At 44.1% G+C, this 221,924-nt stretch overlaps 1 protein-coding gene and 3 long non-coding RNA genes across 4 annotated transcripts, besides 18 other annotated features; 2 read left to right on the forward strand and 2 right to left on the reverse strand.

The window, feature by feature from the left end:
- Positions 3,092-4,291: an enhancer, noted in NCBI's record as "BRD4-independent group 4 enhancer chr6:161549261-161550460 (GRCh37/hg19 assembly coordinates)". NCBI's record gives its function as "activates an origin of replication core promoter dependent on BRD2, P300/CBP, MED14 and CDK7 cofactors, and independent of BRD4, by STARR-seq in HCT116 cells {active_cell/tissue: HCT116}" and the evidence as "EXISTENCE:reporter gene assay evidence [ECO:0000049][PMID:35650434]".
- On the reverse strand, positions 4,830-148,924 carry AGPAT4 (1-acylglycerol-3-phosphate O-acyltransferase 4). The gene is made up of 9 exons (NM_020133.3): positions 148,801-148,924; positions 106,899-107,165; positions 41,111-41,280; positions 29,012-29,173; positions 28,209-28,362; positions 24,050-24,152; positions 21,387-21,462; positions 14,285-14,483; positions 4,830-11,497 (listed from the first exon to the last, which is right to left on the reverse strand). The coding sequence occupies exons 2-9, from the start codon at positions 107,074-107,076 to the stop codon at positions 11,403-11,405; spliced, it is 1,137 nt and encodes a 378-aa protein (NP_064518.1). The 5' UTR covers positions 107,077-107,165; positions 148,801-148,924; the 3' UTR covers positions 4,830-11,402.
- Positions 6,740-7,034: a silencer, noted in NCBI's record as "tiled region #15502; K562 Repressive non-DNase unmatched - State 17:Gen3'". NCBI's record gives its function as "represses a minimal TATA promoter and a strong SV40 promoter by Sharpr-MPRA in K562 cells {active_cell/tissue: K562}" and the evidence as "EXISTENCE:reporter gene assay evidence [ECO:0000049][PMID:27701403]".
- LOC124901455 (uncharacterized) lies at positions 14,479-24,183 on the forward strand. The gene is made up of 2 exons (XR_007059860.1): positions 14,479-15,329; positions 15,941-24,183. It is a non-coding gene; the product is annotated as an uncharacterized LOC124901455 (long non-coding RNA).
- Positions 33,140-33,641: an enhancer, noted in NCBI's record as "H3K27ac hESC enhancer chr6:161579309-161579810 (GRCh37/hg19 assembly coordinates)". NCBI's record gives its function as "activates a minimal SCP1, AML or CMV promoter by ChIP-STARR-seq in primed H9 embryonic stem cells {active_cell/tissue: H9 hESC(primed)}" and the evidence as "EXISTENCE:reporter gene assay evidence [ECO:0000049][PMID:30033119]".
- Positions 33,642-34,141: an enhancer, noted in NCBI's record as "H3K27ac hESC enhancer chr6:161579811-161580310 (GRCh37/hg19 assembly coordinates)". NCBI's record gives its function as "activates a minimal SCP1, AML or CMV promoter by ChIP-STARR-seq in primed H9 embryonic stem cells {active_cell/tissue: H9 hESC(primed)}" and the evidence as "EXISTENCE:reporter gene assay evidence [ECO:0000049][PMID:30033119]".
- AGPAT4-IT1 (AGPAT4 intronic transcript 1) lies at positions 34,977-36,845 on the reverse strand. The gene has a single exon (NR_024277.1). It is a non-coding gene; the product is annotated as an AGPAT4 intronic transcript 1 (long non-coding RNA).
- Positions 35,547-36,105: an enhancer, noted in NCBI's record as "H3K27ac-H3K4me1 hESC enhancer chr6:161581716-161582274 (GRCh37/hg19 assembly coordinates)". NCBI's record gives its function as "activates a minimal SCP1, AML or CMV promoter by ChIP-STARR-seq in primed H9 embryonic stem cells {active_cell/tissue: H9 hESC(primed)}" and the evidence as "EXISTENCE:reporter gene assay evidence [ECO:0000049][PMID:30033119]".
- Positions 36,793-37,293: an enhancer, noted in NCBI's record as "H3K4me1 hESC enhancer chr6:161582962-161583462 (GRCh37/hg19 assembly coordinates)". NCBI's record gives its function as "activates a minimal SCP1, AML or CMV promoter by ChIP-STARR-seq in primed H9 embryonic stem cells {active_cell/tissue: H9 hESC(primed)}" and the evidence as "EXISTENCE:reporter gene assay evidence [ECO:0000049][PMID:30033119]".
- Positions 40,716-41,425: an enhancer, noted in NCBI's record as "H3K4me1 hESC enhancer chr6:161586885-161587594 (GRCh37/hg19 assembly coordinates)". NCBI's record gives its function as "activates a minimal SCP1, AML or CMV promoter by ChIP-STARR-seq in naive H9 embryonic stem cells {active_cell/tissue: H9 hESC(naive)}" and the evidence as "EXISTENCE:reporter gene assay evidence [ECO:0000049][PMID:30033119]".
- Positions 42,908-43,503: an enhancer, noted in NCBI's record as "NANOG hESC enhancer chr6:161589077-161589672 (GRCh37/hg19 assembly coordinates)". NCBI's record gives its function as "activates a minimal SCP1, AML or CMV promoter by ChIP-STARR-seq in naive H9 embryonic stem cells {active_cell/tissue: H9 hESC(naive)}" and the evidence as "EXISTENCE:reporter gene assay evidence [ECO:0000049][PMID:30033119]".
- Positions 44,680-44,974: an enhancer, noted in NCBI's record as "tiled region #12533; HepG2 Activating non-DNase unmatched - State 10:DNaseD". NCBI's record gives its function as "activates a minimal TATA promoter and a strong SV40 promoter by Sharpr-MPRA in HepG2 cells {active_cell/tissue: HepG2}" and the evidence as "EXISTENCE:reporter gene assay evidence [ECO:0000049][PMID:27701403]".
- Positions 45,376-45,485: an enhancer, noted in NCBI's record as "active region_25412". NCBI's record gives its function as "activates an Ori minimal core promoter by ATAC-STARR-seq in GM12878 lymphoblastoid cells {active_cell/tissue: GM12878}" and the evidence as "EXISTENCE:reporter gene assay evidence [ECO:0000049][PMID:35858748]".
- Positions 60,566-61,765: an enhancer, noted in NCBI's record as "CDK7 strongly-dependent group 2 enhancer chr6:161606735-161607934 (GRCh37/hg19 assembly coordinates)". NCBI's record gives its function as "activates an origin of replication core promoter dependent on BRD2, BRD4, P300/CBP, MED14 and CDK7 cofactors, with strong dependence on CDK7, by STARR-seq in HCT116 cells {active_cell/tissue: HCT116}" and the evidence as "EXISTENCE:reporter gene assay evidence [ECO:0000049][PMID:35650434]".
- Positions 60,822-61,362: an enhancer, noted in NCBI's record as "H3K27ac-H3K4me1 hESC enhancer chr6:161606991-161607531 (GRCh37/hg19 assembly coordinates)". NCBI's record gives its function as "activates a minimal SCP1, AML or CMV promoter by ChIP-STARR-seq in naive H9 embryonic stem cells {active_cell/tissue: H9 hESC(naive)}" and the evidence as "EXISTENCE:reporter gene assay evidence [ECO:0000049][PMID:30033119]".
- Positions 97,999-98,241: a silencer, noted in NCBI's record as "fragment chr6:161644168-161644410 (GRCh37/hg19 assembly coordinates)". NCBI's record gives its function as "represses an EF-1alpha promoter that drives an FKBP-Casp9 reporter gene in an ReSE screen in K562 erythroleukemia cells {active_cell/tissue: K562}" and the evidence as "EXISTENCE:reporter gene assay evidence [ECO:0000049][PMID:32094911]".
- Positions 101,244-101,549: a silencer, noted in NCBI's record as "fragment chr6:161647413-161647718 (GRCh37/hg19 assembly coordinates)". NCBI's record gives its function as "represses an EF-1alpha promoter that drives an FKBP-Casp9 reporter gene in an ReSE screen in HepG2 liver carcinoma cells {active_cell/tissue: HepG2}" and the evidence as "EXISTENCE:reporter gene assay evidence [ECO:0000049][PMID:32094911]".
- Positions 143,780-144,074: an enhancer, noted in NCBI's record as "tiled region #4197; K562 Activating DNase matched - State 5:Enh". NCBI's record gives its function as "activates a minimal TATA promoter and a strong SV40 promoter by Sharpr-MPRA in K562 cells {active_cell/tissue: K562}" and the evidence as "EXISTENCE:reporter gene assay evidence [ECO:0000049][PMID:27701403]".
- Positions 166,954-167,466: an enhancer, noted in NCBI's record as "OCT4-NANOG-H3K27ac hESC enhancer chr6:161713123-161713635 (GRCh37/hg19 assembly coordinates)". NCBI's record gives its function as "activates a minimal SCP1, AML or CMV promoter by ChIP-STARR-seq in primed H9 embryonic stem cells {active_cell/tissue: H9 hESC(primed)}" and the evidence as "EXISTENCE:reporter gene assay evidence [ECO:0000049][PMID:30033119]".
- Positions 178,218-179,417: an enhancer, noted in NCBI's record as "CDK7 strongly-dependent group 2 enhancer chr6:161724387-161725586 (GRCh37/hg19 assembly coordinates)". NCBI's record gives its function as "activates an origin of replication core promoter dependent on BRD2, BRD4, P300/CBP, MED14 and CDK7 cofactors, with strong dependence on CDK7, by STARR-seq in HCT116 cells {active_cell/tissue: HCT116}" and the evidence as "EXISTENCE:reporter gene assay evidence [ECO:0000049][PMID:35650434]".
- Positions 189,851-191,050: an enhancer, noted in NCBI's record as "P300/CBP strongly-dependent group 1 enhancer chr6:161736020-161737219 (GRCh37/hg19 assembly coordinates)". NCBI's record gives its function as "activates an origin of replication core promoter dependent on BRD2, BRD4, P300/CBP, MED14 and CDK7 cofactors, with strong dependence on P300/CBP, by STARR-seq in HCT116 cells {active_cell/tissue: HCT116}" and the evidence as "EXISTENCE:reporter gene assay evidence [ECO:0000049][PMID:35650434]".
- LOC105378094 (uncharacterized) lies at positions 211,255-212,719 on the forward strand. The gene is made up of 3 exons (XR_943197.3): positions 211,255-211,344; positions 211,653-211,828; positions 212,356-212,719. It is a non-coding gene; the product is annotated as an uncharacterized LOC105378094 (long non-coding RNA).

The raw sequence follows: 221,924 nt of genomic DNA on the forward strand, positions 1-221,924 counted from the left end.
TTTGTCTCATATAAGAATAGCTACTCCTGCTTGCTTTTGATGTCCATTTGCATGGAATGTCTTTTTTCACTCCTTTACCTTAAGTTTATGTGAGTCTTTATGTGTGAGGTGGGTCTTTTGAAGACAGCAGATACTTGGTGAATTTTTAGCCATTCTGCCATTATGTATCTTTTACTGGAGCATTTAGGCCATTTACATTCAATGTTAGTATTGGCCTTAGAGGTACTGTTCTATTCATTGTGCTGTTTGTTGCCTGAATCCCTTTTTTTTTTTCATTGTTTTGTTTTATAGGTCCTGTGAGATTCCTGCTTTAAAGAGGTTCTGTTTTGATGTGTTTCTAGGATTTGTTTCAAGATTTAGAGCTCCTTTTAGCAGTTCCTGTAGTACTAGCTTGGTAGTGGCAAATTCAGCATTTGTTTGTCTGAAAAAGACTATCTTTCCTTCATACGTGATGTTTAGTTTTCCTGGATACAAAATTCTTGGCTGATAATTGTTTTGTTTAAGAGGGTAAAGATAAGACCCTAGTCCCATCCAGCTTGTAGGGTTTCTGCTGAGAAATCTGCTGTTAATCTGATAGGTTTTCCTTTATAGGTTACCTAATGCTTTTGCCTTACAGCTCTTAAGAGTCTTTCCTTCATCTTGACATTAAACAGATGACTGTGTTCCTAGGCAGTGATCTTCTTGTGATAAATTTCCCAGGCGTTCTTTGAGCTTCTTTATTTGGATGTCTAGATCTCTAGCAAGGCTCAGGAAGTTTTCCTTGATTATTCCCTCAAATATGTTTTTCAAACTTTTAGATTTCTTCTTTAGGAACACCAGTTATTCTTAGGTTTGATCGTTTAACATAATCCCAAACTTCTTGGAGGCATTGTTTTTAATTATTTTTTTCTTTGTCAGACTGGGTTAATTTGAAAGCCTTGTCTTCAAGCTCTGATGTTCTTTCTTCTACTTGTTTGATTCTGTTGTTGAGACTTTCCAGTGCATTTTGCAATTCTCCAAGTGTGTCCTTTATTTCCAGAAGTTGTGATTGTTTTTTATTTAGGCTGTTTCAGTGGAGATTTTTCCATTCATATCCTACATAATTTTATTTCTTTAAGTTGGACTTCACCTTTCTCTGGTTCCTCCTCGATTTAACAGTCGACCTTCTGAATTTTTTTCTGGCAATTCAGAGATTTTGTCTTGATTTGGATTCATTGCTAGTGAGCTTGTGTGATCTTTTGAGGGTGTTAAAGAACCTTGTTTTGTCATATCACCAGAATTGTTTTTCTAGTTCCCTCTCAATTGAATAGACTATGTCAGAGAGATCTTGGACTCAAGGGCTGCTATTCAGATTCCTTTGTCCCACGGGGTGCTCCCTTGATGTGGTGGTCTCCCCTTTCCCCTAGGGATGGGGCTTCCTGAGAGTTGAACCGCAGTGATTTTTCTCTTCTGGATCTAGCCACCCACCGGAGCTACCGGGCTCTGGGCTGGTCCAGGGGAGTGTCTGCAAAGAGTCTTGTGATGTGATCTGTCTTCATGTCTCTCAGCCATGGATACCAGCACCTGCTCTGGTGGAGACATCAGGGGAATGAAGTGGACTCTGTGAGGGTCCTTGGTTTTATTTTTGTTAAGTGAGCTTGCTTTGTGTTGGTTGGCCTCCAGCCAGGAGGTGGTGCTTTCAAAAGCGTATCAGCTGTGGTGGTATGGGGCGGATGAAAAGCGTATCAGCTGTGGTGGTATGGGGCGGATGAGGCGGTGGGCAGGGCCTTAGAGCTCCCAAGACATTATATGTTCTTTGTCTTCAGCTGCGAGGGCGGGTAGAGAAAGATCATCAGGTGGAGGCAGGGTTAAGCATGTCTGAGCTCAGCCTCTCCTGGGCAGGGCTTGGTGTGGCTGCTATGGGGGACAGGGGTGTGGTTCCCAGGCCAATGGAGTTATGTTCCGAAGGGGATTGTGGCTGCCTCTGCTGTGTCACACAGGTCACCCAGGAAGCAGGGGAAAGCCGGCAGTTGCTGGCCTTACCCAGGTCCCAAAAGGCCGGTCTCATTCCCACCATGTCCCCTACAAAAGCAGGGAGTTTACTCCCAGGCAGCCAGTGAGCAGGCCTGAGAACTTGCTCCAGGCTACAAGGCTCCCAGCTGAGAAAGCTAGCACTCACAGTTCATCCGTCGGCTGCCCGCAGAGCCTGCAGCGGCAATCCATCTCCTTCATAGGGTCTGTGAATTCTCTTCGTTTTCCTGGTATGTGTAGTTCTTGGAGCAAAAGTTTATCATATGAGTCTCCACACACTGCTCTGTCCATCTGAGAGGGAGCTGCAAGTTAGTCCTGCCTCCCATCTGCCATTTGCCCTCCCCAGACTTTCTCCTCTAGTTAGTTTCAGTAATTTAAGTCTGTAGGAATTTGTCCATTTTAGCTGAGTTGTCTAATTTGTTGACATACAATTGTTCATGGTATTCCCTAATAATACTTATAATTTTTCTAAGGCTGGTAGTGATGTCTGCTTTTGTGCTTGCTTTCTTGGCTAATAATCAATTTTGTTGGCCTTTTCAAAGAATCAAATTCTGATTTCATTAATACTCTCTCTTGTTTTGCTGGTTTCCATTTTTTTTCCATACTAATCTTTATTCTTTCCTTCTGTATACTTTGGGTTTAATTTACTCATCTTTTTAAAAGTTTCTTGAGACAGACTGTGGTCAAGACAAAAATGATGGTAAAAATAATCTTCCAGAGCATTTTTAAAAATAGTTTGTAAATAGAGCTTATATCTCAAACACATTCTAAAGGTGGTGTCTCAATAAGAAAAAAAAAGTAATAATATAAAATCAAGGAGTAGCTTTTTTTTCCCTTCTACATATCAGCCTCAGTCTGCTGGGATTATATTCCTTAGCACAGGGTTGGCGGCCCTTTCCAGGAGAGGGCCAGAGAGTGAATATTTTGGTCTTGTGGTCCATACAGTCTTGGTCACAACACCTCAGCTCTGCTGTTGGGCACGAAAGCAGCCATAGATCATGTGCAGGTGAATAGATGTGGCTGTGCCCAGCAAAACTTTATTTCCAAAGCAAGCTGCAGGCCAGGTGGGGCTGCAGCCAGAATCAGCCAACCCCTGCTCTAGAACACTAAACAAAATTAAGAAACAGTGCATTCTTCTTAGTCTAGCAGAGTTTATATACAAGAGTATCCTCTTTCAGAAGCAATCCCCTCTGGGAGCTGGATGTATAATGCTACCTTGTTTTCTATACTGCAGTAAAAAGGTGGACTACACTCTGCTCAGGTGTGGTGGCTGAGATAACAAGACTGGTTTCCTGGGCTTATACAGGATACTGAAGGCAGCTCTAAAGCAGGGCTTTCAAAGGCATGTTGTGTGGTGACACGGGAAATGAGGTGTCATCTCCCAGGGCACAGCAGCCATGAAGATCCGTGGACATTCCTTTATGTTTACAGACTCTGTTTAGGTTTTAAAAGCTTTTACAAAAATCCAAAATGGCCAAGAAGAGTTTCAGCTTGCTGTTGAAGACTGCATTTCCACCTATGGGAGTATGAGTCTGTCCTTTGAAGCTTGCTCTTTTTTTTCCTGTTAAAAGATCAGTGTATTTTCCCAGAAGGGATCGGTTTGTTATTGGCCATGTGATGAAGCAGGTCACTTGTTAGTGTGGTGTCTGAGGTCATGGCGAGTCACAGATTTAACACTGTGATGGAAATTCCCATGACGTGCGCTGCTTGAAATGTCTGTCACGTCATCCATCCCTGTAACCTAACAGCCTCGCAAATTCCCAGCCTCCCCTGAATTAACAGAAGGGTCACAGGCTTTCCACTCTGGGGCGAGTCCTCTGGTAACCTGCTCTAGTGTTCTAGCATTTTGTCAAGTCGCTTTTTCTCTTCTTGAGACAGCTATTGTCAGCCGTAGGAGCACAGTTCTTTTCATGTATCGTTAGGTGCTTTGTTCCTAGTCTGTTGGAATCATTCCTGTTGCAGAGTGACTTACCGCAGACACATGTGCAACTTCAGTGGTTTTCTAACCACCTTCATTTTCATGTCATCTGTCCTCCTCAAAGTTGACGGGGTTGCTTTGTCACACAACTCCAGGATATACTGTTTCTATTGCATTTTATCCTTTACTCACAGTCTTCCTCCATTGCCTCTGCTTCCACTTCAGAGTTAATTACTGTAAAATATTTTTTTGTTTTGGGCTGAAATCAGCCTCATCATACTGCTTGTTCATGCTGTCTATACTTGACTATTCCTGTACGTATTTGAATATCGCTGTCTCCCCTCACTGTAAGTCATTCATCTCTGCTTCCCAAGTTAATAGTTTTCTAAAACTGTCTTGGCTTTCCCAGGCCTCGCTTCAGTTTGTCGATACGTTTTTAGAGAGTGTCAGAACCGACGGTTGCTGTAGGTGTTCTGACAGTAGCAAGAGCGCTGCATTCTGTGCCGTGGATTTACACTAATCTTCATGCAACAAAACAGACATCCCTGCCCTCATGGAGTATATAGTCCATAATCAGGGAGACAGACAGATCTTGCATAGGTAGTTAAATGTGAGACATGTCCCCACCCTGGCCCCACCCCCAGCGTTTTCTCTCATCCTGGTAAGAGATGATGGGGAATTGGCCTAGAGAGGGAAGTTCAGGCAAAGGCTCTGAGGAATGCAGTCATAAGGAGGGAGAAAGAGAATGAAGCCTGGGGAGAGGGGCGGGGAGAGCATGGCATCATGGTAAAGCTGGAAGAGGCGGGGCAGTGGGGCAAAGGGCTAGAATGGCCCAGACCAGGCAAGGGAGGTAGCAGGGGTCCACTGCAGGACCATTCCACTTTCCTTGCAGATACTGGGTGAGGCAGTGTAGAGACGTGCATTTTTCCAAGTTAAAGTTTCAGTCAGTTTTATTACATCCAGTCCAGTAAGCTGTGCTGTCTAGTGGTATCCACACATACTTTATTAGTTTTATCTTTGTTCAGCCCACCAACAAAAATTTGGAAAGATTGCTACACATGACAGAGCGACAGTACCCTAGGGTGACATGACAGCCCATATATCAGTTCTCTGTTTCACATTAAAAAGTTACCATTCATTCGGTCCAAACATCCACCCAATCCACACGTTCTCTCAAAGACTAGCATGGTTCTGTCCAATACCTTGCTCTAATTCCAATTCATTCGTTCTCATAACTTATTTGAAAAGGCACATTTGGTCAGTCTGATGTCATTCTTAGGGCATCTTTGCTCTCTCCTGGCCATTACTGCTTGCTTTTATGTACTGAAAAGTCATCCATTGAATGGTCTGTTCCTGAATGTCGCCACAAAGCAGTCTGTAAAACCCACTCGCTTTCCCTCCTTAAATTACCTCCCTCCAGGTCTGTTTCCTCAAAGATCATCCCTTAGTGGGTCACAGTAATCATGAACCCTGGGTACAATTGATACAGGCTGAGAAGTAAGAATTCACTGTTCACTTAGAGCAACTCATTCCCTGACCTGAACCGGGTGTGTTCCACCCTTGCCCATGGTTAGATCTCTTTCCTTGATAGAACAAGCAAAAGAGGGGCTGATCCATCTCCCGTGAACATCTGTTGACTGTGGGCGGCCTGGGCCAGCCTTGCTGTGTTTGCCTCAGATGCGAGTAAGGAAGCTCCAGTTGTAGCCTTGGCACAGCTGAGGCCATGCCATTGCTACCCGGAAGCTGGCTCTGCAGCGTTGTGACTTAGACACTTTACAAGTCTGAGCCATCCCGTACTAGTTCATCAACTTTCCTTCCTCATGATCTGCAAAGATACAGAGAGAATGGCATTCCAAAATTCCATGGATGACTTTTCTGAATGTCCTAGAATGTTTGGCAAAGATCTGGCTAAAACTAGTACTATGGAATAGAAAAGGAAAAGTGACATTTGTGTAATTTATTTTGGAAATGCAAAGGAATTATTATGCAGCAATCTTAACTTTGTGTACATACCACTCACCTCCCTTAAAATTCAGCAGAACCAGAGGTGCCAGAAATGTCAAAAAATATCTAGTCATTCCAATATGTAAAACAAGACTGCCTTGTTTTAAAAAAACAAATTAAATGTAAAAATTGTATGACTCTTACCCAGTGAAAAGCTTTACTAACACAGCCCTGGGTGCTATTTCCAGATACTGAAAAGATCTAAGTAGGTGCTTAAGAACTGCTTTTTAACCCATTCACAACCTTCATATTAAACTAGGATGAGGCTGCAGGAGCTGAGGAAGGAAGGCCTGGGTGGGAACCTGGATGTCCTTTCCTGGAGAACAGCTTTGCTATTTCACTGGTAACTCCGAAACTTCAAAATATTGACTGTACAAATTACTCAAGTTTATTTTGGCCTAATTATTCTTAAGAAAGGTGGTTCTTTTTTAGAAAAGGGAAGCAGAAGCTAATTGAAATTCCATTACTCAGGCCTCTAGTAAGTGCCCCCTTCATGTAGTCACTATTCACTGAGGGCCATGAGGGTGAGGCCCTGCTGGGGGGGCAGGGCAGGGCTGTGAGCTCAGGAGCCCATCCCTGTGCTCAGAGAGATGGGACTCCAATGAGGAGACACACTATGTAGGTGCAATTTCTGATTTCTTAGTTTTTGACCAAAATAGCAGTAATTTCAAACAGTTGAATGTCGTGATCGATACTATGTCAGTTGGTGATGAATGCTGTGAATGGTATTGAATGTCCTGGACCAAGAGGAACAGCAACATGTCCTTAGTCCTCAGCCTAAGAAGTCCATCGAGTCCTTCTCTCAAATTGTACGTCTGTTGTTTTCAAAAGCCATTGTGACAGGTCAAAACCCTGGAGTATTTGGTTTGTGTTTAAATGTACTTGACACTCTGGAAACACTCAACCTAAGCCCTGGATGCAGGAGGCAGGGATGCTGAGGATGTGAATTAGAGTGCTGGGATGTGCTAATGCCTAGGGAGGCATCAGGCACTGTGCTGGCTTGGGGGATCCTGTGATGACTGGAACCTGGGCCTTCATTACGGGCTCCGGTTTTGGAGTGCAGAGGGATTGGCATTTGTAAAGACTGCTTGCTTACCCTTTGTCTGGCATGCACATTCAGGATGTGACTTCAGCTTCATTCATCCTGGCCAAACAAAAAAAGTTCAAAAAATTGTTTTCAATTAAATTTCTGAAGATCTTTGTAGGGAAGCACCCTTCTGAGATGAAACCAATTTCTTGTCCACACAGCCACCATATCCTTATATAGATGGGGAAAAATCCAGAAAAGGGGGATTTTCAGCAGCTGGCTTGAAGCCCCTGAATGGTCCCTTGGCAGAGGCAAAGAATGAGCCCAGAGCCTGAGATTCAAGATGCTGGTCTCTTCTGAACACACCGTGGAGCAATGTGGTGCACCTGCAGATGCCGCACTCAGCAGCCTGGAATGCCAGCTCTCATGCCCTCACCTAGAAACGCCTTCTCGGCTGAATGGCTGTTGGCTCTCAGCAGCACCTGTCAGCATAGCTCGGCCGCTTCTGCCCCGTGCCAAGGCGTGACTAGGACCAGAAGAATCAGAAAGCATGGTGGAGTCCGAAAGCATTGGCAAAGCCAGCACATCTGTGAGCATGTTACACATGGGCTTGCCTAAGTATTTCCTTCTCTGTGAACATCACTTAGGAGCTACGTCAGTTAAGGCATCGTGAGACACAGGTGTGGTGGAGGCATTATGAGGGGACTACTCCACAGGACCTTGGAGAGTTGCATTTTGGGGGGCTCTCCTAGAAGCTCTGGGGGAAGGAAGCAGTGGCCTCCTGGTCAGCTACAGACACAGGCGGGTTAGGGCCCGTCTTGCTTTCATGTTCTTTTAAACACAAATGGCAGCTCACAAATATTCCTCTAAATATTCCTCCATACAGCCTAGGGCCCCTCAAGAGACGTGCAAACCAAAGTATTTGTTTTTCTCACTTTATCTTTAACCTAGTATGTGGCAAGTCTGGACCACTGCTTTAGAGAAAGCTGGATTAAATCTCTTGAGCAGAAGTAGAGACCCTAGAGAATCTTCACTGGATACCTTGCTTCACACTTTGGTCAATATTTATGAATAAGTTCTAAAGCCTATGCGAAGCCCATTCTGTTTTGCTTGGGGACCAGCCAGACCACTCCTCCACTCCAGTGGGGCCTTTTTTGTGTCTTTCACATCACTGTTACAAGTTGTGGCTGGACAATTAATGACATTTAAATCACTGTCCCACATATGGATATATTAGAAAAACCCTAATGTTTTAAAATTTTTTTAATCATCAGCTGCTTTTACAAAGCTTTGCATGCATTTGTTTAGAGGATATTGCAGTCGAGATATTCCAGTACTACTGTGTGATCATATGAAAAAAGTTGGTTTTCTCTCTGTCAAAGTCAATAGGGTGGTAGACTAACTCACAGAGTGCCTTACTTCTTCCTCCCGATTAATCGTGTTCACTATATGGTGGCAGAATCAGTCCAGTCCCCCAGACCTCAAGCTGCATCTTCCAAATGGTTGGTGTCTTTTTAAGAGTCCCCGTGGGCTGGCTTTCCTGGAAGAAGTCCATTAAATTCCCTGCTTCTATAAGCTGCAGGAGTCGCCTAGGATATGGCCCGTCACGTCTGGGGATGACCCTGCACTGCTCTCCAGATTTCACTCAAGGTTCGTATTTTTCTCTGCCACCTTGAACTACAGAACAGGCTCTCAGTAGCGTGATAAGCTTTAAGCTAGAATGAGATGGAAAGGTGGGAAAGACAGACAGGAAGTGTAGCTCTTAGTCTATGGGGCTCTCCTTAGGGGACAAAAAGATGGCTTAGGCTCCGTGGGTTTTCAACTCGTAGAAAAAATAACCCTGGGAACCAAAGCAGTTGTTGTGTGCTGAGGAGATGGTGACCTCCGTGTGACCTGAACATGGGTGAAGGTATTTGAGGAGGCGTGATGAGCTTCCGTCCAGGAGTACCCGTGGTTGTCTGTGTCATTAAGGGCGCAGGGTGTAAGGAAACCAGGTTCCCAGGCTGCATAACAAAATTGTTCTTCGTGGACAGGTCAAATGACTGATGAGAAAGAGGTCCAGATCTCTCCCCAGCACGCCACATTCTCTTTCGGCTCTAAGGCAATTCAAAACTTGGCGCTCACTTAGTTATTTCCTAAGAGATTTCTGCCTGCATTCCTCCAGCCTGGAACCCAAGGCCCTAGCAGGCAGGCTGTTTGCTTGCTTGTGTGTTGTGTGATACCAGAGCCAATTCAGAAGAAAATTGAATGTCTGTGGGCCCCCGGATCTATGTTTTTAGAACTTACTTAGATTACTTCTGTGTTGAATGGAAGAATGAAAATGAGAAAAATAACACATTTTTAGTACGACAAGAAAATTTCTGAGCATTTTTGAGAGTAGCAACATAGAGGCAGCTTTCTAGTCTTTCATCCTTGGCTTAGTGCTTTAGGATTCTTAAAGTGTGCTCTTTTACCCTTGACACACCCCAAGAGGTAGATATCGTCACCCCCATTTTGCAGATGGGGAAATGAGTCAGCAAGGAAAAGTGTCTCACCCAAATCCTACAGCCGATGAGCTGCAGAGTTCAGGTGAATGGCGTAACTCAGCATCACGGACCCCTCCGAGAGACTGGCCCGATAATCCAGGCGCAGGTCCACTAGGGCGTGCTCACAGACACGCAAGGCTACACACCATGCACACCTCCACTTCTCCAAGGACCCCTCTTGCCTAAGGTCACGTCCTGGGCTTTTGCCCACAGATCTCTGCACACGGTGCTTCATGCCCTGTGCAGGGTGGGCAGATGTGCTGGGCGCTCCCATCAAGCCTGCCTGCAGGGCCGCCAGCGAGTTAACTCAGGCCCTAGGCTCTGCAGTACGCTCTTCCCACAAGTCAGCCAGGATTTTTTCCCTTTTTCACTTCTGTGGATTCAAATAATTCATTTGTATCAACAAACAAACAATGCATTATTGTCCTGTAAGCAGAGGGAGCTTCTCTAGAGCTGTCTTGTAACTCCTTGGCTTACCTAGTTTGGTTGATAAACAATGACTAAATGAGCAAATAGCCAAAAACATAACTGCATAGAATAGGCCTTATAATGTGTGGCCAGTTTTTGTATAGAGCTGTTCATTCCTTCTCATGTTACCACAGCAACACAGGCAGCTTTTCTCAGCAACTTTCAGCTGCGCACCTGGAGAAAGACATATCCTTCCTAACTCATGCTCCAAATACCTATCGGTCCAAGTGCCATTGGTGTCTTGGCCTAAGATGATTTAATAGCTAGCATTTGTTCTGCAAAAATAGCACTGCTTTTAGTTTCTTCTTCTTTTGCATTTTTGGCACCTGTTGGCTGACAGCAGTCTGCAAAGGCCGCTGGAGATGCTACAGGGCAGAACTATTCCGTGGAGTAAAATGGGAGCAGACAGGAGCCCGGAAGGAAGGCAGAAGCCTGGGGGTTTTTTGTACATGGGATGTCGGCTCTGATTTGACCCTCATCAGAGCAGGACCTGGCTCCTTTAGGGCTGCAGACAAGCTCTACATGCTGGGAAGGGGCGAGGCATTTTATAAAGTGAAACTGCATTTTATCAGGGGTGACTTTGGCTGTCACTGCTGAGAGGAACAGTCGATGCAAGCTCATCTCACAAATCACTGCAGAATGCCCAGGCTGTACGTTCATGATGTTTGTGTTCAATTTCAAGATCCATTTCTTCAGGGAGTTGGGTCCATCTTCAAGACTTACGCCAGGAGACTGCACTGCAGAGACCGAGCGAAACTCTCCCTTGCTGTGTGCCAGGGACACGCTTCGTTGGTCTCCACGCACGTGCTTGCCATCTCTGCTCTCACAAATGCTCACGGGCTCCTGGACCTGTGTCTCCTGCCAGGAGCTGTGCTGGCCTGCCCACCCCTCTCAGCTGCCCACACCTCCGCGGCAGCTGCCTCCCGTGAGTAGGATCTGAAACACCAAAGCCACGGGCAAGGGCAGGATGGAGGGGCAGCGGTCCATGTCAACATACACCACAGATGACCCAGAAAAGCACTTTAATTTTTTTTTCTTGGAGGCATAATTTAGTCATCTCACCTAAAGCACTTTTCACTTTATCTCTGGCAACCAAGGGTTACAGAAAACTCAGCACCAAAGGATGAAAGGGGAACTTGTCCCCTTCGGTCCCCAGCCCTGCCCTCCCCTGCAGCCTAAAATACCCTTTCTATGATCACAGAACAAAGTTCACACTCACCACACAGCCATTCTCACACACACTCGCACAAAAAGAAAACCAAAGCCCACTAAAGCACATGGGGAAAAAAAGATTACAAAACATCTTCCTCCCCATCCGGCCTTGAGACCAGACTCCCTGGCTGGAGAGGTCGTGACTTCCGCCGTGCCCAGCAGGGGCTCACCCAGCCTTTGTCACCGTGTCCCACTAAGGAGGATATGCAGAGGCCACCAGTTCCCCAAGGTTCCCTTCGGATGGTGACACCTCCCTGAGTCAGTCATTCAGTTTCTGCTTGCTGTCAGAGTTGCCGTAGGCAGAGCCCTTGTCAATTTCCGTCACACCAATCATCCATCGAACTCCCACGGAGGCTGCAGAGACAAGGAGAGCAGAGTTAGGAGTAGCCCAAACAGACTACAGGGCCGTTTTCCCACAGAGCAAGTGAGAAGGCCCGTGGCCGCAAATCACAAGCGCCAGCTCAGAGCTGGCTGGCGGGTTTGAGGTGCCATCATCCTGCCGGCTTTACAATCATCCTTGAGTGTGGACATCCATGTGACATTAAGACAAAGCAAGGCTGCTCTGGTGGGGGTTTTCCTCCTTGGACCCTGAAGGTGAATGATTTGGCAAGCCATGCACAGCCGTTCGCAGGGACTCAGAGAAATCCCTGGCTTCCTCTGCTGACCCCCAGGTAAAGAGGATTCTTTTGTGAATAAGGGACAGGAAGTTAACAGGGCATGTTCAGCGAAGTTTTATAAAGAACAGACCAGGAGCCTGGAAGACGCAAGAGCTCGAGTATCGAGTGCCCAACACGTTTCAGCACTGCTTTTGGTGCAAGCGTTAGAGCAGTGAGAAAATCCCCGCCCTCTCCTCTGACGGCAGGATTTGCCTACACCAGAGAATGGGCAGGACCCTCGTGGGAGCCCAGTTTAATATAGGAAGCTGGAAAGCAGGGCCTAATGCTCAGAAGTTGCAATTTCAACTACACCCTCTGGAGCGGGCAGATGTGGTGAGGTCCTTGGGTGCAGGGCCCAAGACTTAATCATTTGATGTGCTCAGCACTGGGCATGGGGCTTGGAAAACAGTCCATTTATAATACATGCTTAAGAATGGATAGACGAATAAGTGAATGAAATCCCCCAAATCATGATGCACAGGATTATCTAGCATTAGCATCGCGGTCGATAAACTAACTGGGACATGGATGCAAGAGCCTGGGATGGGCGAATCCAGCCCAGCCAGCAGGAGGCACGCATCTCCCATGGGTCATTTACAAACTGGAGGGCTCCTGCATGGAGCGTAACAGTAACAGTGAGAGTGGAGTTATTGTAGAGCAGAAAGAAGTGAGTAAAACGTGGACCGTGTGGCCTTGGAAGAGGAGTAAAGAACACAAACACAAAGTCCTTCAGGGAAGAATGCAGTCAGGCGCAGGCTCAGAGTAATGGGGCACGGCAGTCAGCTCCTCAGATGCTCCTGGAGACGCCGTGTCCACACTGCACCCCTCAGATGCTCCTGAAGACTCCCTGTGTCCACACTGCACCCCTCAGATGCTCCTGAAGACTCCCTGTGTCCACACTGCACCCCTCAGATGCTCCTGAAGACTCCCTGTGTCCATACTGCACCCCTCAGATGCTCCTGGAGACGCCCTGTGTCCACACTGCACCCTGGGCAGTGCTCAGGCTTCTTTTTTTGGTACTCGCTACACAGCTGGGTGGCCCTGTCTGCAGCCTTCATCCTGAAGGGGCCCCTCTCCAAGACGGCGTGGGTGTGTGTGTGCCTTGCTGTTGCCTGCTATTGAAGCAGAAGGGTTGAGCTTGCCCCCGCCCTACCAGGGGCCCTGGCACCTGCAGCTGCCCCGGACCCTTGGCCAGCCTCAGCATGGCGGGGCATGGGGGTGCCCCTGGACCTGCCTTAAGGAGATGAGGTGCTTTCTTCTCCAACCTCTTATTTTTTTCCCTTACACGGTGTGGGTGTTGTTTTAATATTTTAATTTTTAACACTAAAATACATCTTAATCTTTCAAAAGACTGTATAGTAGGGTCTATTTGAGGAACAGGAGCCAGCTTGTCTACTGCACCCATATGCTGCAGCATTGGTTGGCTCAGTCAGAATGAATGAGCTAGGTTTATGTGCTGTGACCTGTTTTGGTGGTTATGATTCATTAGGTGAAAAGGCGAGCTGAAGAAACTCCACTGATACGGGTTTATAGATGCACATATGCTTGAGACTGGAACCACCACGTGCATCAAATTGTCATTAACGATTATCTGGGAAGTGGGCTCAATGGGAATGGTCTCCTGACACACTTTCCATTTTCTGCGCTTGTCTATTGCTTGGGCCTTTTATAGTGAGCATACTGCATCTTTGTGTTTGACAGAAAATAACTGAGTCCTGTCCATTTGGAAGAAGCACGTGATCTCTGTGTGCTTGGACAATGTGCCGTCTCTCCCGGGCTCTCCAAAGCCTCAGAGGACGCCAGGCTTGGGGAGACAGGGCCTTTCACAGGGAAACCCCAAAGTCTTCCTTGGCTCCAGGAAGCACGGACCTGCTGTTCACAGGGCAGGAAGCAGGCACGACAGGCTGCCCCGCCAGAGGCAAGGAGCAGGGTGCACAGGGGCTTGCCACCAAGAAGCAGCAGTAGCCCGAGAATACCGGTCACCTGGAGCCAGCGCAGACCCATGAAAAGCTCTGTCGCCGAGTGTCTCCACTCAGTGTCATCCACCTGCAGCAAAGGAGAAGCCACAGGCGCCCCCAGAGGAAGGCAGGGAGCTGCCCATCCGTCCCCGCCAGGCTCCAGCACAGGGCTTTCTTCAGAAGCAGGAAATGATGCCAATGAGCAGAGCTGTCTGCGGAGGACAGGGAGGGAGCACTCCCAGCTGTCGGGGAGTGAAGTGGCAGCTGCATCACCACCCAACAGGGAACGTGTGGAATCCAGCCCCAGGTGGGAGGCTGGACCGTCCAGGCTGCGGAGGGGGTCCCAGGCCTGGTATTCGAGGGCCTCGCACTCATCCTGAAGTCTAATCTTTCCCTGTGATTGCAAGCTGAGCCTGCTCCTCATCCACGGCACAACTGCCTATACAGATGGCCTTCGTCCCAGCCCTGATGCCACCTCTCCCAGGGTGGTGCTGTCAGCACCCACCAGCCCCTTGCCCTCCACTCACCCACAAAGAAGACGAGGATGAAGCTGGCCAGCGTCAGGGAAGACCCGCTCCTGATCATGCTGACCAGGAACTGGAAGAAAGGGTAGAGCACCAGCGAGGCCCAAAACAGCCAGTTCACGAGGGTCCAGGGCCGCCGGGGGGGCACCATGGGCGTCTCTGGGAAGGTGCCCGTCCTGTAGTACTCCTCCTGAAAGGCATCCTGGGGGACAGGAAAGAGGACCCTCAGACGCCACACGGGGCTCGGTGGCAGGTCCCTCCCGAGGCCCTGCTTCCAAGGGAATCGCAGAGATACACAGGTGCCACCGGGGCTCGGCAGAACTGGGGTCTGCAGCTCCTTCCAGAAAGCACTTTGTAGGCAGCTGCTGTCTTCTCAAAGCTGCATCTGGCCGCCCCTCCCACAGGGACACTGGGAGTGGTGGGGCCGCTGCAGCTGTCACTGAGTGCAGGGCGTGGAGCATGAACCCTGGCGCCAGGCCAGCCTGGGCTAGGATCCACCCTCTGTGGGCAGGCACCTGCATCCCTGAGCCCAGGCCCCAGTCTGTCTAATGGGGCAGCAGTGCCTTCCACGATAGGTCGGCGGGAGAATGGAGTGGATGCTGCGCCGAAGCTGCCCGCAGGGGACACTCGGTGGAGACCTGGCCCGCAGTCAGGAGGAGCTCGCCCAGCCCGGCCCGGCACATGCCCCGCCTTCCCGGCCTCCACAGCCAGTTCACCTCGGGCAGCCCACCCGCACCTACCACCCTGTTTGCCACTGGAGGGCTCTGAGGGCCGTGATTCAAGGCATCATGAATGACAAAGGGCTGGAGGGCTGCTGGGTGTGGCTCTCAGAGGTGACAGCACACTCAGGACTGGGTGTCCAGGGTGACTCTTCTAAGTGATTGTTAGACCGTGTGAAAGGTAAACAAACAGGCTCATGTCCTTCCACTAAGCAGATCCTTAGTGGGAACCATGTACTCATCCACATCCACCCACAGGGTGTGTGTGTCACCGAGCAGCTTGCAGGGCAGTTACTCCAGAGCCTCATGGCGCTCCTTGCAGTCCCTGGGTGAGAACAGGGGACTCACGGCCCCACATAAATGCACTGCGAAAGAACGCGGTGGCTCTTCCCTGGGTGTCTCATGTCACGGAGCTCCCGCTCAGGGACTGGGGCTCAGCCGCAAGGAGCTGCTGAACACAAGGGAGGGACCCAGGAACCCAGGTCAGCAGGCGTGCTCAAGCGGCTGGGAGCTGAGCTGAGCCAGGACCTGGGGGGAACAAGGAGCTGTGGCACCAGGATGCCCGCTGGCCCGTCTAAGGGCAGGTCCTGGCCGTGAGGAGGGGCCAGGGCAGAAGCTGCCTGCAGGGAGCAGAGCTGAACCAGGCAGCCACAGGGAATTGCCCAGGTTGTATGGTGGGCAGCTGCCTCAGCTATTGTAAAAGCTGCACGTGGCCGATAGCATGCACGCCACACAAAAATGGGTGTGGGTCACAGTGAGGCCCAGTTTGTGTCCCATGAACTAGCCTAGTAATGTCCCAGTTCTCTAAGGAGTCGAGTTTTCTGGAAAATGAGCTTCCTTATAATTGAAACTTATACTACTTAAATGCTGAATATTTTCCTTTAACAACTTGAGATAGAAAAGTCTAAAGTATCTCATACTTTTCTTCTTTTTCATTCAGGGTGTACTGAATCATAGGCTTTCTTGGCCTCTCAGAGGCACTTTTAATAATAGTCCACACACTAGGCCATTTTGGAAGGAGAACCCCCAACCCCTTCCCTGGGCAGTTCAGGTGCCTCTGCTCTGTCCTCGGCCCCCTGCAGCCCATTAACAAGCCTGGTCCGAAGCGTCACTTGTCGCGTGACTCTGCTGTTGGACATCAGCCAAGAGAAGCCATGGGGGCTCTCAGGGGAAGTCACATCATCAAGCAACTGAAGAACAATCAACGTGTGTGCCAAGCACTCCTACCCTCAAGCAGTGAGAGCGATCAGATGGTGGAGGAGACAAGGAGGTGAGCACCATGACGGTCAGCAGCACAGGCAATGCCCAGAGAGGTGGCACCCAACTCTGCCAGGGAAGCAGCGGCATTCGCCTGCCCACCAGAACGGGGTGATTTTCTTATCCCAGGTTGGGGCCACAGGGCACCTGATAACTAGACAAGGGGGGTGATATTTTTGTGCCTTGTTTTTTTTTAAAAAAAAAACAGCTTTCTTAAGATGTCACTTACATGCCATAGAACTCACCCATTTTAAAAAATGGGCAAATGTGGCTTTTGAATTTATTTTCCTTAACAGTCTTTATAGTGCTTTTTTACAGTAATATCACAAAGGGGAACTCACCATGGTGCCTTTTCTGTCTTGTTTCCAGAAAGACATTTGCTAGGCCAAGATTGTTTTATTTGCACCTCTAGCAAGAAGAAAAAAGCACTCCCTTTTCTAGGAGCTTCCCAACTCAGAACTTCCCATTCACTTTATTTTATTTTTTGAGACAGAGTCTCACTCTGTCGCACAGGCTGGAGTGCAATGGCACGATCTCCTCTCACTGCAACCTCCGCCTCCCGGGTTCAAGCAATTTTCCCACCTCAGCCTCCTGAGTACCTGGGATTACAGGCACCTGCCATCATGCCCAGCTAATTTTTGTAGAGATAGGGTTTTACCATGTTGGCCAGGCTGGTATTGAACTCCTGACCTCAGGTGATCCTCCTGCCTCAGCCTCCCAAAGTGTTGGGATTACAGGCGTGAGCCATTGCGCCCAGCCCCATTCACTTTAAAGTTTTCTTTGTCTGTGGTTTAAAACACTAAATCTCATCCCCTCCCCTCACTTATGGCCCATGACATTGCCACAGGACCTCCCACTGACTATCGGGGAGAGAACAGCACCGCCAGCTCTGGCCAGACTCCAGGCTCTGGCAGCAGAATGTCCGTGGCCCATCTTGGTTGTGGACCCGTTTTGTAATAAAATTTGCCCCGCAGGGAAAGGACTCGTGTTTTTTGTTTTTGTGTGTTACCGTGTGGCATAGTATAAAGTTGGAACTGGGAAATGTAGTTATTGAATGAAGGAGAGTTGGTTTGTTTCCAGAAAGAAGCATCAACCTACAAGCCAAGAGGAGAACGAGATCCTATTGAGAGGCGGCAGATCCCCGGACGAACGCCCCCTGCAGCCCGCAACAAAGGCACTAGGGAGGAAGCGTGCGAAGGAGACGTCCACACAGCACGTCCGCTCAGCTTTCCCAGGGCCCAGGAGAAGAAAGAAGGGAGAAAAGAACGGGAGGAAGAACAGGAAAGAACGAAGAATAGAAGAGAAAGTTGAGGAACAGAGAGGAAGAAGCGGCTCCTCTTAGTCAGCAAGTCTGGGCGGGGAGAGGCTCTGTGAGAAGCGCTCGCAAGCCTTGGTCTCAGCCCGCAGACACCACCCGAGTGCACGGCCAGGACTTGCAAAGGACTTACCATGGGAGCCAAGCCTTGAGGCTCCCTGCTGCCCTTCTAAGGAGCAATGCCCTTATGGTTTAAGTGAAAAAACAATTGCCAGTCCCCAAAATGGTTCTTGTCCTTGAAGGCCAGAGCAGGAGAGCACAGTGTTTCCCACGGGCCACCATGCCTGCACCCTGAACTCTGCACCCCACCCAGAGCTGCTCCCGACCTTGGCCTCCACAGGACGGCTCTGAATGTAGCTGTCCTTCACTTATTTCTCTTTAGAGACAGGGTCTTGCTCTGCTGCCCAGGCTGGAGTGCAGTGGTGCAATCATAGCTCACAGTAACCTTCAACTTCTAGGCTCAAGCAATCCTCCCACTTCAGCTTCCCCAGTAGCTGGGACTACAGGTGTGTACCGCTAGGTGCAGCTAGTTTGTAAAATTTTTTTGTAGAGACGGGTTCCCATTATGTTGCCCAGACTGGTCTCAAACCCCTGGCCTCAAGTGATCCTCCAGCCTCAGCCTCCCAAAGTGCTTACTCCCAAAGGGATTACTGGCATGAGCCACTGTGCCCAGCCTCACCTATTTCTTAATTTGCACTATTAATGGCCAAGTTATAGTCCCTTCTGCAAATGTCAAATTACAACCTGAAGAAGTACTTTAAGTTAGAAATGAAAAGTTAGAATCTGTTCACCCCATACAATTAAGAAACCGTGATGGCTATCGTGACCTCCCTGGAAAAAAGGGGGTTCTGAGGTTGTAGGTTCAGCCTCAGAGCGAGTTTACCTGGGAACTGCTTTTGTCCACAGAAGATCACACAAGGGCATGAATGGTTTCTCAAAGCCTTCCAACAACACGAGTCCCAAATGCTGACGAGCAAGAAATACTGTGCATTTTTCATAAAGCTAAACTAGGTCCACTCAAAGGATGGCCCTGTTTTCAGAGATGGTGCCTTTCCCATATTAAAGAGTATAACTGTGTCAGTGGTAGATGGCGAGTTTCTCTTTATTTATGTCCATGCTTGGAAAGACCAGAATGTTGGCACACCTCTGTTGGCTGCCTGCCATTCCCCTCCCATTTTGCAGAAACTTTACTTGTCCATGAAATTGAAAAGTCAGAGAACTACTGCCCTAAAATCCCAAGGTCAAAATCAACAGAACTGTCTTTTGACATACACCACACTTCTGACTGCAAGGTTGATCATTAAAATGAAATCCCACTTTGACAAACTGGGTCGGGCACCCAGATTTGGGGCACGTAAAGCTTTAGATCTAGGCTCCTAGCAAAATAGGCTGATACAGAAAGGAATTGTCCCTTGATGTCTATTCACCACTCTGCTTGGAGAAACCATGCACCACTTCCACTTGCTGCTCAGCGATCTTCTCGGAAGGGCAAAGGGCCAGCCTCCCAGGCCTGCTCACAGACACATACTGCTTAGAGAACTCGGTGTCGCCCCAGCCCTGCACGGAGAGAGAAAGGGCCTGGACTCCAGCACCTGGCTTTGATCAGTGAGCTGGAAAACTGGGTAAATCACTTCATCTTTCGGACCTGAATTTCCTCATCAGTAGTGTAAGAGCTTTGGAGTAGATGATCACTTTGAGAACCCTACCAAGTTGAACACTATCATTTAAATGTGAACATAGTTTAGAGGAAAACACCCTAAGAGACTTTTAACAAGAAGGAGATGTGCCTCTCAGCTTGGTTTACACGATGACCACACTCTGCCTGAATACAGGGGAGGAAGGGCCCGTTGAGAAAAATCTCCTTTGCCTTGATGGGCTTGAGGGCCCACGTTTATTGTAGATTTGTTTGTGTGGCTCTTTACAAAAGAGGCTCATTTTCTAAACCTTTTCTTAGCATACTCTGCTTTCGGCTAAAAGTAACATTTTCGGCTGGGCACGGTGGCTCACGCCTGTAATCCCAGCACTTTGGGAGGCCGAGGAGGGCAGATCACAAGACCTTGTGAGATCGAGACCATCCTGGCAAACACGGTGAAACCCCGTCTCTACTAAACATACAAAAAAATTAGCCGGGCATGGTGGCGGGTGCCTGTAGTCCCAGATATTTGGGAGGCTGAGGCAGGAGAATGGCGTGAACCCAGGAGGCAGAGCTTGCAGTGAGCCGAGATCGCGCCACTGCACTCCAGCCTGGGAGACAGAGTGAAACTCAGTCTCAAAAAAAAAAAATAAAAAAAGTAACATTTTATATGCTGCCTCAATGCTTAGACCAGAAAACAGAGCAAGAAAAATACTGCCTCATGCATGAAAACAGAAGGGGGAAATTCATATGGTTTTCTGTTTCTCTGTCGGGGCACATATGTGCATCGGTGCAGAACCTCGATAACTTAGAATCTTGTTGTTAAAAAGCTTCAGGCCTCAGACCATCTCCATCAAAGCCATCTGCATCAGAAGCAGTTTGCTGGAAGTACACATTTCTAGGTTCTACCTCTAACCTGCAGAGACAGAATCACTGGGGTTCGGGCCTGGGAATCTGCACAACTCATGCTCTAATGACAAGGTAAATGAGTCCATACATACAATTTGTAATTTGTGTATTTGTAAGGGGATACCAGAGAGCAATGCCCATAACCTACATAGGAAAGAGGCCCACATGCCAGCTCTGTGCAGTGATGGTATAAAGGCATCATCAGGGAAAAAAGGTATCAGGATCTTGATTCCAAAAACTGAGCAAACTTACAAGAGCTTCTCTGCTAAAGGTGATGGCAAGTCTTTTGGACTGAAATTTGTCTAAAGGAGGCAAATTTAGCTTATCCATCATACTAGAGTCTGTTAAGAGTCTTGTGGACTAAAATCCTAACACATTCCCAAGTGTAGGTAGGGTTAAAGTTCTTATTCAGCTGCAGAGGACATCCTGCAAAGCTCTGGGTAATTCTCTCCTTTGAGAAACAGAGAAAAACAGAACCCATGAGAGCCAGCCCGCATTTATGGAGTTTGAGGAAAAGGTCATCAGAATCCTATAGAATATATCTGATTCTAGGGAATGACTTGTTTGGGTTTAAAACATATGGTGAATCAGAAATAATTTTTTACTGGTTAATGAGACCTGGCCATAAAAATGCTTTTCTCACCAAGGGGAAGCTAAGCTTCGCTCCTTCATAAGATCCAGTAGTTATGAGACTCCCTTCCTTGCATATGCCTTTGGAGGAGAGAAACCAATGAAAGCAAAGGCCTTGCTCAGAGAAAGGACAGAACAAGTAGGGGGACCCTGGAGAACTGGACCACAGACAGGAACAGGACAGGGGGCACCACAGCAGGTTCGAACCCAGCCAAGACCAAGGTGGATCCTTGTAGGGCTTTATCCTGCTTATTCTGGAGATGCTTTGAGATCAGATTGACAACCAAATTGTTGATCCAGAAGCAATCAAGACCATGTCCATTGCTGCGGAGAACATCCACCCCACAAGCACATCCTGCCTTAGGACCAGAGGCAGGAAAATACGAGCAGGGGCGATTGGGGCCATTACTTCTCCCTTGGTCCACTACACCTAGAGAATAGCTTCATTGTGTGTGTGTGAACCCTCCTTAAAAAATATTTTGTCATGTTCTTCATTGCCAAGAGAGGGTCAGCTCCAGACTCACTAATAACTGGCTCTGTGAGATCTCGCCCACCGGAGAAAGGCCTGCTACCACACAACACAGCCACACGGCGCACCCACAGCTGCAACGTGAAGGGACCCCTGGCACCCAGTGCACTGACCTTCTCCTGGTAGAGCTTGTGCAGCCAGGCCGAGCACTCGTCATCGTCTTCAGGGATGTCTTCCAGTGGGATCCTCCTGCAAAGGCAGAGAGCAGCTAGCAGAGAGGAGGTGATGCCCCCCTACAACATACAGTTTCCAGTAACGGTGCTGCCGTTTTTTGTTTTTATCTGGGTCACCTAAATAATGTGGAACTGAAGAGAGTAATGCAAGTGATAGAAAGAAGGGGCGTTCCACATCCACACTGGAGAAACAGGCAAAAATGCAATTATGACCCACGAAGGAACAACCCAGGGGCCAATTCAATGGCACAGACAGATGCTGTGAGAACAGGGGACACCTGCCTCATTCCGTCTTCCCTCCCACCTCACAAAAAGGCCCCCAAAACCTGATATTTGCCTCTTCCAAAGAGGACAACACTGCCTCAGTTTCCACACGAGACAATCCAATATACACAGAATCGATGCATCAGAGACAATAACCTAGTAATTTCTTCTTAGCCAAGTAACCAACTTACTGGTAATGGCAGATTATCTCCCATCAAATGATTCCTCTGGCCTCTTGGTTAGCCTTGAGGCAGACTTTCTGCAAAGGTTTTGACAAGTCAGTGATGTGGATGGTGGGGAATTAAAGTTCTCCCAGATGGAAGTAGCCAGGGCATCTTCCCCAGGCTCCATGGCTCAGACAGGGGTCTTGAGTCACTGTGCACCAGCGAGAGCTCAGAGACTTGGGTGGCTCTGGGGACTGGTGCTGGCAAGGGCTTGCCACTCGATCATTTGCAAAGAGCCCATACTGAACACAGGGAGAAGTCACTCTGCCACCTTTGCCCTTCCTATTTGTTCTCAGGTTGATGGCTCTTGTGATTTCAAGGGACGTTCATTTATACTCAATTTTGTCCATGTCAAAGTCTGCATCTGGCTTGATTTCTCAGGTCACTTCACTCCCTTCTATGGCCTAAGAATATCTTAGTAAGAAGATTTGAGAGTTTATCTATCACACTAGAGTCTGTTAAGAGATAAAGGATGGGATTCCATCTTATAACAGATTACAATGAGCCACTTCCTTTTCAAGGCAGTATTGTACAGAGGTAAGTTTTTCACATAATTAGAACTTACCCCATAAGCTCCTCCGGAAATATTCTTTCACCTTTTCTGTTCCTACGCACACTGCACTTCTCTGGATCCTCTACTTCTTTGCTGTTTGATCTACTCTGCTTTGGAAATGAGATCTCTCAAGTCTGCCTAATATTTCTTTATTTGGAGAGTAGGAATGTAGTGAGTTTTGCCCTTTTCAGCAACTTGACATTATCGCCCTTGATGTTTCAGTGCTTTGTACTGATGTGTGTTCAGAAACATGCCTCAATCATTTTTAATGGGCAGCTACAACAAAAAGATGTGTGTTGAATAGCATCAATGCTAACCTTCCTCTGGGGTCAAGAGGGTGATCTGGCTTCGGTGAGTGAACGTGCCAGTACCATTTTTGGGCTGATTGTCACACATGCTTTGGAGAGTTGCAGCTACCTGAGAGGTGAAATAATCTTGTACACATCTTGGGGTTTTCCCAAATAACTGAGCCCAGCTGGCCATTGAGTGGAGCTCCTGCCAGCTGTCAGAGAACATGGGGAATAAAACCTCACTTTACTCCTAGGAGAAGGTCTAAAGGTCTCCTTCGGGCAGGTGGGTGATTCTCCTGCCTTCATATGCCACAGAACTGAGTCACAGGGCAGACTGTTGCCTGCACCATCAGACAAGAAGTCAGTGATGATGACGATGCTGTCCTATTTTCATGGGAAAGCCAGAGTCATTTTTAGATCAGAAGCTACTTAACTTTGGCCGCCAGTCCACCAAAATATCTCCCAGGAAAGCCTGGACGTTTGGTGTGGCCTGGTGGGAATGTAGGGCCCCTGGATTTTCAGGGTGCTGTGTTGTAATGTGGCTTCTGTAAGGTCTTGAATCAGAAGGTTATACGCCCCTGGATTAGTTCTCCATTAGTGGGCATTTCAGATTCTCTTGATTAGCATTCAGAGAAGATGATCCACAGCACAACAAACCAATACGGTCCCTGACCCGTCACACTGGGTTTTAATGCATGAACTGCCATTGTGTTTACTATCTGCAGCACCTTCCAATTCTGTTTCCCACTGATTTTGGTGACATTCTGGAGGTGTTCAGCCCATTCTATAAGCAGGCAGAGAGAACTAGTTTGACTAATATGTTCTGGAAGTGTCTTCAATAAAATCATTAATAGCCTGGAACATAACACATAAGTGAGACACTGCAAGAGTTCTGCATTTGTGTCTAGACCGCCTTATATAAATACACATCTGTGTGTATTCCATACAGCAGACCCATCGCCCACGAAAAGGGTCAATAACATATTCTCTTCACACCAACACCAAAATAATTATAAAATACAGCCTTCCATTTGTTCAACCTAAGCTCTTTGATACGAAAAAGCTGGTTACAGAGGATCCGGAAGGAGCTGGGACGGAAGGAGACTTCAGCAGATCATTCCAATAGTAGGATGTGTCAAATTCAATGCAAAACAGACTGCAAAGAAGTCAGTGTGACCCAGGGATCCCTGGAAGAAAGTCTCTAGGTCATTTGTGATGTGTTTACTTTGAAATGGGCACTGTCTTTTCTGGAAAGGAAACAGTTCGACTTACCTAACATACAAATCTGCATGGTATTTCTTTCCGTTTAGGACTCCCAGCAGTGTTGGATTTTCATTATTTCTGAAATTGAGTGTACAGTCATATACAGCTGAAACTATAAAAAATAAAACAAATACAAAGCAGTATATAGCGTGTGAACCCAATTTTGTTCTGTAGATACACACATTGGAAGACAATAATCAAATGGCTAACTGCTTATCTAGAAATGGTGTGGTCAGATTTCTTTCTTTCTATATGGTCCACATGTTCTACACTGAATGTGTATTATCTTTTGTAATCATAAAATCCCACTAGAACTTAGTAATAGAAAACAGGGTCATTGCTGAAGTCAGATCATTTTTTTCTTTTCTTTCTTTTCTTTTTTTTTGGAGATGGAGTCTCACTCTGTCACCCAGGAGTGCAGTGGTGCAATCTCGGCTCACTACAACCTCTGCCTCCCGGGTTCAAACAATTCTCCTGTCTCAGCCTCCCAAGTAGCTGGGGTTACAGACACCCACCACCACGCCCAGCTAATTTTTGTATTTTTAGTAGAGTCAGGGATTCACCATGTTGGTCAGACTGGTCTTGAACTCCTGACCTCAAGTGCTCTGCCCGCCTCAGCCTCCCAAAGTGCTGGGATTACAGGTGTAAGCCACTGTGCCCAGCCCAGATCACTTTTAAAGCAATACTGCAAAGTCAGGTCTAGAGGTACTACGACGATGATTTGTAACTTTCTAATGTGCCCAGCCTATCATTTCAGTCAAGAAACACCGAAATTTGAACAAGTGTGGATGATAAGAAAAATTATTCCAAAGGAAAGTAAGGATGTGTCTCAGTTACAGCAGCATAACCATTCTATGAGCATTATTTTCCCCTAGAAAAAGAAGGTAGCTACAAATTATCCTAGGAGAAGATACTGATGAGAAACTCCTTAAGGAATTGGATTGTAGTCAGTTGAAGCTTCTTGGATCAAAGGATGAAAGAATATAGGAAGGAACGAGTGAAGGAACAGAAGAGATAAATGCACAGTGGAAAATGGCTACTTGCTGAAGTGTAAGAGCACCAGACGGTAGGAGGAACGGGTGGGAACCCCAGCGGCTGCCACCTTTTCCCACCGGTGGGATCTTCTCTTGGGCAGCTGGGGCTAGGTCTTCTCCTGGAGAAGGGAGCCTCTGTCACACAGCTGCTGAGATGATGGAGGTCAGGCACTTACTGCAGGGACCAGCACATGGTTTGTGTTCAATAAATGATGAGCCAGACACTTCACTGGGAGCTTTACATATGTGCAAGTATTAATAAAAGGAGTGGGAGAATGGCAGGAAGGAGGAAAGGCCCTTGGTCTGGTTGGGAATATGTGGAACCAAGATTCAAAAACAATAAATCACCATCTGTTTTCTTCTACCTGCTGCCTGACCACCATGCGGGGTCTGCAGGTCCACTATCTGCTGCCCTGCAGGAGAGCCTGGAAGTGGGGCCCGGAGTGCCCGAGACCACTCACCCCCGCCTTGGGGCTGAAGGCGGGACTGTTCTCCTGAGCCCTCCTGAGGAGTAGCTGCCTGGTCAGGGTGGCTGGGAGAGAACCTGGATGCTTATCACATTTCCCAGGCATTTTAAAGCATAAATGCGTATCTACAGGAACAGCTGTTCAGGCTGTGTGGACCATGACTGTAGTGTCCTAGGGCTTCCCAGTAAGAAGGGGCCACAGAGCTCACGTAGTTCAGCGGTTTTGACACCTCCTTTCCTCCAACCTGTTCACACAGGGACCCATGCAGACAACAGAAGAGGCTGACTCTGGTTAAGCAAAGGTGGGGAGAACCCACGGGTTCCCCAAAGAGCCACCTAAATATCAGTGACTTGTCCAACTGTCTCATTTTCCAGAGGAAAACCTCAAAAAAAGTGTCTTGAATGGAGAGCCAGCCTGATTCTAACTGCAAGGCGCATCAGAAGGAGTGAGAGCAGCCGCTGCCAGCCCCCGCCAGCCAGGAGCAAATCCCAGCTCGCCATGTACTGGCTGAGTCACACTGCGCCAGCTCCTTAACTTCTCTGAGCCCCAATGTCCTTATCTGTGAACCGAAAGCAAAAAGAAAAAGCAATCTGCCTTCCTGAGTCCTGTGAGGACATCCCATGTGCACAGTGCGTACAGGGCCTGGCGTGCCAGACGCGCCCGAGACCGGTGTTGGCTGTTCTTGGAGACAGCCTTGTTAACTCTCCGTGATGAACAGCATAGAGCTGGACGGCCTTGCGAGGCAAGACTGAGGCAAAGCTCAGTTAGGGAGCCGCGCTGGCCCAACCCAGAGGGGATGGATCAGGAGGGGGACACGTAGCCCTGCAAGCTGGGCAACCCCACCAGGGGCAGAAGGTGAGATGTGCAGTGGGAGGCAGGGGGCCCCTAACAAGAGCAGCCTTTGATTAAATGTTTATCATGTACCAGGTGGGATGCTGAGCCCTTTACCCAGCTTTTCTCATTTAATCCTCCTTGCAGCCCTAACAGATTTTGCAGAACTCGGAGCAAACTTAGGATCAGAGAGACAAGGTCACTTGCCCAGAGTCACACAGCTGGTCAGCAGAGGAAACAGGATTCAGTGAGGTCTCCTGATCAGGGAGTGCACAGGGTCTTGACGCTGCTGGACAGTGCAGAGCGCAGCAGCCTGGGAGGTGGAGCGGGGGACGAGCAATGGGGGCATCCTTGGCCCTGGGGCCCAGGGTCGGTGTAGAGGCAGGGACTGCAGGGAGCAGGATAATTCTGGCCCTTGGGCTGAGCCCAGAGCAAGAGAGACATTTAGGCAGCTAGTGCCCCTCTGTGCCGCTGACCTTCTAAGAGGCTGGGCAGAGGGGAAGGACCTCGGAGGTGGCTGGCCCGGTGGGCCCTCGGTTCTGCAGGCCCAAGTGAGCTGCTGAGACTCCAGAGCCTGCTTTTCTCTCTCCTCTCCGGGAGTAAGAGCTGCCTGCCAGGATGTTGTGGGGATTGAAGGTGACACTGTGTGGAGTACATGGCATTGTGCCAATAGAGGTCATCAAGGAACACTGGTGACCAGGAGAAGAGGGATGAGGAAGCAAGGGAAGAATGTGGGGAAGAAGAAACTGGTTAACAGGGCTAAGGGCAGGGCAGGCACACAGAGGGGCGAGGGGGCCAGGGGCACAGCCCGCCTGGCCTGGGTCCCGGCAGCCCCAGAAGGGAGCGGGGCTGGCGCTGGCCCGGGTGTGCAGCAGGGTGTTAAACAGGCAGCAGAGGCCAGCAGGGAGGGCTACCCAGGGCCTTCAACCACCGCTAAAGCCGGTGGGTCACCTGGGGACTTTCAGAGGTACAGATTCACCAACTCTGTTGCTCCAGAGGTCCTGGTAGGGGGTCAGCCAGGGCTGGAGAAACCAAGGGGCCCCAGATGCAGGCCTGGGGAGGAGTTCGGGGCCCCCTGCCCTTTGCCTCAGAAGGAGGAGAGGAGACAAGAGGATAAGGCCGAGGAAGGCGGCAGCATGGGGCCGGGAGCCGCATTCAGCTGGGTTCTAGCTCCCTCCAGGAAGGAGACAGCTTCGCCTGAAGTGCTTTGCCTGAGAAGGAGCACAGGAAGCCGCCCCCAGGGCCTGGAGCCCACGGAAAGGGCCAAGGGACTGTGAGGGCGTGGGGAGGCCAGGTGTGCAGAAGGACACAGAGGGTGTTTCTGAACTGGAGACAGAAGGGTCAAAAAGAAGACAAAAGCATGACAAGAGGCCAGAGGCAAGTTGTTGCTATTTTCTTCTTCTTACCGATGGCCATTTAGGGTTCCAGACTCCGAGGTCAGCTGTGACAGACCACAAGGTCAGAGTTCAGCTGATGCCAACAGGTGGGCAAGAAATGCCCCTCAAACCCAACTGTGCTGTCTTGGGCCTGCAGGCCTGGACCCAGGTTACCCCATGGGCCATCCAGGCACCCAGCACATTTGCACAGCAGAGGGCAGCGCTGGCCTGGGCACCCCAGGAAAAGCAGGCACAGGCCCACCCTGAGTGCCAGCCAGGGGTGCAAATGCCATTTGACCTTGGTTCCCAGTCACAGAGACTGGACTTGAGCAGCCACTCTGAGCTCCTAGCCTCAAGTCAGCTGGGAAGTGCTGGCAGGAAGCAAGCTCTGCCCATCCGGAGCTGGGGCTTGTCTTCCTCGCTGCCACGGGGAGGCCCAGGGCCACGCACTCTTCCTTACCTACATTTCTCAAGCTCCTCACGGTGATGGCGAAGCCCTTGGTTCGTGGCAACAGGTGATGCTTGAGGCGAGGCAGCCCCTTGGCCCGGGCCACCTGCATGCTGATCTCATGCTTCTTCTCCGTGAACCGTGTGCCCTCACAGTGAATCAGGAACTGGAAGGAAGGAGGCAGGAGTCGCACGCAGCCTCGGGGTCACACACAGCCCTGGGGTCATGCATGGCCCTGGGGTCACACACAGCCCCAGGGTCACATATGGCCACACGATCACACAGGGCCCCATGGTTACATACAGCCCTGAGGTCACACACAGCCCTGGGGTCACATACAGCCCTGGGGTCACACACAGCCCTGGTGTCATGCCTGGCCCTGGGGTCACACACAGCCCCAGGGGCACATATGGCCACACGATCACACAGGGCCCCATGGTTACATACAGCCCTGAGGTCACACATAGCCCTGGGGTCACACACAGCCCTGGGGTCACACATAGCCCCAGGGTCACATATGGCCACATGATCACACACGGCCCCATGGTCACACACAGCCCTGGGGTCACACACAGCCCTGGGGTCACACACGGCCCCATGGTCATACACGGCCCCACAGTCATACGTGGCCCCACGGTCACACACGGCCCCATGGTCACATACATCCCTGAGGTTATACACAGCCCTATGGTCACACACAGCCCTGGAGTCGCACAGGACCACACAGTCACGTGTCCTGTGGAAGTCACATGGGGGTCCCACGGTCACAGTCCTGCAGGAGCCCTTGGGACACAGCTGCTCTGGTGCCTACATACAAAATACTTCTCGGGGTAGTCCCGGAGGTGCTGCAAACTGGTGGCAACCGTCTTGCGATCCTGCTCCCACTTGCGCGAACAGAAGACCATCTCGGTGAAGTACCACATCCAGCCGATAATTGGGACATAGGCCAGCTCTTTCTTGGCCAGGACCTTGGAGCCCTGAAACAGAAGAAGGAGCCCAGGTGCCCATGAAGGAGACGTCAGAGCCACCTGCCGGGGCTGTTGGAGACTGAAGTAGAAAAAGAGGAGGGGACGTTCACACCAGACGCCTCGGGACAGTCCCAGAACACATGCTGTCGAGGCCATGGACCCTGGTGCCCTCCCCACCTTTCAGCTAGAGGTCCAGGTTGTGCTTGCCCTGCCAGTGTGGGAGCAGGGGGCAGGGGCACCCTGGTTCTCAGCGCAGACGGCAGGAGTCAAGAAGGCAGCAGCGAGCAGTCACAGGTATTCAGGGTCCTGACGATGCTCCCACCACCATCCAAACGGTTTCTAGGTTATCACCGTCACATACTCGCTAAGCCCACCGTGCAGCTGTGTGACACTAATTTGTGCACCTCTTTTCTGCAGATCTCACTGAGTTTTGTGATATTACAAAATATAGTAATTCTTGATCGCTGAAAATGTCAAACGCTAGAAAATGTAGCATTCCTAGGTGTGAGGTTAACATCCTTCTTGAACAGTGGTTGGCCAAAGATTCATTTGAATCCGATTTTTCCGAGACAGCTCAACTCACTCTGCTGAGCTCTGCAGTTGAGGCAAACAGGAGTCTCCGCTCACAGAGCAGGCTGCGGAGCCCAGTGGGATCTCCGGGTACAGCTGGTCCAAGCTGGGAGTAAAACCCAGACCAGGAGATGTGCTCGGTGCCCTCCACACCCGCTGCCAGCATGTCCTTGAGGCTGAGACGGGGCAGAAGCACCTGCCAGAGACCTTCTTGAGGCTGACGCAGGTGCACGAGCTAGGCCCCACAGGTCCCCTCTGGGGAGTCTCAGGGCAGTCCTGGGTCCCCAGGGCTCGGTGTGGCCCTCCCCAGCCAGGCGTCCACTACATCAGTCCCCCTACACTGAGGAAGACCAGGGCTTCAGTGGGATGGACGGGGCAGTGGAGACACAAAAACTGCTTTTTATCTGATGGATGTTTATCTTTTCACCTTAATTTTGGAACTGGCCAAGATGCTCCTTGATCAGTGGGTCGATGACTGATCAATGGGATATCAGCGGTCAGGGCAGCCCTAAACCTAGGATGCCCACAGCGCAGAGAGCTCCGGCTTCAACACAGCCCTCTCTCCTCTCCTCCCCGTTACACCCATGCCTCTCCGCAGCTCCAGCTCAGCACAGGGTCAGTAAGCCGTGTCCCCCAACCTACTGGCAGAACAGAAAAAGGTCTAAACAGCCAATTGCTACCCTACTTTAAAAAAACAAGAAACTTCTTCCCTCACATGGGATAGAAAAGGCAGATACCTTCTAGGTTTAGCATCTCCATTTTCTGATGGAGTTTGTTTTTCACACAAATCCAACATGCAGATTCTCTCCAAGAAAACTTAGCCATGAAATCGGAGGCCCTATCTCCAGGGGACTCCGGGAACATCCCCGTGGGTGGGTGAACCCACTGGTGCGGGTGTGAGGGCTTACCGTGTGCTGTGCCCATGGTATTTTTTAAAATTATATTTACCTGAACTCATTCCAAACATGCAGTCATTTGAAGGAGCTATAAATGATGATTGGTTCTGCAGCCAGGAAGGGGCCACAGACTAAAGCAGCAGCTGTTGGCCCTGGGAAGGTGAGAGGTCCCATGCAGCCAATCATGGCTTCTGCTGGGGAAAAGCACTCTCAGGGATATTTCCCGTTCACAATTCTATCTTGCAAGATCCTAGTGGGTCCTAGTGGTTGGCCTCTGATGACCTGCTGCTAAATGGAAACGACAACTTTGACAGTGATGCGGCTTATCTAGACCCGTAGATGGTCACCTGGGATGGGAGTCTCTATCTCCATCCCTCTTAGATCACCAAAAATGTTTAGATATCCCACGGTAGACATGTCACGTGGGTTATGGTGTGTACCAGATCTTGTATAACACTAGAGAGGAGTCAGCAAGCTACTGCCCTCGGGACAAGCCTGCTCCTCTGCCTGCTTTTGTAAGTGACGTCCTGTGGCCACACAGCCTCTTGTCCATGTGCCTATTGTCTGCAGCTGCCTTCACGCTACACACAGGAGTGTTTTTTGACAGACACGCTGTGGTCCACAAAACCTAAAATATTCATTCTCTGGCCCATTCCAGATGACATTTAGAGCCACTAAATTTAGAGCCACTAATTAGAGCCTAATTTAGAGCCACTAAAACTTGTTTTCTATGACTGTGTAATGGCTAGGCAATGGTTTACTGTATAATACTAAATTTTTAAAAGATCTGGAACAAAGGTGAGTCTATAGCATTATTATGACTTTATGAAAAAAGTAAAGCAGAGAAAAACAACAGTAGTTGTTGCTGGGCTGTTGGGAACAGGCCCCCAAAATCTGGCCATAAACTGGCCCCAAAACTGGCCATAAACAAAATCTCTGCAGCACTGTGACATGTTCATGATGGCCATAACACCCACACTGGAAGGTTGTGGGTTTACCAGAATGAGGGCAAGGAACACCTAGCCTGCCCAGGGCGGAAAACCGCTTAAAGGTGTTCTTAAACCACAAACAATAGCATGAGCAATCTGTGCCTTAAGGACATGCTCCTGCTGCAGTTAACTAGCCCAACCTATTCCTTTAATTCACCCCATCCCTTCGTTTCCCATAAGGGATACTTTCAGTTAATTTAATATCTATAGAAACAATGCTAATGACTGGCTTGCTGTTAATAAATACGTGGGTAAATCTCTGTTCAAGACTCTCAGCTCTGAAGGCTGTGAGACCCCTGATTTCCCACTTCACATCTCTATATTTCTGTGTGTCTTTAATTCCTCTAGCACCGCTGGGTTAGGGTCTGCCTGACCAAGCTGGTCTCAGCACTGGGCAGTCATTTACAAGTGATTTTTATTTTGTTAGATTTTCCAGTTTTTTATTGTAAACATATTTCACAGTATCCCTGTAACAATGTCACTTTTAAGAAGGGGCTGACATCAGCATGCTTTCGCCATCTGCTTTGGGAATATAAGTGAGGCTCTGGGTCAGAAACAGTTTTGTTTTGTTTTGAGACAGAGTTTTGCTCTTGTCGCACAGGCTGGAGTGCAATGGCACAATCTTGGCTCACTGCAACCTCCGCCTCCCAGGTTCAAGTGATTCTCCTGTCTCAGCCTCCTGAGTAGCTGGGATTACAGGTGCCCATCACCATGCCTGGCTAATTTTAGTATTTTTTGTAGACACAGGGTCTTACCATGTTGGCCAGGCTAGTCTCTAACTGCTGACCTCAGGTGATCTGCCTGCCTCGGCCTCCCAAAGTGCTGGGGTAACAGGTGTTTTTGATGATCAAAGGGAAAAGAAGAGACATAACTTTCTTTATACTGGCTTAATCCATCTTTCAGCCTTAAAATTTTGGATGTTATCAATATGTCTAGGTTTTGATGTTAACTATGTTTGGTAAGAAACATGTTAAAATATTAAGGTAGAAGCTTTTACTTCTTCAAACTGAAGAAATGTCACTCAATTCTCTTTCCCTGGCAGGGCTGCATGAAAAGCTCTGGAATGAGACAGTCCTGTTTCTAACCAGGCTCTACCACGACCCAGCTGTGTAACTGTGCTCAAGACACCCAATCCTTCTGAGCTTCTGTTTCCCCTCTGTGTGATGAGGAAGACAACACATATTCCCTGGTGTCCCTGTAAAGACTGAATAATGTATGGAAACATCTACAAAAGCACAAAGTTGAGACTCTGACATGGGCGTTCAATAACTTGTAGCTATTATTTTCATCCCAGAGCAAGCAGTATCTGAACACCTCCTTATTCAACCCATTTTCTCTGCCATGCTTTAGCGTAATAGTAACAACAATAGATTACATTTATTTAAGCACAACTGAAGAGTCACTGTGCACAGACAGTTGCCCAAGTTAACTCACTTATGACAAAGAGACTAGAAACTGCTATTAAGACATACTGACAGTTCCCCCGGCAAAAGGTTCAATAGGCTATAACTATCATGGCTTTCCCAGGCCACTCAGAGGCTTCCATGTGTGATGCCAACAGCTTTCAGAGAGAATGTACAAGAAAATATACTAATTTCATCAATTCTGGATTTATTTCACAGGTCAACGTGAAAGGATTTACTGATGAGTTAGATGTATCAACAGATCTGTCTAGATACAAGCATATTTAGACAATCTAAAATTTTCACGTGGAGTAAACCACTATGGAGAGAGAGAGTGAAAGAGAGAGTTGTCTTAGGGCAGGTGCTTGGAGCTAATCTAGTTGAGCGACCCATCCTGAGGCTCCCCACAGCTCAGGGAAGCAGCCAGCCCCATGACCTGGTCTGCATCTCTGGCAAGTGGGCCAGCCCTTGCAGAGACCCTGGACGTTGGGAAGAGCTGACGCAGAGAGGGCCTGAGACCCAGTACTCTGACCCTGACCTTCAGAAGCTCTACAGCCTCTGGGGTGAAAAGGGATCGGAATGAGGCCATTCTAGTTAAGGTTTTCTCCAAAATGGCTACTCATCAAGGCTTCAGATGAAGATTCCAAACCCCGGTGCTGCGAGCAGCATGGCTGGGAGCAGCAGGGTATCCTGCTCCTGCACCGCCTCCACCCCCACTAACACCAGCAAGGAACCCCTCAGGGGCTGAGGCTCTATGGCCAGCTTTGTTTGCAAACGTCCAGTCATTCATGAAGGTTTCCCAGTAGGGTTACCAGTTAGTCAAGTGAGCCAAGGTCATTTATTTCTACTAAATATATAAAATGAGGTATCTTAAGTGGAACTTCAAAAACAGGTGAGATGTTCCTTAACAATAAAGCAGGCTAAACAGCCTGCCTTTGAGTCCTTTGACTGTTTTCTTGACTACCAGCTGGAGCCACTGTAGCAAATGTTTCAGTTCCCTGGAGCCAAGACAAGCCATCCAGCCCTATCACTCCAGGGTCCCCACAAGTCTCCCCATAGCACAGCCTCCATTCTGATGTATGGTGCATAAGCGCATCAGATTGGAATCTTCAACCCAAGGCTGCTCTGTCTGTGCAAAGGTATTGATTAAGAAGCCCCCTATGCCAGGCATTATGCAGGTGCCGAGAACTCAATGCTGGTTATGATTACCTGTGGCCTTGAGGTGCCCAGAGTCTAGTGGGAAGGGAGAAGCAGAAAGCTTTCAGTTTCTGTGTTCCACTTCTGCCACTAAACTCTGCCAGTAAGTTGTTGTACAGACCCCTTCTGGCAAGAAAGGTGTGTGCAAGAGAGGATGGTATGGGCCTGGAATCTCTGAAATCTGTCCCTAGTTATAGCAAAATGCAGAAAAGACTGGAGCTCAAAATAATGAATCAGTTTGTGTGCACGCGTGCGTGTGTGTGTGTGTTCATCAAAAGGTGAGAGACTCCATTCTCTTTTTTTTGAGACGAAGTTTCACTCTTGTTGCCCAGGCTGGAGTGCAGTGGCACAATCTCAGCTCACTGCAATCTCTGCCTCCCGGGTTCAAGCGATTCTCCTGCCTCAGCCTCCGGAGTAGCTGGGATTACAGGCACCTGCCACCGTGCCTGGCTAATTTTTTGTATTGTTAGTAGAGACGGGGTTTCACCATGTTGGCTAGTCTGGTCTCGAACTCCTGACCTTCAGGTCTCCCAAAGTGCTGGGATGGGATTACAGGTGTGAGCCACCAAACCTGGCTTTTCTTTTTTTTTTCTTTTTTTGAGATGGAGTCTTGCTCTGTTGCCCAGGCTGGAGTGCAGTGGTGCAATCTCAGCTCACTGCAACCTCCGCCTCCAGGGTTCAAGCGATTCTCCCACCTCAGCCTGTGGAGTAGCTGGGATTACAGACACCTGCCACCACACCCAGCTAATTTTTTTTTTTTTTTTTTTTTTTTTTTTTGTATTTTTAGTACAGACGAGGTTTCAACATGTTGGCCAGGTTGGTCTCAAATTCCTGACCTCAGGTGATCCACCCGCCTCGGCCTCCCAAAGTGCTGGGATTAGACTCCATTCTTGCCAACTGCAGTAGCACAAGTGTGCCTGGCCTTGCTCACATTGCATTCCTTTCTCTTGCTTTCTGCCTTCTCTGATGCTGAGAGGAAAATGGTGTAGACCTTACACTGCCAGAAAAATCTCAAGAGAGTCTCAAAACAAAATGTATGCTGTTCCACAATTAGTCACAGCTGCAGGGGAAATGCATAAAGCAAACATTAAATGAAAGCACTCTCTAAGAATTCACCTCAGACTGGAATTAGAGACTTTATCCACGTGGGACAGAGTACGCGGGGTTCTTGCACTCCTGACTGGCCTCCTCCAGCCAACTTCCCTCTGTTTACCAGGCCCCAAACTATTCTGGGTTTGACAGGCATGCAGATGTGCGGAGAGGAGAAGAGGACCGTGCAGGCTTGAAGCAGCAGGATACTGATCACTACTGGCTCTGCTTTGAGGGGTCACGGTCACGGCTGTCAGGACACAAAGATGGGAGAGGAGCTCCCTGCACAAAGCCCTTGTCCACCCTGCCTGGACACAGGTCCTCAAGGCCCCTTCCCAGTTTCTCTTCTGAACGGACAGCCCAGCCCTTGTGGGATGGCGTTAGCCCCGCAGATGGGAAGGCAGAGCAGAGGCGTTACAGGGGTAGGTGGGAAAACAGGACGTCCCCAGGGCAGAAAGTAATAGGAGCGATTGGCCTCGCCCAGCACCCCAGCACCCTATAGATAATAGGTGCTTGCTAAACAGTTGCAGGAAGCACAGGCAGATGGGGCATCAGAGGGCCCTAAGCACAGAGCACGAAAGGGGGACAGTTCATGGGATGATACCAAGTCGGTGTACAGCAGACAGCACAGGCTGTGACCGTTTGCTGAGGGCTGCGCACAGAGGAGGAGGAAGCCCCAAGCTTTCAACAACCCTGGCTTTATGAGCGGTGGGATCAGACTCTGGCTTGTTAAAGACACTGCCAGAGGATCCTGGTCAACAAAGAAGAAGACCCCGGTGTGTCCAACGTGGGACCGGACTTTTACAGATGAGCATGCGCTCCCACCTCCAGGATGGTAGTCGGTATGAACCCGCGGTGCAGCCATAGTCCCGTGAGCTGCCCACTTCCTGCCCTGGCCAGTGGTTCGCCTGCTACCTCGGTCGTCACCATTATCGGGTTCCTCATCCATGTGATTCCAGATCCCAGCACACTTGCCAAACCCAGTGAATGGTAAGAGGCAGAGGGTGGCGTCCCAGCCCATTCCTAGTGCAAGGTCTGTGCCTGCAGAGCTGATGAATTCACATGGTGGCGGGCAGCACTGGGTATCTGCCATAGGCTCAGGTGATGCCAGCAGTGAGCAGGGTGCAAGACCACCCTACAGAGCTGACAAAACCATGGCGGTGGGCATATCTGCTGAAAATACCCCTCCATATCTGGAAACTTCTAACTTCTCTTCAGCCAAAGAGCCCTTGACAAGTGCATGTGTATGAAGAAGCTGGGGTAAAGGCGGTGAAATAATGCTGTGTTGCATGAACACGGTCTCCTAGAGAAACCACACACAATCAACACTCACTGGACACGTATTTTGAAGGTATATCAATTGCTATCGTTGTCATGATCGAAAATCCTTCGTTTAAAGAGGCAGCACAGGGCTTTATGGGCGCCCTCACGCACAGGCACTCTGCCTAGGAGGGATAATGCCACTCTCCTCCTCTCACCTTTCTCTGTGCAAAGAAATGCAATGCTGCTATTTTTCATTTGTTTTATTTATTGATTTATGTTTATAGAGACAGAGATCTCACTGTGTTGCCCAGACTGGTCTCAAATTCCTGGCTTCAAGCCATCCTCCCATCTTGGCCTTCCAAACCACTGGAATTACAGGCATGAGCCACTGTGCCAGGCCAGAAATGCAACATCTCAATCTGTGTTCAGGCCCAGCTGTATTACATATTTACTAAGAGGGCAAGGGAAGGTCTCAGACCAAATGTCATGTCACCGTGGGGTGGGCAGCCGCCAAGGGGCCCTGTGATCCTGGCCTCCTGGCACCCACGCCCCTGCACACCCTACCCCACATCCCTGGGGCACGGGCGGTGCTTACTGATCCACTTCCAACCAACAGTATGGATAGAAAGGATGGGAGGTCTCTCCCGGGTCCCGGTTACAGAAGCTTCATGGCTCCTGCCCCGGGCGCCCGCTCTCTCTCTCTTGCATGGCTCAACCTCAGGGGTGCAGTTGCCATATTCCGGGAAACACTGTGTTTTAAAACAAGCCTGTGTGGCGAGGGATGGAGGCCGGGCAGCAAACCCGTGAGCAAGCTTGGAGGCAGATCACACACAAGCCCCTCCCGAGAGACCCTGCCAGATCCCCCGCTCAGCTGCACCTGGATTCCTGACCACATAGGCAGGGGACCTTTATGACACGCTTGTTGTTTTAAGCCGCTATGTTTTGGGTCTCATCACGCTGCCATGGATAACTAATCCACATGGCTTCTTTAAGGATCTGAAGACAAATATCCCAGTTGGCCCGGCAGATAAATATTGATAATATAATAATAGCTGCTGCTCATGGTGTGCTTGCCAGGGCCTGGCGCTACCCAGACACTGAACGATCATGCTCTTATGCAACCAGCCGGGACCTGCTAAGGGAAAAAGATAAGCAAATGGGGACGTGAAGCCTCAGGAACCTGACCTGCGCTTGCACACCACGGTTTGTTGGGCACCTTAGTGACCTGTGCCCCAGCTGACTGCGTGTCACTCTCATCTCCAGGGAGGCAAGGTTCAGCGTGTGACTCCAAGATCAACCAAAGCCTTCAGAGCCCTGGCACATGCCAGGAAGCACTGGCTCCCAGGAGAACCAGAGCCTCTGGGGACAGGCACTGCAATGAGCAGTGGCCTCATGGGATCTTGAGTACATTTAAAAGGTTGAAAGCCTCTTTGTTAAAAAGACAATTCCATTACTTTCCCCAAAAAGACCAATTTTACATTTAAAAATGCCACCTTCGTGAATTTCTGCAAATTTCATTGACTTCAATTTAAACTCATTTCCTCTTGGACTGTGATAGGTGAGGATGAAAAATGCCTGGTCAGGAACCTTCTTCTGTTCCTTTCCTCTTTAAAAAGCAAATTCCACAGACTCCAGAAGGATCCCAACATCATGTGTTATTTAAGAAAAAACAGAGAGATGAATGAGGTTGTTTTTTTTTTCTGAAGGTCATTAAAGACAAAAGATGTTGCTGAACAATGAATATAAGGCAATGCCGTTCTTTACCCCCTTCCAGGGTGGCAGAGATGAGCACCAGCCATCTCACCCACCGTCATGGGCCACAGCTCTCCAGTAGATGGCAAAGCTGTTCCCTGTGACATGGGGAGGGGGTTCCCTGGGAGGGTACAGGCTGGCAGCTCCCATCCGCCCCAGCCAGTGCCTGCCATGTGCCTGCCCCACTCAGTCCTCTCCTGGCACCTGCTCTCTCTAGCTCCTTGCTTTGTGAGAATGTGCATAACAATGGCACTGGCTGTTTCTGTGGTGTTTGGAGAAGAGAGGACTCAGGGCTTAAGGAAGCACTTTAGCAAGAATCCAGAAAACCCAAGGCCCCCACTGAGCAAGGCTCCCAAACTTCCAGTGAGAAGAGAAGAGGCATCGCCCTGGCCCCAGGCTCCCAGACCTGCCTATTTCACCTGTAAGTGGAGCCCCCGAAGACTCTAATCCTAAGCACAGTCTCCACCATCAGTGGCAGGGCGCAGACCCCCTTACACACAGCATTAGTTGTTTGGGTGTTCACAGTAATGAGTGAAGTCCTATAAATAGAATATCACCGATGAAATCAAGGGGAGGTGCGGTCCCTATGCTGCAGGTGGGATGGGCGTGCTGTTGACTTGCTTTCCCGCCATCAGCGCTCCCGCCCTTATGCTCAGAGTTGTAAAGTGATCATGGATTCGGAAGCCTTTGGGAGCAAAACCCTAAACGGTGCTGAGATTAAATTCCCGCTCCGTGAATGTCTCTTCCCGTCTGGGGGCTATGTCCTCTCTCTGGACCTGGGTCCCTCCCTGCATGTGTTGTGGGGCTCACCTTCTCCCTCATCTGTGCCTGTCCCCGTGCCTGCTAGTGCTGGGCATCTGGGTGCTTCTCCAGCATCTCTGTGCATGACCCTGCTCTGCCAGCTCCTGCAACTCCATCCCCAACCCCATGAAGGTGCGGGTGACTTGCACCCCTCGAATGAGGCCTTTGCACATCACGAGCCAGGAAGGTATTAGAAGCCTGGTCCTTACTGCAGCTGGTCTGGGTCGTTTTAGGATGGTCAGGGTCCTGTTTCTGGAGCAGGTCTTGGGCCCCAGGGCCCCTGCTTTTGTGCCCCCAACATCTTCCAGGGGAAAGAGCAGAAGCTTTGAAAGCAGACTTAGGAGCTATTGTCCTCGGGCAAATCACTCAGCCAAACTGAGGCTCTGGGGGTTTATTTATAAAATGTGGATAATAATATCCTAAGGATTAGAAATTACGGAAATAAGGTGAACAGCACACGGAGTGAGCTCGTGGGTGTAATGCCACCAAGGGGCAAGCAGGGATTGGAAGGCACCCCCAAGTTCAATGGGCCTTCTGCTCTACCTCAGAGACTCCTGGTCCACGAATTATGAATGTTTGCACATTCTAAGCATGAACACTACCAGAAAGTACTTACAAAGCCTGGAAAATCACCAGCTGCCTCTAAACTACAGTTTGAATTCCAGGAGACGCTGGCACCTCAGAAAGCCTAGCTGTAAAGGTGGTAAGACAGGTGACCTGACAGTCAAGATGCACCGGCTCCCCATACCCTTCCTCCTGGGCAGGAGAAGAACCCTGCCATTCACCCCTGGTATCCATGACGGGGTTAGGACCATGACATTCTAAGGGGCGATCTCTCATCAGAGAGAATAAATCCACAAAGCTGTAACTCAGATCTCTGCCCAAGTTCTCCACATCAGAGAATGATAGTTACTAGAATGTTTGCTCTTGTTCCTAGAAATATATTTGCACACACACACACGTGTACACACAAGAAGATATCAAGTTAGCACTGGGAGAATAAATAGGAAAACAAAAGGAGAAAACAGTGGGCAGGAGGCTATCTTCATCTGCCTCCAGGAACCAGACCCGTCTAGTTCCCTATGTCCTCCATGGCCTGATAGCCTCTGTCTCCAATCTTCTATATTCTAAACACCACGATTTTGTCTTCAGGGGCTACCAAAAAGCAAGGTGATTTCAGCAGCCCCCGTATCTGTTCTACAGGGCATTGTTCCCAGGTGCAAAACCTGATCTCTAAGTTCTGGTGCAAACTCTTAGGACCTTTCCTAGCCCCAGACCAATGTACACTGTGTACACTGTGATTCCTACGGAATACCTGAGTACCGCAGATGACTCTGATTCAGCTATGTGACACAGGCTCAACCGCTACACGCTGCAGTGTGTTGAAGACGACAAAAGTCAACTGAAGAGACCCAGTTCCAAAGGCATGCAAGCTACGTGCAAGAGGTCAAACTAGTTGGGAAAAAAAAAAAACAGAATTTCAGAATAATTCTGAATTTTGCAGTTCACTCTCTCACTTATGGACTCAAAGTTCTTAAGCCTTCAACGATCAAAATGCAGAGGTGATGTCTGCCTGTTAGCCAAGGAGGCAGTAGAGCATGGAATTAAGAAATATGGATGGGAGTGAAATCCAAATCTAATTACAGCTGTGTGACTCTGAGCCGAATATTAAGCTCTATATAACTTAGTTTTTAAAAAATGGAGTGTGGCACATCATCTATTCATGTTGCTGTAAGGATTAAATAAATGAATCATATGTAAAATGGCCGGCAGGTAGCAATTGTTGAGTACCTCTTATGATTGCCCATAAGAAGCTGTTAAGACTGACTCCCAGCAAGAATAAAAAGCAGTTTATTAGGACCATTTCATCAAGTAGAAACTCTGTTGATTCTTCTGCAAGTTCTGAATGACCAGGAGCAAAAAGACAAGTGGTGGGGCTGAACCAGAGAAATGTGTGAGGCAGGGGGGAATGCACTTCTGACTTACCCCTAACAGCCCAAAGCGTTCGGACAGGCTCCAGCCACACAGAAAGTCAATTTCAAACTTGTGGTTGAGAACCACGATGGCATTTTCCTTCCCATACTTGAGGTAGGCGCGCGGGTCCGTGAAGATGGTGCATTCCGTGCCCGACCACCACTCCAGCAGCATCACCAGCTCTGGAACAAACCACAACAGACAGATGTTTACTACATGCAGCCTTGTCCTGGGAGCCCTGCTGAGAGCAGGGCTCTGCCCTCCCAGCTAGGGGAGAAAGCAACTTCTACGGGCAAAGTTCTGGATCGTTGCAGCACAGACCTTGGTCCTTGAAAGGGTTCAGAAGCGGAAGGAAACACGAGAAAGACTTCACAACATTCTCCAGGGAAGAAGAGAAGGATACTTGGAGAAGGTAAATGACTTACTCCTTGATTAAGTATCTTGGGGGAAAATAAATCAGAAAGCCAGAATCCGTCAAGAATTCATGCCCTTGTGTTTACAGAGCTCTGAAAGGCAGCGTGAGATGAGGTATAGAATTCTTAATATCCTGGAAAATGACTAATTGGGATACTTATAAACTCCATCAAAGAATATTAAATACCCAACTTTCCTCTCCCATTTCTGACACTTGAGGGCAGGGGAAGAATGGAGAACGGCAGATCCAGCCGCAGGAGCCCCAGCACCTGCAGGGCAGCGGGAGTGAGAGTCAGCCCACAGCAGGTCTGAAGAGAACTATTGAAATAGTCTTTGTAGGGGCTTGTGAAAAGAAAAAGATTCTTTCTTCAGGCAATCATGACCACTTGCAGTTTATTCTTCAGTGATGCCTCCCATCCAGGGAACCTATTCCCAATCTGGCAGGCTCAGGAAAAGCCTCTAGGGTAGAAACTGTCCAGAAAAACAGTTGAATGTGGGTGATGGACTTTGAAATGGACTCTTGAAGTTGACGGTGTTCAGTAGGGGTGGGCGCCTGAGTGCTCTGCGAGGGTTGTGCCTCCTCCCCCTTTCTTTTGAGATGGAGTCTTGCTCTGTCACCCAGGCTAAGTGTAGTGGTGTGATCACGGCTCACTGCAGCCTCAACCTCCCAGGCTCAAGTGATCCTCCTACCTCAGCCTCCTGAGTAGCTGGGACTACAGGTGTGCACCACCATGCCCAGCTAATTTTTTTGTATTTTTTGTAAAGACGCAGTTTTGCCATGCTGCCTACTGGGTAGACTCCTGGGTTCAAGCAATCCTCCTACCTCAGCCTCCTAAAGTGCTGGGATTACAGGCGTGAGCCACTGCACTGGGCCATGTGCCCCCCATTTTTAATCACTCGTTAGTGAAGCATGCATGCAGCAGAGGACTCACTCCCTCCCCACCCCATCCCTACCCTACAGGCAGGTGGATTTGGCCTTGACTCCAGTAAGCCTAGTGTTGTAGCTCAAGCGGCTGTCCTTGGAAACTTTTCTCCTCCAGGCTGGAAGCTGGAGGCTTGATGTGGAGCACCAGAGCCCTCTAGAAGGCATCACAGTCCAGTTTTTACGCAGTGAGCACTGCGGGACTTTGGACAAATTAACCTCCTAACACGACAGTGCCTTCATCTTTGGAATGGGGTTGCCCCAAAGGGTTCTGTGAACATAAAGCACCTAACACATAGTATGTGCTCAGCGTAGAGCACATTGTAAGTTCCCAGCAAACTGAAGCTATCAGTCTCCTTAAAAACGACGAAAACCACTCCCCTTCCTTCTCCAGAAATGAACAATAAAAAGTGTCTACCTATTTCTAGGAACTGAGAAAATATCAAGCTCCCATTCAGTTGTCCCACCAGGCCATAGCATTGCTGGAACCAGAAGCACAAGTCAAGGAATAGTGACGCATCCTGGGAGTTGGTTGTGGGGGCAGGAAGGCGGTGGTGGGGTGGGGGGCTAGGGTAACAACATGCAGCCTGGCAGGGCAGCCTGACAAAGGGACAGAGGGACAATTTGTTACCATGGGGCACGAAGATGCCTGTAGTGCTGGGCTGAGTTTTTCCAAGCCCGAGGATGGGAAGGATCAATCTACTCCATTACTGGCCAAAGGCCACAGATAAGCACCAAAGCACAACTCCACAGGGAGTCAGGGAGACAAAGCTGATGCTTCCAAGAGACTCACATTTCGTTTGTGTCACAGGCCAAATGCCTCTCTGTGGGACTCCTTCCTGCCTAAGGCCACTCTCACCGCCCCCTACCCCACTCACATGTTCCCCAGTACCCTCCACAGCCCTATCACAGCTGTGACCACAGCGTGAGGTTCTCTCCCCTACTATAGAGCACGGGCGCCACGAGACAGCAACTGTACTGTTTGGTTCACCCCGACCTTAGCCTCGACTCCAAGACTCAGCAAGAGCCTGGCACATGGATGCTTTCAACAAATGCCGCGTGATTACCTAATGCGTTCAAGCACTCTGCGAGATACAGGAGATGATTAAACATTAGATCAGATCCTGGCACCCCTCCAGCTTACTGTCCAGGGAAAAGACAGCTACACAACCACAAAACAACATGACAGGGAAAGGAGAAAGGCCTGCTAATAGGATGGCTGCTGAATATTGTCTTCATGGATTTGGGAGTCAGACACATCCAGGCTCCGATCCCGGTGGAGCCACTTACTAGTTGTGAGACTTCTGGCATGTTTCTCAATGTCCCCCTTCTCTGTAAAGTAGGGACAGGTAAATGCCGTTAGAGATGCTGTGGATATTAAATAAGAGCATGGACTCAAGGCACCTAGCATGACATGGGGCATAGCAGGCAATCAATAAATGGACAGCTTTTTAATTACTATTATATGCCTGATAATTTTATCACACACAAAGGCTCTGTGACCACTGAAGGGGAGAGGAAGGGTGGGGAGGAGACAGAGGCAGATGGAGAGAAACCCAGAGAGAGAACATCACAGAGACTTCTGGGTTACCAGAGTAAGGAGTTATGATTTATGATTTCATTCTAAAGGCAATATAAAAACCACTGGAGCATTTTTAAATAGACACACACCAACATCCAATTTGCATCTGAAAAAAAAATCACTCTGATTGAAACAAGAACAGACTGGAATAGGGAGGCCAGTTAGCGGGTGACTACATCAGCACAGCGAGAGGGGATGGTGCTGGGACCAGGTGGGGGAAGACCAAATTTCCCACTCACCTCAGCAGGCTGCTCACTAGACAACTAAACTCTGAACCTCACTGGATAAAAGAGCTTGATTTCCCTTTTTTGTTTTTTCCTTTCTTTTTTTTGAGATGGTGTGTCACTCTGTCATCCAGGCTGGAGTGCAGTGGCCCAATCATACATAGCTCACCGCAGCCTCAACCTCCTGGGTTCAAGCAATCCTTCCACCTTGGCCTCCCAAAGTGCTGGGATTATAGGCATGAGCCACCACGACTAGCCCATTTTCTTAATCAAATGATTTCACTTCTTTTTTAATTCACAGAAACACATTTATACAGTCACATTGTAAAATGATTCAAACAACCCAGAAGTATGTACAAGAAAATATAAAATTCCTCTAACTAGCTTCAGGATGTGTTACGCTGGCCTGGACTACATTTCCCAAACTTCCCTTTCTTGTATATTTCTGGTTAGAGGGCACCACAAGAGACACTCTTGGGAGGTTTGCAAGGTGGAAAGGAAATACCACCATTTTGTAGGTCACACATGTTTTTGCTGATCTGCTGATTCACGTCTTCAGCACAAAGCAGCGGCTAGGCCTGCTACTGCTCCTCCTTCCCCTGGATCCCCGCCAGCTTCTCTGAATCCCAGGCCAGGTGGTTGTATTTTGCTCTGTGACCAAGATCCCAGCTTCTGCAGGACATCCACACCATCAATGCCAGATGCAAAAGAACTGATGCAAGTTTTAGCCCATTCTCATGAGGCTCCCGCTTGTGCTTGGTGGTTCCAACATCTTGATCTCTCCCAGTTTATATCCATCGCCCCTTCCTGACCGCCTGCCCTGTGGACTGCAAGCTCCAGCATCACATGCAGATACAACTTCCCTACAGAGACTGCTAAACAAGCCCCCACAGCTGAATAAGGCCAATGAGATGATGTCTACATATCTCCCAGTGGTTTAGCTTCTTATTGAACCCTGACCGAGAGACACTTCCTCTTTACCGCCCCAACCTCCCTCCCTTCTCCAAGGTTAACCATTATGAACAGTTTGGAAAATAGTCTTATAGTTTTTTCCCCTAGGCATTTATACACATGCGCGTGCACACGTGCGCGCGCGCACACACACACACACACACACACACACACACACATACACATATACTCAAAAAGCTTTGCCTTTAGTTGAATGGCTTACCAGCTGATGTTTTAGTTGGATGTTCTTATGTAAATATACTGCACATGACTTACAAATATCTCCATGAATTTAGGTTTCATTTCCTCTCCTGTGTGGTTGCTTTCAATGCTATCAGCCAGAGCCTTCTCTCTACAGCTGCACAGCCAGCTCCACCTGGCAGCCCCTTCTTGTGCTGAAGAGCCCTACAGGAGCTGCTTCCATTTGAGGTGGGATGTCTGTCATTCAAATTAGATGCCTCTTTTTACCATCATGCATCAAATGCCAGGGCTTTCTAACTGCTCAGGGCTCAGGGCATGCAGCATTTCAAGTACGTTCAGCCTGTCCTTCCACTCTCACCATCAGTTCACAGTGGCTGCAGATCTTGGAATTGCTCCATCTCGTTCTCTTCCCACAAGATTCTGTCCCTGTACGCTCACTCCATGGAAAGGGCAGTGTCACCTCCTTTCAAAGGACATATTATTTAGAACCTCCAATTTAACTCAGAAAGTTACCAGTGGGCACCTGAGCAATCCATCCCGACCAGAAGCTATCAGCAGGTGCTGCACAACAGAGATGCTTGTGAGAAAGCAGGGCTTTCTGTTGTTTAGTTAAGGGAAAATCACCTGTTGAGAGTTTCAGGTTGCAATCCTGTAACTAGCGTTACAATGCCAGGAGCCCTACGAGGGTAAATCTAAGAGAAGCAAAGATAAGGTATTTGCTGTTTGTCTTAGTCCATTTTATGCTGCTGTAACAGAATAGTTGAGACTGGGCAATTTACAAAGAACAGAGATTTATTTCTTATAGTTCTGGAGGCTGGGAAGTCCAAAGTCAAGAGGGCTGCATCTGGCAAGGTCCTTCTTGCTGTGTCATCCCATAGGGGAAGGCAGAAGGCAGAAGGGCAAGCAAGCATGTACTCAAGTGAGAGAAATAAGGGAAAGCGGCTGAACTCATCCACTTAGCAGGAACCCACTGACCCACTCCTGAAATAATGGCATTAACAAGGGCAAAGCCCTCATGACCTAATCACCTCTTAAAGGCCCCACATCTCAACACTGTTGCATTGGGAATTAAATTTCCAGCCGCACATGGTGGCTCATGCCTGTAATTCCAGCACTTTGGAAGGCCAAGGCAGGCAGATCACAAGGTCAGGAGATCGAGACCATCCTGGCTAACACAGTGAAACCCTGTCTCTACTAAAAATACAAAAAAAAAAAAAAAAATTAGCTGGGCGTGGTGGCAGGCACCTGTAGTCCCAGCTACTCGGGAGTCTGAGGCAGGAGAATGGCATGAACCCAGGAGGCTGCACTTGCAGTGAGCCAAGATCGCACCACTGCACTCCAGCCTGGGTGACAGAGCAAGACTCCATCTCAAAAACAAAAAACAAAAAACAAAAAACCAAAAGTTTCCAACACATGAACTCTGGGGGACACATTCAGAACATAGCATCCCTGAAATATTTACCTTCTTGTCTAGGCATCCAAACTAACACATATTAAACAACCAGAAAAAGCAACCAAGGCTTTAACTTCATAAGAATTGGAGCCATTTGGTAGTTAATTGAAAAATAGTATATCTGGGAATGAAAACAATGCATCAAATCAGAATAAAAACAGGAGAAGAGGAAAGAGGGAAGGACTTATGACCTCCTAGAGAAAAGCCCAGAAGCTGTAAATGACCTGCACTAAGAGGAACCCTCAGTGCGAGAAGTGCAAGGAGGAAGGACATGGTCAGCGGAGATCCCAGGATCTGCAGATTCTGGGTCTTGCCCTTTAGGGTGAGTGAATACCCCAGCCACAGACATGTCCACTCAGGGCAGTGCCCACCACACCTGCCGAGCACAGGGGGCACCCCATCCAGGCCTGGGGTACACACAGACTGTGGGACTCATCACAGTGTGGAGAGGGCATCCCAAGGTGCACACACTACAGGGAATCCCAGAGAGCCAGGGGCACCAAAGAAGCCTGTCCCTAGCCAGGACGGCCACCTGGGAAAGGCCAGCTGGACAGAAAGGCCACAGGACAGAAAGGGAAGCCTGCCACCCACAGAGATGTGGTCAGGGCTTCTTCAATATCATATGGCAATTTTTGAAACTTTTGTCATATTTTTATTTTTTATTTATTATTATTATTATACTTTAAGTTCAAGGGTACATGTGCACAACATGCAGGTTTGTTACATATGTATACATGTGCCATGTTGGTGTGCTGCACCCATCAACTAGTCATTTACATTAGGTATATCTCCTAATGCTATCCATCCCCCTTCCCCCCACCCCACAACAGGCCCCAGTGTGTGATGTTCCCCTTCCTGTGTCCAAGTGTTCTCATTGTTCAATTCCCACCTATGAGTGAGAACATGCAGTGTTTGGTTTTCTGTCCTTGCAATAGTTTGCTCAGAATGATGGTTTCCAGCTTCATCCATATCCCTACAAAGAACATGAACTCATCCTTTTTTATGGCTGCATACTATTCCATGGTGTATATGTGCCAAATTTTCTTAATCCAGTCTATCATTGATGGACATTTGGGTTGGTTCCAAGTCTTTGCTATTGTGAATAGTGCCACAATAAACATATGTGTACATGTGTCTTTATAGCAGCATGATTTATAATCCTTTGGGTATATACCCAGTAACGGGATGGCTGGGTCAAATGTTATTTCTAGTTCTAGATCCTTGAGGAATCGCCACACTGTCTTCCACAATGGTTGAACCAGTTTACAGTCCCATCAACAGTGTAAAAGTGTTCCTATTTCTCCACATCCTCTCCAGCACCTGTTGTTTCCTGGCTTTTTAATGATCGCCATTCTAACTGACATGAGATGGCATATCATTGTGGTTTTGATTTGCATTTCTCTGATGGCCAGTGATGATGAGCATTTTTTCATGTGTCTGTTGGCTGTATAAATGTCTTCTTTTGAGAAGTGTCTGTTCATATCCTTCGCCCACTTTTTGATGGGGTTGTTTGATTTTTTCTTGTAGATCTGTTTAAGTTCATTGTAGATTCTGGATATTAGCCCTTTGTCAGATGGGTAGATTGTAAGATTTTTCTCCCATTCTGTAGGTTGCCTGTTCACTCTGCTGTGCAGTTTCTTTTGCTGTGCAGAAGCTCTTCAGTTTAATCAGATCCCATTTGTCAATTTTGGCTTTTGTTGCCATTGCTTTTGGTGTTTTAGTCATGAAGTCCTTGCCCATGTCTATGTCCTGAATGGTATTGCCTAGGTTTTCTTCTAGGGTTTTTATGGTTTTAGGTCTAACATTTAAGTCTTTAATCCACCTTGAATTAATTTTTGTATAAGGTGTAAGGAAGGGATCCAGTTTCAGCTTTCTACATATGGCTAGCCAGTTTTCCCAGCACCATTTATTAAATAGCGAATCCTTTCCCCACTGCTTGTTTTTGTCAGGTTTGTCAAAGATCAGATGGTTGTAGATGTGTGGTATTATTTCTGAGGGCTCTGTTCTGTTCCATTGGTCTATATCTCTGTTTTGGTACCAGCACCATGCTGTTTTAGTTACTGTAGCCTTGTAGTACAGTTTGAAGTCAGGTAGTGTGATGCCTCCAGCTTTGTTCTTTCAGCCTAGGATTGTCTTGACTATGCGGGCTCTTTTTTGGTTCCATATGAACTTTAAAGCAGTTTTTTCCAATTCTGTGAAGAAAGTCATTGGTAGCTTGATAGGGATGGCATTGAATCTATAAATTACCTTGGGCAGTATGGCCATTTTCACGATATTTATTCTTCCTATCCATGAGCATGGAATGTTCTTCCATTTGTTTGTGTCCTCTTTTATTTCGTTGAGCAGTGGTTTGTAGTTCTCCTTGAAGAGGGCCTTCACATCCCTTGTAAGTTGGATTCCTAGGTATTTTTTTCTCTTTGAAGCAATTGTGAATGGGAGTTCACTCATGATTTGGCTCTCTGTTTGTCTGTTATTGGTGTATAGGAATGCTTGTGATTTCTACACATTGATTTTGTATCCTGAGACTTTGCTGACGTTGTTTATCAGCTTAAGGAGATTTTGGGCTGAGATGATGGGGTTTTCTAAATATACAATCATGTCATCTGCAAACAGGGACAATTTGACTTCCTCTTTTCCTAACTGAATACCCTTTATTTCTTTCTCCTGCCTGATTGCCCTGGCCAGAACTTCCAACACTATGTTGAATAGGAGTGGTGAGAGAGGGCATCCCTGTCTTGTGCCAGTTTTCAAAGGGAATGCTTCCAGTTTTTGCCCATTCAGTATGATATTGACTGTGGGTCTGCCATAAATAGCTCTTATGATTTTGAGATACGTCCCATCAATACCTAGTTTATTGAGAGTTTTTAGCATGAAGCGCTGTTGAATTTTGTCAAAGGCCTTTTCTGCATCTCTTGAGATGATCGTGTGGTTTTTGTCTTTGGTTCTGTTTATATGATGGATTTATGTTTATTGATTTGCATATGTTGAACCAGCCTTGTATCCCAGGGATGAAGCCAACTTGATCGTGGTGGATAAGCTTTTTGATGTGCTGCTGGATTCGGTTTGCCAGTATTTTATGGAGAATTTTTGCATCGATGTTCATCAGGGATATTGGTCTAAAATTCTCTTTTTTTGTTGTGTCTCTGCCAGGCTTTGGTATCAGGATGATGCTGGCCTCATAAAATGAGTTAGGGAGGATTCTCTTTTTTTCTATTGATTGGAATAGTTTCAGAAGGAATGGTACCAGCTCCTCTTTGTACCTCTGGTAGAATTCGGCTGTGAATCCATCTGGTCCTGGACTTTTTTTGGTTGGTAGGCTATTAATTATTGCCTCAATTTCAGAACTTGTTATTGGTCTATTCAGGGATTCAACTTCTTCCTGGTGTAGTCTTGGGAAGGTGTATGTGTCCAGGAATTCATCCATTTCTTCTAGATTTTCTAGTTTATTTGCATAGAGGTGTTTATAGTATGCTCTGATAGTAGTTTGTATTTCCGTGGGATCAGTGGTGATATCCCCTTTATCATTTTTTATTGCGTCTATTTGATTCTTCTCTCTTAGTCTTCTTAGTGGTCTATCAATTTTGTTGATCTTTTCAAAAAACCAGCTCCTGGATTCATTGATTTTTTTAAGGGTTTTTTGTGTCTCTATCTCCTTCAGTTATGCTGTGATCTTAGTTATTTCTTGTCTTCTGCTAGTTTTTGAATGTGTTTGCTCTTGCTTCTCTAGTTCTTTTAATTGTGATGTTAGGGTGTCAATTTTAGATCTTTCCTGCTTTCTCTTGTGGGCATTTAGTGCTATAAATTTCCCTCTATGCACTGCTTTAAATGTGTCCCAGAGATTCTGGTATGTTATGTCTTTGTTCTCATTGGTTTCAAAGAACATCTTTATTCCCACCTTCATTTTGTTATGTACCCAGTAGTCATTCAGGAGCCAGTTGTTCAGTTTCCATGTAGTTGAGTGGTTTTGAGTGAGTTTCTTAATCCTGAGTTCTAGTTTGATTGCACTGTGGTCTGAGAGACAGTTTGTTATAACTTCTGTTCTTTTACATTTGCTGAGGAGTGCTTTACTTCCAACTATGTGGTCAGTTTTGGAATAAGTGCAATGTGGTGCTGAGAAGAATGTATATTCTGTTGATTTGGGTGGAGAGTTCTACAGATGTCTATTAGGTCCACTTGGTGCAGAGCTGAGTTCAATTCCTGGATATCCTTGTTAACTTTCTGTCTCATTGATCTGTCTAATGTTGACAGTGGGGTGTTAAAGTCTCCCATTATTATTGTGTGGGAGTCTAAGTCTCTTTGTAGGTCTCTAAGGACTTGCTTTATGAATCTGGGTGCTCCTGTATTGGGTGCATATATGTTTAGGGTAGATAGCTCTTCTTGTTGAATTGATCCCTTCACCATTATGTAATGGCCTTCTTTGTCTCTTTTGATCTTTGTTGGTTTAAAGTCTGTTTTATCAGAGACTAGGATTTGCAACCCCTGCTTTTTTTATTTGTTTTCCACTTGCTTGGTAGATCTTCCTCCATCCCTTTATTTTGAGCCTATGTGTGTCTCTGTACATGAGATGGGTCTCCTGAATACAGCACACTGATGGGTCTTGACTCTTTATCCAATTTGCCAGTCTGTGTCTTTTAATTGGAGCATTTAGCCCATTTACATTTAAGGTTAATATTGTTATGTGTGAATTTGATCCTGTCATTATGATGTTAGCTGGTTATTTTGCTCGTTAATTGATGCAGTTTCTTCCTAGGATCGATGGTCTTTACAATTTGGCATGTTTTTGTAGTGGCTGGTACCGGTTGTTCCATTCCATGTTTAGTGCTTCCTTCAGGAGCTCTTTGTAAGGCAGGCCTGGTGGTGACAAAATCTCTCAGCATTTGCTTGTCTGTAAAGGATTTTATTTCTCCTTTACTTATGAAGCTTAGTTTGGCTGGATATGAAATTCTGGGTTGAAAATTCTTTTCTTTAAGAATGTTCAATATTGGCCCCCACTCTCTTCTGGCGTGTAGAGCTTCTGCCGAGAGATCTGCTGTTAGTCTGATGGGCTTCCTTTTGTGGGTAAATTGATCTTTCTCTCTGACTGCCCTTAACATTTTTTCCTTCATTTCAACTTTGGTGAATCTGACAATTATGTGTCTTAGAGTTGCTCTTCTCGAGGAGTATCTTTGTGGCGTTCTCTGTATTTCCTGAATTTGAATGTTGGCCTGCCTTGATAGGTTGGGGAAGTTATCCTGGATAATATCCTGTAGAGTGTTTTCCAACGTGGTTCCATTCTCCCCGTCACTTTCAGGTACATCAATCAGACGTAGATTTGGTCTTTTCACATAGTCCCATATTTCTTGGAGGCTTTGTTTGTTTCTTTTTACTCTTCTTTCTCTAAACTTCTCTTCTCGCTTCATTTCATTAATTTGATCTTCAATCACTGATATCGTTTCTTCCACTTGATCGAATCGGCCACTGAAACTTGTGCATGTGTCACGTAGTTCTCAAGCCATGGTTTTCAGCTCCATCAGGTCATTTAAGGTCTTCTCTACGCTGTTTATTCTAGTTAGCCATTCATCTAATCTTTTTTTTCAAGGTTTTTAGCTTCTTTGCGATTGGTTCAAACATCCTCCTTTAGCTCGGAGAAGTTTGTTATTACTGATCGTCTGAAGCCTTCTTTTCTCAACATGTCAAAGTCATTCTCCGTCCAGCTTTCTTCCATTGCTGCGAGGAGCTGCATTCCTTTGGAGTAGAAGAGGCACTCTGATTTTTAGAATTTTCAGCTTTTCTGCTCTGGTTTCTCCCCATCTTTGTGGTTTTATCTACCTTTGGTCTTTGATGATGGTGACGTACAGATGGAGTTTTAGTGTGGATGTCCTTTCCGTTTGTTAGTTTTCCTTCTAACAGTCGGAACCCTCAGCTGCAGGTCTGTTGGAGTTTGCTGGAAGTCCACTCCAGTCCTGTTTATCTGGGTATCACCAGTGGAGGCTGCAGAACAGCAAATATTACAGAACAGCAAATGTTGCTGCCTGATCCTTCCTCTGAAAGCTTCGTCTCAGAGGGGCACCTGACTGTATGTGGTGTCAAATGGCCCCTACTGGGAGGTGTCTCCCAGTTAGGCTACTCGGGGGTCAGGGACCCACTTGAGGAGGCAGTCTGTCCATTCTCAGATCTCAAATTCTGTGCTGGGAGAACCACTACTCTCTTCAAAGCTGTCAGACAGGGACCTTTAAGTCTGCAGAAGTTTCTGCTGCCCTGCCCCCAGAGGTGGAGTCTACAGAGGCATGCAGGCCTCCTTGAGCTGCGGTGGGCTCCACCCAATTCAAGCTTCCCAGCCACTTTGTTTACCTACTCAAGCCTCAGCAATGGCGGATGCCCCTCCCCGAACCTCGCTGCCGCCTTGCAGTTCGATCAGACTTCTGTGCTAGCAATGAGCAAGGCTCCGTGGGCGTCGGACCCTCTGAGCCAGACACGGGATATAATCTCCTGGTGTGCCATTTGCTAAGACCGTTGGAAAAGCGCAGTATTAGGGTGGGAGTGAACCAATTTTCCAGGTGCCGTCTGTCACCGCTTCCCTTGGCTAGGAAAGGGAATTCCCGGACCCCTGCACTTCCCGGGTGAGGCGATGCCCCACCCTGCTTCAGCTCACACTCGCGTGGGCTGCACCCACTGTCCGACAAGCCCCAGTGAGATGAACCTGGTACCTCAGTTGGAAGTGCAGAAATCACCCATCTTCCGCATCACTCACACTGGGAGCTGTAGACTGGAGCTGTTCCTATTCGGCCATCTTGCCATGGTTGATCACTTTTGTCATATTTTTAAAATTTCAGTTTGCCCAATTTTGCAGATGTTGTTTTGACTGTGCTGCTCTCTGAGGGCTCAGTGAATGCCATCTCTCTACAAAGCAGTCACATTCGGATTCTGCTCTTGCAGCCACATCTGGCTTTGACCAGTTGCTGCTGCCTGTTCTACAAACCCCACCTGGAAATCTCACAGAGCTGGTGCCCAGTTCCTCAGGGTGATGACCGGAGAGGGTGCAGAACGCAGTAGGTGACCTCTGCAAAGCCCCAAACCATTGCTTGCTATTTAACCATTGCCTGCTATTCAACCATTGCCTGTCATTTAACCATTGCCTGCTATTTAACCATTGCCTGCTATTCAGGGGCTGACTGAAGAACAAAACTCAGGGGGCCATAAAGAGGTTACTAATAGGAAAAAGATGGCAACTAAAGTTTACTGAGTTCGTTTCCAACATGCGTGGGTTGTGGCCCATGCCCCCAGAGTTAGGACGTGTGTGGCTGGGAGCTGAATCCAGACACAAGGGCCCAGCACCACTCTCTAAGGTTGCTGAAGACACTAAAAGCCATGATTATATAAAACATGATTGCAGTGCGGGGGGCTAGAGAAGGGAAATAAAAGGAAGATCAGAATATACAATCACACCTTGACCTCAGGCAGCGCTGTGGTCAGTTCCTTACCTACGACATAAAGATAAAATGCCCAACTCAAAGGTTTGGTGTGAAGAGCAGATGCTAAAATATTTAAAGCACTGAATATGCACCCTGCACCAGCCAGTACATTTTTCTTCTCCTGATTTCTACTACATTTGACCTTTGAACAACATGGGCTCAGACTTCATTGGTCCACTTATATACAGATTTTCTTCCGCCTCTGCCACCCCTGAGACAGCAAGACCAACCCCTCTTCCTGGCCTCCTCAGCCTACCCAACATGAAGACAACAAGGATGAAGACCTCTATGATGATCCACTTCCACTTATGAATAGTACATACATTTTCTCTTTTTGATGATTTGCTTAATCATGTTTTCTTTTCTCTAGCTTACTTTAGAAGAATACCAGATATAACACATATACAAAATACATGTTAATCAACTGTTTGTTATTGGTAAGGCTTCCAGTCAACTGTAGGCTATTAGTAGTTAAGTTTTAGGGAGTCAAAAGTTACATGTGGCTATTTGACTCCAAAACAAAATAAACAATTTAAAATCAGAGAAAGACAGGAAAGAAATTAAGAAGCATGCCCTGAATCCACTTCTAGGCAGCCCTGAATCTGCTATCCCCAAAGACCTCCTTATTCTCAGCTCCTACTCCTCTCTAAGTAGTCAGTCACAAGACCTGGCTGCATTCTGGTCAGGATCCCAGGGATGCCTATCCTCCCTGGAGACCCCAACAATATTTCAAGCCTCCAGGCAAGCTCTTCCCTGACGCAGGTAGAGAGGGGTCTTAGGCTCCCCTTCCCCACCATTCCCCAAGGCTCCTGCTCCTTCCTCGCTCCAGTGGGTGGGCCCAGCTCCTCTCTGCAGCCCATCCCAGAAGTGCCATGGAGAATTTCTACTAAAACAGGGGAGGCAAGGACCCTGTAGGAAAGACCTCACAATCCAAACACTGCTGATGGGAGCCTTGAGGAGTACACAGTTCACTGTTCAAGCACACGCCAACAGTCAGAACCTCCCACAGCTGCAGATATGGGCACCATGTTACGTGGGGAAATGGCCTTATGATCATTAGCTCTAACCAACTTTAACAATTATATAATTACATAGGTGATTGCTATGAAATATAACAAATATGTATAATTATACATTTATAATAACCTTTTATCATTTAGCTTTTAACTGATAATAATTTAGGTTAAAAATTAAAGCCCTCATCCTCAGAAGCATCCAAAATGCAAAAGCGAAGCTACTAAGTTTCTGGTGCCTGAATGTGGTGTCATTCTTCCCTGTAGCGGTGCTGGAGGGCCGGGTCTCTCTCCTGGCATCATAAGGAGGCTTGGGAGACAGGACGGTGCCTTCACACTCACAACACCCTCACCTGGAGGTCAGTCGTCAAGTTACAGGGTGCCCACCAGACCCTCTCTGTGCCTGATAAATAAAGCCAAAACAGATTTGGTTTTATTATATTTGCCATTGTGCTGTTCAGCTTAAGAGATTACTAATAGGAAAAAGAAGTAGATAGACAAAAACAAAGTGGAGTTAAGGAAGAAAGGCCTCTGCTGTCCTATCTGTAAAGATGGAGGAGGGAAATGATGGCACCCTCTCCAGTCATCACCCTGAGGAACTGGGCATCAGCTCTGTGAGAGGGTCTGGTTTTTATTAATAAAAATTAATAAAAGCACAAAGTGAAACTACTAGCACGGAATAAACAGAAAGGTGCCTCCCAGCTCTAGCCCAAGAGTTCTTGCTGCAGGTGTTAAGTGGGCCCCAGCAACGCTGTGAAGGGGAACAGTATTCAGCAGCCCAATGCGTCTCTTGTGTCCTGGTACTCAACACAGTCTGGGATTGCTGAGGGAGGCGGGCTGCCTGCTGCTCCCATCGCCTGCAGGTTCTGTTGTGGTGCCAAGCAGTCCCTTTGTGCACTAAGCAGCTAGCTCCAAGCTGTACCACACTTACACTTCCTCCCTTGTCCCCACTCTGTCCCCTCTTCTAAGCTTCCCCATCCCTCCAGGCTCAGTTCACACCCATACTTCCAGGAAACCTCCCCTGGGTATTAGGCCATGCAGACACGGTGGGGGTAGCAGGGGGCGGGGGGCGCTTCCTAACTGCCCAACACTAAGTGAGCTTGGCTCCTGTGGGCATGTGCTGGTATTTTATTTTTACTTTTAATTTTTGTGAGACAGTCTCGCTCTGTTGCCCAGGCTGGAGTGCAGTGGCACGATCATGGCTCACTGCAATCTCTGCAACCAGATTTCAGCACTTTCTGTGACACCAAACTGGGAGCCCAGCTGTGCCTGCCCCATCCCAGAATCTCCCAAGCATCTGCTCTTCCCACTCACACGTCCGCACCATCAGATGGCGCTCAGGCTAGAAGCCGAGGGTCCAAGAAGGCCAAGCTCTTGAAAGCCATCAGGATTATATTAGGGGGTGATTTTGCCCCCAAGGGGACAAAAATTGGTTCTTGGAGGGGGCGTGGGGTGGACAAAAATCTTACTCTTTTATGTGTAAAGCACAGATACGTCCACAGCACATGAATGATAGTCCCTCTGCAGTATAAAGCATCATGGGAGATGATTAGGGAAAAAGTGTCTGAAAAGGTTCCTTAGAGGGGAAATGATGAAAACATTTGAGTAGCACCACAACCCATCTTTGACCCCGACCAGTCTGCTCTGAACAGGCAGCAGGGCAAAGCAGATTCTTGATGACACCAGTGCTCAGCACAGCCCAGCCCCTCGCCCCAGCACCTCGTCCCAGCCTCTTACCCTATCCCCTCACCCCAGCCCTGCATCCCAGCCTCTCACCCTATCCCCTCATCCCCGCACCTCATCCCAGCCTCTCACCCTATACCCTCATCCCAGCACCTCATCCCAGCCTCTCACCCTATCCCCTCACCCCAGCCCTGCATCCCAGCCTCTCATCCTATCCCCTCACCCCAGCCCTGCATCCCAGCCTCTCACCCTATGCCCTCACCCCAGCCCTGCATCCCAGCCTCTCACCCTATCCCCTCACCCCAGCCCTGCATCCCAGTGTCACCCTATCCCCTCACCCCAGCACTGCATCCCAGCCTCTCACCCTATGCCCTCACCCCAGCCCTGCAACCCAGCCTCTCACCCTATCCCCTCACCCCAGCCCCTTGAGGTGCCCATTTCCATGCTGCATGTGTCCCTGGCAGGGAGTGAAGGAACCAGCTCAGCCTGGAGTGCTCTCTGGAGCTCATGGGTAAAGGGCTGCTGCCACAGGCACTACATCCAGCTTGGCATGGCCTGGCTCCTGGAGCCTTCCAAAGAGGGTGGGCAGCCAGCGGCTGGTACAATAAGGCCTGAGAGGCGGGCACTGCTGCTCCCTGCCCATGACATAGCCTCTAAAACCCAGGAGAGGGACACTGGGCACTGCTTTTGGGAGAGAGTCCTGACATCTGGAGATTACAGCACATGGACGCGGAGTGGACAACCTCAGGAGTGAACACAGCTTCCCACCCCATGGTGGAAAAAAGCTCACAGGTGGAGCTTTCAGAAGAGGAAACGCCGAGGCATACCACTGGCTTGAGTGAGGATAACAAGAGGCAGGGAGAGGCCTGGCACTTCCCACCCTCAATGCACCTCAATGGGAGAAGAGGATGAGGAAGGGCCTAGAGTTTCCTCCTGCCCCCACCACCATTGCCACTCCAGTGCCCTGACATTGAGATTTTAAACTCCCTTCCCATAGAGCAGTCCAAGACCATGAAGCCACAACACCAAGTGTTTCTGATGACCCAGGCCTGGACCAGTCCCTTTTCTTATCCACCACGTGCTGATGTGGAGCCTGCTGACACCCAGGGCTGCACAGGAGCTTGGATGTGGCAGGGAGCAAAACAATCCTAGTGGCCAAGCAATAAACACACAGACAGTCACATAACTATAGAAAGTGCTGTGTGAGAGTCCAGGTGCAGAGGCTCACAACTGTAATCCCAGCACTTTGGGAGTCCCAGGTGGGCGGAGCACTTAAGGCCAGGAGTTTGAGACCAGCCTGGCCAACATAGTGAAAACCTGTCTCTAATAAAAATACAAAAATTAGCTGGGCATGGTGGCGCATGCCTGTAATCCCAGCTACTCAGGAGGCTGGGGCAGCAGAATCGCTTGAACCCAGGAGGTGGAGGCTGCAGTGAGCTGAGATCATGCCACTACACTCCAGCCTGGGCGACAGAGAGAAGCTCTAAGGGAAGGGAAGGGAGGGGAGGTGAGGGGAGGAGAGGGGAGGGGAGGAGAGGGGAGGGGAGGAGAGGGGAGGAGAGGAGAGGGGAGGAGAGGAGAGGAGAGGAGATGGGAGAAGAGGGGAGGGGAGGGGAGGGGAGGGAGGCTGATCCTTCTGGGGGGCCCAGAAGGCCTCTCAGATGACGCGTATATGAGAAGAGACCTGAGAGAGAGGGGAGCCAGCCTCGTGGCTCTCTGGGGACATGGGGAAGCAGGGAGGGCTTCCATATTCAAGGACAGCAAGGAGGCCCAGGAGGGTGGAGCTCAGTGGGCAAGGACGAAGGGAAGGAGAGGGTGCCAAGGGGCCTCTGAAAGGGGTCTGGCTCTTACTCTTGGTGAGACAGGAAGTCACTGGAAGTTTAGCGTGATGTATGACTTGATCCACCTGAAATACAGTCTACTAGAACCTGTGCCACAAAGGGATTGGTTTTGCCCACTGGTGTACATCCAGTGCCTGGAACTGGGGACACATTTCAGAGCATGACTTTGGCTGCTGTGTGGAGAAAGAAGTGCAGCAGGTTACGGGTGGAAGGCAGGTGTTGAAGCAGGCTACTGCAGTCAGCCCAACAGGGGTGGTGGGCTCGGTGGGCATAGTGGAAATGGTGAGAAATGATCATATTTAGGATGATATATGCTACAGGCAGAGCCAGTGGAACTTGCTGTTGGGTTCAACGTGGTGTAAGAGACAGAGGAGAATTCAGGAGTGAAGCTAAGGTTTTTGTCCTGAATAGCTGGGGAAGGACTTGCTGTTAACTGGGTTGGGGAGCATGGGGGAGAGGAAGGTGTGTGGAGGGAGATAGAGGGGCAGGTGATGGAGGAGTCTGGCATTTGGGTTTGAACACATCAGTCATCCTTGGCTTAGTGGTAGGTTCTCGTGATGTTCTGTGTAGCCCTGGCCTCCCCTGGCCCTGCCCCGGACCCCCCATTCCCACCTGTCATCCTCTGGCCTCTCTGTCCCTGCTTCCTCCCAGGCTCTGTGGTCCACCTCTGTTCCTCTCCTACACCTAGTGGCACGTCTCCTCACAGCCCATGCCCAGTCAGTCATCAGGGACAGTTTACCTGCCAGGTTTCCACCCATCTGGGCACTTGGCAAGACTAGAAATCTGACTACATCAAGCCTAGGAGCAATGAGAGCTTGGTAGCCATAAATACCATCAGCCCTTAGATTTTGTTCTCTAAACACCGTACCTGTGGTGTGTGTAGTATTCCTGGGAAAACTGTCAAACTCAAAGTATCAAGCACCCATACATAACTTCTAGTTTACAGGCAGGTCAAGAGGGAGGAGTAGGTTAAACGCCCTCACGATGAGCACCCACACACCCAGAGCACAGGAGGTTCTACGAGGCAGTGCTGGGCTTTTCACAAATTAAGGAAAAAAGAGGTTGGGTGGAGCGGGGGGTCTGTTCTAAATTAAGAGAAACTTCAGAGACATAAAAACGAAATGCAATGTATGGGCCCTATTTAAATCCCTATGTAAATACTCCAAATGTTTAAAAAAAAAAAAAAAAACAAGAGGGAGATAGTTTGGAAACAATTAGAGAAATCTGAATATAGGTGGTATTACATTATATTAAGAATGCCATTAATTTATATTCTTTTGATAATGACATTCTGATTATGTTTTTAAGATGTCTTTTTTTTTTTTTTTTTTTTTTCCAAAGACAGGGTCTCACTCCGTCACCCAGGCTGGAGTGCAGTAGTGCAATCTCAGCTCACTGCAGCCTTGACCCCCTGCGTTCAGGTGATTCTCCTGCCTGAGCCTCCCAAGTAGCTGGGGCTACAGGCCTGAGCCACCACACCTGGCCAAGATGTCTTGAATCTTTATAAAACACATCTCATGACAATGTGGGGTGATATTTCATGACATACAATGTCTGGAATTCAATTTTTACATTTTCATCAATCAACTCGATACCTGCCAGTAGGATGAAATATTTAAAGTGAAATCTAGATTCTTTGACTTTGGAGAATCCTTATGCTATTCTCTCTACTCTTACATAGATTTTAATTAAAAAGTTCAAGAAACAAGTTGCCTCTTCCACAGAAAATAAGTCCAGGAAGCAATGATCATCACGGCAGAGGCATCACCCGAAACCTCTCAGTCCTGGCTTGGGCACCGCTGCCTCTTCTCTAGCAGCAGCCGGAAGAGAGACAAAGACAAAAATGGCATAAAACTGTTCATCCCTAAAATATAGATCACGGTCATGCCTGGATTTTCTTTTTTTTAATTTCTGAAAGAGATGAAGATTACAATGCAATTTGAAAATACTTTGCATTTCAATGCCACTATATTTGAAGCGATTAAAAGGTCTAAAGTTCCCGAAGAGTAAAAGTAGTCCCTTTTCTGCCCCTCCTTTGCTTACTGCATGGAGTAGTGAGAAATTCTCGAAATCTTCCATTTTCTCCTCACCCCATTAACAAGGAAAGTCTCATTGCCTACTCTGGGCTGCAGAGCAGTCAAGCCACTGAGGTTGGACCTTCCAGCCCCCCACTTCTTGGGAGGCTGACTGACTATGGGCAGCTCCAACCCCCATGCCTCAGTCTCCTGATGGCTAACCTGGAACACTCATGCTTAAGATGAGTGAATCAGAGCCTGACTAACATGATGATGAATCACATTTCTTAGCCTACAAATCTGGGAATCAGACTCTGGAACGAGGCACAGGCAGTCCACGAGAAACCCTGCCACCTCCCTGCTGTCTCCCAGGGCTCCTCTATTTGCAGCCACATGGTATGTTTCCAAGAATTTCAACTTAGAGCAACTCGTGTTCCTGTGCACACCACCGACGGCCCCTGCAGTCCACCGGCTCGCTGCCGTCACTGGTTCTGTCCGCCCACATCTTCCATGTCCACCACCGCCTGTCCTCCCTTCCATCTCCAGCACTGCCCTCCTTACCTCTTGATGACCTTCTACCCAGTCTCTCTGCCTCCAAAGTCACCCGCTCCGCATGCCAGTCTCATGCCTTGCCGCCACTTCCTCCTGTTAGACGCCTCTGCTGGCTCCGCACGATCAACCAGATGACTGCAGGCTCCCCAGCAAGCCCCAACTCCAGGCCACCCTCTCCTTCCCCCACTTCTCCCCACCGCACTTCCTGAGCTAAAGCCCAGAGCAACTGCAACGCTGTTCCTGGAACTACCTAGAATTCTCTGTACCTACCCCAAGCTCTGGGTTCTTGCTCAAGCTGTTCTCTTGGCCCAAAAGACCATTCCTTTCTAAAGGATGTCCAGCCTTTTCTGTTTTCCAAGTTTCAGTTCAAATAAGACCACCCACTTGCCCCTCACCTCCCTTAGGAGTAGTCTCTCTCTTCAACTCGCCTGAATCCCCCACGAGGGACACAGCCTCAGACTCTGAAGTCAGACCTGAATTTGAATTCCCATTCCACGATTTACTAATAACATCGGCATATTACTTAACCTTGCTGACTTTGTTTTATCTGTAAAAATGGAATAATATGATAATCACTCACAGAACTGCTGTGAACATCTAAGAAGAGAAGACTAAGGTTTGCAAAAGAACTGTGAGTGGCAATGATGTTGGTGGTCACCTTTTTCCCGGAACCTCTTGCTCCGCCTTCCATACTTTCTTTCTCACCTTCTATTCACAGGCACGTTTTGTCTTGTTCAGTATTCTTCTACCATAGAGTGTGCTTTCCTCAACAGCAGGGTCTTGTCTTGTTCATTTCGTTGTTGTTGCTGCCCACAGCATGCAAGGCAGGGTTTGCCCAACCATGGGTCTCAAGAAATATTGGAATCCAACAGTATGGGTGACAGCAGCAGTTGTGTAGCTAAGGAAAAATTCACCAGGATCCAAATCACAGCAAAAATCAGTTAAGGATGGTATGGTCCTGAAGCCCATTTATTTATTTATTTATTTATTTATTTATTTATTTATTTATTTATTTAGAGACAGGGAGGGTCTCACTGTCTCGCTCAGGCTGGATGGAGTGCAGTGGCACAATCTCAGCTCACCGCAACCTCTACCTCTCGCGTTCAAATTCTCCTGCCTCAGCCTCCCAAGTAGCTGGGATTACAGGTGTCCACCACCACACCCAGCTAATTTTTTTTGTATGTTTAGTAGAGACAGGGTTTCACCATGTTGGCCAGCCTGGTCTCAAACTCCTGATCTCAAGTGATCTGCCCAACTCAGCCTCCCAAAGTGCTGGGCTTACAGGCGTGAGCCACCGTGCCCGGCCCAACTTTTTTTATTTTAAAAGCACCATTATAAAATTACTAACTTGTTTAGGAATATTTAAAGCAAATTGTAAAATCTACATAAGATAAATACCTGCTCTAAATTTTCATCTAATTAATGTCTTCTCTCACCTTTCCCTTATTGAAATGTAATTCAGCTGATTTTCATTATCCAAATTCATTACCCACAGAGCAGAGAAATACGTATACATTAAAATGCAGTTTTAATATGTACAAATATATAATAAAATGCTATATATGTACTTTCTAATTTTGAAATGGATAAATTAAGATGCTAAAATATACACAATTACCAAAATAATTTTTACAGGCAGAAATGTGGAAGGGACTCTATCCCGGCACTGTTTTTTAAAAAACATTGTCTTTACATGGGACATTGATTGCTTCCATATCTCAGCCTAGGACGCCTTAGGATATTTAATTTTGTCTCTCTTCTAGTAGAAAACCAACTTTTTCAGTAGAGCAGCTTTTAATTATTAAGGATTATGTATAAATTGCACATTTTTCTATCAGACTTGTGATAAATTAGGTCACCAGATAATTCTGAGATCCTCTCCTTACATCACTTGTTTCAAGTGAAACTTCCCAGTGTTTCCAACAACGTAATATTCTGTCCCTATTAAGATGACCAGGTAAAATACAAGGTACCCCATTACATTTGAATTTCAGATAAATTACACTTTATTTTTTAGCATAAGTATGTCCCACGCAATACTAAACGACATTATGAGGCATGCAATATCTGGGACACATACTAAAAAATCATGTGTATATGAAATTTAAATTTAGCTGGGTGTGCTGAATTTTTATTTGTTAAATCTGGCGATTCCAGTCCTTGTTAACCCAGCAGTCACCATGGTAACAAGCACGGCCGTGCCTCTGGGAGGGCAGCTTGGGGAGGAACTGAACAGGGCACCTCTGGGTTGAGCAGCCAGCGGCCGTCGAATGGGGCTTCCGTAAACATCATTCCCTAGAATCCCGAGAGCCACCTGGTGAGATCGGCATCGCTATCTCATTTCACCAATGGCAAATGGAAGAGAGATGGCTTTCCCAAGGTCATGCCCATTCTGGGGGCAGAATTCCTGTACCAGCTGCTGCTGACCCTGATGCTGAGGGCTCAGTCCTCTTGCTTTGCTGGCCTCGTGCACGTGCAGAACACGTGTTTCTTAGAATCTTAGTAATTTTGAAGTAATAAATCTGTGCCTATTTTATATCCCCATCTTTAAAACATCCCTGATAAATCATTTTGCCAGGGTTTCATCTACCAGGTGAGCTTTATCTAATCAAGCTATGAGGCTGGTGAGTGGGCATGCAACAGTGTTGCTAAACCCGGATTGTCTGGCAGCCCTGGGAAGACCAAGGCCAGGAATTAGGAGGCTTTCCCATCTGCGGACTGTCCTGCCTCCTCCCCATCTGGCTCTTGTGGTGAAGTCTAATGAGTGTGCCAAGACCAGCAGGGTGCCCTGAGGTCACAGCTCAGGTGATGGGTGGGGTCCAGGGAAGGGGCACGAACAGGATGGAGGAGCAGGGAAGAGGAGGAAGGCATTGAGGAATCGGGGTGAAGAGAGAACCCACATGTATTGTACACACACTGTAGCCACACAGTGAGTGAGGCTCGTCACATGCGGAATTCACTTACTTACAACCTTAGTTGCCCGTCAGGACTATCCCTCCTCTGCACAGATGAAGAAGCTGAGGCTCTGAAAGTCTTAGCAACTTGCCCCAGGCCACTGAGACGGTACGGACTTCTGTCTGTGCTGTACACTTGCACACGGCAGATCCAGGCCAGCTGCACATCCGTGGGCTCCTCCATCAGTCTCTGGCCCCCTCTTCCACCTCACTGTCTCCACCTGCCCCTTCCTCACCCACCGCCCTCCTAACCCCTCTCTCCTCCACCCAAAAAAGGGCTGAATGCCAACCTGAAATGTGGTTCTCTGAGTATTTGTTTTCATTTTCAAGATAGCACTGAGTTTTGTGCAGGCCCAGGCTCTGTTCTGTCTTATCAGTTCTGAAATGCTCCGTTGGTTCACATTTTAACATGCTGAAATCAGGGTGTGTCTCACTATTGATGGCATCCCTTAGTTTAATTGGAGCATTTCTTTTCCTTTCTTAGAGATGCATAATAAATATGCACCTTACGGTCAATGACTAGAGTCTATGAAATACAGGAATTAAAACGAAACAGGGTGACCTTAGGAAGCTGATGTCATTTAGATGAGCTGTATCTGAAGTGCAGCCATGTATGTGGGAAGTGCCAGGGTCAGGGGAAGGGAGGGATGAATAAGGAACACGGGATTTTTATGGCAGTGACGCTCTGCTGCAGGACATTGTCTTCATGGGCACATGACATTATGCATTAGTCAAAATAATGTATCATTATCAACATTGGTTCATCAATTGTAACAAATGTACCAGACTAATGGAAAAGCGAGTGAGCAAGTGAGAGAGAGAGAGACTGAATGTAAGAGAGTATATGGAAACTATCTGTACTTCCTTCACAAATTTTCTGTAAACTTAAAAGTGCTCTTAAAAAATAGCCCATTAATTTTTTAAAAGGCAGAGTGATTTGATCCTTTTATATTTCTCCCATTAAAAAAGGTTAAAGAAAATACATAAAATACTATTTTATAGTTCTGATTCTCCCTCTGCCTCCCAACTGGTTTTAGCTATCTGTGGCCAATCAGCAGAGAGCTCATGGGAAGCTTTACCCAGAAGAAACCAAGGGAAAAAAAAAAAAAAAAAGATCCTTAGACCTTAAGATATTGATCAAAGGAGTAGAAAGATTCTCATTCCACCTTAACTTCTGAATATTCCAAATCTCACTCTCTAATCATGCCAATGGGAAAGAAAGACAAGCAATATGCCAATATAGGTCTGAAGGAAAAAGGAACAATTTATATATGATCTAAAATACCCATCTCTAGAATAAAGACAAGCAGAAATAAACTAATCATTAAAAAGTCAATTTTGTGGTTCTTGGGTAGTAATTAGATGTATTTATCCAATAGACTGTAATCTAAGGTTATAACAATAGTCAGACTTTGTTCTTTGTTCCCAATAAATATATCCAGATGTCCAGAGGAAAAAAGTTTTTTCCAGTCTGGATTTCCCATGAAGACAGACTGGTTAGACCCATGCTAATCTTGGTTCAAATCTCCTCAGCACCCCTGCTTTGGTTTTTTAACTCCTTAAGAACACAATATGGAGAAGGTTAATCATTTGATTCCAAATATAATAACATTCATTAAGTGCTTACTGTGGGCCACACCTAGTGACAAATGGTTTACAAACATTATCTATGTAACAACGCAGTTAGCATACACTTGACAGACGAGAACACCAAAATGTAGAGGAGTTAACATAAATACCCAGGATCACAAAGCCAGCAGATATCACACCCAGACTCAGACCAGGCCTGTGTCACTTCACATCCCACACTCTAACCCACTGTGCTGTGCTGCAAATTAGGAATAAGAAGTATGGAAGAGTTAAAATGTGGTACTTAGGAACTGAATGAAACCAGGAAAATAATACCATTGCCATATAAATTCAGTTGGAGAGACGTCATTCTGAAAGCTGGCTCAGACCAAGGGGGCCAATCCCACCTGCCCCACCATGGCCCTAAAATTAGAATATCAAGGGGAACCAAGTATCTTAGATACAAGGAGGGACACTGTCCACTTCCAGCAGCTCTGAAAGTGGGTGAAACTAGAGCCAGACAGGACTAAAGATGTATACATATTCTTTCTACCTGTCATAGTCCTGAAGATGTTGATTAATTAGATTAAAAGTACAAGGTTAAATTGCAGCTGTTTGACTTTTGTGGACTGACATTTAAAATATCAGAAACAAAGATTGTGTCAGATACAGATTACATGAGTTGGGAGACTGTCTCTACACCAATCCATTCCATAAGGATGTAGGTGCAGAAGAGAGTTACACATAGCATGGACAAAACTAAACTGCAAGGAGGCCATTGTTGCCTCAACAAGCCAAGGCTGGTTTGATTTCCTGACTACAGTCTTGAACAAGTGATTTAACTGTGTTTCTTTCAATGGTGCTTTCAATTCTCAATTCACCTTCCTCTCCCCTGGTTAGGACCAGAGCTGGGCAGTGTGTAGGGAGGTGTAACTGTTCTTGGATTTACAAGGATTGTCCTATTTTGTGCATTCCTTTTTTTTTTTTTTTGTCTCATGTTTCCATGGTGCCTTTCTTCTCTCTTCCTTCTCGCCTTCTTTTGCAATAAACATTTTTTCCCTCTACTAGTTTAGAAGTTATACTTTTTTTTTTTTTTTTTTTTTTTTTGGAGACAGAGACTTGCTCTGTTGCCCAGGCTGGAGTGCAGTGGCACAATCTCAGCTCACTGCAACCTCTGCCTCCCAGGTTTAAGCGATTCTCCTGCCTCAGCCTCCTGAATAGCTGGGATTACAGGTGCCTGCCACCACACGCAGCTAATTTTTGTATTTTTAGTAGAAACGGGGTTCCCCCATGTTGGCCAGTCTGGTCTCAAACTCCTGACCTCAGGTGATCTGCCCACTTCAGGCTCCCAAAGTGCTGGGATTACAGGGGTGAGCCACTGCACCTGGCTGGAAGTCATATATTTTTTAAATATCTCAATTTATCCTTCCTAGTGCCTTTTATGTTATTCTGGCCTAATATTCTAATATTGTCCTTCTAATTTAACTCCACAAGACTTTATCATTGTTTATACAGTGTTCATTTACATCTATCCACGTATCACCTTTTTTTCTCTTCTTTCATTCTTGTATCTCAGGTCATCTGAGATCTTTTTCCTTTTCCTGAAAATTTATCTTTAGCATTTTCTTTAGTGAGGATATGATGGTGAAAAACACAATTATTGTTTATCTGAAAATGTGTTTATTTTGCCATTATTCTTGGAAGTTATTTTTGCTAAGTGTAGAGTTCTAGACTAGAACTTCTTTTTCTTTCAGCACACATTAAAGATACGATTGCATCATCTTCTGGCTTCTGCTGCAGCTGGGAAGAAGTTAGACTTTAGGGTGTCGCTCTTTGGAAGGTGGTCTGTCACTCTTTGGAAGGTGTCTTTTCTCTTCTGGTGACATTTAATGTCTTGTATATTTTGGTGTTCCACAATTTCACTATGATGCATCTACGTGTGACTGGATTTTTCTTTTATTTTCCGTGGGTTTCACTGGGCTTCTTGAATCTTTGGATTAGTATTATTTGTCAGTTCTAGAAAATTCTGAGCCATTGTCTCTTCAAATACTGTCTCTTTCTTCCCTCCATCCCCATCTTCTGGAAGGACATACTTAATCTCTTTCCCATGTTTGTTAAAAAGTATTTTTTCATGTCTGTATCTCTGCTGCATTCTGGATATTTCCTTCTGATGTGTCTTCCAGTTCACTAACAGTCTTTCCAGCTGTGTTTAAGCTGACATGAAACCCATACGGTGAGCTTTTCAATCCAGTAGTTTCTTATTTCTACAGGTTCTTTTGATTCATTTTAAAACCTCCTAGGTTAATTTTTACAGTTTATTGTTTCTGACATGTGCCACATGCTCAGTCCAAGACTATCTGAAGCTAACATCATGGTTGGAGATTTCCAGAGCATCCGGGGGATCTGAATACACGCTGCAAATTTGCAAGCAGGCCGCTCTGTGGTCACCACTTTTCAGAGACTTTTATTATCCTCAGCTCAACTCAGACCAATACAAACTTCCGAGTTGGCCACTAGACCTGTGGGGTGATCAACCTTCCTTTTGGTTCATCTTTACATTGAGGTTACAGCCTTTCACAGTTCCAGTTTTATGGAGGAAGAATCCCTGTTAGACTCCAAGGCAGACTCTGGGCTTTGACGTCTGTGTTGACACTACTGGAATGCTGACAATCAGATTTTCTTGGCTTCGTATATATCCTCAGCAACGCTGTGGTGCCCTGACTATCTGCACTATCTTCCCTTAGATTTTGCCTGGTATGTCCTTACTATCTTGACAGCTCTTCGATACTTTTAAGATTTAAAAATATATTTTATCCAATATTTTTAGAAGAAGAGTTGGGCAAAATAACCTAAGCTGCCATATCATTGAAAATGGAAGTCAGTTCTGCTGAAGGTACTTTACTTTTCTAAGCCATAATTTTCCTGTATGTAAAAGAAGGTTACACGCAATCACTGTCTACAGCTATGCTGTCCACTCCATTAGCCACCAGCCACATGAGGCTGCTGAACATGTGAAATGTGACTAGTCCAAACTGAGATAAGCTGTAGGCATAAAATACACACTGGGTTTTGAAGATTTCCAACAAAAAAAGAAAATGCCAAATATCTCATTAATTTTTACAATGGATACATTTTGAACTGGTAATATTTTGAATACATTATGTTAATCAGATATATTAAAATTAATTTCACCTATCTCTTAATTTGGCTACCAGAAAATTTAAAATTACATGTGCAGTTCTCATTGTAATTTGGACGCACGACACTAATCTAAAAGATAAAGCTTCTTGGCAATGTTATAATGATGCTTTATGAGCTGCTCCTGTCTCCTCTGTCAGCCAAACCTGGTCCCCATTCCTTTCCAGAGTAGTGTGTGTGTGTGTTTGTGTGTGTGTGTGTGTGTGTGTTAGAATATGCGCATGTATGTGTGTATGTGTGTGTGTGCATGTAAGTATATGTGTGTGTCTGTGTGTCTATGTGTGTATGTGTATGTGTGCATGTGTGTATGTGTATGTGTGTATATATGTGTATGTATGTATGTGTGTCTATGTATGTGTACATGTGTGTATGTGTATGTGTGTATGTGTATGTATGTATGTGTATGTGTGTATAGATGCGTAGGTATGTATGTATGTATTGTGTGTGCGTATGTATGTGTATGTGCATATGTGTGTGTGTATTTGCATGTCCTTGCATGTGTCCTCGACAAGGCTGTTTCTTGACAGAGGAAACTTATTTTGTTCATCTTTAAGTTATCAGACTTGGTGCCTGTCACATTGCAGGAGCTCCTTAAACACTTCAGAAATTAATGAATAAAATGGTTTCCATGGATGATCTGATACACTTAGCTTTTAAAGAGGAACAACTTCCTTACTTCTAGTTTCCCTTAGAAAGGATCCTTCCTTAGATAAATTCCTGCCTTCCTGCACCTTACTTGCCCCGGGAGAAGCTTTGGCCACCACCTTCCAAGTCCTTGCTTAATTTCTCAAATTGTTTAGAAATATAACTGTGAAGAATACTATTTATTGAGGCCTTTCTGGGGATCTCAACATTAAGTACAAAATTAAATATATTCTTTTCTCCAAAAGAATAAAATACAACTTAATTTAACCACACCAGAAACATAATTCAGAATTTGAAGCAAATTTCTCATTTAACCGAAAACCAAGATGAAGGATAATTCAAGACAAGAAACTGGCACCTATTTTCAGGGTAAGAGTCCAGCTTTCCCTTTCCAGTGGCAGTCTTCCCAAAATAAAAGAAAAAAAGTAATTATTCAGAGAAGACAAGCACTGCAGGACAACCATTGGGCGGGTTATAAACACCTTTCATTATATGGCATGACCTGCAAGGAATGCTTCCATCATTCCAAGATTTAAAGCCACCTAGAAATACAGCAACTTCATGTTCATCAGAATCAGAAGTTTGTACAGTAGCCAGAGATCTTTAAAAGCTCAAAGCGCTTCCTAGCGCACACTTCATGTAACAGTTCACTCAGCAAGCCCATGATGCCTGTAGTATAAAAGCAAATGTTGCAGAACTTCATCATGTGATCAAAGCTGCAGAAGGAGAAAGAGACCTTGCATCAGGCTGTGTCATGCCTCAGTCACCTTTGACTACTCCGAAGAGGAAAGAACTCTAAGAAGGCCACCCTCTGTCTCTCAGATCCAAAACTACACATGCAGAGAACCTGGAGACATTTAGGGAGGCATGCCACACCCTCGGGGCTCGTCACACAGGCATGGCTCTACACTGCTCTCTGGGGCAGGTGTCAGGGCCAGCAGGCAGGCTGATTGTCTAGCGTTGGCATTAGGGCAAGTCTTGAATGTGAATGTTCTCAAGGTCCGCTCCGATCCTATCTTTTCCCAAAGCTTCCTGACATTGATCAGGCTCTCCCCACCGTGTGCAGAGGCAGCTCACACCCACAAGGCTCTGTGATTCACGTGCTGGATATTCTAGAGCCCCTGAAGGTGCCAGGACTTTAGGATTTGCATAACTTAATGAGGCTTAATGACCCACCATCCCAAGACAGAAATATAACCCTGACCTCTTTCTAGAATGGTGTGGTTCGCCATCTTAAGAGCACTGTCTTTCTAGGAGAAAAGAAATGGGACCTAGTAAGTTAAGGCATCAGACACTGAGTGGTGACACTTTACCAAAGAACAGCAATGTTAAGAAAAAGCCAGGAACTGGAGAGGCTAGGGGCTGGAGGGAAATCTGCAGAAAAGGTGTCCTGGAAACTATGAAAGTGTTTGAAAAGGAAAAAAAAGAGGCAGTCAGGGCAAACCCAACAGATAAGTCACATCAAATAACACCTAGTGCCTGGGTTGGGGATGATTAAGTCAGTGAGGGGTAGGACTGTGGTCCTATCCAGGGTCTGAAATAGGTCTGAAGCAACAGAGTTAGGGCAAAGACTAGAGTTACAAGTCACAGTTCAATCTAATGTGTTAAGAAGCAAGGAGAGGGTCACGCGTGGTGACTCAATGCCTGTAATCCCAGCATTTTGGGAGGCCGAGTCAGGCGGATCACTTGAGGTCAAGAGTTCGAGACCAGCCTGGCCAACATGGTGAAACCCTGTCTCTACCAAAAATACAAAAAATTAGCCTGGTGTGATGGTTTGCAGCTGTAGTCCCAGCTACTTGGGAGGCTGAGGCAGGAGAATCGCTTGAACCTGGGAGGCGGAGATTGCAGTGAGCCGAGATCGTGCTACTGTACTCCAGCCTAGGCAACAGAGAAAGACTCTATCTCCCCCCGCCAAAAAAAAAAAAAAAATGCCAAGGAGAGGAAAAGCTAGAGGAATGAGTGGTCAACTGGATGGTCAAGAAAGTCACATCAGGACTTGCTCACTGACCAAACATTTGGGCACTTACTGGGTGCCCGGAACTGCTCCAGGCACTGGGGAAGTCAGCTGTGAACAAGAGGCAAAGTCTGTGTCCTCTTGGAATTCTGTGTCCAATGGAGGAGGCAGTAATAGAAGCGCACAAGAGGTGAGTGCTTTACAGGAAAATGACACCAACCACTTTCCCAAACTTGTTTCATGGAACGGATCCAGGAACACTTTAATTTGCCGATACTAATGAGTATTTTAGGAGATGGGCCATTTGGAAAAAAATGAGATAAACCAATGCTTTTCCCTTTGGCCTTCTCCGAACGTTGAATGTGCTAATGGACAGTGAGCGCTTTCAGAGAGGGGCCAGGGCACGTAAGCCCTGACCTTGCACTGCTAGGGACATTAAAGAACTAGCGTTCCATAAAACAGTTTGGGAAATACTGCTCTAAGTGATTCTTGATGGAGTAAGTACACCTGCTTATGTTTATTTCTTAACATGTTATTCCATGTGGTCATGGTAAATATTTTCAACATCTAAACCTAGTTGGCCCCTCCTCTGGGAAATCTTCCACAGTGATAGCTGCCTCTTCCGACTCCCAAATGCTCCCAATGCACCCAACAGGCTCTCTCTCCTCCTGCCTCAGCCCTCTAGGAATGTACCGACTGATGTACGCATTACTCCTGGGGCTCATGTTTTCCTCTCCTGAACCACTCTGCCTCCTTGCCAGACATCTTTACATTCCCTGCTGTTCCTAACCTAGAGCCGTTGTCTTGCAGGAGCTCCTAGAAGGACTGGACAGGTGGAAGGGTGGGAGGCTAGAAGGAGAGCCTGGGAAGGAGACCACTGGCCTAGCCCCAGGGAGGTCACCCACAGAGGGCACCCAGGAGAGTTAAGTGCCTGCCGGAGTTCTGGAAATAAAATTACTTACGTGGACTCTAGAGGAAATGTCATCATCAATAAATACCCACTGCTGATTGATTGAAATGTGGTCTTGGCCTCACTGTCAATAGCAATGAAAAGCTACACGTAGGGTTTACCCAGACAATTCGGGCTGGCAACTTGTTGGTTCTATTTTAATAAGTTCCCTTTTTGATACGATGCATTTTCTATTTCTGTTTCCCCCAACTCTTCTTCAGTCTCTCATACTTCATTCTTCCCACTCTTCTTTTGTTTAATATTTTAAAATATTTCCCTTTACTGTTCCATAATAAAGAACACATGTCTATTGTACTAACTAATATGCTTATTGATGAGTTTTGTGTTTCTTATTCTCAATATTAAAAGTGGATATGCAAAAGATATTTATATTCTTTCCTAAATAGAATAAAACCCTCTAAATTATACTTCTTGCTTGTACGTAAATATAATCTCAAGTAATTTTTCATGCTTTGGCAAGTGGCTCTCAGTTGAGAGTGATTTCACAATCCCCTCTCCTCCGGGGCATTTGGCAATGTCTGGAGACATTTTTCATTGTCACGGTTTGGAAGGGGGATGCTATTCATTAAGGGTAGGAGCCAGAGATGCTGTTAAGCATCCTACAATGCACAGAACAGCCCCATGACAAAGAATGATCCAGTCCCAAGTGTCAACACAGCTGAGGTTGAGAAACCTGTCTTACGGCCATGACAGTGAGAAAAATAAACCAGGTGGCAAACACTACCTTTATGGTAGAATTTAGACACATAATTGCTCAGGCTGGGTTACATCCTGGCCCCACCATCTACTACTTGTGAGACTTTGGACATGCTATTTAACCTGCTGTGCCTCGGTTTCCTCATCTGTCATGGTTGTTATTAGGTTTAAATAAGCTCACATGTAGAAGGAACTCCGCAGAGTGCTGGGAACACTATATGCAGTCTGTTTTTTCCTTTACACTGACGGAGTGCGTGAATGTTAACAGGGAAACTGACCTGGAACGTATATGTTGTTTCGAGTAAAGACAAAATTACATAGCTTATTAAGGGGTAAATATCTTGTTTATATGATCCACGATTCTATATTTTAAACTCCAGAAACTCCTCAAATATATGTCAGAATTACTGCTGATATCGATTCCTTTTTTGAAGCCCTAAGATTTGCTTGTTGAAATTCATGATGCAATAAGCCTTTGGGACAGATTACGTATACTAATTCTAAAGAACATCTGGATATAACAGAAATGCTTAATAATGCAGGTTTTAAAAGGATTCTAGTTTGGTAATTATAGAGGAATTACAAAAAAAAAAAACACGTTAATTGGCCTCAGTCTTTTCTGCATAAATAGCACATTGCAACACTGTGCATCAGACTTGCAGAAACATACAAAAAAGCTTTTCTATAGGACTGCGAATGTCGTCAGCAGGCATTTGTTCACCATCTCAACACATCTTGTCATGCCCGCCCCTCCTACAATTCTTTCAGTGTTCAAAGCTCAGGCTAATGAGACCAACTTCAAGGGCTCAAACCACATGGCTGGTGTGATGGTCAGTTTTATAAGTCTACTGACTAGAGCAGAGACCCAGTTATCTAATCAAATACTAGGTGTGTCTGGGAAGGCATTTGGTAGATGTGGTCATACACACACACACATTGTTTCTTAAGGGAATGACAGATTCTGCTGCCCACAACAGCCCCTTGTTGATGACAGTGGCAGGCCAAGCTGCCTGGGGTTATGGCCCTGGGCATGTGATACGGTTTGGCTCCGTGTCCCCATCCAAATCTCATGTGGAACTGTAATCCCCAATGTTGGGGGAGGGGCCGGTGAGAGGTGACTGGACCATGGGGTGGATTTCCCCCTTGCTGTTCTCGTGACAGCAAGTGAATTCTCGTGAGATCTGGTTATTTAAAAGCGTGCAGCACCTCCCCCTTTACTCTCTCCTCCGGCCACGTAAAGATGTGTCTGCTTCCCCTACGTCTTCCGCCATGAGTGCAAGTTTCCTGAGGCCTCCCCAGCCATGCCTCCTGTACCGTGAGTTGATTAAACCCCTTTTCTTCATAAATTACCCAGTCTCAGGTAGCTCTTCATAGCAGTGTGAGAATAGACTAAAGCAGCTTGACATCAATGCTGTGTAAGGACTCTGCCTCCTGCCCCCTGAGAACAACGGCTTGTTCCTTAAAAGGCTCCCAGAGGCACAGACTCCCTTAACACTGCCAGGGCAACAAGGGGAAGGAGAGAGGGAAAGGAAGGGCACTGAGGAGGGCTTCTAAGGGCCTAACTCTGCATTGCGACGAATGTGCACAGAAAGAGGAAGGAAGAAATGAGGACAGACAGCAAAAGGAAAAACTAGAAATTCTGTGTTCACCCTTCAGCCCGGTCCCCATGAGAAAAAATGTCAAATTGTACATCACTTCTATGAGAAAATCACAGCAGAATAATGCTAATGAGTGAACATTTACCTATTGATTACTCATGTAGAAAGCATTCGATAAGTGTTAACTAATATTTCACATTAAGGCCTGTGTGCCAGGTACTATAGGAAGGGATGCACAGTAAATGATGGAGTGCGCTGTCTGAATTCAGAGAGTTTTATCTTAAATAACATGCCATTTTATCTCCAAATAACCACAGTACAATCCTAATTATCTATGAGAAGGCCTGCACTCTCTGGCTTCTTCCATTTCCACCCAGTATCTAATCATAGTTGGTCTGGACAAGGGGAAAAACAGTGTGTGTGCTTGGGCATAACCACAGGGTAGCGTAATCTCATTTTTTGATTGCTCAGGATTACTCTAGAAAGAATTATTGGCACCTCTTCTTTTCTTCAATAATCATATTTACTATGTTGACTAGGGACACCATAGGTCCCTCCTCTGCTCTTTGTAAAGAATCGGGGACAAACAAGTGACATATTGGAATTCAAATGAGGCTCCATCTGTTCCTGAAGCCATACGGTCCATGTGTTACACTGCCCCCGCAGGATGGCTCTTGTCTCTGAGAAGGTTATTCTATTTGGCCACAATTTCTGATCCATCCAAACTCATAAACACAGATACCCTCTATTGCCTCATTTTAGAATGGCAGATCCCAATCACACTTTGCATTTTGGCTGGAGCTAAAACAACACATTTCAGCCTGGGGTCACTGCAAAGCTGGGCCAGCCTGTGATCCTTTCCATCAGAGCAACAGGCAGAACGACAGCTTCCTGCAAATGCATCATCTTGCTCTCTAGCCTGCCACCACGATTACAGCTCAGCCGAGGAAGTCATCATGAGCCGTGCGGTGTTGCAAAGGAAATCTTGTCCCATTGATCAACTCAGGTTCCTCTGCAATATTGATCCTCCAGGTCCTTTCTGGAGAAAATGAGCTGGCAGGGGAGTGGGGATTGGAGGCTGTTCAAGAGAGACTTAATTCTGTACCTAATCAGATAAGGTGAAGGTTAAGAAGCCATTAATGAAAAATGACAATTTTCTCTGGGACTGGATTAATGAGCTCTACAGTCCCAAGAGAGAGGTTAAAGTACCAGAAGAAAAGGAAATTACAGGAACCAATTTACCTTTTTTTTCAGTCTTATTTTTATTCAAAGAGCACTTGAGGTTAAAAATAGAACCTAGAAGTAAGAAAGTCATTTGTAAAAACCAGGAGAAATGGTTTTCTGTTCTTTAATTAGTTACTTCTGGTTTTCAAGGCTGTCATCCAAATTTCCCCACCATGAGCTCTATCTGCGATGTCCCAGGAACTCTCCTGCAATACAGAGCCTCTGTCTTCTTCAGCAGGGCTTCTCAAACTCTAATGTGCATTTGCATCATTGCAACTTGTTACAATGCAGATTCCTAGATCTGGAGAGAGGAGCCTGAGATTCCCCACTTGTAGCAATTCCAGGGTGATGCTGAGGCTGACTTCAAAAGATAGGGGTAGGTAAATTACTGTGGCCCAACTAGGGCCAGGTCCTGCTCTCAGCTCTTAAGATACATTGGCTCTCTTCATTCTCTAACCAGTGCAAGAGGAAGTCCCATTTCACAGACAATTAACTGTACTTTGACAACCATTCACCCGTAATTCTTTTCCCATTTCCAGTGTTCTTGGATATGCCAATGTTCACATTAGATGTGTGAACTTTGATATGCCAAGTAGGATGCCAGTAAGAAAGATGCTTACTAAAGGCCACTATAAGCCATTTAAGACTTATCATAAGTGTTCCTCCTCCAGGAAGTCTACCTGACCCGGGAACCTGGACAAGGTGGCTCTCATATATACACCCAATACACACTCCTGCATGCCTATATGTCAGGCTGTAGGTACTGGTTATCTATTGCTCATAACCAAAATATGATGGCCCAAAATAACAAAAACACTTATTATCTCCGACAGTTTCTGAAGGTGGAGAATTCAGGACTGACATGGCTGAGTGGTTCTGGCTTGGGGTCTCTGGGGATGTCGCAGTCAAGATGTCAGCTGGGGCTTGCCTGAGGCTGGCAAGGTGGTGCTGGCTATTGGCTGTAGATCTCAATTCCTCTTCTCATGGGCCCGTCTGAGTGATGCCTGAATGTCTTCATGCTTGAATGTCATGGTAGTTGGCTTCCTCTGGATGACAGAGGACAGAGGGGAAAAGAGAGAGGAAACCAGGCAGAAGCTATGGCCTCACCTTGAAAGTTACAAAGCACCATTTATGTCACTTAGTTGAAGAGAAGAGAGTTACTAGCCCGCACTCAGGAGTTAGGGAAATGGGGTTTCACTTTTTTCAGGGAAGACTGTCAAAGACATATTTAAAAATTACCATCTATAACAGACTGTATTTTCCAAAGATGGCTACAATAATATTGTATATCCCGCAGGCTCTTCTAGAATGTAAGTCATTCCCCCATCGAGAGGTAAAATGGAATTTCCCCTTTCTTGATCTAAGAGGGCTACTAACTTGCTTGTAACCAGGATAATGTGGCAGAAAAAATGCATGACTCTCAAGGCCAGGTCATAACCTTATGCCCCGTGAATGGGGACACTGACTTTTGGAGCCCTAAACTACCAGCTAAGAAATGCTACTGCCTTGAAGCTGTCTGCCATGGGGAAGCCTGGGCTATATGGATAGGTTACTCCAGTTGACAGCCCCAGTTGAGGTCCCAGCCAACAGCCAACATCAACCTCCAGGCTTGTGAGTAAAGATACCAGCCCTTGATTTCTGCCCCCTACTCTCGAGTCTCCCCACTGGGAACCAGGCATCCTGGAGCACAGCCTAGCTGTTACCACTGGGCTCTGTTCAGAATCCTGACCCAACGAATCCATGGGCACAATGAAATGATTATTTTAAGCCTGTAATTCATGGGGTCATTTGTTCCTCAGCATTTAGTAACTGGAATATATCCTGCATTATCATTGTCTGTTATAGTCTCTCTCTCTCCCATTAGGTTGTCGGATTGTAAGTCTTCTAGGGCCTAGGGCTGTGTCTTACTCATTGCTATAAAGCCAGCACCCAGCATAATGCTTAGTATGTAACCCATGCTCAACAAGTGTTCGTTAAATGAATAATGAATCAATAAAAGTGCTTGGAATTTTGTGGGAGAGTGTTCTTTTTCTTTCTTTTTTTTTTTTTTTTTTTTTTTTGAGACAGAGTTTCACTCTTGTTTTTCAGGTTGGAGTGCAATGGCGTGATCTCAGGTCACTGCAACCTCCACCTCCTGGGTTCAAGCGATTCTCCTGCCCCGGCCCCCCAAGAAGCTGGGATTACAGGCGCCTGCCACCAAGCCCAGCTAATTTTTGTATTTTTGTATTTTTAGTAGAGACGGGGGTTTCACCGTGTTGACCAGGCTGGTCTCCAACTCCTGACCTCAAGTAATCCGCCCACCTCAACCTCCCAAAGTGCTGGGATTACAGGCATGAGCCACAGCGCCCGGCTGGTGCTGGGATTACAGGTGTGAGCCACAGCGCCTGGCTGGGAGAGTTTTCTTTGTCTGGAATTTATGAGACCCCACTGGTTTGAAGTCCTCTTGTTGAGCTATCACCATCTACCTGTCCAGGTCAGTATTATATGCCATTTCTCCACCCCTTGTAGAGTTTTTGTTGGTTGGTTGGTTTTAGTTTCCCCCTGCCCTTCATTTGACCCTCTAAATTCACATTGAAAGCATTCAATCAGGGACTCTTTATGATGCTACACAGACTTGCATACCATTAACATAAATAAACAGTAGTAATAATCATAAAAATAGTTGTGACCTTGAAGCCAAAGCCACTCATGATTAATGTTGATTCTAGGTTGTTAAATGTTTAAAAACAATTTCAGACTCTTGAGTTGACTTTACCTTCTCAAGACTAAACACATACTCAGGAATGTGTGCTTAAAAAAACTTAAATTTTTCTCAGTTGCATTTAGAGAAGATGAATGCATTTAAACTTCTCATTAGTAAGTGTACATAAAAGGGATTTGTGTGTTTATTAATAATTTTGTCTATCTTTCTATATAAAGGTAGTGTATATGTTAAATATGTCTGAAATTTGAGGAGATGATCTCTAAGTTGGCCCGAATACATTTTCAATCACTGCATTCTCAAAATTTCTTTCAAACTGAACCAGTGCCTTATTGTTTTATTGGATTTAATAGCGATGCATGTCTCCAATTTAATACTTACATAACCAATTTTATCACCAGTTCCAACCTTAAAGGTAAATACTTCAGTTACTATTTAGTACCCCCTCCAAAATTCTCCCTTTCCAGCTATATTTATCCTTCAGCTGAAGACAATTATCTAGAAACAGCACTGGATTCTTATTATCTCATGATGAAGTTTAACTCTCCCAAATTTTACAAATGTTAATTAAATCTCAAAAGGCAAACAAAATGTCAATCAAAATTGATGTATGGTTGTTTGTCATCAGCAGCTGTTAAAAAAAAATGTTCCCTAAATTCACAGAATATGAGTGCTACAGTGCCAAGCAGAGAGGATACAGACCACGGTGGGGCTGATCAAAGAGGCAGGAGCTTTTTCCCCAGAGTGAAACACATATTTTCAGTGAAGTTATTCCCTTTTCTCCATTGTGCTACTTTGTAATGATTATAGAGTCAGCTATAAGAAGAATTTCAATTGTGGTTAAGAAAAAAGAGTCACCTCCAAATTAGAATGATCAGCAGTTTTTTACAATAAACCGGGTATGAACAACGACATGACGCTGTTGATGAAAAGACACTGGACAGAAACCAGGAAGGAAGCCAGCCTCAGCCTCACCACTGGGGACTGGGCAAAGGAGTCTGAGTGTCGATCTGCAGGCACTCTGTGCTGGAAGGGACGTTTGGGAAGCACAGCAACGCCGTTTTGCTCAGAGTCAAAACACATCATGATTCTCTGGCACGACTGATCCTAAAATGTGTATCTTCCGCCTCTCGTCCACCTGATCTCCCTCCTGGCTGCCCCACCACAGAGAGTGGGCATGCACATCCCACTGACCAGAGGGCCTTGTGCCAAGCCACTCTCCAGGCATGGTCAAAGAAACTCAAGCAGTGGAGCCAAATGGTGAGAACCAACCCAAAGAGGACACAGGGCATTCTTAAGGCTCCTTTCTCCTCTATGTCCTGTGGGGGAGGTTAGAGTGTTCCTTTCCTGCACTGATGCTGAACGATAACTCAGGCACTATCAAGAATGACCAAGAGGGACACTGAAAGGTCAAAAGCCTGAAAGAGCAGCTCTCCCCAGCCAGAGAGAGCAGAGGCACATTTACAGCACATCTCATGGGGAAACTTAAAATCCACTTACTTGGTTTCTACTCAGGATGTCACCAATTACCATGGAACATCAACTAGATAAATACCTAGTTTTAAAGCAAGAAGCAATCGCACTTTCAGGGGGAAAAGCAGTATACAACTTCCCACTGGAAGATCACAAAATATCAAAACACCAAGTTGAAACAGATCAGAAGAAAAAAGCCACAGAAAGGTTGAAATTACAATAATAATAATAATAATAATAATAACAACAAACATGCCAACATAAAACCTTTTATTCTTTTTTGATCTTCTTTTCAGAGTTGTTTCTTTTAAAACAGGAAATTAAAATAGTTCTTCTAGATTTCCAGTTCTGGGATAAGATAGAGTAGGCACACTTCTTCCTATTCCATCAAGCATGGCTAAAAACCCTGGACACTACATATAAAATAAACGTAAGAGACTCTGAAAGGTGGAGAGAAGAAGGCAGACCAGCTAGGGCACACCTCGGGATCTGAGGAACGACATGGTGGTGAACTCTTTGTACTCGTATGTTTTTTCAAGCCCGTGCGATGTAGACAAAAAAAGCCCCAAGAAAAGCCTGCTCCCTCCAGCTAAAGGATCAGGGAAGTGGCAGCCTAGCAAGACCGAAAACCTCTAGACAGTAACTGCCCTACACCAACCGAACTCATGGAAAAACTGTGGCCCTACCCCAACCCCCCATCAGCAAAGGTTGGGGTGGGGGGCTGTAATTTCACATCCTCTACCTGCTGGGTGACCGATGTCATAGAAGGCTAAGTGGGGAGCTGGAACCTCCATCATTCTCCAGTGATAATGAGACCACCCTTTTCCTCAACACAATAAAGCACTCCCTCCCCTCCCAGCCAGCACACCATCCTGGAGACCTGGTGGGAAATCTGAACTCCCACCTTTGCACAGCAGTAATGAGACACCCTTCTCCCATCCAGGTGTCACTGGGGGCAGAGTGGGGAACCTGGACTTCTACCCTTACCTGGCAATAATAAGGTGGCATCCCTTGACCCAGTGACACAGTATCAGAGAAAATCTGTTAAAACAAGTTTAAGTAAGACCTACCGTCTAATAACATAATTCTCCAAATGTCCAAGATACAATTGAAAAATCACTTGACATGCCAAGGACCAGGAAAATCACAACTTGAAAGAGAAAAAGACAATTGACACATGCCAACCCTGGGATGACACAGACATGGAAGATATTTAAGAAGAATTTTTAAATGGCCATCATAAAACTCTTTCAATAAGCAATTATAAACAAACTTGAAACAAATAAAAAAAAAGTCTTCACAAACAAAAAAAGGTTTTCAAAAAAAGAACCAAGTGGAAAAGTAATTGGTCAAAATAAGACACTCAATGGATGAGCTCAGCAGAAGAGTGAAGGAGGCAGAGGAAAGAACCAGTGAACTCAAAGGCAGAACAGTAGAAATCAGCTCATCTGGACAACAGAGAAAATAGGCTGAAAAATAGTCCTTTCAGTTATCTAATGGAATATTCCATGGACTTCCTGGTTTCCTTGAAAGTATAAAGCTACTGGCTAGGGACTTTTTCCAATGCAGATAAGAATTTAAGAGTCTTATGTTTCTACCAAATCTTTGTAGACAGTGTTATCTCTCTTTTGCAAAGAAGTGTGGACAATCAATTAGTGATTCCAGAAATCCTCTGGAAGTAAAATTGCTAAATGTCTTTAACTGCTTAAAAGTAGTAATGAAATCAGTCATTGAAGATATAAGAGCTCCTCTCGCTCCTAAATGCTCTTTTTGTATCCCTCTTCTCTCCAGTGAGTACCAGTGCCCTGCCTAACACAAAGACAGGATCCGTGAGAAAACAAAACTCCTGGGTTACGTGATCAGTCTCCAGGCTTTTTTGGGTACCAATTACCATGCAGCACGCTGGGCCATGCTGTGAAGATGCTATAAAGCTGGGTGAACACATTTAGTAAGAAGATAAAACAAGTGTAGTGCAAGGAATTTATGCTTTCAAAAAATATTTATCAGTGCCTGCAAGGTACAAAGCACTGCTCTCTATAGCTGGAGCCCTAGACAGAGATCCCTCCAACAAGCTCCACTTCCAGTGAATGGGGACCTGCGGAGGCGGAGAGAGATGACAGTAAACCACCGCCATAAAAAGTAAATGAATTAGTATGTTAGAAAGCGATATTCCTTTGATAATAGAAGGAAAGGTAGAATAGTAGAGGGGAAATGGGGATGGAGTGGAGGTTGGATATGGGGCAAGGAACATGAATTCACTGAGAGCAAGATTCAGTGACCCAGTGTTAGGGAAAGAGAAGTCCTAGGAGGAGGAGTTGCAGGGGAGAGAGGGATTCTGAGCAGCAGGTTGAGTGGGTGGGGACAGGAGTGTGGCCCCAGCCAGGAGTGGAAAACAGCCTGAAGCTTGAGTAGGAGCCCAAGGCTTAGCAAGACGGATGCAGATCATTCAAGGCATGCCTTGAAGACCTTTATCTTGGATATTCTTATGAGAGGTAGAACAATGAGAGCTGAGAGAGATGGTAATAACCCTTTCCTAGGCTTCATTATTAATATTTCCTCCACCTCACAATCCTGTTAGTCTTGTTCAAAACAAGGCTAGGCTGAGTTCCAATTCTAATAAGAAAAAAACTGAACTGTCAGAAAAACAGATTTTCTGAAAATCAAGTATATATTTTACATTTCAGTCTCCTTTTTTATATGAACGTTAGCTACCAAGACAAGCACTGTTACTAAAAGTAAGCTACTCAGTATTCAGAGACTCTCTCCAGATGCGCCCTCTGTGGAACTTCCCTAACAATGTGCTCTTGTACATTTATCATCTTTCTGGCTTTGGCAAGATCTCCCTTTTGTTCCCACCTTGAAGGCTTCTTGTTCTTAACAGCTCAATTAAACTCATGTACACACTTATGTATACAAATGCACGCACACACACCCACCCCCAACATCTGCAGGTTTAAGCATTTTTTTTTTCCATAATGTTCACAAAGTTTAAGACAAAACCCAATAACGCATATGATAACCACTGTCTCCTTAGGTCAAATTTGAATTCACTTAAAACAACGATAGCAAAAAAATACTTGCAATGAACAACTTGGTTAAAAAAAGGTAACTATCATTCATCACTTAGATCTTCAAGATTCACAGCAACAGAAAAACAATTCAGAAAAAAGAAATGCAAAAGAAGTCTATGTGTTCAAAAGAAAACTATTTGGTGCTGATTTATTTAAATAAAAAATTATTTCCCAAGTATTTACATAAGGCACAATAAAATTTGATTTGAAGTCTATCAATTCATAATTTGTAACAATTCAAGCCGAAGGCCAGGATGAAATGCACAGCTGCCTAACAGGAAAAAAATCATTAATAATCAGGTGAAACAATGTAATCAGAACTACCATTGGGGAACACAAGCAAACCCACACCAGAAAGAGTCCCTAAAACGGCAATCATGACCTTGTGTTAATTACTGGGGAAGAAAACGCACATCGAACAGGAAAGGCTGACTTTCAAGGAAAAAAAAGTGTAAACCAAATGAAAGAAGTTGGGTTGCCCATAAATCAGCTTGAAACCTGGTGATAAGTGGGCAGACATCACTTTGGTGCTAGAATGAGGCATTCCTCATCGAAGTGGAACTTTGATGAGTGACATGAGTTCCCCCACTCCAGCACCCTCTGGAGAAGAGCTGAGCAGAAAGCCACAATGAGGAATCCCAAAGGCTTGCTTGGAGGTGATGGCTGCTTTCTTCTCTACTGGGCTTGAATTAATCCATGGGCACCTATCAATTTCACCAACAGCTGTGACACTGTATGAGCCATGGAGCTGGATAAAAGGGCTTCATTACCACTCCTCTATGAGGAAAGCCTTGCCAAGCTGCTAGAAAATTTTTTGCAAATTTAGCTGTAAAATACGTTGATTGTTCTAACAAAGCCAGAAAGAGAAGGGAACTTTTCTGTTCCCTTTGTTGCTGATCCTGATACTCTGTTCCACAGCCTTGGGCATAATGAGGAGTTGGGACCAGTAGAACAGGGGGACTCTGAAAGCACAGACCAGGAGAGACCTGAATTGAGCATGTTCATAGCATGTTCATAGCAAGACTCCATGTCAGACCCGAACAGGCTCCTCGAGGGTCAGACAGGCAAAGCCTTCGATTTTCCCATGGAGATATAAGCCCCAAAAGAGCACGGAATGGGTCCTCATTTGTCTGTCCAGCTTTCGGAACAGTATGTACCTTAAGCAGGTGTTCAACCGACGTTTGTTGAATAAATGAATTAAGTCAATCAAGGCATAAATAGATGATTGGTCAGAGACCAGGCAGGATGTGATGAAGAACAGAAATATCAGGAGGTGAAACAGGGCACTGGTATGTTCACACCACAGAGACATAGATAGCCAAGACCCCTTTGTTTCGTTTTGTTTTGTTTTGTTTTGACTAAAATAGTTGCAACAGAGGTTATTCTTGGATTTTTAAGGAAGAGTATGGTTTAGACACTTAGGAACGTCTCTGTTTAAAAAAAATTTTTTTAAGTGCACTGTAAAAGCGTCTAACCTCATAATAATTCTCCCTTTTTGAAGACCCAGGATTCAGTGTAGGTTTTGCCCAGAGTTCAGAGATCCAGTTAAAAGATAGGAAGTCCCTATCTAAATAAACCTGGTCTCCTTATACAATCCTATGATAGATTTCTATGATTTTACATTTGATTTGGCATCCATCTTTAATTTCCCTCTAGTACCACCAGACTTTTTCTCTCTGTACTTTATAATGTAAATTTTGCTATTTGATTTACACCTTAGTTGTTTCCTTTAATATGCAAATTTAAGGCTATTTAGCTGACAGCTGCCTAGGATTGTGAAACAGATTATCAAGAATCTGAAAGTCTGAGACAGGATAAAACAAAAAAGGTTTTTATGAATCTATAAGATGTACTTCTATCGGCATGCCTAATATGTCTATGTATTTATGTGTTGTGTACACAATGTTTCACTACTGAAAATATATAAAGAGTTCCAATTAATTAGTTTAAGAAAACTAAAGCACTTGAATCAAATACTTTATCAGGAAAAAGGAAGAGACTAGTCAAATGCTTTTTCAAGTTTATGTAACTTAACTAATATATTTAATAAATAAGCTAGCTTTAAAATTATTGGTAAAGTAGTATTAGAAATGTCTTAAAAATTGCCAGCATATATTTTTGTTTGCATTTATTAATCAAGCAATTTCATACTTATCCCTGCCAAATACTATAAGGTGTCAAAAATTTGGCATAGGGGTTACAAAACTATAAACCCAGCCCAAATCAGAATGATCTTTTCTTGTGTACTCTTTAACAAATAAGACATTAATATTGGTTAAATAAAAATAGCTACATCTCAAATTTAGTAAGATTACTGTAACTTCTAATCTTGTGGCTTTAGGCAGTCTAGCCCACAGGCAGTAAAATTTGTTATCATCTTTGTTTCAAAACTAAACTATAAACTAAGTTCCTCCAAAAGTTAATTTGGCCTATGCCCAGGAATGAGCAAGGACAGCTTGGAGGTAAAAAGCAAGATGGAGTCAGTTACGTCAAATCTTTTTCACGGTCTCAGTTATAATTTTCCAACAGTGGTACCATAACTTTAAATGGTGACTATCACAGTTTCCATAAATAATCTAGCTAAACAAATAAAATACTTAGGTAAATGTTATAGGATAAATACTTGTAGACAAACTCATCATAATTTAGAATCTAAAGTTATATTAAATTAAATAATAGATATTTCATTATTTGGGTATTTGCCAATAGAAAACATTCTCTCCAAAAACAAAGTGTGTCCTTTTAAAAAAGAAGATGAACAATTTTTGTCTAATTCAAAGCTTATTTAAAAGTCATGTATAAAACAAGGTAAAAGGAATGAGGAAATAAAAGAGATGTAAAGAAAGTTATAAAAATACAGAGGTTTCTTTGGCAAGAAAGCTTAAAGAGAAATAATTTCATATGAGAAAAAAATCTTGTATGGTAAATTTAGTCCTAGAGTAAAATGACTGGTTATTTAAGAAAGAGGGACGTTCAGGACAAACTAGAAAGTCCAAGCATGTCATGAACAGTCTGTGTAAGTCATAAAAAGAGATTTTTAAAAAAAACGTTTATATGATCAAGTTGTCATATTATTATTAAGTTTGGTTTACTTAGGAAAAAACTGAAATTAATTTTTTTAATTAAGGTTATTTCATCTGTATATCTCTCTGCATGCACTTTTAAAGTACTTGTGACACTGAGTTACAGGATTTTGAGTCCTGGGTCTAAAAATGACACCAAATCCTACTAAATTTTAAACACTGACAGCAATTAAAGCCCCATCTTCAGGTCCTGTAGAAGATGCCAATCAAAATAAACTACATTCCTGAGACACAGGGCCAGAAATTAAAGCCATTTCAACTCAAGGCCCAGAGAGTATTGTGGAAGAGGTGGGTGCATGAGATTGTAAAGGTCGATTTTGAAAGATAAAATAAGTTCAGTTTCTCTATAAATTAATCATTAATGTTGAAGGGCACACTGATGCAAGACTAGCATATGGGCCCCTGTGTCAAATTAACAAAGTTTTCTTGAAGCATTAACTGACTCCTCAGTAAATGTTATAAAGGTTATAAAAGGCTTATGGAAGCTGTATCTTATGGTCAAGATTAAAATTTTATAGATTGTTTACAAAATTTTGAAAAACAAATTTAAATGACTTTGTGCTATTTTTATTAGGGCTTATTGTTTGGAACATTAAGTCTCCTCTCTCAAAGAATGAAGATGTTTGCCTTTTTTGAAATCCTTGAGTTATCACTTTAGTTAAATGAATGACCCTATTTTATGATATCAATAGTATTAAACCTTTGTTATTTGACAAACTTGCCAAAATCAAATTATAAATTATGTCTTTTTCTTACCTAATTAATCCTTTAAGACATTAGATTCCCTAAAGTCCAAAAGTGACATAATTTGGCTTATCTGGTATAAAAATTATACAGGAAACATTGTCAAATACGAAATGGTGTTTGGTTTCCTTTAGGTTGTATTTGTATAAATATGTTATTGGTATGTGTTCCAAAATCAGGGTAAACTCCTGTAATTCTAATATGACTTAATGTACATTTTCAGTGATAATTATAATTTTTATGTTAAATTGTTAGTGTGCCACAAGGTAACAAATTTCCTTGTCAATTGTGTCTTTCACTATGGCTACCCTAATACATTTTGTCATCCATGGACAATTGTCTTGTTTTGGTCCTCCTTAGAAGGTGGTTTTATAATCAGCTATAGAACTCTAACAGGTGTTCTTAAATGCAGGTTTCTGATAACTAACTTATAACAATACAGTTATTTGCATAAGTGCAGTAAGAATCAATTTTCACTGTAACAGGCCACAATCAGAGAAACTGTTTATTTTACCAAGACTTTGACTGTAATGGTGTGCTTTCCTTTAAGGAATCAAACTTGACTTATGAAGCCAATAAAAACCCCTTGGAAAAAACTGGCCTCATACCTTTGTCTACACAGCCCCTGCACAGGGTTCCTGACCTGTGGTAGGTAAACAATGTCACTTTCTGGCAGGTCCAGGAGCCTCAAGTTTATCTTGGAACCTCAAGAGGAGCTGATCACCCAACTCATAGGTATTTGATGGCACAAATCCATGGCTGGGCTCGGCTTTAAAAAAGTCTTATCTGAGATTCCTCCTATGGAACACAGTTCCATCAAAGCCAATTTAAAAGCCTTTGTAAAAATAATTATTCTTGCTGCACTGTATACAAATAATTAGGCCAAGTATAATAAAGCAAACCAGTCCTACCATGATTTGTCTTTAGTAAAAATGGGAAACTGAAGAGAGAATAATTATGCTTCAAAACTATAGTACACCTGTTGTTAGATTCTAGTTTTATCTTACATTTTTCAATTTTTATTATTTTCTACAGTTTGGACTGAATTCTAAGTTTTCTGGGCTACAAGTCTTCAAAATAATGTTTTCAATTTTTTGTTCCTTCCTTTTTTTCCCAATTTTTCCTAATTTGGAGTCACTGAAAACTAAGCTGTGCTTTTGTAAAGCCCTGTGAACTGAAGCCAGACAACTTAAACTTCAAAAGAAAATGACAACAATCTATTTACATACATAAGCCACTTTCATACCTGCCTACTGATGTATGGGCTTCAGAGTAATGTGGCCTATATTGATTTTTCCAGGATTGTTCTTTTGCTTGTTGTTGTTTGTCTTCCTTCCTCTATTTTCTCTTCATAGAATAACCTTATAAAAATGAGTTTTCCTAATAACTTAGATCCTACCTGTCTAGGAATAAGCCATCCTAGTCATGAGAGATCAGACAAAACCTGGGAACAGAGACTCATCTTCTTCTAAAATGCTTTCTCCAAAAAAATTTTTTAAAGTGGGGGTGGGGGTGTTGGGGAATGTGAAAGGAAAATATCTTAGGCCCCCAAAATCACTTAAAGGGAAAATTCAAGCTGGGAACTGTTTAGGGCAAACGTGCCACCCATTCTATTCAAAGGCATCCCTCTGCTCACTGAGATAAATGCATATCTTACTGCCTCCTTTGGAGAGGCTCATCAGAAACTCAAAAGAATGCTACCATTTGTCTCTCACCTACCTGTGACCTGGAAGCCCCTCTCCTTCGAGTTGTCCTGCCTTTCCAGACCAAACCAATGTTCATGTTACATCTGTTGATTGATGTCTCGTGTCTCTCTAAAATGTATAAAACCAAGCTGTGCTTTGACCACCTGGGCACATGTTGTCAGGACCTCCTGAGGCTGTGTCACAGGCACACATCCTCAACCTTGACAAAATAAACTTTCTAAATTTACTGAGGCCTGTCTCAAATTTTGGGGGTTTCAGAAGCCTGTTGCTCCTAGGCTGCTCACCTGTACAGCATGTGACTGTACTGAATACTGTAGGTCACTGTAACACAATGGTAACTATTTGTGTATCTAAACATAGGGCTGGGCATGGTGGCTCATGCCTGTAATCCCAGCCCTTTGGGAGGTCAAGGCAGGCGGATCAATTGAAGTCAGGAGTTCGAGACCAGCCTAGCCAACATGGTGAAACCCCGTCTCTACTAAAAGATACAAAAAAATTAGCTGGGCATGGTGGCACACACCTGTAGTCCCAGCTACTCGGGAGGCTGAGGCAGGAGAATCACTTGAACCCAGGAGGCAAAGGTTGCAGTGAGCCGAGATCGTGCCACTGCACTCTAGCCTGGGTGACAGAGGAAGACTCCGTCTCAAAATAAATAAATAAATAAATAATAAAATAAACATAGAAAAGGCACAGCAAAAATACTGTATTACAATCTTAGCAGACACCGTTGTAAATGTGGTCTACTGCCTGAAAAGTCATTATGGGGCACGTGACTATATTTCAAAACTATCTACGTTGACCTCCAAACCTGTTCTGCTGGCCTGCCTTAGATAAGACTGAGACAAAGGCAACAGGCCCATCTGCAGTTTCAAAAAATCAGACCATATCCAGCTTCATACTAACAATTTTTTCTTTGGTAGGACTACAAGCTATGTTTTTTATGTGACATTTTAAATACTTATTTAAATACCCCATAGAGACTGTCTAGATGCTTCACATTTCTATAGGCTTGAGTACAATTTTAATACTATTACAAGAGTCTTCACAATTTGGCAAGCTACATTAATGACCCTATTTAACTTATGATCCTACTCTTCCATAACTCATACACTGCATGTGTTGTAATCTGTTGCCTAGTTAGCAAATGTTTCTGTAGAATTAAGCTTCCCCGTATCTGTGGGTTGAAAATGTTTACACATCCCAGCGGACATATTTGTGCTGAATCTCAAGGTTTTTGAGGCCATGGCTCATTCCTTCTCTGCCATTTCCCATACTCTTGGATTTACAAAACATACGCATATACCCAGCAAACACAGACTGACAGTGACTCACCCTGATCTCATGCTCGGTAATCAGGTTCAGATATCCTGGTCCTTCAGCATGAGTGTGGTTCTCAGGTCTGTCTCTCTGGCACACATTACAGGCAAAACCCATATTTTAAATGTATAACAAGCTCTTTTTGAACCTAAAACATTCTAGTCTTTATATTCTGAAGCCTAGCACATGCTTGAAACACTGATATCCTTGCAGTGGCTGAGGGGTATATCTGCTTGAACCACACAGTAGAATAACCTCCCTTACCATAAAAAAAAAAAAAAAGAAAACACAAAAACACAAGATCCAAGTTTCCTGTTGATAGCTCAAACTCTAAAAGTCCTACCAGCCACCAACCCATTGTAATTTCTCCTTTTTAGGTAGATATACCCATTATTTTATTCGTAATACAGCATTACCTTTCAAACTATACATCAAATTGAGTAGAGCAGACATAGTCAAGTTTATCTATGCCGGCAAGCAAAACTCTTCGCATGCACCCTGCCATGAAGGGCTATCAAACCTCCTCTGCCCCTAGAGCTGGAAAGCTGTCCAGGCTCACACATACTTGCCTCTCTTAACCGCACCATGTCCAGTTGACGAGGATTAAAGAAAACAAACAAAAAATACCTTTCAGCTAAAGCCAGATTTGTGAGGCTGCCAAGAGCACTTTTCCCTCCTGCCTTGACAAGGCTTCTTCATAGTCTGACAAAGGAGACTAACACTCTTAGACACAAATACAAGTTGGAGATGTCTCTGAAAGGGTTCTGAACCCACGTTGGGGTTGGGTGGGAATAACTCAATGGATGACTGAAGCAAAGGGTCAATGCTTTCAGGGCTCTCAGAGTAAAGCCATGAAACAGAATAGGCAACAGCAGCCCCAGTCTCTTCTGTCCTCAAGCAAACGTCTGCAACAAGTGCGTCTCTTGTCCAGGATGACAGACAACCTCTGCAACTGCCTTCTACAATCTTCAGGCTCACTCTCCTCAGGACAGTGAAACGCTTCCGGGCAATCGTTCTTTCCTCATTCTTTCCCAACTTCCTCCCTGGGCTCCACTGTGGAAACCAAAATGCTGGGGCAGCATCAGCCCCGACGCCCCAGGCCCCACCCCAGCACTCTCTTAATTCAGATGATTTTCCCCAGTGTCCGTTTTCACACTGCTGCTGAAGACATGCCCGAAACGAAACCAAAAAAGGTTTAAAAGGTTTAATTGGACTTACAGTTCCACATGGCTGAGGAGTTCTCACAATCATGGTGGGAGGCGAAAGGCTCTTCTTAAGCAGCGACAGCAAGAGAAAATGAGAAAGAAGCAAAAGCGGAGACCCCTGATAAACCCATCAGATCTCGTGAGACTTACTATCACGAGACTAGCACGAGAAAAACTGGCCCTCATGATTCAACTACCTCCTCTTAGGTCCCTCCCACAATACGTGGGAATTCTGGGAGATACAATTCAAGTTGAGATTTCGGTGGGGACACAGCCAAACCTATCACCCAGTAATCCCTGCTTCTGTCTTAATTTGACTTTCCCCTCACACGTGGCTCTGATTCACCTTTGCTCACCTGCTGATGCGGTTCTCATGTTACACGTGTTCTTCACCTTCAGGCTTTCCTGTCCTTGTCAATTTCCGTTTAGGTGTTTTATCATTAGGGCCTGACTCCGCGTTTCAGCAATGAAAGATGAGCAGACAGTGGAGAAGGCAAGCCAGGGGAGGGGCGGAGTGAGCACAGGCGTGGGGACGCGAAAGGACAGGGGAACACCGGAGAACTCGGTCATCCGCTTGGGAGCCAGGGACATGCTGAGCTGGAAAACCTAGCCTTGGGTCAGAACTGGGCTCCCATCAATGCCTGGTACATGGTAACAGAAGGTGCTCAATAGATGTCTACCAAGTTGAATGAAAGGGCATCTCACTGTTTGAGCGTGCTTTAAAAAGCCTTATGGTGTGTCAGATGGAGGACGCATTGGGAGAGGCTGTGGTGGAGACCTGTGTTAACAGCCTGTCACAACGTTGCAGGCGATATCCAAGCCCAAAAGACATGCTTCTCCCTGTGTGTCCCTGGGGGAGTCCATCAGGTGCATGGTAATCCAGTATGAAGGCATTGGCGTTATGCCTGCATTTTCTCTCACTAATCATGTTCAGCTCTAGTTGGAGACATAGGTATATATAATCTGTTCCTTTCCATTTAAAGAAATTGGCTACTGGTGTAGAAATTGTACATGAACAATCTCATTTATGAACATCATAATTACCCTGGTGAAAGGACTGGCTGGGAGAGGCATGGCATATTCAGAAATCCTCAAAGCCCTGGAATTGGATCAGGGAGTCCAGCCAGAAACCTCCTCCCCTGACCCCGCCTGCCCAGGCCACTGCCCTGGGACAGGACTCACAGGCAGCACAGCTGGTGCCTCTGCTCCCGCGGGGCCCTGCACACACCAGCTCTGGGTTTGTTCTTGTTTGGATAACATGCAGAACTCACCATCACTAGACTGTGACTGGGTTGAAGGACAAGGTCTCTTCCTCATCTCCCAACTCACCTTGTAGCGTAGAGCATGTTCTATGTGATGCCTGCAAAGACCAATTGAACACGTATGCATTCACCGGGAATGCCCTGTGATGGCTGGTGTCTGTGTCTGATGAGTTGGTGCCTTGTTCTTCTGGCAAGAGAACCACATGCCCTGGGGTGGACATACAACCTGCACAAGATGACTGTAGCTCTCTACCCCCGTCCACAGTGACGGTGCCAATGGTGCTGTGCTGGAAAATGGTTAACAACCAGCTCTTGTGTGGCAGGGGAGGCAGTAGGTGGGAGGAAAAAAAGCCCTGATTTATAGTTCTGCCGATTTCTATGGTGCAAATATTCCCACAAATGTCAGTGCCAAGCTATCTATATGAAATCAATGAAGAAGAAGTTGGGAAGAGATTACCAAATTACCAGAGCTCCCTTTTAAAACATGCACGACTCCCTCTGCTGGCATGATGGTCTGACTAAGTGGGGAAATCACAGCAAGAATACCTTTACTTTACGTTTGTCTAGCACCTTACAATTTATTTCCCTCATCTTACAATTAAAAAACCAAACCCAGGTAAGTTGACTGTGTCACCAAGGTGGTTAGGCCACTGTTCAGAAGCCAAGACTCCAGGCTCCAAGTGCGTGTTACCATAACACCGGGGCAGGATCCTCCGCTCCACGGCCCTAGCACAGTGTATCCACATCAAATCTACTCAAAAACAGCCACTTGGAAGCTATAAAGGGAGCCATAAGGATGCTAGAAAATAACTGCTGTCCTCAACACTTTCCATATCATGTAACCATATACTCTGAGGTGGCAGAGGTGAAAAAACACTGTTATCTACCAAACAGTATGATAAAACACTGTATCTACCAAACAGTATGATAAAACACTGTATCTACCAAACAGTATGATAAAACACTGTATCTACCAAACAGTATGATAAAACACTGTATCTACCAAAGCGTTTCTAGGATTTTTCCTTCAAAACAGACTGTGGAATTGGAGAATACTTTTAATCTAATATTTTCCCTCCTTTCAGGAGAACCAGAATAGGACCAGAGAAGGGAGTTCTCAAAATGTTTGACAATGCCTCAGATCCCATCTGGGCCCAAGATAAACTGAAATAGAGAAAAATACAAAAATATTTTTTGCCATTAGGATTTCCTTGCTTTAGAGCTTGTTTTCATAAAACTATTTCCCCCTTACTTTAAGTGTGCTATATAAATTCTATCTCCAGTATGGTGAAACCAAAACCCATAGCTAAGGCAGTGGTCTTTCAATGTTTTTGATTCCTTAAAAAAAAAATTAAATATGCACCATTAGCATATACAACTTTTATATATGTAAAATTTGTATTTTATATAATTTAAAAAATATATAAAATGTCCTATCCAGACATTTATGATATGATAGAATATGATGGCATGATACGAGATGAGATAAAAGGAACATAAATAGAAGCTCTCAGGTTTGTTTTTTCTATACCCCAATGGCTTGTCTTGTTTACCTCCTGGAAATATCCACTGCACCATGAAGACCACACACGATCGCCTTATAACCTTACAAGACACCAAAGTCAAACTCACAACCTAATTTAAAAGCCGTAACTTAAGTCAGAAGTGAAATTTAATGCTTCCAAAAACAAATGGGCACTTTGCGAATTAATTTATTTATAAACCATATGAATAGCTAAGACAACTTGACTTAAGCCAAGCATCCATTCATACAATTCAGTATCACATGTGTATTCCTAAACTTGCTGATTCTTTAGGGCCACCTGTTTGAAATTTAGAGTGACTAAATTCCCTATTTAAAACGTAAGGTCATTTCTTGTACCAGGGACACAGATTCACAGTAAAAAAGATAGACAGAGATAGATAGATAGATAGATAGATAGATAGATAGATAGATAGATAGATAGGCAGGCAGGCAGGCAGGCAGGCAGGCAGGCAGGCAGGCAGGCGGCAGGCAGGCAGGCAGGCAGGCAGGCAGGCAGACAGACAGACAGACAGACAGGCAGGCAGATAGATACATTTAAAAAATAAATGGATTATTACTCAAAATACACAAGGCTTGCTATCACAGTTACATTATTCCTGTTAAAAAACTTAGAACTCCAGTGTCCTTGCTTATCACTCTCCATTGAATCAGCTTCATGAGACTGATTCATTTGGATATTTAATGTGCTTCCAATCACCAGGTATGTCAGCCACACAGCCTGCGCTATCACCAGATGACCTGAGCTAATAACACACTAATGTCATCATCAGACCTCATTCCTAATACCTCCTTCTTTCTCCTAAATAAACAAAAATGTGTTGGCATGAAGGGTTCATTTTGGAATAAGCATCATATGGAAAAGTTTAGCCAAGTAAAAGCCCAATTCTAAATAAAATCATTTCACTAGGAATTGGGCCAGAGTGTAACAGTAACTATGAAGAGAAAACATTACATCTGAAATGAGCTGGAGAGGCAGATAGACAGCTTCCTCGATACTTCAGATTAAAAACCCTAGAAGTATATGGAACAACAGAACGGATGGCCTTGGTGAGATGACTTCATTTTATAGTTCCTCAAGCAGAGCAAGTAGAGGAACCAAAGACTTGTTGCCCTCTTTTTGGCCAAACAAAGACGCTGCCAGTAAGACAGAACCGAATATTGCAAAATGGGTAGGCAATGCCCCCACCTGATTTGTGACGGGTGTCCCTCTCCTATTGCCCTTCTGCCTTTCTCTATGTTTGAAGGACAGTTTCATTCTATCTTTCCTACGCAGACTGCCCCATTGGTTGTGCAAAGCCATTCTGAAGACTCGGACAGCGTAGATATATTTTATTTTATTTTTATTTTTGAGACAGAGTCTCACTCTGTCACCCAGGCTGGAGTGCAGTGGTGCAATCTCGGCTCACTGCAACTTCTGCCTCCCGGGTTCAAGCAATTCTCCTGCCTCAGTCTCCCGAGTAGCTGGGATTACAGGCGCGTGCCACCACACCTGGCTAATTTTTTTTATTTTTAGTAGAGACGGGGTTTACCATGTTGGTCAGGCTGGTCTTGAACTCCTGACCTCAGGTGATCTACCCGCCTCAGCCTCCCAAAGTGCTGGATTACAGGCATGAGCCACCGCACCCGGCCCCAGACAGCATATTTAAACAGATGACACAAACGCTGGATGAACATGGTGAGCAAGGAACACATGGTGAAGGAAACGTGTGAGGCTTTCCCTCCGGTCAGCAGAAAATCCACCCCTCGGGGCTGGGTTTCCAGCATGGCAACCACTGGCTAGATCTGAGTGGGGCAACTGGCCCCAGATGAGGTTCCTACACAGTTTATATACAGTTTGTCACCTTCCTCCACGTCCAATGTCACCAGCCAGCCGCACTTTACTCCTTTGAGTTCCTGGATTTAAGAGGTGGGAAAAAGGATTTCTTGGCCTCGTCCATGGATAAAAGCAAGGTATTTTATCGTATAATCTCTCATTTCCTATCTTATCAATAAAATAAAGGTAGGGGTGGGAGAGATAGAAAGGAGAAAAAGGGAGAGGAGAGAGAAATAGATACCATATTAATGTGTCATTTATCACGAAACTGGACTTCACTTTGGACTTCACCACCACAGTAGAAGAAAAGACTTAGAACGCAGACTGGATTCATTTCCTGGGGCTGCCAAAGGACCACAGACTGGGGAACTGAAGTAACAGAAATTGATTGTCTGAGTTCTGGATTCCAGGAACCTCAGATCGGGGTGTTAGCAGGGTTGGTTCCTTCTGAGCATGTGAGGGAGGATCTGTGTCACAGCTCTCTCCCAGCGGCTGGGAGCCAGGTGTTCCTTGGCTTGCAGGGGATATTGTCCTCGTATCTTCACATCGTCTTCCTCTCTGCATGTCTTTCTCTGTGTCCACATTTTATAAAGACGCAGTCTTGTGGGATTAGGGCATACCCTAATGGCCTCATCTTAACTTGATCATCTATGAAGACTCTATTTCCAAACAAGTTCACATTCACAAGCACTGGGCTTTCAACATCTTGGAAGGACATAATTCAGGTGTGACACCAAGCGTCCAGCTCTTTCCTCTCAGTTCCTTTCCACGAATGACTGCAATATTTGGGATGAGGGTTGACTATGCTCTGCTCAGGTCCTGTAAGGCACAGCCTGAAACACCTTCCTTGTCACCCCTGGTCTCAGGGCCTCTGCCACACCCAGCCTGGAAGATGCAGTCAATCCATCCATCAATCAATAAAAGGTGCTGATGAATTTCAGCACATTTGATTTCACAATGGGCTCACTTTATATTTTCCTTTTCTACTCATTCCATAAGCTGTTCCTTATTTTGTCCTTTTTTGGTGTTTGGGTTTTATTTTGTATTTTTTCCAGTTTATAACATACATGATCATTGTGTAAAATATAAGACATCCAGATAATAAGACAATTTTCTAAAATCATCTCTAATTCCTAAAAATAGCACTTTGACAACTTTACTTCCAGTCTATATTTATAAAATTGGTATTAGAATGTACCAAGAGTTTTGTATTGTGCTATTTTTACTTAATAATATTTAGGGTATAACGTGGTTCAAGGAAATAATGACCCAGCTGGGCATCTTTCTATAAAAGATTACGCATGAACAGATTTTTTTTTTTTTCAAATTCCAATTAACAGTTTCTCAAGGCACATTTTGAACAATGGTTCAGGTCAAGACAAAAATAAATCTTGAAGTAAACCGATGGTCACAATTATTGAAATTTCTGAGGGATGGATACTTGGAGCCCATCTAGTGAGAGGGTCAATGGCTGCAAGTTGCTGCTAGGCGCTACTGTATGCCTGCCTGCTCTCCTGCAGGTGTCTGTGGATGCTTCCTCTGGCCTCATTCATTTGCACGGTGGCCTCACGACACAGCAAGGCCATGATGACATTTGATAGGTCCATCTCCTTCGGGTGCCTGGCTGCCTGAATAAACCCATTTAGCCACTTGGTGATGCCAGCATATGCTCCTGCCACCTACTGAACCACCTCTCCTCTTGCCAACATCTCACAATTCCCCTCATTCCTCAGCACCTGGCTTGTGATGCTGCTTCACGGGGACGTCGCTGCGCCCTGCACAGGATGGCTGGGCTGTCCCCTTCCCTGCACTCCCTGTGTACCTCCAGTCTAATCATCAACTCACTGCTCTACCATGCTGGGTCTATGAGCCTTCTCCACTAGACTGGGTCCCTACCAAGGACAGCAGCTGCACCCCTCTCATCTCTGTTCTCCAGGTGCTGACCCCAGTGCCTGGCCCCCTGGACTGAGCTTGGGTGCACGTTTGTTAAAGAATGCCTGCTGGGCGGCGACAGGCATTCTGCAGCGAATTAGCATGCACAGGTTTGATCCTAGCAGATGTTTGCTTAACATCATCCTTGGGTGTTAAAATAAAAACTTGCATAGCATTTGACATTTGCTTATTTCAAAGTGTGGTGGAAAAGGGGATTTTGGAATCTCAGCTCTCCTCCTCTCTGTTCGGCCTTAGGCAAGTCATCCAACCTCTCGCCTCATTTAACAGGTGAATTGCCTGTTCACATAGCGGTGTTATTAAATGAGGTAATGGCTAGGAAAGGTTTAGCACAATGCTTAATACATAATCAACACGTGACAAATGTAGCGAGTGTAATGACTGCAGCTGAAAATAGCTGTCCATTAATGAGTATGCTTCTCTTTTTATTCCATAGCCCCGTGGAGTGGCACCTCAGAGGCCACAGGTTTGAGAACACATCACTTACTACACTGACCAGTTGGACACATGGCCTCACCTCCAGAGCTTGGCTCCTCAAATGCAGGGCAGGGCTGGGTTGTGCCAAAGTGAAAGGCTCTCCACTCAAAGACCTCCTGGCCCCAATCTCTGCTCCATCACTTCCTGTGTGACCCTGGGCAAGTCACTTAAACTCTCTGTGCCTAACTACTCAAAACAGTTCCTGGAACAGTAAGTGCTCAGTAAATACTAGCTGGCTAAAAGTTCATAGAATAAAAAGGCAGAATCAGGAAGTGTTGTTCCTCTTAGCCTGCACGGATCGTGATTCTTTTATTTTTCTCCCATCTATCATTCCAGTATCATGTAAATTCAGATACTTAAATTCTTTAACTTGATAAAGAATTTTAAGTGAGATCTAAATTAAAGCAATTTCTGGATTGCTTCTGCTACATTCCATTTGGCATGCTGACTTGCTAACCTGATATGGTCTTTTGTTGTTGCTTGTTTGTTTGTTTGTTGTCCTATACATAAAGCTTTACTAAGAGAGGAGAAAACAGAACAAGGTCCATTTGTGCCCAAACATGGGATGGATGGATGGTTCTGTCCTGTTAATGCTGATTAGTATAACATGTGGCAAGTAGAACCGTTTTGTAAGAGATTATGATAAGATCTTTAGAAAACCAGACTGCAGCCAGATGTGGTGGCTCACTCCTGTAATCCCAGCACTTTGGGAGGTCGAGGTGGGAGGATCACTTGAGGTCAGGAGTTCAAGACCAGCCTGGGCAACATGGTGAAACCCCATCTACTAAAAATATAAAAATTAGCTGGGCACGGTGGCACCTGTCTGTAATCCCAGCTACTCGGGAGGCTGAGGCAGGAGAATCATCTGAGCCTGGGAGGCAGAGGCTGCAGTGAACCGAGATTGGCCACTGCACTCCAGCCTGGGTGACAGAGCAAGACTCCTTCTCAAAAAAAAAAAAAAAAAAAAGAAAGAAAACCAGACTGCAAGCTCTCTGAGGGCAGGACAGTAGCTGCCTTTGCTTCCCACTATTTCCCAAGTACCAAACGCAATGCCTGACACATATTAGGTGCTGAATACTTCTTGAATAAATCAGAAAATGACTTAGATGTAAAAGTAACATCTTTGTTGCTTGATTCAACATAGCTTACTCATTTCATTGGTCCAGTTATAGATTCTGTTAGATATGAGTTCTAAATTTCTTTTCAAAGAATCAATATGTCAGTATGTTCAATTCTTTGCCTTCTACTTTTAATCTTAACTTCCTCGTAAAGCAACCTGTTTCGATTACCTGCTCCACCCTGACTCATTCCAATTACGTGCTTCACCCTGACTCCTTCCAACTACCTGCTCCACCCTGACTCATTCCGATTACCTGCTTCACCCTGACTCATTCGGATTATTACCTGCTCTACCCAGACTCATTCGGATTACCTGCTCCACCCTGACTCCTTCCGATGACCTGCTCCACCCTGACTCATTCCAATTACCTACTCTACCCTGACTCATTCTGATTCCGTCCCCTGTCATAACCATTTTTCCCGCCAAACCACTCACCCCGTCACTCTCTTTAAATTAGCCAATCAGAATTAGTTTAACCTGTGCAGTCTAACCCTAGCCAATAGGGGAAGGACACAGCAGCAGGGGCCATGGGCTTCAGGGATAAGAACCCCTTCCCCTCTCTTGTCCAAGTGTGCACTCACCATTGCTCCATCTGTAAGGGTGCACCCTTCTATAGAAGTAACTTGCCTTGCTGAGAATTAAAAAGAAAATTTTATATTCGAGTGCTATTTCTTTTGCAGCACCGAAACTTTATTTATAACAATTCCCTGTCACTTCCTGAGGTCTCCCAGGAGATACACCCCTTAGAACTAGAAAAGAAAAGAAGGAAGGTTGCTTTTCGTCAGTTTCTGGAAGCAACCCCGCTAGCCCATCACTGGTGGAAGCAGAGGGATCTCGTGATGTGGAGCCGTCAGGGTGTGTGACTCCAGGTGAAGTCAGGCAGTGTTTGCTTGTTTCAGCTGTGCAGCGTGGACACACTTCAGAAGTAAAAGGTACCCGCAGGTGACAGAGGAAAAAGAGGAAAAGGTTGTCCCAACAGATAAACTCGTGGGCCGCTTGCTCAGTCCAGGAGGCAGGGCTTTGCCTTTGGGTTAGAATCTTAGAGCCACAGGCAGAAGGAGGCCTAGGCGGGTCTGAGAGGCTTTAAATTCCCTTCATCATGGGTCACGGGTCTTTTAAATTCCTTTCCATCCGACTTGACTCGCCAAAGCCACTGTTGTTCAGCTACTCTGAAGGGAGAGATGATCAGTTTTAGGATCATGTCCACCTACAGCCGGTTACTGAACCCTCTTCTGGGAAGGCGATCACCATCTGGGAACTGATAAGGATGACTCTTTGGACCTTCAAAGAGGGGACCCAAATTTGAGGCTGTGTCCTCCCAGCAGAGGTAGCCAGTAGGTCCTGCCCAACTCCACATTTTGACAGGCTCAAAGGCAGTGATATGAAGGGTTAGGACAGGGGCCACTCAGGGACACTCCCTTTCTGACATCTTGGAGCTGAGTAACTACCTATCAGGACAAGTGAAGGAGTCAAAACCTGTTTGGAACTCAAAGAGTGAAAACTCCTGCTTAGATTGAATTGAAATGAGAAAAAGCAGCCCTGTCATTAATCAGGCAGGGAGGAGAAGCATAGAGGAAGCCGGCTGCAGAGTTAGCAGAACAAACTGCTTCTCTCAAGGTCATGCAGGGGTTGGAAAAGCCACAGCGACACTCTCTTTGGGGGATCAACAGCTTTCTTATCGAGAACACCACAGACTTCCCTTGTATTTTCATTTGTGGGGTAGGGGGTGGCCCACACCCAGTTGTTGCCTGGTCAAGTTGACAAACATCAGGAAGCTGCCGCCCTCCATCTTCTCTCACTTCTCAGAGAGTCAGAAAGGCAGCCAGGCAGGGCTGGAGAGCTAGGTTCACTTTGTATAAAATTTTAACACATAGAATGAAAGCAGATGATAGCACATTGATGTGGCCAGGATTCCCCACAGAGAGGTTACCATAGAGGAGGCTCCTGAGAGGCCACCTTGCCTTCCCTGTGCTGCCGGGCAGGAGGGTCTGCAGGCAGAAGGAGTTTCCCCAGCCCAGCAATGACAGCAAAATGAAAGTGCTGGCCCAGCACCCACAGCATCATCCTGAGGCCATCAGAATGACAGCTGACCTCCCTCGGGGGAGCTCCTAGGCAAAGCAGGGAAGAAGAAGGAAGAAGGAATAGAAGAAGGAAAGATTGTTTTGTTTTACAGTTTGAAAATACAATGTGCAAAAAGTACTTTATGCATAAGGAGGGGGAAATTCAAATTCAGGCCTCACCTAGCAGGTCAGCTAGCAGTCACACACCTGGAGACAGTTTCCAGTGCTGGCAGAAAAGTGAATCAGTCTGCTAGTGTCTGGGATTAGAATGGCATACACAGGAAAGCCCACAAAATCAGCAGGTCGTATACCTTTCAGGGTGGAGATTCAGAAACACCGGCCTCTAGTAGGTCTCCTTTTATGACTCATGTGCCAAAGACTGCTCTGTCCCACTAGGTTGTCTTGTTAGGTTTTCAGACCTACCTGGTGACACCTTGGTCAATAAGCACATGAACAGATTCAAAATTGAGGCACCCTTACCCAGAGGAGGTGCTAAAGCACAAGCCCCCAACCCAGATGGAAGACCTGACTGCCTTTTTGCCCCAAGGCTCGGCTGGGTGGAATATCTGCTTCCTCTCGGGAAAGTAGAGTTGAGGACTCCCATTCTCCGTGGTCGTTAATTTCAGACAGGTTCTAGTAATCACATGACTTGCTCTGCAGTTTCTCCAGCAACTCGGAGCTCCCAACCCTCTTGCACGCACAGCCCTTGCTGCCGCTGTTCCTGACCTGTTACCAGGCCCTGATCCCATCTTCCAGATAGGAGCAGACCAACTTCTGCCAGGCCTCCTGGCCACTGCCAAATCCCTTCTCGAGTAGCAAATCTGAAGTGACTTACACATCCTGAAGTATGTTACAAATGTTTATTATTATTCCAGCGAGAAACAGATATCATTTTCACCACTACACGCAGTAGTGTTGTAAGAGGCAATATAGAGCTCACTCTCCTTTTTTGAGCGTTACACAAATACAGCGGCAAACACTCATCAAGTGTGGGATGCGGTGGGGGTGGTGAAAGGAAGTAACAACTTCCCAAGAGGAAAATAAAAAATTCTAAACCCTTTATTAGAAAACTATTGGAATCTTGGTCAACTCTATTCCATCCCCTTTACTTCAAATGTAGCTGAGTGTGTTGAAGTTACCTGTCCAAGTGATGAACCAATGGGAAGAAAGATCAAGACACCCTCGCCACCACCGGTCCCCCTGACTCTTCCTCCTCCCCTGGACACAAATTCCAATTTCAATCCTAAATTTGATGTGCTTTAAGGAATTTCTAAAGCACTTTCAGACGGAGTATCTCATTCTGCATTATGAAGCAACCATTGTAATTGGCCCTGTTATTTGGACTCAGAGAGTTTCTGTGGCTCGCCAAAGGTGACGCAGCCTGTAGCAGGGGAGGCAGGATGTGTAATTTTGCAGGCTGGTGCTCCAAATTCTCACTCCCTTCTTGCCACCATGTGGCCTTCCCCATTCAAGGAAGATGTGTAGCTGTGCATCCAACAGCCGTTTAAAACCATAAGCATCACAGTCCAGGAATATTCAGTGGCAGGCTCCAGCTCATAGAGCCTGTTCACAGCAACACTGAATTTGGACGCAGGGCGCCAGGGCTGGGGGTGTGGGGTGGTGGTGTCCACTGTGTTTCATTTCATTTTACTGGCCCTTTCCAGGACAATTAGGTCACTGGCAATCCTTCCCACCCCCTGCCTTTTTTTTTTTTTTTTTTTAACCCTGACATTAATAGATTCTCCTAATCTTTCTGTTTTGTTTTGAAACCCACAATGTCAGAGAGGTAAAAAAAAAAAAAAAAGCCAGTCTTGGCCACCTTTCCCTAGAGATTAAATGGCATATCCTGCTTAGTGGAAAGGCAATGAAATTCTACCCTTCACCCCACTTCTTCCAACTTTCTTCCTTCTTTTTACCTAACGAAGCCGGCTCCATCCTCCCTTCCTCCTTCAGCATGCCAAGCCAGCCTGACTTGGCCTTTCCTGCCTACAAATCTAGGCAAAAATAAGACAAAGCAACCCTCTAAAAATCATCCATCGAGATTACATTACTTTCAAGTTGTTATTTATGAGGTTGGTTGCTGCCACTAGAATAAAATTCTCTGCTCAGTGTCTCGGTGTGTCCTGCTGTTAGCCAAGCTGTCTTTACTGCTTGTTTTGTCTCTATTTGTCTTTTGTATCAGCATGGCCTTTTGCATGAGAGCTTTACCACGCCAGGGCTGGTAACTGCTTTGAACTTACTTGGTAACACACCAAGCTCTTAACAAATATTTAATGAGAAAAGAGACAAAGCCATAGCTCTGCTAGAGGAAAGCGAACACAGAGATGGAAGGGCTCCGTGTCTCAAGGAAACATTTTTTTCTGCCGTTTCCTTAGAAAATCAGCTGCAAATCATGAATGCTGATGACTGTCTAAGCTCAGAGTGACTCATACACCAGAAGACACAATTAAAGCCATGAACAGTTTCTATCTTAACTCAGAGGGAAGCAGAGGAGAGTTACAGCATAGACGCTGCAGAGTCATCTGCTAGTTAAGCTGCTGAATTCCCCACAAACTGTCTCCTCCTCTGGCTGATCAGTGGCCCAGCAAGGCTTCCTAAACACTCTTTTTACATGGCCTTGGTTACTGTGAAATAATTGACAGAGGAAGTCTGTCAATTATTTAGAGCAAGGAAAAGGAACCAGGAAAAGCGAACAGCCCTGCTAACACCTATGGGGATACCAGAAACGGAGAATCCTGGCGAGGATTCTCTCAAACCTGGGGATAGTTTGCACTGGCTTATCACCATGAGGTGCCCACGAGCCACCCAGGATCATCACCCTCCCTTTCTACTGTATTCTCTTTTTCCAGTAGCCAGGACTCCTCCTCTAGAGGGAGGAATCTTCCCTTCCCGCTTCGGATTGTTTAAAAATGCTTCCACTATCGCTTGGCCCAAAGCCCTAGGAAGCCTTCCTCCGGGGACATAGGCAAAGGTCATTGCTGGGGTGCATCTGGATGGAGGTGCTTCCTCTGGGGAAGAAGGCACAGAGCATCACTGGGTATACCTGGATGGAGGTGCTTCTAGGTCCTTCAGTGACATTAGACTACCTACCCTTCATTGCACCCGGCATTGAGATGCCAGTTGTCTTAGATGGTTAATTCTTGAGTTTCATTTGGAGTTTGTTCTAAATAATTTAATTAATTTGTGATGGATAAAAATCTGCCTTGCTTTCTGAATTTGTTGCCCATCTTAATTTCCACCAGAAACAAATACACTAATGCATCCTGAGAAAAATATCTCCACAATCCTGCCATAAACTTAGCAAGTCTTTACCATCAATCAAAAAAAAATATAGTACTCTTGTGGACTCTGATTCCAAATCCTGTTTCTTATTTCTTAACTCCAAATGAGAAATCCAATTCGTAACCATCCACTTGAAATTTGGGTAGGGGTTATGACAGTAGAAACATACAGGATTTCACACTGCAAACTAACAGATTTTGGAATCTCCATAGGTGTATGCAAGTCACATAAATGCAGGTTTCAATGAAAAAGCGTAATCAGTATTGCTTTGTTAAATTTAAATTCTGCTTAAATAGAGACCAACTGCTAGAGGGTAAAAAGACATTTAAAATTATAAACATCTTTTAAATCTCAGTCAACTGTCTCCTTTCCCTTGATTACACAAACTTATCTCTCTTCAAACAGCTACAGTTCCTGTCCAAATCATCTCCTACTGTCTCTGCCCTGTTTGGACAAGTTTTTCCTTTTTCTATACCACCGTAGAAGGGTACATACTTGGAGACCAATGTTGAGTGAAGTCTATGACAAGGAAAAGTACATTGTATCATATTGGATTGAATTGGTGGTTGTACCCAACAGGCCAGAGACAAATAGACTAAAGTTGCTGTTTTACAATTATAACTCAATCTTAGGATCTTATGAACACTTTCAAGACATATTTCTATAAAGCATTGTAATACAAGACATGGAAGCTCTTGCACTCAAACTATATCCAAAATAGTATCAGGCCTATTTGCAAGTTCTGAGTTGGTGAAAAAAGTCATAAATAAAGATATGTCTATGACTTTTCTTCCTTACAAGTTAGTATTCTGAAGTTTAACAAATAAGACTGGATAAGTGGTAATCCATTTGGATAATTATACATAGCTTGAATTGTCTTGATTCAAATTCAAATTTGATCATTTTAAAGGGTATCAAAAATATATCAATAATTTTAGACTCTTGGCATAATCTTAGTTGATGTTTTTAATAGACAAATTTTTAAAAAGCACATATTTTGAAATATATTCATACCCACATATATATATCATTATTAATATCACACTGCGTTCTCTACTTTTAAGAATAGGTATAGGCTTAAGGCTAATCAATATCAATAGCAAAATGCATTTCTGGATGTCCCAATACACTCACTCATCTTTTTAATTGTTGAAACTCAGGCCAGTCAAATTAGTCATGTATGAAATAACCTAGCATAATCAAACATACACGGACACATACACACACACAAATGAGTGTACTTAAAAGTGGAGAAATAGGAGTAGGGTTGTGGATTGTATCAATGTCAATTTTCTCATTGGAATATGCTATTCCAGTGGTGCAAGATGCTACCATAGGGAGAAACTGGCCAAGGAGTGTACAGAATTTCTCAGTATTATTTGTTACAGCTTCATGTGAATCTATTATCTCAAAATAAAAAGCTGAAGAAAAAAGGCAAGGAAGAAAACAATATAGTATACTGCCACTTAGTTTTTTAAAAAAAAATACGTATGTATATGTATCTATATAGATATATACACAGAAAGACGCACATGCATTTACAAGTATAAGAGCTATATGTATACTATTTCTGTAAGGATAACTAAGAAATCATTAATACTGATTGGTTCTGAGGAGAACTAAAGAAACTAATGGAATGCGTATTTACTTTTCATAGTATACCTGTCTGTGGCTGTTGAATTTTGAGCTACTGGCATTATTCATTCAAAAAATAATTTTGGGGGATTGAGAACAAAATAGCCATTTCAAACCTAAAACAAAAACAAAACAAAAAAACAGCTCGGCACACAACGAAAGCCTAGTGAATCCATATCAAGAGCCATAATTCTGATACACACATCCACAATGGAGACGAAAATATAGAATCTTAAGTATCTTACGGCTTGAGATGCAATAGGACAGTCTGCAGTTGATCTTCCGGAAGAGCTGCTTGTTAATGGGCCAGAGGAGGAGAGTGAAGAGCTGAATGGTGTTGATGATTAGCCCTGAGGCAATAAAGACGTAGCAGAAGACCAGGTGGCACAGGAACTGAGACTTCAGCAGTCCCGCGAGGTCCATGATGCGTGGACGCTCTTATTCAGAAATAAATAACTACCCACAGTCAAAGATTTCCAGAAGGAAGAAAGATCCAGGACTCAGGAAGGCGTCTAAAACACAAACAAATAGGAAATGTTAGCAAAAACACGATGTGCTTTTAGAGTCAGAAAAAAAGTGCTCTGAAAAGAAAAATATACACTTGAGGTTAAACTCATGTGCGTTAGTTGATTTATCTTTATTTTGCAAACATTGATGTAGTGCTTACTTCCTGTCGAGCATAGTCTAAGCCCTTTAACAATAATCCTTCCTTTAATTCTCCCAATATCCTCTGAGGTTGGTACTTTGATTTCAGATGAGGAAACTGAGTCCTGGAAGGTGGAGCCACTCGGCCAGGGTTCACCGCTCCCCAGCTGGGCAGCAGCTGAGCCAGCCACGGAGCCCTGGGTCCCACTTGAGTGACGGCTGCCCACAGGACAGGCCGCAAATCCGGCCTCCCCTCCTGCTGCCATCGCGGCCTGAGCCCCATTCTCTCACCCCTAGCCCCACGCCATCTCCCTCCTCTCATTCTCCTCCTCCAGATCCCTGCTCACCCCTCGCTTCCAGCAGGACTGCCCTAAAGTCAAGCCTGCCCTGGACAAGGACGAGGACATACCCAGAGTGGGTGCCACCCCTCAAGCAACCGGGACTAGGGAAGCATTTACTTGAAAACCACCACTGTTTCTCCAGCACATGAGAGCCATCACTGGCACAGGGTGGGAACTTAATTTTAAAAAATATTTGTAGAATGATTTAGTGAAGGTACACGAGGGCTCAACTTTGAGGCTATCAGTAAATACAAATAACTAGGAAGGTAAGAAAACTACCCCCACCACACCCTGGTCACACACACAGAGACACATAGACACACACACAAACACCACACACACACACACACACACACACACACACACACAGATACACACATCCTTAAGTGTTCTCAAATCAGAAAGAAACTCAACACATACATACAGTTAGACTCACAGTCCTGTAATCAGTCTCCAGCTCAAAACAGAATAATGAAATGACTTTACAGTTTGGGAAATAAAAGCTTTCCTTTGAGGAAAATGGCAGGAGTTTCAAATACTCTGATGAAAAGGAAAGCTGTGAGCAGCGGACTCGCTTTTCCTGGAAGCAGAAGAGCCTGGCAGACTACCCCAGGAAGACGTCTAATGTTACGACAAACTTTCTAACAATAATAGTTGAGAGGCCCTAAAATTGTTACAATCTTTTTTAATAATGAACAATCTGTATACAGATGGTCCTCGACTTATGATTCCACTGAAAATTTCCAGCTTTACGATGGTGTAAAAGCAATATCCATTCAGAGAAATTTTAATTCGAGGCCATACAACTCTTCTGTTTTTCACTTTCAGTACAGTATTCAATAAATTACAAGGCCTATTCAGCACTTTGTTATAAAATAGGCCTTGTGTAAGATGATTTGGCCTAACTGTAGGCTAACGTAAATGTGCTGAACATGTTTAAGGCAGGCGAGGCTAAACGATGATGTTTGGTAGGTGAGGTGCATGCAATGCCTTTTTGACCTACAGTATTTTCAATTCGCAATGGGTTTATCGGGATGTAATCCCATCATAAATTGAGGGGCATCTGTAAGAGTTTCACACATGTGATCTCATTTTAAGGCTCCTATGAATCCCACAAGACGAGTATTCTTATCATCCCACTTTTCAGAATAAGAAACTGAGGCAATGGTGAGGTTGGGCAACTTGCCTAAGCTTGCCACAATCGGTAACTGATCTTGGGGCTCAGTTTTAACTCCGAGCTCTTTCTCCTGCACGTGTCAGGGGTGTTCTGCTCCTGAGATGTGAGGCGGGAGGTCTCTTGGGCTCACAACTCCCTTTGGCAGAGCAGCCCAGAAATTCCCCCAAGGGCAGAAGACAGCACAGCTTTGAGTGCAGTCACTCCTGGGTCATGCAGGTTGGCTCTGAGGATGGTTTCGGGCATATGGAGAGTCACAGGGAGGCATGTTTGCACTTACTGGGACTATCCAGAAGGCAGGCTGCATTCCTGCAAGATTCCTATACATTTCTGATAGGAGGGAAATGGGAAGAAGCTTTCGGCCTGATTTCTCTGAAATCATCTTAGCTCCACTGAGACATCCCATTCTCTAGGCCCCAGAAGCTCCACTCTCTGGCACAAATCCAGGCCCTGCAGGGTCTGAATCATCACATCTCTGGCCTTTCGCAGACGGCATTTCCACAGATATTTCCAGGCTGGAAAACTCCTTACTGAGTTTCAACACTCCCAGGCTCCCACTGAGGAATAGGCGTTAAGCTGGCAGCCCCCGCTCAGTGCACTTGACTTTGGGAGCCACATAAATAGGAGGGGTTTACATGGGTTTGCAGCTTGGCAGCAGTAACAGTTTGATGTTGAATATTCATGCAATTTGTTCATTGTCCCCGGATTAGCCACTAATAGCGTCAAGACAATCTGGCCAGGCCAAGCTCGGTTTTTCACTAGGTTTCTGGGGTCTAGAGTTTGTAAATTACTTGACAAATCCTTTGCTTTGCCAATTCTACACTAAGAAAAGGAAGCCAGCTGACATCGGAAATGCAGGGGGTTAAATGCTGCCTTCTTCAGTGTCCAGTTCAATATTAGGGCATTAGGAAGAAAAATTAAGAATTCTTTTTTCCTTATAAAATTTCAAGGTAAATTGAAATTTTACCGTGCGTAAAACCCTCACTAGCAATGCATGAACCAGGGTCTCAGATAGCATTGGTGAAGTGTAAAGAGGAACCCCAAGCAGATGAGCCTAAAGAGAAATCAGACAAGGCTTGGTTTGTTTTGGGTCTTGAGTTTCAGCTCCACTTCTGTCCTCAAGGCCCATTTCCTAGCCTGGTGTGGGGTGGTTGCATGTGGGCTTGAGAGTTCAACTGCCCAAGTTTGCAGCTCTGCCCTGTCTCTTATTAGTTGTGTATTGGTACCCTATTTTGGGCACATTAACTATTCTGCACCTCAGTTTTTCTATCAGTAAAAAGGGACAACAGATTCTAATCAAAATCCCAGGGAGGCTATTGCTTTTTAATTTCGTGAAACTTAGGCGGATTCTCAAATTTATATGCAAACGCCAAAATAAGAATAGTCAAGGCATCCTCTGAAGAAGAAGGTGAGAAGTGCTCGAGTTGTTAAATAATTTAACTGACTTTAGAATGAGGGCTGATGATTAAAAGAAACGTGGCTGAATTATGTAGGGGTGTGTCTGGAGGACAAATGTGTGACATACGTCTTAAGTTCATTCCAGATAGACGTTTTGGGGACCCATCTGGATTAGTCCATTCTCGCACTGCTATAAAGAAATACCTGAGACTGGACAATTTATAAAGAAAAGAGGTTTAATTGGCTCATGGTTCTGCAGGCTGTACAGAAAGCACAGTGGCTTCTGATTCTGGGGAGGCCTCAGGAAGCTTTTACTCATGGCGGAAGGCAAAGGGGGAGCGGGCATCTTACAAGGCAGGAGGAAGAGCGAGAGAGAGAGAAGGGGGAGGTGCCACACACTTTTAAACAACCAAATCTCAAGAGAACTCACTCATTATACGGTACCAAGGGGGTACAGTGCTAAACCATTCATGAGAACTCCGCCCCCGTGATCCAATCAGCTCCCACCAGGTCCCACCTCCAGTGCTGGGGATTACAAATTCAACGTGAGACTTGGGCAGGGACACAGATACAAACCATATCAGCTTCTTTCCCATCTTGAATAAAACAGCACTTTCTCTTCTAACGTGGCAATTAGCCAATTTCATGTCATGCCGAGGAAAGATGGTATAAATATCTGGCCAGCGATGAAAATAGCTGGAGAGAAACATTTTAAAAATACTTTGCCTAGTTCCCTTTTAGCTTTGCAAGTACCTAGAATGTGACGGAAAGAGTCTTTCCAGCAAATCCACTTCAGTGGCTTATTACATGAGGCAAGAATATGACAAAGAACTTATGCTGTTTCTGAGCATATCAGAGCGCTACTTACAGAGTTTCTAAATCAACAGAGAACTAGGAAGCTGCTGCTATGCCATATTTCTGCGAAAAAAAAAAAGATGTTTCTTACTATCAAGGCCAAAAATGATGAACTCGTGTGCTTGACAAAGTAAAGATGATGTATTGCCTTTTTCTGGGTTTTGGTACTCATGAAATGAAACAGCAGGTGTTTTCCCATCAGTGAGCTCAGAAGCAGCGTTTAACCTTTACTTTTTCCTGAAATTCACCCCATGACCTTGAGACACCCTAGGGATGGGAGTGCAGGAGGCCAAATTCTACTGGGAATTCTCTTTCAACAGGTTCACACAAAGAAATCTGGCCACAGAGGCTGGCACGGTTACCTCTGGGGGCAGACAAGTGACCCGATGAGGGCTTAAAGCAGTAAAAGGAAAGGGGAGGCCGGGAGCAGTGGCTCACACCTGTAATCCTAGCACTTTGGGAGGCCCAGGTAGGTGGATCACTTGAGGTCAGGAGTTCGAAACCAGCCTGGTGAAACCCCATCTCCACTAAAAATACAAAAAAAAAAAAATAGCTGGATGTGGTGGTGGGTGTCTGTAATCCCAGCTACTCGGGAGGCTGAGGCAGGCGAATCACTTAAACCTGGGAGGCAGAGGTTGCAGTGAGCCGAGATTGTGCCACTGCACTCCAGCCTGGGCGACAGAGTGAGACTCCATCTCAAACAAAATAAATAAATAAAAGGCAGGGGGAGGCTTCTCTCCAGATAATGAGTCCCAGACAAACCACAACCTAGTGAACTAAGGCAACATGCAAAAGGGATCGCGGAAACACAAAGACATTTTTAAATCATACAGAATAGGAAAAATGCCAGGAAACCATATCCGGATACATTATTGGAATTTTCCAGAAGGCCGCATCTGACCCATGAGCTCAATATGCATCACCTGAAAATGACTGCACCAGCGTTTAAAACATAGACAAAAAGCAGTTGTCACTAGGAATCACAACAGGTTCAAGGAGACATAATCTAATCCAAATTACCTTTATTTCCCAGGCCACTGGTAGATTAGTAGATATTGAATTTAGCCAATCATTTGGCAAAGTCTCTGGCAGTCCTCAAGGGCACATACTGAAAAAGTGTTGGCTATGAGTCTGTGTGAAAGGAATTCATGGCTATTTGAGAAAGTAGGTAACCATCATTAACATTAGCAAGGTTTCTTACTGAATACCAGAAGAAGTCTCCTTCAGCACCACTTGGATGTAAAAACTGAGTCATTCGTATAAGGATGGGAGAGACAAAGGGGGTTAAATACATAGGGGATGTTGACTATAAGCCAACAGTGTACCAAAGGGGTTAAGTCAGCCAGTATAGACCTTTAGAGAATATTAGAATACACTGAGTGGGAAAAGTTCACAAAGAAGTATAATTCTTAACTGTAAAATAATAATGTGTGCATATATGTCATTCATACCTAAATCTATTACTATATCTATAACTATCTATTATTAGTGGCTAAATGTTGGCAGAAGGATTATGGCTGATCTCCTTTTCTTCTCTGTGTTTTATCATCCTTTTTTACGACGAGAATGAAATCCACCCCATTCTGAGCACAGAACTGGACAGACTCCATTTCCCAGCCCCCGTGAAGGTTAGGTGTGGGCAGATGATGGGCATATGCCACAAAAGTGAGATGCCTGCAAGTCTCTGAGGGAGAAAGTTTACACTGCTTGCTAACTTGAGGAGGGACCACAGGGTTGGCATGCTCTATTAAAGTCAGCAGAAAGGTGATCAACCAAAGCACCAGACAAGAGAAATTCTGAAATGTGCAGGCAACGCGAGACCACCTGGAAGCCAAGCACTGCTGTGTGTTGGGGGGCTGGGGGTGGGGGGGTAATGGGGGGGTTGGGGGGCGGGAGGCAGAATGCAGCATAGTTGTTGGAGCTTCCGCTGTGGAGAGGGCACTGAGAGTCAGGCAGTCTGGCTACAAATCCAGGCCTGGCCACTTTACAGCTATGGAAGTTGATTAACTTACTTGGCCCTCACTTTCCTCGTGTGTAAAATCAGAGCAATAACTTCAGCATGAGGTGGCTGCAAGGAGCAAGTATAGTAAAGCATTGGAAACACTTGCCAGGATGCCTGGAACGGGGAAAACCCCAAGTAATGGGGGATTTTTCTATCATTTGCAAGAAGGCAAAGAAGGAGCAGCTAAGACAGATGACTTCGTCTCTCCTGGGAAAGCCAATGAGATGGTCGTCAACTCAGTTTTCCTTCTCTACCTATCTAGATCAAGACATTGTCTTTAATTTACCTGTAATGTGTTAAAGCATCCTCCCCCATATGTTTTCATTCTAACCTATACTTTTCTGCTAGTGACTCAGAAATGGGAAATAATGCAGTCACAAGCACTCACGTGTACTTTACCTTCCTTAACTATGTAATCTTCCCAAAGCGTGGGATGGAGATGAGGTGATAGGGTTTGGCTGTGTCTCCACCCAAATCTTACCTTGAATTGTAGTTCCCATAATCTCCACATGTCGTGGGAGGGAACCAGTGGGAGGTAACTGAATCATGGGAGTGGTTACCCTGATGCTGTTCTTGTGATCGTGAGTTCTCATAAGATCTGATGGTTTCATAAGGGGCTTTTCACCCTTTTGCTTGGTGCTTCTCCTTCCTGTCAGCATGTGAAGAAGGTTGCGTTTGCTTCCCCTTCTGCCATGATTGTAAGTTTCCTGAGGCCTCTCCAGCCCTGCAGAACTGTGAGTCAATTAAACCTCTTTCCTTTATAAATTACCCAGTCTCGAGTATGTCTTTATTAGCTGTGTGAGAATAGACTAATTAATACACATAAGAATATGTTAAAGTGCAAGCGAGACAAACGCTCTCACTCTAGCACTGAATTTCTCAGGTACCATTTCTACCATGAAGTTCTACAGACACAGACAGCCAGGCATACACACTCCAGCACAGCGTTTGGTCGATGGGACTGCTGAAGTGAGTTATGTACGGTGTAAGGCAGATGGTACCATATGCTGCCCAGCCTATGTTGGTGAAAACATAAGCAAATGAAAGAAAACTCAGAATTTCCCCATGAAAGAATCCAAACCGCATCCTTCTCTATACAGAGAGCTGTCAGTTTAATGCATTAAATTAGGCAACAAGATATCCTTAGTTAAGACTTCATATTCTGTCTTATTCAAAATTCTGAAACTATTAAATAAGCATGAACTTCAGTCATACTCAGGAAGACAGGCTAAACCTGAAATGGGATTAACTCCGCCACTAGCTGGATTTAAAAGGTATTTATTTGTTTGTTTTTAATATAGATTCACATTGCAGCACTCAACCAGGTCAGGGTTGTAGAAAAGGCAAAACTTCCTTTCTTCCAAAGAAATCAGTCCAAGAAGAATTGCTGAAATAATGCTCCTGCCCACTTTAGCATTGTCATTAAAATCTAAACATCTTATTGAAGCTCTTTTGACCTCAAAATCCAGAACATACAAAAAGAGATCAAAGAAATGAATGCAAATTATTTTATACTACTTTTTACATTCCAAACTAGGCTTTTTGTTTTTAATGATAATACTCCATTCTACAGAGATGAGGTAGAATGGGACCCCTAGCCTCAGTGTGAGTACAAATCCATCTTTTTAGTAAGCAATTTCACACACATATTAGGGCCTTAAACAGCTTCATACCACTTAATAGTAAACCAATTTCTGGCTATCTTAAGGACAAAATTAACTTTCAGAAAATTCCCTATGTATAAAGATATTCAACCACTACTGTTTCCAATGCCAAAAATTAGAAACAATTTGTATTTCTGACATAAGGAAACAAAAAACTGAATTATGGAAGACCCACCAAATGGAATAGGTGAAGTGTCACTAAAATAGGTTTGCAGTAAAATGGATACATTTTCATTATGATATTAAGTGACAGGATACAAAATCATGTGGAGAAAATAATCACAACTCTAAAAAAAAAACCGGAAGAAAAGAAAGCCTTACCAAAACACTAACAGCAGATATCTTTGTGTATACACACACACACACACACACACACACACACACACACACACACACACTTAAACAAGTCTGTCCACCTGGAAGCCTGGGCTGGGTTCAAGACTACAGCTTCAGCATCTTTATCCTTAGGAAGAAACTGACAAGGTGCACTCCAAGATCCCTTCCAAGTCAAACACACGGCTGCCCTCCCAAGGCAAGCTTTTTCCTCTATGCCACTGCACTCTTCCTGAACAGTGATTAAGCGATCCAGCTCTGCCACTCTTCCCCAACTCCCATCTACAGAGAAGATTCCCAAGTGGCCCAGGTTAACCAGACAAATAAAAGAAAATAAAAACTTCAGGGACTGGCAAAGAGAGCAGCACAGCTAAAGTGGGGACAGCTGGCAGATTGTTTCTGAACCAATATTTCGGTCTCCAGGACACAGAATCCCCAGGTACTGCGGTGCCCACAGAGGAGAGGGGAGTGGATACAGTCCCAGGAGAAAGGAGGGAGCTGGTGTCCAGCACACACTACATTCAGATTGCCAGCACTCCTTCAGGTCGGATGAATGTGGCCAAAGTCTCCACCAGGGCGGCAACTAACTTGTACAGGTCTGAGGAACGTGCTCTGTTCTCACTCCTGGCAGACAAGGCTGGGTTCAGTTTTGGCTCCCTTAGAGTTCAGTTGGCCTAATTCCTACAACCAAACAGGAGAGAAAGTATTCTAGACTGGATTTAACTGTCTTTGGGACGAGCTCTAAGTAACATAGTCCTCAATTAAAAAATAATCATCATCGGCCAGGTGCAGCGGCTCACACCTGTAATCCCAGCACTTTGGGAAGCCGAGGTGGGTGGATCATGAGGTCAGGAGTTCGAGACAGCCTGGCCAACATGGTGAAACCCCCATCTCTACTAAAAATACAAAATTTAGCTGGGCGTGGTGGCAGGCACCTGTAATCCCAGCTACTTGGGAGGCTGAGGCAGGAGAAATGCTTGAACCCAGGAGGTGGAGGTTGCAGTGACCCAAGATCGCGCCATTGCACTCCAGCCTAGGCAACAAGAGCAAAACTCTGTCTCAAAAAAAAAAAAAAAAAAAAAAATTATCATCATCTAATGGTATGGCAGAAGCCTATACAAAATTCATGTATTTTAAAATTTCATAGAACAGTCCTTTGTCCAGTACATGATGTCTGTTAAAACAAACCAAACTCTGAAGAAACCATAAATCATACTTAACTTTTTCACTATGTCCTCTAATAACTAACCTTTAGTCCCTCTTCAAAGCCCCACTCTTGCATGATAAAAAGTCAGGTCTATGGAAAAGTGATGCTTCTAAGTTCATATTTAATAGTTGGTTCTGAGTAGCTTGTGAGAGAAAAACAAATTGGCAAGAGCTTTTATACCTAGTCCACAGAAAGCTAGACTCAGAAGCAAACACAGATGGAAAACCTTGGTAACTTATTCTGTCATGAGAAGTAAGGCAGAAGGAAATTAAGTGTTCTCTAAGGCTTTCCGTAGCTTTAATTGCTATGAGATGAAAATGTTTTTGTTTTTGTTTGTTTTTGAGATGGAGTCTCCCTCTGTTGCCCAGGCTGGAGTGCAGTGGCACAATCTCGGCTCACTGCAACCTCCGCCTCCTGGGTTCAAGCAATTCTCCTGCCTCAGCCTCCAGAGTAGCTGGGACTACAGGCATGCACTATCACGCTCGAATAATTTTTGTAATTTTGGTAGAGATGGGGCTTCACCATGTTGGCCAGGCTGGTCTCGAACTCCTGATCTCAAGTGATCCGCCTGCCTCAGCCTTCCAAAGTGCTGGGATTACAGGCGTGAGCCACAGCACCTGGCCAAAAATGTTTACAGTTAAACATCATAGGGCTTCTGAATCATAACCAGTGCAGCAGCATCAGTATAAAAAATGTTTAGCATATATTATCCCATTAGTTCTCACAAAAACCCACTATGAAAGGTATTGCCATTCTCACATTATAGATGCGAAAACCGAGGTTTAGTTAGAGGAGGTGAAGTGTAAAGGGCTAATGGTGAGTAACTGTGGGGGCCCGGCCTGGGCCAGTCTCACGCTTTTAACCAGTCTCACGCTCTTAATGCTGCCTATAAGACAAGAAGCCCAACATGATAGACTTCATGAACTTCAGCCTTCCGGGACGCCTGGGATTTCAGTCCATGGTCTTGTTTCTGACTGTTGGGGTGCTCATGAGTATTTAAGCGACTTCCCTTTCACAGTCAGTCCTGGGGAGCCTCAGTGGCACCTTTTCTCCAAGTAGAAGGCCACATCCTCCAAACCCCATCCAGCTCGCCCGCAGCCTCATGGGGCTGGAGGGTGCAGACCTCAGAGTAGGTACACATTCTGAGGGTGCCAGCTGGCTAGATGCATTTCCAACAACCGAGGGTGTATGAGCTATTTTAAACAATGCTCAGCAGAGGCATATTTTAAAATTATGCTCAGTCTGTGAAGTCTCCAAAAAATTTTATCAACTCCTGATGAAAAATCCAATATGATAAATCCAAACAGAAATGAAAAAAATTAATCTTCCAAACAGGGGAAACGTCCACAACATTATATTCTGGTTAATAAGGAAACCTAGGCCGGGCGCAGCGGCTCACACCTGTCATCCCAGCACTTTGGGAGGGGGTGGGTGGCTCACCTGAGGTCAGGAGATCGAGGCCAGCCTGGCCAACATAGTGAAACCCCGTCTCTACTAAGAACACAAAAATTAGCCGGGCGTGGTGGCACGTGCCTCCCAGCTACTCGGGAGACTGAAGCAGGAGAATTGATTGAACCCAGGAGGTGGAGGTTGCAGTGAGTGGAGATTGCGCCACTGCACTCCAGCTTGGGCGACAGAGCCAGACTCTGTCTCAAAAAAATTTTTTTTTAATTTAAAAAAAAATGAAACTTTTTCAAACATGGAAAGAAGGCAGAATGCATGTTGAAATTGTCGATTTCATCATCGTCATTGCTGCTACGTGGCTGTGGCTGTCAGCTCAATACTAAGCCTGTGAGGGCTGGAACGACATGGGAGCTGGGGACAGTGAAGGGGCAGCTCTCCCCTTGGGGTTACCAAAGTAGGGAAATGGCCCAAGACCCGGCCCTGGGCCGGCAGAAGCAGGCGTGAGGTGGCTGGCATCCCCAGCCGGCACTAAAAACAAAAAGAGAGAGCTTTATTCAGCACCTAAACCACCTCCCACTCTACCCCCACCGTCACCAAGGCAACGTGGTCAGGACTGGCAGCTCACGTCAGAGCCTCGGCCATCCTGCGCACTTGGCCCACCACAAGGCTGTGTGCCCAGAGCCTGCAGGAGAGGCGCTGTTTCCTAGCTGTGCAATCTTGGGTCAGTAGCTTATGCTCTCTGAGCCTCCGGGTCTGTATCTGCTAATGGAGGTGAAATTCCCTGCCTCCCACCGTGCTGTAACAATTACACACAGGAAGGCAGAGAAACAGCACAACAGCTGCAGGAAGAACCCTCAGTCGAAGCCCCTGCCTCTCTCCCGGGCTGACCGGTCTCCTCCTTCCCTTGACCCCTTCTCCCTGGCCCCCAACCATCACCAGCTTTTCTTACTCACTTCTCCACTGTGGCTCTCATTATCTGTTTGTTTATTTCAATAAGATTTTCCTCAGGTGGACATTTTTAGCCTGACAACCACTCATCTCCAGGGTGACCCTGAGCTGAAGTGACTCCTAAGATCCTCAAAGCCCACTCACAAGTTTTAATGAAATGATTATGTCCTTATTCCCAGCCCAGAGGAAGGCAGTTCAAAGTCATTGGTTTTGAGGCTCTCTTCCTAATAACAAGTTAACTGTCAATTCCCTACATAAATCTCATTGAAGAAATGAGTTGAATACTCGATGTAGGCCTTGTTTCCACCTTGTGGAAGGGAAATAAAAACTGGTATTGAGAAGACCAAGACCCTCATCACTTTGGTGCTCTCTGAATGTACCTGTGTTTTCCTGATCTCAAACAGACATACAGCGAGGAGCTGACGACACAATTCTAACAAATACAGAAGACGCAAAGAACAGGTAGGTCACAGTGCCGTCTGCCTCCCGCAAAGAAGCAGGAAGTCTTCCGGGCAGGGGTGAGGATGGGGCTGACACCAACGCAGACAGCACGTTCCTACATCACCAGCAAATCATGGCACCAAAGAAGACTTTTTAATAAAATCTGATCTTTAATATTTCAAAATACGACAAAAACAAATAATAAAAAGCCTTTAAAGTTAAGGTTTATGGCGAAATTTAAAATGTTGGCAGTTTCCTTAAGCTTATTTCATCATTTAGTATTTTCATGTTTAATAACCATTGGGGAAAGGGTTACAAGCGTAATCTTTTCAGTATTTCAGCACTCTACAACCTTTAAGCTGGCTCCATTATGGCTAAACAAACTCACATTTTGATGCTGTGTGAGCAGACAGGCCAGGAAACCATGAGGATAATAATACTGAACCACCAAACAGAGATAGCGAACTGCATTCTCTGACATCTCCGATCCAGTAAAGCCGACAAGGGTGCACACATCTCTCCCTTTGGTCTGGCCTAGCCCACCTACTCTGCCTGGGTCAACTGATCCAGTAAGAGTGATGCCTTCCACCACTTAGCCTAGGATGAAACACTGTCTTTGGCCCCCTGAGCAAAGCTCCTAATCAGTGAAGGTCACCAACCACAGACAGATGGGCCAAAACCCCAGGCCTGGGGAGTCCCAGTGTCAGAGACAGGCTATCTCAGAAAACCAAGGAGATGCGAAGTGATAGCAACCAGAGCCAAAGGCCACGTAGCAAAACACGTGGGCATGAGAACTCTCCTGCAAATGCTAACTTAATTTCGCACACATGCCTACTAGCAAGCCGTGCACCAACTGGCAACTTATTTTGCAGTGGCCTATGCCAACCAGGGTAGAAACCTCCTTGGGAATCGAGAAATTGCGACTCTATTCATGGTGGAATAAATAAATGCAGCAGGGGAGGTAGCCAGTATTTAGAGTCAGGGGACCTGAGTGTGATTCTTGATCGTTGATCCTCATCCCTTTGGTCACGTCACCTCTGCCATGCTCAGCTTCCTCCTTTGTCAACAGGACGTACTGACATACACGCCGGCCCCACAGGGGTGATGGGAGACTTCAGGAGGTGATGGATGTGGAAGCCTTCTGCAGGGCAGATGCTTAGGCATTGGATATCAGTCCCAGTTTTATGGTTCTGGAAAATGGGAAATGGGGCCACTTGTGCACGTGCCTTTAACCACAGTGCTTCTGATTCATGGAAACTAACGTGGCATTAAGCACCCTAGAGGGATCGCCAGGAGTAGAGCTCAGAGGAAGCACTCTGCTGCCTCTATAGTGGCCACAGGAGCTTACTTTTTGTGGGGTGGTTCAGCGAGGGGCTGCTCAGGGGAGCAGTTTAGGGGGACACAAGCAAGTGGCCGTTCATTTTCTTCTGCATCTCAGATACCAGAAACTGGGCTCTTTTCTCTTTGGTAGGCCCCTCCCTCTCCTACTCACTGTCCGTGAAGTGCCCTCAATCCTTGAGTTCTTGGAGATCCTGTCATTGCCAATCCTAGTTTCTGGTAAGGAGTGCGAGGAAGGCGGGAGAATCAATATGGCTGGATTTTAAATCTCTCATTTCTTTGATTTTCATAAAGGATGCCAAATGAACCCAGGCAACTTCCCCAGTTTGATTCATGCATAATGGACCTGAAGAGAGACTTATTAGAAAACAAATGCACTTAAATGCTTTTCTGACATGAATCATTTATTGAAGACAGAATTGCTGGCTTCGAGTGCCCAAACTAAGTTGACATGCAGTATCCTTGTTTCTAGATAGCTCTGAAAAATGGCCACAAGAATACTGAAGTACTTGGATATGAAGGATGCCTTTGAGGGCATTACAGACTGGCTATTCCTCGAAAAGTTTCATTAGCAGCAGCAGTGATCAAACATGTGTCAGGGCCTTCTCTCTCTTCTTACTTCAGTCATCAAGCTCAGAGCAAAAGATGCTTGGAGAAGTGATGAGGTTCTTTCCAACTTTTAAGCAGAATCCAGGACAGAGTTGTTTAATTCACGCATACATTCATTCGTCCACTGAGAAGTATATTCATTCATTAGGTTCCCATCCAAGGAGCTACCCGTTCATTCATTCAGCTAAAAATTCATTGATTCATATTTAAGTTCTACTATATACTAACATTGCATTAGACTTCTGAGCATAGGCACAGGGGATTCTTTTTTTTTTTTGAGACAGAGTTTCACTCTTGTTGCCCAGGCTGGAGTGCAATGGAGTGATCTCAGCTCACTGCAACCTCCGCCTCTCAAGTTCAAGCGATTCTCCTGCCTCAGCCTCCCGAGTAGCTGGGATTACAGGCATGCGCCACCACGCCCAGCTAATTTTGTATTTTTAGTCTAGATGGGGTTTCTCCATGTTGGTCAGGCTGGTCTCGAACTCCCAATCTCAGGTGATCCACCGCACCCAGCCTAGCACAGGGGATTCTTACAGAGCCCCTTGCTAGGTTTTAAGTGGTAAGTACCATGCCCAATAAACTAAAGCACTTACTGAGTAATATACCCTGGGCCGGGATGACTTCCACCCCTTCCACTTCTTACAGAACAGATGCTCAATAAATACTGATTCCATCTGAGTCTCTAGATGACCTAACATAATTTAATTTTCATAGTGGTAACACTGAACTGTCAAAGACAAAGCAAAAGTAAGAGCATAAACTGATAAAGTCCTGGGCTTCTTTCCCATTAACATTAAACACAGGGCAGATGACACACCAAGTTATTCTCCCTGCAAAATCCACGCAGATGAACCCACAAGATTGCTCTCCATACCTTTACATGCTGTAAGCAGCCAAGTTGAGTCCTCTTCCTACCAGCACTGAAACTGCATGAGGCTATATGTTAAACTGACATGAAATTACTCAAATAAAAGCAAATTACCTGCGGAATCCCCTGTAGAGGAGGAACTCAGATGTCGGTTGAGGAACACAGAGGTGACTTTTTTTAAAACAAAGAATCTTCTGTTAAAACACAAATCCAGTGAAACTAAAGGAAATTATACTAGCCGTGTAAATCACTTAGGCAAAGCCAGGAATTTCTTGAAAGGTAAAGTCACTCCATTATAACAGTAATTCATTATACAAAATGCATACAATTCTAAAATGCAGACATTTTACCACCTAGAACAGCTATTGACAACATTTTGATTTGTTTTCTTCTATTCTTTGGCGAATGCATAAAGCTTTCCCCTCCCCTTTGCTAGATAAAACCATTTCAGAGGCTTTTTTTATTTTTAAATATATAGTAGTTGAACTCCTTCATGTTAAAAACTCTCAATAAAGTAAGTATTGAAGGAACGTTCCTTAAAATAATAAGAGCCATCTATGACAAACCCACAGCCAACACATCATACTGAATGGGCAAAAGCCGGAAGCATTCCCCCTGAAAACTGGCACAAAACAAGGATGCCCTCTCTCACCACGCCTATTCAACATAGTATTAGAAGTCCTGGCCAGGCCATGGTGGCTTACACCTGTAATCACAGATTTTGGGAGGCTGAGGTAGGTGAATCACTTGAGGTCAGGAGTTCGAGACCAGCCTGAACAACATGGTGAAACCCCATCTCTACTAAAATACAAAAATTAGTCAGGTGTGGTGGCACATGTCTGTAATCCCAGCTACTCAGAAGGCTGAGGCAGGACAATCGCTTGAATCCAGGAGGCGGAGGTTGCAGAGAGCTGAGATTGTTCCATTGCACTCCAGCCTGGGCAACAGAGTAAGACTCTGTCTCAAAAAAAAAAAAAAAAAAAAAAAAAAGTCCTGGCCACAGCAATTAGGCAAGAGAAAGAAATAAAGGGCATCCAAATAGGAAGAGTGGAAGTCAAACTATCCCTGTTTGTAGATGACAGGATCCTACAGCTAGAAAACCCCAGTCTCAGCCCAAAAGCTCCTCAAGCTGATAAACAACTTCAGCAAAGTCTCAGGACACAAAATCAATGAACAAAATTCAGTAGCATTCCTATACACCAACAATAGACAAGCCAAGAACAAAATCAGCAACAAACTCCTATTCACAACTGCCACAAAAAAGAATAAAATACTGGCTGGGCGCGGTGGCTCACGCCTGTAATCCCAGCACTTTGGGAGGCCGAGACGGGCGGATCATGAGGTCAGGAGATCGAGACCATACTGGCTAACACAGTGAAACTCCGTCTCCACTAAAAATACAAAAAATTAGCCGGGCATGGTGGTGGGCCCCTGTAGTCCCAGCTCCTCGTGAGGCTGAGGCAGGAGAATAGAGTGAACCTGGGAGGTGGAGCTTGCAGTGAGCCAAGATCGTGCCACTGCACTCCAGCCTGGGTGACAGCGAGACTCTGTCTCAAAAAAAAAAAAAAAAAAAAAAACTAGGAATACAGCTAACCAGGGAAGTGAAAGATCGCTACAAGGAGAACTACAAAACACTGCTCAAAGAAATCAGAGATGACACAACGAATGAAGAAATATTCCATACTCGTGGATAGGAAGAATCAATATCGTTAAAGTGTGCATACTGCCCAAAGTAATTTACAGATTCAATGCTATTCCTATTAAACTACCAATGACATTCTTCACAGTACTATTAATAGAAAAAACTATTTTAAAATTCATATGGAACCAAAAAAGAGCCTGAATAGCCTAAGCAAAAAGAACAAAGCTGGAGGCATCACACTATCTGATTTCAAACTATACTACAGGGCTACAGTAACCAAATGGGCATGGTACTGAACAAAAACAGACACATAGACCAATGGAACAGAATAGAGAGCCCAGAAATAAGGCCACACACCTACAACTATCTTATCTTCAACAAAGCTGACAAAAACAAGCAATGGGGAAAGGACTCCCTATTCAATAAACAGTGCTGGGATAACTGGCTAGCTATATGCAGAAGATTGAAACTGGACACCTTCCTTATGCCATATACAAAAATTAACCCAAGATGGACTAAAGACTTAAGTGTAAAATCCAAAACTATAAAAACCCTGGAAGATGACCTAAGCAATACCATTCTGGACATAGGAATGGGCAAAGATTTCATGACGAACACACCAAAGCAATTGCAACAAAAGCAAAAATTGACAAATGGGATGTAATTAAACTAAAGAGCTTCTACACAGCAAAGGAAACTATCAACTAAGTGAACAGACAACCTACAGAATGGGATGATATATTTGCAAACTATGCATCTGACAAAGGCCTAAAATCCAGCATCCATAAGGAACTTAAATAAATTTACGAGAAAAAACACACAACCCCATTAAAAAGTGGGCAAAGGACATGAACAGACACTTTTCAGAAGACATACATGAGGCCAGCAAACACATGAAAAAAAGCTCAACATCATGATCATTAGAGAAATGCAAATCAAAAACACAGTGAGATAGCATCTCACACCAGTCAGAATGGCTATTATTTAAAAGTCAAAAAATAACACATGCTGGTGAGGTTGCAGAGAAAAAGGAACACATACACCATTGGTGGGAGTGTAAGTTAGTTCAACCATTGTGGAAAACAGTGTCGCAATTCCTCAAAGACCTAAAAACAGAAATATCATTCGACCCAGCAATCCCATTACTGGTTATACACCCAAAGGAATATAAATCGTTCTATCATAAAGACACATGCACGCTTATGTTCATTGCAGTACTACTGCAGCTATTCACAGCTATTCACTATTGCAGCTATTCACAATAGCAAAGACATGAAATCAACCTCAATGCCCATCAATAGTAGACTGGATAAAGGAAATGTGGTACATATATACTGTGGAATATTATGCAACTATAAAAAATGAGATCATGGCCTTTGCAGCAACATGGATGGAGCTGGGGGCCATTATCCTTAGCAAACTAATGCAGAAACAGAAAACCAAACACCACGTGTTTTCACTTACAAGTGGGAACTAAATGATGAGAACACATGGACACATTGAGGGGAACAATACACACTGAGGCCTATCAGATGGCGGAGGGTGGGAGTAGGGAGAGGATCAGGAAAAATAACTAAGAGGTAGTAGCTTTAATACCTGGTGACAAAATAATCTGTACAAGAAGCCCCATGACACAAGTTTACCTATATAACAAACCTGCACATGTATCCCTGAACTTAAAATAAAAGTTAAAAATAAATATACAGTAGTTGAGATTTTATTTTAAATCTATTTTATATGCTCTTTTCTAGCCTTTAATGTGAAATCATATTCAGTTGCCATATTAGAATATAAATATCCTTCTCATAATTATACTAGACATATCATAATTATTACCTAATTGCCTCATTATTATATTTAGGCTTCTTTGTGTTTTTTCAAGAATAAATAGTGCAATGTTTAGCAATTCTGGGCACAAACCTTTTTTTTTCCTGAATTTTGGGTTATTTCTTTGCAATATATTCCCAGAAACAACATTTCTGCATTCCAGAAACAAACATTTTAAGGTACCTAGTGAATATTGACAAATTGCTTGTATTGCCAAATATTGCCAAAATATTTGTAGCTGTTTATATTCTTACTAGCAATATATATAAATACCCATTTCACTACATGTTTGTCAGCAATAAGAATTCTCATTTAAAAACAATGAAAAGCAAAATTAAATCTTTATACAGTCTTACATTAAACTGCATTTCTGAATGGCCATGAAGCTGCATGTTTTAAAGTATTTATTAAATGCTGTTTCCCCTCCATGACTTTTTTATTGATTGTGCCTTTATCCCTTGCATATTGCTTTCTTAAATAGAATAACATCTCGCCTATTCCATTTAGAGTGACCAACTTTTTCAGTTTGTTTATTTTTATTCTTAGCTTATTGGAGGTTTAAATTACGATGAAGTAAGAACTGTAATTTCTTTCATAATGTTTAAACTTAGGGCTTCCTTCTACGCTTATTTCTTATCCTGCAGAAAACTGATAAATGTTCACTCATTTTATCTAGTTTTTCTATAGTTAATTTTGTTTTTAGCTACTCAATCCATCTTACACTTATTTTTGGTTACAGTCCTCTGTGAAGATTTAAATGGATTTCCAAATAGCTAACCAGTTGTATCCAAGGCATTTGTTGAAAGATCCTTCTCTACCTCATTGATTCCCATGCAGTCTCTCCTACATCGAATACCAATAAACAGACATGAATTGAACTGTAGGGGTCAATTCTCTAACTATTCCTTTGATAGATGAGAAAGCTGACAGCTAGAGTGTTAAGTGACCTGCCTGTCACTCAGCTGGTCAGAACAAAGGAGGGCTCCACCAAGCTTGTGTGCCCCCAGCTCTTTCCTTGGCCTTGCTCTCTTGGCCTCTCCACCTGATCTCCTCTTCCTCTCCCAGAGGCTGCACAACGTTACCCTGCATTACAGACCAGCCTGTCCGGCCGCTGGTTAAAGACCCGCAGGGAGGATGGAAGCTGCGCCTGAGAGCTCCTGCAAGTTCATTTGTGCCAACGTATTCCCAGGTGGGAATGAGGGGAGCCAGGTGGATGCCAAGCCCACTTCCCGGGCCTTACGTTTCCCATTCAAACATGGGAGACGTGCTCTTGATACACATAAGGGCATTGATAGTTTACAAATCTACCTATAGGGCAGTTTCTGCAGGAGGAACAAAAGCAGAGAGGGGGAGCAGCCATTTAGATTCTTCTAAAGGGATACATTACCTGTTACAGATTAGGGAATGGAAGGCCTATGATGGTAGGGAATTGTAATTATCTTCTTAACCCATTTATGCTGGAGAGTATAATTTTTTGAATTTTTGCATGAGTGAAAAATCAGACCTTGGTGATGACCTTGAGCAGGAGGATATAAATAATTCCCACATGCTTAGCGTTCCAATAATGGAACACTAAGTTCCATAAGTGGGTTAATGGTTATAACTCAAGTGCCAGAACAGGAATGTGTGCAGCAGTAGAGGGTGTAACGAGGCCTCTAGAGGCCCCGAGACCACCTTCCTTTGACAAAACTACGGCCTCTGACATGGGGTTGTGGGTGGCAGTCAGTGACTCGTTTCTTGCAGTGGTAATAGGAGAGTCCTCTCTCCAACCCAGACATTTGCTTGATTCATGGTTATTTTGGGTAAAAGTAAATAAAAGTTTCACGTTGCGAATTCCCAAACTTTGGGGAATTCCTTCATAAACTAGATGAATTCTGTGTGTCTTGAATTCTGCTTTTGCTTTTAGGTTATGAGCTCCTTCAGGGTCAAATATATTATAAATGAATTAGAAAAAATTGTGAACAATTATAAATGAATAAATAGAAAATAATTATAAAATCTGAAAAGGAAGATTCAGCAATTTTGCTTCTTCTAGAATTCTTTGAAAATACAATTGGACAGGCACAGAAGCTCACGCCTATAGTCCCAGCACTCTGTAAGGCCAAGGCGGGAGATCTCTTGAGCCCAGGAGTTGGAGATTGGTCTCGGCAACATGGTGACAAAAAATACAAAAATAAGCTGGTCATGGTGGTGCACATCTGTGGTCCCAGTCACTCAGAAGGCTGAGGTGGGAGGATCACCTGAGCCTGGGAGGTTGAGGCTGCAGTGAGCCAAGATCACGCCACTGCATTCCAGCCTGGGTGACACAGTGAGACTCTGTCTCAAAAATAAAGAAAATACAATTAAGTCAGAACAGAACGACTTAGGAGGGTCAGGAAAAACAATGAGGAAGTGTGTTTAGTGACACAAAGATGCTTACAATACAGAGTCTACAAAAATGTATATGAGTCTGGGAGCTGTGGCTCACGTCTGTAATCCCAGCACTTTGAGAGGCCAAGGCAGGCAGATCATGAGGTCAGGAGATCGAGACCATCCTGGCCAATACGGTGAAACCCCGTCTCTACTAAAAGTACAAAAATTAGCTGGCATGGTGGTGGGCACCTGTAATCCCAGCTACTCAGGAGGCTGAGGCAGGAGAATCTCTTGAACCCCGGAGGTGGAGGTTGCAGTGAGCCAAGATTAAGCCACTGCACTCCAGCCTGGGTAACAGAGCTAGACTCCAACTCAAAAAAAAAGAAAAAAAAATGTATATGATATGATCCAACTTTTTTTAATTTTTTTTTTTTGAGACGGAGTCTTGCGCTGTTGCCCAGGCTGGAGTGCAGTGGCGCAATCTCTGCTCACTGCAAGCTCCACCTCCCAGGTTCACGCCATTCTCCTGCCTCAGCCTCCCGAGTAGCTGGGACTACAGGCACCCGCCACCATGCCCAGCTAATTTTTTGTATTTTTAGTAGAGACGGGGTTTCACGGTGTTAGCCAGTATGGTCTCGATCTCCTGACCTCTTGCTCCCCCCACCTCAGCCTCCCAAAGTGCTGGGATTACAGGCATGAGCCACCGCACCCAGCCAATATGATCCAACTTTTAAAAGGCAAAAATAATATGTATCTCTCTACTTAAATTTTAAAAATTATAAATATTTTATTTGTAATATAAATAAATATATTGCACCCCCCAAGATTGAAATTCATGTTTCCTTCTATGTTTTTATTCTTTTACTGTATTATTTAACATATGTATTCACAAACAATGTGCAATTTATAATGTCTGAATCCTTTCGTGAGCTCCTTTCTACATTCAACACTGCGATTTTGAAATGTTACATATCTAGTTTTAGTTATTTTAATTGCAAAGAGTATTGCTTTGGATGACTACCCCAAAATTAATCTATTCCCATACTGGCGGACATTCACATTACTCCCAATTTGTTTTCAGTGCTACAGACAATGCAGTAATGAACACTGGACTTGGAACTGCTGCCTCATTCTGACATGCACACCTCTGATTTTACTATATATTAACAAATTGCTTTTTAAAATGGTTGGACAATTCACACTTCAGGTGGATGTTTGGGGTTAGTGAGATAATAGGAAATACTCATTTTCTTCTTTATGCTTCTCTGTATTTTCTAATTATTCTATCAAAAGTATTAACCACTTGGTCAATATATTTAACTTTTTTTAAAAAAAGAAAAACTTTTCTACTGCATTTTTTAAGATCACATGAGTATGTTAACATATGTCACTTGATATTGAAAAAGCTCTGTGACTTACTAGTGGACCCATTGTACAGCTAAGAAAATAGAGGCTCAGGGAAGTCATGACTTATTTTCTTTGGTCACTAACCTGCTCAGGTCCCTACCTTCTCTGATCCTCAGCTTCTTCCTGTCATTCACATCAGCCTAACTGATAACACTATTGAGGGCATAAAGTAAGATGAACAATTAGAAATACTAAAACATATTAAGTGATTCATATACATATATACGTTTAGAGGCAACTCGTTCAGCGAATATTTATAGAGCCTCTACCGCGTGGCCCTGGTGATCTTTTCTCACGGCCATGTTCTTTATGTCCTTTCACTCCTCTGCTTACAGTAAGAAATAACTAAGTATTGGGAAATCGAGGAGAAAATGCCTTCTTACAAACCCTCCAGCTTCCATTCCACTCAGTCCTTCTCATGGAAAGCAGCATGGGTTAGCAAATCCTTAGATTTACTGAGGCTACTTACAACTTCTTCTGTTAATCCTTGGTTCTAAGCTTTAACATTCATTTAATTCTCAAAGATCTGTAAATACCGACTCAATTTAGAGAACAAACATGGATTCAATACTAAAAGCCAGTGTGTTTGGGTTTCACATCATTGTCTTCAAAGGACTTCCTGGTTTCTAAGAAAGCAAATCCTGGCAAGGCTGGAGAGCTCCAGAAATCCAGCGCCTGGGCTCACAAAAGCCAGCCCTGACTTCGCGAAGAAAAAGCCTCAAACTGCAGAACACACCCGGCAAGCTGTTCTTATCGTTCCGAGGCCATTGCAGAGCCAGATACGGTTACACAGCCCTTCTGAAGCAAAGATACACTAAGTCTAGACAGGCCCTGGTTCCCTGTGATAAACTCCAGATCATCACCACCACAGGGCCCTGCTCCCAGCTACTTCATCTTTCCCTGTAATACCTCACACATCCAGTTCTCCTTCATTAGCTCTATGATAATGGCTTGACGTAGGTCCAAAGAGCAAAGGAACTTGGATTTGAAAGTCCGAGACCCCTCTGCAAAATACCATTGCTTCTTTCGCTTCAGAAAAGATTTTGGGAAGTGAATGAAACACATCCAGCTGTAGTTCTTCTGATGTTAGAATTACCATATGACCCAGAAACTCTACTCCTAGGAATCTACTCAGGAGAAATGAAAACACACATCCACACAAAATCTTGTACACCCACGTTCACGGCAGCGTTGCTCTCGATAGCCAAAGGCCGAAACAGCCCCAGTGTTCATCAACTGATGCGTGGATAAATACAATACAGTATATCCATAAAATGGAATATTCTCCAGCCACAAGAAAGAATAAATTAATTACTGATACATGCTACAACATGAATGAACCTCAAAAACATGTTATATGAAAGAAACCCGTCACAAAACACCACATATGGTACGATTCGGTTTATATGAAAGGTTCGGACTAGGCCAATGCATGGAGACAGAAAGTGAACTTGTGGTTGTCTAGGGCTGGAGGGGGCAGGATGGGGGAGTGACTGCTGATATGTACGGTTTCTCTCTGAGGTGCTAAAAATGCTCTCAAAGTAGATAGTGGTGATGGTCGCACAACCATGAATATACAAAAAGCCATTGCACTGCACACTTGCAATGGGTGAATTTTATGGTATATAAATTATATCTCAATAAAGCTGTATGTAAAAACAAAGAAAAAAACACTGGCCCCACAGAAGACAAAACATAAGCAGAGTCAGCCTTCAGTCCACACAGCCATGTCAACACATAGAGGGACATGCTGTTTAGATGAAGGAAATGAGCTGCAGAAAGGAGTCAGGGAGTTTCAGCCTGCAGGAAAAAGCCACTCCACCCTCACCCAGGCAGAGCAAGGTGTCCAGGCGAGGCCGGTTGGCAGGATGTTACTGCCCACCACAGCACTTGCAGGAAGTAAAACAGATCCCCCTCAACTGAAATGATCTCGGAGACTGGTCCTTAAGTAGGACTGGCCCTTACCCTGGATCCTGAGTATAGGCAATGGGCAAAGCTGGAAGGATACGAAAACCTGGCTAACACCCTAAGTTTCCCAGGCAAGAGGAAATCAACCCCAGGCACGCATGGTGACGGCAGCGACCGCCACCATCTAGAAGAATTAGGCTTTGTGCCTAAGATTGGGGAAAAGTCTTCGGTGGATCAAATATTTTGTTCTCCTTCCTGTGAGGCTGCTTTGAAAAGCTGAGATTAAACACTCTGCTGATGTTCCTCACCACCAGCGCTGCTCTCTGCCGTGTGTCATGGATGAACACATTTGCTGTGTTCACATGAAATGTGGGGAGAAGTTCCAGGGCTGAAATACGTGACAGACATGACACTCGTGCTATGAAACCAGCTTCCTCTGATAGCCACACAGCGGAGCTGACACGTCCTCCCTGAAGCAGGCTCGGGAGGCAGAGACGGCGTCTGATGGCTCCCCCGGTCCCTGCAGCCTGTACACAGTCGACACTGACAAAGAGCGTTCCCGAAAGAAATCTGGTGGATTGCCAAAAGCTTCATTAATTAATGAAATCAGTGGGGAGATAAATAATTGAAGGGAAAGAAATGGGTTCATCAGTTTGGCAACACTGAAATTTTCATGCATTCTGCCTAGGAGACGAATAAGCCCACAAGACAGGCATCAAGAATGGATGTGCCTTTTCTCCAGTTTTAGGTCTGGGAGAGTTTCCACTTTCCCAAAAGTCAGCCTTTGGCATCACGTTGGAGACGCCTGTTGCGAGCTCCCTGCAGACCAGCCACCTTAGCCAGTGGGCGTGGAGGCAGAGGTCTTCACTTTTCCTCTAAGTCCTTACTAAGAATTTTCCTGTGCCCTAAATGAGATGTTGGAGATGGGGGGAAAGTGGCAATGAAAACAGCACTTGTTTCTAACATGAACTTTGGATCAGGATAAAAGTAGTAAACTTAAAATTAGATGAATGCTAAAATGTTCCAAATATCCATCACCCGGTGAATAAAGAAGCAAGAGATGGTACAGCCACAGGACGGAAGACCACTAACAAGAAGGAACCAGTCCCGGCTCCATGCATGCCACGGGTGGATCTCAAGCATATTATGCTAAATGAACAGAGCCAGACACAGAACAATACATAGTGAATTATCCCACTCATAGGCAATACCTATCAAAGGCCAAATTACAGACACAGAAACTGGATCACTGATTGTCTGAGCTACAGACACATGTGAGGATGGATCCTGTGGGCATGAGGAGACTTTTGGGATGAGAGAGGCGTTCTAAGCTGGATTTTGGTGATGGTTACACAACGCCAAATTTACCAAAACTCATTGAACTATACACTTAAAATGGGTGAATTTATGGTATGTAAATTATATCTTAGTAATGCCATTAAAAAATTAAATGAAGACAGAAGTTTTTAAAACTGCTGAAATCCAACATCAAAAAAATGATCAAAGGGTTCTTGAAATATGAGAAGTCAATTTAAATTAATTTTCTTCATGGAAATTAAAAAGGAATGTGGACAAGAAGGAGAAAGAGAAGAAAAAAAAAGGAAAGACAGCGTTAGTCCCACCTTCTATTTCATATGGAAGTGAATACAAGCTTATTCTGTTGTTCCATTAGCTATGAACCCATCTGGTCCCAATCCCCAGGTCACCATCATATACACAAGGATGTGGTGACGCAGTCTGTCAAATGTTTACTTTACAGGATCACCCTTGCTCTGGCACTTTCTCAACTGACTCACCCAGTAACGGTACCAATGAAATAAGTGAGGTTAACTCAACATGATTTAGTTTTGGCGCACACATCCTGGCTCCATGGGATCATTTATTACTTCCTACGTTAAAACACTTGGAAGGAAAAAACTCCTGCGTGCCAGAATGAAAGTTCTAGTATTTACACTTCTCAACTTTTAAAAACAAGGAATTTTACTTATCTCCAGTCTTATGACACTTTTTTTCCTCCATGAGACCTCAAAGACTGAGAGTGGCAGTTCAGAGATGAAAACTCTACGTCCATTGTCTTCCCTAAAAAGTGACTTCCCTTGGCTGCAATAACGGAAGTAACTCAAAATGACTGCACTCCCATCTTCAGGCTGTTCTATCCTTTCCCATTTGAAAACAAATTTCCTGCAAACGGGTTGGCAGATTCTCCAAATACCTGAGAGTATCCAACAACCATTTTTAGACTTTTGTTTTGTACAAAGTTATCTTCTCTGAATCTATAAACTTTTCCACCTCTTGGTGGAAATTTTCAAATGTATATTTATGTTCATGTCTTGAATCATAAGACAAGCAAAATACAGAAAGAAAAAACACAACTAAAATTGACACAAGAGAGCAATAACCTCTCACAGTCCTAGAAAACAGGAGAGTTCTCTTATCTGGGGCAACTTCAGCTTTGGACTTCACCACCTATATATGTTGGGAGATGGTTCTTATTTCTCCTCCCCACCCCACTCCCCGCAAAAAACACAGAAACACCATCCACAGAGAGTCATTACTCAAGCTAGGTTGTAGCAAGACTTGGTTGAAAGTTTAATCACATGGCTAGATGTGAAAGACTTGGGGACTATTTTACCACAAGCATTTAATTTTTTTTTTTTTTTGGAGAATGAGTCTCACTCTATCGCCCAGGCTGGAAGTGCAGTGGCACAATCTAGGCTCACTGCAACCCCCACTCCCAGGTTCAAGAGATTCTCATGCCTCAGCCTCCCAAGTAGCTGGGATTACAGGCGCCCGCCACCAGGCCCAGCTAATTTTTTGTATTTTTAGTAGAGACAGGGTTTCATCATACAGGCAAGGCTGGTATCAAACTCCTGACCTCAAGTGATCCTCCCGCCTCAGCCTCCCAAAGTGCTGGGATTACAGGTGTGAGCCACGGTACCCGGCCTTAAATTCTTTTCAATTGACAAATAAAAATTGTACATATTTATGGTGTACAACATAATGTTATGATATACGTTTACACCGTGAAATGATTAAATGAAGCTCGCTAACGTATCGATCACTTCCCATACTTATTTTTCTTATGATGAGAAAGTTTAAAATCTATTCTTTTAGTAATGTTTAAATACACATTATTCTTAGTTATGGTCACAATGCCATGTAACAGACCTCTGCACCCCTGAAGCTTTAACAGCACCAATCATCCTTTCTATACTGAGATAGTCCTAATATGACCTTGGCTGTCCGCAGCGCGTATGCTTTGAGTTGCTGGTGATCACGGACTTTTGTAGAGCCACCCGGTCTTTTGCAGGGCGGTCTGGAGTTGGTTGAGTCTAGAGTTAGTGAGTTTTCACACATGTGCCACACTACCAGCACGTGTGAAAACTCACTAACTCTATACTCAATGCAGGAAAGGCTACAGCATTTGCCAGGCCTGGTCAAAATGAGAATGTGGGGTTCCTTCTTCAAAAACTATCAAGAATTTCAACAAGGGAGAGCAGAGCCTTACCCCAACTGTGGGGTCCCAGGTCACCGCACAGTTCACATGCCCAGGAGGACTCTCTGGCTGAGTGGCACCTTGAGCTTACCAACAGGGCAACTCCTCAAATGTGACCAAGGAAGAGAGTTAAGAACTGCCGAAAGAAAATGAAAGTCTTCCGGACAGGGGTCCACTTTTTACAATGTCAGCACCTAGCTCCATGGTATCTATGTGCACGCTGCACCCCCAGGGCCGAGTCGTAAGTTCACCATTGAGTCACATCCTGGTTCTTGCTTCCCTTCTCAGACCCATCCAGGAGTTGCACTGGAGGAAACTTCCATTCACCTGGCGCTATACGTGTTTGGGGCTGGGGAGTCTCTGGAAGTGAACTGCGTGCCACTATAACAAGCCAAGAACAGCATGTGGGGACAGGGCTTTAACAAAAGCACAGTGGGATCCAGCAGCCTCTCACTGCTTCAGGCTTCAGTGAACTGCTAGGAAGACGGAGGGGCCATTACTCCCACCGCACATGGGAGTGTCCTCTTCCTCTTAGCCCTTTCCATAGGCGATGCCTTTCATTCCTGCAGACAGCGTTTATGAAAGAACCAGCCTGGGGAATGAACACTGACCAGTCCCAAGGAGCTTGTCAAACTGCAGGAAAGCAAGATAAGAAATTCAAGTTGTAGAGTCCAAGACTAACTGCTACTCTCTTGGAATGTGCAGCGTGGTTTGAAAATAAAAAGCCAGGCCTGGCACAGTGGCTCACACCTGTAATCTCAGCACTTTGGGAGGCTGAGGCAGGCGGATCACTTGAGGTCAGATGTTTGAGTTCAGCCTGGCCAACATGGTGAAACCCCATCTCTACTAAAAATTAACCAGGCGTGGTGGCACACACCTGTAGTCCTAGCTACTCAGGAGGCTGAGGCAGGCAGGAGAATCACTTGAACCTGGGAGGCGGAGGTTGCAGTGAGCCAAGATTGTGCCACCGCACTCCAGCCTGGGCCACAAAAGGAGACTACGTCTCAAAAAAAAAAAAAAAAAAAAAAAAAAACAGGATTCAGCCTGGGCAACATGGCAAAACTCCCTCTCTACACAAAATACAAACATTAGCTGGGTGTGGTGGTGTGCACCCATAGTCCCAGCTACTTGGGGAGGGCTGAGGCAGGTGGCTCACTTGAGCCAGGGAGGTCAAGGTTGAAGTGAGCTGTGTTTGAGCCACTGCATTCCGGCCTGGGTGACAAAGTGAGAGCCTGTCTCAAAAAAAAGAAAAAATAAATAAACGTCAGGGTTAGGACACCTGATTTCACCAGGCAGGGCCATGAGGAGGTCAGGAAATCTCCTTAGAGGAGTGCACACTGAACCACGTCTTCGCCTTCTAGAATTTCCTGAGCAGGGCTCACTCTGGTGCTCCGAGCTCGTGTATTCCGTTCCACCTGCCTGATGCCCTTCCCTCCCCCTTTTCTCCCACTGTTGACTTGCCAAACATGTGTTTATCCTTCCAACCCCTGCTTAAGCCAGCTCCTTCTCCTCCCTGCCTCCCGCTGAACAGTCAGGTGCATCTTTCCCTGTTTCTCATGGCCCCTTCTCTATTAGCCATGAAGCTCACTGTCACAGAATGTGGCCACTTACTGACTGCACGAGTCCATGAGACAAACAACAGAAAAGACCCGGCACAGTCCTGGGCCACATGACGTTGACAAGTGCTATTTCCCTTCGTGTGTATATCTGCCATCCCACGAAGCAGGCTTCCTCAGGAGCTGAGTGTCTTTCACCATCATATCCACAGCTCCCAGCACAGACCTGGCATGAGAGGTGGTTAATAAATATCCATAGAATGAATGAACTGAATGGTCAGTCACATTCACCACACTGCTCCAGGGAAACGCCCGGCTCACGGCTGACTCATGATGGGACCTGTCAGAGGGACGTAGCTGCTACCCTGAGACCGGGTAAGGCATCATCATTAACAAAGCCAACGGAGGGATATTTTACCTTCCACAAATCCAGCTAATCATGTAGTGTTTGTAAGCTACATTTGACATGGGACAAGTCAGTAATTGAGCTCTACCTCTTTTCTAGGAATACATGTTTGTAAGGGGGTTTCCTCCACCTGGTTTTGCCCTCTTTATTCCTTTTCTCTTTCTTTATGAGTGGACCTTCGGCTTCTGACTGCATTTTCCTAGCACAGAGCTGTGAATGCTGCATATCCAAAGAGGCTGGAGAGTGAACAGGCATTGACCTTCACACCTGGGTAGGGGCTCCTGGGCCAGAGACCCAGTTTGCCTGTATGAGCTGTGCAGCCCTGGGAAGACTGCTGACCCCCAGGCTCCCCATCTGTGAAATGGAGATAAGAAGAGTTCCTAGTCGAGGGCTGGTGGTGAGGATTATCCGTAGACCTTTGCCTGGTACATCATCTTAAATGTCGCTGTGGTCATCATTATCATCACTGTGCCATCACCACAGCCTGGGCCCTGGCTCTGGGTTTCTTTTTTTTCAAAGTCACCCTCTTCTGGCTAGCCACCCTCCTTCTATCCTGAGGTTCCAGTCCTCTCAGCCCATAATCATTTATAGAACTTAAAAAAAAATGAGCCTGAATTGGTTGGTCCAAGGTGGGGCCCAGGAAGTCCTTTTTAAAATGCTTCCTAGGTGATCCTCATGTGCAGGCAATGTTGAGAACATGGGTTAGACTCTGCTGCCAGGACCTGAAAAGCGTGATGGAGCTGCAGCCATGGTGGCCAGCTGCCGCGTCTGTCCCTGCCACACAGGGGCTACTTCCCACTGCTGTGTGTGAGCTCCCCAAACCCCAAACTCTTCCACAGCTGGCTCTATACTAGCTCATTCCTTTTTTTTTTCCCCCTCCTCATTATTCTCTCATAGCAAATAAAACTTGGTTTGCTTGTCCCTGGGCAAAGTCCCCAGCCTAGAGTTCCTCCTTCCACATCTTATTGTAAAAACACAGGCTTACTGGGGCTCTTAGGGGCTGAGTTCTCCCCTTCTGACCCACTGCAAGCTCTACCCCACTTCTTCCTTTGCTCAGAAGGTTTGGGTCCGATTATTCTTCAGTCCCACGGGGGAGTGAGACCCTCATAGTGAGGGGCACCCTTTGGGTAGCTTCTTGGGACTTGAACTGGTACATTTCACACGCCTCTTTTGTTTTGAGTTCAAAAGATAACTCCAGTGAAAAAAACCTCTAGGAGAACATGAGGATAACGTCATAAACAGTGCTGATGAAAGATGCCAGCGAGCCGTGAGAGCTGAGGTGGCCAGTCCTTGTCTGCAGGGAATGACCGAGGAAGAGAGGCCAGGAGGAGCAAAGCAAGCCCTGGGCTATTCCAGAGAAAGCGAGGGAAGGCCCACCAAGGCGAGTGACCAGAGGCAGAAGAGACAGACCCAAGCCACCCTCCATCCACCCATCAGACCATCAGAAGAGACAGAGAAGGAAAAAGAGCAAAGGCAGACATATTCTCGGCGGCGGTGGGCGGGGTGTTTCTCACACCTGCCTGCCCCACCCCACCCCACCACCAAGATTCCCAGCCACCTTGGATGCTTAAGGAAGGTGCATTTCCCCCGGTGAGGAAAGCTATATAGAAGCTGCTGAAGACCAGGCTCTCTTTAAAAAGACAAACAACAGGCTGGGCGCAGTAGTTCATGCCTGTAGTCCCAGCCTGGCCAACATGGTGAAACCCTGTCTCTACTAAAAATACAAAAAATTAGCTGGGTGTGGTGGCGGGCACCTGTAATCCCAGTTACTGGGGAGGCTCAGGCAGGAGAATTGCTTGAATCCGGGAGGCAGAAGTTGCAGTGAGCCAAGATCATGCCACTGCACTCTGGCCTGGACAACAGAGCGAGACTCTCTCGAAAAACAAAAACAAACAAGAAAAAGACAACAGTTCAGCCATTGGGGAAGACAGAAGGAATGGAAAGCAGGAGATAAGTCCTAATGTGGCAAAAATTGGAATGAATATAAATAATTAAAAGAATTAGGCACATTTAAAATATCTCTCTGGTCCTCTCCCCCGACCTCCTCTCAAACTTTAACCCTATTATTCCTCTAGAGATGGAGTCCAAATGAGGATTTCAGTGACCCCCACAACATCTTCATTACATCATCTGGTCTTAAGTAACTTCCAGATTTCCACATGATTTGGGGGGCTGTGATGGGAAGTTTCTGCACATTTTGAAACAATGGGAAGTCTTTTCACCCTAAAAGAAAATTCAGGAAAATTTCAGGAAAGGCAAGAATATGAAATGCAAGTCCATGTAATTCTGTTACAATATTTAGTAAAATCACAGTGTGCTCAGGCATTGCTAGCTCTGTGGCTTTGGGAGGGTTAGTTAACCTCTCTGTGCCTCAGTTTCAAATTAGATTAGAGAAAATAATTGGCAACCCACAGGGCTGGGGGCAAGCTGAAATGAGGTGTTATACAAAGCAGACAGCTTCTAGTAAGTGCTGCGTAACACATGTTGATTACAAAGTACATAAATGATCACCTTATAAGGTGTAATATGATAAGTGACCATTTGGGAAGAATATGATTGGAAAGTGACCTTCTTTCTCCCTATATTTACTATCTCAGGGCGTCAAAGACACCCTCCATACAACAAGTTACCAAACCCTCCTGGCTTTCAGACCTGTGCCTCTTCTGGGCCTCCCCTCCCAGAGCTGCAGGATGCTCAGCCTCTCTCTGCTTCCTGCCACGCCAGCCCACCTCATTCCTCTGTGGTCTAGGAAAACTCCAGCCTCCTGCCCTGTCCCACCTCACCCACTGGCCCACTCCTCTGGTCTCTGGCACTCCGTGAGAAGCGTGCACACTGGGACCAATACTCCCCACTTCCAGACCTAACGTGGGGGCTGTTCTTCTCTAGGAAGTATTTTAGGAAGCCCAGACTGGGCAGGGGTGGTGAGGTGGTCCCCCTGGCGTGCCCGCGCATCCCTGCCCTGCAAGTCTTATCCACTGCGTGGGAACCCCTCGCTGAGGCTTCCGTCTTGCCCTCTGGGCAGCAGGCTCCTCAAAGGCACTTGCAGGGTCGGCTCCCTCTTTGTATTCCTGCGGGCTGAATGCACGGGCTCCCTAAGAAACGCTGAAAGGGGATTCTGGAGTTGGGTGGGGAGTTGGAATAACTGACCCCACTTCTGTTGACCTTTGAGAGCCTGAAAGCGAGAAGGGAGAAGCGAGATGGGAAGATAAAAGGGAGGGACACAGCAGTTATGGAACCCCTAGGGTCACCCAGGACTAGTTATGGGACCCCTAGAGTCCCCCAGGGCTGGGGAGCTGAAGCCTAACTTCAGGCAGGGCAGGGTGCTGGTCCTGGGAAGGAAGTAAAGGTGGCCCCTCCTGTAAGTGAGAAGCACCAGGGACGGAAAGGGAAAGAAAGGCTTGAAATACCAGCAACTGTGGGGATGGATGCTAGGAGGCAAATTAATACTAGTGAGACCTGGTTGGTGGACTAGTACCCACTGCTGGACTGGGTGGTGGATTAGTACCCACTGCTGGACTGGGTGCTGGATTAGTACCCACCGCTGGACTGGGTGCTGATTAGTACCCACCGCTGGACTGGGTGCTGGATTAGTACCCACCGCTGGACTGGGTGCTGATTAGTACCCACCGCTGGACTGGGTGCTGGATTAGTACCCACCGCTGGACTGGGTGCTGATTAGTACCCACCGCTGGACTGGGTGCTGGATTAGTACCCACCGCTGGACTGGGTGCTGATTAGTACCCACCGCTGGACTGGGTGCTGACTAGTACCCACCGCTGGACTGGGTGCTGGATTAGTACCCACCGCTGGACTGGGTGCTGACTAGTACCCACCGCTGGACTGGGTGCTGGATTAGTACCCACCGCTGGACTGGGTGCTGATTAGTACCCACTGCTGGACTGGGTGCTGGATTAGTACCCACTGCTGGACTGCAGGGGCGCAGCACTCACTGTGAAGGTCAAGGAAACAGTAATGAAATCCCCAGGTGGGAGCAGGTTTGTGAGTGCCTCTCTCAATTTGTTCTTGAGATATGTTAATCTGTTCACTCCAGAGAGGTTTGGAAAAGGAGGCTCCCTTAGCTGGTGGGTGGGGAGGGGAACGAGGAGGGCCTGTCTGCACAGATCTGGGTGTGGAAGGGGTCCTATCAGGCCACCGAGCCTGGCCCATTTCCTCACTGCACCGGGCTGCCTTGGTGCCAGCATGACCCCCACGCAGACTTATCAGGGCAGAAAGCACTAAATATTTGAATACTTTACGGCCACGTGTCTACTTTTAAGTTGGTTTACTATTATTTTTCAATTCCCATGTAAAGTATTTCTTCATTTAAATTAATGAATTGCCACTTTGGTTAGGACCCTATTAGTCCTCAGAAATGGGTTTGCTTTGATCGGACCAACCGGATTCCTGAGTGTACCTGACAGAGCCGGGAATTCCCCCTCAAGCAGTGGTTCTCAGCTGTGGGCAAGTTTGTCCCTCTAGGGGATTTTTGGCTGTCACAAGTAGGAGTGGGGTGACTACTCCTGGCATGTAACAGTTAGAGGCCAGGAATGTGGCTGAGCATCCGATTCTGCACAGGTTGGCCTCTTCCACAATAAAGGATTAATGGGCCCAAAATCTCAACATCGAGATTGAGAAACACCTCGCCCTCAAGGAATGTCACCCTTGAGGCCCTGGCCAGGAGGCCAGCGATGAGGCAACCCTGATGACCTGACTTCTTGTGCCCATCTCTTCTCTAGGCCACAACACATATTCAGTGCTGGGTACTCTGCTCTATGCTACAAACGATGCGATCATACCTCCATGCCATGAATGAGCACCCAGTGCAGTTATGAAGAGAGGACTGTAATCATTGTCATGGCATGTAATTATGCATCTAGAAAGAGTGACTGTTTTATGAAGGGTGAATGGGGTGATGGGAGAGCGTCAGGAAAGCAGAGGCTGGAGGCAGATGCTAGAAATGGACTCACAGGCATAGAAATGGTTCCTATGCAGGCTACCCACACAAAAGGCCGAAGAATCTGCTCACCATCCGCCTTGCAACCTGCCCTTCCCCCAGCAGAAAAGAGACAAGAAAAGAAATGAGCCTGATGACTTACTCCTGGGACGCAGGACACAGTCTGAGATGATTGCATTGATTGTCTGCTGATGGCTGCAGTATCCTGGGAAGAAGATGTGCTTGCATAGACAGATAGTTCTTTAAAATTTCATCCGCCTCGGTTAACCTCTACCCACAGAAGACTGACAGCTCACGAGGAGCCCATGGAGATGGGCAAGAGACCAAATTTCACTCCAGGATCAATTCAAGTCTCCCATTCTCATTTCAGAGTTGATCTAAGATAAGCACTGGCAGGGTCTTTGCAGATAATAATCTGCCTTTAAACCCCGTGGTGGATTTGTGGAAAGTCCACTGAAGAACAGAAAGCCTCTGACTCCATCCACCCACCGCCTTGGGAACTCTGAGAGCAGCCACCACAGGTGTCCTTGAGAGCAGCTGCTCAGTCAAGTTCAATCCTGGGTTACACATTGGTTTTGAGAAGAGTTCATCTTTAATTTAATGTATGTACTGCATTGTCACTCAGATGGTTTTAATCACAAGGCCCTTTCCCTTCTCCCACCATCTCTGGCTAAACCATAATAAAAACAACACTCCCTGAAAACTATAGTAGCTTGTCTTATAAAGTACTGCTGTTAGTTTTTCTCCAAATTCTAAAATACTACCCTTTCTTGCAGTAATTTTGCTGTTCTTAACAACTGGGATGAAAGGCATGCAGAGGTCTACACGGTAGAGATTTGTTCATTATTTGAAAAATATTAGCTGGGGAACGGGCGCAGTGGCTCACATCTGTAATCCTAGCACTTTGGGAGGCCACACTGGGCAGATTGCTTGAAGTCAGGAGTTCGAGACCAGCCTGGCCAACATGGGGAAACCCTGTCTCTACTAAAAATACACACGCAAAAAAATTAGCCAGGTGTGGTGGCGCACCCCTATAGTCCCAGCTACTCAGGAGGCTGAGGCAGGAGAATCGCTTGAACCCAGGAGGCAGAGGTTGCAGTGAGCCAAGACTGCGCCATTGCACTCCAGCCTGGGCAACAAGAACAAAACTCTGTCTCAAAAAAAAAAAGAAAAGAAAAATATTAGCTGGGCATGTTAGTACACACCTGTAGTCCCAGCTACTTGGGAAGCTGAAGCGGGAGGATTGCTTGAGCCCAGGAATTCAAGGCCAGCTTGAGCAACAAAGTGAGACTGGCCTCTTAAAAGAAAGACCAGTCTCACTTTTAACATTTTAAACAAAACTAAAAAATAAATTTACCACATATCTGTTATGTGCCAGGCTCTGCACTGGGCATGGGAGACAGACTGTGGAATATGCCATGGCAAGGTGTGAAGGTACAGGGGAAAGCAGAGCCCAGATGATCTGGGTTAACGTCTCAGCTCTGCTCCTTCTTATGACCTAGCTGAGCTGCTTAATCTCCCTCATCTTTACTTTCTCTCTCTGTAAAATGGAGCACGATGAGAGTTTTCACACACTAGCTTTGTTATGAGGCTAAAATGAGTTAATAAATGTGAAGTCCATGTACTGGCACATAGGAGGCCCTCAGTGAAGGCAGGCTGTCATCATTCTTGCATATCCTGTAAGTCAGCCAGTCACCTCAGTGTCTCTAATGACCTCTGCAGGTTACCTGGCATAAACTAGACTGAGGCATCATCTCCTACAAGAATTTCTTTTCTCTTCTATAAAAAAACAAAACGGGATACATGTGCAGAATGTGCAGGTTTGTTACATAGGTATGCGTGTGCCATGATGGTTTGCTGCACCTACTGACCCATCCTCTAAGTTCCCTCCCCTCACCCCACTCTCCAACAGGCCCTGGTGTGTGTTGTTCCCCTCTCCTTACAGGAATTTTAGTGTCTGGCTTCAAACTAACATAAAATTCAAAATGCACCTCTCGTCTTGGAGGATCCCACACAGAAATGACCATGAAGTAGTTATGATGTTTAACCTAAACAGAGCAGAGATGCCCGTGCCAACCAGAGTTATTAGGAACAGCTTCATGCTGATATCATCTGAGTTTAAAATAACCAAGAAAAAGAAGAACTTGCTAAATGTTTTCTCCCAAGGTCAGCCAAGCAGAGGAGTGTGGTTTTCCAGAGGAACTTTGTCATGTTGTCCATATAATTTCCAGGCTGACGGTGGAACTTAAGTGGGGGAAAATAATTCTACTAAGAAGAGTTTCATGACATCAGAAAACACAGAGAAAGTGCTGCAACGAGGTCTCAACACTGTTCGTGTTGGGTCTCTAGAGCCACCACTAGTTTCTGGATGCACTGCTGTTACTATTAAGAAAGCTGTAGGGGGTTGAAACCCACTTGTTTTTATCAGAACAAGACAGAGACTTGCAGTGTATTATGGGAAATCAGCTCCAAAGGACATGAGGATATTCAGTGAACTAATGGGTATGTAATTGGACGCAGGTAGTTTTTCTTTTTTAAAATGCTATACTTTGAGTCGATGTGGGGGGAGCTGTTGTCACCTGGAAATCTATGAGTAATTCACTATGAATGGGAACCTTGAGAGATTCTCTCTCTCAGATTGTTCTTTCAGAAAGAGAATACACAAGCCTTCTCTTCCTCTGTGTCTCCTGCGTTAGAAATTCCACTCTTCCCATTTAGTTAATTAACAAATGTTTACCATCCTTATGCTCAACCAGCATGGAAGGTACAAAAAATATATAAAATGGACAACAGTCAACAGCTAACCACTTGATCCCTCCCTGCCCAGCACAGTTTATGCTGTGTGTGAACAATTTATAAAATTGTTCAATGAAAGAAGTATCCTGTTTCATTGGCCAATAAATGCTTCTATTAGAAGTGATACCGCCAGGGCAGGCGCGGTGGCTCACGCCTGCAGTCCCAGCTGCTGGGGGAGGGGGGCTGAGGCAGGAGGATGCTTGAGCTTAGGAGTTAGAGGTTGCAGTGAGCCATGATGGCGCCACTGCCCTCCAGCCTGGGTGACAGAGCGAGACCCTGCCCACCCCCCAAAAAAAGTCATACCCCCATGGTTTAGAGGCTGTCTCCACATTGTCTTCCTGATAGTTCTTAAGCTTCTTTAAGGAAAAACCAGTTTCCCGTTTATTGCTATATCTATAATATACAGTGCCTGAGACATGATACTCAACACTATTTGTTGAATAAATGAAGGGATTGGGGGTGGATAGAGGACAGATGGATGTATCATGTATGTGTGAATGGATGAAGGAATGGTGACTGAAAGGTAGGACTTAGGATCAAAGGAAGAAGTAGAGCAAATTAGATCGGAGAAACAAGATAACGACAAACAATGAAACCAATGGGAAATCTTTGTGGAGCAAGAGTGTGCCAAGGAAAAGAAGACAGGTAGATGGATTGTTCCATGACAATGTTGAAACAAATTATACTCCTTTTAAGATATTTCCTCTTATTCAGTCATTAGAAGAAAATGGGTATCTGCCAGTCATGGGGTTTCCCTTGTAAACCCATTTGAAAACTATAACTATTTAAACTGTATCTTGTTTTGCTCACAGTTGCATCTGTGGGACCTGACACCTATTAAACACGTAATAAACAGCTGTTGAAGAAAGAGTTCATGCTTTAAGCTTCCTCTTTCCTACAGCCTGGCAGCCACTGCAGACCTTCCCAAGCCCATGCATGAAGCCAGGTTTCAGAGTTCCAGCGCTTCCTTTCCAAACTGATTCTCACACAAAGAATAATGAATTTGAGTTGCCCAAGCTCTAGGAAATGTTACATGATTATTATGATTATATTTCAAAATAGGAGTGATGAAAGGCGTTTCACCAAAGATTTAGAGGTCAAACACCATTCAGAAATGTGAATGTGGGCCAGGCACGGTGGCTCACGCCTGTAATCCCAGCATTCTGGGAGGCCAAGGCAGGTGCATCACCTGAGGTCAGGAGTTCGAGACCAGCCTGGCCAATACAGTGAAATTCTATCTCTACTAAAAATACAAAAAAATAAAAAATAAATTAGCTGGGCGTGGTGCCACATGCTTGTGATCCCAGCTACTCGGGAGGCTGAGGCAGGAGAATCGCTTGAATCCAGGAGGGGGAGGTTGTGGTGAGCCGAGATCACGCCATTGCACTCCAGCCTGGGCGACAGAGCAAGACTTCATCTCAAAAAAAAAATAAATGTGAATGCGGCTTTGTCCCATAACCATCAGACCTCCTTTCCAGAATAAAGGAGACTGCACAAAACGTGTGACATTTACCAAACCCTCATTTGAGCATCCAATAATTTAAAACAATGGCAATGGCAGGAATTATGAAGATGACATTCCGGGTAAGTTCCTGGTTGCGTCTTCCCCAGTTTCATACCTGTTTAAAGTCTAGTGTAAGTCTGGCCTTTCGTTGTTAAGCTGAAGCTAAAAAAGTATTGGATTAGGAAGGATTCTGCCTTCTGTTCAGTCTTCTAACAGTCCTTCTTTTTCTGATTAAGAAAAACTTCTGTCCCCAATTTACATCTACTTATGCTTTCAACCAGCACAGAGTATACCTGCTCTACTTCTATACTAAAGACTGACTTCTCCCTTCTTGGAGTTAAGAACCCTGAACCATGATCCATTTCTTACCATCCACCTTTGCTATCTAAGACACCCTCTCCTTCTTCCCTTGAACCGTCTGCCTCCTCTCCTATAAAGCTTCAGCAGCAGGATGAAGACTCTCTAGTATTCTTCTCATACTAATTGCGTCTCCTTGACTGGCTGTTGCCTCCCCCTTCCTTCCAGCTGGGTGCTCTGCTCTTCTTTTCGCCACCCGTTTGGTGGATTTTAAGCTTGAGAGCACAGACTACAACTGCTGCCTTCTTCACCAACTTCACAGCAGAGCCTTGCAGACAGTAAAATCCCAATAAAATGACGGCTGACTCACCCTCTGGGTGTCACCTCTGTCAGCCTCTTCCATGGGACCCTACGTTTACTTTATACTCACAGCTCCACTTACCTTCCCTAGGCCAAAGCTGCTAACTGCTTTAACCTCTACTCAGCATCTGAATATCAGACAGTGTTTTGTTTGTTTATTGGGTTTGGGTTTTTTGTTGTTTTTGTTTTGGCTGTGCTTCTGAGGAAGTCTTGCTCTTTTTCCTTTCAGTTCTATTCCATTAGGCTTTTTGCTGTGAAATTTTGAATCTGGAAACTCAAGAGAACCGACATCGCAGACTTTGATTTACATGCTGTCAATCTGCTTTGGAAGGTCATGTGGCAAATCTGCCCTTGAGGACCATTTTCAGACAGGAAAAACAGTAATTTCAGCCTGGCTGCTTTTCAGAATTCTTTGCAAACATCAGATGCTCACAATCCAACCGTTTCTCTGTGTACTAACATGTGCTTTTCAAAATGAGTGTCATATTCTTTTTAGTAATACTTTTCTGTGTGTTATGCCCTTTAAATAGTTCTCGTCTTTAACTCCATGTGGCTCTGGTTTGTTTTGTGCCATGCTATTTTGCCCCATTTTCAGGTAACTTTTCTACCTGAATTACTTAGGACCTCTGGATTTATAGCAGATTTGATAAGACATAGATGATAGCATATTTAGATAAGGATCACAGCAAACAGAACCTCACTGAAACCACCCATTCTTCCTGCTTCCACATGGCAGGGTTGCTCAAGGTTTATAAGTAATGATTTTGGCTTTAGCAGCCGGAAGGTATGAGGGCTAAGTGACCTTCACACATGTTTATCTTAAATTATAGATAATTTTAAGAGTCATGAATGGGATTACTACTTATCTATTTTATAAAAGCTAATTATTTGGGATGCCCATCAGAAGAATGGTATCCCTTATCAAACGCTTCCTTAGACGTACTGAATAAAAGCATCAGTTTAGCCGGTACCTGTTAAGAGGCTATGTCTTTCTAAGAGATGTGTTATTTGATTCTAATTATAATTAACTTTGCTTATTACTAAGTAGATAATAATTTTCTCATTTCATATTTTTTCTGAATAACAGTTTTTCTCCCCATAGAGAATATTCAGAAGATGGAATCCTTTTAACGTAGAACTCAAGATGTGCCCTGTTCTCCCTGCCCGCCTCCCATTTCCCTAAACACACACACACACACACACACACACAAACACACACATTCTCCCTTCTCTCAAGATACTTTTTTTCCAACTGAGAGTCGTTGACTAATCACAGATGAGTTAATCCTTCCACAGTTTTGAAAAAGTCTAGCAACCCTCACCTTGAAGAGAGTGAATAGCGTGGCTAATCCATCTAAGAACAATGCACGAAAACGAAAAACGGAGAATCCTGCCCGGCAGTTAATTTGTTACTCATACTTGTTGAACTTAAGATTTGGAGCTAAATAAGTGCAGATGAGAGCAAAGACCCATCTTTTAAATATTTAAGCTTTTAGGCAAACCTGGGCAGGCAATATCACATTTATCAGTGCGAATTCTCCAATGCTCTCTAAAACTTTATTTCAATGATCTCACCTCCTGTAAGGAATTAATTCCCCCTTAGCTTGACCACAGGATCAATATCTTATCTTAAGAAGTGTTTAGGTTTTCTAAAAAAAGACCAGACACTGAAGACTTACATAAACATCAAAGCATTCTTTTTTTAATTCCTCGATATGGAGAAATTCATAGGCCGAAAATTAGGTAAATAGAGAGGTAATTACCAATGCCTGTTTCCTTGACAACTCCCCTCCCCCACCCCTCCTGTGATAGGGAAAAACCAAAATGAAAGTGAGGAGGGGTAGCCACAAGCCATGCTGGATTTTAGCAAACCAAAGCAAGAAGCAGAGCAGAAAGCTGCAAACTAGACACAAAATACAAATAAATCAATGTATATCGGGGCTGCATATTGTGTAGTATTTTTGTGGTTGCCATAGAAACGTCAGCGACGGAAGAACATGTTGCATGACACAAAAGAGAGCAATATGTAATAGGAACATTCCCCCCACCACCACCCCCCGCCCAGCTTCGTCTATAGCAGAGAAAATGCTTTAGCCCCGGGAGGGGGCTGGGTGGGTGGGTAAATGAAGCCAGGAACAGCAGCTTGAAATCACAGCCCAGAAAGGGACGCTCACCCGGCCCAGCACAAAGCGAGGGTCCTTTTGTACCAGCAGAGCCTCTCTTCGCCTCCCTCCAGGCGCCCCCTGCACCTTTCCCCCGCCCGCCTTGCACTCCCCCCCCGCCCCCGGAGCCTACCCCTTCCAGAGGTCCTAAGGAAATCCAGCCCAGGAGAGAAAAATATGCTGGGAAGAGGAATGCAAACATCAGCCACACCCAGCGGGGAAGGTGCCTGCGAACGGCACCAGGACCACATACCTCCTTCCTGGCAGCCTTTGGCACATGGACTTAGAAACCAGAAGCTGAGATGGAGCCGGCTGGGTTCAGAAATTGCCACTAGTTTATAAGAGCTGTAAGTCAGCCAACACTGGAAAGAAAAAGCGAGACTCCACCCATGGGGTGGACCCTTCAGGAAGAAAAAAAAAAAAAAAGTGGTCCTCAGCTGACGTCTCTCCCCACCCATGTCACTTCCTTTTAAAGCTACAAGTTAGCAGTTGCCGAGAGGGAAGAGCGAGCTGGTGTAATATGAGTCACTCCCTTCCCCTTCCAATTAGTGTAAGGCAGTGCTTCAGTTGGCTTCACGTTTGAAATCGCTTTTGAAATCTGGCTCGGGAAGCTGCCAGGATAAAAAAAAAATGAAAGCCCCCTGGAAGTGGCCTTGCTTTCTCTCCCCTTTCTCCCAAATCCTGTTGCATCCCTGCGCCCTAACGGCTCCTCTAACCTCAACCCAGACTCCGGCTCCGTCTGTGTTGCAACCTGGAAATTGTCCTCAGTTGGCTCATTTTTAATTCAGCAAGCGTAGGATCAATATGCCCACCCTCAAAACTCTCCCCTCACCTCTCCTCGGTCCGCTGTGCTGGAAGGAGATTGCGTTGCACTCAGAAGAGTCCAAATCATCTTAAACAAAATAAGCCTCAGCACTCAAGAGATTGAGATGTTATGAAGTGGGATGAAAGAAGCTTGGAGGTCGATTGATGTATTTTCTGTTTTCAAACCTTAGCACCATGGTTGATTACCACTGCACAGGCGTGCACACACGTACTGTCGCATGCTCACATGCACGTGGCATTTACACAGGTGTATCAGAGAGGGTCTGGGCAGACCTTTATAGTAAAAGTGTCTTCACAATTTTTAAAAAGGGTGGGCTGTTGAAAGTCCAGAAATGCCAGGATCTAGAAAATTATTTCAATTTCAAAATACTGAGGTGTATTCCTTTCAAATGTCCACTATTACAGCCATTGTCAAAATAATATTTAACTATTTACTTGACTCCTGGGTTAACCTTGTTCTTTAGATGTTTATAATCTATAAAGGAAAAATACATGTGCTCACAAATAGCCCAAGCACATTGCAGAATTACTAACAGCTATGCAAGTGTCAAAACCAGTGTGTCATGAAGACAGAATAGAAAGTGCTTTTTTGATTGCGATGGGGGAAGGCATTGATCATTCAGGAAACAGGGTTTGGAGTGGGTCCTATGGGAGGTGGCATTTTTCTTGTCTGTGATGAGAGACGGGGAGAGTGAAGCAGAATGTGGTGGAAGAGAAAGGATATGTGAGGCAAACAAAAAAAGGATCAGAACAGAAACCCATTTGTAGCAATAACTTGTTTTAATATCCATGTGAAAATAAATTTGACCACAGAGTAATGCTTATAAAAGATTTTTATAAAAAGTTCCTTGTAGTCATCATCTCTCGTAACTTTTCGAACTATGTTTTACGACCCATGTGCTTCTAGATTTGGTGGAAACTTGAGTTTTTCAAAGTGTTTTTCAAGTAGAGTTACACTGTTTTTCACGGTTGAATTCTGAATGGTAATTTATTTCAAAACCTACAAATTGCATAAATTCCTGATAATGTTATAAGTACAGTCAGTGATTTCAGTGGAAATGATAGGAAATTTAAAATTTGGACAATTGTAACTTTTATCCTGATCTCAGTACTTTAACATCCTCATTCCATTATTACATTACAATTATTATTATACTTATTATTGCTAACACTTTGCCTGTCTAGACAATGTTGCTCAGTCCCAGTTATCTCAGATATAGCTGAGAAATATGGGAGAAAAAGTTACTATTTCTAAAAATTTAACATAGAAATTCAAAATTCATGGATTAAATCCTATGCTTTTTTTTTTGAGACAGAGTCTTGCTCTGTTGCCCAGGCTGGAGTGCAATGATACGATCTCAGCTCACTGCAACCTCCACCTCCTGTGTTCAAGCAATTCTCGTGCTGCAGCCTCCCAAATAGCTGGGATTACAGACATACACTACCACACCCAGCTGATTTTTTGTGTTTTTGGTTGAGACGAAGTTTCACCATGTTGCCCAGGCTGGTCTCTAACTCCTGACCTCAGGTGATCCACCTCCACCTCCCAAAGTGCTGTGATTACAGGCAGGGAGTCACCACGCCCAGCCCTATGCACATTATTGAGTGCCATTTAGAGTCTATCCTTATGTGCCCTTATTTAGCTATTTCTATCTATACAAGGAATTGTGAATATTTCCAGGTCACAACGTAACAACTCAGTTCAATGTATGTTTATTGAGCATCCATGTTAGTTGCTGAAGATACAAAAACACAGATAAGACATGGAAATGGCCCCAAAGTGCTCAAAGTCTTAGAAGGGAAAGCGAAATGTAAACAGTTAAGACACAATGGAGGCAATGATTGACATTTGTACAAGATTCAGAGGTGGTTCGAGAATGGGAAAAGGAGAGGGAGGATACATCTACATAGTTTCTTAGCTAACAGTGGACTCTAAAAGGGGTGGAGGTGGACAGTATACTCATCCGTGAGATGGTAAGAAATAAATACTGGCAGTTGGAGAGAGGAGAAAAAAATTGAAAAGGAGACACAAATCATAAATTGGTAACCTAAAAAAGATATATAAGTGGTCCGTAAACAAAGAGGCAACCTTACATAAAAATACAAGTCACAAAGTAAGGATGTTATTTCTTTGCCTAGTCACTTGTCCAACACTCAAAAAGCTAGAACGTGCAGTGCAGAGAATGCAATGCCATGGGTTCTCTCTTCTGCTGGTGATGGCAAATTGATACAATCTCTGGAATTCAATTAAAGAAGATTTTTCATGAGCCTTTAAAATGTTCATACCCCTTAATCCAATAATTCGACTCAGAATAATTTATACCAAGGACATAAGCAGAGATAAATTCAAAGATTTGGGAACATGTATATTCATCAGAGCCATTTATAATAGTAAAGTCTGGAAACCATCTGAGTGTTTGAAGTAGCAGGTTAGCTATGGAAATGATGTAATCTTCATATGATGAAACACTCTACAAAAAATTAAAATTCTGTGTTTGAAAGACCTAGGGAAATTCATGGTATCTTAAGTGTAAAGGGAACTAAGCTTTATATAAATTATGGTCCCGTTTTCGTGATTCTATAAATATATATTACAGTGTGTGTAGTGGGTTGAATAAGTGTCCCCCAGTGTCCCCCACAAATTCATGTTCACCCAGAACCTCACAATATGAATTTGTTTAGAAACAGAGTCTTTGCAGATGTTAATCAGCTGAGACGAAGTCATTCTGGATTAGGATGGGCTATAGACCCAATACCTGGTGTCCTTATAAAAAGAGGAGAGGATGCAGAAAGACACACACATAGAATAAGGCCATGTGATGGCGGAGGTAGAGATGGGAATGATGTGTCTATGAATCAAAGATTGCTGGCAAACACCAGAAACCAGGAGAGACGCATGGAACAGACTCTCTGAGAGCCTCCAGAAGGACCCAACCCTGCTGATGCCTTAATTTTAGATTCCTGGCCTCGTGAACTGTAAGAGAATAAATTTCTGTTGTTTTAAGTCACACAGTTTGTGCTAATTTGTGATGGCAGCTCTGGGAAACTTAATGCAGTGTGATGAAGATCATGAAACTGTTAATAATCATTACTTCTGGAGAGTGAGATTGAGGATGATTTTTATTTGCTTCTTTATATGTGATTGCACTTTGGAGAACTTTCTACAATGGATGAACACGTGTGACTTTTACAGTAACAAGATTAGGACTAAAAACCAAATAACCTAGGTTTCTGAAACTGTTTCTGCAATTTAGAACAGACATAAACAATAATCAGTGATGCTTACGACACGGTGAGTCCTGAGGAGTAACATATTTTCAAAGCCCAGTGAGAGGTAGAATTCTGCATATCTCAGAAACTTCTTTAAACCTAAGTTTTGGTACTTAAAATGATAACTATCACTTATCTGAAATGTGAACTTACACACTATGTATTAACTGTTGTGCTAGATAGTGGAGTCACTGATGGCATTGTTACAAATTGCCCATTCTGTTAGCACAATGTTATTACACATTAACAGTATTTTTGCTTTATTTCCACTTGCCTCGTGTTGTGAACATTGATACAACATCCACACAAACCTATACACTGAGTTTAAAAATGTTCTCAAGTTATACAATATGAAGATATAGATTTGCAACTATGATGACCTCATTATGTGCTACATTGGAAATTGTGGCTGCTTAGAGGAGACAAAGGAAAATTGTAAATGCTAAAGTTAATTTGATATTTGGGGTCTATAATCTTATATTTAATAGTTATATATGTCAATAAAAACCCAATAAAGTTCTTAAAATGTTGTATGTTTTTATGACCAACAAACTCTTACGGCTCTCGTTATTATTACAATCATTTCAAGTACGATCAAAGAGGTGTAACATTAATATCATTGGGGAAAGTGCAGAGGAACTAAGAAAAATTTCCTCCTTTGCCAACAATGGTTATGACCTAAGTTATTCCCATAAGATGGATGTATTTACAGAACCTTCGTTTCTATTGATTAGCTCTCAATGAATCTTAACACTGAATTTTATGCTAAAAATTGTTCTTGATATTTACTTGGCTTTTTTCTCTTATTGCCATCTTCAGGTCAATTCAGCCCGCCTGAGATGGCCCCAGAAAGCCACCCACTACCCTGTCCTGAATTCAGGCAATGAGCAACTTGAAATCATACGATACAGAAGCAAATCTACCACAACAGAAGGAACTGAATTCAAATCAATTAACGCATAACTGATTGGCAACAAATTGAAAAAGATACCAGTTTCACAACCTGATTTTAAAAGACAAGGTAATACGATGCCAATACTGAAACCTAGCACTTGTATTCTTCATAGCCAAGTGACAATAGAGCACATTAGTTCAAGTGGTATGAAACTTGGGATGATTTTTACTGTCATTGCATGGTATGTGATTTTTTTTTTTTTTTTTTTTTTTTTTGAGACGGAGTCTCGCTGTCGCCCAGGCTGGAGTGCAGTGGCGCGATCTCGGCTCACTGCAAGCTCCACCTCCTGGGTTCACGCCATTCTCCCGCCGCAGCCTCCCCAGTAGCTGGGACTACAGGCGCCCGCCACCACGCCCGGCTAATTTTTTGTATTTTTAGTAGAGACGGGGTTTCACCGTGTTAGCCAGGATAGTCTCGATCTCCTGACCTCGTGATCCGCCCTCCTCGGCCTCCCAAAGTGCTGGGATTACAGGCGTGAGCCACCGCGCCCGGCCTATGTGATTTTTTTAAGAACAATTTTCGTAAGCATGCATTACTTTTACAAACAGAAAACTAAAGCTATATTTGTACCAGCCTGGGCAACATGGCAAAACCCTGTCTTTACAGAAAACACAAAAATTAGCCAACCATGGTGGTGCACACCTGTAGTCCCAGCTACTTGGGGGACCGAGGCAGGAGGATACCTGAGCCCTGGAGGTCGGGGCTGCAGTGAGCTGTGTTCATGCCACAGCACTCCAGCCTAGGTGACAAAGTAAGACCCTGTTTCAAAAAAAGAAAAAGCTATATTTATTTTCTAAAATAAGTATTTATTGTTATCCATTGTTGACATAATGCTTTTCTTTATTTGGTAGTTGTTATAGCTTACAGCATGATGGCACCTTGGAGGGTGGCCTAATTGGAGTGCGATCCTGAGCCAGCAGCATCAGTATCACCTAGGAACTTGTTGGAAATGCAGAGTCTCAGGCCCCACCCCAGGTCTGGTGAATACATACTGCATTTTAACAACATCCCCAGAAGATTCACTAAAGTTTGAGAAGTACTCGTGTCAATCCAAATCCCTCATTTAACAGAGGAGGGATCAGAGCCAGGGAGGCTGGGTTTGCCTGTCCAGGGTCACACAAGTAACAGGAAGCAGCGCTGAACCAGACTCAGTGTTTAATGATTCTCACCACAGAATTCTTTCCACTGTATTTCCTAGGATTTCAGATCCAAAGGCAAGGCTGAAACAAAATTCTATTAACATGAAAGAGTAAAAAGACAATTTCTACTTAAACTCATGATCATTCTACGAAGTGTCATTGAAAGTCCATCTGTAGTACATGCGTTTTGAGTTTATATAGAGAGAGTCAGTTTTACACCCAAAAAATAGCACTGAAATTAGGCAACTATCAGACAAAAGTTGGCAGAAGGTATAGGAGATCTTTTCTCCAGGATCGCTCATTTTATCTTGGTTTAAAGCCAAAGCTATGTCTAGTTCAATGAAACTTAGCTTCAAGATTGATTTGCAAGAGAGGCAGCAGAAAAGAAAAGGATCCCAGCTGGCCTCCGTGTCTCTGTTCTTGCCCCCTCCAGTCTGCTTCTCACCCACAGCCTTTGCAAAAGTGAGTTTTGCAAAACAAAAATGAGAACATGCTGCTCTCCTCTCTGAATTTGGGTACCCCGAGAGTCCCCTGTATTCTTATAATAAATTTTACCATTAAGCTAGCTTTGTCATTTGCAACCAGAGTCCTAATTCTTAAGTTTTGGAGACTCAACGTTCCTTATACACAAAATTCATGGGTCTAGTTGTGATGTTCAAATGAGACAGAATGTGTGAAGCACCAGAAATAATGTAGAACCTCAAAAAATGACCACTCTTTCCTCCTCCCTTCACCCCATCCATTAATATACAGGTAACTTTCAGATCTATATTTCCAGTTGGCATTTTTTCCCTAAACCTCAGACAGTTATCCAATAACCTGGTAAATATCTTCATTTATCTGTCCCAAAGGAAGCTCAAATTGAACAAGTCCAAAAACAAACCTTTGGCCCCAACTTGGCCAGTTCTCTGAGGTCCAATTTCCCAACTTTCTAGTTCCACACTTTGGTGCAACTGATGACTTTGAAGTTATCTTCTATTCTTCCCTGTTCCTCTTGCTTCTTTTCCCCCCACCAACCCCTAAAGCATCCTATTAATTCTCTTCCCTCACAGCCCTCAAAGCATCCTGTTAATTCTCTTCTCAAAGATATTTCTCCAAAGTCCTCTCCTCTCACCACCACTGCTCCTGGGTTAGTACAGGGCCCCTCTACTCTTGAATGACTTCAAAGAAACCTCTTCTTCTACTTTTTATTTCAGGAGAAAAGTCAAATTATTTAGAATGACATGCAAGATGTTTCATGATCTGGCTCTCTCTCTCTCTCTCTCTCTCTCTAGTTTCATCTCTTATCTCTTTCCATACTGTCTGAGTCCGTTTTTCACTGCTATAACCGGTTACTACAGACTGGATCACTTATAAAGAACAGGGGTTTACTTGGCTCACAGTTCTAGAGACTGCGAAGTCCAAGAGCATGGCATTGCATCTGGGAGAGTAAACCCATGGCAAAGGTATCACATTGTAAGGAAGCATGCACGAGAGACAGAGAGAAAATGAGGACCAAACTTATCCTTTTATCAGTATCCCACTCCCGTGATAGCAAACCCACTCCCTCAAAACAGCATTAATCCATTTGTGAGACCATAGCCCTCATGACCTAATCACCTCTTCAAGGTCCCACCTTCCAGTTCTGTTACATTGCCAGTTAAATGTCAACATGAATTTTGGTGGGAAAGTTCACATCACAGCACATACTTTTCCAAGGACCACCCTTACCTCACCCCTCATCAGTTAGCTAACCTCCCACAGCCTTTAAGACTATCTTACCATCTGCTCTAGGAAGCCCAACTCCTGTCAAAGATAGTGTTGCCTTGTATTAATCTCTATTAATGCATTTCACACAATGGGATTTAATTGATTGTTTTTATATGTTTATTCCCTACTAGTTTGTGAGGGCAAGATACTTGTTTTCAAAGATCTGGAACAATAGAGTCCAATAAATGCTAATTAAATGAATGAACATTATCACTTGCATCTCTTTTTTTTTTTTTTTTTGGTGAGACAGGGCCTTTCTCTGTTGCCCAGGCTGGAGTGCAGTGGCACAATCATGGCTCACTGCAGCCTTGATTTCCTCAGCCCAAGCAATCATCCCTCCTCAGCCTCCTGAGTAGCTGGGACTACAAATGTGAGCCAACATGCCTGGCTAATTTTTAAATTTTGTTTTTGTAGAGACAAGGACTCACCATGTTGCCCAGTCATGTCTCGAACTCCTGGGCTCAAGTGATCCTGCTGCCTTGGCCTCTGAAATTGCTGGGATTACAGGTGTGAGCCACTGCACCCAGCTGTGTCACCTTTTACCAGGGGCAGTTGGGACATTCTCTTTCCACTCCTATAACTCAAATGAGTTTCTTTTAGACATCACTTTTATTCTTGGTTTTTATATATTATACGTACATTTAAGGAAAAGTTTTAAGTCTCCATAAAATCATCTTTCTCCTTTTTCTTTATCACATTCTTTTCTAGTCTTTGTTTATATGCATGCATATTTTATTTAGCTATAATCATAGTGGATATAGAAAATTGTTACCGTATTTTTACCTAGCACAACCTAAACACATTAACTTATCAGAACTGTCCTAATTATCTTCTCGATGTTTTTCAAGTACTCTACCTACTTAGCATATAGTATTTTTTTTAATTGTCCTCCTGTGGGATATTGCGCGTGGCCAGCCTTCACCTACTGCGGCTCATTCTTCAATGGCACTTGCTTCTATGTACTGGGCACTAAGCACTTTGTGTCAGATATATTTTTTTTTCTATTTTATAAATGAGGACCTGAAGCTTAGCTTTGTTTAGTCACTTCCTCCAGGTTAGCTAGTAAATATCAGAGGCAGGATTTCAAGTCAAGTGTGCCTAACTCAGAAGATCATATTCTTTACCTCTATAGTATACCACCATGACAACACACACATTTTTCTTCTTTTGGTTAAATTTCTAAGATGAAGTCCCAGAAGAAGAGGGTTTTGTGACTAATTACATGCACTACTGAATGTACCAATACTCGTCACCACTTTGCTAATGCCTTGAAAATGTTTTGAAAATTTTACAATTTTGATGAACATCAATTTTAATTTTTGTACCTTACATATGAAGTTTAAGGTCTTTCAAAGTGTTTATCTATCTTATCATTTACATTTATTATTGTGTAAAACCTATTCTTATTCTTTACTTATTTATTTATTTATTTATTGGAGATGGAGTCTCACTCTGTCACCCAAGCTAGAGTGCAGCGGTGTGATCTCGACTCACTGCAACCTCCACCTCCTAGCTTCAAGCAATTCTCCTGCCTCAGCCTCCCAAGTAGCTGGGATGACAGGCACGAGCCACAGCACCCAGCCACCAGCAAACTTTAGAAAAGATGGTCAACCTCACTTGAACACATCCATCAGAATGATTCAAATACAGAAGATGAAATACACCAGCTGTGGCAGGAATATGAAGCAACTGGAGTTCACATTTCTGGAGCAAAGAAAAGGAATGCAACTTGTGTGGGAAAGTCATGCAATGGGTTCTCCTAAAGTTGAAGATAGGCATACCTGTGACCTGGCACTTCCACATTTAAGCACACACCATTATAAATAGCACTGGGCCAGGCTCTATGGCTGATGCCTGTCATCCCAGCACTTGGGAGGCTAAAGCAGGCAGATCACTTGAGGTCAGGAGTTCAAGACCAGCCTGGCCAACATGGCAAAAACCCATCTCTACTAAAAATACAAATAAAATTAGCTGGGCATTGTGGCGCATGCCTGTAATCCCAGCTACTCGGGAGGCTGACGCAGGAGAATCGCTTGAACCCAGGAAGCAGAGGTTGTGGTAAGCTGAGATCGTGCCACTGCACTCCAGCCTGGGCGACAGAGTGCAAACAACTGCAAACAAACTGATATTCATAAAAACTAGAACAAGTAAATAAATTGTGGTATACTTATGCTATAAGACACTACTCAGCAATGAAAATGAATAAAACTCAGCTAAATGCAACAACATGAAAAAATATCACAAATATAATTTGGACCCAAAGAAGCTAGACACCAAAAATTATCACTCTATGATTCCAAGAGAAGTTTAAAACTGGGGACGATGAGTCTATGTGTCAAGATAATGTTACAAATCTCTGTGGTTACCTTTGGAGATGCAGGTGGGGTGGGGAGTGGGAGGGGTAGGAAGGGGACTTCGGAGGTGCTGTAATATTCTCCTTCTTGTTTGGGGTTGTCATCACATGCTGTATGCACTTTGGGGAAATTCATTGATATGTGTACACTTATGGTCTGTGCCCTTTTTTGTATTCATGTGATTTCAATAAAAAAGCTAAAAAGAAAAATTATTCACTCCAACTTCTCCATCTGTTGTCCAAGAGAAAACTCTAGATCTCCCTCCAAAACAACAGATTTTAGTCTCTCCCAGTCCCATACTAATTTTGAAATGTATTTCTCTTTATTCAGGTTACCCAGGAATGAAATTGATTCTAGCTTTGGTTTCTGAAAAGGGCTTCATGAACACTGTCACAGGTAAGCCTGGCCTATGTGATATGACTGGCATACACTATAATAGTTTGCATTTGTTGAGACAACCTTTGCCATTATTCTGTTTTTTTTTTTCACCTGGATCTGTTTGGACGCCTTTCCTTATTATAACAATACGTCATATAATTTAGTATTCTTTTTAACAGTAAAAAGTATATTTTATCAAGCCTTTGATACTTGATACTTGAGATGAAGGCTCACTGCAGTCTCAAACTCCTGAGTTCAAGCAATCCTCCCACCTCAGCCTCCCGAGTAGTTGGGACAACAGGCACACGCCACCACGCCCAGCTAACCATACCTGGCTAATTCTTCTAGTTTTTTTTGTTTTTTTGTTTTTATTTTTTTGTAGAGACAAGATCTTGCTATTTTGCCCAGGCTGTTCTCAAACCCCTGGGCTCAATCGATCCCCCCACCTCTGCCTCCCAAAGTGCTAGAATTACAGGCATGAGTCACTACACCTGGCCTGAATTTCCTTCTTTCTTGGGACAATTGTTACATTGTTTTCTTAGAACCCAGCATCTAGGAAATGGGAAGATGTTTGTCTAAATGCATAAACTCAGTTAAAAAATGAATAAGTTCTGAAGACCTGACGTACAGCATGGTGACTACAGTTAATAATGCATTCTATACTTGAAATTTGCTGAGAGTAGACCTTAAGCGTTCTCACCACAAAAATAGGAATTATGTGAGATGATGGATATATTAACTAACTTGGTTGTGGTAAGCATTTTACAATGTATTCATATATCAAATTCTTTTTTGTCAATTATGCCTCAATAAAGCTGAAAAACAACACAAAAACCCAGCAGTCAGCTTAAATCCCAAAGAATTAAATCCCAAAGAATGAGAGTCTCTGCAGTTTATTGTATACTCACCCTGTTCCGGGAAGAACAAATAGAAACATATGCTAAGTATATCGCATACGTATTTCATTTGTTTTTGTGTTTCACAAAGCTATGCTTTGATATAGCATCACTGATTTATGGAAGAGGAAACTGAGGCTCAGAGAGGTTGAGAACTTCCTTCAAGGAGAAGCAGAACTGGACCTAACTCCAGGGCAGTTAGGCCCTAACCCTAAGAAGTTCTCAGAGAGGCTGAGAATTCCTACAATGGTAAGTAGACCTGGACCTAACACCGGGGAAGTTAGACTGTAAAGCCTGTTACCTCGGGCACCATGTTCCCTTCCCTGCTCCACCTTCTCACTAAGTAGATTCAGGGGTTTGTCTCCCTTGCATTTTCTTTTTTGTCCAGATGCACAAGTCACTTTAGCAAGCAATCTTGATAATTTCCTCTCTTATTTCATCCCCCAAAACATGACATTCCAAGGATCCTCCAGAACTAAAACTGACAACTTCAGAAAATACCTGTGATGGTCAGGCATAGGGGCTCATGCCTGTAATCTCAGCACTTTGGGAGTCTGAGGTGGGCGGATCACTTGAGGTCAGGAGTTCGAGACCAGCCTGGCCAACATGGGAAAACCCTGTCTCTACTAAAAATACAAAAAAATTACCAGGGCACGGTCATGTGTACCTGCTACTCGGGAGTAGTTCCAGCTACTTGGGAGACTGAGGCAGGGGAATTGCTTGAAGCTGGGAGGTGGAAGTTGCAGTGAGCCGAGATCGCAGCACTGCATTCCAGCCTGGGGGACAGAGCAAGACCCTGTCTCAAAATAAATAAATAAATAAATAAATTAAAAAGAAAGAAAATACCTGTGGTGAGCCAAGTAACCATGCTTGTAGCCCCAGTCGCAGCAAGATTGATTTCAGTGTATTCTGTTGGTGCCTGTGGCTCCCCATGGGTGCCTTGGCTTCTTACATGTGAATATAGAGCCACAAATCCCAAGAACAAATAGCTGTGACACTGATGATTGGCCTAGAGAAGGCTTGTCTCTGGAAAAGGCTGAGGTGGCTCAGTGGTGAGATGTCACTCTTTCCTGGGGAGTCCACCTAGCTGGAGGTACAGGGCAACCCCTCTTCCAGCTGCATTTAACTGTGAGGGACGGAGGAGGCTGGTGGGGAGAAGAGTCAATGGTTAACTTCTACGAAAGATTTCACCCAGTGCCCAGGAAGGAGCAGGTGTTTCCTGCAAGCAGTTAGTTTGCACAAGCCTCATTCATTCATTCATTCATTCATTCCACACACATGTGCCTGCTGGGAGGCAGGCCCTCTTCCGGGAGCCTGGCATTCTTCAGGGAACCCAACAAAGATTCTGGGCATTATGGACTTTCCTTTCTAGTGAGAAGAGACTGAAAACAAAGGACAATTATAATGAAGAAATTGCCTAATAAGTTAGACATTGTTATTTATGGAAGAATGAAAAAGAGTTGGGAAGGAGTATCAGAGTCCTGGGAGGTGAGCAGTTTGGAAGGTGAATAGGTCAGTGATGAGGTCAGCGCCGGCCTCACTGAGGTGAGGTTTGAGCAGCGATTTGGGGGCAGACAGGAGCTATCTCCATGATGCACACCGGAGCCAAGAGCATTCCGGGAGGAAGGAAGGAGCCAGGGCCACAGCTCCGCAGCAGGAGCATGCTGGCTGGTGGGAGCACCCAGGAGGCTGCGGGAGAGGGAGTGGTCTGGAGGAAGAGTGGAAGAGTTAAGGTTCCAGAGACCACAGAGTCACAGGGGCTTTGCAGGATGGGGCAAGGACCTTGGGCTTTTACACTGAGTAACATGGGGACCTGCTGCAGGGCGATGGGCTGAAAAGTGACATGGCATGAGAAAGTTTTCAAAGAGTCATTCTGGCTGGCATGTTGAGAAAAAAACCATGTGAGGCACAGGACAATGCAGGGAAAGGAATGGGAGGTGGTTGCAGTGACCAGCAAGAGGCACTATTAGTGTAGCCCAGGAGGACCAAGGACCTCCTGGCAGACTGGATATGGGGTGTGAGAAGAACAGAGTCAAGGCTGAGTGCAAGGCTTGTGGGTGAGCAGCTGGGGGGACGAGACTACCTGTGAGAACGGCAAGGAATTGGGGGGAAAAATGAGTGTTGTTTTTGACATGTTCAGGTTGAGACACCTATTCATTACCCAAGTGGCGATGTGCTGGAGGCAGCAGGAGTCTGCAGTTCAGGAGAGAGACCTAGGCTAGAGATAAACATTTTCAGAAGAGTCACCATAGATGGTATCACCTTGAAACTGAAATCATGGCAGGATTACCTGATGAAACCCAGCATGCCCAGAGACATTTGGACTCAGACAAATAGTCAATACTCTTTAGCATAAGTATGTCTTGTGCAATTTTTACTTATTAACTAAGTAAATATTTGGGGCCATGCAATATTTGGGACATGCTTATGCCATAAAACTCTTTGTCGTTGATCTGAAATTCGATGTCACTATGAATAGGAGGGCTGGATTTTTATTTCGGATGCTGGCAGTGCTGCCTTGGGACAGAGAGCAGGCAGGGCAGGGGTCTGAGGATGGAAACCCGGGCTCTGCAGCACTCAGAGGAGGGAGAAGAGAAGGAACAAATGAAGGAGTCTGAGTGATGAATGAGGCAGAGAAAATGATCCTAGAGTAGGGCATCTTGGATCCCTGGGTTGGGGGTAAAGAGCGTTACAGAGGAGGCAGTGATCTGCAGGCCTCCAGTCAGACAAGGACTGGAGTTAACTGTCCGATTTGGCAATGGGGAAACCATTGGCCACCCTGACAAGGCAGTTGCCTCCCAATAGCCTGAGCATTTTGGGAGCTCTGTGTTTGCTGCAGCAGGGGCCCGCAATACTCTGAATTAGTTCATCCACACTCAATTGGTAAAAGCATTCAAGGTGAGTTTCACCTTTGTGCTCACTGTAGAATCTTTTTTTTTTTTTTTTTTTTTTTTCCAGATAGAGTCTCACTCTGTCACCCAGGCTGGAGTACAGCGGTGCAATCTTGGCTCAGTGCAACCTCCACCTCCCAGGTTCTAGCAATTCTCCTTCCTGAGCCTCCTGAGTAGCTGGGACTACAGGTACATGCTGCCACGCCCAGCTAATTTTTTTGTATTTTAGTAGAGACGGGGTTTCACCATGTTGGCCAGGCTGGTCTCAAACTCCTGAGCTCAGGCAATCCACCTGCCTCGGTCTCCAAAGTGCTAGGATTACAGGCGTGAGCCACTGCACCTGGCTTTTTTTTTTTGAGACAGAGTCTCACTCTGTCACCCAGGATGGTGTGTAGTGGCACAATCTTGGCTCACTGCAACCTCTGCCTCCTGAGTTCAAGCGATTCTCCTCCCTCAGCCTCCTGAGTAGCTGGGATTACAGGCACAAGCCACCACCCCGGCTAATTTTTGTATTTTTAGTAGAGACGGATTTTGTCATGTTGGCCAGGCTGGTCTTGAACTCCTGACCTCAGGTGATCCGCCCACCTCGGCCTCCCAAAGTGCTGAGATTACAGGTGTGAGCCACCGTGCCCCACCTGAATCTTTCCATCTTGAAGAGGCCCTAGGGGAACACAATCAGTGGATTTTTCAATGGATTCACCACTAGCATCCTTCAGAAAAGGGCAGCCTTGCATATGGGTGAGGAATTGAGTAGATAAATGGTAAAGTGCACTGATAAAAATAGGGAACTGGCCGTGCGAGGTGGCTCACACCTGTAATTTCAGCCCTTTGGGAGGCCAAGGTGGATGCATCACTTGAGGTCAGGAGTTCAAGGCCAGCCTGGCCAACATGGTGAAACTGCGTCTCTACTAAAAGTACAAAAATTAGCTGGGCATAATGGCACATGCCTGTAATCCCAGCTACTCAGGAGGCTGAGGCAGGAGAATCGCTTGAAGTTGCAGTGACCCGAGATTGCACCATTACACTCCAGCCTGGGTGACACAGCAAGACTACAAAAAAAAAAAAATTAGGAAACTGACTGACGATAAAACTGGAGGAGTTTCCCACAGGGAGCAGCAGAAGTGAGGCCCATCTGGAAACTGGAGTTTGCAAGAGCAGCAGGAGCTGGAGGTGCCCACCACCTACAACACACCAGAGCCACCTTCCAAAGCTCAAATCCCACATCTATTTTTCTGGAAAAAGTAAGCATTGTTGGTACCACTTGAATCTTCTACTTCTTTTAAAATATAGTTGTTTCCGGCCAGGCGCAGTGGCTCACGCCTGTAATCCCAGCACTTTGGGAGGCTGAGGTGGGCAGATCACTTGAGATCAGGAGTTCAAGACCAGCCTGGCCAACATAGCGAAACCCCGTGTCTACTAAACGTACAAAAAAATTAGCCGGGCATGGTGGCATGCGCCTGTAAATCCAGCTACTCGGGAGGCTGGGGCAAGAGAATTGCTTGAACCTGGGAGGCGGGGGTTGCAGTGAGCCAAGCTCCCACCACTGCACTTCAGCCTGAGTGACGGAGTGAGACTCTGTCTCAAAAAAAAGAAAAGAAAGAAAAGAAAATTAGCCTGGGAGCACATATGTACACAACTGCAAATTATCTACTTGCCTTTAAAAAAAACGTTTACTCTCACAACGTTGTGACTACTATAGAATCCATGTACTTAATTAAGTCTAAATTCATTTGGTTATCATGAGTTATCCCCCTAAAAAACTCAATGACATAACTTTGAAAAATAATTTGCATAGAGCTCTATAAGCAAATTATTACACGACTATTTATGAAAGCGTTTTGTGTATTGCACATTTAATCAGAAAGGGGTGTCTGGTTAACCGTGCTGCTGGTTCTTTAAAAAAATAATGTTTGGTCAAACACAGTGGCTCTCACCTGTAATCCCAGCACTTTCGGTGGCCAAGGCAGGAGCATCGCTTGAGCCCAGGAGTTTGACACCAGCCTGAGCAACATAGTGAGAGTCTGTCTCTACAAAATAAAATGTAATTAAAAATAATTATTATTGACTTAAATGGAAAATATTACATATTTATAAATTGTTTGTGAAAACTTACTTATTCTGGTACTGAAGCTAATGTGTCTAATGTATGCTTTCCAATGTTCTGTGATTTTTTTTGAAATAAGTATTATTTACTCTTTGTTATCTGCCTAATAGTAAAGTGGTGAGGCCCTATTCCACACATTCTGTGACTCAAACTTTTCGTTTCTATTAAAGCAGTGGCTATAAAACTTCAGAATACACTAGAATGTCCTGGAGGGTTTGTTAAATCACAGAGTTTCTGACTCTGTAAGTTGGCAGAGGGAATTCTGAGAATTTACCTTTCTAAGTTTCCAGGTGATGTACCTGGAGAATGACTGTATTAGAGCATATTTATTAAAAAGTTCCCCACACAGGGCCAGGTGCCGTAGCTCAAGCCTGTCATCACAGTACTTTGGGAGGCCAAGGCAGGAAGATCACTTGAGCCCAAGAGTTTGAGACCAGCCTGGGCAGCATAGGGACACCCCCATCTCTACAAAAACAAAAATAAAAAACTAGCCGGGCATGATGTTGCACACCTGTGGTCCCACCTACACAGGAGGCTGAGGCAGGAGGATCACTTGAACCAGGAGGTCGAGGCTACAGTGAGGCATGATTATGCCACTGACCTCCAGCCTGGGTGACAGTGAGAACCTGTCTCAAAAAAAAAAAAAAATTCCACACCCACAAATAAAGTTCCCCACACAGAACCATGCAGGGGCCATGAGGAACATCTGTCCCCATTTCCTGCTTTACGGATGAGAAAACCATGATGCAGATAACCATGATGAATAAATGTCAGCATCGCTCCAGGGTCCATGTCCAATCTCCCAGAATTCCAGAGGAGCTCATTGCCATTTCCATCCACTGACATTTCCCTCATATCTGTTCCAGGCAGAGAGGAACTAATTTTTCTTTTTAAATCTCTCTTAGTCAAAAGGGAACCTATTTTTAAATATGTTTAAATTATGCAAGTTTGTTCTTTCTTTTGATAATAGGCAGAAAGGAGTTTGAATCAGGGCTAGAAGAAAGAAATAGCCTTTGTAAATATCAAGGACTTTCACGTTTCTGGCTATCCTTCTTTGAACTGGAACCTCAGCCTTGCTTCTCCATCTGAATTAGATAAGCCACACCTTTGATGCCCATGGTCCTTTGGGAAGTTCCTCCCCACAGACCCCTGGGGAGGTGCCGTGAAAAAATCCTAGCCGCTCTCACACACGGCTGCTAATGTCTTGGCCTGTATGACTTTGTCCCTCTGATTAGAGGAAGGGGCTCACTCCTGTCACCAGGGAAGGCATTTGGCTGCTCCCTGAGCCCTCCCAGGACCACCAGAACTCTACAAACCTGCCCCAATCCCCACTGCCTGGCCCCCACCCAGGCACCCCTACTCAGGTCCTGGTGGCTTGGGGAACCCTGGGAGGTCCCCATGGACATGGGGCACTCATTTCCCCCATGCTGGGATATCCACCTATCTGGGGGGTTCTGCTGCCCCCAGTCAAGGTTCCACACAGGAGGCTGATGCAACAGGCAGTAGGTCTCCTTTGACACCCTCGAAAGAGCCTTTGCGAAAATTATAACTAAGGAAATTATGACAGTGAAAGAGATCAGACCTAATTGACTCCATCTTGTTTGCAACCGTTAAGCTGTCCCTGTTCATTCTTGGGCATAGGCCGAACTAACTTTGGGAAGGAATTCAGTTCATGGCTTGACTCTGAAACAAAACAGATAACGGCCCTTTCCTGAAAAGACCACCTTTTATCTGGGGACCAGTGTGTCTTTGCAGGACTAACAAATGAGTTACAATATTAGAAATTATGGTTTAGGGGTCATGTAACCTCTGGCTCCAAGAGCCTGAACCTCCCCAAATTGTTCTTGGGGATAACATCATTATTGCAAAACCTAAGGTCACTGCTTGAGATATTTTGTGGACCCTACACTGGATGGATCAACTAACATCACCCAGTCCTGTAATCTGAACCAGCTCTGCCATCGCACCCAGGAACAGAAGACAGTAAGGAAACCTCACTTCGACCTCTCGTGATTCCATCTGCAACCTGACCAGTCAGCACTCCCCACTTCCTAAGCTCCTACCCACCAAATTGTCTTTAAAAACTCTGATCCTGGAATGCTCAGGGAGACTGATTTGCATATCAATAAAACTCTGGTCTCCTGCACAGCAGGCTCTGCGTGAATGACTTTCTCCATTACAATTCTCCTGTCTTGATAAATCGGTTCTGGGCAGTGGGCAAGGTGAACCCATTTGGCAGTTACAATTTTGGGGGCTCATTTGGGATTGCCCGTGGCTGCCCATGGTTTGGTAGCCCCCCTCTGGCAATGGATCCAGAGGCCAGCCCAAGCAGGTACCTAGTTCTCTTGAACTGGGGGCTGACTCTGGAACCGGCCTCTACCAGCGGAGCACTGCTGACCCAATGAACATGGATTTAACTGTAATGGAAAAATAATTCTGGGGAAACATCCCATAACTGTAGCCCTATCACAGGGTGTCTGTCTGTAGCCGCATGGTGGGGTGTCTGATTTGGTGAGTATCCTCGGTGCTGCCAACAGCCTCTTCCTTCTCCTGATTTATTGGCGTCTCTGGAGGTGCTGCTGTCTCTTGGTAGCCTCTCAGGGTGTCTGTCTGTAGCCCTATTATGGGGTGTCTAATTGGACAGAGAATAGGATACTTGTTTGAAGGAATACTCTTGGTTTGAGACTGGGTCTAGAATCTGTGTCGTGAAGGTCTTCTGTTCATCTTACTCTGTGCGTATGTGTGTTTATACGTGCAGAGGAATTGCTGATGGACGTCCAGCAGGCCTAACTCAGGGAGGCTGTCTGTTCTTCTGTGCTGCCTAAAGACGTCACTGGGTCCCTGGCCAAAGGTTATCTCTCCTCCCTGTGAGAGAACTGCAGACAAGGACCAAGAGGAGAAAGTTTGAGCCTTGCCAGGTCGATACTGGGTGCCGAATGAGGTGAATAGTGTCTGTTTTGTTATGTGTATTTTGCCTGTTTTGTGTACTTTGTGTAGTTATTTTAATGTATTTATTATGTATATTTTGTTAGTGTATTTTGTTACATGTCTTTTACTGGGATGGAAAATGTTAATTTGATTCCCCATAGCCTGCTGGGCAGCATCTTCCAAAATTAAGAATCTTTTGCCTATGGTTCCATAAAACAGAAAAGGGTGAATTTTTTTTTTTTTTTTTTGGTTAAGTGGCTCGATCCCCAGAGCTAAGACACAGGGAACAAGGTAATCAAAAGCCGCTTTGTTCTTCTGGAAGCTGCAGAGAAAGGGAACCTGGAAACCTAGTGTGCTTGCAAAAAGGGTAAGAATGTTTTACTAGCCAAGTTTCTGGTAACCTTCTCTCTCTCTCTGCGTGTGTATGTGTGTGTATTTGAGTGCAAATGGTAAACATCACTGTTTGTCTCCTCTGAAAAGATTTGATTAATAGAAAAAAAGGATCTGTGGGACTAGTCTTGGAGTATAACAAACCTGGTATACTTTGTGCTAAGAATTTGCCTTTCTGTATTGTTCTGTAATGGAGAGAGGGTTATCACAAGATAAAATGTGAGCGTAGAACCCCTATAAGCCTGCTTTTCAAGCCAGCCTGGCAGGCTGGTCAGTTACAAACTTTACTGAGGGTCCCTGAAACCAAAACCAGATGAAGTTTCTCTTTATGTCCTTGAGAGCTTAACCTTGTGACCATGTGGGGATACCTTAGTCTCTGCCATCCAGAGGACTGGAATTTTGGGTTCATGTCATAGTTAGCCCTAAAAATCATCTTGAACAGTTAAAAGCCTTTGCAAGCTTGAAATGGACTCCTCTAGACTCCTTCTGGAGTGAACAATGAAACCCACTCAATTCTGTAGCTCAGTAGCCAAAGCTTTGTCTACTGACAGTGCTCAGATTCAAATCTTGGCTTAGAGAATGACTCCTTTCTGGTTTCTCATTTGTGTAACTTTTTGCCATTTATTGATTATTTTCCCACCATGGATAGCTTTTGATTTCCTGTCTTGAATTTTCCTTTGTCTGAACTACCTGTGGGAAGATTCTCAAACTTATTTAAAAAAAAAAAAAGAAAAGAAAAGAAAAGAAACTGCTTACTATCTCTTTGGGAGACCTTATGTGTCCCTGGTTAGGTAATAACCTAATATTTAAAATTTACTAATTTTGGCCCGGTGCAGTGGCTCACGCCTGTAATCCCAGCACTTTGGGAGGCTGAGGCGGCAGGGTCACAAGGTCAGGAGTTCAAGACCAGCCTGAACAACATGGTGAAAACCCGTCTCTACTAAAAATACAAAAATTAGCTGGGCGTGGTGGCTTGTGCCTGTAATCCCAGCTACTTGGGAGGCTGAGGCAGGAGAATCGCTTGAGCCCGGGAGGCAGAGGTTGCAGTGAGCTGAGATCGCGCCACTGCACTCCAGCCTGGGCAACACAGTGAGACTCTGTCTCAAAAAACAAACAAACAAACAAAAAAAACTTACTAATTTCACATAAGAGGTTACCTGCAGTAAAGTTCAGAAGCCAGAAATATTGTCTGTCCTGACTAGAGTCTGATCATAAGAAATTTAAAAAAAAAATTAAAAGAGCTCTATGGTTAAAATCAGCTTAATTAAAAACAGATATCCAAGCACTCTCTCTCTATATTTTTTTAAAGGGCTTTATTTTTTTTTCTCAGATCTTGGTTGTTTTTAAGAAAAAATTTTTATTTGTTTGTTTTTCTTCTCAGTCAACTGAATTATTTCTCCATTTTGCCCTCTTGCTAACCTTGATGCCCACACAAGAAAACCTAAGATAATTTCTAACAACTTCCATTATGGAAAAAACAAAATACAAACAAAAAAACCCTCTGTTTTCCTCATGGAACCCTGGAAGTTGGAAGCAGATAAATTTCTCTCAAAATCTAAGGCTTTGGTTGGTTTGACATTATGTTACCTAACATTTTTTTTTCTGTGACTTTTGGGAGCATCAGCAATTTCTTTACATTATGGGAGAAGTTTTAGCCTTGGTGTGTAATGGCATTTCCCTCTTTTTTAGGATCTGGGATACAATATAAACATGGGACCCTTAACTGTAGGGATTTGTTTTTTCCCTTCCAGCTGTGCCTACTTATTATCCCCTAAAAACTACAGGCTCTCCTGACCCCGTCTGTTGAAGGGCTCCACCCTGAAACCAGTAATCCAATTAAGAAACTTTAAGGAATTGGCAAGTGAAAAAAATCTTACAACTACTGGATCTTCTGTCTGTATTTATATGTGTTGTGTATGTATTGTTTATATAAAAGAGCTCTAATTAATTGGCTTAAAGAAATAAACACTTAAATATTTTGTCAGGAAAATTAAAACTAATGCCTTTTAGTTCACATGACTTTAACAATCTTTCAGAAATAAAGACAGTTTTAAAGGTTATTGGTAAAATATAAACGTCTTCAAAATTTAGACATTTGGTCTAAATTAGGTCAGATATTAAGTTTACTAAATGCTTTAAGGTCATAAACTGTTTCTTTGACTTTTGAAAATTATTTAATTTATCTACCTTGAAGCCATTAAATTCTAGATAAGGCCTAGAGAAATGTAGAATTAACCATGCCCCCTAAATATACACAAAAAAAAGGGTTATAAAGAAAAGAGATTTTATATAAGAAAAGATCTTGTCTGGTAAATTCTTGTCCTAAAGTAAATTAACTGGCTATTTAAAAATAGAGATGTTTAGGGCAAGACAGAAAGTCCAAACATATCATAGATTGTCTGTGTAAGTTGTAAAAAGATTCGTGAAAGGGAATTTATACAAGAAATGTTGTACAATTCAAAGGTTGTTAGGCCTCCTAAATGCTTCATAAAATACTTGATAAAATGCCACTATGACTCTTACTGTACAACTTGCCTACTTTACAACTAAATAAGGCCTGGGACATGTGAAATGAACTGTGCCCCCTAACTATACTGGAAAGAGTCAGACCTTCTGGTGTCCCACATCCATACCTGGTATATAATTATCACTTACTAACCAGGTTTTTTAACAAAAATAAAGTTACTAAGAGTTAACAGTGTTAACACGTATTTGAGACTACTGAATAAAGACTTCTACACACAAGGTGTGTAAGGAAAGTAGAATGTACTTTTGGTATAAAAAAATTATAAAAAGATCTGGGAATGTGGATTTCTTGCCTCAGTTTAGAGGCTTAAAGGATTGTTTTAAGCAGGATAGGAAAGATCTAAAGGTTTGAACAAGTTGTGGAAGGTTTATAAAAAATTAGTTGTAAAAGATTCTGTGTGTGAACATATTGACTAAAGTTAAAGTGACATTACTCAGTTCTCCCATAAATTGGACATTGGAATAAAAGCACAACAGAGTTTTCTGAGAACATTGTTCTGCAATAAAAAAATATAAAGGGTTATAAAAGGCTTATACAAATCTTACAGTCAAACTAATTAAAACTGGATACATTTATAGAATTTTATCAAAAACTAGCTTTAGCATTAAAGATGCACTAATACATCCATGAAATTTGTTTTTTTCTTTTGAAAAAGAGTTTTACATAATATTGAGAGACACTGAAAGATTTTTGTTTGCCTTTTAAGAAAACTACAAAAATAAGGGGAGGGGAGGGAAGAGAGAAGAGGAGAGAAAACTGGCCTCAAACTATATTCACTGGGACTTGTTTAGAAAGCCAAGTCTCCTCTTCATCAGAATAAAGGTTTTTTTTTCCTTTTTAAAATTTTTGAGTTATCACTTTGGCTAAATAAATGACTTACGGTAACCTAGAATTCTATTTTGTAATCTCCAGTGTTTTAAATCTTTGATATTTAACCAACCTCCCAAAATCAAACTTAAGTAAAAAACAAGAAAAAAAAATTAGGTCCCCTGAAGTCCAAAAAAGACATATTTGACTTACTTAATGTATTAAAATCATACAGGAAACGTAAAATATAAAATGGTGTTTAATTTTCTTTGGTTTATTTGCATATAAATTTGTTATTAGTATGTGTATACATAATTACATAAGATTTCTATAATTCTGATATGCCTCAGTATATGTCATCAGTAATAACTATAATTGTTATGTTAAATTATTGTGTGTCACAGAGGTAACAAATTTCTCTGTTAATTGTGTCTTTGACTGTGGCTTCCCTAAAACTTTGTTGTCATCCACAGAAAATTGTTGTCTGGATTTGGTCCTCTTTAAAAGTTGGTTTTATGATCAACTATAAAACTCTGACAAGTGCTCTTAAGTACAAATTTCTGATAACTTTAAAGATTATTACATTAGAGTAAAGGAAAAAAGCCTTTCAAGGCTCTCATAGAGAACTAAAATATTAATGAATATCAAACAGAATAAGAATTACCTAAATGGACTGAACTAATAGAAAACTGAAGTAATCTTTTTTAACTTTTTTTGCTTAAAACAATGCTGATCCTTTTCATTTTTCAGATCCAAGGAAACCTTTCTTTTGAACTATTTCCAACTTCTAACAATTGAATAAAATATACTCCTGTGAAAAAAATTTAGAACATACATTTTTTCTCTCTACCTAATTTCTCCACAATTTAAAAATTTTGTGAGCATTCTTTACTTATGACAATATGGTTATTTACATAAGTACAATAAGAATATTTTCTTTTACAACATAACACAATTAGAGAAACTGGTTATTTCACCAAGACTGACTAGAATGACATACTTTCCTTTAAAGAATCAAACTTGACTTGTAGAACCAATAAAAACCCCTTGAGAAAACTGGCCTCATACCTTGTCCACACAGTCCCTATACAGTGTTCCTGACCTGTGATAAATAAAGAATGTCACTTTCTAACAGGCCCAGGTGCCCTATGGTATCTTGGGACCTCAAGAGAAGAGGAATTTACCCAACTCATAGGTACTTGAGGCTACAAACCCATGACAGGACTTGGCTTTAAAAAGTCTTATCTGAGATTCCTTATGGAACAGAGTTCCATCAAAGCAAAATTTAAAAGCCTATGTAAAAAATAACTATTCTTACTGCACTTCATACAAATAATCAGACCAAGTATAATAAAACTAAAATTTATTCTACAAACAAGTCAATCCTATTATGATTTGTTAATAAAAATAAGGATTGGAAAGAGAAAAATTGTGTTCCAAAAACTATAGTACACCTGTTGTTGGTTGTTTTTGAGTTTTTATTTTTATTTTTCTTCAATTTAGACTTAATCCTAAATTATTTATAGACTACAAGTCTCCAAACTAATATTTTCAAATCTTTACTTTTAAAACTGAGAATTATACTCCTTATCCTATAACTCATTTTTTACCTTATAGTACATTGTCCACTTAAATCTGTGCTAAAACTATAGATGGGAATACTAACACTTTTGTCATAAAAGCCTTGGAGGCCGGGTGCAGTGGCTCACGCTTGTAATCCCAGCACTTTGGGAGGCTGAGGTGGGCGGATCACCTGAAGTCAAGAGTTCGAGACCAGGCTGACCAACATAGAGAAACCCTGTCTTTACTAAAAATAAAAAATTAGCTGGGCGTGTTGGTGCATGCCTGTAATCCCAGCTACTCGGGAGGCTGAGGCAGGAGAATTGCTTGAACCAAGGAGGCGGAGGTTGCAGTGAGCCAAGATCACGCCATTGCACTCCAGCCTAAGCAACAAGAGCAAAACTCCGTCTCAGAAAAAAAAAACCTTGGACTCCCAGCCCAGCCTATGTGAGTATGCTCAAAAAACTCAGACAACTACAAAGTGGTTCCACTCCTCTCACCTGGGAGTCAACTCCTACCCCCACTATGCCCCCTGTCAGGAGAAAGAAGCCAGAGTGATTGATGGCTGTTTCCCATCTGCATAGCCCACACCTTAAGAATAAGATGCTTTGAAACCCAAAGGGAGGGATTGAAACTGCTTTTGCAAAAATTATACCTAAGGAAAGTATGACAGTGAAAGAGATCAGAACTAATTGACTCCATCTTGCTTCTAACCTTTAAGCTGTCCTTTTTCATTCCTGGGCATAGGCCAAACTAACTTTGGGAAGAAATTCAGGTCATGGTTTGACTCTGAAACAAAACTGATAATAGCCCTTTCCTGAAAAGACCCCCTTCTTGTCTGGGGACTAGTCGGCCTTTGCAGGACTAACAAATTAGCTACAAGATTAGAAATTACAGTTTGGAGGTCATGCAACCTCTGGCTCCAAGAGTCTGAACCTCCCCAAATTGCTCCTGGGGATAACATCACTATTGTAGAACCTAATATCAGCGCTTGAGATATTTCGTAGACCATACACTGGATGGATCAACTACCACCACCTAGAATGGTAATCTGACTCAACTAGTTCTGCCATCCCACCCAGGAACAGAAGACAGCAAGAAAATCTCATTTCAATCCCGCTATGATTCCATTTCCAACCTGACCAACAGCACTCCCCACTTCCCAAGCTCCTACCTGCCAAATTATCTTTAAAAACTCCAATCCCCAAATGCTTGGGGAGAGTAATTTGAGTAATAATAAAACTCTGGTCTCCCACACAGCTGGTTCTGCATGAATTACTCTTTCTCCATTATAATTGTATTGTCTTGATAAATCAGCTCTGTCTGGGCAGCTGGCAAGGTGAACACATTTTCTCCCCAGTCTAGAGAGCGAAAACAGGATCTTACATTATCACGAATTTTCTAAACTCTTTTATGACATAAACTCAGCTCTGGAAATCCTGTATCTCTTTCTCTTAAACTATTATCTTGGCTTATTTTGAAAGTCAGAAGCTAACCCAGCATGATTCACAATAGCCAAAATATGGAAACTACCCAAACATCTATCAAGAGATGAATGGATAAACAAAATGTGGCATAGCCATACAATTTAATGTTATTTGGAAATAGAAATAAGTACTGACGCATGCTACGACATGGATAAAGCATGAAAACATCATGCTGCATGAAATCAGCCAGACACAAAAGGACAAATATTGTATGAATCCATTTATATGGGCCTAGAATAGGCAAAGTCATAGAGACTGTGTGATAGAGGTTACCAGGGGCTGGAGACAGTGGGTACGGGAAGTTATTATTTAATGGTGTTTTAGTTTGCTATGGCTACTATAATAAAATACCAAAACCTGGCTAGCTTAAATAAAAATAGTTCAATAAAAATAGTTAAAATGGTAAAATGCATTTTCTCATAATTCTGGAGAACAGAAGTCCGATATCAAGATGCTAGCAGGGTTGGATTTCTCTCTCCTTGGCTTGCAGATGGCTGTCTTCTCCCTGTGTCTTCACATGGTCTTTCCTCTGTGCCTGGCTGTGGCTGTGTCCAAATCTCCTGGTTTATTTATTTATTTATTTATTTATTCATTCTTGAGACGGAGTCTCGCTCTGTCGCCCAGGCTGGAGTGAAGTGGCGCGATCTTGGCTCACTGCAACCCCGCCTCCCAGGTTCAAGCAATTTTTCTGCCTCAGCTTCCCGAGTAGCTGAGACTACAGGCATGTACCACCACAATTTTTGTATTTTTAGTAGAGATGGGGTTTCATCATGTTGGCCAGGCTGGTCTTGAACTCCTGACTCAAGTGATCTGCCCACCTCGGCCTCCCAAAGTGCTGGGATTACAGGCATAAGCCACTGCGACTGGCCCAAATCTTCTGTTATTATAAGGATACCAGCCATATGAAATTAAGGCCCACCCCAATGACTTTGTTTTGACCTCTTGGAAGACCATGTCTCCAAATACAATTACATTCTGTGGTACTGGGGTATAGGACTTCAACATAGAAATTTTGAAGACACAGAGCAGCCAATAGCAAATGAGGACAGAGTTTCTGTCTGGGATCATGAAAAAGTTCTGAAAGGGAATAGCTGTGATTGTGCAACATTGTGAATGTACTTAATGCCACTGAATTGTACACTTAAAAATAGTTAAAATGATAAATTTTATGTTATGTTTTACCAGATTTTTTTTCAAAGAAAAAATCAAAAGCTAAGCAACATCTCTTTTGGTCTCTTGATGTGTGGAAAGTCTTAGCTTCCTGGGCTGGAGGGAAGCCCAAGGGTGAAGGGGGAACACAAAGCTGTCTTTGGTATCTCAGTGTTGACGGCCGTCATGTGCAGAAGAGCAGACTGTGTCCTTGTCAAAGCCCACGGATGTGCCAGTGCAAGAGCTACCACCTGGGGTGTCAGGCATGGAGAGGGTGGGACTTCAAGTTTGGAAACAGCACATGCCCAATGCATGAAGCTGCACAGCCTGCTCCTGAAGCTATGGCCAGCAGGAAAAGACAGGAACCCTCGCATGCTCAGGCCAGGACTTAAGTGGCTGGATTCCAGTCCTGTTCTGCCAGCAACATATTTCATAACCTCTCCATCGGGCAAGTCCCTTCTCTAAGAACTGAGGACTAAACTCTGAGGTTTTTTATCTTGCCCACATTCCTATCTAAGTGGTCTGGGGAGTCATGCCTTACAAACCATAAAGTCTCATCAGATGGATTTTATTTAAATCCATACATCATGGCTTACTTTCCAAAGTGACTCTGGCATTTAACATTACAAGACAATCAAAGAAAATAAAAATATTTTACCCCAAAGCATGTTTCTTTGCCATATCTTGAAATGGCCCTGCAAAACTGTCATTTGTGGGGGAAAATTTGCATCTGTAAAGAATCTCTATTAACATAGCTAGATGTTTTTCTTCCAGGCCCTCCCAATCCTAATGAGATTATTAAAAGTTTAGCACCTTTTAAAGGTCTGAATAGGAAACATTTGTCATCTATTGCCTCTAAGGGCAGCCACGATGATAAGACTTCAAAAGAACCTTGGTCTCCACAATCTTACAATCTTTTTTTTTTTTTGATGAAGTCTTGCTCTGCTGCCCAGGCTGGAGTGCAGTAGCACGATCTCGGCTCACTGTGACCTCTGCCTCCCAGGTTCAAGCAATTCTCCTGTCTCAGCCTCTGGGACTACAGGCACCTTCCACCACACCTGGCTAATTTTTTTGTATTTTAAGTAGAGGTGGGTTTTCACCATATTGGTCAGGCTGGTCTCGAACTCCTGACCTCAGGTGATCCACCCACCTTGGCCTCCCAAAGTGGTAGGATTATAGGCATGACCCACTGCGCCTAGCCAGTCTCTACAATCTTTTTTCTTAACCTGAACATTCCCTTTCTATTCATTCCAGGTCTTTACACAAACTCATCCAATTGTCAGCCAGAAAATGTTTAAATTCGCCTACAGTCTGGAAGGCCCCCCACCCCCAACTTTGAGTTGTCCCATCTTTCTGGACCAAACCAATGTATTTCTTAAATGTATTTGGTTGATGTCTCATACCTCCTTATAATGTATAAAACCAAGCTGTGCCCTGACCACCTTGCACACATGTTCTCAGGACCTCCTGAGGGCTGTGTCATGGGCCACGGTCACTCATATTTGGCACAGAATAAATATCTTTAAATATTTTACAGAACTTGACCCTTTTCGTTGACAGAACTTTAGTTTTCTCACCACCAAATGAAGGCACTGGACCAGATTATTTTTGTGTCTTCTCGAAACTCCAACATTCTATGAGTCTACCTAAAACATTAGCGTTCTGACAAATGTTAGTTGAATGAGTCAATGTAAACAGAAGGATTTGTGTCCCCCTTGAGAGAAAACTGGGGGAAGTCCTGGGACCCTTTTAGGGCAGGGAGGAGCTGGATGAACCTGGGCATCTGCCGCCCTCGCCAACAGGAGTTGTGGGAGTGCTCCCTTCCCCAGGAGGTCACAGAAAACAAGCATGTCCAGTGTGCCAGAGGATTCGGACTGAGAGAACTACTCTTTTCCTTTAAGTGTGATTGTTCATCTCAGGATAAAATGGGAAAGGAATGACCAAACCAACAGAACATAAGAAAGAAGAACTCGGAGTCCAGGAAAGTCCTGGTGAGTGAGGGTGGAGGAGACAGAACCGTGGAGAGAGGGGCATGTCCTCAGGAGAGACCAGGTCTCTCCCTCCTCTGGACTCTGCCCTGGGTTCTGCGGCTGTAGGTCAGGCGGGTAGGTATCTGTGGGTGTTGTGGTGGTGTTCTTGTCTATTTGGTGGGGGTGTGGATTGAAAAACAAAGACGTCATGTGGCTTTAGCTAAGAGGGAGGGAACAGAGATACAACCACTAAATCCCTTTCTTTTAATTTTGCAATAATTGCAATTTTTAAAGAATTTTAAGACAGATTCTTGGTATTTGGAAAGCACTGAGTTCTTAGGAAAGAAGGTGCCGACTGCATTGTAAATACCCAACTTCTGTTTTCTGGGAAAATCCAATTTTCTGAAAGAAAACTGGAATTAGATATGGCATGTCAACTTTAAGTGCTATTATACGCACAATTATAATATGTTCTTTTGGCCTCGAAACTCTCAACTTGAAAAGGCGCAATTTGCAATCTCCTTGTGCCCAGAAGGCTCTGAAGAAGAAACACAAGTGAGATAGGTACAGTTTGTGCTCATTGTGCACCAGGGGGGATGAGAAGCTCCACTAAAATCAATTTTCCCCTATCTGAACCTTTCATCTGGAAACAACAAAACAGTTTTCAGATTCCAATAACTTTGAAACATTTACACAATAGAGTACAGGCTTGCCTGTTCTCCTAACTAGCATATTCAGAACATAATTTAACCTTTTTCTTGTTGACTCACTATGAATCATCATTATGAATCAAAACTATAGAATTTTAGTACAAAAAGAGACCCTAGAGATCAGCTAGCTCTGATTTCTTCATATTCTAGATGCCCAAATGCTGGTGTGATTGGAACTGGGTGTGGGGAGCTGGTCTAGAACCCACGACTTCAATTCTTGTCCAGGCTGAGAAGGCCGTGTCCTGGGCCTGGCGCTCATGGCATGTTAACGGCGGTGGGGTGCCCCTGTGGTTGTGGGCGCCACCCAGGCCAGCTGCCCGCTGGCGAAATGGGCTTGGTCTCTTCCTGCTCCGCACACTTTGACATCAGCTCGTTGTGGCTCCCTGTCTCTGCTCTCCCGGGTGGCCAGTGACGCTGTGCGGGGTGCAGCGCCTGTGCTGTCTGCTTCTGAAGGTAATTCTCCCCTCCTCAGGGTACTCTGTACATTCTGCAGGCAGGGGCCTCCCAGGGTCTTTCCTCTAGGAACCCCGTCCGCTCTCAGACCTGCTGCCTCTGGGTCCAGGGCCCGGGTGGCTTTCTTTCCTCTTTACAGCCCCGTCTCCCACACTTTCTGCTCCACTTACAGGACTGGCTGCCAGGTGGGCCACTCAAACCAGAGACATTGATTTCTCAGATCTAGAGGTTTGAGGCCCAAGAGCAAGGTGTCATCAGGGTTGGTGTCTCTGTGGCTTGCAGACAGCTGTCATCTCCCTGTGTCCACATGGTCTTCCCCTGTACCTGTCTGTGTCCCAATCTCCTCCTCTTCAGGGGATACCAGTCATATTAGGCCCTATCCTAATGGCCTATTTGAACTCAATCAACTCTTTACAGACCCAAATACAGTAACTATATGTTAGGACTTCAACATACAAATTTGCAAGGGTCACACTTCTGCCCAAAACAGGCCCCTTTCACCTTTCAGCTTACCGCAGATCACTCTGAGGAAACACACTTTCAAGGTTCCAGAATTGTATAAAATTCTTACAGCTAAGAGCTCCGAATTATAGTTTTAGTCTTACTTGCAAGATGGTAAATGGAATGAGGAAGGATGGATGGAGTCACTCACTGACTCCATGAGGATTTTTTCACACATCATTGCAACACAGGCAGTGACTGACGCCACCACCTTTGCCCTGGAGGCTGGTTTCTGGGCCCTGCCGGTGCGGGACATAAAGGCCGGGTGGCTGCCTCTGGGCTGCAGAGCAGGAGGCACGGGAAAAGCTGGGGTTGGGGACATCCAGGAATGGCAGCCCTGGAGCCAGGACGCGGTTGGGGGCCTCCTGGGTTGGCAGTATCACTGGGGGTTTTAACCCCTTTCTAGTCCTGTGCCCTTCCGCTTAAGTGATAGTAGGCGAAGAAAAGGCCACGGAAAATACACTGGTCACCTGGGTACGAGGGAGTAATTAAAAACCAGCTGAGGCCGGGCGCGGCGGCTCACGCCTGTAACCGCAGCACTTTGGGAGGCCGAGGCGGGCGGATCACCTGAGGTCAGGAGTTCAAGACCAGCCTGGCCAACATGGCGAAACCCCATTCTACTAAAAATACAAAAATTATCTGGGCATGGTGGCGGGCACCTGTAGTCCCAGCTACTCAGGAGGCTGAGGCAGGAGAATCACTTGAACCCGGGAGGCAGAGGCTGCAGTGAGCCGAGATCACACCACTGCACTCCAGCCTGGGCAACAAGATAGAAACTCTGTCTTGAAATAAAATAAATAAAATAAAATGAAATAAAATAAAAACCAACTGAAAGCCAGGTGCAGGGGCTAATGCCTGTAATCCCAGCAGTCTGGGAGACTGAGGTGGGGGGACTGCGTGAGCCTAGGAGTTAGAGACCAGCCTAGGCAATACAGCAAGACTCCATCTCTTAAAAAAAAAAAAAAGTTAAAAATTAGCTGAGCATGGTGGCACATGCCTGTAGTCCTAGCTACTTAGAAGGCTAACTTGAGCCCAGGAGTTTGAAGGTGAAGAGAGCTATGATTATGCTACTGCACTCCAGCCTGGGCAGCAAATGAGACCCTGTCACTAAAAAGAATAAAATTAAAAAAAAATATAACTGAGCAAGTTTTTCTTCTCAACTATGTCTGAGGAGAACAAAAAGTTCTTTGTAGGTACAGTGGATTCAGAACTCGGCATCTGGTCCCACAAAACCAGATGTTCATCCAGCTGAGCCTAGGACCCTTGGGTGCCTGTCTCTCCATCCTTCCTAACACAGACCTCGGTGCCAGCCAGCCTGTCCTTCTCAGTGTCAGGGAGCTCCGTCCCGGCCCTTCCCACATCCTGCCCAGGACTGGCTGTGCAGGGAAGGTCACCCCTCAGTGTCTGCCCACTCTCTAAGCCCTGGACCCAAGCAGGGCACCCAGGCCAGCCCTCTTCCTTTACTCATTTTCTTATTCATCTTAAAAGGAATAACTGAGAAGCTGGAGACCAACCCTGCAGGCTGGATGTGCTGCTTGAGAACTAACAGCCCCCAAAGAGAGATCAAAGATGCCAGAGAAAAGGGGAATAAATAGAGCAACCTCCCAGAAGATGCATGAAGGATACAAGAACAGAGATGACAGAGGGGTTGGTTTTATCAGCGAAAAGAAATAATTCTTACTCAGCAAGAGAAGGAAACGGGAAGGAGAAAATGGAGGGGCTCAGTTTACTTAAGGATGTGGGCATTAGCAAGAGGTAAAGTCTAATAATTTTTACCACTAAAAGGGACCTTGAGGACCCCCTGACCCAGCTTTATATACAGCCAGGACTCAGAAAGAACAAGAGCAACAAGAGCGTATTGCCAGTTATACTGAGGCCTCACTGGAGCTTTAGGGCATGCATGTGGGGTGGAGCAAATCTACCAAAACAGAATTCTGGGGTTGGAAATCCAGATGGTAGCAGGGCAGAGGTTGGAGTTAAGTCGTCTGTGAGGGTCAAGGATGGGGGCATCATCTAGGACTGCCAGCTGAGGTGGCCCATAGATAGAAGGCATTAGAAGGCCAAGGAATGGCCAGGCATGGTGGCTCATGCCTGTAATCCCAGCACTTTGGGAGGCTGAGGCAGGCGGATCACAAGGTCAGGAGATCGAGACCATCCTGGCCAACGTGATGAAACCTTGTCTATACTAAACATACAAAAATTAGCTGGGCGTGGTGGTGCGTGCCTGTAGTCCCAGCTACTCGGGAGGCTGAGAGAGGAGACTTGCTTGAACCAGGGAGGCGGAGGTTGCAGTGAACCAGATGGTGCCTCTGCACTCCAGCCTGGTGACAGAGTGAGACTCTGCATCAAAAAAAAAAAAAAGAAGGCCAAAGAACCCTGAAGTTGAGGCATATATTAGTCAGGGTTCTGTAGAGGGACAGAACTAAACTAATAGGATAGATGTATACATGAAGGGGAGTTTATTAAAGAGAATTAACTCACGAGCACAAGGTGAAGTCCCACAGTAGGCTGTCTGCAAGCTGAGGGGCCAGGAAGCCAGTCGAGTCCCAAAACCTCAAAAGTAAGGAAGCCAACAATGCAGCCTTCAGTCTGTGGCCAAGGGCCTGAGAACCCCTGACAAACCACTGGCTTAAGTCCAAAAGTCCAAAAGCTGAAGGACTTGGAGTTTGATGTTCCAGGGCAGGAAGCATCCAGCACAGGAGAAAAACGGAGGCCAGAAGACTCAGCAAGTTAGCTCCTTCCACCTTCTGCCTGCTTTATTCTAGCTGTGCTGGCAGCTGATTAGATGGTGCCCATTTGGATTGAGGGTGGGTCCACCTCTCCCAGCCCATTGACTCAAATGTTAATTAATGTCCTTTGGCAACACCGTCACAGGCACACCCAGGAACAATACTTTGCATCCTTCAATCCAATCGAATTGACACTCAGTATTAACCATCACAAGGTGTCAGAAAGGTCAACTTGAGTGTGAACATCACTACGTGTGATCTGGCTGGCTGGTGGCATCCCATGCCATCTTCCATGGCCTTCTGCAAAGCCCTTCTGAGCCAAGACAAAGCAGGGGGTTTGGTCCATCTTCTTTCTGATTTATATTTATAAGCGTCCTCTCTGCTTTCTCCTTTACTAAATATCCATCCAAGTGCTGTTGGGCCATCCGCATCTGTGGTGCACCTCCAGCACGAAGGCCTGGCACAGGCTCAGGTGAGGGACTCTGCATAGCAGGGGCCCCTCTCCAGTCCTCCTTGGACTTGGCCAGGAGACCCTGTGATATGGCTCTGATGAGTGAAGGAACTCCAGGTTCTTCATCTCACGTCAAATTGGAAAAACCTACAGGGACACACAGGGAGTGGTTTTAAGGAGCGGAGACTTTAATAGGCAAGAAGGAAGGGAGAAGAAAGAAGGAAGAAGTTCCCCTGTTCAGAGACAGAGGGAGGTGGGCTCCAAAGCCTAGAGAGAAGACCCCACATGCTAGGTACAGGAAGAGGCTGGAGCAGGCGGTGTCTGATTTGCATAGGGCTCAGGGGATTGGTTTGACTAGGCATGTCATTCACATAGCCCGGGAAACAAACTGGCCCTCCCACCCTAGCTTTTAATATGCAAATGCAGGGCACCATGATGTTCTAGGCACGTGGGGATATGGGGGGCAGCCATGTTGCCAGGCAAATGCGAGGGCAAGGAGAAAAGGGAGGGAATCATCATGTTGGAGTGGAACCAGTTTCTAATGGCCTGCAATTGCATATCAAAGGTTGCCTGCCCGGCTCTAAATGCTGGGGCTTTCCTGTTAGACAAGAAAGGTTTGGGCCAGGTGCAGTGGCTCATGCCTGTAATCCCAGCACGATGGGAGGCGGAGACAGGTGGATCACCTGAGGTCAGGAATTCGAGACCAGCCTGGCCAACATGGAGAAACCCCGTCTCTACTAAAAATACAAAAAATTAGCCAGGCTTGGTGGTGGGCGCCTGTAATCCCAGCTACTCGGGAGGCTGGGGCAAGAGAATCGCTTGAACCCAGGAGGCGGAGGTTGCAGTGAGCAGAGATAGCCCACTGCACTCCAGCCTGGGCAATAAGAGCAAAACTCCATATATTAAAAAAAAAAAAGGAAAATAAATAAACATTTGAGGAGCTGCTTTAAAAGAGATGAAAAGTTTCCAAGGACCCCTTTTCCTATCTGCCTAAAATTATTTCTTAATAACTCCTACCACATTTGGACTCTTGGTCTTCTGAGGGCCTCCACTGTGGGCCAAAGAGTCTGCCTTGTGCCCACCCATGGCCCAGCCCAGTCCTCAGGAACCTGCTAAAACCTCTGGGCAGAAGCGGGGGCTCAGGCGAACCCAACCCATCTGCCACAGTCCCACCTTCTGGGAGTTGGGGTTTGTGGAGGCAGCTTACTCGTGCCCCACCAATGATTTCTGACCCTAAGATCTAGTCTTCTTCATCTTTTTATTAGAAAAAAATATTTGGTCTGTAGATTGTAAGCTCCTTGAGATGAGAGATGATATCTTTTCCTCTAATTTTATATTGTGAAAAATTTCAAAACAACACAAACAGGTGCATGATAAATACAACGAAAACCCCTAGACTCTTCGTCTAGGTTCACTGATTTTTAATATTTTGTAACATCTGCTATCTTTATTTTTTATTTTATTTATTTATTTATATTTTTTTGAGAGAGTTTTGCTCTTGTTGCCCAGGCTGGAGTGCAATGGTACGATCTTAGCTCACCCACAACCTCCACCTCCCAGGTTCAAGCAATTCTCCTGCCTCAGCCTCCTGAGTAGCTGGGATTACAGGCATGCACCACCATACCCGGGTAATTTTGTATTTTTAGTAGAGATGGGGTTTCTCTATGTTGGTCAGACTGGCCTCCAAGTCCTGTCCTCAGGTGATCTGCCCACTTCAGCCTCCCAAAATGCTGGGATTACAGGTGTTATAAATAAAGTTTTGGAGCCGCAAAAGAAATAGCACTCAAATATAAGATTTTCTTTTTAATTCTCAGCAAGGCAATGTACTTCTATAGAATGGTGCACCCTTACAGATGCAGCAATGGTGAGCGCACACTTGGACCAGGGAGGGGAAGGGGTTCTTATCCCTGACCCACGTGGCCCCTGCTGCTGTGTCATTCTCCTATTGGCTAGGGTTAGACTGCACAGGCTAAACTAATTCCGACTGGCTAATTTAAAGAGAGTGACGGGGTGAGTGGTTTGGCAGGAGAAATGGTTATGATACAGCAGGAAATTGAAATGACTCAGGGCAGAGAATGAGCAGGTAATCTGAACGAGTCAGGGTGGAGCAGGTAATCGGAATGAGTCAGGGTGCAGCAGGTAATCGAAAAAGTTTGCTTTATGAGGAGTTAAGTTTAAAAGTAGAAGACAAAGAGTTGAACATACTGACATATTGATTCTTTGAAGAGAAATTTAGAACTCATATCTAACAACCCCTCCTCTTGCATTTCCTTACAGTTCTTTCTCTTCAAACTTCTTTAATATGTCTTAGCTTAGTTGTTCTGCTTGATTTTCTAAAAGAAGAATCTTCTCTGGATAAGGTGGAGGATAGTGAAGGGAGGTTTCAGTAAGTGCCATTTTTATGAGCCTCTGCATCAACCCACGGATGCATGGTGTGACACAGCACCCGACAAGAATAAGTACACCCATTACTGCTGCAAGGGAAGTAAGAATTGAGACTATTATTCCACTCCATTTACAAAACCACTTTTCTAGCCATCCTGTAAAGGGGTCATTTACCCGTAAGTTGTTGGCTAACTCACTGGACAGAGCAGTCAGACCTTGCAATGCCTTTGTTATACTTCCATCAGGGGCGATGTTGTTTGGGATGAAGGTACAACATTGAGTTTTAATCATAATGCAAACTCCTCCTCTTTCTGCTAATACCATGTCTAAGGCTATCCTATTTTCCCAAGCCATCTGGCCTGTAGCCCCTAATGGCTCAGCTATTCCTTCAACAGCATCTCTAGTGTAGTTACTAAATCACTGTTGGTTGTAGTAGATGTAGTTTATCCAATCTACATTTTTATTAATTGTCACCCACCAAGATATTGACTCAAATCCTGCAGCTATTTGATTTCGGAATTCAAATTGATCTGGTATTCCCCGTGGGACTCCAGTTGCGTTTAAATAGACATGAGAGTCGAAAGACCCATAAGGGGCTTCTCTCGCATTATGATGTCTTATTTTTCCTTCCTCTAGTTGATGAAATGCCAGGGTGAAACGGATAGCCAATTGGACTAAAGCACAAGTGCCGCTCCAGTTATTCGGCAGAGTGTCCAGTAAAGGTCCACCAGAATACCACCACACATCCACTAGGGGATGAACAAGGGCTGACTGATTGATAAGTTCTTGAAAATTCTTAAGCTCACTGCATCCCCTCAGGTCTCCAAGGAATGCTGTTTCCTCCCTGTCGTGAGAGATATGAAGTTAACTTAGTGTTGGGAGACAGAAGCTGGATGGCCCTCAGGGGCTGGCCCATAGGATGCCGGACTTCGGGATATAGCAGAGAGAGAGCATGGCACAACTTGTTACTCCAGGCTGTAGGATCCGGGAAAAGAGCTATCATGCAGCCCACTCCTGGTCAACTGGAGGACCACCCTACTAGAAAGGGGACAATCTGGGCCTCTGGCCTGCCATGCACACAAGCATAACAATTGCTTTCGTTTAAAGTGCGGACGGAATATCTGATCCATTCCAACCAGGCATTTGCAACTTGGTAACCTGTTTCAATTGCCAATACTTGTTTTAAGTCTTTAACTTCTACGACAGCCATCTTGGTCTTGTGGTTAGATGGAGGAGGAGCAATTATTCCGTTGTGAGAGGTTTTGGAAGAAGGCTTAGAAGAAGGTGCAGGCAGTGCGGGATCAAAGAAATACATTTTAAAGAATCCAATAGGGTCTGTCCCTCAAACCTCAACCCCCATACCATAAAACTGGCTTAAAGGAGGGAACCGGCTTAGAAAAGGGGAAGAAGTTTGAGGATTCGAGATAATAACCTGTATAGGATTGCACTGGTTTAGCTGACACTTAGTGGGGGGCTGTCCCTCTAGTAACATGAATGTACAGTTTTAGGAAATTACAAAAACAGGTTGGGGCGGTCCATCCTTGCTCTTTAGTGGTCCACAGAATGCTGGACCAACTATGGCATAAAAGCTGTACATTGGGAGGGCAAGACTCCTGGTTGACGCCGGGGTCTTTATCAAAATCTCCTCGGATTAAATGGTCCCAGTTCACTAATGCCTAATCTGAGAAGAGTCAGGAGGGACAGAGGTGCTTTTCTGAAGTAGAGAGCTGTCTCTGACTTGGCAAGTTCCCACAGGGTATAACAAGGCAAGCACCAAATGCAATAGTTTGAGGCGAAATTGACTTGGTTATGTTAATAACTAGATGGTCAGCAATAGAGTGAGGAAAGAAGAAAAAGTAATAGAATAGATGAAAGAGTTAAATTTTTCTTAGCTTTAGTTTGGTAGCGTTTTCCCCTGGGACTATGGCCCACGACTCTGGAGAAGGCGGTGCTTTTTTGACTCGGGTGTGATGAGTCCATCCCCTTTCCACTGTATGAACAGCAGTCTCGGTGATTAGTAACACAAGGTAAAGTCCTTCCCAGGCTGGCTCAAGTTTTCCTTCTCCCCACCCTTTGATGAGAATGTGATCCTCAGGCTGGTGCTGGTTTACCGGAAATTCTAGGGCTGGTACCTGTGCTAAAAGACTTTTAGTTTTGAGGGAAAGGAAAGTAGAAGATAAACCAAGTATATAATTTCTAAGAAATTGATCTTTTGTTTTACATGTGGGGACATCAGCAATGGACTTTATAGTCCTTGGCACCTTCTTGCTGAGAAATTTTCTTTAGCACCTATTTTTATTATTTTTTAGACCAAAGAAAGCCAAACACCGTTTTATATTTGCCAATGCTTCCTGTATGATATTTATACCAGATAAGCTAAATTTCACCTTTACATTAGTGTGTTTTTAATGTTAAAGTTAATTTTAATAAAATCTTGTAGCCATATTTATCCAATTTTTAATGTCTGACCATATGGTAAGATTTGTATAGATGCTTTTTAACCTTTTATAATTTTTGTTAAAAAGCAGGTTAGTGCTTTAAGAAAAACATGTTGTGCTTTTATTTTAATGTCCAGTTCTCAGAAAAACTGGGTGATATCCCTTTAACTTTACCCAATATGTTTACACACAGAATTTCCTTTTCAATTAACATTTCAAAACTTGCCTAAACCTTTAAAACAATTTTTTTTTAACCATTTAATGTAGGTAAAAATCCACACTCTTATGTCTCCTTATAATCCTTTTACCAAAGTACGTTTTACTTTCCTTACACACCTTACACATAAACTGTTTCTTCAATAGTTTTACATTCAGGAGGCCTAATTACTTTTAAATTATACAACATTTCTTGCATAAATTCCCTTTTATAACTTTTTTTTCCCATAACTTTCACAGACAATTCTTCAACATGCCTCAACTTTCTGATTTGTTGCAAACATCCCTTTCTCTAAACAACCAGTTCATTTATTTTAGGACAAGAATTTACCATATAATATTCCTTTTTACATAAATTCTCTCCCCCCTCCTTTGTTTTTTCTCAAAGATGATAACCATTCTTTTCCAAATTGAACTTCCTTCATTTCTGTGGACTAGACTGTCTAAGGCCACAAGATTAGACGTTAGGATAATACATGTTACACTCTTAACTTTTAGCAAACTTTACTTTTGTTGAAAACCTTGTAAGTTTGGGATTTCAATTATTCTTTGCTATTAATAAGACCTCGTTCAGTCCATATTAACTTAGAATTAGTATAGATGACTCCTTCCTGATTCTGTAAGCACTTTAAGGCTTGGCTGAGTGCAAACAGCTCGCAGGCACGTTTGAGCAGACCAATTGTTAGGCAATTTTCCTAACTTGGCTTCTCCAAGAGTTTCCTTATCACTTACTGAATACCCATTGTGTCTTTTTCCTTCAATCACCCAGGAGGAAGCATCTACAGTCCTGTCCTGAAGGTAGTTCCTCCTAGGTCTGGTTGGACCTTTGTATGGTAATTAAGATTTAGATGCCCTGTTAGGAAACCTGGTGGGTTAAGGGAATTTTCAGTGGTTCATGTTAAATCATCTTTTTCTAACAGAATAGCCTCATACTTTAAGGTTCTTGAGTCAGTAAGCTATCTTTTGTTTTCTTTTTGACTTAGGATAGTTCTGACCTGATGAGGTGTGCTCACAATGAAGTTTACTCTAAAAGTTATTTTTCTACTTTCTTCTGTTAGCGAAGCAGTTTCCACTACAGATTGAATGCATTTGGGCCATCCACGGGTTACTGGGTTAAGGATTTTTGATTAGGAAGGCTACGGGTTGTCAGTCACCTCAGGGCTTTTGGGTTACAACCTTGTTTACACTGGCAACAAGGTGGTATTGGAGTGTTATAGGGTCAGGGAGAAGACCTTCAATTATTAATTATAGGTTTTAAATTTACCCTGGCTTTTAAAGGAATAGGGTACACTGTTTTCTCTTTACTACTCTCCCTCTCTCTGTTTGTCTCTGTCTCTTTCTCTCTCTCTGCCTCTCTCTCTCTTTGACTCTGTCTCTTTCTCTGCCTCTGCCAGCCGCTTATGCTGCTCTTCTCCCCTCTCCTTCCCCTTCCCCTAGGGGAGGGACCGGTGGGAGTGCAGCTACTCTTTCTTTCCCTGAGAAGAAAGGAAAGGGGAGTTCTGAATATTTTTCTTACTACAGGAGGTTTGTGTGAGGTTCAACCCCCTGAAATTTGCGGAAGGCTCAACCCCTCAAACCAGGGGGTGTCTTGCCTTGCTGCTCTAGAAGGTTGACCTGTTTCCTCCCTTTCCCCCTCTGAAGGTCCCTTGCACACTTCCCACTCGTGTTGTCCTCTCTGGCTGCTCCCCCAAGGGAGAGTTAGGCCCCTCTTAGTGTTAGAGTGCCGGTATAAATCCCATGGCAGGATCCGCCCTAAGCTATATGAGGTAGCTACGGAACCCCGGAGAGGTCCCACTCACTCTGTCCAGCAGTAGGACTTGTCACCATCCACACGAAGAACACCACAAGTAGGGTTGTTTGTGATCATTCACACACACACACATTTAGCCCTCCAGAATTTGACCAACAAGGAAGTACTTTACCGGCTCCCGCGGCTTCTCCTTCCTTGGTCTGTGCACAGAGTCACCTCTGCAGTATGTGAGGATCCTTTAAGCTAGGTTGCTGGCCAGTTTCTTTCTGCGTTGCTGAGAGCTCGGGTTATTCCTGGAACTGGGTGGGTCCTGATTTCTCACCCCTGAGGCCCCCACAAGGCGGCGGGGCGCACGTCCTCACCAGAGAGAACCAGAGACTGCCCGGAAGGGGAATGTATCACGAGGGAGCCCCCAAATTGTTATAAATAAAGTTTCGGTGCTGCAAAAGAAATAGCACTCGAATATAAAATTTTCTTTTTAATTTTCAGCAAGTCAATGTACTTCTATAGAAGGGTGCGCCCTTACAGATGGGGCAATGGTGAGTGCACACTTGGACCAGGGAGGGGAAGGGGTTCTTATCCCTGACGCACATGGCCCCTGCTGCTGTATCCTTTCCCTATTGGCTAGGGTTAGACTGCACAGGCTAAACTAATTCTGATTGGCTAATTTAAAGAGCGTGAGGGGGTGAGTGGTTTGGTGGGAAAAATGGTTAAGGGCAGAGCAGGAAATTGCAATGAGTCAGGGTGGAGCAGGTAATAGGAATGAGTCAGGATGGAGCAGGTAATCCGAAGGAGTCAGGGTGAAGCAGGTAATCAGAATGAGTCAGGGTGAAGCAGGTAATCGGAATGAGTCAGGGTGGAGCAGGTAATCGGAATGAGTCAGGGTGGAGCAGGTAATCGGAATGAGTCAGGGTGAAGCAGGTAATCCGAATGAGTGTCAGGGTGGAGCAGGTAATCGGAATGAGTCAGGGTGAAGCAGGTAATCCGAATGAGTGTCAGGGTGGAGCAGGTAATCGGAATGAGTCAGGGTGCAGCAGGTAATCAGAATGAGTCAGGGTGAAGCAGGTAATTGAAAAAGGTTGCTTTACGAGGAAGTTAAGTTTAAAAGTAGAAGGCAAAGAATTGAATATACTGACATATTTATTCTTTGAAGATAAATTTAGAACTCATATCTAACACAGGCGTGAGTAACCGCACCCGGCCCGTATCTGCTATCTTTAAAGAGATACATATACACATTTTATGTATATATATATATATGCGTGTGTATATATATATATGACAATGGTCCCATAAAATAATAATGGAGCTGAAAAATTCCTATGGCCTATTGACATCATAGCTGTCCTAACATCACAATGCAGCACTGTAAACAAATCCACTGTGGGGCCAATCATATAAAAATCTAGCACATACAATTATGTACTGTGCATAATGCTGGGTAATGATAATAAATGACAATGTGGCTGGTTTAGGTATTACTAGCCTATACTTTTTAATCATTATTTTAGAGTGTATGCCTTCTCTTTATAGAAAAAAGTTAACTGTAAAACAGTCTCAGAGAGATCCTTCAGGAGGTGTCCAGAAGAAGGACAGTGATCATAGGAGATGCAGCTTCATGGGTGGCCTTGCCCCTGAAGACCTCCCAGTGGGACCAGATGTCAGAAGACAGTGATATTGGTGATCCTGACCCTGTGTGATCTTAGGTGTATGTGTGTGTGTTTGTATATTAGTTTTTAAGAAAAGGTTTTAAGAGTAAAAAAAAAAAATTAAAAATAGAAAAAAGCTGATTGATAGAATAAGGACCTAAAGCAAGAAAATTTGTTACAGCTGTACAATGTGTTTGTCTTATAAGCTTTGTTATTACAAATGAGTCCAAAGGTTTTTTAAAAATGAAAAAGTTTTTAAAGTAAAAAAGTTACAGTAAGATAAGATCAATTTATTACTGAAGAAAGAAATTTTTTAAATGAATTTAGTCTAGCCTAAGTGAACGGTGTTGAGCGGAAAGTCATATCCTCGGCCTTCACACTCACTCTCCACTCACTCACTGACTCACCCAGAGCAACTGCCAGTCCCACAGGCTCCAGTCAGAGTAAATGCCCTACACAGGTGTACCAATTTTTTTCTTTTATACTGTATACTGGATTTTGCTGTACCTTTTTTTTTTTTGAGATGGAGTTTTGCTCTTGTCACCCAGCTTGGAGTGCAGTGGTATGATCTTGGCTTACTGCAACCACCTCCTGGGTTCAAGCAATTCTCCTGCCTCGGCCTCCTTAGTAGCTGGGATTACAGGTGCCCGTCACCACACCCAGCTAGTTTTTGTATTTTTAGTAGAGACGGAGTTTTGCCGTGTTGGCCAGGCTGGTCTCGAACTCCTGACCTCAGGTGATCCACTCACCTTGGCCTCCCAATGTGTTGGGATTATGGGCATGAGCCACCGCTCCTAGCCCTTGCTGCACCTTTTCTATGTTTAGATGCACAAAAACCGTTGTGTTACAATTATCTACAGTATTCAGTAAAGTCCCATGCTGTACAGGTTGGTAGCCTGAGAGAAACAGGTGCCTCATGGGCTATACCATCTAGGTTTGTGTAAGTGTACTCTAACATGTTTACACAACAAAGTTGCCTAAGAATGCATTTTTTTTTTTTTAATTTGAGACGGAGTCTTGCTGTGTTGCCCAGGCTGGAGTGCAGTGGCGTGATCTTGGCTCACTGCAACCTCCCTCTTCTGGGTTCAAGCGATTCTCCTGCCTCAGCCTCCCCAGTAGCTGGGATTATAGGAGTGCACCACCATGTCTGGCTAATTTTTGTATTTTTAGTAGAGACGGAGTTTCCATGTTGGCCAGGCTGGTCTCGAACTTCTGACCTCAGGTGATCTGCCCTCCTCAGCCTCCCAAAGTGCTGGGATTACAGGTGTGAGCCACCGTAACAATGGATTTCTCAAAACACCTGGCCCTAACAATGGATTTCTCAAAACATATCCTCATTGTTAAGAGAGGCATGACTGTATGTACACAGTATATACACATTATATATATGTGTGTGTGTGCTTATGTGTATATATACATATGTGTATGTGTATATGTACATATAGTGGCAATGATCGTGCTGTCAGGTTCTACAAAATCCTCTTTGTACCCAAACACTGCTGATCCAACAAACGTGACCACAGTGGAATCTGTATGTGTACATATACACACACATATGTATATACTTTTTGCCAAACTGTTTGATGTCGTAGACATCATGATACTTCACCCCTAAATATATATCTCTCAAGAATAATGACATTCTCCTACTCAATTACAATATAATTATACTCTTTGGGAATTATACATTGCCACAATAGTAGGATCTAACACAATGTCTTCTAGAGCTCGTTTTTTTTCCAGAGATGATGTAATCTTTACCTTTGATTCTGCTCTTTTGCCCCTCTCTGCTTAACCTGCTCCACTCAGGATCTAGCAAGAGATGTCACACATAAGGCCCCAAATAACTTAGGGAGTTGAATGAATGAAAGAATGGATGCATAAATGTGAAAATCCTTTCTGATGTGTCTTCAGGACGTGGAAAGGTGCATGACCCCATGTGGGAATTCAGTGACCTTCAAGCCCTTCTCATTGGTCTAGACAGAAACCTTACACCTGGCAGGATATGCATTTTGCAGCTGAGGCTCTTTGTGAGCAGTTTGGTGATATTTAAGTTCCTGGTGATTAGGGAAACCGTCAGGAGCTTGGCAAACCTATTCAAAATACAACATATTAAAATTCCTGTTAATCATAGATCTTAAAAGCACTGGGCTACAACACTTGGTTAAAGTACCAAAAATGCAAACCAGTTATTATGAAAACAAAGCCGGGGAAGTAGGTGGCACTGCATTGTAGGAGTCTACATTCAGCAACAAAAGAGGGCACAGGCTCTACTGTGGTCACATTCATTGCATCAGCAGTGTTCGGTACAAAGAGGCTTTTGTGAAACCTGACGGCACGATCATTGCACAGGCACACCATTGAACGAAGGCAGACTTTCCCCTTCTATGAAAGGATAATTTTCTTCTCATATTTGACACCGATTAGCTCTAGCAGAGAATTCTATTTAAAGCAATCCCTTGAAATTAGACCATGTATGCCAAGGGCAGGGCTGTGTATTCAGCCCTGTCTTCCTAGCAACTTTAGCGATGTATCCTAAGTATGGGAGGAGGGCACTGAAAAAGTGAGGCATGAAAGAGATATATCTAATAATCATGACTACTTACTATCACAACTTAGAAGAAATAGCTGGATTTCAATCTCTTTTCCCAATCCGACGGTTTATTATTTTCCTTTTTTCTTCCAAAATTTCATACGCATCCCAAGTTTTAGCATAATGATATCAGCAGCAAGTTGTTAAATAAGTTCTGTGGGCTCATCAAAGCAATTATCTTAAAGTGTTCTATGAAACAGCATTGGTTCAGTGCTGATTGCGTTATAAACTTTGAAATGAAGAGCACTGCACTTTAGAAACTCCAGGTTATGAAGAATTTTCTGTTTTTCATTTTGGCCTCCTTCTCTACTAACCAATGTGTTTGAAAACCTGTAATGTGACTCTTCAGGTTAGAGGGTGAGTTTTTTAACCCTTCCCCAGCTCTCAACACTATCCCTCTCCATCTCCAGCCTTTGAGTTCTGTCTAGCACTCACCATAGGATATGTCCTGATGAAAGCCTCATTGTTCCACATCTGAGAAGATCAGTTGCTGTGCACAGCTGCATGGGAACTGGATCCAGTCCCCATCTGGATCTAGGAACAAATCGGTCCCTAGCAGCTTGACAACTGCTCATTGTCTAGTCAAGGGGGTTGCTTTCTTTTCCTGGAAAACGTCTTCCAGGGTACATTTGATATGAAGTTTTCACTGCTCATAAAGTTAGGGGGAAGGAGACTGGAAGCTCAGGGCAGAGGTACCACAGTTATCAAGTTCTATTTGTTTTGCAAACTCTAGGTTTTCTTTATTATGTGTTTCCTTTGTCCACATGAATCTTGTGGACATTTCTTGGTCTAAATTAATGGTATTTTCTCCTGAACAGTGGTTCTTCAAATATTACCCAAAATGAAGGAGGGAAGGATCATTTTTAAAAATCCCAAGTAGTTCTATTTTATTTGTACAAGTGAATAATTTCCTACAGGATAAAATAAAAGACATTGATAATAAGAATACTAGTAACTATTGTTTAAGAAGCATGGTTACTATTACAATAGTGGAATTTAAGGACATGTTTTGGTTATTTTATAAATTGCATTATTCTATCCTGTATCTTTTAAATTGAGTAATAGATTTCTTAAAAGAAGCTTATAAGATATTAGTTAGAACAATCAGCATATTTGATAAATAAAATGACAACCAGTAAAACTGCCACCTCCCTGGATGAAAAAAGCATTGTATTATTCCCACTGTGAAGGGAGGATAGTGACATCAGATAAGAGTTAGGAAAGTGAAATTGTTGGCAAAATCAGCCGGTGTCTTTATGAAACATTGTCTTCATGAAACATTGTCTTGGATGACATTTCACCTAGTCACCAATGTCTTCCAGTGACGCCACCTGTTTGCTTTCACACACCTGTGGGAAGACAGAATGTTTGATTCTGGCATATTTTTTACAGTTTGAATTAAAACCAACTGACTGAACTTGGTGGATTGAGTGAGAAAATAATCCTTGTAGGATAGTCTTCTCCACCTGGTGGTGATGCACTCACTTTGAGGCTAATGATGCAGGTGAAAAAAAAAATCTTTGCTTTGACAACTCCTGTCCCTAAAGAAAGTACTGTGCAGAGAAGCAGTTAAGATCCTAAACCCTGGACTCCAACAAAGTAAGGTTAGACTACTTTCTAGCTGGGCAAACTTTAGTAAGTTAACTTCTTCAAGAATCTATTTCTGCCGGGCACGGTGGCTCACGCCTGCAATCCCAGCACTTTGGGAGGCCGAGGCGGGCGGATCACTAGGTCAGGAGATGGAGACCATCCTGGCTAACACGGTGAAACCCTGTCTCTACTAAAACTACAAAAAATTAGCCTGGCATGGTGGCAGGCGCCTGTGGTCCCAGCTCCTCAGGAGGCTGAGGCAGGAGAATGGCGTGAACCCAGGAGGCAGAGCTTGCAGTGAGCCAAGATCATGCCACTGCACTCCAGCCTGGGCAACAGAGCAAGACTCCGTCTCAAAAAAAAAGAAAAAAAAGAATCTATGTCTTCGTATGCTAGATGAAGTCAACTCTTTCAGAGGGCTGAAAGAGAAAAGCGAAATTAGATCATATGTATGAAATTCTTACATGGTGCCTGGCACATAAGTGCTTAATAAACAATTGCAATTAGTATTATTAACTCTAATCAGATATTGTTGTTTTAAACAAGGGAGTCACTCAAAAAGGTACATGCAGACTTCTCTGTAAGAAAAAAATATATATATATATGTTTACACACACATACACATACACACACACACAAATATATAAGGCTAGGTCTTAATGCCTCTTTCCTCAAATCAAAGCAAAAATCTGTTTCCTTGTCCAGTTACTTCTATTTAGTTTGGGAATTAGGCCTTCCAGTCCATGCATTTAATTCTATTCCTGGCCTGCTTAAATTAGAATGAGCCTCAAAGATAGAAGACCAAGACATACAGGTGCTTGTATACCTATATACAACAAGGTATATAGGTATTTATTTTCATATTCAGAAAAAAATCTAGTTTTTACCCATACATTCATTCAAGACACATTTATTAAACACCAAATTGGTAGCAAGAATGAACATATTAGTAATAATTTTTCTCTCAGAAAAATATATCCTATTTTCTATATTTATTTTCTATAGATTCTCTTTTAATGTTTGTTTGCATCTTGCAAATTTCCATGTTACTTTCTGGCTTAACTACCTCAGGCTGGGCACGGGAGATGATTCTATGGAGAGTTAAAACTTTTTCTTTTTCTTTTTCTTTTTCTTTTTTTTGATATGGAGGCTTGCTCCGTTGCCCAGGCTGGAGTGCAGTGGCGCGATCTCAGCTCACCGCAACCTCCGCCTCCTGGGTTCAAGTGATTCTCCTGCTTCAGCCTCCTGAGTAGCTGGGATTACAGGTGCCCACCACCACACCCAGCTAAGTTTTGTAGTTTTAGTAGAGATGGGGTTTCACTATGTTAGCCAGGCTGGTCTTGAACTCCTGATCTCAGGTGATCCACCCGCCTCGGCCTCCCAAAGTGCTGGGATTACAGGCATGAGCCACTGCGCCTGGCAAAAACTTTCTTAAATATATGTATAATATATAAAAACCAAGGATAAAAGTGATGCTTAAAAATAAACTCATTTGAGTTATAGGAGTAGAAACGGAGTGCCCCAAATGCCCCTGGTAAAATGGATGCACCCAGGCACAGTGGCTCACGTCTGTAATCTCAGCACATTGGGAGGCCAAGGCGGGTGAATCACTTGAGCCCAGAGGTTTGAGACCAGCCTGGGCAACATGGTGAAAACCCCATCTCTACAAAACATTTTAACAAAATTAGCCAGGTGTGTTGATGCACATTTGTCCCAGCTACTCAGGAGGCTGTGGTGGGAGGATCACTTGAGCCCAGGAGGTCAAGGGTGCAGTAAGCCATGATGGTGCCACTGCACTCCAGCCTGAGTGACAGAGTGAGACCCTGTCTCAGAAAAATGAAAATAGAAGTAAATAAATAAAACAAAATTTAAAAGTCTACCTCATATTTGAAAACAAAGTCTGTATCACTGTACTAATTTTATGTGAAGTCAAAATTACAGAATACCCAATGCTTGTGAACATTTTAAAAAGGTTTCTAGAGGGACAAAAATGCTAGCACTCATTCTATTTGTGAGCAATCATCTTTTTTGAAGTGGAAAATCTAGAATGTTTCTCATCTAACCTAGAGACTCTGAAATGCCCACTAATGGAGAGCCAGTCTGGTGGTGTATAACCTTCATGTCTGACCTGGGATTCTGTGGATCATGTGTCTCATCCACTGTATTTCAGTGGTTTTGTTTTGTTCGTTTGTTTTTGTAGAGCCAGGGTTTCACCATGTTGCATAGGCTGGTCTTGACTTCCTGGGCTCACCCACCTCAGCCTCCCAAAGTTCTGGGATTACAGGGGTGAGCCACCATGCCTGGCCAGAATGGCTATTATTAGAAAGATAAAAAATAACAGATGCTCGGGAGGATGCAGAGAAAAGGGAACTCTTATACACTGTTGGAGAGGATGTAAATTAGTACATCTTCTATGGAAAACAGTATGGATATTTCTCGAAAAACTAGAAGTAGAACTACCATATGATCCAGCAATCTCTCTACTGAATATTTATCCAAAGGAAAATAAATCAGTATTTCAAAGGAATACCTGTACTCACATATTTATTGCAGCACTATTCACAATAGCCCAGATACAGAATCCATCTAAGTGTCCATCAGTGAATGAATGGACAAAGAAAATGTGGTACTGATACACAATGGAATATTACTCAGCCATAAAAAAGAATGAAATTCTGTCATTTGCAGCAACATGGTTGGAACTGGAGATTATTATGTTAAGGTAAACACAGAAGGACAAATATCACATGTTTTCACACATATATGGGAGCTAAAAATGTTGATGTCATAAAGGTAGAGAATAGAATGATGGTTCCCAGAGGCTAGGAAAAATGTGTGTTGGGGAGGGGGCACGAAGAGAGATTCATTAACAGGTACAAACATGCAATTAGATAAAGGGAATAAGTTCTAATGTTCCATTGCAGAGTAGGGTGACTATAGTTAACAAAAATGTATCGCATATTTCAAAGTATATATTCCAAATAACTAGAAGAGAGGACTTTACATGATCCTAACACAAAGTGATGAGAAATTGTTGAGGTGATGAACACCACAAACACCTTGACTTGATTATTATACAGTCTCTGCATGTAATAAAATATCACTTCTACCCCATAAATATGTATAAATATGTGTATCAATAAAAAATTTTAAAAACAACAAAAAAGCACGAATGGTAAAATTCCACCCGACTAATCATCTCTTGATCACCAACCCAAAACATCTAGTAGGCAAGTTCTGGCTTATGTCCAAAGAAAAGCCATTGCTTACTTCAGCAAATTGAGGTTTTTAGCTCAACATCCAAAATGGAATGGAAGACACAGCTAGTTAAGAAGTGGTACTGGCGGCCAGGTGCGATGGCTCAGGACTGTTATCCCAGCACTTTGGGAGGCCTAGGTGGGTGGATCACGAGGTCAGGAGATTGAGACCATCCTGGCTAACACAGTGAAACCCCGTCTCTACTAAAAAAGTACCAAAAAATTAGCTGGGCAAGGTGGCGGGCGCCTGTAGTCTCAGCTACTTGGGAGGCTGAGGCAGGAGAATGGCGTGAACCTGGGAGGCGGAGTTTGCAGTGAGCCAAGATCACGCCACTGCGCTCCAGCCTGGGCGACAGAGCGAGACCCCATCTCAAAAAAAAAAAAGAAAAAAAAAAAAAAAGAAGTGGTATTAGCCAGGCGCGGTAGCTCACACCTATAATCCCTGCACTTTGGGAGGCCAAGGCAGGCAGATCACCTGAGGTCGGGAGTTGAAGACCAGCTTGACCAACATGGAGAAACCCCCTCTCTACTAAAAATACAAAGTCAGCCGGGCATGGTGGCGCATGCCTGTAATCCCAGCTACTTGGGAGGCTGAGGCAGGAGAATCACTTGAACCTGGGACGTGGAGGTTGCAGTGAGCTGAGATTGCACCACTGCACTCTAGCCTGGGCAACAAGAGCAAAACTCCTCAAAAAAAAAAAAATAATAATAATAATAATAATAATAATAATAAAATAAAAAAGTAGTGGTGACAATAGAAAATGACATTACTATATGTAGGTATCTGCCAAGTATGTAAAATGAGAAGCACTTTGAAATAATAGACAGTAGACTCTACTTGGTATTGTGAAAATAATGTGTGATAAGAGGTCCTGTGGATGAATTTTGCACTTGACATCATTTTGTACCTGGGAAAGTGATTTGATAAATAGAAACACTAAAATATGCCACAGTGCATTTTTATTTATACAAATAATTCACACAGTCTTTTTTAATTTGCAGAAAATCTCGACAATTAGAAAGTCTTCAGTGGAGCTGGGAAACTGAAAACTTTCCAGGGGAAGCAGAAACCCAGGTTCTGTTACTTTGCTTCTGGAGACTTGAGCTTTGATTGTAAGTGAATTCCAGCCCTCTTGGCAGGTAGGGGAAGGAGCCCGGGATACTCCTATATAGTCCTTATTTATCCACAGGCAAAGTACAGCCTGTGGAAAGATTTTCCTGAATTGCCTTAATTTTATGTTTTACCTCTGCTCTGAGGCCAATTCTCCTGTGGCTAAAAGAGCAGTTTACAATTCACTACCAGAATAACCTGGGCTTTCTCCAAAAATGGTCATGCCCAGTACATCTTCCCAGAGGAATTACACTGCTGTTACCAGATGATTTCAGCCAGATGAGAAAACAGTCTGCAGCCAAGAAATTTAGGTCAAAAAGTGCCCTGGTGAATACATATGGGGAATTTGAAAGGAAGACATGAAATAAATCTAAACATACAATGTTGTAGAAATAGTGTAGGGCATCACATTCACAATGGGGAGGTGATTTTGCCCCCAGGGGACATTTGGTAATGTCTAGAGACAATTTTGGTTCTCACAATTGGGGGTGACAATGAGGGTGCTACTGGCATCCAGTGGGTAGGAGCCAGAGATGCCACTAAACATCCTACAGTGGACAGGGCAGCCCCACAGGAAAGAATTCTCCAGCTCAAATGTCAACACTGCTGAGCTTGAGAAACCCTGTGTCAGAGGAAGCAAAGTAAGTTTGGATTCACGGAACAAATGTGCCAATGAGGAGTCTGCATGGATTTTTATAGATTTGTGAATTTGCAGGGGGCTTTTTGCATAGCTGTCTTTTTGCAAAGAGTTCATGGCACTCTGACCTGAATCTGGGGTGCAGGTGAGAAGGGAGACTGTCCCATGTGAAGCACTATTTGGGGCAGGTACCTGAGATTTTTCCAGATGTCTGTAGTGATGATGGCTGGACAGGTGGAGCACTCTCACTGCTGGCCCAGGAAGGACCACCCTGCTGCCCCAGTCCTTTGAACACACCCATGTTTGGGGGCAAAACATGGGCTGAGACCCAAGCAGGGCTGAGACACAAGTTTATGGCTGTGATTGTGTGATCCCAGGTTGGACTAATCAGAGTGTGGACCCAGAAAATCTGAGACAGTTCTCAGTTAATTTTGAAAGTTTATTTTGGTAAGGTTGAGGACACATGCCCATGACACAGCCTCAGGACATCCTGACGACATGTCCCCAAGGTGGTCGAGGCACATCTTGGTTTTATACATTTTAGCGAGACATGAGCCATCAATCAATAAATGTAAGAAGTACATTGGTTTGGTCTGGAAAGGAGGGACAACTCAAAGCAAAGGCAGGAAGACTCAAAGCAAGGAGGGGGATTCCAAGTCACAGGTAGGTGAGAGACAAATGGTCACATGCTTTTGAGTTTCTGAATAGCCTTTTCAATAATTAAATTTGTTTTTCAAAATTTTGTAAACAACCGGTAACATTTTAATCTTGATCATAACATAAACTTCCATAAGCCTTTTATAATCTTTATAACCTTTATTAAGGAACTGGTTAATGTTTCAAGAAAACCTTGTTAATCTGACACAGGAGTCCATATGCTAGTCTTGCATCAGTGTGCCTTTGACATTAATGATTAATTTACAGAGAAACAACTTATTTTCTCTCTTAAAATTGGCCCTTATAATCTCACATGCCCACCTCTTCCATGATAGTCCCTGGGCCTTGAGGAATTGAATGGCTTTAATTTCTGGCCCTGTATCTCAGGAATGCAGTTTATTTTGATTGGCATCATCTATGATGCCAATCAATAAAGATGAAACTTTGACCAGGCACGGTGGCTCACACCTGTAATCCCAGCTCTTTGGGAGGCCAAGGCGGGCGGATCACCTGAGTTTGGGAGTTCAAGACCAGCCTGACCAACATGGAGAAACCCCATCTCTACTAAAAATTCAAAAGTAGCCAGGCATGGTGGCACATGCCTGTAATCCCAGCTACTCAGGAGGCTGAGGCAGGAGAATCGCTTGAATGTGGGAGGTGGAGGTCGCAGTGAGCCAAGCTGGCACCATTGCACGCCAGCCTGGGCAACAAGAGTGAAACTCTGTCTCAAAAATAAATAAATAAATAAGTAAATAAAGATGAAGCTTTAATTGCTGTCAGTGTTTAAGATTTAGCAGGACTTGGTGTCCTTTATAGACCCAGGAGGCAAAGCCCTGTAACTTAATGTCACGAGTACTTTAAAAGCACATACAGAAAGGCACACAGATGTAATAACCTTAATTTAAAAAAATTTCAGTCTCAGTTTTTTCCTAAGCAAACCAAACTTAATAATAATAGCATAGAAGTTATTTTGATAAAACATAAAATCTGTTAGGCCAGTTACCAAAAGGCAAAAGAAAAAACTTCTGTAGTATACAGAATACTATGTTGGAAGAAAACATTTCCTTTAGACCTTTAAGAAAACATGCCCTTTAAAAGGGGAGAGAAAGCCGAAAAACCTGGGATGCAATAAAAGTTGAACTTTTGGTTAAAAAAAATTAAAATCTCTTGTAATTTATTAAGAGTAAATCAACCCTTAAGAAAACCTCATTGTTCTAACCAATAATTTAGGGTATAAGTGGTTTTTTTTTTACATCAAGCCCAGTCTCTAGGAAGATCATTATAATTTCCCTTTGATTATAAACAATTTGATCACATAAAAGTTATTTTTTTTAAATAAATCCTCTTATTGTGACTTACACAGACCATTCATGACATGCCTGGACTTTCTTGTTTGTCCTGAACATCCCTCTTTCTTAAAAAACAAGTCATTTTATTTTAGACTAAATTTACCATACAAGATTCTTTCTTATATGAAATTATTCCTCTTTAAGCTTTCTTTCTTTTTTTTTGAGATGGATACTTACTCTGTCACCCAGGCTGGAGTGCAGTGGCACGATCTCAGCTAACTGCAATCTCTGCCTCCTGCGTTCAAGCAATTCTCATGCCTCAACTTCCAAGTAGCTGGGACTACAGGTGTGCACCACCATGCCTGGCTAACTTTGGTATTTTTAGTAGAGATTTGTTTTGCCTTGTTGGCCAGGCTGGTCTCGAACTCCTGACCTCAAGTGATCCATTCACCTCGGCCTCCCAAAGTGCTGGGATTACAGGTGTGAGCCACGTTGCCCAGCCTAATATAACTTTAGATTCTAAATTATGACGAGTTTGTCTACAAGTATTTATCCCATTACATTTACCTAATTATTTTATTTTAATTGTTTTCCTAGATTATTTATGAAAACTGTGATAGTCATGATTTAAAGTTATGAAACCACCATTGTAAAATTATAACTGAGACAGTGAAAAAGATATGACCTAACTGACTCCATCTTGCTTCTAACCTCCAAGCTGTCCTTGTTCATTCCTGGACTTTGGGAGGAACTTAGTTTATAGTTTAGCTATCAAACAAAGACAGTAACACTCCTTTTCCAAAACAAACCTCCTTACTGCCTGTGGACTAGACTGCTTAAAGCCACAAGATTGACGTTATGGTAATTTTACTAAATAATTCAAGATGTAGCTATTTTTTAAACCAATATTAATGTTTTATTTATTAAAAGTAACACAAACAAGGATCATTCTGTCTTGTGCTGGGTTTATAGTTTTGTAACCCCTGTGCCAAGTTTTGACACAGTATCCCTGACAGTATTTGGGAGGGATAAGTATGAAATTGCTTGATTAATAAATGCAAACAGAAATGTATACTGGTAATTCTTAAGACGTTTCTAATATTACTTTACCAATAATTTTAAAGCTAGCTTATTTATTAAATATTTTACTTAAGTCACATAAACTTGAAAAAGCATTTGACTAGTCTTTCCCTTTTCTGATACAGTATTTAAATGCCTTTATTTTTCTTTAAGCCAATTAATTAGAGCTCTTTTATATATTTTCAGTAGTGAAACATTGTGTACACCACACATAAATATAGGTGTACATCTTACAGATTCATAAAGACCCCCCCATTTTTTCCTATCTTAAACTTCCAGGTTCTTGATAACCTGTTTCACAACCTTAGGCAGTTGTCAGCTAAATAGCCTGAAATTTGCATATTAAAGGAAACAACTCAGGTAAAAATCAAATAGCAAAATTTACATAAGGTACAAAGAGAAAAAGCCTGGTGGTGTTAGAGGGAGATTAAAGGTGGATGCTAAATCAAACATAAAATTATAGAAATGTATCACAGGATTGCATGAGAAGACCAATTTTATTTAGATAGGGACTTCCTATCTTTTAACTGGATCTCTGGGCTCTGGGCAGAGCCTATGCTGAATCCTGGGTTTCCAAAAAGGGAGAATTATTTTGAGGTTAGACTCTGTGATGTTTTTACAGTGCACTTAAAAAAATTTTTTTTTAAGTGTAATCCCAGCACTTTGGGAGGCTGAGACGGGTGGATAACGAGGTCAGGAGTTCAAGGCCAGCCTTACCAACATGGTGAAACCCTGCCTCTACTAAAAATACAAAACTTAGCCAGGCGTGGTGGCATGTGCCTGTAATCCCAGCTACTCAGGAGGCTGAGGCAGGAGAATTGCTTGAACCCAGGAAGCAGAGGTTGCATTGAGCTGAGATCGTGCCACTGTACTCCAGCCTGCGCAACGGAGTGAGACTCCATCCTAAGAAAGAAAGAAAAAAAAAAAAGGACATAGTCCCAGGAGAGAAAAAAGAAAAACAAAAACATGAAGGCCTTTTAAATACAAACACACACATACACACACACATACACACACACACACATCTTGGATGTTAGCTTTTAATTAAGCTGATTTTTAACCATTGAGCTTCTTTTAAAAAAATATTTTTAAATCTCATTACTATATTTCAGCTGGGACAAATTGCTGCTATTTCAGAAGCACCAATGTAGGACTTCCTGAGTTTTGTCACAGGTACATCCTTAACCTTGGCAAAATAAACTTTCTAAATTGATTGAGACCTGTCTTGGATACTTTGGGTTCACAAATTGGTAATCATGAAGGGATTGTGAGTGGAAGGGCCCCTGACCTTTGACAAATCTGTTGTTGCTTGGTACCAGCTTGAGCTATCCCTATGGCTCAAACCAACAGGAAAATTTGCTGAGGCCTAGGCACCCCCTCCCTCCAGGGTATCACTGTTCTCTCAAAATTTGGTCAAGTTCTGAAGTTTTTTTTTGCTATGCAAGTACTTTTGTGGAGTTTTGCTTGCTTCCAACAATGAAGGCAAGTTTTCCTGCTTCATGATGATGGAAGGCAGGCAACTCTTTTCTGGACTTGCAGCTCACTTCCAACAGGCAAGGCAAGTTTGAGTTTTTCTCCTGTTTCTAGGATGGTAGAGAGCAGTCTTCAACCTGGGACCCATTCCTAGGTAAGTAGCTGAATTGTTCTTTTTTTTTTTGTCTTGGAAATTCTTCTTAATCACTAAAGTCAAGATTCACAACCAGCTAGTATTAATTACGCCTTACCATTAGAGCGCTCAGTAATCGTATAAATTGTGCAATTGTTTGTTTTGCTTAACTCTTTTGTTGTTGTTGTTTATTTGTTTCTGTTTTGTTGTTGTTTTGGTCTTTTTCCCATTGGGTTTGACCAACTCCATCCAACTTGATCAAATCCAAAGAAAAGTTTCAAATTATGGGGAACAAGTCCTCTGAATTGGCTACATTCCTGCAGCTGGAAAAAAAAAAGGAAAAAGAAAAAAATGGCCAGCAAAAGGGAAAAAAAGGGAACGATTTTTGATTTTGACTGCCCTAGGGGCTTTATTTCCATAACAAGGCCACGTTTTTGCTAGCCAAGCCACACTGAAAGAGAGCAATGGCTGTTGCCCCACTGCAGTTCAATAGCTTAGTTCTGCCCTTTTTTTCCACTACTACAGCCTGGGTTTGGTTCCTAAATCAAGTCCTTTTCGGTTTGATATTTGTGCTACTTTTGAAATATCAGCAATTTGGCCCAGCTAAAATATGGTAATAAGATTTTAAAAATTTGTTCTAAGGAGCTCAGTGGTTAAAAGTCAGCTTAATTAAAAGCTAATATCCAGTGTGTGTGTGTGTGTGTGTGTGTGTGTGTGTGTGTGTGTGTGTGTGTGTGTGTGTGTGTTTATTTAAAAGATCTTTTTTTCCTCTCGTAGAACCTTGTTTTTATAAGAAAAGTTTTTTTTCTTTCTTTCTTCTCAGTTGACCGAAATCTGTTTTCTACGTTAACTTTTGCTGCCTCTCCTTGCTCTTGACACGTTGCTACATGAGAGACCTAAAACATTTTCTAACAGCCTGTGATTCCTTAAAGAAAGCAGAGAAGGTGTCAGACTCCCCTTTGGGGTGAAACCTCTGTTTTTTATTTTGGAACCCTAAAAGTGTAAACAGACAAGTTCATCCTATATCTTAAATTCCTTGCTTTTGTATTGTGTTACCTGATGTTTTTTTTTTTTTTTTCTGACTAAAATAGTTACTTCAGCAGAGTCTACTCTTGGGTGTTTTACTTAAGGAAGAGTGTAGTTTAGACACTTAGAGAAATGTCTTTATTAAAAAATAGGTACACTGTAAAAGCATCATGTGTTCTAGTCTCAAAAAATTATATGTTTTGGGAGACACAGGATTCAGTGTGGGCTCTGCCCAGAGCTCAGAGATCCAGTTAAAAGCTAGAGACTAAATTTAGAACTACCTATCTAAATAAAATTGGTCTCCTTATACAATCCTATGATAGATTTCTATAGTTTCATGTTTGATTTGGCATCCGTTCTTAATCTCCCTCTAGCACATCAGACTCTTTCCCTCTGTACTTTGAGATGTAAACTTTGATATCTGATTTTTCCCCCAGGAGCTGTTTCCTTAATATGCAAACTTAGGGCTACCTGGCTGACAACTGGCTAGGATAATAAAACAGGTGTAAAAAGTAAAGTAGAGGTTCCTCTTCAAAGGCTTTCCTCCCCATCTAATTAAGAATAAATAGTAACTTCTCTTAGAAGCAAAATTTATTCAAAGGCCTGTGCTAACATTCTTAAGTATCTGTTAGCCGTAATAAGGAAATCAATGTACTTTATGTTCTTAGCTCCCACAATTTAGCCTAAGTATTTGCCCTGGCACGCTTATACTGGTCCAAGCAAGCATTAAGTCATAGCCTGTTCCTCTTCCATATTTGAAGGTGTTTTTACCTTTCTCAGCATTCCACAAGTTACTTCCTCCTTCCTTTGTTCTCCTCTGCCTTTGCCTCTTTTAAAAAGTTGTAAGTTGCTAGCCAATCAGGACAAATACAGAATGTGAGGTCCCGTTCCAGCTGATGGAAACCAGGCACAGCAGTAAGGTGGACATGTCAGGTTATAAATGACCCTGTCTCCTTTGTTCGGTGTACTCTTGTGGCAAAACTGCTGGCGAGTGTACCCTTTCTGCACAAAGTAAAAAAAATGGCCTTGCTGAAGAAATTAAATTTATGTTCAAGTGCTATTTCTTTATAGCACCGAAGAACAAACATTTCTAACACAGGTTATCAAGAAATTGGAAATCTAAAATAGGAGGAAAAAATAAGAGGGCTTATGAATGTATAAGATCTACTTTTATCTGCATGTCTAATACGTCTATGTATTTATGTGTCGTGTATATGAGATTTCACTACTAAAAAGACATAAAAGAGCTCTAATCAACTGGCTTAAAGAAGAAAAAAAAGCACTTATATCGAATACCTTATCAGAAGAAATGGAGACTTTAACAAAGGCTTTTTCAAGTTCATGTGACTTGAGTCAATCTTTAATAGATAAGCTGATTTTTAAAATATTGGTGAAATAGAATTGGAAATGGCTTCAAAATTGTCAATATACATTATGGTTTAAATTTACTGGTCAAGTATTTTTTTTTTTTTTTTGAGACGGAGTTTATGCTCATGTTACCACGCTGGAGTGCAATGGTGCAATCTCAGCTCACCGCAACCTCCGCCTCCCAGGTTCAAGCGATTCTCCTGCCTCAGCCTCCTGAGTAGCTGGGATTACAGGCATATGCCAGCTAATTTTGTATTTTTAGTAGAGACAGGGTTTCTCCATGTTGGTCAGGCTGGTCTCGAACTCTCAACCTCAGGTGATCCGCCCGCCTCAGCCTCCCAAAGTGCTAGGATTACAGGCGTGAGCCACCACGCTCGGCCTTGGTCAAATATTTTTATATTTATCTCTGCTAGGTGTCAAAATTTGGCAGGAGGTTATAAAACTATGAACACAGCCTGAAAGAGAATTATCTTTGTGTACAATTTAACAAGTAAGACATTTAACTCTGTTTAATGAAAACAGCTAAATCCTGAGTTACTGGCAAAACAGAAAAAAAAAAACACCTCATTTATGTAACCTTAAGATTTTCTTAGGAAAACCTTAAATTCACAGGCTATAAAAATAGTTAATGGGGAAATAACTTTAAATTATAACTATTGCAGTTTTCATAAGTAACCTGGGTAAACTATTTTAAAAAATTAATTAGGTAAATGTAATGGCATAAATGTCTGTAAACTTGTCACATAGTTTAAAATCTAAAGTTACATTAAGTTAAATAATAGAGTCTAATTAAATGTCTAACTTCCAATTTTTAAAAAATTATAGGAAAACATTTTTCTAAATGTGTTATTAAATGAGAATAATTTTTATCTAATTCAGAGATTATTTAAAATTTATTTATGATGGCCAAGCACGGTTTCTCACGCCTGTAATCCCAGTACTTCAGGAGGCTGAGGCAGGTTGATCACTTGAGATCAGGAGTTCAAGAACAGCCTGGCCAACATGGTGAAAACCCGTCTCTACTAAAAAGACAAAATTTACGTGGGTGGGGCAGGCCTGTAATCCCAGCTACGTGGGAGGCTGAGGGAGGGGAATCTCTTGAACCTAGAAGGCAGAGGTTGCAGTGAACTGAGATCGCACCACTGTACTCCAGCCTAGGCGACAGAGCTCTCGAAAGAAAAAGTTATTTATGAGACAAGGTACAAAGTAACCAGTAAATAAGAGCAATATAAAGAAAGTTACAAATGTAAAGAGGTTTTTTTTTTTTTTTTTTGGCAAGAAAGGTTAAAAGGAAAATAATTTTGTATGCGAAAAAATCTTGTATGGCAAAATTTTGTTCTAAAATAAAATGACTAGTTATTTCATTTTCTTTTTTTTCTTTTTTGTTGTCTTTTTTCTTTATTATTTCTTTCTACTATTTTCTGCTGGCAGGAAGTGACTGGTTATTTAAGAAAGAGGGATGTCTAGAATGAAACAGGAAGCCCAAGCATGTATAAATGACTTGTATCGAGTTTTCTATAATTAAAGGGAAATTATTTATAATAGCGTTTCTAGAGATTGGGTTTGATACAAAAATACACTTATACACTCAATAATTGGTTAGAACAATGACATTTTTAAATGTACAGATTGACTCTTAATAAAATTACAAGAGATTTCTTTTTATTTTAAACCCAAAGTTCAACTCTTATTGTGTCTTGCTGTTTTCAGTTTTCCCTTCCCTTTGAAAAGCCCTGAGATAATAACTCTCTCCTTCAACTCATTATCAGCTCCTGGAATTTTTTTTCCTCGGGTTCTAACTATTTGTTATAGTTTGATGCTAAAAATGTTTTATCTTAAAGTTCAAAAGGAAATGTTTTCTTCCAACATAACATTCTGTGCTTCTGGCTTTAAATTGTTCTATGAGTCTGAAAATTTGCACTTATTACCCAGGAAACACTCTTCTTATGTCTAACTAATTGAAGTACTCTTTTCATTAGTTTTGACTTGGCAGGTTACCTAAATGGATTCCCCAGAGGGAACAACAATCGCACTGCAGAAGGTCTTCTCTTTGCCTTTTGGTAACTGGCCTAACAAACACATTTTATGTTTTACTGAAATAATGGCTACGCCATTGTTATTTAGTTCTGATTTTGCTTAGAAAAAAAAACTGAGGTTTTTTTAAACTTAAGTTTGTTACATCCATGTAACTTTCTGTTTTTTGCTTTTAAAGTCCTTGTGCCATTAAGTTACAGGGCTTTGACTCCTGGGTCTAAAAAGGACATCAAGTCCTGCTAAATCATGAACACTGAAAGCAGTTAAAGCCTCGTCTTCAGACCTAGTAGAAGATGCCAAGCAAAATAAACTGTTCATAAGACACAGGGACAGAGGTTATAACTATTCAATTCCAGGAACTGCTGTGGAAGAAGTGGGTACCTGAGATTGGAAGTGCCAAATTTGAGAGAGAAAATTAGTTCAGTTTCTCTGTAAATTAACCATTAATATTGGAGACACACTGATACGAGACCAGCATCTGGGCCCAGTGGCAGATTAACAAGGTTTTCCAGAAGCATTCACCCACTCCTTAATAAAAACATTGTAAAGTTTATTAAAAATTTATAGAAATTATATCTTACAGTCAAGATAATTAAAATTTAATAAATTTGTTTATAAAATTTTGAGATACATTTTAATTGGCCTCATGCTATCTTTATTAAGGCTTATTGTTTGGGAAATTAAGTCTCCTCTCTCAAAAAATTAAGGTTTTTTTAACAAATCTTTGAGTTATTACTTTGGCTAAATGAATGACTTATTTTACAGTGACCTGTGATCCTATTTTGTGATGTGAACTGTTTTAAGCATTTTTTTTTTTTGAGATGGAGTTTCACTCTTGTTGCCTAGGCTGGAGTGCAATGGTGCGATCTCGGCTCACCGCAACCTCCACCTCCCGGATTCAAGCAATTCTCCTGCCTCAGCCTCCCAAGTAGCTGGGATTACAGGCATGCACCACCATGCCTGGCTAATTTTCTATTTTTAGTAGAGACGGGGTTTCTCCATATTGGTCAGGCTGGTCTTGAACTCCCGACCTCAGGTGATCTGCCTGCCTTGGCCTCCCAAAGTGCTAGGATTACAGGCGTGAGCTGCTGCGCCTGGCTTTTTGTTGTTGTTGTTGCTTTGTTTTGTTTTTTGAGATGGAGTCTTGCTCTGTTGCCCAGGCTGGAGTGCAGTGGTGCGATCTTGGCTCACTGCAACCTGTGCTTCCTGAGTAGCTGGGATTAGAGGCGTGTGCCACCATGCCCAGCTAATTTTTGTATTTTTAGTAGAGACGGGGGTTTCACCATGCTGGTCAGGTTGGTCTCGAACTCCTGACCTCGTGATCTGCCCATCTCAGCCTCTCAAAGTGCTGGGATTACAGGTGTGAGCCACTGTGCCCGGCTGAAACTTTTTATGTTTGACAAACTTTCGCAAATCAGATTCAAACTTTGGTCCTCATTAATCTTTTGATATTAGATCCCCTGAAGTCCAAAAGAGACATATTCAAGTTATTTGATATAATAAAATCATACAGGAACTATTGTCAAATATGAAATGGCATTTAACCTTCTTTGGATTATATTTATATGAGTGTGTTATTAGTATGTGTTTCAGAATTGTATGAGATTGTTGTGATTCTGATATGTCCTAGTATATATTATCAGTAGTAACTATCATTATGTAAAATTGTTATATGCCATAGAAGTAACCAAATTTCCTTGTCAGTTGTGTTTAAAAGACTGTTTTAAAACTTTTGTTATCCACAGTTGTTGTACTCATATCCTTTTCAAAAGGTGGTTTTATAATCAGCTACAGGACTCTGACAGGTGCTCTCGAAGGCAGGTGTTTAATAACTTTGGAGACTGTGACACTAGAATAGAGGAAAAACTTCCAAGACTCTCATAGACAGGTAATGTATTCAAAAACATTGAACAGAACAAGAGTTAACTATGTAGACTAAACTAATGGAAAACTGAAATAATCTTTTTTTGACTTGTTTTGAAACATTACTAACTCTTGTTTCTGAGTCCAGAAAACCCCTTTGAACTATTTACAGCTTTTAACAATTGGGTTAACTACACTCCCGTGAGCAAAATCTAAAGCATATTTCTTTCTACCTAATTCCTCCAAATTTGAAAGCTATTTGCAAGCATACTTAATTTGTATCAGTATAATTATTTGCATAATTCAATAATAATCTGTTTTCTTTTGTAACAGGATACAGTTGAGGACAATGGTAATTTAACCAAGTCTTTGACTGGAGTTGCATACTTTCAGATATAAAGAAACTGCTTTAAGGGATCAGAGTTGACTTAGAAAGCCAATAAAAGCCCCTTTGGAAAGCTGGCCTCCTACCTTGTCTACCCAGTTCTTGTACAGGTTTCTGACCTGTGGTAAGTGAAGAATGTCACTTTCTGACAGGCCCAGGAGCCCCAAATTATCTTGGGAACTTGGTGAGGAGTTCACCCAATTAATACAGGTATTTGCAGGCACAGATAAATCTGTGGCTGGGCTCAAGTCTTGGAAGTGTAATCTGAGATTCCCTATGAACAAAGTTCCAGCAAAGCCAATTAAAAAAATAAAAGAGACTATGTGGCAAATAATTATTCTTGCTGACTTTATGCAAACAGTCCAAGCATAAAAAGACTAACGCTTATTTTACACATAAATTTGTCCTATTATTTGTCATTAGTGAAAACGGGTACTAGAGAAAGAAAAATTATATTTCAAAATGAACTATAGTACACCTGTTATTAGATTCTAGTCTCGCCTAATGCTTTAAAGTTTCCTTTGTTTTCTAGTTTGGACTGAATTTTAAAATTTTTTCTGGCTACAAGTCTCCAAAATAATGTTTTCACTTTTTTCCCTTCTTTCCTCCCTGCCCCTCATTTTTCTTGATTTGAAACTACTAAAAATTAAGCTGTGCCTTCTTAAAGGCTGGAGCCTGGAGCACATGAGGAGAATTCACAGAAGTGCCTGGAAAGGGAACTGCGGTGGATCTTACAGAGACTTGAAACATGTGGAGAAGTTTGGCTTTTATTCATAAAGGACAAAGTGCTGCCTCCACCTCCCCACCTGTCTAGTTTTATTCAGTGATGTCTATCCTCATGACTTGGGCCATTTTCATCATCACGTCTATTTGGTTACCTAGGTCTGCCGTTTTTTGTTTTTGTTTTTTCCCAAATGCTTTCCACATAAGATGGCCTAGGTGTCAATTGCTTATCTCAGTGGAATCATTTCTACTCACCTATAAAATGGGAGTAATAAAAATGCTATGTATCCGATTGTTGTGAGGATGAAATGGGAATACTTGGACATGGGGCCTGGTTGCTGGTGGAGGCATCTGCTCTGTTCCCTGCTGCATCCCTCACTTCCTGCCATCCTCTTGCCCCACTTCTGCAGTGCTGAGTGACAGGCCCACAGCCTCCATGCCCTCCTGTTCCTTCCTTCTCTGCTGATCTTTTCTGTTTCCAGACACATCTGCCACTACTGTCTGGTCCAAACACTCTTTCACCTAGGAAGTTTAAGCACGTTGTTGAACTAGAAATAATGTATTCACTCAGTTACTTATACACACATTCTTTTCCCACTCATTAAAAGTGGTTTGAAAAATTTATTTCATTGTTCTTAAAGTGCTGAATCAAGTGTTTTTCCTTTGGTTGGGAAAGGCCTTTGCCGTTTACCTTCATCCACTCATTCATTTGTGAAGATGTGTGTGCAGGCCCTATGGTGACAGTGTCTGTCTAAAGTGAAGAGCTCAGCACCCAAACTCTAGAACATCTGAAAACGTAGCTAGATCCTGTGTTCTCTTCTCTAACAGAGTTAAAGTTAAGGTGCATTTACTCAGTGCCTAGGGGGTAAAAATGTGCGGTTCAGACTTCAACCATGTGGGTGCTGTTTTTACCCAGAATACCAACTGATTCCAGGAAAGAGTATTAGGAGATTCAAGATTTCTATTTCTTTTGAACATATGTTATTAGAGTTAATTGTTAGGAAACTATTTTAAAGATAATTATTTGAATACTGAAAATGACTTTGATTTCTAACAGGAAGCCAGGCTCACTTGTTACTTCCACATATGTGATGAAGGCAAAAGACCACAGTTGCATACATTTGCATAGTTATCCTCGAGACTGGAAATGTCAGTAAGATGCAATTGATTGACTTGCTGATTGTCTTTCCTCATGTGAGCGTCTTTTCCATGTTCATGACCCACCACTGATATTCTGTGGAACTGAACTAAAACTATGGTCCCCGAAGCCTTGTTGGGGGTGTGGAGGAAGGCGAGAGAGTGGAGGGGAGGGGACGGACACAGTATTCCTGTCAGGGTGCAGCTGCAGCTCTGCTCCAAGGCACACTTTTCCTCTGGATTCCACAGAATTTCTCCCAGGGTCATCCTTCTCCAGTAGCAGCCCCTCCACCTGGAGCATCACTGGTGGGCAGTTGTGGCGTCAGGCACTGTCTCTGCCCTCATCTGCTCTGGCTGGGGCAGCAGGATTGATTTCATTCAAAAGACAACTGGTTTTCATGGCAGGGGCTATAGTGAGCAGAGCAGAGAACAGGCACTTGGGCGTCCTACTGGCTTTCTTCTTGCCTGAGGCTAGTCCTCCTTGAGCCAATCCTATGTCTCCTAGAGCACTTAGTTGTCCCTCTGTACTTTCAACCTCTGGCTCCCGCCCTATAGTCATAAATGTGCTAGAGGCTTAAAACAAATGCCTCACCACCACCTTTTATCTCGCCTACCAACAAGTACCCCCCAAAATTAGGGTTAGCTGAGCATGGTGTCTCATGCCTGTAAATCCCAGCACTTTGGGAGGCCGAGGCAGGAGGATCACCTGAGCTCAGGAGTTCCAGACCAGCCAGGGCAACAAAGTGAGACCCTGTCTCTAGAAAAAAAAAAAAAAATTTAGCCAAGCATGGTGGCACACAGCTGTAGTCCCAGCTACTTAGGAGGCTGGAGGACCACTTGAGCCTGGGAGGTCGAGGCTATAGTGAGCTGTGATTGTGCCACTTCACTCCAGCCTGGGCAACAGAGTGAGACCCTGTCTCATAAAAAAGAAAATTAAGGTCATATTTGCTGTTTACTTCTCTATCTTCCATTCATTTCTTTTTGGTGACAGCTTAATTGAGATAGAATCCAACATATCATACAATTCACCCATTGAAGTGTATAATTCAATAGTTCTTAATATATTCACAGATTGCCATCAACCCCAAAGGAAACCCTGTGGCCATTAGCAGTCACTCCCATTCCCTCCTCTGCTCAGCTGTAGGTAACCACTAATCAACTTTTTGTCTATTCTGTACCATTCATATAAATGGAATCATACATTAAATTCATGGTCCTTTGTGTCTGGCTTCTTTCACTTTGCAGAATGTTTTCAAGGTTCATCCATGCTGTTGAAACAGGTTTTATCATTCTTCATTTAAAATATCCACATGTAAGGTATAATATATGTGGAGGGATTCAGTTCTTTGGGCCATTTGCAAATAATTTAGCTTATGCACATGTAGTACAAGCAAAATTAAGTACAACTAACGAGTATTAATATAGAGATGTAGCAAGGCATAGGAAAGGAAATCCAGCAGTTGAAGAGGTTTTGTGGCCTGAAAGTCTTCATAGAGTTGTTTGATCAAAAAGGCCCTGAGATATCCTCAGGTACATCATCGGATCTGCACAGTGACCATCCATGCCACCACCTGGTGTGGGAGCGCCTGGTGATAGTTCACTCACTAATCAGACCCATTTGAAGACATTCAAATCAGCAGAAGCACCTTCAACTCTCACAGAACACCTGGGGCACCCCGGACACCATCAACTTCTCTAACTTTAAGGACTACCCAAGTGGAGACTGTAGCGTAGCCATATTCCCCACGCGAACCTCAGTAAAACTCCCTACCACATATTCACAAAGGAGGCCGGTCGATAGATTTCTATTGGCCTTCTCTCTTTTAAGTAATGACTTTCATTTTTGTCTTTGAAAATGAAGCATCCTTGTGATAAAAATATTCAAGTGATATGGAAAAGCATAAAGAAGAAAAGAAAAATCACCCCAAATTTCACCACCATCCAAAAAGCCAGTATCACCTTTGGTAAGCATCATTCCTGTCATCAATGTTGGCCAAGCATACAGATGGAAGAATAGATAGATGGTGGCTAGAAACCCAAAAAACAATGATTTTATTTTATAAAAAGGCGATCATACTATACGGTGCTCTTTTTTTCATGTTAAATAATAATTTTTGGCTGGGTACAGTGGCTCACACCTGTAATCTCAGCACTTTGGGAGGCCGAGGCAGGTGGATCACAAGGTCAGGAGTTCGAGACCAGCCTGGCCAACATGATGAAACCCTGTCTCTACTAAAAATACAAAAATTAGCTGGGTGTGGTGGTGGGCACCTGTAATCCCAGCTATTCGGGAGGCTGAGACAGGAGAATTGCTTGAACCCAGGAGGCGGAGGTTGCAGTGAGCTGAGATTGTGCCACTGCACTCCAACCTGGGCAACAGAGAGAGACTTCCAAAAGAAAAAATATATATATAAATTTTTGTTTCATAGGAAATTAGAAGAAAAAGAAAACAAATGAAATGGACTGGACTGCTAAAATTATGTAAGTATTTCTTCAGATTAGTTCGCAAAAGTTGCCTCTAATGTTACGTAATTAAAATAACAACAAAGGGGTCAAGACTCTATATTCTTTTAGCCACAGGTTTAAATTTTAGACAATCTGGATCAACTCTGCTCTATAAAACCTCTTCCAACCTCTCTTCCCCAGCCTCCTAATTTTTTTTTCCCTTATGTACTGTAAATGTAATTCCTCCAGGGTTGGTTTGTTTGCTGTTATTTAATTATTTCTTTGGGTTCATGCCCTGGGAATCCACGTTCACCTTAAGCCATGGCTTCTGTTCTTATCACTGAAATTATAGGTTCATCTCTCATCAGATTATTAATTTGGAAGGAAAATATTTATTCTAAAATAACAAGCAATTAGAGATGTACTTCTAATCTTGTACAAGTAGGTTAACATAACAAATTCTCTTGAGTCATTTCTTTACAATTTTAAGCTATCATCTGAAATTATTATTTTGAAGGGTCTATTTATTAAAAATGATTCATCGGTAACACAAAGAGCTACATAAAAAGTATTTCTAGGACTTCTCTCCTAAGATTCAAGTGTTTACTGAACCTGACCGTTGGAGGTCTCACAGACCGTGAGATTTCAGCAGGTGTAAATAGAGCCACCTTTTTCCTGCCACCCCCGAGTCTCACAGGCAAACTTGGCTCTGGCTCTGCTCCTGTGCTCTGCAGCCTGGCTCATGGGACTCCAGGCCCACAGCCATCCAAGAAGAACTTAAGACATATCCCAGAATCCTCTCTTGCTCCTTGGTCACATCCTTTCATTACATAAATGGAGACTTATGGCCTGCAAAGCCTAAATTATCTACTATCTGGTTTGTACAGGAACATTTGCTGGCCCCTGGAATGGACTATGCTTTCTAGTCTTCATGAACACACTTGAGTTCTGGGATTCTCTGATTTCATAATGTTATTACTAAAGAATTTTCAGACCAGCATCGTTCCCTTGCATGACCATGGCATGGCGAACTTTGCAACTGTCATTCCTGGAATACTTTTTTCCCTATCAGTGTCACCATCAGGGACAGGAATAAACATGCATGGGTGAGCCAATTCAAATAAAAGTTTTGCCGTATCTATGAAGCAGGTCTGGGAACCATAGGACCTAGTTGCTGTCACCTTGTAACTCACTCTTTCACATGAACCTGCTAAGCAATCATGATTCTCCTAAGGGGTTGAATGAGGAGGCCAGCATCCTCTGACATAAATGGATGTTGCTGTTGATAGGTCACTACCAGTTATCAACTGCCAGGCATGCTTCCAAGTGCTTCTTGGTGTTTGGTGACCCACAGTAGAAATGAGCTATGTTCAGAGTTACTTACTTACAAGGATGTGATTGCTGTGTGTGTCTCTGAATTCTACTGTGGTGTCTCTGATTCCCATCTTGTGCCTTATTCCTGGTGCTTAGAGTTCTTGCAAACACTTGAAACTGAGTGGTTTTGCATTTATGTTTTTGCTATTGTTGAAATTATGCTGCCCTAGGGGTTGTCAACTACTTTCAGAGAGAAAAAAAAAAAAACTGGTGGGAGGTGCTGCATCCCATTCTTCAAAGAGAGGTATCTAGTATTTGCTAAACCAACTAGGAGACCCATTTTAACTAACATTGTTTGGGCTACCAAGATGATAAAATGAATGAAAAAGCTTGGTGACTAAAAAACTTCACCTAGAACAATAAATAAGCAGGAAAGGCAAGAAAAGAAAAGCAAATGATAATGACTTTTCAATTACACCCAAATTAAAAGGAACGATGGCAGTTTTTCTAAATGATAGTTTCATTGGTGGCACTTGGCATGTGTGGTTCTACAATCCCAGTTTCCAATTGTTTTGCACAGATCCAAGGTGAGTGGGCAATGAAGGGGGTGGATGAGCCCCTTAGCTGATGACTGTTGATGACTGGTCTCTACTTATCCATGAAATCAATAAACACAGCAAGGAACTGCCCTCATGGAGTTAGCACTCTAGCTGGGGAGACCAGGTGAGCACTATAGATGTGATGGGTTGACCTGATAGGCCTTCAGGAAGGGAAGAAGCAGACCGATGTGTGGGAAGAGCATGCCAAACCTAGAGACCCACGGGGAGCTCATTCCAGGAAAATCAGCTGGAGAAAATGGAGATTCAGTGATGGCTACATGGAACTCCAGTGAAATCATGAAATCTAAATGCCTTTGTGAAAAATGGTCCTGAAGATAAAGCCAGGTGCTAAAAGAGAGCTGTTTCAGAATTGAGAGGTTCTCAAATACCACGTGGCAGGTCCTTTGGGAGTATGAAGCCTTGCCAGGCTTCAGTTGATCCTGTTTTTAGTGGGATAAACTTCTTTGGGAGGCATCAGTATTGGAAGTGTCAGCCTCTTGATTCGTTTGGCTTGAGGGAGGATGGGGGTAAATTTCAGAGATGAGTAGGAGCTTGTTAAGTAAGCAACTTAAACCAAAGGGTGCCGAGCCTACAAGGGGGCCTGTGAGTGCACGTTGCTGCTTGGGACCTGCTACTCACAGGCAGGGTGACCAACCTACTCCCCTTTGCCCCTAACTGTCCAGGTTTTATTTTATTATTATTTTTTTGAAATAGAGTCTTGCTCTGTTGCCCAGGCTGAAGTCCAGTGGCGCAATCTTGGCTCACTGCAACCTCCACTTCCCGGGTTCAAGCAATTCTCCTGCCTCAGCATCCCAAGTAGCTGGGATTATAGGCGCCCACCACCACACCCAGCTAATTTTTTATTTTTTGTAGAGACAGGGTTTTACCACGTTGCCCAGGCTGGTCTCAAACTCCTGATCTCAAGTGATCCACTCACCTCAGCCTCTTAAAGTGTTGGGATTATAGGCGCGAGCCACTGTGCATGGCCTGGACTTTTAAATTAGATATGGAAATGTAAAAGAGACACTTATTAAATTAATTAGCATACAGTAGGTCATAATGAATTCCTGAAAAAAATGTCACTTTAGAAATCTATTGACATGGAAAGATGCTCATCATATATTTTTAAGTGGAAATAAGATGCAAAATTATTTCTAGATGGTAGTTTTTATGTTTTCTTTTTTGCCTTTTTTACTTTCTATAATGGACATGTAACCATGTAATAATAATTTTGTAATGAAAAAAATATAGGCCGGGTGCGGTGGCTCACGCTTGTAATCCCAGCACTTTGGGAGGCTGAGGTGGGTGGATCACGAGGTAAAAATCGAGACCATCTTGGCCAACATTGTGAAACCCCATCTCTACTAAAAATACAAAAATTAGCTGGCCGTGGTGCTGCACGCCTGTAGTCCAAGCTACCTGGGAGGCTGAGACAGGAGAATCGCGTGAACCCAGGAGGTGGAAGTTGCAGTGAGCAGAGATCGTGCCACTGTGCTCCAGCCTGGGTGACAAAGACTCTGTCTTAAAAAAAACAAAAACAAAACAAAACAAAACATATAAAGAAAACCTTACAGGGAGAAATGCTGAGTGCTGATTTGATGCTAAACAGCATCTCTCAAAAAAGACACTCTTCGAGTTTGAAATTAAAAATCCAAGAATTGTGGATGAAACAAACTGTCCACAGAAACACACTAGAGTTTCATTCTGCACATGCAATGGGAGCTTTCAGGAACACCCAGCGTTCAGCTGAGATGACCTGAGGCACTGGGGAGCTGGGGGAGGAGCTCCACAGCAGATCCCTTTGACCAGGTATCTCAGGGACTCTTTGAGATAAGATTACCCTAGTCTGAGAGCAAAGGTTTCCAGTCTGTGCTAGACTTATCTTTGTAATGGAATTTTTTTTTTTTTTTTTGAGATGGAATCTCACTTTGTTGCCCAGGCTGGAGTGCAGTGGCATGATCTCGGCTCACTGCAACCTCCACCTCCGGGGTTCAAGAGATTCTCCCACCTGCCTCAGCCTCCCGAGTAGCTGGGGTTATAGGCGGGCACCACCACACCCAGCTAATTTTTGGATTTTTAGTAGAGATGCGGTTTTGCCATGTTGGTCAGACTGGTCTTAAACTCCTGACCTCAGGTGATCCGCCTGCCTTGGCCTCCCAAAGTGCTGGGATTACAGGCATGAGCCGCTGCGCCCAGCCTGTTATGGAAATTGGTGCATCTGGGCAGGTGACACTATTCAATAACATGATGCAGTTAACGTCATTTAGCTCTGAGTCTAGGCTCAACAAGAAAGCTTTCCGCTATAATTTTATTTTCCACATAGAACTGCTCAGAATTTAAAAATGCAGTTTCATAGTGATAGAGTGTGGTCTATGCTAGGCATGGTGCTAAGTATACAACAGTGAGTACACAGCTCTCTTCTTCTCTGTCCCTAGGGGAGCAGAGGTAAGTAAATAAGTGATTAAAGTGTTGCACGTTCAATGCTACGATTGGGGAAGTAAGTGCGCACCAAGAGCGTTAATGTAGACCAGGAGTTTAGCAAAGATTTGCGGGACAAATTCATCAAACTGAAGCCCACAGGTTGGCCTGTCAAAAGGAGAAGGCAGGGGTTTTAAAGAATGACTCCAGCCAGATGGAAAAGCACGTATGAAGCATCAGGAGGGAAGCTTCTCATAGTAAATATAAACTGTAAACTGACGTTTTAGCTTTTATGCCCCGTTCTCTTAAGAGTTAGGTTAGCGTTAGTCTTTTGGGGCCCAGTCACCTCTTGATATAGTGACAAAATTGGTCCTATGCAGCTGAGGATGAGATCAGCGAGCATGGTGGGTCCCTCAAGCCAGTGCCACCCATCTGTATGGTCAAGCAGGTCTTCCCGGACAATACTCCCTGCTTTTTTTTTTTTTTTTCGGCATGTTATTTAAACCACAGCAACATTTCTTATTTTGTGTGAGACAGTTTATTCACAGTGGATTGAAAAGAGGCTCAATGTTGTTTTGAAATAGGATTTTCTTAAAAAAACTGAACATCGATATTCTCCACACTATCAGAAATGTTCTAGTAAGGGCAGATGGAGATGAGGCACGTCCACTACCCAAACAGGGATTGCCGGCTTTACCCCATGTCTAATGCTGTCTTCTGCATAAGCATTTCGCATTTGTGCTTATTCATTTCCACTCACAATATTAACCCGAATTCACACCCTGGACATCATCTGCACATATAGCGTGCGCGCGCACACACACACACATACATACACACAAACACATACACACACACACACAGCTAGCATAGCAACTTACCTTTATAGGAACACTTCTGGGGCTGTCTAGAAGATAATACAATATACGTATATGCAACATGAGTCACCCGCCTCTAACACGAATCCCTAAATCTACAATTGTGTGCTCAAATAGATATTCCTGGCACTTGTCATCACTTTGCATTAGTTTTGTGTTTTCTGTTATTTTATTCTGTAGTTTCCAATGACTGGTTCATTTTTTAACAATAGCGAACAATTACACAGTGCTTCGTTTATCCTACACACTGTTCCAGGTGCTTTAGGCAAATTAATTAGTTGTGACAACAACCTAACGTGGTGCATGCTATTATTGTCCCCGAAGCTCTTACACAGGTGCGTTTTGGAGGTGGGGTTCCCACCCTGGCACCCAGAGCTCACCCACTTTCTCTGCCCCCTTTTGCTCTATCATCACCTGGGCCACCATTCCCATGACCTTTGCATATCCTCGGAGTGTTTCCTGTGGCTACTGGCACCCAGAGGACCTCAGTGTGTACTTCTTTGCCTAATGTTGTGCAGGCCCTATCTCGGAATGTTCCATTCCAGATCCCTCCACCATGGGCTCATTGTGAAATAAACAATGCATGGCCACTAAAGCAGTTCTTTGAAAATGCAGCGTCAACACACCCACATTGACAGCAATGCAAAGTCACTGAAATTTTCTAGAATGACATGAGAAAAAATCCTTATAGATAGTCTTTTCCAAT

Source organism: Homo sapiens, chromosome 6, assembly GCF_000001405.40.
Source record: "Homo sapiens chromosome 6, GRCh38.p14 Primary Assembly".
NCBI classification, from domain to species: Eukaryota; Metazoa; Chordata; class Mammalia; order Primates; family Hominidae; genus Homo; species Homo sapiens.

What these genes read in the sequence shown, in the direction of transcription:
- AGPAT4 (NM_020133.3), bottom strand. Translation starts at nt 107,076, where the DNA reads ATGGACCTCGCGGGACTGCTGAAGTCTCAGTTCCTGTGCCACCTGGTC. An exon ending in ACTACCCCGAGAAGTATTTT is followed by an intron (nt 28,363 to 29,011) that starts GTATGTAGGCAC and finishes CCTTCCTTCCAG; the next exon opens with TTCCTGATTCACTGTGAGGG. An exon ending in CATCCTCGTCTTCTTTGTGG is followed by an intron (nt 11,498 to 14,284) that starts GTGAGTGGAGGG and finishes TTGTCTCTGCAG; the next exon opens with CCTCCGTGGGAGTTCGATGG.